Here is a 239368-nt window from a genome sequence, read left to right on the forward strand (position 1 = left end):
TGCTTCCCCTAATTACCTCATCAGGTATACCAGTAATTAGAGTTCAATATTTGTTTGTAGTTTTTTCTTTTGATATAAAACTAACATACAAAAATGCAAATATTTTTGACATGTTCCCCAAGTTTACAAATGCATACATCTGTGTAACCCAAACCCCTATCAAGAAATAAAACATTGGCATCACCCAGAAAGTTCCCTCATGTCCCTGCCTAGTGAATATCCATCTCTACTTCCTCAGAAGTAGAGATTATTTTCCTCATAGGTTAAGTTTGCCTGTCCTAGAGTTTCATATAAATAGGATCACACATTGTGCTCTCTTTGGGTAAGGTCTCTTTCCTTCAGCCTGATGCTTTTGAGGTTCATCCCTGAAGTTTTGTGTATCAGTAGTTTGTTCCTTCTGAATAGTATTCCACTGTACAGACATTCCACGGTGCATTCATCCATTCTTCCATTTCTGGACCTGTACTGTTTCCAGTTGTTGGCTCTTATAAAAAAAAAGTTGCTATGAATATTCTTGTTCAAGTCATGTTGCAGACATACGTTTTCATTTCTTTTGTATAAATGTCTGGATTTGGAATTGCTAACTTACAGAGTATTATAAAATTAAGTCTACACAGACTTTTTTTGTTAGACTTTTTGTTGCAAAATGATCTGAACATTTTACATTTCATCAACAAATATATGGGAGTTCTGGTTGTTCCATATCTTTATCAACATTTGGTGTAGTCAGTCTTTTTAGTTTTAGCTATTCTGGGTGGATGTATAGTGGTATCTCCTTAGGGCTTTAATAAAGCTTTAACTTTGATAATTGCTTATATATGTTTTCTTTTGTCTTAAATAATATAACATATAATATTTCTGACTTGGCTTCAGGCTTTAATTTTCATTTTATAGCAGTAGGTTGGAGACTATGGATACTTACGTTAAATGTTCCTGAGGCTGAGTTAAATATATATTTTTTGAAATTATTATGATCACTGTCAATTATTACTAGGCTAGTATGGGAATTTCTGTTATAACACTTTTTCTGGGGGGAGTATATTTTAGGAAGTGAGTGAAGGATGTGTTTTCAGGAATAGAGTTTGATAAAAATAGAATCTTGGGGATGTAGTCTTTGAATGAATGAAGCCAGCAAGCATATCAACTTTTAGGATTGCTGGCATAGCACGTTTTGTGGCAGCACTTGGAATACCATTGACTTAGCTCTTGGAGATTTCTTTCTATTCTGAAATAGTCATAATAGGACTTTAATCCTACTTGCAGGGCTCCTCGGCTTCCCTAGTCCATCCTGATTTCTCTCCTTTCTTGCTGTTATGTGGGCTGCCTCTTAAATAGAACCTTTTCTACCTCTGTATGCACTGCCTCTGCTCAAATCCCAGTCTTTTGGCTTCAAGTCTCATATCTATGTAAATTTATCGCTGCAGCTTTGCCCTTTCTTCTGAAAGGAGAAATACCTCATCACCTCATCAGAGTGATCTTCTAAAAGCACAAGTCTGTTTATGATTGTTTTATAATCCCCCTCACCTATAAGAGAAAGCTCATAGTAGCCAACGATGTTTTTGGATTCCACTCCGAGCCCAGTTCTGTCCTAACCACTTTTTAAATATTGTCTCATTTAATTTCTGCAGCAATATCTATGAGGTAGGTTGTAGCTTTAGACTCGTGTTTAAATGAGGAAACTGAGCCTCAGAGAGGTTTAATTCACCTACGGTCACATAAGTGGTAAACTGTGAAATCAGTATTCAAACCCAGGAAGTCTGACAGCAGTATCCACACTTTTAGGTTGTATATTGTTCCTTAGTAACATACCTCCATCCTGTTTTCCCAACTTCAATCCCGACACTTTCTATCTCCCCCTTACCTCACTCTGGGCTTTAGTCACAGATTTACTGTAACTTGAAACAAGCCAGGCTCTTTCCTACCTTCTTGGCTTGACAAATGCTGCTGCATCTGTCGGAACACTTGGCCTACTCTCCACCTTTCCCATCATTTGGACTCATCCCTCCAGAAAGAGTCCAAGCCTCACTGCTCCTGGGGAGGCATCTAAGTCAAATGCTGTTCCTTGCTTCTTCGGTTTTTCTACAGCATGTGTTGTTCTGGTGTTTTGGCCTGCAAGTTACGTGAGGCGGGACCTTGTTTTATTCATTTTGTACTCTAGAAGTTAGCCAGCACCTAGAAAATCATAGTTACTCCATCTGTTAGGTAGGGTTCCCTGGGAACCAGACATTGAGAAGTGTTTGGGAACAGTACCCGGGAGGAAGTGAGGTTAGAACTACATGGAGGGACAAGTGGAGCTGAAGTACAGTCACCCCAGGAGCCTCTGCGGATCCATGAGGAGCTCTGGAGGTGGGAGGGACTGTCCTTTGGACTTGTTCCTCATTGAGGCGAGGTGTCAGGCCTTTATGGTCCAGCACCTACCAGTCATTAGATGTGGGATGCTCCAGGGGAGGGCCATAATCTTACGTGGCACTAGAGCAATTCTGGGAGAAGAATTCAGCTTTGAGCCTGCAGCACGCAAAGCCCTTTGGACAGCTCAGGAGTGAGTGCCTCGGTTCTGAAGGGAAACTGGGTAGCACACCACTCACTGCATGTACTACCCTCAGCAGATATGGATTGAAGGAATGAATCCAGGAAGGGAGCCTGTCTGAAGCAATTGCATTAAATATAGTGTTTAGTGTTTGCTGCATATATATGGTGGTCTTTAAAAATATAGAGGAAAGGCCCAGCGTGGTGGCTCACGCCTGTAATCCCAGCACTTTGGCAGGCCAAGGTGGGCGGATCACGAGGTCAGGAGATTGAGACCATCCTGGCTAACACAGTGAAACCCCATCTCTACTAAAAATAAAAAAAAAATTAGCCGGGCGTGGTGGCAGACACCTGTAGTCCCAGCCACTTGGGAGGCTGAGGCAGGAGAATGGTGCGAACCCGGGAGGCGGAGCTTGCAGTGAGCCGAGATCGCGCCACTGCACTCCAGTCTGGGCGGCGACAGAGTGAGACTCCATCTCAAAAAAACAAATATATATATATGAAAAATTTTTAGAGAACTCAGAAATGGATTATTAGTAGAGCATTAACTGACCACATCTGTGTTCAGAAAATAGCTTACCAGAATAGAAAAGTTCCTCATATAACTGAACGTTGCATATAAATACATTTGACATTCTTGGAGGAGGGAGGTGTATGTCTCTAAACTAAAAAAGGCTTTCGTTTTGATTTGTAGTCTGATAAGCATGCTATGTGAAAATGAGTGTATGCTAAGCATGTTTAATAGTCATTGCTAGATCCTGAGACCATGAATGTAATGTTAGTGCATCCCTTTTCTTTTCTAACTGAGGTCACTTAGGATTAAATGGGCCTGTTCCGGCTTTGTCTGCAGACTTCCTTTGCCAAGTAGATCCAGTGCCATAAGGCCCCAGTGTGCTAGTTAGGTTCAGCTTTACGCCATAGAGTTTGTAAGGCAGCCGTGTCCCCCTCCCTATTTCTGTTGTTTTGTTGATTTAATCCTAGGATGTGGTTTGGTTGGTTTATAGCTTTTTAAAGGTATATTGAATTTGCCTCCTGGTTCATCTCTCCCAGAACGAGGCAGAAGTAGCCTTTTGGGTTAAGACTCTGGCCCCGGAAGCCAAGGAACCTTTGACCCCTAGTCAACCTGTGGAATCTGAGCTACCTCTAGAGAGACTCACAATGACTGAGCCGGTTAATGGACTTTGTGGAGTACCTCAAATTGTGGTCATTTAGGGCATTATTATGAAATTGTTTATCGGTCTGTATAAACACACACACCACTTATCACTATAATGTAACAATTGCTTTCCAGGCTGCCAGCTGGAGGTAATATCGGTTCTCCAAAATAGTCACAAAATAGTCTTTTTCATGCGGCTGTCTTCACAAAGAACTGCAGAAACCTCAGCCTTCTTTAAATGATTCCTTTGGGTTCAAGGCAGGGGAAGTTTGGGAGAGCGGTGATGGTATCTTGCAAACTGATGTCTTTCTTCACATTTTACATAGTGACCTGACCATTGAAGATGCCATTGATAGAACATCCACCCACGATAGCACAATGGGTGTTCTTATTTGTCTTTTTCATCTTGGGGGAGGGGAGTTCTTAATATTTCATACCAATGGCCTCATTCTTTTTTTGTTTAGTCAACAAACGCTTAAGTTGAGTGCTTACGATGTGCTGAGTACTGTTTTATGTACCATGGGTATAGCTATTAAAAAAACAGATCAAGTCCCTGCTCATGGTGTTTGTAAGCTAGTGAGAGGAAAGAGATGTTCTATGAACAAATCAGTACAAATTCGATGCTGATATGTGCTACAACAGAGAGTAAAGCAAGAAAAGGGATACAGTGCAATGGTGGGGGTGGGCGCTCTTTGATATAGATAAAGTGATATTTAGGTAGCGGTCTCAAGGAGGTGAGGGAATGAGCCAGGAGGATATTTGAAGAAAGAACATTGCAGGCCAGGGAAGGACTTTGGATTTTACTCTGAGACAGGAAGCACCAAAAGGCTCTGAGCAGATAAATGACATGATCTGACTTTTTTTATTTTTTTGAGACAGAGTCTTGCTCTGTCACCCAGGCTGGAGTGCAGTGGTGCGATCTCAGCTCACTGTAGCTTCTGCCTCCCAGATTCAAGCGAGTCTCCTGCCTTAACCTCCCGAGTAACTGGAATTACAGGTGCATGCCACCGTGCCTGGCTAATTTTTGTATTTTAGTAGAGACAGGGTTTCACCATGTTGGCCAGACTGGTCTTGGACCCCTGACCTCAAGTGATCTGCCCCCCTTGGCCTCCTAAAGTGCTGGGATTAGGAGCCACTGCACTCTGAATTATAATTGAACCACGTCACTCTGCTGTGTGCATAGACTGTAGGGAGTGGGGCAAGTATAGAAGGGAGACCAGTTAGGAGGCCAGTGCAGTTGTCAAGGGGAGGGAGGATGATAGCTTGTAATAGGATGCTAATGGGGGATGTGCTAAGAAGTGGTCAAATTCTGAACCTATTTAGAAGAAAGTTAATGGAATTTGGTGATGGGTTAAATGCGAATGTGAGAGAAAGTGAGGACGACTCCAAGGATTTTGGCTTTAGCAACTGGTTAAATGGAAAAGCCATTTAGTGACACGGGGACAAATGAAGGAGGATCAGATTTGAGTGGAAAAATAAGAGTTCTATTTTGACATATAAGGTGTTGAGTAAGTGGTTGAAAATATGAACTTGGCATTAAGATGTTGGGATTGCAGATATAAATTTGGGAGTGTTCAGCATACGGATAATGTTTCAAGCCAGATTACTAAATGCAATCACCTAGAGAGTGAGTGTAGATAGAGAAGATATGAGTTCTAAGGATGAGGTCTGAAGCTCTCCAATATTGAGAGGCCAGAAGAGACTGAAAGAGTGTCCACTGTGGTCTTCTTGGAAATAAGAAAGTGTTTTAAGAAAAAAAAGGATCAATTAGGTCAAATGTTTCTGATAAGTTTGGTTAGACGAAGCTTTAGAAATGAGCATTGGTTTTGGCAATAGAAATTCATTGGAGACCTCGTCATAAGCAATCTCGGTGGTGTGTGGGATTGAAAGCCAAATTGGAGTGAGTTCAAGAAATAATTGAAGGGAGTAGAAATAACAAACACGTGCAAGTCTTTGTGGTAGTTTTGCTGTAAAAAGGAACCGAGAGATGTAGCTAGAAGGGAATGTGGGGTCAATGGAAGCTTTTAAAGGAAAAGATGTGGTATACAACGGAGTGTTTGTATGGTAGTAGAAATGATCAGGTAGAGCAGAAATAACGGATGAAGTAGGAGGAAGATGATATAACTGTAGAAGCTATGTCATTTGAGTAGAGGAGAGGGAGCAGGATTCTGTGCCTAAGTGGAAGGTTTGGCATTTGCCAGGACGTGGGTAGCTTATTGCAGCAAGAGAGAAGGCAGTCCGTGGGCACAGACACAGATAAGGAGGTTCACCAAGTGGCGGAAGTGGGTGCAAGTCCTCTTTTGATTGCTTCTATTATCTTGATGAACTGAGAAACAAAGTCAGAGGCTAAGAATGAGGATGGGGAGTGTTGGAGATGTGAAAAGAAGTGAAAAGGAATGAAATAGTTGTTTAGAAAAGTGGCAGAATAAATCAACAATGGAAATGGAGCATGATGCATAGCCAACATCTTACTTGAGAACTTGTGAAGAGACCTGTCCCTGAGGTTGTGCCTGTTTCCCCAGCCATGTGCAGTTACTTGGGTCGACATGTAGAGTAGGGGAGACGTTGCGGTTTTGTTAGGCGACGGCAGAGTGAGTGAGTGACTGCCTGTGGACTTTAAATGGAAAATAAATGGGAAGATATATCACACTACTGGAAGTTGTTTGTCTACATTATGCCAGAGAGCACACCCCCTTGAAATCTCTGAAATTTGTCCAAAGTGAATGGGACAGAAATATAATTCTCATGTCATCCAAAAACAATCCCCTGTGCCACTGGATATCATACTCCTGCCATGGGCATGTGCCCCAACCTTCGATCCCATCTGTACACAGATGGTATGAGCCCAGAGAGGGTGTGATTGTGGGATAGTCCTTATTCCCCAGTGGCTGAAGGGATGTCTTACCACCATCCTCATGCTTCCCCTAGCATCCAGTCATTGTCTTTTCCCAGCGCAGTGAAGACTTTGGTTCCTCAAGTAGCAGGAGCTCTTTGGTGGTGCCTGCAACATTCCTTCCTCCCTATACACAGAGTCTGAATGCCAAGACTTCTGTCATCACATTGTCCCATTAATTTGTTTCCTCAGTGTGTGTAGATCCTATCATTTCCAGGAAATTTGAAGAATAAATAAAGTGAATATTTATTTATATTGTTGCAGTAGAGGTCCACTCTTGCATTTGTTTAGTAACAGACTTAGGAATGACCAAAAAACTCTTCTTTTCATTTGAAAGCCTTTTGAAAATGTTTGTCCCAAATGAGATTTTATGTTTAAAGCAGCATGATATCCCTGTTCTATGAACTGAGCGTCAGGGATCCATCACTTGAAAATGATTCTTCTGTCATTCTGAGGTTTAACACATATTTTTCTCCCAAATTAACTGGAGTTTTCCATTAAACAATGATGATCTTACAAAAATTTTCTTTCTCATTTACAATGTCTTGACACACAGCATCCAATAGGCAGTAATGTAAAATTGAAATCACAGAAGCAAGCCTTCCGTTATTGTCTGGGGGTTAAAAATCCAAAATAATGAAAAGCGCCATCCATATTTTTCCAATTGTCCTTCAATGTTTTTCTTACTGTGTGCCCCAGGCAGCTAAACTTTTGTACACATGATTTCTTGTATGGCTTGGAATTATACATTTTCTTACCATGTCAGATGTTTCTTGTGTTTTTGCTATGCAAACGTTCTTTTCTGAAACCCATCCCTCTTCCAAGAGTTAGAAATGGGGCCAAGCTGGCTGCAGAGTGGAGACCAGCACTGCTATATCAATCGCTGCAGCTTGACTCACATAAGCCAGACCCTGCCTTCCATCCCCCACGGCTAATCCTCCACAGAGAGCTCTCTTTAGAATTACTATGACTTCTGTGACTTGACTTGGTTGAGGGCTGAGATAGAGGCCACTGCCAGAGCCTCTGCTGACATCAGAGGAGCAATGGGAAAAGGAAGAGAGGGAGTGAAGGATGATCTTGAAATGGCCATGTCCCAGGCAGTGGGAAAAGAAGACAACCCAGAAGTGTTGCCTTTAGCTCCAGGAGCCTGGACCTCTCTGCCTTGTAGGGCATGGCAGCTCAGCTCTTGGCCAAGTTTCGGAACTAGGATAACAAGATTTACAGAGGCCAGAGGAAAAGGGCTGCCCCAGAGCAAAGATGCTCTTGAATTCTTTCTTCCCACACTTATTATTCACTGCAAATTCACCTCCTGAGCAGTCGATGTTGAAAGGGAATTATGAGAAGACAATAGTCCATTTAACAAAGCAGATGTTTCCAGCTCCTGTTTTCACCTCCTTCACATCCTGTCATCACTCCTGTAAGTGCAGAGTTTTCACAGATTGGAAAGGAATTGTCTGGGAGAAAGGCCTATCCCTGTATGTATCGAGCACTAGTAGGGGGAGGCTTAACATGCGAGCGTGGGTAAGGATGAGGAGTGCCGACAGGAAGGGCATGCAGGGGACAGTGCAGCACCTGTACAAATCTCATCAATGGTTTTCCATTGTACTTAATGCACAGCCTAAACTTTCTACCATAGCTGCATTCCTAGGCTTGCCCAGCTCTTTCCTGCTTGAGGTCCTTACAAATGCTCTTTCTAGCAAGAGCCCTCCCATGATTTCCATAGCACCTGCAGTACTAGCTAACATCCATCACGTGCTTACTAAGCACTAACCACTATGCTAAATACTATATACCACTGCAGTGATTCCATTTAATTCTCACAGCTGCAAAGTAGAACTTATTACCCCCAGTTTACAGATGAAGAAACAAAGGCACAGAAAGGTTAAGGAAATTGTCAAAGTTTCACAGCTAATGAGTGGCTGAATCAGGGTTTGATTCTAGGTCTGTCTGACTTCAGACCTAGACCTTCTGTTTTATTTTACCTTTTTAAAAAACCCATTTAATCCTGTTTTATTCCACTAGATCTAAGTTCCATGACAGCAGGTGCTATGTCTCTTTTATGTAATACCTTCCCCCTGGTAACTAGTAGAATACTGACATATAGTGCATATTTATTAAAATAATGAATAAAAAATGAATTAAAGAGCAGTTAAAGTTCCCAGATGCTTCACTGTGGACATGCTGATGTTTCGTTATAGTTCTTATTCTCAGGGAGCATTATCCTCAGCCCCTGACATTCTTCCACTTTCAAGTTTTTGAGTAGTAATTTGGAAGATAGATTTGGGGAAAGATCCTGAGATCTGTACCTACTTATCCAACTATCAACTCGACATGACCACTTTCATGCCTAATAGGTTTCGCAGTTTTAATGTCTTACCTCTTCCTTTCTCATTCTTCACATTAGTCAATGGCCGTGCCTCCCACCCATTTGCCAAGTTGCAGAACCCTGAGAGCCAATACTCAGTGCCTTCCTTTCCTTTATTCCTCACTTGCAATCCAATTGCATGTCCTGATGTTCATCCTTCGACTGTGCGTATCTCCCACCACTATCCTAGTCCAAGACAACATCTTTTCTTATCTGGACCATTACAATAGCCTCCTTATCTAGAGGATCCCTGGTTTGGAGCATGGTTTCTGGATCTTTATGGATTCTCAGTGAATCCACAAAGATCCTCATGAATTCCTATGAGAGTAAAAACAGATGTTTTGTCAGGAAAGCATCACCAGTCAGGGCCATGCACGGCACAGGAGATAGGGTTGGTTCATTTGAGCATAATATTGGGCAATGTAGGCTGGATAAAGTGGTTGGCAGGATTTGGTGATTAGAGCATCCCTCTACTTGGCAAAGGGAGGTCATGGCTGAGCTCCAGGCTCTGAGATAGTTGTGGGTGTGGCATCTCTTCCCTTCCCACTGTCTCTGTGCATCTCCTCTCTGCTGGGGTCTCTTTGGAGATCTGGAGGCCCCTGAGCTGGCTGCAGAGTCTTTCCTACTTCTCTCCTCTCTTTCTTCCTGTTCTTATCTCAGCCCACTTGCATCTTTCCCAAGGCACACGGGTAGACAAAGCCTCAAGAAGGGCTCCTAACAGAGTTGGGAGGCACCTGGGAATATCCTCATTAGCTTTTCTCAAATACCCAGATACTATGAAGCTATACTGATTGCTCTAAAATCTCCTAGACCACCTTGAGAATTCAGAGGCTTGGGTAGATACGTAGGTCGGTGGGGAAGTCTGAACTGATCTGCTTATCCTCCTTCTTTCCTGGCATGGCTCATGCTTGAGACTGGAGACTTTAGTCTCATGAAGAGTAAAGAGCTTTCTGGAAGGGAGCTCAGTGGTTTATCTATTCCTCAACAAACAATTCTGCCCCTTATGCAAATACCGCACCCCCCTTCCACCCCCCACCCTCCACAACACTGACACTTCTGGAACCTTGGTAAAGTCTGAATCGGAGAGGAGTAAAAATCTGTATTTTCAATACAATATAGACAGTAAAGACCAAAGAGCAAGAGATGGAGGCCAAGGGAAGAAGAGTTCATAAGCAGAAAATAAGATTCAGAGGAAATGAGGATGCTTGTGGGAGAACGAGTGTAAGGCAAACCTTGCATGTTTAGTGATTTTTAAAAATGGTTGTATAGGAAGAGAGGATTATTTCTTTCACATTGATTGGAGTGTAAGTTTCTTGAAGATGAGGGTCATGTTTTGGTCATTTTGTGTCCTTCCCACCACCCCAGGGCCTTGTATAAGCTTATCAAACAGTAGCTGCATTTATACAGAGCCTGAAAATAATTGACACAGGCTCCATGTGAAACATTCTAGGCACATCTCCATCCTAGCTCACCATCTGGGCTTCTGGGAGGATGGGAAATCATTTGTGTCAGAGTGGCTCCAAGATTGTTCAGAACTGGCATACAGAGGATTATCAGAGAGAGAAATTTTGCAGTCTCTTGGGGCTGTCTTTGAAGAAGGTGTTTATAACACATTTTGCTGACTGCTTCCATAAATCCCAAGAGCACTGATAATTTTTCATCAGAAAACAAGAAGTGAAAATGAAGCAATTTGGCTGTGAGAACATCCTTGAATTTCTACTGGTCGCTTCTAATTGTAACTTGGCTATAACTACATTTTTATCCTTTGCGTTAGAGTATGAAGAAAAACACATCCTTAAGCTTTAGAACAGAGCAATGTCTAAAAACATCCTGAAGTTCAGAGGGCAAGGAGAATTCTCTGAAACAATCTTGGCCAGGACTCTCGAGAACACAGGGAGGAAACTTTTCATTCCCTAAGAACCATGGCCTTTGTAGTGCAAATACTGGTTTTGTGGAGGCATTTGGCCTGTCATTCATTAGAAACTAGTGGTCTTTAAGTGTGGGGCCCCAGTGTTCAGATTCAAGGGCTTGAAGTTTGGGATGAGGCCGGCTTTCAAACATTGTATTTTTTTTCTATTCTCTAATAACTTAAAACAAAAACAAAAACTTTGAAATCATGAGACCAATAAGAGCAAGGAATTGAAATAATAACAGCTAACATTTATCGAGTGCTTTCTAGGTGCTAAGAGCTATTTTATGTGCATTAAATCATTTAATCTTAACAACAACCCTATGCTAAGAGACGAGAAAATCTAGACCAGAAAAGTGAAATAAGCCACCCAAGGTCACACAGCATAGCCACATTAGTCTGATGCCAGAGGTGAGCTCCTACCCAAGTGATACCACTTAGAGTTTGTGCTTAACTAAGTAAAAAGGTGAAATAACTAGGACCAGAGGCTCCATATAGTGTGCTGAGCTCTGATACCTAGCCTCTGACAAAGAACCCAGTAAGAAAAAGTAAAAAAGACTGAAACAGAAAAGTCCATCCTGTGTTTTCTGCAAGTCCACGGCCAGGCTGATGGAGCCAGTTTTGAGGCAGCTTAAGATTTTCCCTTTCCATGGCCAGATCTGTTTTAAATTGAATCTTCCAGCTGGTCCCGATTTGCAGATTGGTGCTCAGCTTTCTAAACAAGCCTTTCATTGGCATCTCAGAATTCCATTCCAGCTAATACATGTTTGGTTGTACCACAATTCGGATGGTTGGGGTATATGTTCCCCCAACTCTTTTTTTTTTCTTAAAAGTAGAGCGTAACAGTTCATTCTTATTGTTGCATTTTGTAATATTTTCACATGCAATTTTCTCCTTCAGATCATTGCTCCCTACAAAAGAGGTAATGGGTAGATTATTGTATTATATTTATAATTGAAAACAGCTGACTTCATGGATTTTTTTTTACTTTTTTTTTTTACCTAGTTTTCCAGCTGTGTCTGACTTTGGCTTGTCATGTGAGGCGGGGGGAGATGGTTTAGTGGAGAAGGGGGTGGTGTCAAATCATTGCTTGTGTAGCCAACATCAATAGTAAACTAGCTCCAGAGAGGAAAGGGCAGGATTCTTTTAGCAAATAACTCTATGAGCCAAGGAGGGTTTCTGGAGAGCAGCTTATAAATATAAAAAGGGGAGAGAGAAAAGGTGTAAGTGAGTGAATGTGTGGGTTAAGATACCAAAGCCACCATTTTGTTGAGTGCTTATTATATGCCAGACACCGTGCTAAGTACCTTATATGAGTTATTTCGTTTAATCCTCACAACGACCCCATTTTTCAGACAAGACAACTGAAACCAAGGAGCCACGATGTAAGCATGAGACTTTCTGAGGTCAGAGCCCAGGCTGTAACCTCTCATTCCACTCTTCCTCCCACTGGGCTTTCTTGCAGGTGTGATATGCTAGTTGGAGAGCCATTCAAAGGCCCCTTTAGAGGACACCTCAGCCTTGTTCCACCTCTGTGGTTTCCTGGAATTCCCAGTGGGAAGGCAAATGCCGTTTGTAATGAAGACCCCTCCTGTAGTCTGTTCAGAGCTCTTATTGTCGACTCTGTATTCTTCCTGTCCCCATCACATTTTTTTTTTCAATTTTGACTTTAGGTTCAGGAGGTACATGTTTACATTGGTTTACATGGGTTAATTATGTGTCGCTGGGGTTTGGGGTGTGAATGATCCCTCTCCCAGGTAGTGAGCAAAGCACCTGCCAGGTGGTTTTTCAACCCTCATCCTCCTCCCACCCTCCACCCTCAGTTAGGCCCCAGTGTCTTTTGTTTCCATCTTTATGTCCATGAGTATCCAATGTTTAGCTCCCACTTTTAAGTGAAAACGTGGTATTTGGTTTCCTGTTCATGCATTAATTTGCTTGGGATAATGGCCTCCAGCTGTATCCATGGTGCTGCAAAGAACATGATTTTGTTCTTTTTTTATGGCTAAGTAGTATTCCATGGTGTATATGTACCATGTTTTCTTTACCTGGTCCACCACTGATGCGTTATCTCTATTAGGCTTTCCTTGAACTTCTTGGGGAATTGAAAAGAGCAGGGATGGACTGGGCGCGGTGGCTCACGCCTGTAATTCCAGCACTTTGGGAGGCCAAGGCGGGCGGATCACGCGGTCAGGAGATTGAGACCGTCCTGGCTAACATGGTGAAACCCCGTCTCTACTAAAAATGCAAATAATTAGCCGGGCGTGGTTGCAGGCTCCTGTAGTCCCAGCTACTCGGGAGGCTGAGGCAGGAGAATGGCGTGAGCCCGGGAGGTGGAGCTTGCAGTGAGCCGAGATTGCGCCACTGCACTCCAGCCTGGACGACAGAGCGAGACTCTGTCTCAAAAAAAAAAAAAAAAAAAAAAAAAAAGAGCAGGGGTTCCCTTTTATAGAGTTATTCTACCTGAGAAATATTTGCAGTAATTTAATATGTGGGACATTAATGGCCTCATCTGTGCATTGTTCTTTTTGCTGGAAATTCTTAGTGCAGTGAGTCCCTGGAGGCCACCTCTTGGTCCAGCTGCTTGCCCATAAAGTAAATTTCCTGTGAATTATTCAGGATTGAAGCCATACAGATCTCTAACTTCATTACCCATCTTTTCTCAGATACATTCTCTACATATCAGTGAGTAGATGAAGAAAGATGTCCCAGAATTTTATGTTGACTTACAAGAAAAAAGGCGCATTTTTTTCTTCTTGGTCCTATGTCAGTGATTCCCAGGGCAGGCTGGCTGGCCAAATGCATGGCCCCTGTGACCTGCTGTTTCCATCTGTGCCTCCACTGTCTTGGTTGTTGAGTTTGCCCTTGACAAAGAATGTTAAGGCATCTTATGTAAATTAGATGGGGAACTTAAAACTCGAGACAAAGTATGTGCAATTCTCAAGTTTTTCTCTACTTTTGCTTTGTGCTGTGGCAGTGACATTGAAAATTGATGAGATTATTCTTGCCCCAAATCTACCTATAATTTTGTATAATTATTCCAAATTCTGTGCCACAGAACTGAATTTTTGGGGTAAATGTGTAGGGCTTAATGACTCGCAGTCTGGATTTCCTATAGAAGAAAACCCTGTATGATTTTGATACTCTTTTTGCTCTTTCATCATAGATTTGGTCACAGGCTTGCCATATTTTATTTAGTGAGATACTTTCAGTCCCTTCAAAAAATGTTTATGTCTGCTTTTTTCTTTCTAGAAAGAGAAATAAAACATCTTAATTTTTTTCTTAGTGCACAAACTATTATCTAAAATAAATAAACACTGAGTATGATGACGTTCATCCGTGGGTTTTTCTACTGGTGTGATTTTTCTTCTCTGTCTTCAGCTTCAGGCTCCTCTCCCTAAGGAAAACTATTCACTTTCTCCTGGGTAGTAAGTATGTTTTGTATTTGGGTGGCTCAGTGTTGTTTAGGCTACAGGCTTGAGGTATAAAGGGCAAGACTTTTCCCCTTAGGCAGGGATAACTTTAGTATATAAAATGTTCTCACCAACGTGAAGGGAAGAATTTTATTCATCTGAAATTTTTCATGAAATTTATTTATGAAAAGCCATCAGAGGAATTCCCAGAAGGCTACATGCCTCCTTCTCATAGGACTGAGAAAGGATGGGGTAACATGGGGTTACAGAGTGAGTTCTCCAACCAGGTGGCCAGAGCTTGGGTAAGTCCTGATGGTCGCACCTGGCTGGGAAGCCAGGAAAGGTGCTCACAGACAAGTGGAGAAATGAATAGAATTGTGGTGAGGCACCCTCCAAAATGAGAGACAGTAGGAGAAATTTTAGCAATTTTACCGTGTGCAGAATTTCAGAACTAAGTACTGGAGCCTAAAGATAATTTCTGGGAAGTTTTCTGTTTGATATCCTGTATAAAACCCCTAGATGGCCTAGTTAAAAACCTACAGAAAAGATCTACAATATGGTCCAAAGTTTACGAAGCCAGATTTATGTTTCTTTTGACTGTGACTCACAGCTAAGACTGAGCCACATGGAGCCTTAGGGATTATTTAGGTTAGATTACATATTAACAAAATATCAGCATATCCTTTAGTAAGATATCCACGCAGTAATGTCAACTAATCACAGTAGCATAGCATTTAAAGGGAGTTTTGAGCAGGATTGAAAGAAATATGAATAACTAGGTGTAAGTAGGAATTTTCATAAAGGGACGATTTACAGAGCTGTGGCAGGGTTAAAAGGACCAACAAGGAATGTTGAAGCACTCAGGGACCAGCAACATTGAGAAACTGTTTCCTAGAACTGAAGAGTGGAGGGGAAGGAAGAGTGTTGTTACTAAGGCCCATTAAAAATTGGGGCTATAGAAGGGGAGCTGACTGCAACTGCATCAGGAGCTACAGTCAGGGAGGGATGGTGCCACTGCCAGATTGTGAACCATGAAGCTGAGTAGGGAGCGAGCAGCAGAGAAATACCCTCATCTCTCCTGCTGTTGCCTTCCATTGGCTGAACCGTCCGGGGCATCTGAGCCTGAAGAAATTAGAGAATACTGCCGGGCGCTCACGCCTGTAATCCCAGCACTTTGGGAGGCCAAGGAGGGTGGATCACCTGCAGTCAGGAGTTCGAGACCAGCCTGACCAACATGGTGAAACCCTGTCTCTACTAAAAATACAAAATTAGCCAGCCATGGTGGCGCATACCTGTAATCCCAGCTACTTGAGAGGCTGAGGCAAAAGAATTGCTTAAACCTGGGAGGCGGAGATTGCAGCGAGCTGAGATCTCACCACTGCACTCCAGCCTGGGCAACAAGGGTGAAACTCCATCTCAAAAAACAAAACAAACAAACAAACAAACAAAAAAAAAAACCAAACAAAAAACCCAAGCACAAAAAAACTTAGAGAATGCTATCTGTAAGCATCAGTTCCCTGAGGACCTAGGCTGCCATGGAGGAACAGAGGATGGATGTGGGGTGGTGCACAAATGGAGAAGAACGCACACCCTGAGTCTCACTCTAGTGAATTCTGACCTTTCTTTAAGAAAAACTACCCAATTTTGGAATCTTTCTTGACATGTCCAGGCTGTCTAGAGCTCTAGGACCTTTATAACTCTTAGCCACAGCAGGCTTTACATTCCCTAGAGTTTTTCTTCTGCCAAAACAGAAGAACAGAACTATGGCATATAGTTTTCAATCCATCTTCTGCCTTAGCACAGGTGAATGACAGAAAACAGTGACATTGCATATCCCTAATGCCAGTGCACAATGGGGCACAATTCTCACTGGGCATAGGGAACACATTGCCTTTAGGGAGGTATAAGAGAACCTCAGGGTGGTGGTAGTGTACATTTGAAAAAGCCCCGCCTTTCCAACTTGGACGCGGCAGAATGGTTCCCGCAAAGAAGGGTGGCGAGAAGAAAACGGGCCGTTGCCATCAACGAAGTGGTAACCCGAGAATATACCATCAACATTCACAAGCGCATCCATGGAGTGGGCTTCAAGAAACGTGCACCTTGGGCACTCAAAGAGATTCGGAAATTTGCCATGAAGGAGATGGGAACTCCAGATGTGCGCATTGACACCAGGCTCAACAAAGCTGTCTGGGCCAAAGGAATAAGGAATGTCCTATACCGAATCCATGTGAGGCTGTCCAGAAAACGTAATGAGGATGAAGATTCACCAAATAAGCTATATACTTTGGTTACCTATGTAACTGTTACCACTTTCAAAAATCTACAGACAGTCAATGTGGATGAGAACTAATCCCTGATCGTCAGATACATCAAATAAAGTTATAAAATTGCCAAAAAAAAAAAAGTAAAAGCTCCTACAAATGATTCTCATAAACTTCTGTGCTTCTCTGAGAATGACTGTGCTAAAAGCTTTAACCAGGATCTCTTGATGACAGGATCTTTCTCTTTCTGAAACGAAGGGTAGAGTTTCTCTTTCTGAAAGGGAGGGTAGAGTTTTCATCAAAACATTCAAGCTTCTACACGTGGCAGTAGTGAAAATGCTTGGGAATTCAAATTTGTATCTCATTTTAACTGTGTAATCTGTTAATGTCTCTGAGCCTCAGTATCTTAATCTATAAAGAAGGCATAATTATACCTACCTCCAAGGGTTGCTAAGAATAAGTCAGCTAAAAGTGCTTTGTAGGTGGAAAAATTCTAGATAATTGTTATTTATATTATTGTTATCTTGATGTCTTTTCACATATGGGAAAAGCTGGCTTTTTATTCCCTGCAGTCAGCTTAAAACTGAAAGACATAAAATCATTTATAGAATAACTCTAGTCTGAATCCTTTGCATCGATCCATTACCAATCAGAAGGTGGCGTATTTTGAAGTCCTGAGCTTATGTAGATATGGGTTTTGAGTTAATGTATAACTCCTTTTAAAATTACAGACATTTCTAGCTTCCTTTGAGTTTTACAAACTAACAGTTCAGGCACAGACACTTTTCTCATTTTTTATTTCAAACTTCAAAATATATTTATGATAATAAACTAAAAGTAAAATTGTCAGGTTGCCAAGTAATGAGATTATAGGTGAATCCACACTCCCAGTTTGCCTTAATATTGTTAAATTACTTCTATAACTAACAAGGGAAACATTCATTTAAACCAAACATAGTAAGTTTTTGTAATTTATTTCCCTTTGTAAAAGCTGCATAGATATATATTTATTGTAACAAACTTAAAAAATTAAGAAACATTGTACCTGTGGACTTATTCTTCAAAAACAACAATATTTTGAAGCTACTTTCATTCCTTCTTTCCCCTTCTGATGGATATATTTTAATAGCTGTGAACATTTTCATGTTCCATTTTCCTTCTACCTTACAACATAAATATTTCACATTGTTACTACAAGATTTCCTTGATAATTTTAATGGCTATGTAACAGTTCATCAGATGGGTATATCTTAACATTAGACATTTAGGTGATTTGCTTCCACTAGATATTAATATATAGTAAATTAAATAATAACAAGAACAAGGAAGTTAAAAAAAGGAAATTCTCCTCGTTTTTTTACAACTTCCTCATGGCTTACCTGGATCTCCTCCATGTCTCATTAAAATTTAACTAATTATTTCATAACAGCACGTAGAAATTCTGGCAGTGTGATAGACATATTCATTTTACTCCTGACCACACAGACAAAGCTGTGTACCACGATGACAGAGGCCAGCAAGCCAGAGGCATGTGTTATTTTTGGAACTTCTCTAGAGAAAATGTGAACTCAAAAGTCTGGGCTTAACAACTGTTCCTGTTACACACATACACAAACACACTCACAGATGTTAAATATTGGGATTCTAGATGGCTTGTTTTCATTATGCAAAGACATTTCTCTCTTTCCCATGATGTCTAAAATAATACTATGAATTCCAAGAATCATGGAAAGTTAGGAAGTTTGGAGATTATTTATATGGGATTTTTAATATATGACATGTCTGCTATGCTAAACACATGGCAGACATTATTGACCAATTGTTCTTTCCTGAGACAACTTCAGACTCCTTCCCAGCATAACACTACCACACTCATGACCAATCCTTCACAAATGGTTCAAGAGAGCAAACCTGTTCACCATCGAGAGCTCTTCAGACCTCTTACTTCATGGATAAGGAAACTGAAACACTTTAGATTCCGGGCAGAAAAAATAATGCATCTGCTTGGCTTGTTGAGTGTATGTAGAGGTTTACATATTAAAAGGATCCCCAGGTGATTTGAAAGCACCCTAAGCTTGAGAAGCACTGATCTAGACCACTGAATGGAGGATGCCACAGGTACAGACAGGTCCAGAGTGAGGTTGTCCAGCAGCTGTGGGCAGGACCCCAGGGGAATCAGTACCTTGGAGAGGGCATCCCATATGGTGAGCTGTGGTTTTCACTTCATAGTTTCAGAAACTTAATTTAGTTAATTACACAGAGATGATTAACCCGTAGGAGACCAGGTTTTACTAATGAAACTTAAAAGGCATTGATGTGCAAACCAGAATTCCTATTTTGGTACAAAAAAAAACCTGTTAGAATCATCCTTTGCGTCATACATGGCTGCGGGGGTATTTTTTCTGGCAAGTACCTTCATGCAGCTACCTAAGGTAAAGGCCCAGAGATGCCTTCGTCAACATAGAATGATAGCAATGACAGTAGGTATTTCTGAGGGCTGTTTTTTTTGTGTTAGAGTTATTTCTCCTTCAAGATGCTGGATAAACATGAAGAAATCCTCGCTAATACATTGCCTTTGAAAACCTTTTACTAGGCCTGGCACGGTGGCTCATGCCTGTAATCCCAGCACTTTGGGAGGCTGAGGTGGGCAGATCACGAGGTCAGGAGATCGAGACCATCCTGGCTAACACGGTGAAACCCCGTCTCTACTAAAAATACAAAAAATTAGCCGGGCGTTGTGGTGGGCACCTGTAGTCCTGGCAGGCACCTGTAGTCCCAGCTACTCGGGAGGCTGAGGCAGGAGAATGGCGTGAACCTGGGAGGCAGAGCTTGCAGTGAGCCGAGATCGCACCACTGCACTCCAGCCTGGGTGACAGAGCAAGACTCTGTCTTAAAAAAAAAAAAGAAAAGAAAAGAAAACCTTTTTCTAAAACAATCCTTGGCCAATGCCAGCTATGTTTCAGTGAGTTTTCTTTTCTGTCAGTTTCATTTCAGTCATCTTCCTGAGGATATTTACCAATTTCTCCAGTTTCAGGAGCAATATCCTTGTAAACTATTTCATAGAGGTACCTGCTTCTGTAGCTATTTAAACTCCACTGTTTATTGATTCTTCTTAACTTTATTCTCTAAATTCACCTAAATTCTAGGTGCTCTGTCCTGTGGCTCCCAACAATGACTACTTTAGTCAAATCTTGTTTCTCCAGCTGATGGGAGGCAAACTGCTTAACCTGTACATATTTGTTACTTTTTTGAACAGTGGGGGTGAGGAAGTTGAAAGAACTTACAAAAAGAGTCAATGCCTTCACTGTAAATGTATTTGGAGCGAACAGAATCAAGATGTTCTTAAATCGAAGTCATTATTCTCTGCCAGATGGGAAAAGGCACAGTCTTATGGTTATGAAGAGCTAGGTTGGGTCTGTATCGTGCTGTAAACTCCACTTAAAGCCAGACTTCTTTGTTTGCCAAGAGTAGCTATCACAGACTAAAATGCTAAAACGCAACTGGGGATGCTGTCAATCTGCTTGACATGCATCGACTGCAAACATCTCATACCCCTGGTAGAGGGGGCACATTCTACTTCTCTAACACAAGGGAGTGGGAAGGCATGGTTCAGGAAAGCTGCACATATTACAGTATATATATTTCCATAATCAAAAGACAACCCTTACTATATTACATTATTGGACAATTTGAAAAAACTTTTAATGCTTTGCTGTTCTTTTACTCTGAATTCCTCTAGAACACAGTTACATGCCTACCACTTATTACATGAGGAAATCCATAATATAGGAGCTCTTATTTAGCTTCCAAATGGTCTCAAATGAGATCCAAAATTTAAGAAGGAAATAAGAATCAGTGATTATGTAACATTAACCAAATGTCTTTCCCAAACTGAGGCTGACTTTACATTTCTTAGGGGCCCAATTCCATTAATGGTGCTTTCTTATTCAGCAAGGTAGAGACATGGATTACTTAGCCAGTGTTTTAGAACTGTGAAAACTGTACTGTACACACAACTGAGGGCTGTAAGGGGATCTTGCTTCATACTCAGTCACTGGCTGCAGCAAGGGAGACTTAAGTGAGACCATACAGCAAGGACTTTGCAAAGCTAAAAGTACTAAATACATGCAAGGGGATTTGCAGCTAAATAAAGTGTTTTTATACCTCCAGCTTCCACTAAGCTGTCCAGGGACAAGTGAATTCCTTTTCTCCAGCTGCTTGAAGAAGTGTGTTGTCTAAAGCATTGTTCCTGGCTACTATTATTTATAGTAGAATTGTCTTCTCCTACTATTCTCAACACGTTTGCTTTTTCATTTTTGAGGAAGCAGTTTTAGAACCTGAAGTTGGACCTGTACCTTGACTGTCCTCTTCACATACAATGATGCTCAGCCTCTCCCTGTTACTTCATCTCTTGTTATGAAATTCCGACCCAATTTAAGTTTGCATGCAAGTTTCAGTTTCTTCATAAAGTAAGCACTCTGAATTCTTACTAGCATTTTAACACTCATTATCTGATCTAAGCAATTGAGCCTGATTATTTGCTGTTTTATCTTGCTTTTTAATGGTTCCATGTGCATAAGGCTCTTCAACAAAACTGTACATTAGTTAAAAGTAAGAGTTTCTAATGCCTCTTCAATGCTATATTGTTTCCATTGTGTTTTTATTATAGCTGTAGAAACCATATTTCTTTTTCTTTTTCTTTTCTTTCTTTCTTTCTTTTTTTTTTTTTTTTTTTTTTTTGCTATGGAGTTTCGCTCTTGTTGCCCAGGCTGGAGTGCAATGGTGTGCTCTCAGCTCACCGCAACCTCCGCCTCCCGGGTTCAAGCGATTCTCCTGCCTCAGCCTCCCGAGTAGCTGGGATTATAGGCATGCACCACCACACCTGGCTAATTTTGTATTTTTAGTAGAGATGGGTTTCTCCATGTTGTTCAGGTTGGTCTTGAACTCCCGACCTCAGGTGATCTGCCTGCCTTGCAATGGCACGATCTTGGCTCACTGCAACCTCCAACTGCTGGGTTCAAGTAATTCTGCCTCAGCTTCCCAAGAAGCTGGGTTTACAGGCACATGCCACCATGCCCAGCTAATTTTTGTAATTCTACTAGAGAAGGGTTTTGTCATGTTGGCCAGGCTGGTCTCGAACTCCTGACTTCAGGTGATCCGCCCGCCTCAGCCTCCCAGAAGTGTTGGGATTACAGGCATGAGCCACCGCACCCTAGAAACCATATTTCATACATAAGATAATCAGACATGAATTGAACTCAAGGTCTGTCAATGGGGCAGAATATTTGAAATCTGGGTTACTCTGGGAAATCCAGGAGACAGTGTTATTTTATTTATGGTGCCACTATATACCCTTGTTATAGCCACACATCTATCTGCCCTGCTAGATCTTTAGCAACCTGAGATTAATAAAAGTAATATTTATCTTTGTGGTACCAGTGCCCACTATTGTTGTCAACAATGTTATCCATTGTTAGCTTTCTTTTAGTGCTTCTTCTGTGCCAGACACTGTACTAAGTACTTTACATGAATCATCTAATCCTCACAAACTTTATCTTCATAAGATAATAAGGTTCAGTTATCTCCATTTTAAGAATGAATACTCACTGGTGCATAAATAGTAGGCATATAATGAATTTTAGACTAATGAATGAATTGATGCTGAAATGGTTGATGCCTAAGACATTGCCATGGGAATATTCTTCTTGCTCCAACTAGAAAGATAACTTAGAGACTCAGATCACTTCTTCACTTTTTAAAGGTAGATTAGGGAATCTGGGTGTTCATTTTGATTCTCACTTACCTGTGTGGCATTTTCTATTGAAATAGTTATTGGTTTGTCCACATTCATTAATACCTCAGTGTTAGAAATTGTCAACTTTCCTGTATTAAATTGATACATTTGTGAAGGAATTATTGTTTAGGGATAAATGGGAGAGAATAGAAAGGACTAGGGAGAATAAAGTTCTCCACATAAATGTGGAAACATTTATGTCATTGTTATATGTATTTAAATATACCTTTTACCAATGGGGTTCTTGATCCATTTAGTGAAATATAAATTGAAATTAAATATTTGAATTAGAAATTGAAATTTTGTATAAAAGAGAAGGAAGAAAAAAGTTTAGAAAATTGATTATTTCATTTCCTTTGTAAGCAGAAATTATGTGACAGACTCAATGAGTATTTCAGGGGAACAGAATTTGCAAATAATATAGTTTAATGGGTATAATTGTCAACTGATAATTTACTTTGCTGGATAAAAAATAGATGATACATTTCAAAGTTACAGCAGCCTAGGCCATATAATTCTTGTGAAATATCCTCTGGGATTACTCAATAGGGGAAAAAAAGTAAATTTTGAAGCAGTGCAAAATGCTCTTCCATGTAGAGTACTCAAAACTCTACATGAGCAAGGACCTGTCAAACATTTCATGACCTCATGACAGTTTATTTTTTAATTTTTTGTACTTAAAACTTTTAAGTTCATGGCTACATGTGCAGGTTTGTTACATAGGTAAACTTGTGCCATGGGGGTTTGTTGTACAGATTATTGCATCACCCATGTATTAAGCCTAGTACCCATTAGTTATTTTTTCTGATCCTCTCCCTTCTCCCACCCTCCACCATCCAATAGGCCCCAGTGTGTTGTTGTCCCTCTGTATGTGTGCATGTGTTCTCATCATTTAGCTCTCATTTATAAGTGAGAACGTGTGGTATTGGCTTTTCTGTTCCTGCATTAGTTTGCTAAGGATAATGGCCTCCAGCTCCATCCATGTCCCTAAAGGACATTATTTTGTTCTTTTTTAAGTATTCCATAATATATATGTACCATTTTTTCTTTATCTAGCCTATCATTGATAGGCATTTAGGTTGATGCTATGTCTCTGCTAGTGTGAATAGTGCTGCAATGAACATACATGTGAATGTGTCTTTATAATAAAAGATTTATATTCCTTTGGGTACATACCCAGTAATGGGATTGCTGGGTGGAATGATATTTCTGTCTTTAGGACCTTGAGGTATCACCACACTGTCTTCTACAATGGTTGAACTAATTTACACTCCCACCAACAGTGTAAAAGCGTTCGTTTTTCTCCACAACCTCTCCAGCATCTGTTGTTTTTTGACTTTTTAATAACAGCCATTCTGACTGGTGTGAGATGGTATCTCATTGTGGTTTTTGATTTGCATTTCTCTAATGAATAGTGATGTTGAGCTTTTTTTTTTCATATGTTTGTGACTTCTTATATGTCTTCTGAAAAGTGTATGTTCATGTTCTTTGCCCACTTTTTAATGGGGTTGTTTGATTTTTCTTCTTGTAAATTTGTTTAAGTTCCTTATAGATGCTGGATATTAGACCTTTTTCAGATGCATAGTTTGCAAAAATTTTCTCCCATTCTGTAGGTTGTCTGTTTACTCTGCTTATAGTTTCTTTTGCTGTACAGAAGCTCTTTAATTTACTTAGATCCCATTTGTCAACTTTTGCTTTTGTTGCAATTGCTTTTGGCATTTTCATCATGAAACCTTTGCCCATGCCTATGTCCTGGATGGCATTGCCTAGATTGTCTTTTAGTGTTTTTATAATTTTTGGGTTTTACATTTAAGTCTTTAATTCATCTTGAGTTGATTTTTATATGTGGTGTAAGGAAGAGGTCCAGTTTCAATCTTCTGCATATGGCTAACCAGTTATCCTAGCACCGTTTATTGAATAGGGAATCCTTTCCCCATTGCTTGTTTTTGTCAGGTTTGTCAAAGATCAGATAGTTGTGGGTGTGTGGTTTTAGTTCTGAGTTCTTATTAGTTCATTCTCACATTGCTATAAAGACATACCTGAAATTGGGTAATTTATAAAGAAAAGAGGCTTAATTGACTCACAGTTCTGCATGGCTGGGGAGGCACCAGGAAACTTACAATCATGGCAGAAGGTGAAGGAGAAGCAAGGCACATCTTACATGGCAGCAGGAGAGAGAATGAAGGGGGACGTGCCACACTTTTAAACCATCAGATATCATGAGAACTCACTATCATGAGAACAGCAAGGGGGTATCTTTCCCCGTGATCCTATCACCTCCCACCAGGCCCCTCCTCTGACACATGGGGTTTACAATTTGAGATGAGATTTGGGTGGGGACACAGAGCCAACCATATCAGTTCTCTATTCTGTTCCACTGGTCTATATGCCTGTTTTTGTACCAGTACCATGCTGTTTTGGTTACTATAGCCCTGTTGTGTAGTTTGAAGTTGAGTAGTGTGATGCCTCCAGCTTTGTTCTTTTTGCTTAGCCTTGGCTACTCAGACTTTTTTGGTTCCATATGAATTTTAAAAGTTTTTTTATTTAGTTCTGTGAAGAATCTCAATGGTAGCTTAAAAGGAATAGCATTGAATCTATAAATTGCTTTGGGCAGTATGGCCATTTTAACAATATTGTTTTTTCCTATCCATGTGCATGGAATGTTTTTCCATTTGTTTGTGTCATCTCTGATTTCCTTGAGCAGTATTTTGTAGTTCTCCTTGTGGAGATCTTTCACTTCCCTGTTAGCTGTATTCCTAGGTATTTTGTTCTTTTTGTGGCAATTGTGAATGGGAGTACATTCCCAATTTGGCTCTAGGCTTGACTGTTGTTGGTGTATGGGTGATTTTTGCACAATGATTTTGTATCCTGAGACTTTGCTGAAGTTGTTTATCAGCTTAAGGAGTTTGCGACTGAGACTACGGGGTTTTCTAGATGTAGGATCATGTTGCTTATGACAGTTTATTGGATGGAAATCTCATATGTCATAGTATTATATAACCTGGAGACACATTGCTTATTGTGATTAAATTTTCTCTGGAGAAAAGAAATATAGCGAATTAGAAAATGTTATTCCCTGCTCATTGGAAAGGGACTAGTCCTCAGTCATAGGGACACTTGTGAACTACTGAAGAAAAATGAGGATGGAGAATTACTTGTTTTTTGAGGTATGCTCTATCTGAGGTCAGCTTGGCTTTGCCTGATCACTTTCAGTTTGAGGGTGTGGATTAATTGTCTCAGTCTAGGCTCTATGAGGAGAACCCACATTTTCATGCTTTTTTATCCTTCTCTAGGTTTCAACTTTCTTGCTAAGTTTGGCCTCATCTGGGCCTTCCTTTAGAAGCCCAGTGTGCTATCCATTGCACGACACAGCCTGGGCCTTCCTTTCTAATCCTGGTGATCTGAGCTCTGAAATGAAACTTTTGCAAGCCCACCGCTTGGATTGTATATGGTGAGAACAGCCCTTTCCAAGACTCAGCCAGCACCAAACTGGCTTTCGACAGATCATGAGCTGTACCAGGCCTTGATAGATGTCAAAAAAATCCCAGCCACTTTTGGTTGGCTGGCATCACAGTTGACTGTGACAGGTAAGTCACTGAATGTTGCCTTGCTGAGGAAGAAACATGATATAAGAAAGTAAATGTGTTTGTTAACACTGATCTGGGGAGGATAGGTAAGAATAACAACTGAGGTGAATGTGGAGCTTGGCTGCTAAGGGAATTTTTATACTTATTAAGAAATGTAGGCTGGGCATGGTGGCTCATGCCTGTAATCCCAGCACTTTGGGAGGCCGAGGTGGGAGGATCACTTGAGCTCAGGAATTTGTGACTAGCCTGAGCAACATGGTGAAACCCCGTCTCTACAAAAAACACAAAAATTAGCCAGGCATGCTTGTGCATGCCTGTAGTCCCAGCTACTTGGGAGGCTCAGGCAGTAGGGTCGCTTGAGTCCGGGAGGCAGAGGTTGGAGTGAGTAAATATCATGCCATTGCACTCCAGCCTGGGCAACAAAGTGAGATTCTGTCTCCAAAAAAAAAAAAAGTATAAAAGTATTTCAATATTTTAACAATCAGTATGACTGTATTTGTTTATATCAGCTGGACTTCTATAAGTTCTGCTGTAGTCCATGAGACTATAAGTTGCCTAAGACCAAAGTTGCAGTTTGCTTTACAGTTTAGATTCACACTGAAGGCCGTATTTTGTGTTTGTCTCATCACAATACTTTTTGTTCCATTAAGATGGACACAAATTTTGGGTATCGTAGAGCTGAATGGAAAGAGTTACTGTTGTAGAAGGAGGGGCTACTGGAAAAAATGGGTCAAGGGGGAAAGCATTGGCTATCAATCATTCATCCCAGCAGAGATTTCAACAGAAATTTAATCAGTCAGTCTCATAGCGATTGCAGAACTCTTAGGCACAGTTCAGACTAAATCAGGGTGTAGAGGGAGGCCAGCTGCTTTTGATAAATGACTCGACATGGCTGAGTGTTCTACAAAATGCAACCTTCAGTACTGCGAGCCTGCACAGATGATGTCATGGACACTTCAAATGGATGAAGGCTAATGGATCAAAAGCAGAACCTGATGCCAAAAAAATGGCTTCACTGAGTGAGAACTCAGGGATGAAGTTACTCCGTTATGCAAGGGATTCAGCAGTCTTTTCCTCAAGGTCTTAGTTTGTGGCAAAACTCCATTTTATTTAGCTTTAACCAGAAAACACTAAATGTTCTTAAACTTTTTCTTGACTAATGGATTTGATACACTTAAGTATTTTCTTTATCTAAATTTTCCAAGGCAGATAATTGCTCTAAGGATTGTTAACATTAAAACAGGAGATTAAGGAGACTAGCTGGTAAATCCCAAACACTTGTAACCCTTGACAAAATTCGGTATGCTTGGTGATCTCTACCAACATCTCATCAAGTATGCATGCGTCTAGGTGGAAGATTTGTCTTGGGAAGATGAGTGTCAACGTTTAACCTTTCAAATGTGTGGCAGGATTCTCAGGTGGATTTGCTCCACAGAGTAGGTAGATGAATAATATATACAATGATTACCAGAGTGGACAAAAGCCTGGAAAGACTTGTTGAATGTAGTTTATGATGTTAGAAAAGTGAATTTCCCTAGACATTCGTTCAGCCTCTAGTTCTTAGATGTTCAATTTTATTGTAAAAGAACAGATTACAGGAGATAATTCAAGAGTTGTGGTCATCTACTCATTTTAAGACACAGGTCATACTAACTCTCACCTGGCTTACTTCATCTGTTTAGGATAGGGCTAGCTGAAATAATTGACAATAGTAGATGAGTTAGCCAGGAGACTAAATACAGGTGAAAGGATGACAGCGCTAGATCTTGACACAAATTACCTTAATGGCTGTGCAAATAGTAAGCTGGATACGATTTTTTGAAAACAAACCAAGCTAAACAATCCATTGAAGTGCTCTCTTCCATCTATACCCAGAAACAGCAATTTAGCTTTTGGGAGACTTGGTAAAATAGTAGCTTGGACTAGTGCCCAGAACTCTCCAAGATAATGTAAAAGGAGAGTGTGTGTCTTGGACCAGAGCCATTTCCCTAGAAGATGCAAAGCCAGGCAGGGAGTCTTGGAAGGGTCCTTCCTTATTAAATAGAATTCTCCTCTGTATATGCCTTAGCAACTGCTGGTCTTCAAGGAGAAAGTGGATTCTAAGCTCTTCACCCTGAATAAAGTTTAATTGAGCTGCTCTAGAGCACAAGCATCGTGTGGCATCTTAGATTCCCATGACTGCCACTTTCCTTCTCTCTTGCTTGGTGTCCCACCCTCCTCATTGCCCCTTCATTTTCGGGCTTGGATAAAACACTGCTTTCCAGGGGTAAGATCTGGAGTCTTGAGACTCCTGAGGAGCTGATAGTGCAATCAAGAAGGGAGTAGGTGTTCACTCCTCACAGGGTGAGACTTGACCATTAGGAAATGGGAGATGAGAGAGAGCTGGGCAGTCAGACTTCTTCATTCTTTCTTCCACGGACTACTCTGAGATGCAGTTCCTCTGCACAGCACTTCTTGAGAAGTCCCATGTACCATGCACACATGCCTGTTGAGTGACCTGCTGGGTCTCTTTCTGGGTCATGGGGATGGTGGAGGTGGAAGAGAGGGGGTAGCAAAGTGTACCATACTGCAATGCAACTGTACCTTAACTCATTTTCTTTTCTTCTTTCTCTTGCTGCCCTGGGCTTACATCTCCCCAAAATAGTATTGGCACCTTAAATCCTTGTCCCAGCCTCTACTTTCTAGATTACCTAGGCTGTTAGATACCAGACTAATCATTAAATATTTGACCAGCTCATTAATGGATTGGCCTAATCAATATGTGATACTATCCTTCCTAAGATCTGACTGAAAACTGATTTAAGTCTTTTTCATACTTATGGTTTAGATTTGTGCAATAACAATCAGTATCAGCCCTTCTCAACCAGCATTCCAGATAACTAAGCCCTAACATCCCAAGGCACCTATTGTGTGTAATGAATTAATTTCTCTTCTGTGCACACAGAATGTATCATCCCTGAGAGAATTGAGAAGACAGTTACTCAAATCATTCTTTGTAGGCCTTAATTCTTTTGAGGAATCCTGGTTGTCAAGAGCTGGTCTAAATATTTTCCTGAGATTGTTTTTATTCACATTGTTACCAGACAAGAAATGTATATTTAACTTATTTATAAGTTTTTCAACTCTAGTCTTTGTTTGGCTTAAGTAACAAAGGAAGTGAATTACATGATTATCTCTTACACAATAAATATTTGAATACCAACTAAGAGCTAGGTCTTAGGAAAACTGGAGATGGCTGAGGCTTGTTATCTGTCTTCCTGGAGCTCAGAGTCTAGTGGGAATTAATGTAGACAAATATCACACTATGTGTACTGTAACAGAGGTATATAGAAAGTAACCTAAGGACTGAGGACACAGATAATATTCTCTTTTCAAGTCATGCATAGCATATGTAACTTTGTTGTATCTTAGAAAACATAACTAAATAAACCAAATAAATGTAAAATAATTAAATATTAAAATAAAATAAAATATTAAAATGAAATAAACTTAGTAAACATACCTAAAATAAACCAGCTGTAAGAAAACTGTGATGAAATTTTCTTGATCATTCGTATTACAACAATTTTTCTGGGTTCTCCAAAAAAGAAAAAACCCTTAGTTCTTACATGATATCAAATAGGAAAAGAAGCTGAAACTTGCTAAAACATTCAGTCTTGAGTCCACCAGCTAGGTTACTAATAACAAAGTTTTCTCTCAGTGTATTATTTTTCTGACACTTCTCATAAAAAGAGAGGTAGACTATCAAAAGTTCTATGTAATGTTTTTTGTATTGCTATAAACAAATAGTGCATGGGAATTTATATGACAGCCTGCATTCAAGTGATTCCTGATTTTGTATTTTACAACACTGGAAGGCTAGAAGTTTAGTGCCAGTCTAAAGAGTATCTGCCATTTGTCAAAGAAGCAAGTCTTCAAAAATTTTTGATAAGTGAGGGTCCATTTAAACTCTGCTCTCATATGTATATCTATGAAAATTACTCTGCTAGTTCTAAGGTAGCAGTCTATCACTAACATTTGCAATTTTGGAAAATAATCCAAAGAATTAAAAATTATATGAGTGCTCTAATTGAATCCCTTAAGGGGACTTGGTCTGGGATAATGGCCTTGTTAACTTGCAGGCCTTCAAGGAAAGGTGGGTTTAGTTGTAAAAAAAAGTGCTGTTTTTTTAAAAAACAGTAAAGACTAATTTCGGATAATTTTTCAGATGACAGAGATTAGAAATCTGACATTTACAAATTAAAATTATATTGCAAAGGTAATGAGAATGAATGTTTTAATTTCAAATGTGATGAAAAGTTTTTTAGAATTAAGAGAAGAAAGTAGGGACAGATTTTTGTATTGGGGCACAACTTCATTCTTGGATTTTAAAATGAAAACATTAAGATTTTATCATAAGCTTTGTTGAAAATCTGCCAGAAGCACTATTTTTTTTTAAATGCCCTAGAAGAGGGGATAGAAATCAAAACTCTGTAGTTTGAACTCTTTAGTTTGAAACTCATCCTTCTAAAATTCTCTAGCAAGCCATCTAGGAGACAACTATTTAGAGTTATCTGGATTTTCTGTGTGGAGTCAAAGCTTCTGTTCTTTGGGCTGCGTATTTTGCCTTTCTAGTCAGCCTTGCCCTTGAATCAATAAGAGTTCACAGAAGGAAATGTTCAGGGCTCTCTTGGTCATGAGCCAAGGATAGCTGTGCCGGCGAAGCAAAACAAATCCTCAACAAGAATGTGTAAACAAAAATCATCTGACTAATGCCTGGTACAAAATGATGGCTGGCATTTGTACTTTTGGTTGAATTTTGCGCAAAGGAGCAAAATGATTTTGCTTTTGTTACCCTTTTTTTCCATTGAGCTCTCTGGAGGAGTATCATTAATTTGGAATTCAGGGCTGAGATGGGGTTAGGCTGTCTTTTGCAAGTAATTTTTTCCCTAGTGTAACTTTATCTTCCTTTGTTTGCTTCTATTTGAGATTATTAGGAAACCATTCCTTGTTCAGAAAAAAACAGAGTCCTGCCTAGACCTCCTGATTTCTTTAAGGTTTATTAATTTATTAATTTTTTATTTGTATACATTTATGGGGTGCAAGAATAATTTTGTTTCATGCGTAGATTGCGCAGTGGTAAAGTCAGGGCTTTTAGGGTATCCATCATCCAAATAATGTACATTGTACCCATCAAATAATTTCTCATTATCTCCCTTCCTACTCCCTCACCCTTCTGAGACTCCATAGTCTATCAGTCCACACTCTATTCCATGCATACACATTATTTAGCTTCTACTTACAAGTGAGAACATGTGCTATTTGTCTTTCTCCGTCTGACTTGCTTCACTTCAGGTAATGGCCCCCAGTTGCATTCATATTACTGCAAAAGACATGATTTTTATCTTTTTTATGGATGAATAGTACTCCATTGTGTATATATACCACATTTTCTTTATCCAATCATCTGTTGATGGCACTTAAGTTGATTCCATATCTTTGCTATTGTGAATAGTGCTGCAATAGACATATAACTTCAAGTATCTTTTTGATATAATGATTTCTTTTCCTTTGGGTAGATACCTAGTAGTGGGATTGCTGTATTGCATAGTAGTTCTATTTTTAGTTCTTTGAGAAATCTCCGTACTGTTTTCCATAGAAGTTATACTAATTTACATTCCTACTAACAGTATATTTTGTTTTGTCTACATCGTCACCAACATCTGTTATTTTTTGTCTTTTTAATAATAGCTATTCTGACTGGTGTAAGATATCTCATTGTTGTTTCAGTTTGCATTTTTCTGATGATTAATGATGAGCTTTTTTTTTCAGAAGCCTGTTGGCCATATGTATGTCTTCTTTTGAAAAATATCTATTCATGTCCTTTGCCCAATTTTTAACGGAATTATTTGTGAGTTTTTTTGTTGAGTTGTTTGAGTTTTATAAATTCTGGATATTAGTCTTCTGTTGGATGCATAGTTTGCAAATATTTTCTCTCATTCTGCAGGTTGTTCACTCTGTTGATTATTTCTTTGGCTGTGCAGAAGCTTTTTAGCTTAAGTAAGCCTCAACTTTCTATTTTAATTTTTGTTGCCTATGCTTTTGAGGCTTTAGTCATGAATTCTTTGCCTAGACCAATGTCTGGAAGAATTTTCCCTAGGTTTTCTTCTAGTATTTTTATAGTTTCAGGTCTTACAGTTAAGTCTTTAATCCATCTTGAGTTGATTTTTCGATCTGATTTCTCATCCCTGTGAACTGACAGAAGCCATGGAACACCTCTAGGCCCTCAGTGGAAGTTGAGAACAAACAGCAGGCACAGGAGATGAATGGTACTCAGGGAGCAAACTTTTGACTAATATTGACTCATCTATGTTTAATAGTCATATCAATTGCATTTTAATGAGCATATACTATGTGATAGGTGCTGTCATAATTGCTTCAGAAGAACAACTTAAATTATATTGTGCCTTACTGTATGCTATATACTGTTTGAAAGTACACAGCATAAATGCCTAACATTTATTAACTCCTATAAGCTCCATAACCCTCTGAAATAGATGATATTATTACTCCCATTAAAGAGTGTAGCCTTCATGGGGACAGGGACGTTATTGCACTTACAGCACTCAACATGTACAAACTAAAAGACCCTATTATACAGTTGTGGAAATGAGAGGCCAAGTGTATTACTCTGACCCAGGGCTTCTCAATCTCAGCACTAAGAACATTAGTTTTTAAGAACTAAAGACTAAGGCTGGTGAATAGAGCCATCACGGTGGTAGAGATGAGGTTATGCATGAGCTTAACATTAAGAACTCCCACTTCCACAGCAGATCTACACTGCCACAGCACATGTTCAACTGCCAGAAACAGAGACTATCACTTGAGAAGAGCAACCAGTCTCTTGGTAGCACATGGACTTTTCGTACGCTGAAGGGGCAGTGTTTATTTTGACAGATATCCACACTTAATCCAAGAATGAGTTTGCCTTATCTGCCTTCAGGGCTTCAGCTAGCACATTTTCTTGAGATTTCTTTGATATGTTTGAAGCAGCATAAGGCTGAGCAGGGGCAAGAACCATGGAGAATATCTACTTTTTAACTTGCATATGGATGTCAAGGATTTGTTACTCCCTCAGGAGAACACAAGTATCTGTTTAAATTTCTATCATGGGCTGAGATAATTGGATAAAATGTCATGGGCCACTAGTTATATTTAAGTTAGCAATCACACTCTGCAACACACCACAAACATTGGTGGTAGCGATCGTTACTAACTAAAGTTGGAAAGAAAGGAGGAAGAACAGGTTTCAAAGAAAAAGTTCTTTCAAAATTTGAAGGCTTCTCCATGTCATAGCTGTAGGAAGCAAAAGGGAAATGTGGGAAAAACAGATTGCACTGGGAAGTTGGACTGGAGAAGAGGACAAAGTGGAGTCTGAGCTATGAAGCCAATCTCTTGGGACTCTCCAGCTCATATTCAATTTTCTGTTTCAAGGTTTGAATGGGGGTCCCAATCTTTGGGGATCCTGCTCCAGATGGACATGCAAGGAACATGAAGTAACAAAGGATAGTGTGTTTGGGTAGTGGAGAGGCTGAAGGCCTGAGAGTGTGTTTGGGGAGGATATTTTATGTAAAATGTATGTTTTCTAGGAAGAAGGGGCATAGTTTTTATCTATTGAAGCTTTTTAAAGCAATTTTTCTCTATTAAAAGCCATTGGCCTGAACAGTAAGAATCAGGATTATTCTGGGCAAAAAACATCCTTCATGATTTGTTTTCAGTTTGCCTTTCCAGCATTTACCCTTTCTTCATGCTACTGTTTGCTGATGATAATGACCTAACTCATCATTTTCACACTGTTTTCTCCTCCCCATGCTTCCACAAGGCCATTCTTGTCTGGAATGCCTTTCTCTCCTATCCGCTTCAGAGAATATCTCCTCATCTTTCAGAGAGCCAGATGAGCTGTCGTTTTTTTCCAGATGGCCTTCCTCAGTGCCCAGAGAGAGTTGGCTGGTCCTCCTTTGTAGCCACCTCTGTTGTATGCCTGATAAAGTGGCATTCACTTGATTTGTTATAGGCCTGTTTCCTTCACAGGTAAGTTTCTTAGGCTGGGGGCTGCCTTATTTTCTTTCTATGCTTCAGTGCTTGGCAGATAGCAGGTGACATAATAAACACTTATTGAGAGTGTGAATTTAGAAATGAGTCACTCTGGAGGTGGCTGATCAGATGTCTTCTGTGTAACTTACAAAAAAGAAAAACATTTTTGGAAGTGTAGTAGAAGTTTGAGTTTCTGCAGGGAAGAAGTGTAATAAGTATATGTAAAATAAGTGTTATATAACATGATAGGAAATATTTTCTAGGGAATCTAAGACCAAGATAGAAACCCATCTGTCCCTGCTGACAGAGACACAGTCTGGCTCATGTTTTCTTTTCTATGATTTTGTAATTTATGATTTAAATCCCATAAAGTGAACAGCTGACAAACTAGACAAATGTCAGAATACCGATAATAAGCAAAAAACCCAAACACTTTCTTTATTTTGCCTTCTCTCCATTGTGTCACTCAGTCAACTATTTCCACCCTGAAGTGTTGGTCACATTAAAGGACAAGGACATGAATAGATGCTTGTGAAGGGTTGTATGTTTTGGTAGAGGAAGCATTCTATTTTTCTTTTTTTTCCTTGGGCTAGAGGCAACATTTTTTTTTTTAGATCTCATATTTTTAATTTATGAGGTATTGTTTGTGTTCATTTTCTTCAACATTTCCAAAACCTCACAAATTTAGATGAAGTTAAACTACTATAAAAGTGAAATATCATAGAATATTTTAAAACTAACTACATTAGCTTTTTTTTTTGAGATGGACTCTCACTCTGTCACCAGGCTGGAGTGCAGTGTGCAGTGGCGCGATCTTGGCTCACTGCAATCTCCGCCTCCAGGGTTCAAGCGATTCCCCTGCCTCAGCCTCCCGAGTAGCTGGGACTACAGGCGCGCCCCATCACGCCCGGCTAATTTTTTGTATTTTAGTAGAGACAGGCTTTCACCATGTTGGCCAGGAGGGTCTCGAGCTCCTAACCTTGTGATCTGCCTGCCTCAGCCTCCCAAAGTGTTGGGATTACAGAGTAAGCCACTGCACCCAGCCAGCTTTTTTTTTTTTTTTTTTTTAGTACATCATTAAAGGAAACAACATTAGAAGAATACAACGAAGCATTGATGAAGAAATTGAGTTAGTTATGCTTTAATAAATACATGACTCATTTTTTAAAAGCCTAAATCCTTTTATGTGCAAATAACCACTAATCACTATAAAAGTATTTAAAAATTTAGTTCTCACAAGTAGGATTAATATGGCCTGTTATAACCTTAATATAATACATATGCTTATTTATAATAGATATTTGCTTAAACAGCTTCTTTTGCCATAGATGTTAAAGATATAAGCCTCAGCTCAATTCTGGTCTAATTATTAAGAATTTAAAAAGAATGATTATTCAAGTGATTGAGTTTTCAACTGTACTTTGTTTATTTTAACTCCACTGTTTGCATTACATGAACTATGGACTTGCATCAAGAAAGTAGTGTATATGTCTAGAAACATTTTGAATGCTGGGGGAAGAATTTGACCAGCAGGACGTCTTATTGTCTAAACAGTATGAGGGCCTGTTTGCTTCATGGTGAGAAGATCTGCTTTCCTAACAGATTCTGAAGGTGGAGAACAGAAGGAGATGAAGGACTCTTGTCCTGCAGTGTAAGCAGATAATGGCACTTCAGCTGCTTCGATACACAGGCAGGAGGTTGGACTTAGCAATTTTTTTAGAGACTTCTTAGTTCTTAATATCTGTATCATTAGTTGACAGATGGATTTCTGTCTGGAATCTTATTTCAAGAAAGCTGCCTCCTGCTAGATAATCTCCTTAAACTGTAATTGACAAATGGAATGAATTTCATTTTCCTAAATTTTAGATGAATATACTAAAATGTTATCCATGCCTTCAATCTGTGGAGCCCATTCTTTTAATAAATATTTATTGAGCATTTACTATGTGCCAAAGATTCTGCTAGGAACTGGGATAAAGTGGAGAATAAGAAGGATACTATCCTTATTCTTCAGTGATAGCAACAAACCAGGATTTGAGTGCAAAGACTCTTACAATAATTTTTTTGTGTGTTTATCAAAATTCTGTTCTTGTTCTCTTTACCATTTTAGGTGAAAAAAAGGGGAGATTTTTCTAGGATGTGGTAACTTTTTTTTCTCTATAAAAAGTACAGTCAACCTCTCCAGTTAACTTTTTCAGACCACAGCTTCTCAACTTGGAAATAGTCACAACTGAGGTCAGACAGAAATTCTCTTTGAATTTTGAAGGCCAGTTATTACAGATATGTCCAATAAACCACAGTCCAACTTCTCAGCCCAGACTTTGGGACTTTATGGCTGATGGTAAGAGAACCTATCTTTATATTGTTCTCCTACGGAAACCCTGCGTGAGTCTCCTCACCGCTGGCCTGGCCTGCAGATTTCAGACTCCAGACCACAACATCTACTCTTATTGAATTGCTAGCCTACCAGACTGCTCTGCAGATTTTGGACTTGCCAGCCCCCAGAATTTCATGAGACAATTCCTTAAAACAAATATACTTGTCTCTCTTTTTCTTTCTAAATATATGTATATGATATATATGAACATATATGTATATGTTCTATATGTATGTGTGATATATATACATATAACATTAGATATGATTGGTTTCGTTTCTGCAGAGAACTCTAATACAGGCAATCTGAAAGGGAACAGATATTTAGTATATTGTACTGGAAATACTCAGTGTCCTAATAGATTACATATATTTTGCTGAATTCCACTTAGAATCCACAAGAACATACTGCCAAAACCCTTTGTCTGGTGAGGAAAGCATGCAGGACACTGTCCTCAGTCCAAGGCCTCTGCTTAAAAATGTTGAAAGCATTGTCTGCCTGCCTCCATCTCCTGAGTCCTGTCCCATGGACCAGAAAAAGGTGATGCTCAGACCCTTATGCCATCTTGTGCTATCTTTGTCCCATCAGCAACCGCATGTGGCTGTCTGTGATAAGTAATCGAACAATTGCTTAGGGAAGTACATGTGCTAATGGTGCATGGCAGCTTTACAAACACTGTCTGTTTGAGTTAGACCTGAATTGTCCTCTGATTTAAAGATTCCACTGTGATTATCAGAGCCTTGGGGATGATGCTGGCCAGAAAGAATGTGCATGGCTATTATTGTGCCAATTTTATAATTCATCTTTTAATAATCTGTAACTGAAGAGCTGAATGGAATTTATCAAACCCTGCCTTGTTTCTCACTGGGGAACTTTCTGTGTTTTGTTACTGAGCCAAGGCTGAATGCAGCTGTTGGAGCTGTCACCAGCATTCTGGTTCACCCAAATATTGATAATAATTACTTCTGCTTCACATGGAAAGAATTTATTTAAATATCTGTAATGGAAAGACCGTTATTATTGGTATTACAACTTTACAGTGAGTACATCAAAATGTAGATATGACATTCATAAACTGTGTTTGCAAAAAGCTGTATCTGTCTCCTGCATAGTACACAGGACCCTGGGCTAGTATTGCTGCTCATCTGTTCTTCATAGAAATAGGGAGAAGTTATTACTAGAGAATAATTAAACCCACAGAAACGTCCAAATGTTGGCAGGCTGCAGCCATCCCCAACACCGCACAACAGCCTGTTATGATCAGCGAAATCCAATAGCCGGAGCTTTGAGCCTGAGGGGGTAAATAGCATAATGAATTTTCTTTACCCTGTCATTACTCCTCTCCTGGCTTTCCTAGATTACAGTCACAAGCAGGTCACAGAGCATTTATGCACACTTCGTGCAAAGTGCTTTGGAGTGGAGGCTGGGTCTTGGTCTAACTGGTGGTGATCAATGTATCATTGCGAGGAATGAAAAGCTGCTTCTGACCCTTGCCAGCTACATCACTGGGAAGCCCTGTGCTAGCACAAGCCCATTGCCCCATATTTCCTCTTTGGGTTTTTCCTTTTCTGTTCTCCTTGCCTTCCCCTATTTGCTTGCTCTGGTGGTCTTCTGTCTCCTGAATCAAAATCTCTTTGTTCTTTATCACGTGAGACATGTTTGTTGCTCCAATTAAGATGATTTTATTTCATAGGTAATGTCAGATCACCTCCAAGGGAATGTTTGAGTAGCCGCCTACTGTAGTGAGGACCTCAGCTGAGGCTTACTTGTATTCACAGCAATGGGTTGCCCTGTCTGTTTGCAGGGGCTAAGGAGATCTTGTGAGAAATACCCCTAGGGAGCAAGGACTTTTCTATCAAAGCCTTACTTGTCAGAGGGAAAGAGAAAGACTGAGTCTAGCCCTAGGGCTGTTATGAGACTGGAATCATAGCTTAGCTCCTGGAAGCATGTTTGGGCCTGGAGGAGAGAGAGAGCTGCAAGTAAAAATCATGCCATTATGTTCTGTGACAAATTAGGGCTCAGTGACATACTGTTTAGGGACCCATCCAGCAAAGTGTAACACAGAGGCGGCGAGCCCCCTCCCCCGCAGGAGAACCGTAGTGCCCAGAGCAACTTGGGGCCACAGCACTCTGCCCTGTCTGCCAAGGGGCCACCAGCAGAGGCCTGCTATGCCTCTGGAACTGCAGAGCTCAGCCAAACAGGATGGCAATCCCTGGGGCAGTCCGAGTGCCACTGGAATATTCCTGAATTAATGGATAATATACCTTTGCCCTTGTCTGACACATGTGGTCCATCTTGGATACTTAGTTCTTTCCTCCATGTATTGTGAGTCCTTGGCCAGGAGGGCTGAGCTAATTTCCTTAAGGAGGGCTTCTGGATTTCCCAGGTGAATGCTGCATCCTGATCTTAGCTTAAAGCAGGAATAAGAATAGTTTTTCCTTATAACACAGATGAAGTCTAAAATTGGACCAGCTTTCCAATAGCCTGTTTTCTAATAAAAAAGTTTGTTTTCGGTGGGGCGCAGTGGCTCACGCCTGTAATCTCAGCACTTTGAGAGGCCAAGGCGGGCGGATCACGAGGTCAGGAGATCTAGACCATCCCGGCCAACATGGTGAAACCCTGTCTCTACTAAAATATTTTAAAAATTTAGCTGGGCATGGTGGCAGCTTGCACCTGTAGTCCCAGTTACTCAGGAGGCTGAGGCAGGGGAATCGCTTGAACCTGGGAGGTGGAGGTTGCAAGGAGCCAAGATCGCGCCACTGCACTCCAGCCTGGGCGACAGAGCAAGACTCTGTCTCAAAAAAAAAAAAAAAAAAGTTTATTTTCAAGAAATAGCTTTTGGGATTTAACATTTCTTAAGTAGATTCCCTGGGAAGAAAACCTGAAGGAAAATTTAGGAGACATTAATGTCCTTAAGATAGAAAAACACTGGGTAGAAAAGAAAGTGATGAAAAGAATGTTATGCTTAGCCAAGTCAGCCATTTGAGACAAAACTCCTCTTGTTTAAATTGCAAACTATCTATTTTGGCCAATGAATGTAGTCTTAAAGCATATTCTTAATTTCAGAAGCCTTTGTTACAAGAAAGCCAAATAATCGGGCTTTACAGTTTCAGAGCACTTTTCCTGTTTTAAAATGGCTTTGAGTTCAGAAGATGAATCATGTAATTTTGTAAGAATTCCTTATAATGTAGTATGAAATTATGCTCACATGCTCTGAAGTGTTTCTAAATAGCTCTGGCCACATCTTGGATATTCACTGTCTGAGAATGTATAATTTAAGAAATCATAACAAGATGGCAGAATTTCATTCTAAAGGATTTTCAAGGCATTGATCTCCACTCACTTCAATGTTGTTTAAGTTCTTTTCTAAGACAGCTCTCAGCTCCTGCTACCTTCACCCCCAAAACCACAATTTTCAGAACTCTCAGGATGGGTTCTTCCAACTTGGGATGGTGGTCTGTAGCATTGTAAAGAAGGAGTTGATTCATTGAATTCTTTCCTCTTATTCAATGCCATGAATTTAGGGCCTGCCTTCTGTTCGATATTTGTTCTCAGCTTGCTGTCAGTTCCCTGCTAAGTGATTATTATGACCTTAGCTTAAGGCAGGTGGACTGACCCACCTTTCAAAAAATTTCACAAAATTTGGTGTATTTCTGGAAGGTGGGAATATTTTAGGAGGGATTTTAAATCAGAATCTTAAAGAGGTTTGTAACATTAAAAAGTGGAGAAACCAAGGAATTAAGGAATGTGCTTATTGGGCAGACATCTTGAGGACTCTAGGCTAAAGAGAAATAATGATGAAATAAATGGTGATGTGATGGATAATTTGAGGCCTGGGAATGTTGATCAACACCCTTTAAATTCTACTATCTACAAGGCTGGTTTTGTTTGTGAGTTTTTCCAAGCAGCTAACAATTTTTTTCTTTCTCTTTCATATGAATCAGTGCTTTGGGTTTCTTAATTCATGTTTTGCTTGTAGGTATACTTCTCTTACAGGAGTTGTTTCGGTCCAGAGAAGTTGCATGCAGATGAATATGTGATAAATTGAGTACTGCTTTAACTTCTTGAGGTTGGCAGATTTTTAAAGAATTTGTGTGTGTGTGTGTGTGTGAAACCTTTGTAAAGTGAAGTATGACCAAATAATTCGTTTACTTGGAAAATCCAAATTTTTCATATATCAACTCTACTTAAAATGGGGAGATCTTTCATAGTGCAGTCTGCACTGAACCACAGCTTTTATCTGTGAAGTCAGGGAGGGAGTCAGATTCCCTGTCCTTTCCCACACTGCAGCTGCTTCTGAATATGGTACTTATTTTCTACTTGGACATTGATTACAGTAGAACCATGTGTCTATAGAATTAATTTATAAAAAGAGAAACCTGTTCAAAAAGGAAGTTATTGGAGACTTAGAATTGCTAGATTTTTATTTTTATTTTTGGGGGAGGAAAGAATAAAAAAGCCCACAATTCTCAGCGAACAAGATAGGTCCCTTAGTGTCATTGTAATTTTAATATTTTTAATTTCTTTATGGAGGAAATGAACATTTAGAAACAGAAGTCTCATGATATTCAACATGTTCTTTAATTTTTAAAGTTGATTTTAAAAAATACATATATGTGTTTCTGGATTATATTTGGATATATAAATATTTATGTACTCTGTTCCACTTTTTCTTTTGTCACTATTGTTTATCCTCACAGAGCATTGCAGGCACCAGCCTTCATGTGGGCCAGGCTGCGGCAAGAGTAGGGACAGCACCATGGGCTGGAGAAAGAGTGTAAATGACAACCCAAGTGTGCACAGTCCATCCGGTGCTGTTGGCTGTGTGGGTTTGGGTGGGTTTGCCTTGGATGCAGGGAAGGGGGTGGAGGAGGGTGAGAGCAAGCCCCAGAATCAGTACAGCATGAATGTCATTGGAGCAATAAAATGGGGAAAGGATGGAAAGAGCTAAGTTAAAGAAAATAAAGGACAAAATACATGAGAGACAATCATGAAGTATAAAGGGGAGGAAGGCATAGGCACTAAAGTGGAGGGAGTGGGATGGTAAGTCAGAAATACTACAGTTGGTACCACTCATCTGTGGTTGCTTCCATTTCATCATCAGAGGAGGCTGGGGTAAGGTGTGGTGGCGCAGAGAAACAGGCTTAGGCTGTAAAAGGGATGAGAGAGATACAGGGGAAGAGAGGAAGTGAGGGGAGTAGAAAGTACTGTAAATGAGGGCAAAAGGTAGGATCTGAAGGGAGGGGCTGGCCTCTGTTTGCAGCATTAGGAATAGGAAGTGTTCACGTAAGACTGAGAGTGGAGGGTTGGCCTCAGAAAAAGTAGTTTTCTAGAGTGTTCTGCTTCTGCTTCCTAATTTGCTCTCTGCCACTGAGAACAGGAAGGCCTGAGAAGACCCTCCTTCACTCCCCCAGCAGAGGACGGTCTGGGTGGGAACAGTGAGGCTGAGGCAGGGCTGTCCTGCTGGTGGAGACACAGTCCCCCAGAGAGAGCCTGCGGTGTGGACAGACCATGGCTGTGGAGTTGGGCAGATCTGCCTCTGTGTGCTTCCTTGGTGACCTTGCCCAAGTAATTTAACTGTTCTAAGCTTCAGACTTTTTATCTATAAGGTGGAAATGAAAATATCTACCTTCCAAGGTTGCTGCTATAAATGAGATACGGGGCAACATGGTTAAACTGGATTCTTAATCTCCCCTCTGCCCCTTTTGGTAAATTGCCTAATGGATGTTGGGAATTCTTGCTCTGTTGGAATGCCCAGGGACAGCCACCAAGAAGCACATGGTTACCTGGGGACTGGAGTAGCCTTTGGTCCATCATGGGCCTGGTCCCAGTTTCACCTACTCTAGTGGTGACAGAACTTTTGCTATTGGGGAGGCATAGGCATCTCCAAGACAAGTGGCCTGCAGTGCCAAGGTGCCCAGGATGGCATCAAAGTGAGCAGTGTATGGCTTATGCATCTTTTTGGGTTAACCCCTGTTTAATTTTTCTACAATCCAAATGTATACAAAGATAAACATGGCCAATTGACTTCCAACTTTTAATTTTGACTGTAATAATTATATACTTTCTCTAAAAGATACCTGTAGACCTCTATGCCATCGAGTCAATTATAAATAACAGTGGAATAACTGAAAATTGCTTGCTGTTGGGGGGCCTGGAAACTTTGACTAGTACTCTTAAATTCTATAAGCTGGCCTTGCCTTCAGGTTCTTAAAATTAGCCCAGTTCTGTCTTTCTCTTTCATATGAGTAAATGAATTTTGGTGTCTTGAACTTCTGTTTCATCTGCGCGTGCACTTTTCTTCTCTTCAAGCTTAGGGTTGAGATTTCATTCATTTCCCTCTACTACTACACTCTTCGTTCATGTGCTCATGCTCATCTTCCTCCTTTTCAATTCTTAGTTACTAGATTTGGGCTCTTATCCACTCTGCTTTTCTGAGACTCGGTTTTTGGATCTGTAAAATGGAGCTAATATTACCTTTTTTTCCCCCAAGCTATTGTGAAGATTAAATGAAATGATGTAGTTGTTAAGCTACATAAAAGGCCCTCAACAAATAATAATCATGAACAAAAACATTGTAGAATGAGATTCTAAATATATTTATATTATTAATTTGCAAAAAGTGAGATAAGAGATGAAGCAGAAAAGGCAACTCAACTAAGATTGAGGAGTGTATGTGTATTCATTTGGAATATCTTGTCCCAAATACATTTTCTGAGAATTTTCCTCTTAACTATATTGTTGCTGGGGAAGCAGTCACCATGTGGCCGGTTCCTGGTCTGTAGGTAATTTTTTCAAGGATGGGCACCTGAACTAGACTAGGTCAGTGAGTCTATTCCTTGGAATCTTTGGAATTCATGAGGAAGTTAAGGAAGTGGGTTGAGAAGGAAAGAGAGCCAAGCGCAGTAGAGCAGCTAGAGTAGAGGAAAGAGGCAGCAAGGCTCCGGACAAGGCTTGAACCCCAGTTCCATCTGGTTCTGATGCCTGGCTATATTTCTGTCCTTGGGTTCCTTGAGGTACCCCTGTATCTTTGTAGTGATTATTCTCCCTTTTGCTTATACTAATTTGAGGTGAAGTTCTGTTGCTTGCAACTAAGGGCCCTAACTAATATAATGATCAACTAGATATAAAAATTTCTCAGGACCTCAAGAGCAGGGTAAACTGAATTATCTATAAGGTCTCTTTGATTTCTGTGATTTTATTTAATTTTAAATTTTTTTTTTTTTTGAGATGGAGTCTGACTCTGTCACCCAGGCTGGAGTGCAACGGCATGATCTTGGCTCACTGCAACCCATCATCATGGCCGGCTAATTTTTGTATTTTTGTAGAGTTGAGGTTTCACCATGTTGGCCAGACTGGTCTTGAACTCCTCACCTCAGGTGATCCACCTGCCTCAGCCTCCCAAAGTGCTAGGATTACAGGTGTGAGCCACCGCTTCCAGTCTTATTTTAATTTTTACATTTTTGAGACAGAGTCTTGCTATGTCACCTACTGGAGTGCAGTGGTGCCATCTTGGCTCACTCCAACCTCCACCTCCCAGGTTCAAGCGATTCTCCTGCTTCAGCCTCCCAAGTAGCTGGGATTGCAGGCATGGGCCACCATGCCTGGCTAATTTTTTGTATTTTTAGTAGAGACGGGGTTTCACCATGTTGGCCAGGCTAGTCTTGAGCTCTTGACACTAAGTGATCCACTGGCCTCAGCCTCCCAAAGTGCTGGGATTACAGGTGTGAGCCACCATACCTGGTCTGATTTCTGTGATTTTAAATGTGTGTGTGTGTGTGTGTGTGTGTGTGTGTGTGTGTGTGTGTGAAGAAAGTGATGGTAGGGTCTGGGCAATCACAAGGTTCTTTATCTGTTGCCAGATAAATGCAGAATAGACCACAAATGATAAATGAAACTAAAAAATGTAATTTTATGGACAGTAAACTGTTGAGGGGGTTGCAAGCTGCATACATGCTATGGTTACATAAGAATTAGCAACACAGCTTTTGATTACTTTCCTCGAGTTACTTTTTAGCTCTAGATGTTTAGGAGCACGGTGTAAAGGTGGCAGAGAAAGGTTTCAAATAATCATTCTAGGAAAACAAGGAAATACAATTGGGAATTGGTAAGTCTGATTCTCCAGAGTGAGATGATGCTAGCGTCATATGATTGTCCCTGAACCCTGAATCTAGGATAGCTCTTTTCAGATAATTTCTGAGAGATGAGGGGTGTCCTGCCTTTGAAATGGGAAGGACAGATGCCCTGCAGCTGTCCCTTCAGAAGGAAATGTGCCAGGTGCAAGATGCCATATTGGCCTCTTGACGATGACTTATGAGCTCTGAGCTTCAATTACCATGAGCTTGATGGAGATGTCATTTGTCATTGTTTCAGGGGATGTGCTTTGAAATATTTGAAAAAATAAAACTCAGCCTTATCTTATTAATTGTTTATTTTTAAGGGATCTTTGTGCTTATCACTTTAGATGGGTGACTTTTGTTGCCTTATCTATGCTCTGAAAGAATAGTTGACTATCTGCCTTTTAGCTGGGGTTAGCTTTCACTTAGTCTAAATTAACTCAGTTTTGCTCCCTACTACACATGAAAAAGCCACTAATTTACCAATAAGTACTGTTATGTTCAGCTGATAGGGTGGAGCCATCTGTCTATGGGGGTAATACTCTCTTCTCCCACAAGCTTTCTTGGGTAGTGGCTAAGAGCCCAGACTCTGTCACAGGACTGCCTGGGTTTAAATCCTAGCTGTGCCACTTATTTGTGTCACCTTAGACAAGTTACTTAATATATCCGTAGTTCCTAATTTATAATGTGAGGACAATGACCTCAACTGAATGGGTAAATATATGTCAAGCACTTCGAACAGTGCCTGGCACATGGCAAATGCTATGCAAATGTTTGGTAAGTGACTTATTTCTCCATTAGAATAAATTTAAAAATCAAGTCTTCTTCCTCCAACCAGAGATTGCCTAAAACCACACAAAGACAAAATTTGTTTGGTATCTGATGCTCATGTAAGAATGGATCCTGGCTGGGCAAGGTGGCTCACACCTGTAATTCCAGCACTTTCAGAGGCTGAGGTGGGTGGATCATGAGGTCAGGAGTTCGAGACCAGCCTGACCAACATGGTGAAACACCGTCTCTACTAAAAATACAAAAATTAGCTGGGCATGGTGGTGTGCACCTGTAATCCCAGCTACTCTGGAGGCTGAGGCAGGAGAATCGCTTGAACCTGGGAGGTGGAGGTTGCAGTGAGCCGAGATCCTGCCATTGCACTCCAGCCTGGGCGACAGAGTGAGACTCTGTCTTAAAAAAAAAAAAAAAAGAATGGATCCTGAAGAGATAGACTGCAGAATGTAATAAGGGAAGGAGGCCCCTTGAAAAAGGGCAGGGCTTTGAAACAGGAATCCTATAGGACAGTTTAGCCACAGACCATCCTTGTCTGGCAACCTTCTACTTCCAAGCAAGGAGCAGCAGGGCAGGTTGCGAGATCTGCCTCTTCTTCATAGTTCCTACTGTCATCTCTCTGGAATCCTACAAGCCAGGGTTTCCTAGGGAAACTCCCAGTCAGAACTGTGATGCTTTTTCCACTACAATGGCTCAATTGTAGAGTGGGTTGGAAATAGGCAGACTTCTGATTCTTCACAGCATGTTGATAGAGAATAGGCTTCAGGTAAAAGAAATTACCAATCATTTTTCATTATCCAAGGTATCACTCACCCACTCCAAGGAACACGACTGCGGCAGCTGTGAGGATGCCAAGCATCAGGCCCCAAACCATCTGGCAGATCAGAAGGGGCATTTTCTGGCTTGGGGAAGCTGACATTCAGTAAATTGTTAGTGCTGGCTCCCACAGTGATCAGCCTGGCTTCAGGCAATGGCAAGTTATGGTGGGCAAAATGAAGCCTTGATATACAGGTTGCACAATCTTAAGAGATTTTTGGTTTTTTTTGTTTTTGTTTTTTTGCATGGCATTTTCTTTCCCAAAAGGATGACTTGAGAAGCTTTTGTATACATTGTCTTGTTACATTGGTGGGTGACAATTTTCTATGGGTCTCTCATGTTTCTGCATGTCTTGTGAGCAAAGACACTGCCTACAGATAGCAGATATATTGTCTTTTCAAGAATATGTGTTTAGAGATAAGCCTGAAGTTACTGTCTCTCTCTTGAGCAAAGGGCAGGCATGCTTCGAATCTAATCTAATAAAGATAGTATCTTCCTCTGAAGAAAAAGGCAGATATGCTGATGCTATCCATTGTGAAAATTGTGGGCTTCCTCAGAGCAGGATCCCTCTCCTGTGATGCAACCCACGATGTGTGCAGATATTTATCATTCTCTCTTTAGATGGTCTCAAAATTGGAAGTCGGGGCTTGAGGACTGGCAGAGATTTTTGACCTGCATTCTTTCTAAGCTTATTGAGGTTGTGGAGCATATTCATAGCACCAGCGATTCAAACAACTGAATGTAATTCTCAATGGTGCATTCTAGCTGTATAGATCCAAAATCTTTTTTTTTTCTGCCAGCTTCCTGCTGTATGTCTTTTTATTTCTGTTCAAAAATGGAATATTTTGGTCAAGTTTCAAGATTTAATATGGGCCGGGCGCGGTGGCTCACGCCTGTAATCCCAGCACTTTGGGAGGCTGAGGCACGTGGATCACGAGGTCAGGAGATTGAGACCATCCTGGCTAACACGGTGAAACCCCGTCTCTACTAAAAATACAAAAATTAGCCGGGCGTGGTGGAGTGTGCCTGTAGTCTCAGCTACTCGGGAGGCTGAGGCAGGAGAATGGTGGGTGAACCTGGGAGGTGGAGGTTGCAGTGAGCCAAGATCGCGCCACTGCACTCCAGCCTGGGTGACAGAGTGAGACTCTGTCTCTTAAAAAAAAAAAAAAAAAAGATTTAATATGATAACTTGTACATTATTATGTCTTTCCTATAAAAAAATCTACTTCCCTTCCCTGAGATCCATCCTGGTTTTACTTTTCTCCCCCTCCAAGAAAGAGTTCAGCCTTTCTAAGGTTCCATTCCTGGACAACAGTTCCGCATTTGCTTAGTTCCATAAATAGTAAGTAACTGAATAGGGCCTTTTTAATCCTATCCAAGGTATGTCTGAATCCAAATCTTATGTGCTTTCTGCTACATCGTTCTGCCTTTCCATAATGAAAAGAGCAACCACAAATATTTATTGAAGATTCATTCTGGCCAGGCACTGAAATAAGAACTTCACTTGTATTCTCTTCCCTGATCCTTATAACAATTCCAATGGGGTAGATTCTGTTATTATCATTTTCACACAGATGAAAAAACTAAGGCTTAGAAAGTTATCTACTGTGTGCTAAGACAGCTAGTAACTGATGGGGACGAATGGGAACTCAAGTCTGTCTTCTTTTTTTTTTTTTTTTTGAGACGGGGTCTTGCTCTGTTAGCCAGGCTGGAGTGCAGTGGCGCGATCTCGCTCACTGCAAGCTCCGCCTCCTGGGTTCACGCCCTTCTCCTGCCTCAGCCTCCCGAGTAGCTGGGACTGCAGGCGCCCACCACCACGCCCGGCTAATTTTTTGTATTTTTAGTAGAGACGGGGTTTCACTGTGTTAGCTGGGATGGTCTTGATCTCCTGACCTCGTGATCCACGTGCCTCGGCCTCCCAAAGTGCTAGGATTACAGACGTGAGCCACCGCGCCCGGCCAAATCTGTCTTCTTAACAACCAGGCTGCATTGCCTCCCAGGAAGGTCCTGCCCAATTGGTATCCAAATAACATGTAAATGAAGGATGCTTTATGGAAATGAATTATACTGAAGGAGGCTTTATTGAAATGAATTATACTACCCACAAAATATTCATTTTAGGTTTTAAAGGTGTCCTAAAGCTAATTGCAATGAACTGAAAATTACATAGTCTTGATTCTCTATTGTGAAGAATCTTCAAGAAGAAACAGTTATACCCCTTGTTAAATTTTTCAGACTTGCTATCTTGGCATTTAATAATTTATACCAGTTAAGATCTTTTCCCTCTACTAATGATGACTATTGAGTAATTTATTAATCTTGGTTTGGTCATATTGAAACTACGTTGCTTTTATAGTGGTGCTAGTAGTAGAATAAAATAATTAAATCATAATAAAACTGGGCATCTATTTTCTCATTTATACCAGTGCCAGGTATAAATGACTATCAAATCGCCCATCAACTAAGAATGATTTTTAAAATCTCTTTGTTTGCTTGCTTGCACAAGCTTTATATTGCATGGTATTATTTTATTTTTTCTTTTTTTTTGGAAACGTAAGTATAAATTTACTATCCACCTAGTGGTAGCTAGGTAAAATTGCAGGCATAATGATAAGAAATAATCAGCTTTGTAGTTCTCATCTTCAAACCCAAACCTGTAAGGGGGAGGACAGACTCAAACGTCTCAGGGACCAGGCAGATAATACAAATAAATGAAATAGGCCAGGTGAGAGAGTACAAGTCTTGCCAAAAGGAGCAACCCCTATTTAGCTTCGATTGATTGTCCTTTTCTGAAAAGCAGATGAGAATTGCCATACGTTCTGACTGATCGAGAGAGGCCAGAAATTCTAATTTTGATGTGAAACCTCTTGATTTCTTAGATGGTGGTTCAATTTTCTTGAAAACACTAGGTAGGCTAAATGAAGCTGACAGTCCACCAGTTTTCAATGCTCCTCTGTGCAGAGTGAATGGCATCTCCCCTAACTGTGGTATTAGACTGCCACTCACAAGCCACAATTTGCAATTGCAACAGAGGCACAAACTGACAGAGATCTCCTGCTTTACTATGCACACACAGCTGAACTCTTGAGCCGTGGAGAACAACTAATTCTACAGGAAAAAGTGGAAGGCTAATCTGAGCCACCCAGTGATGGCGGCAGGGGTCTTCAGGACTAGCTGCTGGTCTGTAGGCGCTAAATTGCAGACTGCTCCTGCAGGAAGCCTTCAGGGCCTGGGAGGCCTTTATCTGGCTCAAAAGCTAGGGCTACTTCTCGAAGGACTTCCAAATGCTCCTCAGCAGCTGATAGTGACTGGTCAATCCACTCCAGGCCCCCCGTCAGATGGCAGGCATTCCTTGTCACCAGCACCAGGCGACTGACAGACAGGAGCAGGGTAGTCGTCCCTGTGTCCAGGAGCTTGGGGTCCAACGGAGGGTACATCGACTTCACAACATCATCTACCCTGGGGCTGTTCCACTTGGCCACCACAATCATGTCGCTGACAATGGCTGAAGTCTTCATCTTGGCCCCAGAGCCCATTGTCATGGCAACAAGCTTCTCTGTCAGAGTGTGACAAATCTTCAAGATGGCAATGCAGTGGGACATGAGACCCGAGGCATCTTCGATCCAGTCTTTGTTCTCCAGAATGGCCTCAATGTGGGGGTTGGTGATAACAACGTCATCCAGTTCTAAGAGGGCTCAGACTGGGTCGCCATGGCACTGATGAGGTCCACAATGGGCTTAGAATCATAGCGCTGCCGCAGGTCTCGGGGCTGGTAGTAGCGCTGCCTGCAAACCAGCACCAAGGCTGCAAACGAAGCCAGAAAGATGGTGGCCAGCACACCTATGGCAACTATCACCACGGTCTCCATGCTTCCGGGGAGCTCCTGACTCAGTCCCGTTCACATCGTCCTCATGGGCTAAGGCTGCTGGAAGTGGCAAACTGGGGGAAGAGGATGGCAGGAGCTAGGTTCCTCCACGACACCTCCAGAGACCTGAGGGCCTCAAGCTGCAGCTCCGGGGCACATCCCGCTGCGCTCCCACGACGGCCCCGCGGATGGCAAAGTCAGCGGTATTATTTTCTTTAATTCCTTTGTTAGAGCTCTTAAGTTTCATCCCGTAAATGGTACATTATTTGAGCTTTATCTGTATGTTATAATATTTATGAACCATTATTCCAGACAAAGGAAAGAAAGCCTTACCAAGGCCCATTAGATGCTTCGCAGTATTCCAGAGGCAGCATAGTAGGCAAAAAAGAATTGTGGTGGGTTAAATATGGGTCCAAGCTCAGTGTCTCTATTTACCATTGGAGTGATTCTGGTGAATTTCTTAATCCCTATAAGCCTCAGTTTTTCACCTATGAAATGGGATAATATTATCTAGCCTATAGCGTCTTTGTGAGCATTAGAAAGAATATGTATAAGTTAACTGGCGTGTATTAGGTGCTCAAGAAGCTGAACAATAATCACTGTTGTTTCTCAGATAATTATTATCACTACTATTAATCTCTCATTATTTATCAATGCCCCTATATCTCTGTGGATCTATTTAGATGTATAGACATGAGGTCTTACTAACTAAATGATAATCATAGAAATATTCCTTGTTATTACATTTTTTTCAAGCAAATTTAAATATTTTTCTCACTTTCTACTTTCATGAAAGTTAAATTAACGTTCTCTGGGTGCAAATATATATTCAACCATAAGTAGATATTTCTTACCAAGCATTTAATTCATTAAATTTCAACTTTAAACATTAAAGATTTCAAACTGTAAATATTAATTTCAAACTTTAAACATTAATAAATTGGACCATAAACCTCTCTTAATTTGAAAATTTTGAACCTTGAGGCATTAATATGAATTGTCTTGGCCCTGCCACCAGCTGAGATGCCTAGCTTCCTCTATGGCATATGACTACTGTATTTCTATGGCAACTGCTTTAGCATTTTGCAAGGGTCAAAAGAACCCATTTTGATATGTTAAAGGCAAAAAACAGCAACAGTCATTTAACATCAATTTTAGTCTTATCTCTAATGTTTCCCTTCTATTCAAACACTTCCTTCAATTAACTCCATACTAGATTTCGAAAACAAGTCGTTTCCTTGTTTCATTTTATTCCCTTTTCTTAGAAAGTCACCTCTCTTCTTTTCCCTTATTGAAATTCTATCCATCCTTGGAGGGAGAGCTACAATGTCATTTTCCTGGAGGCCCATCCCACTATTACACAAGACAGGTTACCTACCTTTGTAACATTGAGGTTTTTCTGCTAATTAGACTCTTAGCTCAGATATATTTAGGTTGGTGAGTCATTTGTGCACTTTGTTCTTCCAGAGAAAAACATTGTTGTCTGCATGTCTTTATGTGTGCATAGTGTGTGAGAGAGCCCTTTACAATCATAAATGCTCAATCTAGGTTAATCGAAAGAATAAATAAATAACGAATGATTTGTTTGGAAATAAAACAAACACTGGCTGGGGTAGCAGCGAAGCTGTAAAAGGCTAGGCTGGGGACCTAGTCTGGTTGCCTGTTACATGCATGGCTTGGGAAAATAATTTAACCTCTCTGAACTCAGTTTCTTCATCTGTAAAAACATAAGTGATCCTGCCTCCGTCCTTTCCCTGTATACTTATGGGATAGTTGTGGGAACCAAATAAAGAAATGCATGCAGACTGTAAATGCTAACCTGAGGTATTAAGTTCCTAGACAGCTGGACAACTCAGTTGACATTAGATACTTTTAATAGCCAACTTTACATGCTATTATCTCACCCCATTAAGAATATGTTATCAAGCTGTTTTGATATTACATAGCAAAGATGATTCATTTACTCCCTCATCTGTTTTTCTGCTCATCCATTCGTTCACTAAAATTTATTGAGTACCTACTACATACCAGGTACCATGCTAGGCACTCGGGCTGTGAACATGACAAGACAGATGTAGTCCCCTGCTCTGAAGGACCTTGCATTCTTGTAAGGGAGCACTGAAATAGGTCTACAAACAACTGAGCCCACAGATAAGATCATTTTAGATGAGGATAAGTGCCAGAAAGCAAATAAAACAAGTTAGTGTGCTAGGAAGTAAGTAGGCATGAACATCATTGGAGTGGTCAAGAAAAGCCTTTCTGGAGAGACCAGAATGAAGAGAAGGGACAAACTCTGCAAAGCGGGGACAGCAAGTGCAAATGCTCTGAGGTGGGACCAGGCTGAGGTTGATCAAACAGCAGAAAGACCAGTGGGCTGAAGCAAAATGACCCAAGGAGAATGGAGGCATTCGCTGATGGAAAGGTGGTTTATATGCACAGAAAGATTCAGACAGAGAAAAGCAATATATTTTCTTTGCCGATAAAGATCAAGGAGTTTAAAACTGGTTTAATTCTTGTGAAAACATAGCTCATTGGATAATATGTTAAGGTATTTACAATTATATAACCGTAGCATTAGGGAGTTTTGAGATTTACTATTTTAAAAAATCATTTTAATGTTAAAGCAAAGGGATCTTAACATTGTCCGTGGTTGTTGATATTTTACCAGAATACTATTTTTTCCTTCCCGTAAGTTGTTACTATTATTATTTTGGTGATTTGTTGCACCTTTTGCTGTCATTCATTGTAACCAATATTTAGTGGAAAGTCTGAATTAAAATATTTTAAAAATATATTTAATTGTATTGCATTCACAATATTTTTCTAGTAGGAAAGTAGGAAGTGTTAGGTTCTTTGTAGGTACTAGCTGAAGGGGGAAAAAAATTAGTCCTTCATGGAGTCCTCATGGAGTACACACACACACACACACACACACACACACACACACACACACACACACAATTTTTAACTGTGATAAATGCTGAGAAAGAGGTTATGTGCTATCATGCTCTTTCTTTTTTTTTTTTTTTTGAGATGGCGTCTCACTCTGTCACCCAGGCTGGAGTGCAATGGTGTGACCTTGGCTCACTGCAACCTCCGCCTCCCGGGTTCAAGCCATTCTCTTCCCTCAGCCTCCCGAGTAGCTGGGATAACAGGCGCCTGCCACCATGCCCGGCTAATTTTTTTTATTTTTATTTTTAGTAGAGACGGGGTTTCACCATCTTGGCCAGGCTGGTCTGGAACTCCTGACCTCGTGATCCACCTGCCTCAGCCTCCCAAAGTGCTAGGATTACAGGCGTGAGCCACCGTGCCCGGTCCTATCATGCTAATTCTGAACAGCAGGAATTTACCAAGTAAGAAGGTCAGGGTTAACCTAGTCAAGATTATGAACTATCAGTCCTACTTTAATCACAATTAGAATGGGCTGTAATACGTTTTTATCCCCACTGTAGCTTTACCTTTCCTTAGAGATAAATTGCATGTAAATATATATTAAAGTGCTTCAAGTCAGTTTTGTCTCTTAAGTATATATTTGTTTCTTTGTAATCTGCTTTTACTTTTAATTTGAACATCAAACCAATATCCTCTCCCCACTCTTTTTCATATTCACAGAAGAGGAGTCAGCCCTGTTGTTGACACTAATTAATGACCACTCATATTTGGTTGGCAGAGAGATTTATCCCATGTCCTGTGAGTTCTCTTCTCCTTTTTTTGCACTCTGCACCCTAGACATCTGGGCCACGATTGCCAGAAGCCTCTGAGTGCTCCATCTCACTTTCCTCCCTCCAAGCCTCCCCATGTGTCATCTCTCTGGTCACAGTGGTGTCCCAACCAGTGGTTCCTGCAGTTTCCTGACACTGAAACCTGCTCAGCCAGATGGCATAACTCCCTCCAGGCAGCAACTCTGTGCCAGGCATCGGACTTCCAGGCTCATAAATGTGGAATCTGTCAGGCTGAGAACATAAGTTGCTCCAGCCCATTATTAGCCAGTAGAAAGCTTATAAAAAAGGACTTTATAAACCAAGGCACGAGTACATAATTTCATGAGCAAAGCTGCAGTGTGGCAGTTCTTGGTTTAAAGCTGAAAGCCTTTCTAATGTGTTGCCAGAGGATTAAACGCTATCACCATGTTTCAGGCAGTGATTTTTATTGCATGTTTCATTCAGGATTTGGCACTGGAAAAGAAGGAATTCTGCACACAGCAAATTGAAATTAGAAGGCAGTGAGTTGCTATTTGAAGCAGGGATGCTATTGTTTTGAGGACATTATCTTCTGTTGAGGTGATTCCCATCTTGTGCACAATCTCTCCATTTTTCAATAGATATTTACCATTTTTCATTCTTGATAAATCCTTTCTGTAATGCCTGGTACTTTTCAAAATTATTCTTCAAATAGACAAATAGAATCATTTCTGACGAATAGAATGATGTGTTGCTTAACGATGGGGCTGTGTTCTGAGAAATGCTTCATTTAGGTGATTTTGTCCTTGTGTGATTATTGTAGGGTGTACTTACACAAACCTAGATGGTTTAGCCTCCTGCACACCTAGACTAGAGGGCATGACCTATTGCTCCTAGGCTACAAACCTGTACAGGATGTTACTGTACTGAATACTATAGGCAATTATGACACAATGGTAAGCATTTGTGTATCTAAACAAATCTAAGCACAGAAAAAGCACAGTAAAAATATGGTATTATAATCATATGGGACCACTTGTGGTCCATTGTTGACTGAAACGTTGTTATGTGGTGCATGACTGTAAGGTGGTCTGTTTGCAGTATCAGAAGAGAAATAGCTTGTGTAGCACTCATAGAAAATCAGGGATTAAAATAGGCAGAGCGAAAAACCAGGGACTCACCTCTCTTACTTAAAAAAAAAAAAAGCAGGTCATTGGGCACAAGGTTACGGCTTTGGATTGGTCACCTTGGGTTAGAGTGAGACTTGAGGATCTGAGTCTCAATTAAAAGTTGTTTCACGTTCTGGTTGATCAGGCTCTTTGTGAGTATAGGCCACACGCTACTCTACCTCTGGGATGGCAAACAGGAGCACCCAAACTCCCTTCAATCAGCTCCCTTTCCTTTTCTACCATTTTCTATCTTCGTTTCTTCCCTTTAATAAGGGAAACAAAGCTTTTTCTTTTAATGACTGCCACCAGAGCTCCTCTTTGCAAGGTAACTTTGTTGTGAAAAGGTGCACAACAGTGATAAAGACAGTTATGGGCAGGTGAGATACTAGGACGTGGAGCAGGCTGGTTCCAATGCCCCATTAAGGATGGCAAGGCAGCTCCACACAAAACCAAGAGAGCAAGGGCTCCAGACAGGGTGGGGAGGGAAGCAGGAAGCAGAGGGCCCTGAGGCTGGGATTGTGGAGTGAGGAACCCATGGTACCCTGGAGGTGGAGGTGAGAGGTGACAGCATGCTGGCAGCCCCTGCTCGCTCTCAGTGCCTCCTTGGCCTCGCGCCCACTCTGGCCATGTTTGAGGAGGCCTTCAGCCCGTCTCTGTGCTATGGGAGCCCCTCTCTGGGTTGGTTGAGGTCGGAGCCGGCTCCCTCTGCTTGCTGGGAGGTGTGGAGGGAGAGGCGCGGGCAGGAAGGGTGGCGCTTGGGGGCCAGCGCCAGTTCCGGGTGGGCGTGGGCTCTGTGGCCACTCACTTGGAGTGGCTGGCGGGCGCCACCAGCCCGGGGCAGTGAGGAGCTTAGCACCTGGGCCAGCAGCTGCGGAGAGTGTGCTGGGTCCCCCAGCGGTGCCGCCCGACAGCGCTGCGATCGAATTATCACGGGGCCTCAGCTGCTTCCCCGCAGGGCAGAGCTCGGGACCTGCAGCCTGCCATGCCCGACCCTCCCTCCGCCGCTGTGGGCTCCTGCGTGGCCCGAGCCTCCCAGACAAGTGCTGCCCCCTGCTCCGCGGGGCCTGGTCCCATTGACCACCCAAGGGCTGAGGAGTGCGGGACACATGGCAAGGGACTGGCAGGCAGCTCTGCCTGCAGCTACAGGGCAGGATCCACTAGGTGAAGCCAGCTGGACTCCTGAGTCTAGTGGGGACTTGGAGAACCTTTATGTCTAGCTAAAGGATTGTAAATATACCAATCAGCACTCTGTGTCTATCTCAAGGTTTGTAAATACACCAATCAGCACTGTGTCTACTTCAAGGTTTGTAAACACACCAATCAGCACCCTGTGTCTAGCTCAAGGTTTGTAAATGCACCAATCAGTGCTCTGTGGGGACTTGGAGAACTTTTGTGTCTAGCTCGGGGATTGTAAACACACAAATCAGCACCCTGTCAAAACGGACCAATCGGCTCTCTGTAAAATAGACCAATCAGCTCTCTGTAAAAATGGACGAATCAGCAGGATATGGGTGGGGCCAGATAAGGGAATAAAAGCAGACTGCCCCAGCCATCAGGGGTAACCTACCTGGGTCCCCTTTCACATTGCGGAAGTTTTGTTCTTTCACTCTTTGCAATAAATCTCGCTGCTGGTCACTCTTTGGGTCCACACTGCCTTTATGAGGTGTAACACTCACCACAAAGGTCTGCAGCTTCAGTCCTGAAGCCAGCGAGACCACGAACCCACCGAGAGGGACGAACAACTTCAGACAAGAGAAACAAACAACTCCAGATGCACCACCTTTAAGAGCTGTAACACTCACCCCGAAGGTCTGCAGCTTCACTCCTGAAGTCAGCGAGACCACGAACCCACCAGAAGGAAGAAACTCTGGACACATCTGAACATCTGAAGGCACAGACTCCGGACACACCATCTTTAAGAACTGTAACACTCAACACGAGGGTCCGCGGCTTCATTCTTGAAGTCAGCGAGACCAAGAACCCACCAATATTGTACACAACATTTCTGGGGCAGCTGACTAGATGAGAGCATAGGAATAAGAGGCTGGCTTCTGTAAAATAAGAATAGCAGCACCCATCTCCCTGTGTTGCTGTGAGAATTAAATAGGCTATTTGTAAGGTGCCTAGTACTGTGCCTGGCATTGAGCAGTGTGCTCAGCAGATACTAGGTTGTGGCCCTCACTACGTTGTTTCCCAAAGGGCAGTGGGCAAGTGCGATGAGCCAGTTGTCATTTTATTTATTCAACCAACATACCAGTATTATTGAGTGCCATTGCTCTTGTTTTCCTCAAGGACTGGTGAAGACATTGTCCAGGAATGTTACCACCTGCTAGGTGTGCAACCTTAGGCAAGTTTTTTAGCCTCTGTGAGAATCCATGTGAATGGCTGTAAGGGGGTGACGGTAATCATACCTACATCAAAGAATCTTTCTAAACCTTAAATGAGATAATCCATGTAAAGTACTTAGCATAGGGCCTGGCAACAGGAAATACTCGGTACCTGTTAATGATTAATAAGAACCCGAAGAGTTTAAAACGCTTTTCTTGAATCCACTTATATATTCAACTTCTTCTACCAAAGAGTGGTATACTTCATGAGCTTACCACAAGCTCTTTGTTCTAAATGCAGCTTATTTTCTGAGGATCCAAGAAGCCACCATGTAGCCCTGGAGCTGGAAGAACATCATTGATGTTATAGTTCATCCTCTTCGTTGTACGGAGGAAGAGATGGGGGCTGGCTGGTGGCAGATTTGCTGACTCTCCACGTGGTGCTCCATCCCAGCTGCAATAGGCTTATTTTCTATTTCTTTTCTTTTTTCTTTCTTTCTTTTTTTTTTTTTTTTATTTTGAGACGGAGTCTCGCTCCATTGCCCAAGCTGGAGTGTAGTGGTGTGATCTCAGCTCACTGCAACCTCCGCCTCCTCGGTTCAGGCAATTTTTCTGTCTCAGCCTCCCGAGTAGCAGGGACTACAGGTGCCTGCCACCATGCCTGGATAATTTTTGTATTTTTAGTAGAGATGGTGTTTCCCCTTGTTGGTCAGGCTGGTCTCAAACTCCTGACCTCAGGTGATCCACCCACCTCAGCCTCTCAAAGTGCTGGGATTACAGGCATGAGCCACCATGCCCAGCCTTATTTTCTATTTCTACCCACCTCAATTAAAGTAAAAAAATCAGATGTTGGTCAGGCGGAGTTCAGTTACCACAGGGTTCTGCTATTTTACCATTTCTCTTCCTGCTGTCATTGATGGAAGTGGTCAGGCCATGTAGTTAGGTAAGGCCTGTCAATCTCACCTTATCTAATCATTTCCATCTACTCATGGCAGACTGCCATAAGAAGAAATGGAAATGGTACTGGGAGGCTTTGGCTGTCTTTTAATTCCTATCACCCTTGAAGTGGTTACTTAATATTCTGTCTATTATTCCTTGTAGAGTCTCTTTGGCATTACAAATTGCCTTATTTTCTCATGGAATTAAATTACTTTCAAATGATTTTTCTCATACTATGGTAGCTTGCATTTTTCTAAGCTGACTCTAGTTTATAATTTTCTGGCATTAGATCCAATCCCTTCATCTTGGTGTATCTGAACACAATTTTTGCCTATTCAAAACAGAACTTCCACTAATATCAATAACCTAATGTTCATTCTCCATTCCAAGTCATTTACAAAATTTTTATTGGGACCAGAGAGAATAAGACCTTCTGCCAAATATATTGTCTGAATTGGATACTGAGCCATTTATCAATTTCCTTTGTTTAAAAAATAGGTTAGCTATTTTAAAATTTATTTGACAATTTTTTTTCAAGCTAATTTAAATTTACTTTAGATAACATTTTATTAAATACTGTATCAGATGATTTATTAATTCCCTCCCTCATGTAATTCTGCATTATTTCCTAAACAAATTATTTTTATAATTTTGCCAAGAGCAGCTATGTTATTTTATTTGAAACAACTTGTTTAAATAAATGCTTGGCATTGCTTTGCTATTGCTTGGGATTTTAAAATTACTTTTCCTGAACATAATTGCTTTAAATTAAGAATTGCACTTCTGTTGAAATTTTGAAGGTTATAGTTTTGATTTTTCTTACACTTTTAAAAAATAGGTGAGCTGAGTAACTCCCTTTAATCAAGAATTTATAAGTTACAAACATTCATATTTTCCATAACGAATAAAAAGATAATTCTTTACAAATCGACGTTTCTGTAGAGACAGCAATTTTTTTTCAGTGATATTCTTTTGGACTTTAGGAACAGAGAGTTTTTGTTATTGTTGCGATTTTTAAAACTCTTCTTCAATATACTTCAAATTATCACTCTTCAATGTTATTTTTAAAGACAGAGTTGAAAGCCACTAAGCTTCATGTACAAGCTTTTAAAAAAATGTTGTCATTCGTTTCATACCTGCACTCATTTATGTTGTGTATATTCTCTGTAATTCCTATTTTCTTTTCTATTCATTTAAGCTAGGATTTCCTAGCTGGCTCTTGTCAATGTGAGTCTTAATGTAATCACCAAGGCAGATTTTCTTTGGGTTTATTTTTGTGCTCTCTAGCTCAAAATTGCCCTTCATATAATTTGGGACTTTTCGATGCCAACTGATGGGCTGTCATTAGTTTAATGTGTCCATTCGTACAACCTTGTGAGGCCTATACCATCTACATAGTCAATCTTATTTCTCTCTCCCTGGGGTTAAATCAGTATCTACTGTAATTTCCTTTCCCCGTTTTTAACTACATACTATTTTATTGGACTACAGATTACTTTTTTCCAGAATTTATCCAAATATGATATTAAAAATCTTTCCTATATGCTATGCTATGTTTCAACATCTTTCCATTACCTTTAATTTCAATATTGATCAATTAGCAACATATTTATAAGGAACACTCAATATTTAATTTGAGTGATTAGGCTGCATTTTCAACTTTATCTCAATATACAGTTCAATAAGTTCCTCACGTTTTCCATATGAGGATATAATTACCTGGCATTTCACAGAATGAGAGATTCTGGATTAAGCCTACATTCTTATGCAGCATTAAATAAATATATGTTGTTTTAAAATTGATGTGTAAATGATCTAACATTACACATACATGTTCGTTCCTTTCTTTCCCCTAACAATTATATCTAACATTTTATGTAAATAAGATTAAACTCTGGCCAGGTGCTGTGGCTCCCCCTAGAATCCCAGCACTTTGGGAGGCCAAGGCGAATGGATCACTTGAGGTCAGGAGTTTGAGACAAGCCCGATCAACATGGTGAAACGCCATCTCTACTAAAAATACAAAAATTAGCCCAGGTGTGGTGGCACGCACCTGTAATCCCAGCTACTTGGGAGGCTGAGGCATGGGAATCCCTTGAACCTGGGAGGCAGAGGTTGCAGTGAGCCAAGATTGTGTCAGTGCACTCCAGCCTGGGCCACAGAGTGAGATCCTGTCTGAATAAAAACAAAAGATTAAACTCTCCTTTGTCTCCTTTGAGTCAAACTTTCACTTCCAGCAGAAATGTTCAGTCTTTGATTTTCTGAACTACTCATTTTTTTTCTCCCCTAAAGGGCTTTTTTTCTCTCTTTTTTTTTTTTTGACAATATTGTAAAAAATTAAGGAATACATGAAGTTTATTCAAATATCCACTACCAAGAAGTAATCATTTATGAAATGACATTATGGAAAAAAAAGGACCAACATTAAGTATAAAATGATGGCTTGAAACCAGGAGTTCAAGACCAGCTTGGGCAACATAGCAAGAACCTGTTTTCAACAAAAAGGAAAAATAAAATAAAAGTAAAATAAAATAAAATGAGGCCATTCTCTGTGTTGCCTACCCCAGCTTTACACAACAATACTAGTGTCTTGGATGTTAGGGGATTTCTGTTGGGGTCTGACAGAGACCACTTAGTGTACTTTTTTGGGACTCGACTTCCTTGACATCCAGCTCTAATTTAAAAGTCTTTGATTATCATCACAGCTGAAAATGCCACAAATCTGTTCTTCTTTTAAAAAAATTGTAGTAAAATATCATTTAGTCATTTTTAGGTGTACAATTTAGTGACTTTAAGTATATTTACGTTGTTGAGCAACCACCACCAACATCCATCTGCAGAACTCTTTTTATCTTGCAGAACTGAGACCATTTGCCCGTTAAACAATAACTCCCTATTCCCCACTTTTCCCAACCCCCTGGCAAGCACCGTTCTGCTTTTTGTCTTTGAGAATTTGACTACTTTACAGACATCATGTAAATGAAATCATACAATGTTTGTCCTTTTGTGTCTGGCTTATTTCACTTAGCGTAACGTGTTCCAGGTTCATCCATGTTGTAGCATGTGTCAGAATTTTCTTCCTTTTTAAGGCTGAATAATATTGCATTGTATGTATATACTACACTTTGCTTATCCATTCTTTTGTCAATGGACTTTTGAGTTGTTTGTGCCTTTTTCCTATTTTGAATAACACTGCTATGAACATTGTTTACAGATATCTGTTCAGGTCCCTGCTTTCAATTATTTTGGGTATATACCAGAAAATAATATTGCTGGGTCATGTGGTAATTCTATGTTCAATTTTTTTTAAGAACCCACACATGTTTTTACCTGTAAGATGATAATTCCTCTGATTATACTCATTTTTAGCAGAAATTTTATTCTCTTGTGGCTTCTGACTTCATTTTCAGTTTTTAACAAGTACAAAAACAGTGGTTAAATAAAATGCCAAGAATTATGACACTCCTGGTTTAGTAACGTTTAAAAAAAGGCATAAAATTAACTTTTGGAAATGATAAGCTATAGATTCTCTTTATAGCAAAACCAATTTCTTTATTTTTTCAAAATTATTATTTTAAAAACTGAGTTTTACTCATGATTATCTTTTGAAAATATTCCAATATTTGAAGTTTTCATAGTATTTTTTCCTACCTATAAAGCTTACTTTAAAAGGAAACAGAAGTATGATTTGCTGAGGCAAAATTATAGGGGTATCCTTTAAAAAAATAAACCATTCCTAAAGATCTGAACTTAGAAAACAAGTCCATTAGAAGATGATTATCTGTGTGGTCAAAAACAGATCTTGAATTGATCAAAGGTTTCTTTTAACTAGTTTCTTGATGCATTTTTTTGAAAGGATTTGATTTATTAATAATTTTCTAAGAAGCCATTGTAAAGACATTATGGCAAAATTATCTTGATTTGTAGTTGAGTAATTAGAATTTGTGATATTTGTACAGGGTTCATGAAGTTGGCTTTTTTTGCAGAAGTTGTTTGAGGAAAAATAAAAGCCTGTTAACAAGACTATAAACAAGATTCCAAAGGAAAATGATTGCCTATTGAAGAGAGCCAAAGTGTTTTCAAGCATTTAAGAAATAGTAATTTAGGGACAAGCTGCCATTTGAGTGTCCTGCAGAGGCTAACAATGCTTATGCTGAAGCTGTAATATGCTAGCTTCAAGCCATTCTTATTGATTAATGCTTTAATGGGCTTTTTGCTAGGCAACATTTAGTTAGCACAGTTATTATACCTGTTTGACTGTATAAAATTGCATTTATTGAATATCCAGTTTGGGGAAGATAAAGGAGAAAATTACACTTTTCTTGAGTTGTCTCTGGCACTACGGTTAGGTTGCTGCCTTTTAAATGCTTGAAATTAAAGCTTTCATCTTGAATTATCATAGTATTTCTACTTTTATTTTCTGAGTATGGTCTATAGTTACAGCTGCTGACAAAGAATGGAATCTGGCTAACATAAATTTGAGAGAAGGAAGAAAAAGCTGGTTTTGGATCAGGATTTTGGGTTCTGGGACAGACATTTACCAACATCTGTTTCAAAGGAGAAAATAGAAGCCCACCCTAGAAGTCTAAGGGTCATCAGGAAATAGACAAACATCAGGATATTATATTAAAGCACATCTGTCTCCAGTTTGGCATGAAAAGCCTATATTTAGATATTATTTTAAGAGCTATGTTTAAAAATGCTGATAAAGTAGATTCCATACTCATTTTTTAGTCAACTGTGTTATTTTTCTTTTTCACAGATGTGCACACTTGGTACTATAGTTTGAATATATTTTCTATCAAGACCAAAATTTAAAAAGTAAAAGTATGGAATTTCTGTCTTCTCCATCCTGGCTTAAAACTTTGGAGCATACCTCGAATAGCTTATGCATCGTTGGTGGAAAGTCCTTGCATCATTATTTTACCTTGTGTGTATACGTGCATGTGTGTATTTCACTGTTGTTGCTTGGGGCCTCCTCAGTTGGTGTGGTATATTGGGTCTTCAATCACCTGGTCATACCAGGCCTATTGTAGCCCTGGAGATTTGGTGCCTATTTGAATCAAGTCTGGTAGCAACCTTCTGTAGACCTAATTCTTTCAGCTGTGATTTGTTATAGAAAAAAATAACTGTTTGAATCTGAGTTCTAGGCCAGCTCTTATCAGCTACTGAGGGTTCTGTTTGTGGAGGTGCCCCCTGTGCATGCTGAAGCCAGATTTTGGCACAGTTACAGAGACACACAGAGCCGCATTCGTTTCACAATTCTAGACATAAATAGCCTATTATGGGTTGGATTTAGAGTTATTTATTGTAGTATTTTAGTCAGTTTGGGCTGCTATAAAAAATACAATAGACTGGGTGACTTAGAAAACAGAGATTTATTTCTCACAGTTCTGGAGGTTGAGAAGTCCAAGATCAAGGTGCTGGCAGATCCAGTCTGGTGAGGGCTTTCTTTTTGGTTTGCAGAGAGCTGTCTTGTATTCTTATGCCGTGTGGGGATGGGGAGGGAGAGATATCTCTTTTGCGTCTTTTCTTATGTGGACACTAATCTCATTCATGAGGGCACCACCCTCTTGACCTATTAATAATCGCATCCCAAAGCCCCACCTCCCAATACCATCACACTAGGGATTTAGGCTTCCACATTCAGTCTATAGCCTATAGTTATTCATTTTTACAATAAAAGATGTACTTATATTTTTCTTCATATCTTCTCTTCCTGGTCACTGGTTTGGTTTTTCATTCTGGAGAAGAATAAGAGGTAATTTTCCCACAATTATAATTTATTCCTGGAATCAATTATAATTTATTCAGCAGCAGGAGGGTTACTTTATAAGTTTGAAAGAAACAAGAAGATATGCTTGGCTTTGCTAAAAAAAAGGTATTATTACTATTATTGAGTTATTAAGAGAGGGAGAGTCTTAGTTTGGTGCTAATATATCCTTAACAACAACCTAAAATCTCCTATTTAAAAAAAGAGAGAGTAGGACCCAAGCTCAGAGTCTTTAGTAGGCAACTGTTTCCAGTGAGAATTTAATGACATTACTGTGTTTTTACTTCTTTAGAATTTCCTTCTATTTATGGCAAATAGAACAGCTTTTAAGATTTCTTTCAAACTCTTGTTGGACCAGAAGTTGAAGTAAACTCTGGATTGTTTTATTTAATCCTTATAATAACTCAGTGTGTTTGAAGCTATTTTATTTTATTTTATTCTTTTGAGACAGAGTCTTGCTCTGTCACACAGGCTGTAGTGCAGTGACACAATCGTGGCTCACTGCAACCTTGACCTCCTGGACTCAAGCCATCCTCCCACCTCAGCCTCCCAAGTAGCTGGGACCACAGGCGTGTGCCATCATACCTGTCTAATTTTTAACCATTTTTTTGTAGAGACGGGGTCTGCCTATGTTTCTCAGACTGGTCTCAAACTCCTAGGCTCAAAGTGCTGGGATTACAGGCATGAGCTACTGCGTGAGGCCTGAAGCTATTTTAAACCACATTTTACATGTGAAAAAAACGGAGACTCAGGGAGATTAAGTAACTTGTCTAAAGTCACTTATATTGTGGAAATCTAGAATTCGGATTCAGCTCTGTCTGAATCCAGAGCCCAAACTTTGACCCACTGTGCACATGGTCTGTGCACCAGAGGGAGAAAGCAAGTTTCAGGCCATCTCTACTCATGTCCAGCAGTTCTTGCTAGCATCCTACGGGTAGCACAGAAATTTATATGTGCCCAATTCCTTCTGTCCACAGACTAGCTGTAGTAATGTCACGTACTGAAATTCAAGATAACATTCTCAGAGGGCTTTTCTTTTTAGGAGTGGGAACAGTTTAAAATAAAACTACTTTCCTCCACCAATGGTATGTTTATATATATATATATATATATAAACATATATATAGAAGTAAAATGGGAGAAAAAGTAGTAAAAATATTTAACCCAATTTATTGTCACTCACGGGCAGCTGAATATCCTGGAAGAGACATCAGACTGCATGCGAGAGGGGAGTTCTAGTACCTAACCGAGCAAAGTAGGTCCAGAAACCACCAGAGATTTCTGCTGCTTCACTGACCTAAGCTATGGTTAAATTAAAACAATGATTTTTGGCCTGGCGAGGTGGTTCATGCCTGTAATTCTAGCAGTTTGGGAGACTGAGGTGGGTGGATCACCTGAGGTCAGGAGTTCGAGACCAGCCTGGCCAACATGGTGAAACCCCGTCTCTACTAAAAATGCAAACATTAGCCAGGCATGGTGGCAGGTGCCTGTAATGCCAGCTACTCAGGAGGCTGAGGCAAGAGAATCGCTTGAACCCAGGAGGCAGAGATTGCAGTGAGCTGAGATCAAACCACTTCACTCCAGCCTGGGCGAAAGAGCAAAACTCCTTCTCAAATAAAATAAAATAAAAAAAAAACAATGATTTTTAAGCAGCTTTTTAAGATGAATTATATACTTTTAAATCTTTTGTATAAAAATGGATAAAAGTGGAGCCGTTCTGATTTCTAAATTAGGGAGGAGGGATAGTACTTGGATCTGTCCATATAAATTTAATTCCAAACTCCCCCACAACTTCCTACCACTGTGATCTTTGGCGAGTTACTTAATCTCTCTAAGCCTCCGTTCTTTTACCTGTAAATTGGGGTATAACAATAATATTCACCTTATAGAGTGGCTGTGAATCAATGTAAAATCCTGAGAACAACACCTGGAACATAGAACAATTGTTTATGTTATGGTTTTATTTTTGTTGGAAGCTGGTTGAAGAAAAGATACAAATCACTGCTTAAGAGCAATTTAGCTGGTTGATCTCTAAAATCTCAGAATTCTATTCTGTGTTTCTATACTAGAAATTTATAGAGCATAACTCAGAATACCAAGCTTAAGAATCCATCAAATTACCATATTTAGGAGTGTTTTGTGCTTGCTTGTTAATTTTATGCCTTAAATTCTAGGAAACGTTGATAGCTATATGCCTATCATCTGTGCTATTTTTCTCAATGTGATTAGTCTCTGGAAGGTTGAAATCAAAATGTTTTGGAAGTAACACCAAAGAAAATAAGTCTAGGCTTTGTTGGTTATCCCTATTTGTTGTGAAAATGTCCTTCAGCGACTAGAGGATAACACTTGCACAGAGCACCTGCTTTCCTTGATGTCACACATTGTGTTATTTATTATATCTTGGGAACAATAGTGTTTGCTCCAGAGGCATATTGCTGAAGTGTTTAATTATCCAAAGGCCCTTGATTTCATCAGTACCTCTGGGTCCTTGACCCCTGACCTTTTTGGCTCCAGAAAGGCTGCAGGTACAGATCTATTTGCCGGTCAACAAGCTGGTATCAAGTCTCCTCTTTGCCCCATTCCTACCCCCTTTTCAGTAAACAATACATTCTAATATAAAATAGATGGGATGATAGCTTATCAGGGAAACTGCCAAGACCCCAGGGTCTCTGTCTCCTTGGAAAATTACTAAGCCACATTTAATACCGTGGAAATCAACTTCCTGAAGCCCAGAATTAGCCTGCCCTTTTGGTATTAAGCAGCACTGCTGATACAATCTATACTAAAGGCAGAAGAGAAATGGGGATCTCTACCCTACTGTCTTAAAATAAATACAGGCAAATCTGTTAGAGGAATTCATTGCATTTTAAAACTCAGAAGGATGTGAAAATAAGCATAAATAGATAGCTGCAAATGGAGAAAGGATAAATGCCTTTGGGGCAAATTCTTCATTATATAGGAATTAGAGTAGATGCTAAGAAGAATCAAAATGTTATACATGCTCTACCTTTAAAAGTTAATTATGATTTTAAAATAATTCAGTAGAGTGGCTACGATTATAAGCTTTCAAGGCAGACTGCCTGAGTTGGAATCTCAGCCATGCTATTAATTAGGTGTGTGATCTGGAATAGTTACTTCCCTTGCTGTGATTTTGCTCCTGCATCTGTGAGATGGAGTTCCGGTTATCTACTGCTGTCTAACAAACTACCCCCACCATTGAATTGCCTAAAGCAACAACCATTTTATGAAAACTAGTGATTTTGTGGGTCAGAAATCTGTGCAGGACTCTGCTGGCGGTTCTGCTCCATGTGGCACTGATTGGGTCACCTAGTGGCATTCAGTGGGCAGCTGCTTAGTTCTGGAGGTCCATGATTTCCCTCATGGTCTGGCATCTCGACGGGGCAGCTGGAAAGCTGCGCTCAGAGCCTCTGGAGGTGGTGTCTTCAGCAGGGTAGTTGGGTTTCTTACAATGGAGGCCCGGGGCTCCAAAAGTGAGGGCACAGGAGGCAGGAAAAGGAAGCTCTTAAGGCTTGGCCCCGGAAATGGGCACTGCGTCATTTCCGCATAAACTCATGGTCAAAACAGTCACAGAGCCTGCTCAGATTCAGGGAGGGGTCTTTGACTTCACCCCTTCATGGGAGGGGTGTCAAAGAATTTGCGGCCCTCTTTAATCAACCACAGATGGGGAGTATAGTAGTGCTGATCTGATAAAGTAATTGTGAGGATTAAATAAGACAGTATCTATAAAGTGTTCAACAGCATTCATCAGATTAAATGTTCCGTGTGTTAGATGTTATATGTTTATATATACTATTTCTCTATATAAATGTATACATGTATAATTATATTTATAAAACTATATATTTATAGGCAATCTGACATGTATGCATACTATAGCTATGTAGGTAGGTGATCTATGTATAATTACATTTATATGATTACATTACAACAAAGCAGAGGCTGATGTGGATATGAACAATCCTCAAGTAATTTCTACATCAGCTTTCTTAGTATTTGCATAGTGAATCGCTTTCCTTTCTGGGGGAAATAAGAGAATCGCTGCAGAAAAAGAGATTTATTTATTGAATTGTTTTATTTTAACTAAAACTAAACATCACTGGACACTGAAGTGACAGAACTGCTCCTGTGTGTGGACTCTCAGGAGGGGGTGGTGGCTGAGGCACTTAGCCCACTGGCCTTGAGGAAGGAAGGTCAGTCAGGCAGTATGTTTGATGGGGAACAGAGGACACTGGAGAACTATTTTACTCCTAAGAATTATTTTACTGCTTTGTGCTTTTAAGTCTCACCTTTAAGGAGCCACATTGTAATCAATAATTGGAGAGTTAGCTTCCATGCTGAGAGACTGAGAGAAAGAAGGTAGTGGTCCTCTAAGAAGAAAAATTTCCAAATACAAAACAAGGTCACACGTGAAAAGGCTAACATGACAAATGTGCCAGCGTGTTGTAGGAAGGCCAAGGATCTAGAAAAGAAATGGAAAATCCTATACATAAAGACATCAGAGGCAGCCTATGCTCATGAAAAGAAAAAGGGTTAGACCAGGGAATGGGGTCATTCAAAGAACATTAAGGGGTTTCAGAAAGAATAGTTGTGCCCCAGAGGGCCACTAGGCAGAATGGGTTACATTACAAAGCTGTTAGGGTAGCATTTCAGGATGCGAGATGCACCATTTGCCAACAGAAGGGTGTGAGCAGGAAGAAACTCAAATCAGGTTTAGGCAACTCTTATAGCAGGATACCATTCTTTTTTTCTTAAAGTTGAAACTTGAAAGCATCAACTGAAAACTAACGGAAAAGTTAGGAAAATTCTCCATTTTTCACTCCTAACTCATCTGGGTGAGTTTGTCTTTTTATACCACGGTAACATGAAAGCCATTTAAAATGATCATCCTAGAAGACAAACCACAGAAAGGTTCTTGGTTACAGCTTGTGTACTTGCATTGCTTATGAACAGTCCAGGCTCTGTCCCCTGCTGTGTAGAGGGGTCTGGTCTCAGCGCAGTCCTCTGGTCCTCTCTGGCCTCCCTGAGGTCAGCTTTGGGACTTGCACTCCTGGGTTTACTCATGTTATTTGTGAGATATAGAACTTTATTTTTGCAAACTGTGTTAATGAGCTGATTGCCTTAATTCATTTTATTCTTCAATTGTATTATCAGGTTTTTTTTCCCAATAGATTTTTATGAAGTCTTTGTAAATTAAAAAAATTGGCCCTTTTTGTATGTGTTACAAATATGTTCCCAATATGTTGTCAATTGACTTTATTTATAATATGTATATTTTCCAAATGGATGTTTAGATAAATTTGACCACACAAACATTTAAATTTCTTTTATGGTATCTAGGTTTCATGCGTATTGCCTAGAAGGGATTTCCTATGCCAAGATTGTAAATAAATTCATCTGTTTTCTTCTATTCCTATAAGTTTATTTTAAAAAATCATTGATTAATCTGCTTTTATAATCTCATTAAAGAATCTTTGACTAGTCTGGATTTACTTGGTATAAAGACTGAAGAAGGGGCCAGGTGCCGTGGTGTGTGCCTGTAGTCCCAGCCACTCAGGCTGCTGAGGTGGGAGGATTGCTTGAACCCAGGAGTTTGAGTTCAGCTTGGGCAACATACTGACATTCCATCTCTTAAAAAAAAAAGGCTGAAGAAGGGAGATATCTTTTTCTAAATAGATAGCTAGTTTTCCCACTGTAATTTACAGATAATTCATTTTTCTCCGTTTGATTATAATGTAAGTTCCCATGTGAATTAGAGTCTATTTCTGTATTCTCTATCCTTTGATCTTCTCATCTCCTCTTCAGCACCAACCTGTTTTTAATTATTATAGTTCCATGGAAATATTTTAATATCTAGTAGGATTCATCCCCCTTATAGCTTTCCTATATATAAACAAGATTAGGTAAGAGAATATAATGGAAAAAAGATTCCAATTACCATATTAACTAAAAAAAAGAGTTTGGCATTAAAGAAACGTGCAGACACATAAATTTTAAAAAATTATACTTAGAACATAAGAAAAAACTTAAAAAGTTATACTGACAACATAAGAACAACATTCCTTGATATTGGATAGGAAGACTCTGTAGTGTGAAGCTGTCTGTTCTCCCTTAATAAATCCAGAGATTTAATACAATGCCAATTAAAATACCCAAAAGATTTTGAGGAAAACTTAAGAAAATGACACTAAGGCTCTCTTGGAGAAACAAATACACCAGAATGGCCAGAAAACTCCCCTTCCTTTTTGTACCTTATTAAGTCTCTTTAATATTGTCATTTAGTCTTTTATTTATTTATTTATTTATTTATTTATTTATTTATTTTTTTTATTTAGACAGAGTCTTGCTTTGTCGCCAGGCTGGAGTGCTGTGGCGCAATTTCGGCTCACTGAAACCTCTGCCTCCCGGCTTCAAGTGATTCTCCTGCCTCAGCCGCCCAAGTAGCTGGGACTACAGGCGCCCGCCACCACACCAGCTAATTTTTGTATGTTTGGTAGAGACGGGGTTTCACTATGTTGGCCAGGATGGTCTCGATCTTTTGACCTCATGCTCTGCGCCCCTCAGCCTCCCAACATTTAGGCTTTTTAATACTTCTATAAGTCATTCATACTTGTAAAGTGACTGCAAACATTACAGAGGTGTAAAAACATTAACAGCCGACAGTGATTGAGGGTTCTAGATGCCAGGCCCTTTACTGAATGCAGCGTATACGAAATGTTCATGATCTCATTTCCTCCTCATAACAGCCTTACCAGGTTATCCTCCTTATTTTACAGATGGGTAAAATGAGGCACAGGGGGACTCAATAACTTTTTAAAGATTACTTAAGTGGTACCTGCAGAGCCTGGGTTTTTAACCAGTACACCATTTTGTCTTCCATTACATAAATAAGAAAAAAAGAAAAAGTCCCTCCTTCATCCAGCCTCATTTCCCAGACTCTGTGTATCCGGTTCACTTAGGTACATATAATCATGTAAAATATTTTCATAAAATAGTGTAATTTAATATATACAATGTTCTGTGCTTTATCACTAAACACTATATAAAGCGTTTCTCCATGTCAGCATATATAGAACCACAACATTCTTTTTAGCAGTCACTCAGGATGCAGATGTACCATAATTTAACTATCCTTTATTGATGTGCATTTAGGATGTGACCTCAATTGTTATATTTCCTTTTTCCTCAATCAGTTATCATTAACTCTTATTATTTTGTTGTGATGCTCACTTCAATCTTCTCTTGTAGGCCACTGACAGATGTTTTGTAAGAACGCTGCAGTGAATCTGCTCCACCCAGGAGCCTCTCTCTTTAACAATTTGACAGTGCAGCTCACTTTTTGAGCTGTATTTGTTCAATACAGTATTTGAGAGCTGTTCTTTCTTTTAATTCTCAAACATTATTTTGCATCTGTCTGTGCGTTTTATTTGCTCTCGAAATAGTTCCTCAAAGACGTCGTACATACTATCTGCAGTTTCTTGTTCAGTGCTACCTGCTGGTTTTTATCTTTCCAGGGTATCATAAAGAATTAATCACCATCATGAACATTTATTGACTGTTCCCTATGAACCAGGCCCCATGTTAATAGCTTCATTCTCATCTCATTTCCTCCTCAAAGCAATCCAGGATACAGAAGATAATGCAGTATAAAGGTCTTTTTTTCCTCTATCTTACACATAAAGAGAGATTGAGGCACAAGGAAGTTAAGAAAGTTGCCAGAAAAAAGGACAAGAAGAAAGAAAGTTGCCTAAGACATGGAGCTGGGACTAGAACTCCATGTGGCTAACTTTTAAACCCAGCCTTTTAACCTCTGTCCTTTATTGCCTCTTTTTAAAGCCATCATCATTTTCTCTGCTTTTTGGACACTAAAATGTCCTTGGGAAGAAATTCCATTCTTTCTTGATTTTCCTTTTCTTTTCTCATTGCCTTCACATTGCCTCAAACGCTTCTCATTTATTCATTTATTTGTTTTTTGGCTTCAGTTTCCATCCTTTTCCCCTTTCTATGTGCATTTCATGCTACCACAGCTGGGAGCATTTATTTTTATTTTTATTTTTTTATAAAGACTTTGGCTTTCTTCCTTCCTTTGAGTTTTCTTTGTATCATTTTTAAAATATATCCTGCCATTCTCTTATCCCTTCCAAAGTCAGGAGGGCTTCCTTCAACTTGATCATTCCTCTTACATCCTTATTTCTTCTTGTTTGAAGAAAATTTCATCATCTGACACATACTTCTGCAAAATATCCCTCATTTTGCTAAATTATTTTCAGTTATTTCCTTATCATTAATAAAGTAGCTGTATTTCTCTCATAGCTCAAAGTTTCTTGGTCCATTTCTCTTTGGGGGTGCTGTGTGCTAAATAAGTAACCTTTAAGGTATTTGTTCTTATTGAGTGATTCTAACTGTTTAGATTTTTGGGTCACTTTGATTTCCTTTCAATACTGTCACTTTTTCTTTTGCTTTCTTTTTTTTTTTTTTTTTGAGACAGAGTCTTGCTCTGTCGCCCAGGCTGGAGAGCAGTGGTGCGATCTCTGCTCATTGCAACCTCTGCCTCCCAGGTTCACGCCATTCTCCTGCCTCAGCCTCCTGAGTAGCTGGGACTACAGGCGCCCGCCACCACACCTGGTTAATTTTTTGTATTTTTAGTAGAGACGGGGTTTCACTATGTTAGCCAGGATGGTCTCGATCTCCTGACCTCGTGATCCACCCGCCTTGGCCTCCCAAAGTGCTGGGATTACAGGCGTGAACCACCACACCCGGCCAATACTGTCACTTTTTCAAAAAACTCATTTGAAATTCCTTCTTGCTACTGCTGCACTTAGTATCATGTGTAGGAAGTGAGAGTTGGAAATTCTTTCTCCTTTCCCCTTCCCAATTCATCCTGATCACCATGCATAATCTTACACAAATCTTATTAATCTTTTAAACTTCCAGATTGTATCTTTAAAAAGAGGAAAAAAAGAAAGGAAGGAATCCATCCTCCAGTTTCATTCCCTTTCTATATTGACTAGAATGATGATGTTCTTTTACTTGGTGTTTCTTTTATAATACATTTTCTTATTCATATTTAGCCTGTTTTCTTGTTCTAAAATGTTTTCTATTTTCTTCATCTCTTTAACCTCTCAGTATACTAACATCTATGTTATTGGGAGGCTGTGTGATACACTAGAAAAGATCAAAGATTTGGAGCAAGATAGAACTGGTTTTGAACCTGGTTCTGCCATTTACTATCCTGTGTGACCATGAATAAACTACTGAATGTCTTCCAGACTATTTTCTCATCTTAGTGGTAAGAAAATTTACCCTGTAGTTGGATATTAGAGGTAATGAATAAAAATGTGTAGTACAATGCCTGTACATAGCAGATGCTCTACAAATGGGAGCTGCTATTATTATTACTGTCATTAGTGTTTATTATTAGTGGCTTTCTAGATTTATGTTATGTAACTTGGATTTAATTAGTTGTACTCCTCTCTGTTTTTTTAGGTAGTTCTTTGCATTTTCTCTGTCCTTTTCTCCCCTTTCTTCAAATCTTTGCATCTTACCTTTTACCTCTCAGGATTTCTTTTACAGAACAGAAATTTATCGTCTCATAGTTCTGGAACCTAGAAGTCTGAAATCAAGGTGTTGGCAGGGCCGTGCTCTCTCTGAAGGCTCAAGAGGAGGATCCTTCCTTGCCTCTTACTAGTTTCTGGTGGTTGCTCGCAATTTTTGATGTTCCCTGGTTGGTAGACACATACTTCAGTCACTGTCTCTATCCACACACAGCAGTCTCTCTTTATGTGTGTATCTGTGTCTCTTCTTTTAAGGACACTAGGGATTGGATCTAGACCCTACAATGATCCAGTATGACATAATCTTAACTTGATTACATCTGCAAAGACCCTGTTTCCAAAAGATCACATCCATAGGTCCAACATTTTTGGGGGGCAGGGGGCACAATTCAACCCACAACACAAGGGGGAGAAAATGGGATAGATTAATACAGATATGGTGGGAGAGTGGTAGAAAGACCATACCATCAGGTTCCTCATCTATACAGTGGCCATGTGACTGCCTACCTCTCTGCCACATTAACCTTTCTGCTGATCATATGGTTACAAGGACCAGAGCTGAGGTTTGAGTAAGGGAGTCGAATTAGACAGGTCTCTGGGCTCAATGACAAACACTTGCTTTATTGGAGGTAGGTAACTGCAGCTTGTGAATTCGCCTACTGAGCAGCTATGGGCAGAAGACACAAGAGGCCAGGGTGGATTCACCAGTGAGTGGTCAAATAAGCCCTCATGAATATTGAGAGTCTTATATGTCTTATGTTTGAGCGTATCATGAATATTCATGTTACATGGTCCGTTCCTTCTTTTTAATCATTTTATCTTCCATTCCTTCTTTTTTATTCATTTTATCTTTTTTTAACTAGAAAACGTAAGTGGAACACATGAAATATGCTCCATTTGTTTTCTATGTCTCAATATGTTGTGTGTGTGTGTATATATATAATATATATATAAAAGCATATATCTGTTTACTATGTCTTATGAGTTTCATGTATCCCACTTATTTTCTTATCTTTTATAGCAGTATTGAATATTCCCAAACAATACAGTAAACACACATTACAAGCATTTAAATAACAGAAAACCTCCATTGAGTCCTTCCTATATACCATCAGCACATTATAGGCATTGACGAAGTTGATCCTAACTACAGCTCTATAAGGAGGCAGTTATTAGTGGAGTACATTTTAAACTGATTCATAAGAAACCAAGAAGATTTTGGTACCTGGAGGTGGGATGCCACTGTATCAAAAACTTAAAACCTGGATTTGGTCTGAGACGAGGTGGAGGGTTGAAGATGCGTGGGCCTCTAGAAGAGTGCTAGCAGAAGCCTAAAGGGCCTAGAGGAAGCTGTCAGTGAGGGCCAAAATGAAATCAAGAAAATGGTTAATGGATGCTGGAGGAAAGTGGACTCATGTAGTGGTGGAAATCTTGGTAGCAATGTTGCCTGAAGTAATGTGACAAATAAAAAATGCACTTAATGAATGCTCTAGCTAAGGAAATTTTCAGGAAGAATGTTGGAAGTGCTGCCTGGTTTCTTCTCACTCTCTATAATAAAAAGTGAGAGGAGATAGAAGAGCTAAAGAATAAACTACTAAATATAAAAAGCCAGGACTTATTGGAATTAAAAATAAGGCATTTCTCATTCCCAGCTTCTCCAGGTGGCCAGACAACTCTCAAGAAAGGGCTTCAAGCCAAAGATCAAATCCAGGATAGGTTTATTAGATCCTTCGTTCAGACCTCAGGAAGATCTGGGGCACTGTGTGGTAGGGCAGTTCCCAGTAGTACTTTTCAGATAGATGAAAGTTACTCTAAGGATGTTTTTTTAAAAATGGCTACATATTTTACATATTTATGCATTACATGTTTTATTTTGTTACATGCATGGAAAGTAATGATCAAGTCAATGTATTAGGGGTATTCATCTTGAGTGTTTATTATTTCTGTGTTTGGAACAATTCAAGTCCTCTCTTCTAGATACTTTGAAATATACAATATTTTATTGTTAACTATAGTTACCCTACTATGCTGTTGAACTTTAGAACTTAAACCTTCTATCTAACTGTATGTTTGTACCCTTTAACCAACCTCTCTCTTTCTCTCTCTTTTTTTTTTTTGAGACGGAGTCTTGCTCTGTCGCTCAGGCTGAAGTGCAGTGGTGTCATCTAGGCTCACTGCAACCTCTGCCTCCCAAGTTCAAGCAATTCTCCTGCTGCAGCCTCCCGAATAGCTTGGACTACAGGCGTGCACCACCATGCTCAGCTAATTTTTGTATTTTTAGTAGAGACAGGGTTTCGCATGTTTCCCCAACTGCTCTGGAACTCCTGGCCTCAGGTGATCTACCTGCCTCAGCCTCCCAAAGTGCTGAGATTACCGGCCTGAGCCACCGCACCCGGCCCGATCTCTGTACTCCCCACTCCCACCCACACACCCTTCCCAGCCTCTGGTACTCTGTAGAGTATCTTCTACTCTATATTTCCATGAGAAAACCTTTTTAAGCTCCCAGATATGAGTGAGAACATGTGATATTTGTCTTTCTGTAACTAGCTTATTTCACTTAAAATAATGGCCTCCAATTCCATTTGTGTTGCTGTAAATGACAGGATTTCATTCTTTTTTTATGGCCGAAGAGAATTCCATTGCGTATATAGGTATATATATACAACTTTTTTTTTTTTCTTTTTTTTTGAGACAGAGTCTCGCTCTGTCACCCAGGCTGGAGTACAGTGGCATGATCTCGGCTCACTGCAACCTCCGCCTCCTGGGTTCAAGCGATTCTCGTGCCTCACTCTCCCAAGTAGCTGGGACAACAGGCGCACACCACCATGCCTGATTAATTTTTGTATTTTTAGTAGAGGGGGGTTTCATGATGTTGGTCAGTCTGGTCTGGAATTCCTGGCCTCAAGTGATTTGCCCTCCTCCACCTCCCAAACTGCTGGGATTACAGGTGGGAGCCACCATGCCCGGCCCTATATACCACTTTTTAAAAAATCCACTTGTCCATTGATGGACACTTAGGTTGAATCCATATCTTTGCATACTGTGAATGGTGCAGCAATAAACATGTGAATGTAGGTATGTTTTTATATGCTGATTTCTTTTCCTTTGGATAACTATTGAATATTGGGGTTGCTAGATCATATGGTAGTTCTATTTTTAGTTTTTTTGAAAAACCTCAATACTGTTTTCCATAGTGGCTGTACTAATTTACGTTTCCACCAACAGTGTACAAGAGTTCCCTTTTCTCTGCATCCTCACCAGCATTTGTTATTTCTTGTCTTTTTAATCATAGCCATTCCAATGGGTAAGATGATGTCTCATTGTGGTTTTGATTTGCATTTCCCTGATGATTAGTGATGTTGAGCATTTTTTTATATACCTGTTTGCCATTTGTATGTTTTCTTTTGAGAAATGCCTACTATTCATGTCATTTGCCTACTTTTAACTAAAAATATTTGTTTCACTGTTGAGTTGTTTGAATATCTTGTATATTCTGGATACTTGTTCCTTGCTAGTTTAATAGTTTGTAAATATTTTGTCCTATTCAACAGATTGTCTTTTCTTTCTGTTGATTGTTTCCCTTGCTTTGCAGAAGGTTTTTAGTTTAATATGGTTCCATTTGTCTATTTTTGTTTTTAATTGCCCATGCTTCTGAAGTCTTAGCCATTAAATCTTTGCCTAGACCAAAGTCCTGAAGTGTTTTCCCTAGGTATTCTTCTGGTATTTTTATAGTTTGGGGCCTTTTGTTTATGTTTAAGTCTTTGATCCATCTTGAGTTGATTTTTGTATATAGCGATAGACCCAGTTACACTAAATAGGGGTCCAGTTTCATTTGTCTACATATGGATGTCCAATTTTCCCAGCAACATTTACTGAAGAGACTTTCCTTTCCCTAATGTATGTTCTTGGCAGCTGTAAAAAATCAGTTGGCTATAAATATGTGGATTTATTTCTGGTTTCTCTATTGTGTTTCATTGGTTTATTTGTGTAATTTGAAGTTAGATAGTGTCATGTCTCTAGCTTTGTTCTTTTTGCTCAGGATTGCTTTGCCTATTTGGGCTCTTTTTTTATTCCGTATGAATTTTTGGATTGTTTTTTCTATTACTGTGAAAAATGACATCAGGATTTTGATAGAGATTGCATCAAATCTGTAGATTTCTTTGGGAAGTATGATCATTTTAACAATATTAATTATTCCAAAACATGTGCATGGGATGGCTTTCCATTTATTTCTATCCTCTTCAATTTCTTTCATCTGTGTTTCGTAGTTTTCCTTGTAGAGATTTTTTCACCTTCATGGTTAAATTTATTCCTATGCATTTTTTGTAGCTATTATACATGACATTGCCTTCTTGATTTCTTTCTCAGCTAATTAATTATCGGTGTGTAGAAATGCTAATGATTTTTGTGTGTTGATTTTATATCTTGCAACTTTACTGAATTTATTTATCTATCAGATCTATGAGTGGTTTTGGTCAAGTCTTTAGGTTTTTCTAGATCTAAGATCATATTATCTGCAAAAAGGGACAATTGGACTTCTTATTTTCCAATTTAGGTGCTTTTAATTTGTGTCTCTTGCCTGATTGCTCTGGCTTGGATTGCCAATATCATGCTGAATAAGACTGGTGAACGTGGGCATTCTTGTTCCAATTCTTAGAGGAAAGGATTTCAGATTTTTTCTATTTAGTATAATGTTCAAGAAGATGTTAGCTGTGGGTTTGTCATATATGGCCTTTATTATTTTGAGGTTATGTTACTTCTATGACTAGTTTGTTAAGAGGTTTTTTTTTTTATCATGAAGGGATGTTGAATCTTATCAAATACTTTATCTGTCTCTATTGAGATGATCATGTGGTGTTGTTTTTCATTCTTTTGATGTGACATACCATGTTTATTTATTTGCATATGTTGAACCATACTTGCATCCCTGGGATAAATCCCATTTGATCATGGTGTATTATCTTTTTGATGTGTTGTTAGATTTGGTTTGCTAGTATTTTGCTGATAATTTTTGGGTCTATGTTCATGAAAGATATGGGCTTGTTTTTTTTTTTATTGCATCCTTTTCTGGTTTTGGTACCAGGGTAATGCTGGCCTTGTAGAATAAGTTAGGGAGAATGCTCTCCTCTCCAATTTTTGGAATAGCTTGAAGAGAACTGTGAGTTCTTCTTTGAAAGTTTGGTAGAATTCAGCAATGAAGCCATCTGGTCTGGGACTTTGTTGGGAACTTTTTATTACTGATTCAATTTCATTACTTGTTGTTGATCTGTTCAGGATTTCTATTTCTTCCTGATTCAATCTTGGTAGGTTGTCTGTGTCCAGGAATTTATCCATTTCCTCTAGGTTTCCAGTTTGTTAATATATAGTTATTCATAATCATCTCTGACAATTTTTCCTATTTTTGTGGTATCAATTGAAATGTTTCTTTTTTATTTCTGATTTTGTTTACTTGAGTCTTCTCTCTTTTTTTCTTGGCTAGTCCAGCAAACAGTTTATCAATTTTATCTTTTCAAAGAACCAACTTTTCATTTTGTTGATCCTTTGTATTTTTTTAGTCTCTATTTTGCTTAGTTCACTCAGATTCTTATTATTTCTTTTCTTACAACAATTTTGGATGTGGTTTGTTACTGCTTTTCTAGTTCTTTAGGTCCATCATTAGATTGCTTATTTGAATTCTTTCTATTTTTTTTTGATGTAGACATTTATTGCTATAAACTTCCTCTTAGCATTGCTTTTGCTCTATCCCATAGCTTTTGGTAGCTTGTGTTTTGATTCTCATTTATTTCAATAAATTATTTGATATTCTCCTTAATTTCTTCCTTGATCCGTTGGTCATTCAAGAGCATGTTTGTGCAGTTTCCAAGGTTTCTGTTATTAATTTCTAGTTTTATTCCATTGTGGTATGAGAAGATGCTTGATATAATTTCTATTTATTTTTTTTTGATATTTGTTTTGTGTGTTAATGTATGGTCTAGCCTAGAAAATGTTCCATGTGCCGAAGAGAAGAATGTATATTCTATAGCTGTTGGACGAAATGTTCTGTAAACGTCTGTTAGGTCCATTTGGTCTAATGTGCAGTATAAATCCAATGTTTCTTTGTTGATTTTCCATCTAGATGATCTGTCTAATGTTGCGAGTGGGGTGTTGAAATCCCAAACTATTGTCATTTTGGAGTCAGTCTTTCCCTTTAGATCTAATCATATGTGCTTTATATGTCTACATGCTCCAGTGTTGGGTGCGTATATGTTTAGAATTGCTATATCCTCTTTCTGACTTGATCCCCTCATCATTATACAATGATATAGTAATTCTTTATCTCTTTTTACCGTTTTTGACTTAAAGTCTGTTTTATCTGATATAAGTACAGCTACTCCTGCTTACTTTTGGTTTCTGTTTGCATGACATACCTTTTTCTATCCCTTTATTTAGAGTCTGTATGTCTTTACAGGTGAGATTAGGTTCTTATAGGCAGCATATACTTGAGTTTTTAAAAATTCATTTGGATAGTCTGTATCTTTTAAGTGGAAAGTTTAATCAGTTTATATTCAAGGTTATTATTGATATGTGAGGGCGTATTCCTATCACCATAGTAATTGATTTCTGGTCATTTTGTATATCCTCTGTTCCTTTCTTTTTTCTCTTATTGCTTATTATTTTAGTTTGGTGGTTTTCTGTAGTGGTAACATTTGAGTCTTTTCCTTATCTATTTGCTCTACCAGTGGGTTTGATATTTTTGTGTGTTTTCACGATGGTAGATATTGTTCTTTCACTTCTGGGTGTAGAACTTCCTTAAGCATTTCTGGTAGGACCAATCTAGCGCTGATGAATTCCCTGAGCTTTTGCTTATCTGGGAAAAACTTTATGTCTTCTTCATTTATGAAAGACAACTTTGCTGAGTATAGTACCTTTGGATGGCAGTTGTTTTTCTTTCAGCACTTTGGATATATCATCCTATTCTCTCCTGGTCTGTAGGTTTCTGCTGAGAAATTTGCTGTTAGTCTGATGGAGTTTCCTTTATAAGTGACTAGATGCTTTTCTTCTGCTGTTTTCAGAATTCTCTGTTTGTCTTTGACTTTTGACAGTTTGACCACAATGTGCTACGGAGAAGACTTTTCTGAATTGTATCTATTTGGTGATCTCTGAGTCTCCTGTATCTGTCTGTCTAAATCTCTTGCTAGACTTGGGAAGTTTTCATCTATTATTTTGTGAAATAAGTTTTCTAAACTTTTGGTCTTCTTTTTGCCTTCTAGGGTACAGAAATTGGAATATTTGGTTGCTTTATGGTCTCCCATATGTCATGTAGTCTTTGCTCATTCTTTTTAAATTCGTTTTCTTTTTTTTTTGTCTGACTGGGTTATTTCAAAAGACTTATTTTCACATCTTAAACTTCTTTTTTTTTTCTTGATCTAGTCTAGTCTATTGTAGAAGCTTTTGAATGTATTTTGTAATTCATCCAATGAATTCTTCAGTTTTAAAATTTATGGTTGGTTCTTTTTTATGAGATCTATCTCTTTGGTGAATTTTTCATTCATACCCTGAATTGTTTTTCTGACTTTTTTGTATTATTTTTCAATATTCTCTTGCATCTCACTGAGCTTCTTTAATATCAATATTTTGATTTTTTCTGGGATTTTGTAAATTTCTTTTTTATTGGAATCTGTTGCTGGAGAGTTATTGTGTTCCTTTAGAGATGTCGTATTTCCTTGCTTTTTTATGTTCCTTGTGTCCTTACACTGATATTTGTGCATCAGTGTAGCAGTCCCTCTTTCAATTTTTTGAATTTGCTTTCATAATGGGGTGCTTTTTCCCTGAAGATGTATGTATGGTGTTGATTGGGTAGGGCACTTTGGCTTTGATTCTTGGCGTGTGTAGTAGTGTAGTCTGTGTATGATTTCTTCAGCTATTAACAGAGTTAGTGGTGCCTGTGATTTACTTGGTGGCCTAGGGTTCAGTTGTTAGTGGAGGTTGTGGTGAATTTTTAATGGAGACTGGGATACCAGGTGGGCCCGTCTTCCAGTCCTTGTGGTACAGTGGTGGGCTGAGTATGCTTATTCTTTGGCCCCAGAGTGGTATACATTGGCACTGGTGTTATTGTGTCCAGGCAGACCAATTCTTGGGCCTCCAGGTGGCTTTCGAGAGTGCCAGGAGTGGCAGCCATGGACACTATGGGTGGGCAAATTCTTGGGCTCCTGGGCTGCAGACGTGGCATAGGTGATGTCAGTAGTAGTGGCAGGATACCCTCTGTGTCTCACATTTGTGTTGGCAGTATATGCAACAGGCTGTGCTTGCCAGTGCCCAGGCCTGCAAATGGCATATATGGGTGGGTATCAGCTGTGGTGGTAGCAGCAGGTTGGGTGAGCCCAACCTCAGGCCCCCAGGAGGAATGCTCAGGTGCCTATGATGGTGGAGTGGGATGGTGGATTGGGCTCTATGCCTCAGATAGTGTGCTTGCATACTAAGGGTATGGAGTCCAGCTGGGAGGACCTGCCTTTAGCCCTCGCCACTGGTGTGTATTCAGGCACTGGATGTGGTAGGCAGGGGCAGGGCAGTCTGCAGGTCACTGGTGAAATGCTTAGGTAGGGGCAGCAGTGACTATGCTGTAGGCCTGCTACTAGGAGGGTGGGGTTGCTTTCACTGGGAGCAGCCACAGGCAGGTAGCCAGGGGTGTATGCTTTGCTATTGCTTCGGCCCCTTTGCAGCAGCCCACAGCAACACCAGCTGCAAGCAGTGTGAAAGTGCATGGCCACCCCTTTGCTAGGGGTTGGGTTGAAGTTGCCTGTGGCAGCTCAGCCTTCATCCTGGCAGTGGCAGCAGTTGGCAGTGGTAGCAGCATGGTGTGGGGTGGCTTTTGTAATGGATGCCCCTCTGCTGGTGGGGTCGGGTCACTGCCAGTGACTTGTGTTTTGGCACTTATGGTGGCAGCAGCCAGCTGTGGCAGTAGCTATGGGTAGGTTACCCTTCAGGGGAAGTAGCTGCTGGTGGGGAATGTCACTGGGGCTCTGGGGATATGCAGATGCAGGGGCTATTTTTCCCCAGGGCAAGATACAGACTGGTAGGAAATGGGATCTCAAAATAGTGTTGTGCTCTAGCTGCTTTGGACTTAGGAGGTGTATAGGACTCAGTGTGAGCTTCCTTTCTGGAACAATGCTGTTGTGCAGTCTCCAGACAGCTCCCTATGTTGGTCTTAGGTCCTGTGAGGGTCAAGGGGCTCTCCTGTGGCTATAATTGCAGGAGTCCACAGTGGGAATGTGGACCACTTATCTGTTTCCCACATTGAGGAGTCTCTCCAGGCTCCCAGCCAATCTTGGCTGAGCAGGCTGCTCCTCTCCTTCCTGTCTTAGGTATGTCCTTTCACTCCTCTGTTGAATTTCAGTGTTCTCTCTTAGATGTCTATTCAAAATGTGATTATCTACTTACTATGTTGGCTCTTCCTTGTGAAAGAGGTGGTGAGTACCCAATGTATCCAGTCAGCCATCTTGAAGCTGAGCCTGCTAAGGATCTTAAAGGGTGCCTCCTGGATGCACCTCTTAAGCACAAAGGCTTTTAGAAAGTATCTTAGAAATGTTTGGAGCCTCAAAGGGAATCTCAGGAGCCTCAAAGGGAACCTGAGTGAGAAGTTATCTCAAAGAGATTTGCAATTGTGGCTTTTGTCTAATGGAATGAACTCCAATAAGATTTATATGAAACTCACAAAGTTTTCCAGAGAGTTACAGTGAAATTATCACTAGCTGGTCCTAAAAAGACAGAAAGTGCAAAACGAAAAGAAGCTTGTTGCTTTAAAGGGAAGAAATCTGAGGGTCTTGGGAGACTGAATGTATTTTGCATGTGGGAGGAATAAAAATAACTTGTGGGCAAAGGGCAGACTCCTGTGGTTTTTAAAAAATGACCCCACGATTTTTTGATACTTTCCCTATGGCCTTATGTCCTCTCCTCTTGAATCTCTGCACTGTGGAATGCATATGAATTGCCCCTGCCAAGCCCTGCTCAAATGGCAGATTTGTAGACAAAATAAATGATTGTTGTCTTAAGCGACTGATATGGTTTGGCTGTGTCCCTACCCAAATCTCATCTTGAACTGTAGCTTCCATAATCCCCACCAGTCATGGGAGGGACCCAGTGGGAGGTAATTGAATTATGGGGGCAGGTTTTTCCCATGCTGTTCTCATGACACTGAATAAGTCTCAGGAGATCTGATGGTTTTATAAAGGGCAGTTCCCCTACACACGCTGTCTTGCGTGCCACCATGTAAGACATGACTTTGCTCCTCCTTTGCCTTCCACCATGATTGTGAAGCCTCCCCACCCATGTGGAACTGTGAGCCCATTAAACCTCTTTTTATTTATAAATTACTCAGTCTCGAATATGTCTTTATTAGCAGCATGAGAACAGACTAATACAGCAACTAAATTTGGGGGTGCTTGGTTATGTAGAAATAGACAACTGAAATGCCCCATTTTATAAATGAGAAAATTGAGACACAGAGAAATTAAATAACTTGTCCAAGGCCACATAGCTAGCAAGTGACAAACTCATGTGCTTCATTGTCTAAGCTTTTACTCTCTATGCTACAGGACTTCTCTTGTGCCAATGCCATCTTCTCCAAATGATCTTCCAATTATTCTTTGCTTTCCTCTGAAGACTGCCTGAGGAGAAAAGTGCACTTCTGCATGTATACATTGACATCCTGGTTTACCTACTATTTGTGAGCCTGAGCTCTGGATCCAGTCTCAGCTTTGGCAAAATTCAGCTTTTGAGCAAGCAAAGCTGAAATCCAGACCTTGGAGCTGGGTGGATCAACTCCATCATCAGCACATGCAAGGCTGCACAGTAAGGCTGGCAGCCAGCACCTTCTCTGGCTCATAGGTTGGTGGAGTCTTCAAACAAAAAATCCTTACTGCTATAATATGTATTCATGTATCTCCTTTCTGTTTCTTGAGGTTTATAATTTGTGTTAGTTTTTTTCTTACATTTTTAGTGTCTTTTTATTCTACCTATTTCATTTTCTAACCTCTTCACTCTCACTCCTGAATCCTAAATTAATCACCTTTATTTTTCTCATTTTCTTCCGGAAGCCTCTTCTCTGGTTTCTCCTTTTAAAGCCTCTGGAGTTCTCTCTACATTCATTTGGCAGATGTTACTGGCTAAGTTATTCATTCATGTTAACTGGCCCAGCTGTGTAGGCCTCTTCTTGTTTTGATGTGAATTGGACCGTTTGAATAAATATGTTTTAATTTTGTCATTAAAGAGATTGTATACAATTTGTTTGAAAAGGATGAAATATGGGTGCCTTGTTCTTTTAAAGTACCTAAATGATTTTTTTGTGCACATAGCTTAGTCTTTTGGATTTATGTGTCAATCAATTGACCTCCTTATCTATATTCATCCATCCATCCATCCATCCATCCATCCATCCATCTTCCACTTATTCTTCTATCATGTCTTTTTGGCTATCTAATCTTACCTTCCCTATCTTTAATTGAAAACAACATTGTGGGAATTTAACCCCCCCGCCTTGCTACAATTCTCTTTCTCATGTGTACTTTCTATGTACATATTTCAAATGTGCTGTTGCTTTCCCTGTAACAGTTAGAACATCATTATGTCCCTCTAATTTTAACACAAATTGCTTGTTTTCATTGTTGTCATTTTTGAGAATAAAACATTTAGTCTTGGCCTGTTAAACAGAATTGCCAAAAAATATTTGTATATCTAGTCTTTTTCTCTGAAATAGGCTTAAAAAAATCTACTTCTGTTGATGAATTGAAGCTCTTCTATTTTCTGGAATTTAAATGATTACAAATGATACCCTGTGAGTTCATCCTGATTTCATTAATAACCAGAGTTCTTACCTCGGTATCTGTCTGGGGAGCTGCTCTCATCAATGCCGAGTGAATCCACACCACAAATCTTCCCCTGAAAGCCTTCCTGCTGTCCTCCCTTCACTGACGTGGCTTAGCTTTTCTTATCTTCTGCTGAAGCCTTAATGGAAGACAAAATCGACAGGCTAGCATGTTCTGCTTGGCTTCTTTTCCTGCCCCCTCCTTCTTTGTTCCTTCTCTTCTTTATCCTGCCTCAGTTGTCAGCTTTATTCAGTCTCTCCTGTTTAGACTTCCCATCTGCTGCTGGCAGTGGGTACTGTCTCGGTTTCTGCGGAAATCAGGAGAAAAAGCAATATTTAGTCCATCTCAACTTTCACAGTTATTTTCTTTCTACTATTAGCTTTGAAGTTCCTACTTTCCTACCCTGAGTGTTGACATCTTTTGTTTGGAGCGTATTTGTACTACAGCTTTCTCTCTCCCCCTCTAAGTTAGCTCATATTAACCACAGCATCCAGTCTCATTAGCTTATCTATTGTAAATTATTTTCAACTCCCTACTCTAAACAAAACGGGAGGCCAGTTCATACTTCCTGACTTATATATGTTACAACCTGTATAATAAACTTACTCTATGCAGATACCCATTTCTAACTCTTTCCAGTGAAGTGGCCTATTTAGGACCATTTAAAACTATATTCGAGTCCTATTCGCTTTGCCTTGAGATGGTTGCAGTCACCTTATTTTTTAGTACATGCAACTGGCTTTCCTTGTTTTCTCTTTCAGAATCTCGGAAGTATATTTTTTTAAAAAGAAAAGTATTTTGAAATTATAACACAAAGCTAACTCCATGTCAAAAATATTTGAATAAAAATTCTATTAGAATAAACATATTTGGATTCTGTAAGACTATAATATATAATAGTTGGATCAAGGAGGGTGAATACATTTTGTGGATGTTATCGTGTGGAAGATTATGTTTTACTTTTTTATTCATGGTAAAATTTTAAGGGGAAATAACAACAAATATTTTTCTTTCCCATTTATTTCTAGTAAAAGTTATGTAGCTTTTTTTGTTCCTGATGGAATTCTATAATGACTAAGTCACTGAAACACTTGCATCTCTCTTAGGAGGGACGTGTGGAATTTTTTCACAAAAGAAAGAGCATGTTGTTATAAATGCTTCATGTAACCAGTTTAATACATCACTGAGTAAGAGACACACAGAAAACAATTCCTCTTATTTGGTCCTGGGAGACTGGGCATATGCCTCAGTGTAAAGGTGGGAGGCTTGTGAGTGCTTATTTCCTGGAAGTTGAGAAGCGTCTTTAGTCTACTGTGTTGACAGCAAAGCCAGGATCAACAGATTGTTTTATTAATTTGTTGTAGGTTGAGTTGCTTTTGCCTCTGGGCATTCCTGTGTTCAACTGGGGCTTTTGCCAAAAAAGCCAGAACGCCCTTAATCTCCTCTTTCCTCATGAAACTCACAGCTTTGGTTCGTCACAGATCTTGCAGATCTTGGCGGTGCTCTCCTACTCCCCAGTTTTGTCTCAGCACCATATGGCTTTTGACAAAGTCAGGCCACAGCTTCAACCTAAACAGCTTAACATTATCGAAAGCCCAGCCCACTGAGGAAATAACAGTTCTCGTTTATTTCTGTAAGTCATCTGGCTGGGAGTGGGAAGAGGGTAGGGAAGTCAGTGTGGTGAGGGATGGGGAACATGTGAAAGATGCAAGGAAAATAGGTGGATGTGGGAGTGGGGAGGGGGCAGTTCTAACAGATAAGATGTAGTGGATTCTGAGCAATATTTTCCAAGTCCAAGAAAAATACATTGCTCATATTCATTTTTTCCCCCTAAGGATAATGAACTTTCACCTGGATTTAAAAAGGAGGAGCCAAAGTCTGGTTTCAATTAACATGTTTTACAATATACGGGGGTGTTTTCCATATTGCTTCCGTAGCTTGCAATGGATGCTTAGGACATAACGATGTCTTACATACTCGGCTGTGGGAATGTGATGTCAGAATCCTCAGGGCTGGGGTGTGGGTGGTGTTGTTTGCCTACACTGAGGTTCTGTGTTCCAGACCTCACCCAACTGCATGCTATTTTTGGCTTGCAACCTCCTACCAGGCAAGCCTGATGAATGTCTAACTTCAAGGGAAAAAGAGAAGAGCAAAATGTAAGGAGCTGAATATTTCCCCCCGCCCACATCAAATTTCACTCCACCCTGTAAGACCTGGAGAACCAGAAGCAAGTTTCAAACCTTTCCACTAAGATCCACAGCAAACTGTGACTCCTGAATGAAGATGATTCTAATGGTGGCAAGAAACCAAGAAGGCCAGATGCTTCATTTTCTGGTCTTCTAAGAAAAGACAAATGATGTATCCATCCAGTGTATAATTTCATGAACTAGCAGAACACTTGGCCTTGTGTAAACACTCGGTTCCAAAACCCAGAAGCAAAGAAACCCAGTAGAGAAAACCAGCTTTATTTTTTAAATCCTCTGATGAATTTGAGGTTGGGAAAGGAAAACACACCATAAGAATGACTACTATTGTTCTGGATCATGATTTATCTTCAGTCAGCTTGTGAAAATTAACTAGGCTACTTTCCTGAAGAGCTGAGGAGTGGATCTGAGTTATATAAGCTGCTCATCTAACAGCATAGAAACTGATACACAAAGGAGTTAGCTTTCTTGAGTTCACCTTTAAAAGCTCAGACCTCAAGAAATCTGCACGTCATTCAGCTCAGGCCATGCCTTCTCCCTGCTGGGAAACCTGCTGTGGTTCACTTCCCTCTTGGACTTGGTTGGCCAGACGGTATCTAGCCCTAACCCAGTTTTCTAATCGTACTTCCCACTTTTAACTTTTTCTTTGCTCTCCAAGTTCTTTATATCTAGGCCCCATTGGTTTACTTGCTCTTCTCCCAAGATACCAGGGATTCTTTGGATGCTGAATATTGCTCATATTTTCCTTCTGGAGTTGGAATGTCCTACCCGCCTATCTCAAATATGTGGACACTGACCTTCCCTTTAGGAACCAGATCAAATGTCATGATATCCACAGAGCTTACTCTAGTTAGCCTATTTAGTCTAATGTATAGCACAATGGGTAAGGGAACAGCCTTGGGTTAGCTAGGCCCAGGTTAAGGTTGTTTTTCCTTTCCTGATTATATGACCCTGGCAAGGTACTTGAGCTCTGAGTTTTTCAGCCCCTCCTCTGTAAAAAGAATGATGAATGTAGAACCAATAAATAGGATTAATAAAATTGGGATCAACTCAACAAATATTATTTCATGAATTTAAATTTCAGGGATAAAAAGAAATTTCAAATCATCAAAGAAGATATTTATACATCTATATCTATTAATATCTATCTAAGTATATATTTTGGCCTATTCCAGAGAAAAAATGCTAGACCCAGTAAAATAGTTTGTATCAAGTTCATTCTTCCATTTGTTTGTATATTGATTTAACAACCATTTGTTGGATAGCAAATGTATGCCACGTATATGTTAACATGTATAGTTTATTCTTTCTTAAGGTTTAGTTTGGCAAAGAGTGCCAAATTATGAAAGACCTGGGCCCATGGCTCACATCTGTAATCTCAGCACTTTGAGAGTCTGAGGTGGGATAATTGCTTGAGGCCAGGAGTTCGAGATCAGCCTGGTCAACATAGCTAGACTCCTGTCTCTACAAAAAATAAAATTAGCTGAGTGCAGTGGCATGAGCCTGTAGTCCCAGTTATTCAGGAGGTTAAGGCACAAGGATAACTTAGGTCCAGGAGTTTGAGGTTGCAGTGAGCTGTGATTGTACCATGCACCCCACAGCCTGGGAAACAAGAGTAAAGCCCTGTCTCAAAAGAAAAAATTATGTAAGAGAAGTGTAGGATGTTTAGGAATAACAAAAGGGTGAGCTGAACTATCTTGGGTTCAGGTTTTGGAATTAGCCTCCCCTTGGGCCTTTCTGCTTCTGGTTTTATCCCTTTTATTTATTTATTAATAATAATAATAATAATAATTATTATTATTATTATTTTGAGACAGGGTCTCACTCTGTCAACCAGGATGGAGTGCAGTGGTGCGACCATGGCTCACTGCAGCTTTGACTTCCCAGGCTCAAGCAATCCTCTCATCTCATCCTCCTGAGTAGCTGGGACTACAGGTATGCCTCACCATGCCTGGCTAATTCTTTTAGTTTGTTGTAAAGATGGGGTCTCGCCGTGTTGACCAGGCTAATCTCAAACTCCTGGGCTCAAGTGTTCCTTTCACCTTGACCTCCCAAAGTGCTGGGATTACAGGCGTGAGCCATCACACCCGAACATCTCTTTTATTATTATTATTATTTTAGAATTACATCAAAACCAGAGTGATTATTCTCAATCTACTTATGACAGTTCTCTCCTTCAAATTCTTCCATGATTCCCTGATACTTGTGCAAAGCTGTCTTTGAATGAGACATGACACAGATGTCTCTTCTGGTCTTCTCAGTCAAGTCATCTTTTCTGTTTTTCTCCTCTGGCAAACCCCTCTGGAGAGAATAAATGTCTGCTCTTGGGGGTCTGGAGGTGTAGCTCTAAGCATACCACTGTAAGTTCTAGATTTCATTGAAATCCCTTACAAAGTTATCCAAATGTTGCAACCGTGCCACAGTATCTGAGTTTATTATACAAACGTTGCAATCCACACCACAGTATCTGAGTTTATTTTAATAGAAAAATAAGAGTGTATATTGTCATGCCTGTTGTTAAGTAAACTGTGCTTCTAAGGCTGGAAGAACCTTTTGACATATTTTCTTCCAAGGCTCCAGGTTGAGAGAAGGGAAGGCTTTACAGGATAAAGTTTAAACTCATAAGCATGAGATATGAAAGGTTTCATGCCTTGATCTCTGCTGATACTTCCCAGCATCTTCTGTCTCTTCTTCCCTTCCTCTCATTACCAACCTAAGTACAGCCTGCCTGACTTAGTTGTATGCTGCCCTGCCTTGCTCCTCTTCAAGGTTTCTCGTTGATTATTATGCTGCCTTGAATGTCCTTCGTCTCCTTGACAAATTCCAACTAACCCTACAAGACTCAGACTCCCAGAGGAGAGACTATTTTAGCTTTGCCCAGCATCCTTGGGTAGAGTTAAAAACTTCCTTCTTCATGATCCTATTGCTCACTGCTTTATGTCTATGGTATCACACTTTTATCTTTGATGTAGCCACCTTCTCTATTGAATAGGAAGCCTTTGGAAGCCAGGGACTCTTCATGTCCCGAGTTTCTAGTCTGTGACTGAATACAAAGGAGTAATTCTAACAGCTGGCATTTTGAGCCCTTAGGTTCCAGACACTGTTTTATGTAAGTTATTAGTAAGTAAATTAAATAAATATATCGTCTAATTGTCACAGAAATCTTCTAATATATTATGCCCATTTTATACATGAGAAAACTGAGGCACAGAGAGGTTAAGTAACTTGTGTAAGGTCACATAATAAGAGCTGAAGCCAGGATTTGAACCCATGAAATCTGACTCCAGCGACCATCCCCTTAAAAATATACTCTACTGTATGCAATAATTATTTGATGAATGAATGAGAACAAGTTATACAACTTGTGATTCACTCTAGAAATATCAAGTGGACTATTTTCACCCAGAAATAGAGTCTGAAATTGAATTATGAAGGAAGGTATATTCACATGTGGCCACTTCTCATCTGTTATCTCTATACATGACCCAGAAAATCAGCTCCATCCAATGGTAAGCCAGTGATGACTGCTGACAAGGAAAGGCCTTGGCAGGAAAATGGGGGTGAGCTGCTCTGGCCCTGCAGGGCTCCAGGGACAGCAGCCTGAGCTAATTTACACGGGCTTGGAGGACCTCTGAGATGCTGAGGAAGGTACTTTCTCCCAAGAGCCTGAAGTAGCCTCTAAAGAGATCAGCTAAACTCTGTGGTTCTCCCATGAACCTGGGCTGGCCTTAGCTCATAGGACTTCTGAAGACACACCTGTACTTTTGGTTCTAATTCACCTTGACCCACGTAAGCCCACTGTCATGAGATGAATGATCAGAGACTGGCTGGCCCTGCCTGGGGTCCTCTTCCTTGACTCCTAGGACTGGGCAGCCCCTGGGGGAGAGTGTGACAGGGTGGTGTCTACCCGGTCCCACATCCACACCCTTTGAAAAATGGTGGAACATTTCATTAGTAATCACAAGGGCTCATTTTGGCTGAGTAGGGTAATTGTGGTTACTGATGTTAACAGAGCAAAGCAATGATGCAGACTACCAAGGGGTATTTATAGTGGACTCTGGAACATATAAGATTTTTATTTAAAAAAAGATACCCTGGATCACTGTCTATGAGAGGGTAAATTGATTTAAATTTTCCGGAAAACATTTTGATTATATGTATCAAATACCTTAAAAACTTTGATACCCGGCCGGGCGTGGTGGCTCACGTCTGTAATCCCAGCACTTTGGGAGGCCGAGACGGTGAAACCCCGTCTCTACTAAAAATACAAAAAATTAGCCGGGCGTGATGGTGGGTGCCTATAGTCCCAGCTACTTGGAAGGCTGAGGCAAGAGAATGGCGTGAACCTGGGAGGCAGAGCTTGCAGTGAGCGGAGATCACGCCACCACACTCCAGCCTGGGCGACAGAGCGAGACTCTGTCTCAAAAAAAAAAAAAAAAAAAACCAAAAAAAAAACAACTTTGATAATACCCTAGGCTGGGCGCCATGGCTCACGCCTGTAATCCCAACACTTTGGGAGGCTGAGGTGGGCAGATCACTTGAGGTCAGGAGTTTGAGACCAGCCTGGCCAACATGGTGAAGCCCTGTCTCTACTAAAAATATAAAAATTAACCGGACATGGTGGTGCATTCCTGTAATCCCAGCTACTAGGGAGGCTGAGGCAGGAGAATCACTTGAACCCGGGAGGCGGAGGTTGCAGTGAGCCAAGATTGCGCCATTGCACTCCAGCCTGGGCAACAGAGCAAGACTCTGTCTTAAAAAAAACAAAAAAGTTAATATTCTTTGATCCAGCAATTTGACTTTTAGGAATATATCTTATATAAATAACAAGCATGTGAAGATTTATATTCAGTGATGGCCTCCAAAGTGTTATTTATAAGAGCAACTAAAGATTTAACAACGGAGAATTTGGTTAAAGAAATTATGGTTTAATCTTACATGATAGACCATACCATTACTAAAACAATATCAAAGTTGAATATTATTGACTTGAAAAAGTGTTTATAATATATTAGATTTATAAAAACAGTAGATGTATATAATGCATTTTTCTTAAAAATTCTGGAAGGATGGGGTGGGATTATAAGTGATTTAAATCTTTTTTTAGTTTATCTGTATTTTCCAATTTCCTAACATAGCCAGTTATCATTTTTTGTTATAATATTTTAAATTTCAAAGCTAAAAAGATATAATATGGACATTAATAGGCTCTGTTCTGTGTACTCGGTGATCAGCCACCCTGGCACAGCTCACTCTGGCTGTTGCTTGGGCACATTAAGGTGTCTGTCATTAGCAGGGAGATGAATGTGGCAGCCCTGGGCTGGAAACTCTTCATGGGATCATGAACAGCCACTTGTTTTGCTCTCTAGAGTATGAAATGAGGCATCGGAAGCCCATAGAAATTACTCAAAGCTTGGCTTGCAAAGCGTTGCAACCGTGCTGCATACATTTGTATCAAGCAGTTTTCTTTTTTGAATATTAATTTTATTTCATCTTGAAATAAAACTATTCTTCTAAAACTGTCCAGGGCTGGTCTGTATCAGTTTAAAGAGTTGAACAACGTGCATTTCGATTCTTCGGTGTCATCAGTTACAAAAGCAATTCTAAAATCTGCATTGTGAAGCCAGTAGAGGAAAGCAAGCACCAGCATGTGGCAAGTCAGGAAAAGAGGCAAGAGCTCAGGAACTCAGGCAAGATGAGTAGGATGGTAGCATCCAGAGACTCCTCAAACTGCCAAAGGCCAACAGTGCAACGTCTTTATAAAGCAAAACTTTCCCAGTCTGGAATAAAAGGTGTTTTTTTTTTTGCCAATCAGCAAAGATTTCCCAAGCACCCATCATGTGCCAAAGACTGCACTGGATCTTACAAAGTAATGAGATTATGATTGTGACCTCACTCGGGGAGGTTGGGGGAGGGTTACTACTGTGCTTCAGGGCTTCTGAAAATTGGGATTGCATAAAGGTGGCATTAGGCTTTGGCCTTAGTAAAGGCGGGGTTTTTCTGCCTTTGTGTCATATGATTTTGGAAAAGTTACTGAACCTCTCTAAACCTCAGAATGAAGACAGTAGCAACATTTACTTAACCTGTGGTGTATCTAGGGGGAACGAATGAGACACCATGCAAATTGTATTTTAAATGGCGTTTAGTATGTGCTAAAAGTATGGGCTATAATTATAATTATTTTGTTATAAATTTTCATTGTGTGAGCCATGATTTGTCTGATGAGAGCTCTGTATCAACAACACAGCGAGTCACATGTAAGAGGCTCCCTAGCTGATGGCTATTAGCCAAAGGCACCAGTTTCTACTGTGGTGTGCTCCGTCTTCTGCCCACCAAGTTTCCGAATTAGCCAATAAGTGCTTACCTCATGAAGCGCAAATACAAGATCATATTTTCATTTTGGATACAGAACTGAGAAGGATCTTGGTTGTGAAATACCAGAAATGTTATTTTGATTTATCATGTAATGTTTGAACAGGGAGGAAATGGGCACAACCCCTGGGAATGGGAGACAAAGTGCTATCCGTGGCATCTGAGGACCGTATAATTTTGAAAATATACTTCCTTTTTATTATTCTTTGTAAGTCTACCACAGCATGAGGCATGCAAGCAATTTGCTTGCTGGTGAATTAGAATGTTCCCTGAGGAACATTTGGATTCCAGCTCATATAAAACTTTTAAAAGATATGCATTCATTATTTAAACAGGATGGTAAACGTAGGTGCTCTGTTTTTGCAACAGGTGTAATGTAGGACATCATGACATTGAGTGCCTCCAAAATCAGGCATGAGATGGATACCTAACCTGAGCCAGGTCCTTTGGGTTTCCTTCAGGAAACAGGATTAAATGATTTTGGCTGCATTACTTTGTTTCCACCTGAGAAGCATTTTTGAATTCAGACAAATAGAAAAGTAGTCCTTTAGCAAGCTGGCCACAGGTGCAAAGGTACTCTCATCTGTAATTTAAACAGGAATCCAGGGCTTGGTGAGAGTCCAGGTGGCTTGCTGGCAGAGGGGTAAGATGGAAAAAAATACCCACACAGTCGGTATTTCAGCCTCAGACCGAAGACTGACTGCCAAATGTGAGAAGACAACTGAGGTCCTACTCCCCTCCTAATCCCAGCTGGAAAATATCTCTGCCCTGAGCCCTTCTGTACCCCATAGGAACATATCATGCCTCACACATATACTTTACATAGCAATGTCCAGAAAAAAGAACATTTAAAATATTGTCCCCAAGACATGCTGTAATTCTTGAAGTTAAATGTTAAGTGGTGCAATTAAGTTAAAGAACTCAAGTTTCTGTCGAAGAACCGAGTTAGGGAAGCTTGGTTGAAAGTATCTTACCACCATTAAAAGTGCTAGGTTTGTATGAGCATTTTTGTAGAATTTCCTGTACAAACCTTATTGGCTGTCACTTAAAAGAGATAGTGTGAATGATCCTTTCTGAGCCTGACCAGCTTCCTTGTCATTTAAGCATTGGCTATGGGATGAATGCAGGGGCCGGTTGCCACAGCAACGACATCTTCAGTCAAGGTGATGAGAGAAATCATTTCTCTCTGAATGCTAATAGGTTGTCACTTTAGTCTTAAACTGGCTGTTTCCCACTGTTTTCCTGATTGCCATGAAGCCAGAGAGATTATTTACAGATTAAGGGCTGCTATTTGATCTGATCATCTCTGTCCTAATTTATGCTGGATCTTTCAGGAGAAAGAAAAAAAGATTTGAAGCAAAATGTTAAGGATTATGTTTTCAGAAATTTGAGGCTTGTGACTTTTTCTCCAGAGAAGTAAGACTTTTCCGTAGTACTGAGAAGGTCACTTTTCAAGCAGAGACCATCCAGTGTTGAAAGTAGTCCAGCCACTGCCTGTAAATTACCTGCCCTGTAAAGGCTGGCCCTTTGCCAGTGCTGAGCTTGGGGCTAGATGTAAGGGTGGTTCTCTCACTAAAAGGCAGTGTGAGTTTGTGAAGATGATCATCCGAAGAGGAAATCTGCACATGAGACTTTTTAAATCCTGGAAGTTACTTGAAACAAAGGATTTTAGTTTTTCTCATCCTTTACTCCAAAACACAAGATTCAAGACCTTATTCACTCACGGAAGTAAAGGATTGTTGAGTAAATTATGCTTGTGTGATAGGATAAGGAGATAATTGCTGTGTGGGCCGTCACCCTTTCATTCCTGAAGAGAGTAGAAATTATTATTGGGAAGGCATGGGACAAATTATACACAATGTCCAATTCTCTGGATTAATTGAGGTTGAGCCCTAGGTCTGCCACATACTAGTGTGATTTTGACTAAATTACATAACCTCTTTAAGCATCAGTGTTTTTTATGAAAAAAATATGGAAAATAACTCTTTTATGTTAAAAGGGGTTGAGGAAGTTAAATGAGAAAATGCATGGGAAGTAGTACTAAGCACAGTGTCTGGCATATAATGGGTGGACACCTATAATCCCAGCTACCCGGGAGGCTGAGGCAGGAGAATCATTTGAACCTGGGAGGCGGAGGTTGCAGTGAGCCAAGATCATGCCATTGCACTCTAGCCTGGGCAAGAAGAGCGAAACTCCATTTCAAAAAAAAAAAAAAAAAGTCACCTTAAAAACAAAAAAAAAACTTATCCATTAATATTATTATTTTCTTGACATGAAAAAATCCTGATGGCCTGAAGCCTTGGATAAAAGTACTGTCTAAGGTACAGAATTATAAAAGGGGTTTGTTTACAGTCTCTATTCCAAATACCAGGGTCCATCAGAATAAACCAGGGCATTATGAGCCTGTTTGTTCTGACCTGTGAGTGGCTTAAAAAGTATGATCTAGATGATGCAAATATATTTTTAAAGGAAAAATTTATCTTTGAATACTAAGCAGCCACTAAAAATAATACTGGAAAAAATTTTATGACATGGGAAAATGTCCATGATATACTGTAAAATAAAAAAGTAAGTTACAAGTCAGTAAGTACAATATCATTCCATTTTAGGATGGTATAGAAGAAAAACATATGTATATATACACACACATACATACACAAATATACACAAACATGAGTATATACTCACTGAAAGAATATGCTTGAAAATATTGAGTAGATATCTCTGGGTCTTCAGATCATGAGTGTTTTATTTTTTTTATTTTCATCTTTTATTTACTGTATTTTCCACAATGAACATGTACTATGTTTGGAGTTTGTTTGTTTTTTTTTCAGATAGTGTCTCACTCTGTCACCCAGGCTGGAGTACAATGGCACAATCTCCACTCAATGCAACCTCTGCCTCCTGGGGTCAAACGATTCTCCTGCCTCAGCCTCCAGAGTAGTTGGGATTACAGGCGCCTGCCACCACATCCGGCTAATTTTTGTATTTTTAGTAGAGATGGAGTTTCTCCATGTTGGCCAGGCTGGTCTTGAACTCCTGGCCTCCACTGCTCAGCCCGCCTCTGCCTCCCAAAGTGTTGGGGTTACAAGCATGAGCCACTGCGCCCGGCCTATGTTTGGAGTTTTAAAAAATAGTCACCTTAAGGCCGGGCGCGATTGCTCACGCCTGTAATCCCAGCACTTTGGGAGGCCGAGGCAGGTGGCTGAGGTCAGGAGTTCGAGACAAGCCTGGCCAACATGGAGAAACCCCGTCCTCTACTAAAAATACAAAATTAGCTGGGCGTGGTGGCGGACACCTATAATCCCAGCTACTCAGGAGGCTGAGGCAGGAGAATCATTTGAACCCGGGAGGCGGAGGTTGCGGTGAGCCAAGATCATGCCATTGCACTCTAGCCTGGGCAAGAAGAGCAAAACTCCATCTCAAAAAAAAAAAAAAAAAAAAAAAGTCACCTTAAAAACAAAATTGCAATTGACCCTGAAATGTGAATTATCTGGTAGCTTCTTGTCTTTCTTATTATTAAATCATGCCTGTGGCTGGAGAAAAGAAACAGAAACCTCTGTGGGGCTTGTGCACTAGTCTGATGCCTCATTAGAATAACCTCTTGTTTTATGAGAACACTGGAATCAGCTTCTGCACTTGGGCTTAAGGGGTAGGAAGACTGAGTCACAGATGTGACCTTGTCATCCTGAGGTCCCTCTCAAACGTGTCCCTTTTGGGACAGGGCCCCTGATGAGCCCATGTGTGCTGCTGTCCAGTCATGGCTCCTACTGACTCTCATCACGGCTCTGAGTGACCAGTTCTGAGCCCAGAAAACTCTCTCTCCTTGGATCTGAAGCCAGTAAGAATAGAGCTGCTAAGGCATCTGGAAAGGGGTATATTTTCCTCCCATCCTTAGGGCATAGGCGATTTTCAGTAGAGACCAGATGAGCTCCTTTAAGGGGAAGTTATGCCATTAGATTCAGAGGCACACTTGGATATAACTAGAGGTTACCTTTCCAAAGTGGCACTTTGGGCTTCCTGTGCTGAAATCCAATTACTATTTTCTATGGTCACCTATATCTCTTCACCATGGAGTGCTGTGAAACTGCAGCCTGGGACTTGGAGGAAAAGTCTGTGTTGCCTTTGTGAAGGTGAGCAACCTGGAGTTAAGAACTCAGAAGTCTGCCAGTGACACTGAGCTATTGTTATCATGTTAGAGAAAATAACCTGAGTTACTGCCCCTAGCTTACAAATGTTTTCCCGTGATTATCAATTACTATAGTTTTTTATAATTTATCATATTGAGAAAACACAACCTCAGAAATAAAATTTAATGAGTAGACCCAGTGAAATATTGCTGTTGAACCATTTTAAAATTTAAGAAAAAAAATCCATTCAAGTAGCAAATTTTGTTGCAGTAGTAGACATTTCACAGGACCATGCAAGAAGCAGTTTATTCTCTAAGATCAGAAAATGCATTATCCTATAATCTTTGGCATATCTCATGTGTTATATGCAGTAACAAATTAAGTGAAAAGTAGCTCTTGCCCAAGAGAGCTGCAACTGATGCTTTGGTGAACTGCCAGTTTCTTGCAGCTATGGGAGGACCTTAAGATGATGAAATGTGTATTGTCTATTACTGGGTTGGGAACATTGTCAGGATCCTACTGGAAACCCATATACTGGGAAGTGGAAGAGTGAAAACTGTGCTTTAAGAAATTACTTGAGTAAGTGTATGTTCCTGGGAATCTTGGAGGCAAGATGACATCAGGGACTCAGTAAAGAATTGCTGGTGGGATGGACAGAGGGATGGAGTGAGAGGGGGCAGGAGAGTTAATGGGTTGTGCTCAACATGCTCTTACAGAAAATTGACCATGGAGGTGGATCATTGAGAAGTTTATGATTGGGTGACACATATTCATCACAAAAAAGAAGACTGGAGGAAGAGCTGGTCTGGTTGGAAAGTAAGGAGAGGACAGTTTTGCATTAGGTTGCTAATTTGTGATCACAGTGAGACAACCAGCCAAAGATCTCTAGCAGGCAAATTTAAAAGATAGGGCTAGAACCATCAGAGATACTGGCTGCAAAGAAAGAACTAGGCATCATCCACATAGAAAAGTTCAACAATGGACAGATTTGAAAATATTATGCAAAAGAGTTTAAAAAATCAAGAGAAGAGCACTGAAGGAAAAACTTTTGGAGCAAGAGGGAGAAGGAGAGCTGGCAAAACACGTCTAACTTTTGCTACTGACATGATTCTTCCAATAGTTTCATGGGTTTAAAATCTTAAGACAGTTTTTACTCTTTATTCTTCTTAGATTTCCATATTTAATTGATCAAGTCCCATTGATTATATCTCTAGGTGACCCTTATATTAATCTTTCGTTTCCATTAACAGGACAACTACCCCAGTTCTCACTTATGAAGAAAATTAAACTGAAACATAGGCCTAGAGTTTATGTGTTCTTGAACATTGCACCAGGTGGGATGTATTTCTGTGTTTTTTGGTTTATTCATCTTCAACACCATCTCTAGAATTGACTTCTAAAATAGCTTTTATGGTGTCGCTGTCTCAACATCTTTCAGTAATTATTCTTCACCTACAAGGTAAAATCCAAGGTATTGGCATCTCCTTTAAGGCCATTCCCTACACAATTTGATCGTGGTTTACCTTTCAATGGTATTCTTTACCATTCTCCCACTAGAATATGACAACTACACCACACTACTTACCAAATATACTATGCTTTTGTGCCTTTGCTTGTGCTGCGCTGTCTGCCTGCAATGCCATCTCCCTAATCATTTGCTACATCTGACATGCTCTTCACTCTTCAAGACTCAGGGCAGTGTCACTTCCTTTAGGCAGCTTTTCTTGATCTCCATTCCTGTCCTTTGATGGAGATAATTTCCCCCTTTTCTATGTTCTCATTTCATTCATTCTACTGGGTATAATTAATTAAATATATAATAGTCTTCTTTCCAAGACTGAAAAACTTGAGGGAAAGAACCATGTTTTTGATGTCCTCGTTGCCTGGCAAACTGCCTGATTCATAATTGGAGTTCAGGAAATGTTTTGTATATTAAAAGAAAGCAAAGAATGAACTGTTAGAAATATAGGAGGAAAAAACCAGGTTAGTGTCAGTGCAGATAAGAGAATAAAGTTTTATGAAGTGGAGGTGAGCTACAGGATCAAGTGAATTCCAAGGAGGGAAGTTTCTTGAGTGAAGATAGTCTCCACTTTCTTGCCACCCACTCACCTCTTAACCTCCTGTAGCCTGATTGTGTTTTTATATGTTAACTATAACTGGAAGGTCACCATTGATGTCCTAACCATAAAATCCAACGATTCTTCTTCCTCTTTATGCTGTCCTGGCATGCTCCATGCTGGCCTTAGACATGCAGCCATGGCTAAGGTTGAGCAAAAGTGCAGTGGTCATAAATGTCCCTGGAACTGAGGAAGTTGAGTAGGTTGGTCAGTATGTTATAAAGGTCATTTTCCTGGATACTGATGATGGTAGCAGAAGTTTGAGTTGGGGAGATACATTACTACCAGTGGTAACGTCATAGAGGAAGGTAAGAATAGAGCATTGGAAGTAAGCATATGGGAGCAATGAGAATTGATGACCAGTGGTGGTAAAGGTGAGAAGGGGAGGCTGTCCAATGGTGGGAGAAGCACAGTCATTGGAGAAGGAGCTGTGGGAAGCATGATGTGCTCACCCAAGGAAGTGGTTTGACTGAAGGGGGTCAGGTTTCAGTCATGGGGAGGAGCAAAGGGAAACATGGAATGAGATCAATATAGGAATTTCACAGGGTAACATGAAAGGGCTAGTGGAGGAAAGGGGCAGGGAGGAAATGGAGTTGGAGTAGAGCATGGATGGGGACAAGGTTGTGGGGCAACAAATCTAGGGGCAGGGTTTTCTCCTAAAGTGGGAGGGAGAGTTCAGTGGTCCCTGGAGGCAGATTTTTATGGGCCTGTTTTTTAAAAATGGTGATTGTTTAACTTCCTTTGACTATCATTTCATAAAAGCTTAGACATTTGAGCATAATCTCAGAATACAGAACAGTTCTTTGAATTGTATATACTTATTATACAATTATATATTTTAAATTATGTATAGTTATCAGAAAGTAACTATATTGTTCTTATTATTTTCAGTTTGCTATATAATACTGAAATGTTTGTCTATTTACTACCATTTACCAGCAGTGTGACCTTGGATAATTATGTAACCATTCTGTGACTTGGTTTCCTCTTCTATAAAATGGGCATAATAATAGTATCGATAACACAAGGTTGTTGTGAGGACTAAGTGAATTAATATTATGAAGAATACTTAGACAGTGCTTGGCACATAGTAAACTATTATTCATGAACCAGCATTTGGGGCCAGATGGGTAGGATAATTGAGATAAGGGGAATATGGCACTGGGCAATAGACTGAAATCACATGTTAGTCATAGGAAAAGGGAATTTTCCAAGGCAGAATTTTGCTGCTGGAGGGTATTTTAGGATTAACTATCTCTAGGTTTTCAGTGGAATGTCACAAACTTGGCTCTTTATGAGATTGGCTGGGCTCAGTGTGCTCTTCGATCATATTAATTAAATGAAAGATCGAGGCATCCTTATTTCCCTACTACAGGTGGCTCTCCATTCTCTGTAGCCTTTGCTGTTTCTTCCTCCAGGAGATCTCCTGTATCATGCCTTGGATGATAACTTCCATGAGAACATGGACCTCCACCTGTATAAGATTTGTGAGCCCCACAGCACCTAACACAGGGCCTTACATACTCACTGGCCATTATTTTTTAAATGAATGAATAAAATACCACCTAGGCCAATAGGGCTCTCAGTCCTTCTTATGTTCTCATTTATTGACTAGGTTTTCCAGTACTTAATAAGAGGACTTAAAAGCAGTGGCTTATTTAATTTTGCATTTAGAAAAAGAAAGTTTATCTTTACCCATTGAATCTGACATCAATGGGAAATGGTAGATTTCCAGATCGTTAAAGACTACCATCCTTTAAGTGCTAAGACTTTTCTTATTTTAGCTACTATATAATATAATGTACATATACTATATAATACATATACATGTAATATAGATACATATACATATAAAATACATTATGTATAATTTAAAGATTATATATATTTATCTTTATTAAATGTATGTCCTTGGCTACTTAGAATACATAAAAAAGAATTCATTTTGATATATTGATAATTCAAGATAATTATTATCAATATCAGTGACTTGACTTCCCTTAAAGGCTATTGAGGTGTGTAAAATTGCCTCTATGCTAAATGAGTTCTTCTGTCTAATTTTCATAAGAAGGGGAGAAAATGAAGGTTGTTGAGTTCAGAAGATGCCATCAGGATGACCATTGTTAGTGCTTCCTATAATACATGTGGTTTCTCTGGAAGCCTTTTGCCCTCTCAGTGTGCTGTATCTAACTGCACAGGAGACTGAGAAATGTAGCCTTTATTCTGGGTATCCATGTGTTCCCACAAACGTTTGGGTTTTTTATTAGTCATTTATTTATTTGACAAACTTTTACTTAGGACCTACTGTATGTCAAACACTCTTTTAGGTATTTGGGATGTATTTATGAACAAAGCAGGCAAAGATTCTTGGTCTCTTACATTCTTAGCAGGAAGAGACAAACAATAAACAATACATTCATAAATTTTATAGTATGTTAGAAAGGGATAAGTGCTATAGAAAAAGGTAGAACAAAAAAGAGGGTTGGGAATGCAAGGACAGGGGTCAGGACACAGGAGGAAACAGGTGGTCAGGGTAGAATTCATTGATAAGGTTTGAAAACCTTAAAGGAGCTGAGGGAGGGAGTTAACCATGCGGGCATCTGATGAGAAATCCCTAAGGGACAAGTACAGATAGAGGAAAGAGCAGCAAGTGCTGAGCCCTGGGGTGTCCCTCCAGTAAGAGGTGTGGGAGAAATGAAAGAACCTGCCAAGGACACTAAGAAGGTGGCCAATGGGGAAAATCAAGAGAAGAGGATGACAAAAACGTGTGTAATTTTTTTTTATTACAACTGAGAAACTATCTATCCATACACTTTTAGAAGTGAATGAATAAATTCAATAGAGCCCAAGGGCCTCTCCTATGGCTAAATTAGTAGATGTAATAACAACAGTAATAATAAAAATAACTATAAAATTAACAGCAAACATTTATTGAGCACTGTTTACTATGTGCTTTGTATTTGTACCTTCATTAACAGGGGAGGAAACTGAAGCATAGAGAGGGGATGGAACATGCCCATAGTGCAGGTGCTTTTGGCTGGCCATCTAATTTGGTGCTCAGAGGAGACTGGCTTTGTAGCCTTGAATCCCTCAATTATACCCTGAATAAATGAGATGACAGGGCGTGACTCTCAATTAGATGAGGTACTTCTATGCAGTGTTTTTCCTTTTTTTGCCTATTAACTCAAGTAATAGACTCACATGCTGAGTGACTAGCTTTTATCTTCAAGTGACTCTAGGAGTTTTTTTTTTAACATGCCAGTTAATTACTGTGAAAATTTCACCTAAGTTAGTCCCCAATTAGGATATATTCAACTCATTCCTATGATGATCTCTTTTTAGATTTATCTTAGTGCCTTTGAAACAGCTGATAAATGTTCTTCCATTTGCTGGCAGTTACTAATATTCACCCTAAAATTTTTCTTTTCTATACACTCCCTCCCAGCTATCCCTTGGCATTGCCTATGACAATGCCACTTGGTGTAGTTACCATTTCTATTACTACCTCTAACCCCAAAGATGACAGTTCTTGAGAAGTGGAATCTGGGAGTTCTTGAAGTGCCTAACACATTTCTCACACTTTTTTTTTTTTTTTTTTTTTTTTTTTTGAGACAGGGTCTCACTCTATCACTGAGGCTGGAGAGCGGTGTTGTACACCACTTACTGCAGATTTGACGCCCTGGGCTCAAGTGATCCTCCTGCCTCAGCCCCCCACGTAGCTGGGACCACAAGCACGTGCCACCACGCAGCTAATTTTTGTATTTTTTAGTAGAGATGGGGTTTAGCCACGTTGCCCAGGCTGGTCTTGAACTCCTGGGCTCAAGCGATCTGCCTGCCTCAGCTGGGATTACTGGTGGGAGCCACCGAGGCTGGATCCATTTCTCATACTTGTATTCTTTCTTGGCCATTTTAATTTAGAAGGTAGTAGGGCCAACCTAACACTTGGGGCTTTAGAGGTTTGCTGCAGACAAAATATGCACAATTGAAGAGATTTTTGGAGTGAAAGAGATGGTTTCATTAAAAATATTATAATGATAGAGTAGAGGTTGTCTTTTTCATTGTTCTGCAGAAAAAGGCTGCTCATGTGTCCTAATATATGTAACATTCTGATTAAAGGCCTTGAGGAAAAATTTGGCATGTGCTGTATTAACAAAGGCAAACTCCACTTACATCTGCCAACAGCTGAAAGGCAGATTCTTGTGGTAAGATCTCTGAACTATAAACAATGCCATAATAACACTTGTAATTTGCGATGTCATCAGCTAAAATAAGAGACAATTATTACAAATCATATTGCTAATATTTTGAGAAACTGAGATCTAATGTTGCTAAATCAAATTCCTGTGAATTCCACAGGGCGCTCAGCGCATTATAAGATTACCCTGTGCTCTAAGCATGTCCTCATTAAGGCTGCTGGCTACTGTGTTTTTATTGCTCCCCTGGGAGGTTTGTTGAGTTAATGCTGCCAGTAGGAAGTCGTGTTTTCCTAGCCTCCCTGGTATACAGGCCTCCCAAATAGGTCTGCAGCCAATGATGTGCTAGATTAGGTTATGATGATTTGTCTTGCCATCTCTGTGAAAAGTGAAGGCAATCAGAAATCAGTGTGAAGTACGGTCTAGCCATGTAAATATCTAAATAATCTCATCACAAAAAGGAATGCTATAGTAGGTCCAGGATGAAAGTATTGAAAGATAAGTAAATCAGTAGCATTAACGTTTTAGATTGGTGCTCATAGAGTTTGTGCTTTTGTCATCACTATCACTATTGTTTAATTACGGTTAGAAAGGGCTACTGAGCACTTACTGTGAGCTACGCACTGGGCAAAATGCTTCATGTGCATTATTTGATGATCCTTACCAAACCTTATTAATCTAGGTGCTATTTTCAGCCCCATTTTACAGAGAAGATAACTGAGGTTCCTGGTTTACAGACTATGTTTATAGCCATGTGGTAAAGAAGAGGCTGAGCTGGCGTTTGAACCTAGATCTTCTTGTCTCATGAGCCTTCATTATTAACCATTATGCTATGCTGCCAACTTTATAGAGAACTTATAAATATGGCAAGGAAAACACCAACTTAGAATAGTTACAAAATCTTTGCTTATTGGCTTTTGTCTAGCAGGTTGTAAGGGTTAAAAAGTAAAGAATAGAGTTTTAAAGTATTAGAAGATGATAACCTTCTAGTAATAATTTTATTTATCCAGTGTAAGACATATTTTTTCTAATTTCATTAAAAATTACAAGACAGGTATCATTATTCACCAATAAGCAAACAGAGAACCAGAGATTTAAGCTGCTTAAGGTCATCCAAGTAGTAAAGAGTAGAGCCAAGATTTGAGGCCCCATCTACCTAATTCCAAACCTTGAATGCTTTCAGCTTCCTCTGACAACCTCCACTGTGTGTGTGTGTGTGTGTGTGTGTGTGTGTGTGTGTTGAAGGGTGGTGGGATGTGGGTGCATTATTTGTGTCTCTGAGAATAGTGAGTTATGTGTGAGTTTTCTAGAAATACCCTACTAGTCTTATAATAAAAAGTTTACTATAAAAATTCTTGGATTTGGAATAAGCCTTAAAGGTTACCTTCTAAGACCAGCAACTCATTTGATGCTTGAGTGTGTCCCACAGTCACCCTATCAAGTGAGTCTCCAGTTTTTTGTTTTTTGCATATCCCAAATGTTGAAAAATTTATTGCCAAATCAGTCCTTCCGTATTCTGACATCTTTTACTATAGGGTGTCTAGCTTGGGCTCCCTCTTTCTCCCCTCTCTTGGTCCTGGTTTCAAATCTTTGAAATGTACAGAACAAGTCTGATCAATCTTCCGCAAGGAAACCATGTAAATATTTAAAGATGGCTATTTTGGTCCACCTTGAATCTTTTCTAGTCCTCGGGGACCTCCCATATTCTTCAGCCATTCTTCTTGTGAAATAGATTTGGTTCTTTCTTGATGCCATTTAATCTGTGTTTTGGCTGTAGGAAAACACAGATGTTTCAAGGGATCTGTTCACCTTCTTAGAACATGATGCTTAGGATTAATCACTTTTCTCTCAGTGTGGTCTTACCAGAATAGACCAGCAGAGCATGTCCATAACTTTGTTCTTTCTGGATACCACATTACCATCTTTCGTGACCTCTCTCTAAGCTTTTTCTCTTATGATGCTGTGAAGTTATACTGCCTCTAGCTGACGGATGTGCAATTGCTTTTGAACCTACCTAACAGACTTTTATCCTTATTCAGTTTTATCATGTTATATTTGCCTTTAACCCTAATTCTGTCATTCAATGTATTTATCAACTCTTCTAAGTAGTCAGTATTCAGTGCAGGAGACAGAGACCTCTCTAGGGATTTTCACCATGAAGAAATTTCACACATACTATTCTTAACAAATCATTGGAAGTACTGGAAGAATAGATTTTAAGTTGAGCCTTCAGAAATAACTCTCAGAACATTACAGAATTTTCCCAACAGAGGAGTTACTACCTCCAAGGCCACTTCTGAAGTTGTGCATTCAAGAACACAAAGTCTTACGTGTGATCTAGGAATGAAAATGCTACCACCATTGTTGCTGTCACACCTTTTGACACCTAGAAAGATATCGAAGAGACACTGAAACACTGCTGCAGGAGAGCCTCGCATCTCCACAGCCTCTCCATGAAAAGTGGAACACAGAAATATCAAAAAGGGCAGAAAAGTGGGATCTGCTTCACTTCCACCTCCCACATTCTTCATGAGAGGTGCTAATTAGGCAATTTGTATCCAGAATCTTAGTTACAAGAGTTGTTTGCTTTTTCTGTTTTTAAAAGTTCTCCATAATCTTCAGCCAGAAGGAAGGCAAAATGGAGATTGAGCAGCCCAACCCCCAGTATCTATCACATTTCCCAATTGTATGTAATCTACAAATTTACTATACTTTGCTTCAGGTGAATGAGTATACTGTGTATGTGATATGTATGTGTATGAGAGATAGAAAGAATATAAACAGAGACACTCAAGTCATTGATAAAAATCGTTTTTGGCATGCTACTAGAATTTTCTGAATTTTTGTATGAGTGATATCCGTGGGTGTCCATGGGAATACAAAGGTTGAATTTGTTCAGCTATATCTTCTGATATTATGCCTTGCATAATTCAAGAGCTTTCAAGAGGAGCTTCACAATCTTGAGTGGAGATTCTTGGGTTGTTGGCTTCTCCTGCTCTAGACTGGAGGGCCTTTCCGAGGGAGGAGTTGAAGTCTCCTCTGGATGTTGAATAACTTTATGTGTGCTGTCACTACTGTGTGTCACAGGGCCACAACTTCAGGGGGCATGAGTTACAGTGCATTTGATATTGTGTTCTAGAGAGCTACATTCACCCAGAATACCATGTAAATTGTATTCTTTGAAGCTGGGCAAACTGGTGTCTGAGTAGGCCATTGGATAATGATAGCTTGTGGTTGAGCTTGGTCAATTTCATGCTATCTAAGGAAATTAGACCTGCATACAATAGTTACATTGGTCTATAACATTTCTTCCACCTACCGGTTTAGTGACCCTGTTAAAAAAGAGAGATGAAGTTAATCGAATAAGGTTCTTGCTGGATTCTCATCACTTCTGCTTTCTGTTATAGTTACTCCAAAACATCCCTATAACATATGTTTATTGCCCCCAAATTAATGTCAAGTTCTCCAAGATCAGTTGTAGAACTCCACTTTCCCTCTTTGAAAACTAGGTCTCCATTGATTTATCATCAGTTTCTTGCCCATTTCCTTCTCTTCACATGTGGTAAGTACTGTTGAAATCCCTCTCATACTGCCTCAGCTCTCACCATTCTTAGCAAGCCTATAGAGTTCTATCACAAGCACCTATAAATCTCTACCAGAGTTGTTTTTTTAAGGCTCAAATGATGAGGAAGGTTGGAATGGCGGAGAGTCAATGACCCAGAAGGAACTTTTGGCTACTGACTGATAGAGTTGGAGGTGATGTCCCAGCTTCCTTGTGCCATGGATAGGACCACTCCTAGACATTTTTACACTGTCTCACAGAGTTCTCTCGGCAGGATGGAGCCCCAGCTGTCTGCAGAGGTCACCTGGTCAGTAACTCTCCCTATATTGTCTTCTTTCTCTTTTCTCTCTCTTTTCCTCACTTTCTTACCCATGCTTGCTGACATCACCTCCTAAATAAAATGCTTGTATGCAAATCCTTTGCATCTACTTCTGGGGAACCCATCCTCATGCATTTTGTACTTCAGAAACCCCATCTGGGCTGTGATGATTATTCCCAATCATCCAGAAACCCTGGGGAAACTTCACTGGAATTAGAGGCTTCCTTACAATGTCCCTGCTATGGCCTTCTTCTCTATCCAATCTGTGTTATCCTTTTCCATCTGAAGGTCATCTTTCTTAAAGAAAAGAAAAGTAAGATAGATGTTCACCAGCTTGTCTTGTTAACACTCAGCTGTAACTATTCTACAATTGGCTGCTCAAAAACAAGTTTATTGCTTCATTGCCCATGCTCGAGTATAACTAAAGTTTCCATGGATCATCTTCAGTGTTTTCCTTAAGTTTCAGTTCAGTTAATGCCAAAGTTAACCTACTTTTTTTTGTCATTGTTCATAGAAGTCCATGTCATCCTCTTATAATTGCTTTTGGTAACATCTCTCTTAACATATTATCTTTGTTTTTTAACATGCTTTTGAGATGAGTTCATCGGAGAGTTCCCTATGGTTTAAAAGAGAAGGAAAGGTCTAGAGAGTAGATAGTAGTTATTGAGAATTATTAATCATCATTACACTTTGAAGCCAGCTTATTGCTTCAGGAGTAAAAAATAAGTGTTGCTCCAAAAGGTTAACTTCTCCCCTCTCCTCCTCCTTCCATCAGTACCCCCCAATGCTTTGAGTTATATGGACTAATCCCATTTGGCCAGAGAGAGGTATGGGTTCAAGAATTCCCTCAATTCTGTGAGAAGAATGTGGAAGAACGTTATTATAAAGATTTGTACGTAGAGGCAAATTTCAACACCCTTTAGATAACACATTCATTTCTCTCCATCAACTAAAGTTATCTAGCTGAGTCGGATTATCCTCTGCTGCATTCTGTAGGTACTAATTTTCACATTATTTTGATGCTTTTTGTCTCCTATCAGAGCCCTTATGGCTCTGTACTGCAACTGTATTTGGTTTGCTTGTCTCATCCCTTGAGTTGCGAGATCTTGGAAACTTCAGCACAGTTGTGTGCCCACTGCCCAGTGTAGGGTCAGGGACATGGTGGGTTCTCAGTGCACATTTGTTGGACAAAGCAGAGCATGCCTGGCATGTGCTACTCAGGAAAGATAGCCTTTGTGCAGCATAGGTAACTGACTTTGGGAAGCAGAATTTTCCATGCAAAATCTTGAGCTTGCTACTGGTTACTGAGAAACCGACTCAGTGACTGGCATCTTGCCATACTTTGTAATCCTCTGGAAATTACATTTTGAGAACACAACCTCCCCTTTGTGACAGGCAATTAAATAACACATGACTGACTGAATATAAATTATACAGGTATTTTGATTAAAAAAATGTTTCGAGCACTTTCAATTTCAAAATATTTTTGATATTCATGACACATTAGTGTTAGTTTATAAAGGTGTCTGTTCTTCCTGTCAAGTTCTATTTGTGAATCAGGACATGAGTAATAGTGCTCAAATGCTGGTCATGTAGAATCTTATCTCTACCTTCTTGCTAAGGCAGGGCTGTGAGTGGCAGGGTGGAAACCATGGTATTATCATCAAAAAAAGTCTTCATTTGAAGTCAATGAAAAAATAGCGGCCCAAGAATTTGGGTCAAAACTCTTCTACTTGGAGAAAATACATACTTCTCTTTGAGAGTTCTTTAATGGAATATAAGCTAATGGTGAAAGTGAAATTGAGGGTTTTATTAGCATAACCAGGGTCTTCTGTTGTCCCATTCATATCCCTTGCCCATCTGCTTCAACACCATTGCACAATGAATCTGTTGCATTTTGTGAGATTTTACTCTTCTTTAGTGGTATTTTGGGAAATTGGAATTGGCTCTTTCATATAGTAAAGCTCAGAAACCTTCATCCTCCCTGAATGATACCTGTTTATCACACTGCTTTTGGAAGGAGATGAAAGAGTTGTGGACTTAGCAAAATGTAGAGTCATTAAGGATTTTCCAGACATATTTAAGCATGCTAATATTCTAAGAATGATATTTTAGCAGAAACATCTAATGTTTTGCCACTAGGTTATTTACAATACTAGATGAAGTTCAAGGAGTCTTTGGCTTTGCTTTTCATTTCCCTACAAATTATTTTCCAGCCTCTGTGGATTTTCTGAATTTTGTCTCCTAGAATTGACCACAAGAGAAGACTCCCTTTCAAACTCTTCATTCTCTGGTTCAGAGGTTTGATGTAATGGTTGTCTCATCGTACATGGTCAGCCACAGGATATACTTCATCCATTTCAGAGCTGTACTGTGAGTTCCAGAATAATCAATCTTTGAATCTTTGAACCAGGGTCTTCTGTTGTCCCATATATGTGAACATTCTAAGAGTACAATTATATCCAGACACATTTTTAAAACTTTGATTTTTGTTTAGATTACACCAATAGACAAAAGGCTAGAAAATATGATCAAGAAAATGTGCTAATCTTTTGGAAGTCAATGGAGTTCAGTGGCAGCAGAACTATTTATTAAAAGTCCAGTTCTAGATCCTTGAGGATAAATCATCCTCCTATAAAGACACATGCACACACATATGTTTATTACGGCACTATTCACAGTAGCAAAGACTTGGAATCAACCCAAAATGTCCATCAATGATAGACTGAATTAAGAAAATGTGGCACATATATGCCATGGAATACTATGCAGCCATAAAAAAAGGATGCGTTCATGTCCTTTGCAGGGACGTGGATGAACCTGGAAACCATCGTTCTCAGCAAACTATCACAAGGATAGAAAACCAAACACCACATGTTCTCACTCACAGGTGGAAACTGAACAATGAGAACACTTGGACACAGGGCAGGGAACATCACACACCAGGGCCTATCAGGGTCTGGGGGGTCTGGGGGAGGGATAGCATTAGGAGATATACCTAATGTAATTGATGAGTTAATGGATGGAGCAAACCAACATGGCACATCTATACCTATGTAACAAACCTGCACGTTGGGCACATGTACCCTAGAACTTAAAGTATAATAATAAAAAATAATAATTAAAAAAGTCCAGAGTCAAGTGTTGACACTTTGTAATTCAACAAATTACATTGATTTATTACATTTATTACACTAATCCTAGTTGCAGAGGTAGACAGATAAGTAAACAGAATAAATCACATTAGTGTTCTGAAGACTGTGATAGATATAAGGTTCGTGAATACATGAAACAGGGACAGCCAGCCCAATTGTTGGTTTTAACAATAAACCCTTTTATTGAGTGTTTATTATGTGCCAAGCACGAAAGTACTTTATATACATTATATTTAATTTAGCTACAGCTTTATGCACTCATTTATTTCATAGACAATAAACTTAGTATGGTCACCGATGTTGCCACCAAATTTGAGCACCACTTTTGCTGGCCAACTCTTATTTGCCATTTATCATGAAGCACGATCATGGCAATAGCTCTCTGACATACGAGTTGGTTAGAATTAGAACCATACTTTGTAAAATTCATTTCCTCTGACCAGACAAAAAAGGAGGACTGATTACAATAGGACTGCTAAGCTAATTACTTAGTGGCAAGCTGTAATTCCAAAACCACAAAAGAAGAAGGCAAAAGACATTCTAATAAAAATTTGCTTCAGCAAGGCCTTAGGTCATATGGTATGAACATTTGCAGGATTTGTTTTGTTTTGTTTTGCAGCCTGAGTTCCATGCTATAATCAGAAATATGTGGCACATTTTGAACAAAGGAAATATATACCCAACAAAGTGTTAAAATGGAGCTGCCAACCAGACAAACCCTAGAAATATGTAGCCACTTACAGGCAGAACACAACTACATGTGTTCCCAATGTGGAAGGCATTCCGGAAGTGTATGCATCCACATTTCTACATGAGGTTAGTTTCACTGTCAATGTATCAAAAATGGGAGATGATAATGTGCAAATTATAACCCTTCAATACAGGAATGCATTGTCTTAATTTTTGTTGTAGACATTAAAAGTGAACAAAAACGGCTGGGCACGGTGGCTCATGCTTGTAATCCCAGCACTTTGGGAGGCTGAGGTGGGTGGATCACGAGGTCAGGAGATCGAGACCATCCTGGCTAACACAGTAAAACCCCATCTCTACTAAAAATACAAAAATTTAGCCGGGTATGGTGGTGGGCACCTGTAGTCCCAGCTACTTGGGAGGCTGAGGCAGGAGAATGGCGTGAACCCGGGAGGCAGAGCTTGCAGTGAGCCAAGATTGTGCCACTGCACTCCAGCCTGGGTGACAGAACGAGACTCTGTCTCAAAAAAAAAAAAAAAAAAAAGAAAGAAAGAAAAAGAACAAAAACTAAACTTCCGATAAAATCTTTGCATTTCAAAGGTATAGTTTTGACAACCATCCAGGGATTCTAAAGATGTTTTATTTTTTTCCAAATCTCCAGTGGCCACCCACCTTTTCTAAGATTCTATTCCTCCTAACAGCTTGGAATTGCTTTGGGGCCAATATATTTTATTCATTACTGATATCCTTCAAAACGCACCTTTACTTCACAAGTAGAAACTTATTGACAACCTAATAATTGGGTTGATAACTTGTTAGGTGGAAACCCAATTCCTGAGAAAGAGAAAGCAACACTGATTCTTCCTTTTCTCAAGCAAACACCACAACACAAAACTGAGCAAATCTACCAGTGGGCAAGAGCCTAGGATTGATAAAAATGGAGGTTCCCATCTTTATTTTTCTTCTCTCCCTCCTGTTTCTCCAGGGCAGCCTGCCTCCTCCCCTCACCCCCCAGCTTTAGTTGCTGGTGCCCAGATCATATCGTGGAATTGTACAGGTGTAAGTTAAAAATAAACTTAGAGCAAATGATTCTCTTTTGATTCCCTACCCAATCCACACTCTTCCCTGTCCCCTCTATGTCATTCCTGGCAGGTGGACATGAAGCTCCAGGTAAGAGGCAAGCATCCGTGTTCAAATTACCATTCCCAGTTTGAATGACTTTGTTTGCAGGATCTTACTTCTGCTTAACTAAATTTGTACCCCACCCTCTATGCACTTAAAATCCCTTTAAAATTTGTTGATCCTTAGTTACCTCCCTGGAGCTCCTTCTATTTATACACAATAACTGGTTTCCAAATATTGAAAATCAACTCTTGTAGCCCCTCTAGTTTTTGTTTACTTACTTGCTTCATTCCCCACGGGCTGAACACTCCAGTTCCCTGGACTTTTCTCATATGATATGTACTCGAGCTCTTTATGCCCAGATTTTTGGGGGGTGATTTACTATCTTAGCAGGCTATCAAATCTCTGGCTTTGCTCCCCAGCATAGGACTATGCACCTCCTCACACTGTCCGCCTGCAGCCATGCCTGATCTATGTCTCAGGTTGACTTTATATTTCAGTAGCCCTCTTAGGTTGCAACTTTTCTTCCTAAAAACTCATGCTGAGCTCCTCTGAGGACCCAGGTGTATGACTTGATGTCTCTGCCACTCTCCTCTTTTTGTGCATCAGTCTAGGCTGTCAGATTTAATTTTGGTTTTTATTTTTCATCTGGAAGCAATTGGTCAGTGTGCCTTTTATATCTTTATTCATTCCCATACAATTGCTGAACAAGACTGAGTTAAGCACAGAATTCAGTAAGAAGTATTGGCTAAGAGAGCAGTCTCAGGAGTTTGGCAGATTTGGGTTAACCTCTCAAAGTTCCCATTTCCTCATCTTTAAAATGCTGGCACTAGTTCTGCCCTCATGAAGTGGTTGTGTGGATTAAATTAGATAAATTGTCTAGCACACTATCTGGTCTACAATAAGGACTCATAAAATGTTAGCTGCGCTTAGTATTTCAGTATCATGAATGACCTTTTTATAAATGCTGATGTCCTGATAAACATCTTCTCTGGCCCCTGTTGTATTGAGAAGAGGTAAAGAGCAAGGTGTCCTGGGTCTCCAGGGATGCTAGAGAAATAAGTAGAGGTTGAGTGCAGGGAGTCTGAAGCTCCAGCATGGCTGCTCACTGAGTGACCCAGGCAAGGCATTTAATCTCCCAGGGTCTCAGAGTCCTCATTTGTAAAATGGGGATGATAGCCTTGACCCCTATAGGGCTGAAAAATTGGGTTACCTTTCCTCAGCCATCATAAGGGTCATGGCCAATACACCTATAACGAAAGGTAGGTTAACAAGAGAAAACCCATAACAAATTGATTTAATCAAAGTTTTGTGTGATATGGAGCTTCAGAAATGAAAACCCAAAGACCCAGGGAAAATTGTCCATTCCTATGCTTAGGTTCAGTAAAGTATGGACAGCTGTGTAGAAATGTGATAGGAAAAAAGAATATGATCTATTGATAATAGACTGAGAGGGAAATCCAGCAAGGCCTGTCTGTTTAGAGCCTTTCCGGCCTCTCTCTGCGGCATTCCTTTCCTCTGGGTGTGGGTCAGGACACCTGTCACATGAGAGTCTTCAAGGCAGAAGGGAGAAGATCACAGAGTGACCTCTCTAGGTTTTACTGGCTTGCTTTGGGAAGAGGAATTCTAGTGTCTAAGATCTACCTTGGGGGAGAGAAATTTTGGTTTCTATGAATTGCTTTGGGGACAGAAAAAGGGGCAGGAGACAGGAAGATGGGAGAAGGTCAGAGAGACCTTGCTTCTGAGGCCCCTCCAATGTCTTTCAGTTCCAAGTACTCAGCATGCCAAGGCTCCATACATTTAGGGTGTAATATTCTGAGCCCTGACACTTCATGGGGCACTGGGAAGATTTAATGAGGTAATATATGTAGAACAGCACCTGACACAATAGAAATAATAGTGTTTATTATGGTTGTTGTTGTAAAGGCCTCCATATGTTATGTTCACATTTCAGGATTCCTACTAACTGCTTGTTTTCTAGACAAATCTATTCTGGTGTGTTAAGGTATTATGCAAACTAGATCTTCAAACAGTCCACATTTTGGGAAAGATCTAGGGAGAGAAAATCAACCGAAGATAACTTTGAGTATCAATATGATACTCAAATATGTTATTGATGTCTGGGTGGTGATATGTCAATGACAGTGGCTATCAACTGTATTTTATCTATTAAATCTGAATCTAAATGAGAATGTAGGAGAAGGTGAGACTGTATATAGCTTTCGTTTTTAGAAAAAGTATACTTTCCTATATTTCCCAAATTTTCTGTAATGAGCACATATTCATGTTAAAATGAGTAAAAAAATTGTTTTAAAAATAAAAGAAATAATATAAATCTAGCTCTTTCCATCCTCCCTACCCCTTGCAACCCCACTAATGTATTGGAGTCCCTGCCATGTGCCTTGCTTGTTTCTTCTCTGCTTTAATGGGAAAATGTGTATTCAAAGTTACGTACAAATTCTATTAAGTTAAAAAGATTGGAATGTGACTCCCTTTTATGCCATTTAGAATTGTAGAATGCTTCATTGAGAACCCTGGTTATCAGTATGTAATCCTGATAAGAAATTTTGAAGTACTTAAACGGTTAGTTTCTAAATCAATATCACACTTTCATCTTCATTCGCAGGCATCGCCTATGCAGGCAATCAAAGGATGTTGATGGATAAGTGTTTCAGGCAGAATAATGGCCCTCAAAGATGTTGACACCAGAATCTTCAGAACCTTTGCATATGTTACCTAACATGACAAAAGGGACTTTGCTGATGTGATTAAGGTTAAGAACTTTGAGAAGGGAAGATTATCCTGGATTATACAGGTAGGCGCAATCTAATGACGTAAGTCCTTAAAAGCAATGAATATTTCTCAGCTACAGAGAATCAGAGAGGTGGCAGTGTGGACTCTACTGTCACTGACTTTGAAGACAGAGGAATGGAGTCATAAGCCAAGGAATGAAGGCAGCTTCTAGAAGTTGGAAAAGACAAGGAAATGGATTCTTCTCTAGATCTGACAGAAAGGAATGCAACCCTGATGACACTGGTTTTAGTCTAGTGAGACCTGTGTCCAATTTCTGACCTACAAAACTGTAAGATAATAAATGTGCCTTGCTAAGCTATGAGGTTTGTAGTAATTTATTGTACCAGCAATAGAAAACTAACACAATAAGTAAAAACTGCTAACACCTTAGAGTATGCTTATATTTCTCAATGAGATGAGGCTTAAGCAAGCAGTGTTAACAGTAACATCTAAAGCCCAGTTGTTCATTGTTAAGGATGTTAGAAAAGGAGAGACCCAGATCTGAAGTTTACTGACTGTTACAAGAGGAAAGCAGAAAAACAACCCTTATTGGTAGGATCCTGGGACAAGATAACCAAGAGGAACTGGTACAAACATGAACAAAGAGACCTGGGAAAGCTCAATCTTTGTCCTGAACTTTTACCAAGGGAAAATGACTTGACAGTGGTGAAGTAGAGATTTAATTTAAAGTCCTGAATAGAAGTGTTATTCCAGTTTGCTTTTCGATTCTCACATGTCCTTACGATGGGAACTATAGCTGTGTTATATCATAGGTTTATGTATATATACATGTGAAATAAAGCATTTTTAAAAGTAATACTAGCACAGTTGTTAACTTTATTATTAGAAAGATATAAATTTGATGTATTTTGCAGGCTAATGGTGCTAGTGATTTTTTTTCACGAAAAAAAATTTCATAATTGGATTGCATAGAAACTGTGAATTCATGGCATTGGGACCAGAAAAGAGGAAAGAAAAGTGTGAATAAAAAAGGAGTGGAGATAGAGTGGACAGTGGAGCCACAAAATATTCTATGAAATGTCCTTTAGCTGGAAAAAGATTATATTATATAAACTGCTGAAAACACAAGTGTCCAGGCTTTTGCTGTTGATGACATCTCTTCCAGGTGGAGAGCAAGTAGCTAGCTAAAGAATCAAGAATCACCCCCAAACCCAATGGAAGATGAACTTAACTGTGGTTTGAGAGCATGACTTAGAAATCTTTAGAAAGAGTTTTTAATCATTATAAAAATAATACACTTCCATAGCAATAAAAATTCATATAAGGCTGAAGGTATAAAAAGCCTTCCTGCTGCCCACTACCTACTCCCCATTGACCCTTCCAAGTTCAAGGAGAACTTCTTTTGTTTGTGTGTCTTTATCTTTTGGCAGCTAGCTGACCAATGTCACAAGCAGACATTTACCTTTATTATCTGCCTATTTTGGATTGAGGAATTTAGTTCACTAAGAGAAATCCTACCCCACCCTCAATTTTGTTTTTACTTGTCTTTTTATTTTCAGATATTCTATTGGTAACTTTAATAATTTCAGATGATATAGTTAAACATACATATCTTGATTTATTATATGTAGCCAACACTTTAAAGGAGATTACATGAGAAAATTAGTGTTCTTATAGTGTTGTCTGCCCTCAAACAGTCTCTACCTACTTTTTCCATTTTTTTATTTTGTTTTGCACAAGTACATTCTCACCTTTTAAAGATTATCTGCTTTTTAAAGAAAGATCAATGGGAAGGAATCTTGAATATTATGTCTGAAAGTCTGTATTTTACTTTTATAGTCAATTAGAATTTTTCTGCATACAGAACTCTAGATTCAAAATAATTCTCCTGAACTTTGGAAGCCTTCGTTCTTCTTTTTCTAAAATCCGTGGTTGCTGATAAGAAATAGCATGTCAACCTGATTCTCTCTTTTTTGTAAGTAAGTTGGGTTTTATTTGTCAAAATTTGGGAGATCTTCTCTTCAATCTTCATGTTTTAAAGTTTTTTATGTCCTTTTTCTTTCATTCTGTTCAGTACTATATAACCTTTTAGCCTGAAGACTGGTCTTTTGGAAAATCTTTCTTTTATTGTTTCTCAGATAATTCCCCCCTCCATTTTTATTGTCCTTCTCTTCAGGAACTCCTATTAGAACACAGTTGACTGCCCTGATGGGTTTCCTTCTTTCTTCCTTTAAAATTCTTTTTCTTGATTTCCATCGTTCTTTCATTTCAACTTTGTTCCTTCCCCATTCCCCTGAATTATTTCTGAATCCCTTAGAGTTAATTTTTCTGTTGGCTCCTCTTTTATTTTTCTCTTGTACTCTTAATTTTCCTCACATTTCTGATAATCCTTTCTTGTTTAGTCATATTTTTAAGTGAAGGATTAGGTTGGTTAGTATAGGGAGCTGATGTGCATGTCTTTCATCTTCATATAGATCTTTTTCACTAATAGATCGCCTCCTGAATGTGAAGACCAATTATAAGCTTTGTGTTTTGGATGCAATACGTATTCAATGACAGCCTTCACGTTAGACTGCACGATTAAGGAAGATCAGGCAGGTTGGGGCTCCCAGGGCCCAGGTGAGCAGGGTCCTACTCTGGAATACCATCCCCATAATAGATGCCTGAGCTCCATCCATGTTGACAGCCCAATTTACTTAGAGCTCTGTATTCTGACTTCAAATGGCAACAACTCTGCATGAGCAGGGCTGGGGCTTAGCCAACACCAGTTATCCCTTATTTACTCAGGTCTTTAGACAATTACCCCTGTCTTGGGTCTCCTTCCCTAGGTACTCTTCATAGCTGACTTAGAACTGGGAGCCCTTCAGAAATCCTCTCTGAAGATGGCACTCACATCCACTTCAGCCTTTTCTTCACCCTTGCTGATTTGTGCCTATCTCTGGATTATCCATCATTTGGTTTCCAATTGTCTTTTGTTTTCCAAAAATTTATCTAGATCTTTTCTTACTTCATGCCCATACTTCCTTTTATGGGCTGAATTGTGTCCCCTTAAATTCATATGTTGAAGCCCTAGCCCCCAGTACCTCAGAATGTGGCTGTGTTTAAAGAGAAGATCTTTAAAGAGGTAATTAAGGCTAAATGAGGTCATTAGGGTGTACCCTAAGCTCATATAACCAGTGTCCTATAAGAGGGTGAGATTAGGACATAGACGTGTTTAAAGCAAAGACTGTTTAAAGCAAAGACACAGGGGAGAAGATAGTTATCTATAAACCAAGGAGAGAGGCCTCAGAAGGAAACAACCCTACTGATACCTTGATCTTGAACTTCTAGGCTTTAGAATTATAAGCAAATAAATTTCTGTTATTTAAGCCACCCAGCCTGTGGTATAGTACTTCGTCATAGCAAACTAACATGCTTGCCATACTTGGGACTTTTTATATATGAATTTCTTATACTTTACAATAATTCAGTGTGATTTTGGGAGAGGAAGTTAGTACACATGTTCTGTCTTTGATCTTGAACTGGAAGCCCAGAGTAACTTTTGAGTTACTATCTCTGTCTTAGTCCATTCAGGCTGCTATAACAGAATACCATAGCCTGGGTGGCTTATAAACAACAGAAATTTCTCACAGTTCTTGAGGCTAGCAAGTCCAAAATCAAGGCACCAGTAAATTTGGTGTCAGTTCCTGGTGAAGGCCTGCTTCCCAGTTCACAGATGGCTATATTTTCACTGTCTTCTCACATGGCAGAAGGGCAAGAGAGCTCTCTGGAGTCTTTTTCATGAGGGTACTAATTCCATTCATGAGGGCTCTGCCCTCCTGACCTAATCACTTCCCACAGGCCCCACCTCCAAATACCATCACATTGGAAATTAGGTTTCAACACATGAATTTTAGGGAGCACCAATATGCAGTGCATAGCAATTCCTGTGAATGACTGAGTATAGGAAGGTAGATTAGAAGGCCTGGGCTTTGTTTCATTCTCATGGAAAAACACAACCGTGGGTCTCATTTCTTGAATCTTTCCTATGTGCCAGGCCCTGTGCTGTGCTAAAGTCTTTACAAATATCACCTCATTTAATCATCCAAACACCATAGAGGGAGGGTACTTGATGTGGTTTGGCTGTGCCCCCACCCAAATCTCACCTTGAATCGTAATAATCCCCATGTGTCAAGGGCACGACCAGGTGGAGATAATTGAATCATTGGGGCCATTTCCCCCATTCTGTTCTCATGGTAGTAAATAAGTCTCATGAGATCCGATGGTTTTATATATGGAAGTTACCCTGCACAAGCTCTTTTGCCTGCCACCATGTAAGACGTGACCTTGCTCCTCATTAGCCTTCCACCATAATTGTGAGGCCACCCCAGCCATGTGGAACTGTGAGCCAGTTAAACCTCTTTCCTTTATAAATTGCCCAGTCTTGGGTATGTCTTTATTGGCAGCATGAGAACAGACTAATACAGTACTCTTATTACCTCTACTTTGCATGTGAGATAACTGAGCCACAGAAAGGATGAGTAATGCTGACCAATCGGCTGGGTATTTGGATGATTCAGGAAATTCACCCCACATGCATTTTATCAGATTTTAGTAAAACTTTAAATTTTGAAATCTTTGTATTTCTTAACAGTCATTTAGAGGAAGAATTATTTAACTGATATTTGAGGCAGTCTGTCATTGACATCATCCCTACTGCTAAATTAATTGCTAACCTTCCACTGGCTTTAACATTTGGCTTCCTCACTGGGAGCACGAATTGGACAGATTTTCACAGTGCTGCTTTTGATTGACAGCACTGGCTTAATGGTGGGTATAAGTGGAAGGAACTAAGAAATTCTACCTTATCTTTTATTAACTTTAACAATGTCCCATGTGTGAGTATAGCACAATCCCTACTCGGCAGGGAGATGGAACGTACACAGATAACTCTGGAAAGAGAGAGATCCAGTTTGGTTTCTTTTCAGTCTGTTTTATGGTCCTAAAACTACTACAAAAAATAATTAAAGCTTTACTCTACTTTCACAGTTCCTGGACCTTCAGCTTCATTGACTTTTGTCTCTGTTTGTTTCTAATTTTTCGATCCATTGGACATATTCTATCTTCAGTAATAGTTTCACCTTTGAAATTTTAAGAGTCAATTGAAACTCTTCCACTGAATCTTTTCCCCCCCTTTCGACTCATGAAATCCTCTGGCCTTGTGAGGTATCACAGCTGTGACATATCACAACTCTATCTCAGTTGAGCAATTTTCCTGTGGCTTCTCTTCATTCCCATTGCAGTCTGATTCACTTGTGTCATTCTCATAATTTTCTCATATGCTCCCGTAGTTCTTTTCCACCCAAATTATTGTTCCATTCTATGCATCCACAACTTATGCAATCTTTATGATTTTCTTTTTGCATTTGTATACCCATGAATTTTGTTCCTTTAACAGCTATTTATTATCTACTCTGCACCAATCATCAGATGTAGTGGTGAAAAGATGGACAAAATTTCTACTCTCAGCTTACATTTTGGTGATGGGAGATGGACAATCAACCCAGGTCAATGACAGATGCTGGAGCAGAACACATAGACATACAGGTGGGGGCCACTGCTTATCTAGGGTTTCCAGTTTCACTGAGGCCCTCAGCGATACTCATCTATTTATATTGTCTTTGATCTGCATTTTCTCCTGTTCCTTTCAGCAAATACTCTTTACTACTCATGCCATTATCTTGTCCCATCATGTTTAATAATAGCAGATAATCTTTGCTTATACTTCTCTGGTAAAAAGAGGTTATCAGTCATGGACTCCATTAATTTCACAACTCCTCTCCCTCCAGAGGCAATCATTTATATCACCACTTTTCACTCCCTCTTTCTCCCTTCCTGGTCAAGGTGAACCTCTCCACCTAGCTAATTAATCTCATTTATTCTGGTCACAGGACTTTTCATTATCTTTTTTTTCTAATATATCCATTATTTTCAATCCTCCCCATTAGCTTCTTCCTGCTAGCCTAGAAACATAATTTCTCGTGTTCATCCTTTAGTAATAATGGCTATCATTTATAGAACATTGCTCCATGCCACATACCTAGCTCTCATCTAATTTCACCCTCACAACAACCCAGCAAGGCAAGTATTACTATCTCTATTTAACTGAATTGGAAACAGACACAGAAGGAATAGCTACCTTTCCCAAGTTCACATGGCTTTTTAAGTGGTAGAACTGAGGTTCAAATTGAAGTTTGTTTGACCCTAAGCCTGAATTCTTACTACACCTGAATCCTCTGCATTTTGAAAGAACAGCTCTTTCTAGTTGCTGTCTGAGATCTCTCCTTTTCTTTCAGAGGCAAGTTTCTTAAAATTGTGTCTCCATTCCCAACCCTCTTTAATCAGGTTTTGCCCCACGATTCTGTGGTGCTTAGGTCACCATTGGCCTCCCAATTCCTAAATCCAAGGGACACTTTAAGTCTCAATCTTATGTGAACTCTATGTACCACATGGATTTGCTGTCCCTCAGAATTCTTGCCTTCCCTTTGGCTTCCATAATATTGTTCTATGCTGGTTCTCTTATGTGATAACCATGGCCTCTAAGTCTCCTGTCTCTCATCATTCTTTAAGTATTAACAGTCTCTGAGGTTCTTTTCTCAGTGTTCTCTCCCTTCCTCTTTCTTCATTTTTCTCTTTTTGATTTGATATTCAGAAGTCTTCCTGAATAATCTTCATTCCCATTTTTCACTCTTAAACTATATCTTTAGCTCTGACACCAATTAAAATAAAGACTGAAAAATATTCACTAAAATGAGCACTCTAGAGGTCTTTGTTGACCTCAGCTACTTCTCTATTGGTGCAGTGGTGGGACAGAGCCATGAAGGGCAGGCTGAGGAGTGGGAAGGAAGTGAGGAAAAGGAAACAGTAAGGGTAAACAACTATTGACAAACATGGCTATGAAAGGAGGCTAAAGCGTGTGATCCTTAGGCAGAAGGGCCACCTCCTTCATCAGAAGGAAGGACGATTATGCAGATGCAGGTATATTTGCTGAGAAGGAGGGAGATCCTGCCTATGAGGCAAGGTAGGAGAGTAGGTAAGTGGGGGATATTGCTGCCTTTGGAAAACACATTCTGCCACATGGTGTTGGGGAACAAAAAGCACACCAACCCTAGGTGATTGGTGTATGAGAGAATAAAGCACCTCCATTTGAGATAATTAGGTGGGAGTAGGTATCCTCAGGAAGAGCCAGCTTTTAGTTAATGCAGGGAAATGGAGGAAACCCTTTAATGCAAGGGGAAGTTGAGGTTGAAGGGAGCAATCTGATAGTAGAGTGGTGACTTGAGAGCTTAAGTGAGTGATATGGTTTGGCTCTGTGTCCCCACCTAAATCTCATCTTGAATTATAGTCCCAATAATCCCCATGTGTTGAGGGAGAGACCTGGTAGGAGGTGATTGGATCATACGGGTGGTGTCCCCCATGCTGTTCTCATGATAGTGAGTGAGTTCTCACAAGATCTTATGGTTTTATAAGTATCTGACAGTTCCTTTTTCACACACTTTCTCTATCACCTGCCACCACATAAGATGTGCCTGCTTCCCCTTCTGCCTTGATTATAAGTTTCCTGAGGCCTCCCCAGCCATGAGGAACTGTGAGTTGATTAAACCTCTTTGCTTTATAAATTACCCAGTCTTGGGTATGTCTTTATAGCAGTGTGTGAACAAACTAACACAGTAAATTGGTGCCAGGAGTTGGGCACTGCTATAAAGATACACAAAAATGTGGAAGTGATTTTGCAACTGGTTAACAGGCAGAGGTTGGAACAGTTTGGAAGGCTCATAAGAAGACAGGAAGATGTGGGAAAGTTTGCAACTTCCTAGAGACTTGTTGAATGGCTTTAACCAAAATGCTTATAATGATGTGGACAATGAAGCCCAGGCTGAGGGGGTCTCAGATGGAGATGAGGAACTTCTTGAAAATTAGAGCAAAGGTCCCTCTTACTATGCTTTAGCAAAGAGACTGGCAGCATTTGGCACCTGTCCTAGAGATATGTGGAACTTTGAAATTGAGAGAGATGATCTGAAATTGGAACTTATGTTTAAAAGGGAAGCAGAGGCTGGGCACGGTGGCTCATACCTGTAATCCCAGCACTTTGGGAGGCCAAGGCAGGCAGATCACGAAGTCAGGAGATCGAGACCATCCTGACCAACATGGTGAAACCCTGTCTCTACTAAAATACAAAAAAAAAAGTAGCCGGGCATGGTGGTATGTGGCTGTAGTCCCAGCTACTTGGGAGGTTGAGGCAGGGGAATCGCTTGAACCTGGGAGGCAGATGTTGCAGTGAGCAGAGATCACACCACTGCACTCCAGCCTGGATACAGAGTGAGACTCTGTCTCAAAAAAAAAAAAAAAAAAAGAAAGAAAGAAAAAACAAAAATGGAAGCAGAGCGTAAATGTTTAGAAAATTCGCAGCCTGACGATGAGATAGAAAAAAAACCATTTTCTGGAAAGATATTCAAGCTGGCTGCAGAAATTTGCACAAGTAACGAGGAGCCAAATGTTAATTACCAAGACAATGGGGAAAATTTCTCCAGGTCATGTCAGAGATCTTGGTAGCAGCCCCTCCCATCACAGACCCTAAGGCCTAGGCAGAAAAAAATCGTTTCCTGGGCTGAGCCCTGGGCCCTGGGCCCAGGGCCCAGCTGCTGTGTGCAGCCTCAGGACTTGGTGCCCTATGTCCCAGCCGTTCCAGCTCCAGCCATGGCTAATAGAGGCCAAGCTACAGCTCAGACCACCACTTCAGAGGGTACAGCTCAGACCACTACTTTAGAGAGTGCAAGCCCCAAGCCTTGGCAGCTTCTACATGATGTTGGGCCTGTGGGTGCACAGAAGTCAAGAATTGTGGTTTGGGAACCTCCACCTAGATTTCAGAGGAGGTATGGAAAGGCCTGAATGTCCAGGTAGAAGTCTGCTGCAGGGGTGGAGTCCTCATAGAGAACCTCTGCTAAGGCAGTGTGAAAAGGAAATGTGGGGTTGGAGCCCCCACACAGAGTTCCCACTGGGGTACTGCCTAGTGGAACTGTGAGAAGAGGGTCACTGTCCTCCAGACCCCAGAATGGTAGATCCACTGATAGCTTGCACTGTACACCTAGAATAGCCACAGGCACCCAGCCTGTGAAGGAGCTGCTTAAGGCCATAGGAACCCATCCCTTGCATCAGTGTGCCCTGGATGTGAGACATGGAGTCAAAGGAGATCATTTTAGAGGTTTAATGACTGCCCTGCTGGATTTTGGACTTGCATGGGGCCTGTAGACCCTTTGTTTTTGCCAATTTCTCCCATTTGGAATAGGTGTATTTACCCAATGCCTATACCCCCATTGTATCTTGGAAAGAACTAACTCGTTTTTTATTTTACAGGCTCATAGGCGGAAGAGACTTGCCTTGTCTCAGATGACACTTTAGACTATGGATTTCTGAGCTAATGCTGAAATGAATTAAGACTTTGGGGGACTGTTAGGAAGGCATGATTGGTTTTGAAATGTGAGAAGACATGAGATTTGGGAGGGGTCATTGGTGGAATGATATGGTTTGGCTCTGTCCCCACCCAAATCTCATCTTGAATTGTAATCCCTGTAATCCCCATGCGTCAAGGGAGAGACCTGGTGGAAGGTGATTGGATCATAACGGCGGTGTCCCTCATGCTGTTCTCATGATAGTGAGTGAGTTCTCATGAGATCTTTATGGTTTTATAAGTGTCTGACAGTTCCTTCTTCACACACATTCTCTCTCTCTCACCTGCTGCCATGTAAGACATGCCTGCTTCCTTTTCCACCATGATTATAAGATTCCTGAGGCCCCCCAGCCATGTGGAACTGTGAGTCAAACCTCTTCTCTTTATAAATTACCTAGTCTCAGGTATATCTTTATAGGAGTGTGAAAACAGACTAATACAGGGAGGAAAAGGTTAAGTTATTGAGCTGGTACAAGGAAGAAAAGAGTATTAGGGTGACAGTAATGCTTACAGAATAGATTAAAGGAGCAGGAGGTGGACACTTTGGGATTTGAGAACAGGGATGAAAGGTATGTCTGCATCTAGTCCTGATAGTCTCCTGTTGGAAGGTGGGCACTGAACCCAAAGAGTAGGTATCCTGGCTCCGTGAACTCAGGGTAACTTCAACCTGGCCTCAGAGGTTTAAGGGCACATGGCTTGGAGAATAAAGGAGCCTGCAAGACTAGGTGTCTTGGAACATCAGTCTGGTCTTTCTGTGCTCTGGTGAGTGAAGCCTCCCCCAGTGGAGGGAAGCTTTTGAGGCGAGGACCATGCATTACTTACTTTTTTATCTAGCATCTAGAGTGTTAAGTGTATCCAGTCACTTAAAAATAGTTGAATAATTTAAAGAATTAATGACAACACATCTATTCAAGCCCCAGTTTGCTAAAGCCAAAACTTCCACTGATAGCATGCTACCTTTCAATTCTTTGTTCCTGGGACCTATAACCAGAGAGCTAAAGGGACATTTCCTCTTAGGTGATGTGTAAACAGCACAAAGTGTTGAAAAAAACCTGACAGTTTCTCAGGGAGTTTTATCAAAATAAACATTCAAATCAGATATTTCAGGCCAAATTACATGACTCAATGTAATTACTAGAAATCTACTCCATTCCATGCTGCCTAAGGCATATGGCTTGTCTTCAAAATGTAAAAAGCCACAAACCTTTAGGATGAATGCTGTACTGCAGAATTTGTGACAATGTGCTTGATTAGCAGCTGCTACCAATTAGGCAGATATCTGTGAAAACGATAACTCTCTTAGGGCCAACTCATGCACAAAAGACATACTTAACAATGTAAGGCCATAGGAGCAGATTGGCATGGTCTAAAAATATACTTGTGAGATTTTGTTTAGGAGAAAAAAAAATGTTGCCTTGGTATCTGTTGCAACTCCCATCCCATTGCCTACAGTACACATAGAATCTTTTAATAAATATATTTAACTCTTTATATACCTGTCAAAATTCAATTGCTGCAACATAATATTTTCTCATGAATTCAAATTTTGGGCATATCCTGCTATAAGGAAACACAAATTTCTCAATTCTGAGAATATAAAGCCCCCAAATAAAGGAGTGATTATTCACATTACCAAAAGGATATGCTTTTACAAAAGACACACAAAGATAGTTTTCCTTAAATAGTGAGTTCTTGCTGGATATTTAAAATACAACTTGAATCTCAACAAATGTTTAAAAATTGAAATTATGTCAACTATCTTCTCAGACCAACAATGGAATAAAGCTATAACTTAACACCAAGAAGAACTTTGAAAACTGTACAAATACATGGAAATTAAACAATATGCTCCTGAAAAACCACTGGGTCAATGAAGAAATTAAGACAGAAAATTTAAAATTTTGGAAACAAACAAACAAAAAAGGAAACACAGCATACTACAACCTGTTTGATATAGCAACACCAGTGCTAAGAGGGAAATTTATAGCATTAAGTGCCTACATCAAAAAAGTAGAAAGATGACAAATTAAATTCCAATGATATAATTCAAGGAACTAGAAAAGCAAGAACATAGCAAACCTCAAACTAGACGAAGAAAAAAATGACAAAGATCAGAGCAGACCTAAGTGAAACAGAGAGAAAAAAAACCCAAAACAAAAACAAGGAATCAACAAAACAAAAAGTTGGTTTTTTGAAAAGATAAAATAAAATGGATAAACTGCTAACTAGACTAAGCAAGAAGAGAGATAAGCCAAATTAACAAAATTAGAAATGAAAAAGGAGATATTACAACTGATATTACAGAAATACAAAATATCATCAGAGACCATTAAAACAACTATACACCCACAAACTAGAAAACCTAGAGGAAATGGATAAATTCCTGTAAATATACAACCTCCCAAATTGAACCAGGAAGAAATAGAAAACTTGAACAGACCAATAATGAGTAACAAGATTGAATCAGTAATTAAAAATTTTCCAACAAAGGAAAGCCTAGGACCAGATGGATTCACAGCTGAATTCTACTAAGCATATAAGGAAATAGTAACACTAATTCTCCTGAAACTGTCCCAAAACATTGAAGAGAGAAAATTCTCCCAAACTCATTCTATGAGGACTGTATCACCCTGATACCAAGCCAGACAAAGATGCACAAAAAAAGAAAACCACAGACCAATATCCCTGAAGAATATGGGCCAAATAGACTCAATAAAATACTACCAAACCAAACCCAAGAGTACATCAAAAAGATAATACACCTTGATCAAGTGGGTTTTTACCAGGGATTGCAAGGATGGTTCAACATATACAAATCAATAAACATGATACATCACATCAACAGAATTAAGGATAAAACCATATAATCATCTCAGTAGACACAGAAAAAGCATGTGGTATAATTCAGCACCCCTTCATGATAAAAACTCAACAAATGAGGCATAGAAGGAGCATACCTCAAATTAATAAAGGCCATATACAACAAACCCACAGCCAACATCATACTAATGAGGAAAAGTTGGAAGCATTTCCTTTAACTGGAACAAGACAAGAATGCCTACTTTCACCACTTCTATTCAATATAATATTGGAAGTCCTAGCCAGAGCAGTCAGGCAAGAGAAAGAAATAAAAGGCATTCAAATTGGAGAAGAAATCAAATTATCCCTGTTTGCCGATGACATAATCCTATATCTGGAAAAAAAAACCTAGAGACTCCACCAAAAAATCATCATACAAAAATCAGTAACATTCCTATGTACCAATAAAAATCTAGCTGAGCATGAAATAAAGAAGGCAATCCTATTTATAATAGCTACAAAAATGGCTAGGAATAAATATAACCACGGAGGAGAAATATCTGTACAAGAAAAACTACAAATCACTGATGAAAGAAATTGTAGATGACACAAACAAATAGAAAGACATTCTATACTCATAGATCAGAAGAATTAATATTGTTAAAATAACCACATTGCAAAAAGCATCTATATATTCAGTGCATTGCTTATCAAAATATCAATGTCATTTTTCACAGAATTAGAAAAAATATCCTCAAATTCATATAAAACCAGAAAAGAGCCCAAATAGCCAAAGCAATCCTAAGCCAAAAGAACAATGCTGGCATCACATTATCTGACTTCAAATTATATTACAAGGGTATAGTAACCAAAATAGTGTGGTACTGGTAAAAAAAAATAGACACATAGATCAATGGAACAGAATAAGGAATCCAGAAATAAAGCCACATATTTACAACCAACTGGAAGCTGACAAGAACATACAATGGGGAAAGGACACCCTCTTCACTAAATGGTGCTGGGAAAATTGGATTGCCATATGCAGAAGAATGAAACTGGACCCCTATATCTCACCGTATACAAAAAATAAGATGAATTAAAGACTTAAAAATAAGACTGCAAACTGTAAAAATACTAGAAGAATACCTAAGGAATAATCTTCTAAACACTGGTCTAAACAATGTATTTATGACTAAGACCTCAAAAGCAAAGGCAACAGAAACAAAAATAGACAAACAGGACTTAATTAAAAAGCTTCTGCCAGCAAAAGAAATAATCAAGAGAATGAACAGACGACCTGCAGAATGGGAGAAAATATTTGCAAACTATTCATCTCACAGGGGACTAATATCCAGAATAGACAAGGAATTCAAACCACTCAACAAAAAAACCTCAATAATCTCATTAAAAAGTGGGCAAAGGAATGAATAGACATTTCTCAACAGAAGACATACAAATGGCCAAGAGGTATATGAAAAAAATTCTCAACATCACTAATCATCAGAGAAATGCAAATTGAAACCACAAGGGATATCATCTTACCTGAGACAGAATAGCTATTATTAAAAAGACAGAAAATAACAGGCATTGGTGTGAATGAGGAGAATAGGGAATGCTTATACACTGTTGCTGGAATGTAAATAAGTAAAACCTCTGTGGAAAACAGTATGGAGATTTCTCAAAGAACTAAAAATAGAGCTACCATTAAACCGAGCAGTTCCACTACTGAGTATCTACAGCCAAAGGAAAAATCAATTTATCAAAAAGATACCTGTACTTGAATGTTTATTGCAGCACTAGCAAAGATACAGACTCAACCTAAGTGCCATCAATGGTTGAATGGATACAGAAAATATGATATATTTTCACAATGGAATAACTATTCAGACACAAAAAAGAATGAAATTATGTCTTTTGCAGCAACATGGATGGAACTGAAGGTCATTATCTTAAGTGAAACAAGCCAGACACAGACAGTCAAATATTGCATGATCTTACTCATAAACGGGCACTTAAAAATGTATGTGAATGGATGTAGAGAGTGGAATGATAGATACTGGAGACTTGGAAGGGTGAGGGGATGGAGGAGGGTGGATGATGAGAAATTACCTAACGGGTATCATGTACTTTACTAGGGTGATGGATACCTTAAAGCCCTGATTTGACTACTAGTCAATGTAACAAAATTGCACTTGTATTTCAGAAATTTATACAAACAAAAAAATAGGCTGGCTCACACCTGTAATCCCAGCACTTTGGGAGGCAGAGGTGGGCAGATCGCTTGAGCCCAGGAATTCAAGACCAGCCTGGGCAACAAAGTGAGACCCCATCTCTACAAAAAATACAAAAATTAGCCTAGCGTAGTGGCCTGCACCTGTAATCCCAGCTATTCAGGAGGCTGAGGTGGGATAATGACTTGAGCCTGCGAGGCAGAGGTTGCAGTGAGCCGAGATTGCTCCATTGCACTGCAGCCTGGGTGACAGAGTCAGACCCTGCCTCAAAATAATAAAAATAATAACTTGATTTATAGAATTTAAATAAGTATAACCATAAAATTCTTCAGGAGACACATTAGTATGAAGTGAAATATACATGCATATTTCAGTAACAGCCATATTATTTTGTTGACAAGCCTACACTAGTTAAATTTATTGAATTCACTTAGATTTTTTTCGTGCTTTTTCAGGACCCAAAATAGTTTTGGTTTGTTTAAAATCTTCCAGCTTTGAGATTGATAACTCTTAGAAATCCCTCTATTCAACTGCAGTAGCATCTGATCTTCTAAATGTAGTTCCATGCTGGAGGATGCAATTTAGCCCAGATAAATCCAGTTTGCCAACCTTAACAACTAGATTTGCTCATCTTATTCAATAACTGCTCAGTTATTTTTGACAACACACTCAGCTTTTCTGAATTCAAATTTTTTCTTTTAAAGAAGGAGTAATAACTATTTGCCAGTTACTTGCCTCACAGGGGTGTCAAGCACCTGTGAGATCACAAGTTCTCATGGGCCATTACAGCTAGTAATCAGCAGCTTTGTTCTTTAGGTTTTTGGAGTGAGAAACTGAGACCCAGACAATTTGGGGGAAGAGTTTCATGGCCTTTGGAGGTGTTGACACAGAAGACAGTCTTTAAGATGCCTAAGAAATGGAGGAATGGTCATAACATTGTCAAAGAACATGTCATAATAATCTTTTAAAAGCTCCTGTAAAGTAGCATAACCATATTGGTGTTTCATTTGTGATATTGAGCAACAGTACTTCTTGCTCCAGGATAATATTATATGACCTTTTGGACTGAAAGGGTAAGGTGACATTTGGTTTTTGATAAATATTATGATTTCTGAGTCTGCCTCAATATTCTCCAATGTTTTAGTTCCCTTCCATTGCAGAATTCAAATGCACCTTTAAAAAGTGGCTGAATCTGATTTACTATAAGTCTACAATATGTCCTTGTGTGTAGCTGAATTGCCCTCTGTGAGATGGAAGACCAGTAGCTTAACAACAGTTCCTTTTAATATTTTATTACTTCCCTTAACAAGGCCTTGTAGCCAAGAACCTACATTTTACTTTTAGTTTAAAGGTCTCAGAAAACTTTGGAAAAGTCAGGAATCAAAATATAGAAGATAAAACCCATCAAACAGCAACAAATCATAATGCTATTCTAAGACCTACTTCCAACAAAAGGCTCTTTGTTCTTTACCTAGGTCGACGTTTATTTCTTTCTGAACTTTCCTGGAGGATCATCGGCCATACTCCAGCAGAAGGGTGGATTTGAAAAAATAACGTAAGTTTGACGCTGTGCTCCTTACCTTGGTGAGAAGGGCGGGAGGGTCAAGAGAATGTCTTCCTAGTCAGCCGGTGATTGGTCCCACCTGGCTTATTTGCTTCCTGGTCTTTCCTACTGTCAGAATCCAGGCAGCTGCTGGTGACTGTGATGAGGAGGTGGGCAAGCAAATGGGTTAAGTCTTCCTTCGGCCAAGTAAATGCATACACAGGCCCCCAAAGAATGTTCCCTCAGTTTTTTGCCTGAGGTTCTAGTGACATAATCCAACCAGTACAGATAGACCCTCTCTTGCTGACTTCCCTGTATGTGTTGTCCACAGGTTTTGTCTATGAGACTTTGCTCACAGACTCTCTAGATGTCTCAGGTGCTCCACTTGGCATCAGTCAGCATCCCCCTTTATCCTTTCCCACATTTCTTGTTTGCCTCCTCAGCTTAGGCCCTTGGCCTTGTGGTCAATTCTCTTCTTCTGAATTTTCTTGATCCTCATCTGTGGAGCTTCTGGCAGGGGTGGTCATTCTCTCCTGAGGCATGACAATGCTAAAAGAAAGCTCAAGGACTAAGGTTGTGATGGAACAGGAAAGAGTAGACTCTTTCAGGGAAAAACAGATTGCTTGCAAATAAAGGATAGTTCTTTTTTAGCTTATATTCTTACCTTATTATGCCAAAAGAGGGTCTGGCTCTGCTCAGACTCGAGATTCATAACAAAACTTCCCATTCAATTACTTTATGATTGGGTTGCCCAGTATTTAGGAAAAGAAGGAGAGGCGAGAAAACTTTAATTAACCCCCATAACAATATTTTTTATTTATTTTGTTGAGATGGGATCTCACTCTGGAGAGGGAGATTACTCCAGAGGCTGAAGTGCAGTGGTGCAATCTTGGTTCATTGCAACCTCTACCTCCTGGGCTCAAGTGATCTTGCCTCCTCAGGTTTGCACCACCACACTCGGTTAATTTTTTGTATTTTTGGTAGAGATGGGTTTCACCATGTTGCCCGGGCTGGTCTTGAACTCCTGAGCTCAAGTGATCTGCCCACCTCAGCCTCCCAAAGTGCTGGGATTAGAGGCATGAGCCACCACGTCTGGCCTAACCTCATAACGATAACTTATTTTGTACAGCACTTTACAAATTACTAAGTTCCACCCTAAATACAATAGATCTGAAATTGCTTTCATGTGTTTCACTGCATATTGCACTCTGAAAAAACTTGTGACATAGGCAGGAGAGCTTATGAATCTTCTCTGTACAAGCTCAGGTGGTTGTTTCCCCAACGTTGCATAGTTAGAAAATGGCAAAGCTGGAGTTGGAACTCATACCTTTTAACTCTGTCCAGTGTTCTTTCCAATTTTTGAGTAATTATAACCTAGATATTTATTAGTCATAAGCTTCCCTTGTTCGGGGAGGCTGGTATGGAAGTCTTAGGGACCAGAAATCAGATGCACTTTTTTTTCTCCCTTCAACTCTCCCTGCTTCTTCAAATTTCTTTTTCCAGATATCAAGTTGGTATGCTTATTAGTTTCCATCATTTTTTTCCTTCTTTCCACTTTGTGTTTAGGCCTTCACTTTCTCTTACCAGGCCTATCATCATGCATCCAAACTGGTGCCCAATAGTGCCTTAAGCATGATTTTTCCCCAAAGTAACTTCAATTATAAAAGTCCCTGACTTTAAATTCTTCGATGGCTCTCTTTCACCTAGAGCAGTATCTCCAGGCCCCTGAAGTAACATTCTTATGAGAATAATGAGGTGATGCTCAAGTTGTCTAGGTGTTTCCTTGAATTTTGTGTTTCAAATATCAATTTTTAAAAATCTACAAAAATAATATGTGTATTCTGGATCATTTAATTGACTGTCTTATCACTATCATTCAATTTCACTGTGTTATAGATCTTTATGATCCTGTTGGTGCCAAATTATACATCTTTAAATGTCATAAGTTAATGAAAAATGTACACAAGTGGACATAATTTGTAATGATGAGTTTGACCCACGTGAAGGTCAAATGCTGTGACAGCAAACTTTTTAAAGAACGGTTTTCAAACTACCTATTAGTAGCCTAATAGAGACAAGTCTGAGGAGAATTTAGTTACTACATGTCACATCACAGCCCGGGCATGCCTAATTAAATTACAAACACGAGCAACAACCACAAAACCAGAGCCTTTGCATTTTGTAATACAGTCAGGTGCTGCATAATGATGTTTCAGTCAACAATGGACTGCACATATGACAGTGGCTTCATAAAATTATAATGGAGTTGAAAAATTCCTGTCACTTAGTGACGTCGTATACCTTCCATGGGACAAGATGTGCAGGTAGGAGACAGTGATATTGATGATCCAGACCCTATGTAGACCTAGGCTAATGTGTGTGCTTATGTCTTAGTTTTTCACAAAAAAATTAAATAGTAAAAATAACAAATTAAAAAACAACAATGCTTATAGAGTAATGATCTATAGAAAGAAAATCTTTTCATACAGCTGTACAGCGTATTTGTGTTTTAAGCTGTGTTATTACAAGTTGAAAAGTTAAAAAAATAAAAAGTTCCTTATTGAAGAAGGAAAAAAGTCTTTAAATAAATTTAGTGTAGCCTAAGTGTACAGTGTTTATAAAGACTACAGTAGTACAATAACATCCTAGGACTTCACATTCACTCACCATTCACTGACTCACCCAGAGCAACTTTCAGTCCTGCAAGCTCCATTTGCGGTGAGTGCCCTATACAGGTGTACCATTGTTTATCTTTTATACTGTATTTTTACAGTACCTTTTTCTATGTTTAGATATGTTTAGACACAAAAAGACTTACCACTGTGTTATAATTGCCTGTAGTATTCAGTACAGTAACATGTTGTACAGGTTTGTAGCTTAGGAGCAACAGGCTATCCTGTAGAGCCTAGGTGTGTAGGAAGCTACACCATCTAGGTTTGTGTAAGTACTCTCTATGATGTTTGCACAATGACTAAATAGCCTAACAAAACAGTTCTGAGAGCATATCCCTGTCGTAAAGTGATGCATGGCTTTATTTTTCTCTTGGTGAGTGGTGTTTTCATTTCACCAAAACATTTAACACAATAAACAAATATTAATTTGAACTTTATTGGTTTTATACATTTCTTATAAAATTCTTAGACTCATATAACATTGTTTAGATCCACACAAAATCTATAAGCCAGAAGAGTTTAGCCTCGTTTTGAATTTCGCATGTAAGTTCTCCTATTTTTCAAAAGTTTATTGTCCCTCCTTACTGGGTCTTTCTTTTGTGGAAAAATTATACTTCCCACCCTGCTGACTTTAGCTTTTTGGCTGTGCCGCTTGATTTGCCAAATAAAAGTGAGTGGGAGTGATATGTGTTATTTTCAAGTGGAAGCTTTCATAGCCAATGAGTGTTCTGCCCTCTCCCTTTTTCCTTCCTGTCATAAGCCTGGTAATATCCCAGAAAGGGATTTCTCCATCAGCCTAGATCCCAGAATGAAGATTAGGTAGAATCAAAGAGCCAAGAGCCTCAGCCAACGATGAAGGGTACGTAATATGACTGGGAAATGCCTAAATATGCAAATGTAAAATATGTGGGTATATGTAAATGTACCATAGGTGTATATATGTACATATGTGTGTGCGTATATGTGCACATATGTCCCTGTATACATTTGTATGTATCTATAGGTACCTATATTTCATGATTTAACACTAGGGGTCAGGGATAGTTGTTTTCCTTTAGCAGGGGCTTTGTAAATCACTTAAGAAACACTGGCCTACAGAAAACATCTATATTGTTTAGCTTCATACGTGTTTTTGAGATCTGCTGTAGCCTATCTCTCCAATGTCATCTTCTTTACCCTATTTTTCTATCATTCTCCCTGATCTTAATTGTATTCTGTTCATGGAAGCATTTCTACCTTTGTTCATTCTTTTTCTTATCAGAGGAACTTGGGAAAATAAAAATAGTCTGATGAATTTTGTGATGATAACTAAGGTGAGGCGAGCCTGCTTAAGTTCCAGAGGATGGCAGAGCTGGTTTCCGCTGCCGTCTGCACGAATGAGGGTTGCTAACAAGTGGTAACCATGGAGTGTGTGAGTTTCTCCACCTTCCCTAGCCCGAACTGGCCTCACACAGAGCTGCCAGCAAGTAATGAAGTCCCCAGACAAGTGCACCAGCTTCTGAACAATGAAGAGTTTGACCGTATTAAATTAACAAGCCCCTTATAAAATGTCTTTGGGTGAACTCTGTCTTTGAGTTCCCATAAACTGCACAAACAGGAGGTTCTGAGTTGTTGCATCGGAAGCCTGCCGCTCTGTTTCCAAATCATCCTTTTCTTAGATAGCTCAGGGACTGTGGTTAGGCAAATTAATCCTAGGAGAAGTTAAGCAATTGTGATCTTAGAGAAGAGATTCTGTGCCCTCAAGGCCCTGGCAACCACACACATCAAAATCTCGCATTTAATTTATATCAAGCATGGAATTAATAAGAGTCGGTGGTAATAAAGTGTCAGGGCAAGAAATGTAAAATATATATCATAAAATATTTATGTAATAAAAAATAATCCCCTTCACTAATATAACCCACATCTTTTCTCTTGATAGCACCTAGTAATGAAAGCATTTAAATCCCTGTAAGGGATTACTATACTCTATATGATACATGTAAAGATCCAAACATAGTCCACTTATCAAAAGCACAATATCCTGAAGTAAATGATAGAGAGGGCAAAATGTGCAGCTGGATACTTCTCAATTTCTAATGACAAATTCAGCATATATTCAATAAATTGTCTTTTCCAGAACATTTCTGAAATTTTTAAATGAATGCAGTGGGCAGAAAATTGAAATGTAATTGAGTGACATCTTCTAATCATATATGCAGGGTGGAAATGGGAAATATAAATGGGAAATATAAACAGGAAAGTCAGCTCCATGATTTCTTTTTTATCACTCATGTTAAATGGCTCTCTGTATTGTTTTAGCCACCAAACAAAGCCATCAAGGTTTTCTATGAAGGTAAGCTGGTTTTATCTTGGAAGGATGAGTTATAAATGATAGTATTGTATATGCAATTGTGAGTTTCCTATCTTTCTGCTGGCATATTATTTCATTTCAATTAAAAAAAATCTCCTCTAGAGAAGCTGTAATAAAATCAACACTGAATAAAAGGAATGTGATTAGAGAATGCAGGGTTTTAAACCATTTAATTTCGAGAGTTTGGAGACCCTCACTTCGTGTGTGTGTGTTTTGCAGTCTCCCATCATGACCTGGACTAAAGGGGGCTGCTAACAGTATTTGGCATTCCCGAGTGAGCACCTTTGGTGACACCTTCAAATGCTCAGTATATCTGTATGAAAAACACTCTTGCTTTATTTGCATGATTTTTTCCGTTGTAAGTTGTCTTAATAGAGTTTTCTGTGATAGGAATATGGAAATAGACATGTTATGATTCAAAAGCTGTCATCTTTTGTGGTCTAAGTTTTTGTTGACTGCATTTTCTTTCAGGAAATTACACTTAAGCCATCTTTCATAATTCCCTTGGAGTCTGTGCTGCTTGACCACATTATAACAAGATGCTTTTGATCCTTTGATAATTAAATGCTCTACTGAATGGTGAGAGAGACGGATCTGCCTTGTATTAAATTCTCCTCTAAGGAGAAAGGAGGTTAATGACACCTCCAGATAGTAATAGGTAGTATTACTATAAGATAATGAGCAAATTGCCACAGGCTGGGCCTGGTATCTTTATACCATGAATATAAAATAGCATTTTATCTTTTTACCATGAATGAGTAAAGCACATCATGGTTCAAATTTTGCTTTCAGAAGGAATGCAGGCATCTGTAATTCTGTGAGCCAACTGTATTAAGTGGTTAATTTGTAGCTATTAGCTCCATTTGCCATATAGATTTCACTGTAAAAATAGTATTCTATGAAAGCCTAAATTCAAGCCTATAGACATCTACCTGATTGCTGGGACCAGAACTGGCACACCTTCTCAAAAGCTGCAGCCTCTTAGAGGTCCTTGGGAGGAGGACAGTGTGATGGTCAGTTTCATGTATAAACTTGGCAGGTTGTAGTCTCCAGTTATTTAGTCAAACACTAATCTAGGTGCTGCTGTGAATTTGTAAATGTGGTTAACATCTAAACTCAGTTGACTTTAAGTAAAGAAGATTACCCTCAATAATAGCGGTGGGGCCGCATCCAGTCAGTTGAAAGCTTTAAGAGCAAAAACTGGTTTCCCAGAGAAGAAATTCTGCCTCAAGACTGTAACTTCAAGTCCTGCCTGAGTTTTCGGCCTGCCCTACAAATTTGGACTTGTCAGCTCCCACAATCATGTGAGCCAATTCTTTAAAAAAAAAAATGTGTGTGTGTGTGTGTGTGTGTGTATATATACACACATATATATTTAAAATAAAACATTTATATATCTATATATTTAAAATAAAACACACACGTTTTAAGTATATCTGTGTGTGTGTGTGTGTGTGTGTCTGTGTGTGTGTCCTATTGGTTGTATTTCTCTGGAGAACCCTGACTGATACATATGGTAAAAGAAAGATAAAGGCAGGTGACTTGCAAATCCCAGAAGAGCTTATTGGGCCCTTGATGCAAGCAGCTACCATGGACATGGACTTAGCTAAACCCAGCAGCCAGGAGTAAATTTTGATGAGAATTTTTACAGGAAAGTACCCTCCTCACTGCAGCATGTTTAACAAGCCCCTTCCAATTCAAACCATCTCTTTGCACATTTTGTCCATCCCATTATAAACAGCGAGCAATATGTTAAAAATGGAAGCAACATGCTCTCAAATACAATCTTTGTTATCAGTTTGAAGATGCTAGTGTCTAGTGTTCTAATCCATGACAGACATGAACCAGTGGCCATACAATATGGAAAAAGATCATTAAATGTTAAGTGCTTCCAAATTCTTGACATCAGAGGTGCTTCTTAAAATCACAGTGTTCTCTTCAATAGCTAACTTTTTTATCTCTTATCTCTGCACAGCTGAATGTCTTGAGAAACTTGCCTACAACTCATGGCCTTCATTTCCATGGTTGCTGCCCACTTTGTTACCCAGTGCGATATGGTCTTAGTCCTACAGACACTGTTTTTGTTAACCTAACCAATAACCTTCCTGTTGTTAAATCTGAAGTGTACTTAGTCTTTCTTTTACTTAATGTAGTAGTTTGATCAATTCACAAATATTGGCCCCACGCTTATGCTACAAATCTCTTCCTTTGTCTTCTGCAACCAGTTCTCTCTGTTTGCATCCTGTTCATCTGCTGGCATTCCTTCAGGCTCCTTACGCCGACATAGTCTGTCCTGTATTGAACAGTGTCCTCCAAGAGGAATGTTGAAGTCCTCAGCCCTGGTAGCTGTGATGTGATCTCACATGGGAATTGGGTCTTAGTAGATGTAATCGAATTAAGATGAGGTTATTAGGGTGGATCCTAATCTGACCGGTGGTCTTACAAGAAAAGGAAAGCACCATGTAAAGATTCACACAGAGACAAGATAGCCATGTGACAACGGAGAGAGAAGTTGGAGTGATGCATCTTCAAATCCAGGAACGCTAAGGATTGATGGCAAATACCAGAAGCTAGAAGAGGAAGAGGCAAGGAAGGATTCTCCTCTACAGATTTTAGAGAGAACATGGCCCTGACAACTGCTCGATTTCAGACTTCTAGCCTCCAGAACTACGAGATAATAAATTTTTGTTTTATTAAGCCACCTAGTTTGTGGTACTTTGTCACAGCAGCCCTAGGAAATTAAGAACAGGTCCCACAGGACGGCCTGAAAATCAAAGTGCTTTTAGTATGTTCTCTATTGGAAGTTGCTTCCTCCAGCTAATAACATCTAGACTCATGTGTGAGCGTTTCTTGTAGTGGAAACAGGAAAGGTATGCTTATGATGAGCTGACACATGCACAGACTATGACTGACTCATGTCAAACTTGGAAGTGCAGCCATTCAGGCCTGTGGTAGTGGGGGTTTACACTACCTATCTGTCGGGACTGTTCTATTCATGGATTTGCCCCGAATGGCACACATCAGTCTGCCTCTTGTTTGCTTATGGTATCTGGGGATTTGACAATGACAAAAGGCCAATATAGTCTCAGGAAAGATTCTCACTGCTATATTCTACTGTTGAGGCTTTCTAGCTCAGTCGCTTTCTGCAGCTGAATTTCAGTCGGTAATACATTCAGTAAGAAACATGTCCTTGGGCAACTCTATTCTCAATGGAATTGTCTGATGAAGTGGGCTCTGTTAACTACTCAGGAGGCTTCATATGCTTTGATTACTGCTCATGAGATTTCTATTTCTTCAAGGAGCTTAATGAGGTTTTTTCTGGGGGGCAAAAATCATAAATTTCCATTTTTTAGTAGCTCTGCTGGTAGGAGTACAAATCATACATCCCTTTCATGGCCCATGAAACAATGTTTCTCATTTTTTTCTCTTGTGAGGTAGCAATGCAGATGTCATCTGGTCCATCTAAGAAATATTGAGAAAAGCATAATTAAATATAAATATTAATTACCTTTTTAAAGCCATATACTTTAAAACATGTAATTTCTTAAGTTTGCAAAGTATGTGATGTTGAATGTGCCTGAAGTAGGAATCAATTTCAATGGCCAAATGAAGGATTTTATAGCTTTAAAATATCTGCATTCATTTACTTTTAAAATTATAGAGGAAGGACAAAGTCTTTTTAGTAAATTCTTACTTATTAAAATGATTTTTTCTCTACATAAATCTTCCTTGATTTATGTATTATTTTTGCTTCTTTCATTTAAAACTACTTTCATAACTTAAATGATTTGAACTGAATTCACGGTTGACAGCCAAGTGTTTTGATAACTTTCCCCCTTAGTTTGATGGCAAATACATCATTGTGTGCTCGGCTGCTTGTCAGAGCACCAACAGTGGCATCCATTTCTCTGTGGAGGCCAGGAATATAAAAAAATATGCAATCGGAAGCATTCTAAATGTAATGGCAAATTTAGCTGATAGAACGTGCAGAATACTAATGAGCAGTCTGCTGGGCCTGCTGTGCACTCGCGCATCACAGACTGAGAATAATGACCTTGCTCAAGACTTAAGCAGAGAGTCATTGCAGTTAGCAACAAACAGATGTCTCTGATTACACTCCAGCCACCTAACCTCTCCTGGGACCTTGACATTAGCTGTACACATGAAAACTACTACCTCAGTTCAGGTCACGTATTTGCTCACTGCTGGGGGTGGGTCACAGACTAGGGGAAAGGTGGGGGAACAACCTTTAAATTCCACAACAGTCAAGCCTTAAAATGTCTTACCATGTTTACAGACAGATTCTTGAAGTTAATTTGAAAAGTTAAGTAAAACATCTATTCACTACTTTCCCTTGCTGTTTACAACCTTTAAAAATTAAAAAAAAAAATAAAGCATCTCTTAAGAAACATCTGCCTTCTATAAAAATCAAAAAGGACTTCTTTAAACAAAAAGAAGGGAAAGTATGAATAGAATTGGTAAATAACTTCCTCAAGATCTTTTTCCCCCTGTGGGTATGACGCAGAAACAGAAAAGCTTTATTATTGATGGTAATCAAACTTTGCTAAGCACTTTCCTGATTCTCATTCAACAAAGCTCAGAAGTTGCTATCATTTATGTACTATTTTAGAGATGAGGAAAGTGATGTGGTAAAGCTCAGTTTGTTTAAATAGCTAGTGAGGAGCAGAACTAGGATTTGCACAGAAGACAACACAACTTCAGCACCTGAGTCTTAACTGCTTTATTTCATTGCTTTTCTAGTTTTTCAAATGGCTTTCACTATTAAAATAAAGTTACAATTTCCTGTTGGAAATCCAATTAAATGTACAAAAAATTCTCATGATTCAGCATGACAGATCCACTATCTTATGGCCGGTGAGACTATAAACAAAGGATCAAAAGTTGATTTAAATTAAAAAAAAATTTTAAGTCAGACAGTTATTTTGGAAGGTTGTACTTTAAACAGATTTTCTTGGATATATCATCCCGCTGCTGGATAGGATGTAGAAGAACGTGAAAGACTCTACTGCCACCGAGATAAGAAGAAATCACTGGAAAAACAAACAAACAAACCACTTTCTAGAACCATAAACCTTCTACATGAAACATAGGACAATATTTTTATGGCCCTTCAAAGGCAAAGATTTTGACAGGACAAAAAGCACCAACCATAAAAGAAAAAAAAATGATAAAACAACTTAATCAAAAAGTAAAGGTTCTGAATTTCAAAAGAAATCATTAATAAAATGAAAAGATAAGCCACAGATTGGGAGAAAATGTTCATAATATATGTATTTGACAAAGGACTTCTATCTAGGATATGTAGGAAACTCCTACAGCTCAATAATAAAAAGACAAACAACCCCAGCCCAATGTCAAAAGACTTAGACACTTAACAAAAGAAGATATATGTTAGACAATAAGCACAGAAAAAGGTGCTTAGCATCACTGTTAGTGTATATAAAGATATGAAAAAATTAAAACCACAATAAGATACCATTTTACCTACTCTAATGGGTAAAATGAAAAAGACTGAAATACCATATATTCAAGAGTGCAAAGGAACTGGCACTGTCATACATTGCTGGCAGAAATGTAAACTGATAAACCATTTTGTAAAACTGGTCTTTCCTTACAAAGTTAAATTTACACCTACTTTATGACATATCAGTTTCACTCCTAGTTTTTTTATCCAAGGAAAATTACATATGTCCAAAAAATGCTTGTGCAAGAATGTTTGTAGCAGCTTTATTCATAATTCAAACCAGAAACAACCCATTAACTCAGAATGGATAAACAAACTGTGGTATAGGCATACCATTGAATACTTTAGAAAACTGTACATCAATAAAAAGGAATCAGCTATTACTACGTGGAAGGACATTAATAAATCTTTCAAAACGTTATGTTGATTCTGTTGGTAGAAATCCAATCCGTGGCTGTGTGGAGTGGGTGAGGACTGGCTTCAAGGGAGCAAGAAGAAATTTTCTGGGGTTATGGAAATGATCTATATCTTGAATATTGTGGTGATTACAGAGGTGCTACTTATACACTTTTAAAAATATATTAGACTATACAATTCTGGAAGTCCTAGACAGAGCAATCAGGCAAGAGAAAGAAATAAAAGGCATCCAAATAGGAAACAAAGAAGTCAAGCTACCTCTCTTCACTGACAACATGATTCTACACCTAGAAAACCCTAACGACTCCACCAAAAGGCTCCTGGAACTGATAAAGAACTTCAGTAAAGTTTCAGGATACAAAATTCAATATACAGAAATCAATAGCAAACAAACTCCAATAGCATTTAAGCTGAGAGCAAAATCAAGAATGCAAAACCATTTACAATAGCCTCCCTGCCGCCCTCCCCTGCCACACACACACACACACACACACACACACACACACACACACACCTCCTAGGAATACATCTAACCAAGGGGGTGAAAATATCTCTACACGGAGAACTACAAAACACTGTTGAAAGAAATCACAGACGATACAAACAAATGGAAAAACATCCCATGCTTATGGATTGGAAGAATCAATATCATTAAAATGCCCAAAAGCAATCTACAGATTCAACACTATTCCTATCAAACTACCAACATCATTTTTCACAGAATTAGAAAACACCATTCTAAAATGAATATGGAACCAAAAAAGAACCTGAATGGCCAAAGCAATCCTAAGCCAAAAAAACATAACAAAGCCAGAGGCATCACATTACCTGACTTCAAGATATTCTATAAGCCTACTAAAATAGCATGGTACTGGCACGAACACAGACGAATGGAACAGAACAGAGACCCAGAAAATAAAGCCACACACCTACAGCCATATGATCTTCAACAAAGTCAACAAAAATAAGCAATGGGGAAAGGACCATCAATAAATGGTGCTGGGGTAGCTGTCTATCCGTATGCAGAAGAATGAAACTGAATCTCTATCTCTCACCATATACAAACATTAAAACTCAAGATGAATTAAAGACTTAAATGTAAGACCTCAAACCATAGGAATTCTAGAAGGAAACTTAGGAAACACCATTCTGGACATTAGTCTTGGGAAAGAATTTATGACTAAGTTCTCAAAAGCAATTGCAACAAAAACAAAAGCAAAAGAAACTATCAACAGAGTAAACAGACAACCTACAGAATAGGAGAAAATATTTGCAAACTATGGATTCAACAAAGGTCTAGTATCCAAAAACTATAAGAAGCTTAAATAATTGAACAAGCAAAAAACAAATAATCCCATTAAAAAGTGGGGAAAAAAACATGAACAGAGACTTCTCAAAAGAAGACATACAAGCAGCCAATAAACATGTGAAAAAATTTTCCTCATCACGAATCATCAGAGACATGCAAATCAAAACCACAATGAGATACCATCTCACACCACTCAGAATGGCTATTATTAAAAAGTCAAAAAACAACAGATGCTGGCAAGGCTACAGAGAAAAAGGAATGCTTATTGCTGTTGATGGGAATGTAAAGTAGTTCAGCCACTGTAGAAAGCAGTTTGGAGATTTCTCAACGAACTTAAAACAGAACTACCATTCAACCTGGTAATCCCATTACTGGGTATATATTCAAAAGAAAATAAATCATTCTACCAAAAAGATGCATGCATTCATATGTTCATTGCAGCACTATTTACAATAGCAAAGATGTGGAATCAACCTAGGTGCCCATCAATGGTGGACTGAATAAAGAAAATGTGGTACACATAAACCATGGAATACTACACAGCCATAATAAAAGAACAAAATCATGTTGTTTGCAGCAATGTGGATGCAGCTAGAGGCCATTATCTTAAGCAAATTAATGCAGGAACAGAAAACAAAATACCACATATTCTCACTTAAGTGGAAGCTAAACATTGGGTACTCATGGACATAAGGATGGCAACAATGGACCCTGGGAACTACAAGAGGGGAGGAAGAGAGAAGGGAAACGGTTGAAAAATTAATTATTGGATACTGTGTTCACCAGCTAGGTGACAGGATCGTTTGTATCCCAAACCTCAGCATCACACAGTATATCCATGTGACAAACCTGCACATGTATTCCCTGAATCTAAAATTAAAGTTGAAATTATATAAATAAATAGATTATCATGTAATTGACAATAATAAAATAATACATTTGTTTGATATTTTGCCATAAAAATAAACTGTACACTTCTATGCATTTTATTATATTATAACTCAATAAAGTTGATTAAAATATATTACTTTGAGGGAGGGGCCAAGATGGCTGATTAGAAGCAGCTCCAATCTGCAGCTCCCACCAAGAAGAATGAAATCAGCAGGTGAGTCCTGCAACTTCAGCTGAGGTATCCAGGTTCTTTCATTGTGACCCATGGAGAGCAAACAAAAGCAGGGTGGAGCAACAATCCGCCTGACAGATGCATGGGGTATGGGAAACTCTCACCCCCCCAGCCAAGGGAGGCAGTGAGTGATCGTGCTACCTTGCCAGAGAAACCATGCTTTTGCCACAGATCTGTGCAACCCACAGATCAGGAGATCCCCTTGTGAGCCCATGCCACCAGGGCCTTGGGTCCCAAGCACAGGGCTGTGCAGATGCTTGGTGGCTGCTTAGGTTGTGGCCAGTGGCAGCAGGCTGAGCTGCAGACTGCCTAAGATGACTGAATTTCCAGGGAGAAGGGCAGCCAGAATCACTGCAGCTCCATTCGGCTGTTTTCCCATGCTGGTGCTGGGGAGACTTGGTGGTTTGGACCAGGAGGAATCCCCCACAGCGCAGCACAGCGGCTGTGGCAGATTGTGGTCAGGCTGCTTCTTTAGGTGGGACCTAGATCCCTCCCCCCTCATTGGGCAGGGCCTCCCTGTGGGAATTTCAGGAATTCCAGCTAGGGGTTTACTGACAGAACTCTAATCTCCCTGGGATGGAGCCCCTGGGGTTAGGGGTGGCCATGGTCTCTGGTTCAACAGACTTAATCTTTACCCCTACTGGCTCTGAGGAGGCCATGAGTCTGGATGAGTGGGAGTCCTCCCAGCGCAGCGCACCCACTTTGCCAAAGGATAACCAGACTGCTTCTTCAAGTGGGTCCCTGGCCCTATGCCTCCTGACTGGGTGAGACCGCCCAACAGGAGCCACCAGACACCTAATACAGGAGGGTTCTGGCCAACATCAGATTGGTACCCCTCTGGGATGGAGCTCCCAGAGGAAGGAGTGGGCAGCTATCTTTGCTGTTCTGCAGGCTCCACTGGTGATACCTCTAGGTGTGGGAGGGACCCAGGTGAATAGGGTCTGGAGTGGACCCCCAGCAAACTGCAGCATTCCTGTGGAAGAGGGGCTGGACTGTTAAAAGAAAAACAGAAAGCAACAACATCAACAAAAGAGACCCCACAAAAACCCCATACAAAAGTAAGCAGGCTCAAACATTGAAGGTATGTAAACCCACAAAAAAGAAAAAAATCAACATGAAAACGCTGAAAATTCCAAAAGCCAGAGTGCCTCTTCTCCTCCAGATGATTGCAGCACCTGTCCAGCAAGGAAACAGAACTAGGCTGAGACTGAGACAGATGAATTGGCAGAAGTAGGCTTCAGAAGGTGGGTAATAACAAACTTCACTGAGCTAAAGGAGAATGTTCTAACCCAATGCAAAGAAGCTAAGAATCATGAAAACATTACAGGAACCATTAACCAGAATAACCAGTTTAGAGAGGAACATAAACAACCTGATGGAGCTGAAAACCCAACACAAGAACATCACAATGCAATCACAGGTGTCAATAGCTGAATAGACCAAGCAGAGAAGAGAATCTGAGACTATCTTGCTGAAAAAAGACAGGCAGACAAGATTGGAGAAAAAAGAATGAAAAGGAACAAACAAAACTTCCAAGAACTCTGAGATTATGTAAAAAGACCAAACCTATGACTGATTGGGGTACCTGAAAGAAACGGAAAATAGAACCAAGTTGGAACACATACTTCAGGATATCATCCAGGAGAATTTCTTCAACCTACCAAGACAGGCCAACATTCAAATTCAGGAAATCCAGAGAACCCCAATAAGATACTCCATGAGAAGACCAACCTGAAAACACATTATCATGAGATTCTCCAAGGTTGAAATGAAGGAAAAAATGTTAAAGGCACCTAGAGAGAAAGGCCAGGTCACCTACAAAGGGAAGCCCATCAGACTAACAGTGGACATCTCAGCAGAAACCCTACCAGCCAGAAGAGATTGGAGGCCAATATTCAACATTCTTAAAATAATTTTCAACCCAGAATTTTATATCTGCCAAACTAAGCTTCGTAAGTGAAGGAGAAATAAACTCCTTTTCAGACAAGCAAATGCTAAGGAAATTTGTCACCAACAGCCCTGCCTTGACAGAGCTCCTAAAGAAAGCACTGAAAATGGAAAGGAAAAACCATTACCAGCCACTACAAAAACACACTGACATACACAGACCAATGACACTCTGAAGCAACTACATTAACAAGTCTGCAAAATAACCAACCAGCATCACGATGACAGGATCAAATTCACACATAACCTTAAATGTAAGTGGGCTAAATGCCCCAATTAAAAGAATAGGATGGCAAGCTGGATAAAAAGTCAAGACTCATCGGTGTGCTATGTTCAGGAGACCCATCTCACATGGAAAGACAAACATAGGCTCAAAATAAAGAAATGGAGGAAAATTACCAAGCAAATGGAAAGCAGAAAAAAGCAGGCGTTGCAATCCTAGTTTCTGATAAAATGGACTTTAAACCAACAAAGGTCAAAAAAGACAAGGAAGGACATTACATGGTGGTAAAGGGTTCAATTCAACAAGAAGAGCTAAGTAGTCTAAATATACGTGCACCCAATACAGGAGCACCCAGATTCATAAAACAAGTTCCTAGAGACCTACAAACAGACTTAGATTCCCACACAATAATAGTGAGAGACTTTAACACTTCAGTGTCAATATTAGGCAGATCATTGAGAGAGAAAAGTAACAAAGAAATTCAGGACATGAACTCAGCTCTGATCAAGTGGACTAGATAGGTATCTATAGAACTCTCCACCCAAAAACAACAGAATATACATTCTTCTTGGTGCCACATGGCACTTACTCTAAAATTGATCTCATAACCAGAAGTAAAACACTCCTCAGCAAGTGCAAAAGAACTGAAACCATAGCAAACAGTCTCTCAGACCACAGCGCAATTAAATCAGAATTCAAGACTAAGAAATTCACTCAAAACCACAACTACATGGAAATTGAACAACCTGTTCCTGAATGACTCCTGGGTAAATAATGAAATTAAGGCAGAAATCAACAAGTTCTTTGAAACTAATGAGAACAAAGAGATAACATACCAGAATATCTGGGATGCAGCAAAAGCAGTGTTAAGAAGGAAACTTATAAGCGCTAAATGCCCACATCAAAAAGCTAGAAAGATCTCAAATTGACATCCCAACATCACAACTAAAAGAACTAGAGAATCAAGAACACACAAACCTCAAAGCTAGCAGAAGACAAGAAATAACCAAGCTCAGAGCAGAATTGAAGGAGATAGAGACATGAAAAACCCTTCAAAAAATCAATGAAACCAGGAGCTGCTTTTTTGAAAATATTAATAAAATAGCCTGCTAACTAGATTAATAAAGAAGAGAGAAGAATCACATAGACACAACAAAAAAAATGATTAAGGGGATATCACCACTGACCCCACAGAAATACAAACAATCATCAGAGAATACTATAAAAACCTCTATGCAAATAAACTAGAAAATCTAGTAGAAGAAATGGATAAATTCCTGGACACATACACCCTCTCAAGACTGAACCAAAAGAAAATGGAATACCTGAAATAGACCAAAGACAAGTTCTGAAAAAAGACCAGGCCCAAATAGATTTACAGCTGAATTCTTCTAGAGGTACAAAGAGGAGCTGATGCCATTCCTTCTGAAACTATTCCAAACAATTGAAAAGGAGGGACTCCCCCCTAACTCATTTTATGAGGCCAGCGTCATCCTGATACCAAAACCTGACAGACATACAACAAAAAAAGAAAACTTCAGGTCAATATCCCTGATGAACATCGATACAAAAATCCTCAATAAAATACTGGCAAACCAAATCCAGCAGCACATCAAAAAGCTTATCCACCACGATCAAGTTGGCTTCATTCCTGGGATGCAAGGCTGGTTCAACATACGCAAATCAATAAATGTAATTCGTCACATAAACAGAACTAAAGACAAAAACCATGTGATTATCTCAACAGGCACAGAAAAAGTCTTGATAAATTCAACATCCTTTCATGTTAAAAGCTCTCAATAAACTAGGTACTGAAGGAACATGCCTCAAAATAATAAGAGCCATTTATGCAAACCCACAGTCACTATCATACTGAATGGGCAAAAGCTGGAAGCATTCCCCTTGAAAACTGGCACAAGACAAGCATGCCGTCTCTGAGTACTCCTATTCAACATAGTATTGGAAGTTCTGGCCAGGGCAATCAGGCAAGAGAAAGAAATAAAGTGTATTCAAATAGGAAGAGAGGAAATCAAATTGTCTCTGCAGATGACGTGATCCTATTTCTAGAAAACCACATTGTCTCAGCCCAAGAGCTTCTTAAGCTGATAAGTAACAGCAAAGTATCAGGATACAAAATCAATGTGCGAAAATCACAAGCATTCCTATACACTAACAATAGACAAGCAGAGAGCCAAATCGTGAATGAACTCTCATTCACAATTGCTACAAAGAGAATAAAATAACTAGGAATGCAGTTAACAAGGGAAGTGAAGGACCTCTTCAAGGAGAGCTACAAATCACTGCTCAAGGAAACCAGAGAGGACACAAATGGGAAAACATTCCGTGCTCATGGATAGGAAGAATCAATATCATGAAAATGGCCATACTGCCCAAAGTAATTTATAGATTTAATGCTATTCCCATCAAACTACCATTGATGTTCTTCACAGAATTCGAAAAACTAGTTTAAAATTCATATGGAACCAAAAAATAGCTCATATAGACAAGACAATCCTAAGCAAAGAGAAGAAAGTTGGAGGCATCACGTTACCCAACTTCAAACTGTACTACAAGGCTACTCTAACCAAAACAGCATGGTACTTGTACAAAAACAGACAGATAGAACAATGGAACAGCATAGAGAACTCAGAAATAAGACTGCACACATACAACCATCTGATCTTCGACAAACCTGACAAAAACAAGCAATGGAGAATGGATTCCCTATTAATAAATGGTGCTGGGAAAATTGGCTGGCTATAAGCAGAAAATTGAAACTGGACCCCTTCCTTATAGCTTATACAAAAATTAACTCAAGATGGATTAAAGCCTTAAATGTAAAACCCAAAACTATAAAACCCCTAGAATAAAATCTAGGCAATACCATTCAGGACATAGGCATGGGCAAAGATTTCATGATGAAAATGTCAAAAGCAATTGCAACAAAAAGCAAAAATTGACAAATGAGATCTAATTAAACTAAAGAGCTGCACAGCAAAAGAAACTATCTTCAGTGTGAATAGATAACCTACAGAATGGGAGAAAATTCTTGCAATCTATCCATCTGACAAAGGTCTAATATCAAGAATCTACAAGGAACTTAAATTTACAAGAAAAAAACAACCCCATTAAAAAGTGGACAAAGGACATGAACAAACACTTCTCAAAAGAAGACATTTGGCTGGGCACGGTGGCTCATGCCAACACTAATCCCAACACTGTGGGAGGCCGAGGCGGGCGGATCATGAGGTCAGGAGATTGAGACCATCCTGGCTAACATGGTGAAACCCCGTCTCTACTAAAAGCACAAAAAAATTAGCTGGGCGTGGTGGTGGGCGCCTGTAGTCCCAGCTATTCGGGACGCTGAGGCAGGAGAATGGCGTGAACCCGGGAGGCAGAGCTTGCTGTGAGCGGAGATCACACCACTGCACTCCAGCCTGGGTGACAGAGTGAGACTCCATCTGAAAAAAAAAAAAGAAGACATTTATGCAGCCAAATAATGTATGAAAAAAGCTTAACATCACTGATCATTAGAGAAATGGAAATCAAAACCACAATGAAATACCACTTCATGCCAGTCAGAAGGGTGATTATTAAAAAGTCAAGAGGTTGGGCACAGTGGCTCACACCTGTAATCCCAGCACTTTGGGAGGAACTGTTGGGAAAGCATAACTCACTTCAGCATTAGCCCAAAAGCCCACAGCCCAAAGTCTCATCTGAGAGAAGGCAAGTCCCTTCCACCTATGAGCCTGTAAAATCAAAAGCAAGCTACTGATTTCCTAGATACCATGGGGGTACAGGTATTTGGTAAATACAGTCATTCCAAATGGGAGAAATTGGTCAAAACAAAGTGGTTACAGGGCCCATGCAAGTCCGAAAACCAGCAGGGCAGTCAAAATTTAAAGCTCCAAAATGATCTCCTTTGACTCCAGGTGTCACATCCAGGTCACACTGATGCAAGAGGTGGCATCCCATGGTCTTGGGCAGCTCTGCCCCTGTGGCTTTGCAGGATACAGCTTCCCTCCAAGCTGCTTTCATGGGCTGGGATTGAGTGTCTGCAGCTTTTCCAGGTGAATGGTGAACGGTGCAAGCTGTTGGAGGCTCTAGCATTCTGGAGTCTGGAGGACAGTGGCCCTTTTCTTATAGTTCCACTAGGCCATGGCCCAGTAGGGACTCTGTGTGGGGGTTCTGACTTCACATTTCCCTTCTGCACTGCCCTAGCAGAGGTTCTCCATGAGCACCCTGCCCCTGCAGCAAACTTCTCCCTGGGTATCCAGGCATTTCCATACATCTTCTGAAATCTAGGCAGAGGTTCCCAAACCTTGATTCTTGACTTCTGTGCACTCACAGGCTCAACACCCCGTGGAAATTGCCAGGGCTTGGGGCTTACACCCTTTGAAGTCCTGCCCCGAACTCTACATTGGCTCCTTTCAGCCATGGCTGGAGCAGCTGGGATGCAGGGCACTGAGTCCCTAGGCTGCATGCAGTATGGGGACGGGACCCTGGGCCCAGCCCATGAGACCATTTTCTCCTAGACCTCAGGGCCTGTGATGGGAAGGGCTGCCGTGAAGACCTCTGACATGCCCCGAAGACATTTTCCCCATTGTCTTGGGGATTAACATTCAGCTCCTTGTTACTTATACAAATTTCGGCAGCCGACTTGAATTTCTCCTGAGAAAATGAGTTTTTCTTTTCTATCACGTTGTCAGGCTGCAAATTTTCCAAACTTTTATGCTCTGCTTCCCTTATAGAACTGAATGCCTTTAGCAGCACCCAAGTTACCTCTTGAATGCTTTGTTGCTTAGAAATTTCTTTCATTAGATACCCTAAATCATCTCAAGATCAAAGTTCCACAAATCTCTAGGGTGGGGCAAAATGCCACCAGTCTCTTTGCTAAAACATAGCAAGTGTTACCTTTGCTCCAGTTCCCAACAAGTTCCTCATCTCCATCTGAGGCCGCCTCAGCCTGGACCTTATTGTCCATATTGTTATCAGGCTTTTGGTCAAAGCCATTCAACAAGTCTCTAGGGAGTTCCAAACTGTCTCACATTCTTCTGTCTTCTTCTGAGCCCTCCAAACATTTCCAACCTCTGCTTGTTACCCAGTTCAAAAGTCACTTCCATATTTTTGGGTATCTTTTCAGCAATGCCCCCACTCTACTGGTACCAATTTTCTGTATTAGTTTGTTTTCACACTGCTGATAAAAACATACCAAAGACCAGGAAGAAAAGAGGTTTAATTAGATTTACAGTTCCGCATGGCTGGGGAGGCCACCTATGGTGGGAGGGGAAAGGCACTTCTTACATGGGGGCAGCAAGAGAAGATGAGGAAGATGCAAAAGTGGAAACCCCTGATAAAACCATCAGATCTCATGAGACTTATTCACTATCATAAGAACAGTATGGGGGAAACCACCCCCGTGATTCAAATTATCTCTTACAGGGTCCCTCGCACATCACACAGGAATTATGGAAGTACAATTCAAGATATGATTTGGGTGGGGACACACAGCCAAACCATATCAGTGAGGAAGAATGAGAGGCTGACTACACAAGTAATTCTTATATCTGCCAAGGGCTTCTTTTCTTGGTTTCTTTTTAAGTTAGTCATCATTTGTGTATAAAAGTACTACTAATTTGGATATGATGATTCTGTATCCTGCAACTTTGCTGAATTCATTTAGTTCTAACAGTTTTTTTGTGGAATCTTAGGTGTTTTTCACATATAGGATCATGTCATCTACAGATGAAGATCACTTTATGTCTTCCTTTCTGATTTGGATGCCTTTTATTTATTTTTCTTGTCTGACTGTTTCTGCTAGTATTTTCAGTACTATGTTGAATAAAAATAACAAGAGTACACATGCCTGCCTTGTACCAGATCACAGTGGAAAAGCTTTCAGTTTTCCCCCATTGATTATGTTAGCTGTGAGTTTTCCATAAATGGCCTTTATTATATTAAAGATCAATCCTTCTATACCTAAACTCTTCAGAGTTTTTATAAAGAAAGGATGTTGGGCTTTGTGGAATGATTTTTCCACATCAATTGAGATGACTGTGTGGTTTTTATCTTTCATTCTGTTGATGTGATGCATCATATTAATTAATTTACATATGTTAGACTAGCTTTGCATGGCAGGGATAAATCACACTTGTTATAATGTATAATATTTCTGTGTGTTGTTGGATTTGGCTTGCTAATATTTTATTGAAAATTTTTGCATCAATATTTATCAGATAAATTGGCCTGTAGTTTTCTTTTCTTGTGATGTCTTTATCCTATGTATTAAGGTGATACTGGCCTTATAAAATAGATTTGAAAGTATTTCCTCTAGCTCTATTTTTTATGGAAGACTTTAAGAAGTATTGGTATTAACTACTTTGAATGTTTGGTAGAATTTAGCTATGATGCCATCTGGTCCTGGGCTTTTTTGTTGCTGTTGTTGGGAGATATTTGATTATTTCTTCAATCTCTTTTTTTGATGTTGTTATTAGTTTGTTAAGGCTTTCTATTTCTTCCTGACTCAATTTTGGTAGGTTGTATTTGTACTTTCCTAAAGAGGTGTCAATTTTCTTTAGAATATCCAATTTGTTGGCATATAATTGTTCATGGCAATCTTTTATGATCCTTTTTATTTCTGAAGTATCTGTTGTAGTTTCTTCATTTTCATTTTTCAAATTGTATTTACTTGATTCTTCCTTTTTTTCTTAGTTTAGCTAAGATTTTATCATCTTTGTTTTAAAAAAAACTCTTAGTTTTATTGAACTATGGTTTTTCTGTTCTCTATTTGATTTATTTCTGTTCTGATTTTAATTATTTCCTTCTACCTGCTAATTTTGGGTTTAGTTTGTTCTTTTACTAGTATCTTGAGGTATAATGTTGGACTATTTATTTGGTATTTTCTTTTATTATATACATTTATTGCTATAAATTTTTCTCTTAGACCTGCTTCTGCTACATCACCTAGGTTTGGGTATGTTGTGTTTTCAATGTCATTTGTCTCAAAACATTTTAAATTTTTCCTTTTGACTTCTTTGAGCCATTGGTTGCTAGGAGCGTGTTACTTAATTTCCACACATTTGTGAATTTTCCAAAATTTCTCCTGTTACTGCTTTCTACTTCCATACCATTGTGGTCTGAAATAGATACTAGATAACATTTTAATCTTCTTAAACTTGTTCATACTAGTTTTGTGGCTTAACATATGGTCTATCCTGAATAATGCTCCATGTATACTGGAGAAAATGTGTGTTCTCCTGTTGTTGGACAGAAAGTTCCATATAAATCTGTTGGAGACATTTGGTCAAAAGTGCAATCTATCCATTGTTTGAAGTGGGCTATTGAAGTCTCCTACCATTACTGTATTGTTGTCTATTTCTCCTTTTATTTCCATTATTATTTGCTTTATATATTTAGGTGCTCCAATGTTGGGTGCATATATATTTACAACTATTATGTCCTCTGCATGAATTGGCTCCTGTAATATTAAATAATGGCACTTTTTGTTTCTTATGACAGTTTTTGACTTGAAGTCTTATTTTATCAGATAGAAATATAGCCACCCCTATTCTCTTGGGGTTACCATTTCTATGGAATATCTTATTTCATCCATTACTTTCAGCCTTTGTGTATCCTTAATGCTTACTTGGGTCTCTTAGCAAATAGTTAGAACTCGTTTTTTTTTTAATCCATTCAGACACTTTTTGTTTTTTGATTAGAGAATTTTTTAAAAATACAGAGACATTGTCTCACCCTGTTACCCAGGCTGGGGTGCAGTAGTTTGATCATAACTCACTGTAACCTCAAACTCCTTGGCTCAAGCGAACTGTCTGCCTCAGCTTCCTGAGCATCTGGGACTACAAGAACATCCAGCTAATTTCTTAATTTTTAGTAGAGACAGGGTTTTGCTATGTTGCCCAGGTTTAGAGAATTTAATCCATGTACATTCAAAGTGCCTATTGATAGGTAAGAACTTATTACTGCTATATTGTTATTTGTTTTCTGGTTGTTTTATAGCTCTTTTGTTCCTTTCTTCCTCTCTTTTTAACTGCCTTTGGGTTTCAGTAGTTTTCTGTAGTGCTAAACTTTGATTCTTTTTTTAATTGTTTGTATATATGCTGCAGTGTTTTGTTTTGTGTTTACCATGATGCTTACATAAAACATCTTGCATTATAGCTATCATCTACTGTTTTAAGCTAATAATTCTGTTGAATACAAAAACTTTAGACTTTTACCCTACCATCCCACAATTTATATCTTTGATGTCATATTTTACATCTTTTTACACTGTGTATTTCTTAACAACTTATTGTAGCTTTAGTTATTTTTTACCATTTTAACTTTTAGCCTTCATACAAGAAATATGTATGATTACAGTATTGGAGCATTCTGGATTTGCCTATGTATTTACCTCAACCAGTGAGTTTTATATTTTCATATGTATTCATTATAGTAATTATCACCCTTTTGTTTATGCTTGAAGAACTCCCATAAGCATTTCTTTTTAATAAACCAGGCCTAGTGGTAATGAATTCTCTTAGCTTTTGCCTGTTCGGGTAAGACTATTTCTCCATTTGCGAAGGACAAATTTGGTGAGCATAGTATTCTTGGCTGACATTTAAAAAAAACTTTTATTTTAGGTTCAGGAGTACAGGTCAAGATTTGTTACATAGGTGAACTTGTGTCACAGAGGTTTGGTGTGCAGATTATTTCATCACCTGATACCCAACAGTTATTAATATATTTTCTGCTCCTCTCCCTCCACCCACCCTCCATCCTCAAGTAGATTCATGTCAGTTATTTCCTTCTTTGTGTTCATGAGTTCTCATTTACCCCCCATTTATAAGTAAGAACATGTGGTATTTCATTTTCTGTTCCTGTGTTAGTTTGCTAAGGATAATGCCCTCCAGCTCCAACCCCCATGTTCCTGCAAAAGGCATGACCTTATTCTTTTTTATGGCTGCGTAGTATTCCATGGTATATATATACCACATTTTCTTTATCCAGTCTGTCACTGATGGGCATTTAGATTGCTTCCATGAGCTGACAGGTTTTTTTTTTTTTTTTGGTTTGTTTTTGGTTTTGTTTTTTTTCACCAGTTAAATATATCATCCATATTAGTGTGTTCTCATGCTGCTAATAAAGACATAGCCAAGACTGGGTAATTTATAAAGGAAAGAGGTTTAATTGACTCACAGTTCCACATGGCTGGAGAGGCCTCACAATCATGGCAGAGGTGAATGAGGAGCAAAGTCATGTCTTACATGGCAATAGGCAAGAGAGAGCTTGTGCAGGGAAACTACCATTTATAAAACCATCAGATCTTGTGAGACTTATTCACTACCATGAGAACATCATGGGAAAGACCCACCCCCATGATTCAACTATGTCCCACCAGGTCCCTCCCAAAACACATAGGACTTACAGGAGCTACAATTCAAGATGGATTTGGGGGAGGTCATAGACAAATGATATCATTCCACCCCTGGCCCCTTCCGAATCTCATGTCCTCACATTTCAAAACCAATCTTGCCTTCTCAACAGTCTCATGTCCTCACATTTCAAAACCAATCTTGCCTTCTCAACAGTCCCTCAAATCTTAACTCATTTCAGCATTAACTCAAAAGTCCATAGTCCCACATCTCATCTAAGACAAGGCAAGTCCCTTCTGCCTAGGAGCCTGTAAAATCAAAAGCAAGGTAATAACTTCCTAGATACAATGGGGCCACAGACATTGGGAAAATACACCCATTCCAAATGGGAGAAATTGACCAAAACAAAGGAGCTACAGGCCCTATGCAAGTCCCAAATCCAGCAGGGTAGTCAAATCTTAAATCTCCAAAATGATCTCCTTTGACTCCATGTCTCACATTCAGGTCACACTGATGCAAGAGGTGGCGTCCCATGGTTGTGGGTAGTGCTGTCCCTTTGACTTTGCAGGATACAGCCTCCCTCCTGGCTGTCTTCACAGGCTGCCATTGAGTGTCTGTGGCTTTTCCAGGTGCAAGCTGTCGGTGGATCCACCATTCTGGAATTTGAAGGATGGTGGCCCTCTTCTCACAGCTCCACTAGTTAGTGCCCCAGAGGGGACTCTGTTTGGGCGCTTGTACCCCACAGTTCCCTTCTGCACTGCCCTAGCAGAGGTTCTCCATAAGGGCTGTGTCCCTGCAGCACACCACTGCCTGGACATCCAGGCATTTCCATACATCCTCTGAAATCTAAGCAGAGGTTCCCAAACCTCACTTCTTGACTTCTGTGTACCTGCAGACCCAACACCTCTTGTAAGCTGCTAAGGCTTAGGGCTTGCACCCTCTGAAGCAATGATCTGAGCTCTACCTTGGCCCCTTTTAGCTGTGGCTGGGACACAGCATCAAGTCCTGAGACTTCACAGGGCAGCAAGGCCCTGGGCCCAGCATACAAAACCATTTTTTCTTCCTGGGCCTCCAGGCCTGTGATGTGAGGGGCTGCTGTGGAGACCTCTGACATGCCCTGGAGACATTTTCCCCATTGTCTTGGTGATTAACATTTAGCTTCTTGTTACCTATGCAAATTTCTGCAGCTGGCTTGAATTTCTCCTCAGAAAATGGGTTTTTCTTTTCTATTGCATTATCCCGCTGCAAATTTTCCAAACTTTTATGCTCTACTTCCCTTTTAAACATAAATTCCAATTCCAAACAATATCTTTGTGAATTCATAAAGCTGAATGCTTTTAACGGTTGTGGTGACCCAAGTCACTTCTTGAATTCTTTGTTGCTTAGAAATTTCTTCCACCAGATGCCCTAGATCAACTTTCTCAAGTTCAAACTTCCACAGATCTCTAGGACAGAAGCAAAATGCCACCAATATCTTTGCTAAACAAAGAAAGAGTCACCTTTGCTCCAGTTCCCAACAAGTTTCTCATCTCCATCTGACACCATCTCATTGTGAACTTTATCATCCATATGACTATCAGCATTTTGGTCAAAGCCATTCAACAAGTCTCTAGGAAGTTCCAAATTTTCCCACATCTTCCTGTCTTCTTCTGAGCCCTCCAAACTGTTCCAATATCTGCTGTTATCTATTTCCAAAGTTGCTTCCACATTTTCAAGTATCTTTACAGTTGCGCCTCACTACTTGGTACCAATTTACTGTATTAGTCTGTTCTCATGTTGCTAATAAAGACATACCCAAGACTGGGTAATTATAAAGGAAAGAGGTTTAATTGACTCACAGTTCCACATGGCTGAAGAGGCCTCACAATCATGGCAGAAGGTGAATGAGGAGCAAAGTCACATCTTACATGGTGACAGGCAAGAGAGAGCTTGTGCAGGGAAACTCCCATTTATAAAACCATCAGATCTCATGAGACTTATTCACTATCATGAGAACATCATGGGAAAGACCGAGCCCCATGATTCAATTACCTCCCCCCAGCTCACTCCCACAACATGTGGGAATTATAGGAGCTATAATTCAAGATGAGATTTGGGTGGGGTCACAGCCAAACCATATCATCATCCCATTCTCTCCTGGCCTACAAAATTTCTACTGAGAAGTCCAATGATAGTCTAATGGGGATTTCCTTATATATGACTTGATGCTTTTTTCTTGCTCTTGAAAAATTATTTTTGTCTTTGTTGACATTTTGACTATAATGTGCTTCAGAAAGGATCTTTTTGGGTTTAATCTATTTGGGAATTTTTCAGCTTCATAGAGTTGGATGTTCATATTTCTCCCAAGACCTGGGAAGTTTTCAGCAATTATTTTATTAAATACATTTTCTACCCTTTGTCTCTTCTCCCTCTAAAAACTCCATAGTACAGAATTTGTTCGCTAATGGTATCCCATAAGTTCTGTAAACTGTCTTTATATTGTCATTCTTTCTGTCTTTCATTCTTTAAAAAAAATTTTTTTTGAGGCAGGGTCTTGCTCTGTTGTTCAGGCTAGAGTGCAGTGGCATGATCATGGCTCACTGCAGCCTTGACCTCCCCAGGCTCATGTGATCGTCCCACCTCAGCTTCCTGAGCAGCTGAGACTACAGGCATGTGCCACCATGCCCTGCTAACTTTTGTATTTATTTGTAGAGATGGGGTCTTGCATGTTGCCCAGGCTGGTCTTGAACTTCTGGGCTTAAGCAACTTGCCCACCTTGGCCTCCCAAAGTGCCAGGATTACAGGCATGAGCCACTCTGCCCAGCCCTCTTTTTCATTCTCTTTTTCCTTCTGATTGAGTCATTTCAATAGAACAGTCTTCAGGTTCAGATTATTTCTTCTTTCCGTTCTAGTCTGCTGTTGAAGTTCTCAATTACATATTTTTATTTCATTGATTGAATTCCTTAAACTCAAGAGTTACATATTTTTTAATATCTCTCTTTTTGTTGAGTTTCTTATTCAGATTATAAATTGTGTTCCTGATTTCCTTGAATTGTCTATTTGTATTTCTTATATCTCACTGAGTTTTGTTAAGATTACTATTTTGAATTCCTTTTTAGGCAATTCATTAATTTCCACTGGGTTTGGGGTTAGTTACTGGAGAATTACTGTGTTCCTTTGGTGGTGTCATGTTTCCTTCATTTTTCATGTTCCTTATGTCCTTGTATTGTTGTCTATACATCTTGTGGCACAGTCTCCTCTCCCAAACTTTACAGAGTGGCTTTCATAGGGGATGACTTTCACTTGCAGATGGGCCTGAGGGTGCTGATTGAGCAGGACATGGTGGCTCTGGTTCCATGTGGTATTGTCTCTATACAGCTTCTTCAGTTTATAATCTACATCAGTGATGACTGCAGTTGCTTCAGTATTATAGGCTGAGTCTGTGGCAGTGACAGTGGCTATGTATATTATTAGGACAAGGGCTTTATGAATCCTCCTATTCTCATCTTTCTCACAGAGGGGAGACTTGGGATTGCTCTTGGTTTTGGGTATGACCTTGCTCACAGGAAGCCACAGTGGCAATGGAATTCAGGGTGCTGGTGATTGGAGCAGTTGTGGAGTTGGGTTCCTGGGCCCTGGGTCTTATGAAACTACTCCACCACCTGGGACTTGAGGTACAGGTTTACACTCCAAGGCACAAGTGAATGCAGTTACCCGACTAAGCTGGGGTGTATAGCTCAGGCCTCAGGGGCTGGAATGTAGCTGTTGTTCTGACTCTGGGGGTCGGGGCAAGGCACAGATCTGGTTGGGCTCTAAGAATGAAGGAGTGCTCTCAAAGCCCATCCTGCTCCTGTGGAGCAGGGCACAGCTGCAATTTGGGACCTGGAACCAACAAGGCATGAGGTACCACACAATGATAACTCCGGCCTGTGAGACACAGCAGTAGCCCAGGCTCTATGAGGCTAGGTACAGCACAGCAAGGACCTAGAGATGCCAAGATACCACTGTGGTTTAGGCCTCGGGGAACAGGGAAAATTACATCAATGACTACACTCCCACAAAGTCAGAGTGCCTCAGCAGCTTGGGTTGGTGGCGGCTAGTCCAGTTTCAGGTAGACAGGACCTTGTGGCTGCTTGGCTTGGAGTGTGGGGTGGCACAGTTGAGTCAAGGTTCTGGATTCCATAGGACCCAAAGTGAAACATCTGCTCAGCCCCAGAATGTGGTGCTACATGTGTCAGTGGAGCCTCTGGATCCCTTAAGTTAGGATGCCATGTCAGCTGTGGTGCAAGGAGGTGCAACTGCTCTGATGTACTTGAGCTTAGAGTCCCCAAGGAGCATTGTGCCACCTCAGTGTGGCATGGGGGTGTGTCTACTCTGGTAGTTCAAGGCTCCGGGTCTCTGGGGGTTGGGGGACCATTTCTGCTTAGCTCTATGGGGAGGGTGCAGTAGTGACTGAGATGGGAGGGATGGAGTGGCTCTGTGGTAGCTTGTTTAGAGGGTAGGACATAGCAGCATCTCTGTTGGTGGATGGTGTGCTATAAGGTGAGCATGATTTAGTGGCAGCTAAGCCTCAGGGACAGAGGGATGCAATGGCTACTCATCTCTGGAGCAGGACACGCTCTAGCAGGGGCTGTGGTTCCAAGAGAGCACAGAGCAGTAACAGCATGGGCCATGTTGGGGGTGGGGGATACTGAGCTCAGTGTTGGCTTCTTCTCTGGGGGTAGCTCAGTGTGTGGACTCTGGGAAGCTTCCTCAGCTGGGCTCTGAGCCTGTGGACTGCAGTCATTTCCAGTAGGGAAGATCGTATGTGTCCACAGTGGTGATAGGAGCTGCTGGGGTTGTCTTGTTTACCTTTTCCCCAGAGGGGAAACCAGTCCCTTCCGGTTTTGAGCTAATCTCGAGTTAGGGGATGGGGTGGTGAAGGCAAGGTGTTTTCTTACCATCTCTATGCGGCAATCTTGTGTTTCTTTGCTCAACAGGATTTCTGCTGCTTTTTTTGATGTTCTCCGGTGCTTTCCTTTAGTTATTTTGGTTGAAATGTGGTTGTTTATTTATTGTTTTGGGTTTTTTGTTGGTGAAGAGTGCTAGGAGCTTCTAGTTGGCCATCTTGCTGATGTCACTTCTTAGAGAAGGACTTCTTGATGAATATGAATAAAAATTAATATGAATATTAATAAAATACTCTCTAGAAATTTACATTCTCATTAGCATATATTTCCTGCTTCTTTTGATAACATTGAATATTATCATTTAAAGATGTTTACTTTTTGGATAGATACAATGCTTATTGGGTTCATTTTAATTCATATAAGTCACTAATAAGATTAAACTTGTTAGTGTATTTATTGGCAATAAGTATATTTTCATATATAAATCACTGATTGAGTTACTTGCTAGTATTGCTCTTGGATTTTTATGTGATTGAGCCCAGCAGTATGGTGGAATAATTCTTAGGAAAAGAAATAATCTCTTTGAGAGGCCAAGGAAGGCAGATCACCTGAGGTCAGGAGTTCAAGACCAGCCTGGTCAACATGGTGAAACTCCGTCTCTACTAAAAAAAAAATACAAAAATTTGCCGGGCACAGTGGCTCACACTTGTAATCCCAGCTACTTGGGAGGCTGAGGCAGGAGAATCGCTTCAACCTGGGAGGCGGAGATTGTGGTGAGCCGAGATCGCGCCACTGCACTCTATCCAGCCTGGTTGACAGAAAAAAAAAAAAAAAGAAATAATCTAAAACTAGAAGGGGATAGGTTTCTTTAACTGCACTAGTTTCCTCAGATTTGGGTATTTGCATATAGTTTACTCAAATTTGAGTAGCTGCATAGAGTTTTTTTGCACCTTAGGGCTCTCACACAGGTAGCTGATGGAGCTTTGCGGATGGTTTCCTAATGCCTGAGATGGATCAGTAATCATTTAATGAATGAAGGAATGCTCAGGAAGAAAAAGGTCGGGCTGCATCTCCAAAGTTTATTGTCTATGACAATAGCTAATATTTGTTGACTGTTTACAGCGCTTATTGAGTTATTTATAAAAATTGTCTTATTTAATTTTTCCCAAATGCAAAGAGGTAGGTGTGTCATTATCCTCAGTTGATAGATGGGGAACTGAGGCTAAGGAAAGCTAAATAACTTTCATAAGGTCTTAAAGGTGGTGAGTGGTGGAGCCAGTTCATTCTACCTTCAGCTCAAACTCTTAATCACATAGTGAGGCAGCAGTAGGCTAAACCAGAAGTGAGTGCATGCCATCTCCCACGTGGAGGCACTGCTGACATTTTGCCATCCTGTCTCCTTGGTCAGAAGCTTGATGATCCGGGTGGAAGGGCAGACAATGTACAGAGTCTGCTAGGTGGAGGCTGTCAGTTTTTGAAAATGGTGCTTTGAAGGGGACTGGGATAATGCAGATTGTGAAGGGAAATGCTTCACTTGTTAGGGTTCTGCCAGGATAATTAATGGTCTCAGTGCTTTAAAGCATTCTTTCTTGTCTTTCAGAGACTCTTGGGACTCTTCCAATCTTGACGACTGTAGTGCACACAGAATCGTGTATTTTAAGGGTTTAGTGCAGCCAGGTTGGGGCAACCTCATAAAGCATGTTGGAATGAGGGAAAGGATAATTCCCCTGGAGTCATGTACAAGAACTTCCACAGAAGCAATAGTCTCTTTGATTATTTTTTTTCCATAGCTGGTGAAAAGAATTCTGTGTTAGAGTTAAGCATGTGGTTGAACTGCTATTGAAAATATGCTAAGCCACAGTAAATAACTTGGGTTAGATATGTAGAAACAGTCTGTCTGGTTTCTAAGCTCTTTGTAACAGCTAGTTTATCATTATACTGCATGGGGCATATATGTGTTTATGGCAGATCTGAAATATCTTTGTGTGGCAAATGAAGGGTAGCGTATTAAAAAGGAAAGGAGTGTGAACCAGGGATGTAATAAAGAGATCATTCTTGCTTGAAGCAACATACTGAAAGCAGCAAAGAATAAATCTTTCTTTGTAAATACATTTGGAATACTTTAAGCATGTTACTTGTGTCTTTTGAATTCCTCTATACAGCATCTACTTTTTCATCATCTAAAAATGTGTTAGCTCTGCTCAAGTTCTGGATGTGGCTTAGATTTACTGCTAGTGTTTTGAATTGTTTAGTCTCCTAATTCACCTCATCATGTAAAAGCAACTCTCTAAGTTTGTTAAGGGATAATTGACTTGCCACTCTAATGAGCTTGGGAGAAGACTAGTTTTCAATACAAACCTTTCATTTAATTTAAGTATATTTTCCCAAGTCTGTCTATTTTTATGAATGTACTTAATATATCTGTGTCCCTTCTTAGATTTGCTCTAACAAGCTTAAACTCTGCTCATTTAACTGTTCTGTACCCACTATCATCCATTCTGTCCAGAGAAACTCTTAATACATTCTTCTGGCAACTAGTTAATTGGCTCCTACTGACTCACTACTTTCACAGCCTCCCCTTTCCAGTTTAGCTTTTCCCTGCCCTGCTCTGTGTTTGCACTCTGTAAGTATGACACAAGAGGCCCCTATGAGTGTGACACAAGAGGCCTGTCTGTTGGGCAGAGGCCCGTTGAGACAGATTTCTAGGATGTTGTTTTTAAATAGCTAGCAATTATTGAGTGCTGACTATATTCCAGGCACTGGACTAAAATTTACGTGCATTATCTCATTTAATTCTCATAATACCTATGAGGTTGGTGTTGTTAATATAGTTTATTAGATAAGAACACTGAAGATCAGAGAGGAGAAGTGACCTTGCCTAAGGTCACTCTTTGGAAGTGTCATTGGTCAGCGTAATGTTTACCACGAGCCAGAATCTGAAGCTCTTTACTTTGACTCCAAAACCCTGCTCTCTGGGATGGAATCGGGTGGGGAATCCAATGGGGCATGTTGCCCTGTGGCAAACAGGCAATGAAAATCACAGGTGTTGTACTCAGGAGAGAAGTAAAGAGGTTTCCTCAGTCCTAGGCCAATATTCTATGCTGCAAAGATCCTGAGGTAGGATATAGTGATGTGAGTGGGTGTTGCCACTCCTGGATCTGAGAATTCAGAGCAGAGATCAACATTCCGTAATATGCCAAGTCCAGAATAAGTATTTTGGGTACCCAAAGTTTGGGATTCAGAAAGCACCTGACACTAACATGTCATTGGCTTTTGAATTTTGGAGTCCCTTTGAAATGATTGGTTATTTCTTTGGACAAACAGCAAGGACATAAAATTACATTCTGGCATTTCTACATTCACTGGCTAAAGTGATCTTTTTTGGTTGTAGCTTTTCATATGGGGTAATGAGGTAAAATTAATCTCATGATCTTTAAGACAATGGCATCAGCACTTTGACAAGGTTTAATGTGTCTTCAACCTCCATTTCACAAAGGTATGCTTTTGTCCATGCCCGGGATGTGGTCATGGTTTTCTCTCCCTGAGACAGTTGAAGCCAAAGGTAGAATCTCCAGGAGAGGTGAAAAGTGGGCTGACATTTTTGCTCATTTTCTTCTGTGCACATCTTCCTGAGTTTTCCTTTCACTATTTGAGGTGTCTCTTATTAATCTTTGCCACATTTATTATTATATTTTTATTTCCCCAAGTCACACATATGCTTCATGACAGTAGACTAAACATCTGTTATTCCAAAGCTGAGTGGTTGTTTCTTTTCCTTGAAGGAAAATTTGTATGAAATATTTTAACTTTAGTTAAACATATCTACTTGCTTTCCTATTTCCCAGTCTTTGTATTCACCTGCCTTTTTCTTTAAGTTTGCCTAATTTTCTTCCTCAGTAGCATTTCCCACCATTTGTGCCATTTTACAATTAACACAGATAAAATGAGGATGATATTTAATCAAAACTGTATTGAGTTGATTTTCTCTGGAGCTTCAGGCACAGAGAGACAGGAAAGCAGAGAAATATGTTGAAAACACAGATTTTAGAGACATGATTCCTGAATCCCACCCTAATGCCAGCATTGCCTCATCCTGCGTGTGGAAGATGGCCATTTCACCATTCTGTGCCTTAGTTTCCCAAATTGCAAAATAAAACCTTTCTTATTTCTTAGGGTTGCTGTGAGGATAATGTGACAGCGTATTTGAAAGAGCTCCGAGCACTTAGCAGGAAAGACATTGTAATCTGTTGCCTATTATAATGGGTTATAAAGGGGACTAGCATAAGGAATAATTTGAGACCACAGTGCCGTAAAAATAATTGCGTATACTTATCCAACCTGTCTCCTACTCTTCCTTATACATGCCTATTCTATTAGCTCTGTCCCGGAGCGGGTAGAGAGGGTGGAAACACTCCTAGATTGGTTGGCATGGAAACTAGCCCCAGAGCATGCTGGGAGCATGCAGGCAGTCCTTGGACCCAGCTGTGTGGCAGGTGTAGCAATACCCCTCCCCCACAAAAATCACTGTGGGACTAAGGAATGTCTAATTTGACTAGAACTAGAATAATAGAAATACAATTGAGTTGTAAATATGCTGTTATCCCTTCTCTTAAAAAAAAACAGCACAGCACTAGAGTAACTTATGGCAAGAGAGACTTTAAATTAGCCTTTCTTGGCACATCACACTCTGCCTTATGAAATTATTCAGTTAAAGAAAGACTGACTGGTGCCTATGTATCGACTGTGATAGATGCTTTTAGGAATGTCTGTGCATCCTATACCCATACCTTTTATCTGGAAACTTTCTCTCCCCACATAATAATGAATCTCAAACAGCCATGTTAGAGCCACCCGGACTAGATTAGAACTGAACCCAGATTCAAGATAGACCATCAGATTCTCTCTCCCTAGAATTCGAAATTGGAAATGATGGATTTTTTTCAGCCTAGACGATTTGCTTAAACTATACTATACCCAGGAAGTATGCCAAAGATTAGTCTGGTGAGTTTTACTGTTGTGTGTGCACAAGTTTATAGCCTGCACTAACTTTTGAACTTGTCAGTAGCAAGAATTTAGTTTTATCCATCTGAACCTGCCAGATTGTTATCTTTGACCTTTCAAACAAGAATTGTGAGAGCTGTGAACCATCTTGGGGGTTTAATCATTCCTTCTGGAAAACTGGTGGCTCCAGTTTATACATAAAAGTTGTAAGAGTTGTGAAGAAATGAGGTTTAAGTGAGAGTGGTATTTAGTGTTATATTAGTTAGAATCCTGGCAGAAAACAGTTGGCATGCTGATCGCATAATTTTAGAATGTAATAAAGAGGTTATTTTCAAAGAGCCTAGTGTAGGGAAACCACAAGGGATAGTGTAATACCCTGTAGCTCATGGGTTTCTGTTACCACTTCTATGCTTGAATGGGGAGGGTTCTGGGAACCAGAACACAAGAAAGCAAGAGCACAGAAGAGAGAGAAAAAGCACAAGAGCTCTGTGGGGACAGGACCTCCCAACAGGAGCATGAAGCCAGTCCATGTAACTCCACAGGCCAGGAACTGAGGGGATAAATACCTCCCCTGACCTCACTTCTTCACATCCTCCTCCCCAATTAATCTTCTATTGTTCCTCACTGGTTGAACCCAACTGGAAGCTAGAAGACAAGAGAACCTATTGATGCAATCCATGCAACTCAGCCTCCTGGTCAATAAAGCAGAGTGGTGAAGGGTATGGGGTGGATCAGAAGGATGAAGTGGAGATCTGTGGTGTGGTGACCCCCCTTTTCATCCACTCTAAATCAGGCTCTCATCTTTTCCTACATTGGCCAGCACCTCTTGCCGGGTCTGATCATGTGACTCCCCAACTGCCTCTGTCTTCATCTGGGACTAATTTCCACCCCTGACACTTGCACTCATTGAACTACCTGCAGTTTGTCTTCATGACTCTTTATATTTGTAGGTACCATATGATCTGCCAGGAATGCCTTTTGCAGCCTTTGACCACCTGTCAAACTTCTAATCAGCTTTCACAAACCAAAGTTTGTTTTTCTTTGAAGTTTTCTGGTTTCATCCCAGCAGAGTAGGGCACTTTCTTTACTGTCATCCCAGATCATTTTCCCCCTTCCTATTTTCACACATGTTGCAGAACAATGTTAACACTGGTTTATGTCTCTCCCTCTTCTGCATGTCCTTGGTGTTTTCTGTGTCTGTTGCACTTCATTTGGTGTCTGTAGCACTTAGTAGAGTGCCTGGCAAAGAGTTGATGTTCAGTCAGTGCTCAATAAATAAACAGTATTTTTCTGTTTTCAATCATGCCTGTCTCCTGGCTTCTTCCACATTTCCACATCTTCCAGATTAATCTTTCAAAATTCAATCTCGCTGTGATCCTCTCATTCCTAGATCTCTCTAGTGGCTTCCTTCTGAGTGCAGAATGATGTGTAAGCTCTCCAATCTGTCCACAAAACCCTTCACCATGGGGCCTCTGCCTGTGTTTCAGCCTCATCTTCTACCACTCCTCCCCACTGGCTCTCTTCCTGCATCTCTCATCCCCATTCCAAGTCCTGTGGAACTCCTGAGCATTTCCTAGCAAGCTATACTTTCTCATATTTTGTCACATTTGCATCTGTTCATCCTGCTGTCTGGAATGGCTTCTCCATTTTCTAATACTCTCCAGCAACTCTTGCCTCTCCTCCACCCTCTCCCCCTAGCTCTTCTTCATTGGCTAAGTCCTATTTTTTAAAGACTTAGTTTACATGGCATTTCCTCTGTGAAATTTTCTTAAAAGCTCTTTCTTGCAACACAACAAAGTTAGCTACTTTTTTTTAACCTATATGAAATTTATTTCACATTGTGTTGAAATGATTTGCTTATTGATGTGTTGCTATTGTCTTTTTTATTTCCAGAATCGAACACAGAGCCTGACACATACTATATGACTAATAATTGTGTCTTGAATGAATATATGAACAAATGAATCAAACCTGAGTCCTATGGTTCCCTAAACTATACAGAGAACAACTGTCTCCCTCTTTCTCTGGTTATTTCTATTCAACATGTGAAGTCCTGCTTGTCTGGGGCACACAGGTAGATCAAGCCCACGTGGTACATGGCCAATAGGATGTAAATAGAAGTGTAGGAAACTTCAGGGCAGTGTCCTTAAAGGGAAAGCTAGTGGCCTTCTCCATTCTTTTCTCCTTTCTGCTGGCTTTGCTGTGGATATGTGGGATGCAGCTCGAATAGCCATTTTGGAGCATGAGTCAGAAACTGCATGCTGAGAGTGGTCAAACAACAAGCTCGGGGAGCTTAGATCTCTGATGATCGTGAAGCTGCCATATCAGCTATAGATGACCTATGCAGACTTTTAAGTGAGAGAGAAGTAAAATTCTATGTTGTTTAAGCTATGGTTACTTTGAGATTCCTGTCATCTGCAACTAAATCCAATCCTAATTAATATATCTACTAAATCATTTTTATTGGCTAACCCAAAGTCCAAAGTCATGAAAATGGGCACATCATGTCTTTTTCTCTACTTACTATTCTTGCTTTAGTTTTCTTTGTAACTTTTCAAATCAGCTTTTAGGGAGACTTATGAACGGGCCTTTTTAGATAAGCAAGGACATTACTTTTACTTTGTAAACAGACTTATACTGTATTCAGTTTCAGAATTCCATCTTACTGTGACAACTCACTTTCCATTGACAGTGTCTGTACCTCAGCATCACCGAAATGCTCAACAGAGTTAGGTCTGTGCTACCAAACAGTGTTTCATTTTGCTCCCAGTGGAGGATGCTGCCTTTGTTACCATGGGTGGGACCACTTTACATTTGCATATTTATCTCAGTGATATTTACCATTTGTTCAAGTCAGTACCCACAGCGCCCCCTCCAGTGCCGCTTGACCTGGCTCTTAAGACATATGCATCCAATGCCTTGTAGTTTCTTGTTCTTGCTTTTCAGCATTATTTTAATTTCATTGTCTTGGTTCCCTCCTCAACAGTCAGTGGATGAGCAACAGTTCAGGAAAAGGGAATCATTATCCACCCTCTCTGACAGAGCTCAGCTTACTCTGTGAATTGGGATTTTTGTATTAAAAAAGGGGAAGAGATTTTTGATTAGATGGATTTTTCTGGGAATTTTCCATGAGGAGTTGGCAGCCTGTGGTTACGTTCTGCACCTATTAAAAGATGGAGTTGTAAAACTGATGTGTATGTAATCTCTTTTCAGGTTTCCACGGCAACAGTGGCAGCAATTCAGTGAGTAGCTTTTCCATTCTCCCTTCAAGACTTTCAGCCTGTAGAATTGTTTCAGAAAAAGAAAAGCTACTCTTCCTTTAAAAAATAACATATGCATTTAGATTCATTCTGATGAGACAGTTATGATTCTAGGAATATTCCCAGGATAGGAGTCCAATAAGTAAGCGGTTTTACTATTAACAAGCTGTGTGACTTTGGGCAAGTGAGTTATTCTCTATAAACCTCAATTTCCTCATCTATAAACTACGAACAAAAACAGCATCTACACAACAGGGTTTTGGGAAGACTAAATAAAAAAGATGTAGATGAACTGGTTAGCACAATTCATGGGTTATGGTTGTTATTATCCTGAATCAACATTTAGCCAGTTGTAATATCATGTTAGGTTGTACACCTTCGATATGAACGTAATAGATATGATACTTTAAATATCAGCAGCTGTACACATGCCTTATCAAGTGTGATATTGGCAATTTGTGTTTTCTCTTTCTTTCTAACTGGGAGTTTCTATCTTATATTTAAAGGGAATAATTTGTAAACAACATGTATTGGGCTTTTATGTTTTTTCATCCAGTAAGAAAAGCTTTGTCTTTAATTGGAGTGTTCGCTCTATTTACATTTAATGTAATTATTGATACGATTGGGCATAAGTCCACTTATTTGCTGTTTGTTCCCTTTGTTCTTTCTTTTGTCCTTCTTTCCTGTCTTATATTAGCTTAATAAACTACTAGTTAGTAGATGATTCTTGGAAGATGGTGGAATAGGAATCACTAGGAATCCTCATCTACACAGTTGCATTAGAATCTGTATCTATTTAGAAACTCTGCATTCTGTGGAAGGCTTGCAACTTTTAGGTGAATGCTTGGAAGATAATGTACACAGTTACATAGCCATCATCACAATGAGGACATAGAACATTTCTATTACCCTGAAATGTTCTCTCTTGCACATTTGCAGTCAATTCCCTCCTGCCACTCCCAGGTCGTGGTAAGTACTGGCCTGTTTCTGTCACTACAGTCTTTGCCTATTTAATAATATCATATAGAGTAGGCCATTCATATCCACAGATTCTTCATCTGCAGAGTTGACCAACTGTCCATTGAAAATATTAGAGAAAAAACAATAAAATTGACAATAAAAATAATATAAATGAAAATAATACAGTATAATAGCTATTTACATAGCACTTACATTCTATTAGGTATTATAAGTAATCTAGAGATGATTTAAAGTATATGGGAGGATGTCCATAGGTTATATGAAAATACTAGGCCATTTTATATAAGGGAGTCAAGCATCTATTGATTTTGGTATTTTGGGGGGTCCTGGAAACAATCCTCTATGGATACTGAGGGACAACTATACATGGAATTGAACAGAAAAGAGTCTTTTCTGTTTGGCTTCTTTCATTTGCTTAGCATTATGCCTCTGAGATGCATCTATATTCTGGCATGTGTCAGTAGTTAGTTTTATTATATTGCTGAGTAATATGCTGGTATATGTGTGTGCATATACACATACATGTGTATAAACATAGCTCAATTTATCCATTCACCAGTTGATGGATATTTGGTTCCAGTTTGAGGCTATTAGGAATAAAGCTATTGTGAACAATCATGTACAAGTCTTAATGTGGAATATATGTTTTAATTTGGGGGGATAAATACCTAGGAGTGAGATTGTTAGGTTTTATGGCAAGTTTGTTTAAATTGTATAGAAAACCACAAATTGTTTTCCAAAGTTCTTATACTTTTATATTTCCAGTGTAAGTTCTAGTCGCTCTACATCTTCATACACATTTGATGTTGTCAGTCTTTCTATTTCCACTATTGGTATTGGCTTTATTGCTTTTGTATGTTTGTTTCAGTTTTTAAGTAATTGCTTTTATGCTTACAATATGCATCATTAACTTATCACTGTCTACTTTAAAGTAATATACAACTTCACATGTAAAATCTATAAAACATGATGCTTTCCCCCTTCCCATTCTTTGCTTCATTATTGTCATACTTGTTACTTCTGTTACAAATTCCACAATATATTGTTACTATTTTTGCTTTAAACAGTCAATTATGTTTTAAGGAGGTTAAAAATGAAGAAAATGGCTTTTAAATTTGCCCACTCACATTTTTAGCAATTATAGTGGTTTTCAATCTTTTGTGTAAATCCTGATTTCCATCTCCTATAATTTTTCTTCTCTTTGAAGAACTATCTTTAATATTTTTTATAGCATGAATCTGTTGGTGATAATTCTTTCAGCTATTGTTTGTCTGAAAAAGTCTTTATTTCACCTTTCAGCTCGAAGGTATTTTTACTGAATAAATAATTCTAATTTGGCAGCTCTCTTTCTTTTCCCTCCTCCCCTTCCTAAATGCCATTACTTTAAAGACCTGTCTCTATTCTATTCTGGCTTGCAATGTTTCTGAAGAGAAGTCAGCTGTCATTCTTGTCTCTGTTCCTTGGAATATATGCCTTTTTTTCTCTGGGTTTTTTAAAGATTTTAGTTTTATAACTGATTTTCAGAGATTTTATTATAATGTCACTTGAAATAGTACCCTTTACATTTATTTCACTTGGGTCCTGTTGATCTTCTTGGAACTATGGATTTACAGTTCTTATCAAATATAAAACATTTTGGCAATACTTTGTTCGAACATTTTTCTTTTCTGACCCCTCTTCTCCTTCTGGGAATACAGTTACAAGCAGTTATATCATGTAATATTGTCCTACAGGTCACAGAGGCTTTGTTTTTTTCAGTCATTTTCCCTCTCTGTGCTTCATTTTGGATGCTTTCTATTGCTATGCCTTCAGGTTCACTGATCTTTTCCTTTGTAATTAATCTGTTCTTAATCCCAACAGGTTTTTCTCTATCATCTACTTGAACATATGGAACATATTTAAAATAACTGTTTGAATGTCCTTATTTAATGGTTCCATCATGTATGTCATTTCTGGAGCTGGTTTTATTGGCTGATTTTTCTTTTGGTCATGCGTCATCTTTTCCAACTTGTTTACATGCCTGACAGTTTTGGATTGGATCCTGTGCCTTGTGAGTTTTAGATTTTTGGTTGCTAAATTTTGTTACTTTTCTTTAAATAGTGTTGGATTTTCTTCTGCTGTATATTTAAATTACATGAAATCAGCTGGATGCTTTCAAGCCGTGCTTTTGAAATTTTTAGCATAGGTTTAGAGTACCTTAATTTAGCGGATGTTAGCCCCACTATTGAGGCTTCTGAAAGTTTTGTCTGATATCCATCCATCAGGAAGTCTTTCCACTCTGGTTTGTGGAAACAGCAACAATTTCCAGCCTTGTATGAGCTCTGGAAATTGTTCTGCCCACTTCTATGCAGTGGTTTGTTTCCTAACCTCAGATAGTTTCCTATCAGTACTCATCAAAAGTCTTAAGTGGATCTTTCTGCAGATTTCTGAATTTTTTTTCTCTATGTAGATTACTCCTCTCTAATATTCCAACCCACAAATTCTAGCCATGTTGGTCTCCTGAAACTGCAATTTCTGCCTCCTAAACTTGGTGAAATTTTAGGCTCTATCTGGGTTCTCTCTCCCTGCACTGCATCCTGGAAACTGCTTCCAGGTTATAAGCTGATGCAATTGAAGGGCTCATCTTGATTTGCTCTTTTCTGGGATTGTATCCCTGTGATATCCGTTGTTTAATTTCTGAAAATTATTATTTCATATATTTTGCTCAGTTTTCTAATAGTTCCTGGCAGGAAGGTAAATCTGGTCCCCATTATTTCCTCATGACTGGAGAGTAAATGTCATTATCAGTTTTCTTTCTTTCTTTTAAATTTGAGCCATTCTATTAGGTGTGTATTAGTATTTTATTGTGGTTGTAATATGCATTTCTCTGAAAACTAATTATGTTGAGCATCTTCTTATATGCTCATGTGTCATTATTATATCTCTTTTGATAAAGTATGTCTTCAAAGCTTTCACTCAGTTTTAAAATTCTGAAATTGTAAAATTTCTTTATATATTCTGACTAGCAGGCTTTTATCAGGCGTTTGTCTTGCAAGTTTTTTCTCCCAGTCTTTGGTATGACTTTTCACTTTTTTAGCAGTGATTGTCAAAGGGCAAAATATTTAAAATTTGGTGAAGTTTAATATATCAATTTTTTCTTTTATAAGATTCATGCTTTTGTAGCTTATCTAAGAACTCTTTGCTTAACACACTAGGTCAAAAAGTTTTGCTCCTATGTTTTCTTCAAGAGATTTTATAGATTAGTTTCTACACTTACATCTATGATTCATTTCAAGTTAATTTTTGTGTATAATCTGAAGTAAGCATCAAGGTTTATTTTTCCCATAGAGATGTTAGTTGTGCCAGTCAATTGTTATAAAGGTTATCTTTACATTGTTGAGTTATTTTGACAATTTGTCAAGTCAGAGTATCTCATTTTCCCATTCACTCTCATGCCTGCCTACCTTTCTCTTTTTCTCCTTAGCCCTCACTTCTCTCCATTCATCTGTCCCTCCAACCATCCATCCATTTATCTATTCATTCATCTATTCACCACTCACCCATCCATTCACCCACCTGCCTATCTTCCCTCTTGGTCTAGAAAAAGTTGAAATCTTCACATCAGAATGCTCAGCTTTTAAAGACAGAAAACCCTTAACCCTGATATTTCCATAAGCGGTAGAGGGAATAGATCATGTGACTTCTAACATCTATCGTGTGTTTAAAAAAACAGCCAGATAATTTTACTGGGTGGTTGCTTAAGCCCCTAAACAATAGTTTCCTTTTATCGAGAAACTTTAAAAATATTAAAATGTCATACTATAGCCTAAAAGGCAAAAAGATGGAAGTCAAGACTATTTTTATTCAATGCAAAATAATGCCAAATGAATTTAGACTTATGGAGTGATCTGGAGAGGGAAAGTCCATATGAAATCCATATAGTTTTATAATTACCTTTTGGAAAAGCATTTCCTCTGAGACAGTTTGAAATTTTGTATAAAAACCTTTTTGACAGTTTGAAGGATCATTATTTTAAGAAAATTGTTATACTTCACTAGCATTCATTTTTCTCTGAAGCTTTACTGCCTTTAATTGCACATTAAACTGTATCAACTTTAAGTATCAAAAGGGGAAGGGGGAAAACACCCATCTGGAGTTTGTTTCTGTTGGAGGCAAGATTTCTAATTGCACTTGGTTGTACTCTTGCTAACTCTATTGTTCATTCAAAGGTTTTCTGTTTGTTAAATAAACATAATATTAGAATATTGTGTCTAGCCTTTTATTTGAAGGAGTTTATAGTTTGAAAGAAAAACCACTTTCTTGCCCATTATCTTATTGGACCTCATAACATTCATCCATTCATTAGAAAAATATTTATTGAGTGTCAATATTCTACTGGGCACTGAAAATACAATGGTGAAAAAGATGATTTTAAATTTTATTTATTTGATGATGTTTGCTAAATGTGTATCTCTAGCCTGTATATCTTCTCTTGAACTTCTGAGTTCTGAACATATTCACCATTTACTGTTGGATTTCTAATATGTATTTCAAAATTAGTTTATAGGTCTAAAACCAAACTCTTCATCCTTGCCTTCACCCTTATTCTCTCCTAATCTTTCCATCTGTTCATTTGTTCAGGCTACAGCCTGGGAGACGTTGCTAATTCTCTCTCCTCCCCACTCCACATTCAATCTGTCAGGAGATCTTGGAATCAAAGTTTGTGTACACGCTGCCACTGTTATCACACCACCCAAATCACCTTCATTTCTTGGCTGGATCACTGCTCTAACCTCACACTGCTTCCAGCAAAGCTCATCTTCAATCTTGTCAGCTCATAGCAGCCACAGTAGAACCAGCCAGCCTTTTCATCTCAGTCAGAATAAAACCAAAAGTCTATACTATGAACTATTCATTCTGTCCTCTTCATTTCCTCCACCTGTGCACCAGCCACACTGCCCTTGGAACAACCAAACTGGGCCTTTTCCCTTGGGGGCTCCCACTTTCTGGGATACCCCAGCTCCAGGTCTTGCTTCTTCACTTTCTTCAAGTCCCGTTAAAATGTTGCATACTCAGTGGCCTTCCCTGGCCATCCTGTATAAATTTCACCACCTACCCTGTATGATCCCATTTAATTCCCATATCTATTTCTTCAAAACACCTATTGCCACTGGACATGTTACAAAGTGATTTGCTTATTTGCTTATTTCAAGGCATATTTGCTTATTTCCAGGCCTGACTTCTCTATCTAAAAACAAGGACTGCATCTCCTTACTTTACTTACTGACATATCCCCAGGGCATGGGACAATATCTAGTACCGAGAAGTCACTAAACAATATTTGTTAAATGAATTCATAAAGAAATAAAATTTCTTACCCTCATAATTTTTATACCCTAACTGGGGGAGACAGGCAACAAACAAAAAAGCAGAGTTTAGGGAAGAAATTAGAACTCGGTGATGTGACAGAGGCAGCTAGGTGTTGAAAGGAGACCCTTTGGATAGGATACTTCTATGAGAGGAGACACTTAAAGCAGGATCTGAATAACAGGAAAAAGCCAGCCTTGCAGCATTTTCATTTTATGGATCAGAAAACTGAAGCTACAAGAAACCATGTGCTTTTTGCATCTGTTGAATAGTAGAAGTGAATTTATAAACCTAAACTCTGACCACTCTTTGTTCTTCTTTCATGTTAAACTTCAAAGCCTTTCACAACTAAAATGACTAAAATACAATACTTATTTTTTAAAAAAAAAAGCCAGAAAAACAATCCAGCCTATCTCTCTGCTAACTTTAAGGCAAGAATCACCACCCAGTCTAGGCTGATTGGCAGCTGGCCACAAGGAGACAGTTGGAAAATATATTTAGTTTTTCCTGTTTCATTTTATGTTTAACTTTTGCGTTTTAAGACTAGTGAGCATGGAGCTCAGTCCTAGAAAAAAAGAAAGTCTGCAATTGTTCTCATTCAGACAGCTACTTCTTAAAAGTCATTTCTCTTAATTCCATGAAATACTCCCAGAGGAGTGACCTCCTTCGGTTGCACAGTGCTGAGCTTGTCTTCGTGTTTCTGGAATGCTGCTCCAGGATTTCTTTTTCAAATGGTCAAGTCATGCTGGTTGTTTTTAAGTCCTCAGAGCACTCTCAGCCTTTTTTTTTTTTTCCCTTTCAAACACAGAGAGCAATGCAAGACTGAATCCTTCCTGGTTTCATTCCTAATTCCTGCTGCAAATGGTAATCCTGCCTTGGGACACTGAGGCTCCCCTTTGCTTTGCAAATAGTCTGTGAACCTTTAGGAAAGCATGATTGATAACACAGTCTGAAAAAAAAGGAAAAGGAAAAAAATACCTACTGAGATGACTAGGCTTGAAGCCTAGTTTGGAATGCACCCAACAGCACAAAACCTTGAAAAGCAGAAGCAAAAATTCAAACATTTGCCGACCCCAGTGCTTAGTAATTTACCACCTTACTACCTCATGTTTTCTTTCTCTAGTTTTCATTTTTATATGCATGACTTAAGTAATTCCTAGGCTTATTTCCAATGATACAATGCAGAAAACAAGTTGGGAGAGAATCAGGCAAGGAACACACAATTCCTAGTGTAAATGAGTTTCAGAATGAACACAGAGAAAAGGACATTCTTCTTTTCTCTTTCTTTCTTTTATTCTGTTTTTGTTGTTGTTATTCAAAAATAAGAAAAGTTGATGATTGGTTGGTGCAATGTTTTAGTCAGGGGTTCTCCAGAGAGACAGAAATAATAGAATATATAAAGAGAGAGAGATGTATGAAAAGGGATTTATTAGTGGAATTAGCTACTCAATTATGGAGGCTGAGAAGTCCCACAATAGGCTGTTCATAAGCTGGAGAACAAGGGAAGATGGTAGCATGGATTGGTCTAAGTCCAAAGGCCTGAGAACCTGGAATTCTGACACCTAAGGGCAGGAAAAGGAGGATGTTCCAGCTCCAGAGGAGAGAGACTCATTAAGAGAGTCTTATGAAGACTAGGTTTAAGGTGTTATTAAGAAAAGAGATTAATAAGGGCTCTCCCTGTGAGAAACAGAGATGGATGTATTTTAGAATTAGAGGAACAGGAAATGGTTAGTTAGGAAGCCCAGCTGAGAATGTTCTAAGCCACAATAGATAAAAGGAGAGTGTTGAGTAATCACTTGACATCTCAGGGCCTAAGATGCTGGTGGGAAGGGAAAGAACAGGGGAGCTGAACATACAGAGATTCAGAGTGTGAAAGTGTGTGTGTGTGTGTGTGTGTGTGTGTGTGTGGTGTGGTGTGTGTGGGGTGTGTGTGGTGTGTGGTGTGTGTGTGGTGTCTGGTGTGTGTGTATGTGTGGTGTCTGGTGTGTCTGTATGCTTGTGTGGTGTCTATGTGCGCGCGTGTGTGTTTATGGGGGAGGGCCACTATATGAAATTGCAGGGCAAGTGTATGAGACTCGAATTGGCTTTGCTGATGGGGGTGGGGACTGCAGGTGGGCCTTTTGGCATTCCTGAAATAATGGCACTATTTCTGCTTGATGGAAATAATTTAGTGAAAGCACATGATTGCTACATGCAATTAGGAGTTGGAATAAAACATGATTGCTGTTTTCTTGTTTGCATGTGTGGGATTATATTATAATTAAATGGAATAGTAACAAGAGGTGTGTGTAAATTATATTCCTGGCTTGCATGAAGGATAGAAACCAGCAGAAATAGGCCAGGAGCAGTGGAGGCTATTGGGCGATTTGTTCCAGGAAATTCTGACAACTCACTGGGAAGCTGAAACTGCTGGGGACTTGGCTGTTCAGGTAAGAAAACAACCACGATCTTGGCTTTGACTCCTCAGGGGATGACGCTCTTCCAGTTGATGGAGAAGCATGAGCTCCTATGATTAGATTGAGAGAATTTTTGGAAGAGGATTATCTTGTCGATATCAGATTATGCTTTGCCTAACACGGTTTCCAGTGAGAGCTCTGTTCCTTTGGCATATAGATTTGATCAAGGTGACAGTGTTCACTCACATCCCTATCAGCTAATGATATTCTCACATTAGTCTTTTTTTTTTTTCTTGCTGTCTTTCTTTACTGTAAAGCCAAGGAATAACTAGTTAATTGCGCCTTGTTAGATGTTAACTGTTATTAGCCTAAGTAACTTGGGTCTCAGGGTGTGAGCATGAGAATCCAACATCCACAATAGGTAGATTTATGGTTAACATTTGGTGCATCATGATGTTATTAAACCAGAGAATTGACCCAGTAAGAATATGATTTGGGGAACAGACATGTCGAATTTGAAGTACCAACAGAACATCCAAATTCCAGTGTCCAGGAGATGTGGTATGTCCATATGTAGAGCTAAAGAAATAAAAATGGATGGGGGATCAAGATTTCGGAATCATCAGCATATTTGAGTGATGAATCCAAGCCATAGCAGTGAAAGAAAAAACCAGGATGAATGGAGAAACTGAGAAGCTGGTTAAAGATAAATCATTGGGTAACGCCAATTTTAAGGGTGAGTGGAGCCAGAGGATCTCAAAAAAAGAAAGTGTTGTGAACTAAATACTTGTGCCCCACCTCCCCTAAAATTCTTGTTGAAACTGAATCCCTGGTGTTATAGTATGTGGGGCGGGGACCTTTGGGATGTAATTAGGTCATGAGGGTGGAGCCCCATGGATGGGATTAGTGCCCTTAGAAGAACAGGCCAGAGAGCTATCTCACTTTCTTTCTGTCACGTGAGGACACAAGACATTGATAGTCTGCAACCTAGAAGAGAGCCCTCATGAGAAACAACCATGCTGGCACTCTGATCTCAGACTTCCAGTCTCCAGAACTATGGAAAATAGACTCTGCGGTACTTCATCATATCAGCCAGAACTAAGACAGAAGAAGAAATCAGGGACAGTTGGAAAAGTAGGAGAAGCTGGTGTCAGGAAAGTTAGGAGAGAAGTTTTACGATATAGGGAGAGAGTGATAGTATCGATGCTGCAAAGAAGTCCCAACACAATAAGACATAGAAAAAAGACGGAAATTCAAATGGATGGAATTTCAAAGTGGTAAATAGAATAAAAGTGCCAGACCCAACAGGTATACATCTAATTTTTAAAGATGACTCAAGCTGTTATGATTCTACCCAAGATGAAGTTGAGCCAGTCTGTGATTTTACTCCTCACCAGTATCTTCTGTGGTGGTGTCCATTTTGCTAGCTCCTGATTTTTGGCTCTGATTATAGCTCCTGCTCTTTTTCTATTTGGACACCTGGACATGGATGTCCGCTTCCCTGGGAGTACCAGTTACACCCTTTCCAAGTTGTCTGGTAAGAACCTCCTTGGACCATCTGGTTTCAGCCTCCTTGGGCAGGGGAGAAAATGGGTCCATTACCTACAAGGTAGTTGGACAACATGTTTAGTGGGGTTGGAGGAGGCAGTCAGGACTGAATAATGGTGTGGCAAGAGCAGACATCTAGAGAGTACAGTCTCATAACCCTTGTGCCCCGAAAGGCAGAGGGGCAGATGTGGGAGATAAAGGGACAAATGGGCCTTGTGTGCCACTACTGGGCAATGTTGGCCTGATCAAGGAGGCTCTCTAACTTCCTAGTCCTCCTGCCATGGTGGGTTTTGAAGGAAGGAGTGGATTTTGAGGAGCAGAGTCAAAGCCAACTGATCGAATATGGCTATAAAATAATAAGAATCTTAAGACTCACCTTGGGATTTATACATCTGCCTGAACATTTTCCCACCTCCAGGAGTCTCCTTCCATTGTAAAGAGGTTCCTTGTTCCAGGGAGGCACTTATTATTCTGAATGCCTTTGGGCTCTTCATACCCTTCAAGGGTTCCTTCATCCCATCTTATATTAGTTTGTTATTGGTGCATAACAAATTACCACAAACTTAACTTAAAAGTAACACCTAATATTAGCTCATAGTTCTGCAGATCAGAAGTCCTTGTGGGCTTGGCTGGGTTCTCTGCTCAGCTCAAATCAAGATGTCAGCTGTGCTAGGCTCTAATCTGGAGGCCCTGGGGGAAGGATCTGCTCCCAAGCTCAGTCAGGTGGTTGGCAGATTCAGTCCACTGGCTGTGAACTGAGGGCCACAATATTCTAGGGGCTGCTCAGATTTCTAATCATGTGGCCCCCTCCATTTTCAAACCAGCAATAAGTGTCAAGGCATTCTTCTTTTTGTTGTATATAATTGACACATAGTAATCGTACATGTTTGCAGGATACATTGTGATGTTTCAATACATGTATACACTGAATAATGATAAACTCAGGGTAATTAGCATTATCATTTCTTTTTGGTAATAACTTTCAAGATCCTCTTTTCTAGCTCTCTTGAAATATACAGTATGTTGTTATCAGCTATAGTCACTCCACTAGGTAGAACATCATTCTTATGCTTGGAATCTCTCTTACTTCTTCTCCCAGCTAGAGAATATTCTCTACTTTTTTTTTTTTTTTTTTTTTTTTTTTTGAGACAGGGTCTCACTGTCACCCAGTCTGGAGCGCAGTGGTGTGATCTCGGCTCACCACAACCTCCACCTGCCAGGCTCAAGCTATTCTCCTGCCTCAGCCTCCCAAGTAGCTGGGATTACAGGCACTCACCACCACACCAGGCTAATTTTTGTATTTTTAGTAGATATGGGGTTTCACCATTTTGGCCAGGCTGGTCTGAAACTCCTGACCTCAAATGATCCACCCGCCTCGGCCTCCCAAAGTGCTGGGATTATAGGCGTGAGCCACCAGGCCCGGCCCATTCTCTACTTTTAAAGGAATCATGTAATTAAACCTGACTTACCTAAATGATCTCTCTCTATTGTAAAAAGGAATGATTAGTACTTATATATGCAAAGTCCCTTTTGCCATGTGCTATAGACTAAATGTTTATGTCACCCGCCTCCCCCAAATTTACAGGTTGAAATTCTAAGCCTCAATGGGATGGTATTTGGAGGTGGGGCCTTACGGAGGTGATTGGGTCATATGAGCAGAGCCCTCATAAATGGGATCAGCGGCCTTACAAAAAGGCTCCAGAGAGTTTCCTTGCCCCCTCCCACCATGTGAGGAGACGGTGAGAAGGGAGCTGACTATGAACCAGGAAGTGGGCCCTCATCAGACACCAAATCAGCCAACACTTTGATCTTAGACGGTCCACCTCCAGAGCTGCGAGAAATCAGTTTCTGTTGTTTATAAGCCACCTTGTCTATGCTGTTTTGTTACAGCAGCCTGAACAGACTAAGAAACCATGTGACTTGATATAATCACAGGAGTGATGTCCCATCATATTCACAGGGGAGGGGATTACACAAGATGAGTGCTTTTGGGGTCATTCTGAGACTTCTGCTACCACACTTTCACAGCCTTCATTCTTTTCAATGCCACCAGTAGCACCAAATTTTTCAAAGTAGATCTCCTCTTTTGGACACAACCAAAAGTCGTTTAGTGAATAAGATGGGTGAACAATTTTTTATTTTAAAAATGGCTTTGAATATAAAGGCATATGAGTGTTTTCCTTGCATGACCCATAAGCAAGATCTGAAAGTAATTTCAACATGAAAGTTTTCCTATTTCACATTTCATTATGCTACTGCAATATTTTCTCAGTGTATTGGGGCAAAAAAATATTCGAATGGAGGCATTAGTATATTAAGCCCAAAATTCCCTTCCCAGTTTTAGACTGGTCTCCTGAGTTCAACATTTATTCATTTTAACCATGGAATTTGTGTCTTAATTTTCCTTTCCCTTCCATCTGCAAGTAACACTGGGCCAGAGGAGTAATATTCTTGTCTAGCTCAGCAATTCCACGGAGGAGCAAAGCCTCCTGGGCGCCATTTGGAGAGATAGTGAGAGGCAGGCATTTGCGTTTCTGTGGGGTTTGGACAGGCTGTGCAGCTACCACAGGTGGGTGGTCCAAATGATCTGCAGACAGTTGAACTCCTCGGGGTTTTGGGTCCTGGGATATGCCTAATATTTCAAAAGCAGCTCCATTCTGGATGGTTTTCTGGAGACAAAACCTCAGAATCAAAAATGATCTCATTAAAACAAGGAGAGGTAGCTGAAGCCAAGGTCCCAGAGGGAGTTGTTTTTCCTTGGACTCCATTTATTTTACTTCCTTCAGCCAAAAAATAAGATAAATAAATAAATTTAGAAGCCTACATGTTTTCCTTAGAACTTAAGAAACTGCCTTCCTGCAGCTCTCCCCTCTCTGCTTTGGAGCTTTGTACACATGCGTCATATAGGGAGAGGGAGGGACGGCAATGGGGAGAAAGAAGGATGGCCTCCACTCACCAAACCTGCAGGATCCAGTTATAGAGACCAAAGCAGGAAAACCCTGGGTGAAGGCTCAGTGTTACATAAATGTGTCAAATTCCATGACAAAAAGGGAGAAGCACCATACATCTGACAACCATCTTAAAGAACAAGGTGATACAACCCACATATTAGCAGCAAAATTTCTTAAATTTGCAAGGTTAGGAAGACATGCATTAAGTAGATGAAAGGAAGACGTAATACCTGGTTAACAGGATGAATGCTCCTTCAAGAGACTAGCTTAGTACAATAATGGGAATATTCTTATATCTATATCTAGCTGGATATATAGATATATAGATGTATAGATATCTATCTATATAGATATATCTATATATCTAGATATCTATATATAGATATATCTAGATATCTATATATCTATATATATAGATATAGATATATCTATATATAGATATATCTAGATATATAGATATCTATGTAGATATCTATATATCTAGATATAACTATATAGATATATAGATATCTACATAGATATATATCTAGATATATCATAAATCTATCTATATCTATATATAGATATATATATCTGTATATACATATATATCTAGATATATATAGATATATATCTGTGTATACATATATCTATATATAGATGTATGTATCTGTATATAGATATGTCTATAGATATATCTATAATATCTGTATATAGATATATCTATAGATATATCTGTATATAGATATATATATACACACATATATAGATATATATCTCTATATGCACATATATATATCTCTATACGCACATATATAGATATATATCTCTATACGCACATATATATATATCTCTATACGCACATATATAGATATATATCTCTATACGCACATATATAGATATATATCTCTATACGCACATATATAGATATATATCTCTATACGCACATATATAGATATATATCTCTATACGCACATATATAGATATATATCTCTATACGCACATATATAGATATATATCTCTATACGCACATATATAGATATATATCTCTATACGCACATATATAGATATATATCTCTATACGCACATATATAGATATATATCTCTATACGCACATATATAGATATATATCTCTATACGCACATATATAGATATATATCTCTATACGCACATATATAGATATATATCTCTATACGCACATATATAGATATATATCTCTATACGCACATATATAGATATATATCTCTATACGCACATATATAGATATATATCTCTATACGCACATATATAGATATATATCTCTATACGCACATATATAGATATATATCTCTATATGCACATATATAGATATATACACATATATATCTATATATATACACATATATATCTATATATATACACATATATATCTATATATATATACACATATATATCTATATATATATATATGTATTGGATTTTTCTTTGTATGTGATTAAGATTTCCTCTCTACTATCCCACATCTTATGTAAACTGGCATTTTTGATTTCATTTTATCAATGTGCTGGCCCTAAGATACTTTGCCTAAACTGTCACTGAAACAAATTAATTAAATTAAATATTTAAATAAATTAATTAAATATTAAATATAACAAACTCTTCCTTTTGCCATTTTTCCTTTTCCTTTCTTTTTCTGACCCAGGATAAATATTTTCATATTTAAGTAGGACACAGTCCTCTCAGTAACAACTTCAAGCAACTCAGTGGATAGAGAATTTAATCTTGAGTGTCTCTGAAAATGAGAGCTAAAACTTAGTTTACCATCTATTTAAAAAGTACTTTCAAAATCCTTTGTGACCCGGAGATTTAGCTGTCAAGAAGTAAAGAGAGCAAACAACTTAGAAACAGTATAATGTAATGATTGAGAGTATAACTTCCAGGTCAGACAGACCTGCTAACAAATCCTGGCCCTGCCTCTTATATCTGTGTGTCATTGGGTAGATTACTTCGCCATTTTGAGCTGACTTCCTCCCCTATAACTGGGGTATAATGATAAAGAATACTAAATAAGGGAATGTGTAAAACTAGAACTCAGGAAACACTCAAATATTAGCTGCTAATATTATTTTCCCAACTCTAAAAACTTCAGGCACAACTATTTCAAAGTTGGGTTTTTCAAACTTGGTGATTTACCAAAAAAAAAAAAAAAAAGAAAGAAAAAAATTCTCCCAAAATAAAAACCAACTTACCTTAAGAACTGGCTCATCAGACTGGTGGAAGAAGCATCTTCTCGCTGAACTGCGTTAACTTGAACCCTGAACTTGAACCTTTGCCTCAAGGGTCTAAAAAGAATTTCATCCTCTGTTGCTCATCCAAATATTTTCCTCACTGACTTCCTTTTCTTTCCGTAAACCACCCACCAGTTTGTCAATATAGCATTGACAGCCATCTCTGTTTGTCTTGGCTGATTGATTTTCCTGAGTACCATTAGAAGCATTAGCCTTCACCTGTCTTAGCTGGTTAATTTGGTTTGTAATGGCCTGGAATGCTCTTATGTTTACCCTGGTGGAAGAGGTTAAGTTAGAGCCCAGGTCTTGTCCTGTTAGTGATAATGTCTTGCCTTGATATACAACCCTAGCAAATAAGAAATGACAAAATGGCACTAAACATCTTTCTCTCTGGGCTTAAAATTCATTACCTCAATTCAGAAAGCTGAAAGAAGAGAGACAATATTTTCTGTATGTTTTTACAGGTATAAAACCTGTAGGTAATTATGTGGAATGCCAGGAAAGCAGAATATGGATTTTTTGTAGCATGTTTGTTTTTATGTAAAAGAGTATTCGTGGATATCCTGGAGCGGAGGTTGGCAAATTCTGACCCATTAGCCAAAATCAATCTCCCGCTTGGTTTGTAAAAAAAAAAAAGTGTTACTGAACACAATCAGGCTAGTCTGTTTACACACTGTCTGTGCCTTCTTTTGTGCTACTGATATAGGAGTTAATAAGAAATTATTTAGTGGGGGTAAAAGAGTTCTCGGTAGAATTTCTTTCATAAAAAGCAGCCCCCAGACCGTTTCTTTTCTAACAGAAAGCAGCCTAAAAAAATCAAGCCGCAAACATAAATAAACAAGCTGGAAGCTTGCATAGGTAAATGCTGGCAGCCGAACCTGGAAGTCAGGTATATCGAACATGGCGATTCCCTCCTCCCTCTGCTTGTCGCCACTTGTGCAGGTGTCATGGCTCCGGTCAGGTGGAGGCCACCTTTGCATAATAAAATATTAGGGTGAGACAGCCAGTCTCTTCGTGGGCTATGTAAATGGAACGCCTGGTCAAACCAATCCCCTGGGCCCTATGTAAATCAATCACCACCTCCTCAAGCCCCTCTATAAAATCAACCACACCCCACCCTAAACCCAGAAACCCGCTTGAGCGCTTCCTCTGCATGAGGAAGCTCTCTCTCTTTTCTTTCGTTTTTCTATTAAAACTTTTCCCCTCTTAAACCCACTCTATACGCGTGTGTCCATATCCTTAATCTTCTTGGTGCCAGACGACAAACCTTGGGTATTTCCGCAGACAACGATGCCACTTCACTACAATAGCTGAATAGAGTAGTTGCAACAGAGACCTTGTGGCCTCCAAAGCCTAAAATATTTATTCTCTAGCCTCTTATGGTAGAAGTTTGCCGGCCCCTGTGCCTTTAAAGTGAGATGAAGCTTCCTCAAAGTCACTATTGGTTTTCCTGGAGTGCTTGTCCATCTGGTATGGATACAGTAGCTATATGACAATTTCCTGGGTTAGTCCTATCAAATATTATTTCCCTATTGACCTCATAAGTATACACGAGGAAATTTATACCAATTTGAGAGTAGGTTTTGTTCTTTGGGTTAAAAAGCAGGGCCACCATGGACATAAATGGTAGATTTCCCATGGAGGATGAGAAAATAAAAATTGTTTGCCAACGGTCACAGGCTACAGTGATCACTGTGTTGAATCAATGTGATCGTTATTAGTCCTGAGGCTTTCTGAGTATCTTGAAAATGTCTGCTTCCTGCAGTTTAGCTCTTCATGTTAGAACATAGGTGGGAATTTTTATTTTCTTCAGCCACAGAGAAAGTAAGGAAAATTTAAATGAGTGAATGTTCCCCAGCCTCCCTTCTCACCTATGCCTAAGGCTATGAAAGCATGTTTACAAGAAGTATGCTTCAAGAAAACAGGATTCTTGACATGAACAGGGCCTAAAAATGTTATTATCTTATACAAGATAGGTCGATAACAGGGCACTTTGAGAGAGTACTCTACATCTGTTCAGGAGCATTTTTTAGTGACTGTGGGATTTATGGTGACAGGTAAAAGAAAGTCTATTAAAGTAAACCAGTTAGCCTAAGAAGAGAACAGAGATAATTGAAAGAGGAGCATTGTTGTGGAAGGAAAGATAAACTCTCTAGAAAATTTTTATTGTTCCGTTGCTTTCAATACATAAAAAACACACAAAAGATTCAAATATAGCATTAAAAAATGCACAGAAACAAATCTTGAGCATGCAAAAGTCACCAGCAAGTGTATGAACGTGATGTGTTGCCTGAAAAATATTCTTTGATTGCACAGCTAAACACGTGATTATTTCAGGCTGCCCCAAACTTAAGATGCCTGACTTAATAACAAATTAATTTTCTTATATAAGTGCCCCACCTACACCATAGAATTCCCTTTGCTGCCATCAGGAGAACCAATTGGAGCTATTTTGAGATCTTACAGCCTACAAGAGCAGAAAGCTCTAAAAGTTTGAAAAAACAAGAGCAGTTTAGTTAAGGAAGTTGGTTTGGGTGTGTAATTTTAAATTATGTCTATTATCCCCACCCCAGGAAAACATGGAATGCTAGGCCCAATCTTAGGGAAGTGGTGCAGCCCAGTTCTAAGGCAAGGATATGAGAAGTTGTATTTAATGGAGGAAATGGAACCAAAACCCAGGTATGTCACTCAGTTGCAGTATGAAAGCAAAATAGCTAGGTAAAGAGGTAGGAAGAATCTGGACACAGCACCATTGTAGGGCTGAAAAAATGGAGACTAGTAATGAGTAGAGGTGTGAAGTGGCAGGTGGAATTTGGTAGAGATGTGTTTGAGGAGAGACAAAGGTTGGGAAATTTGCTACTAGCCCTTCTGTTAAAGTATCTGTAGCCGTAGTTGAGAGAGCTCCAGAGCTATTAGTATTGTATCAGGCAGGGTCCAGGCAGGAGTCAAAATCCACAAACACTTATTTTAACAGGAAAAAAAAAAATAATTAACTGGACATTGAAGAACTAAAAAGGCAAAAATAGAACATAATTTATCAAAAAGCTGGCAAGTGATGAAACTAGATACTGCTTCTGCATCTTTGGGAACAAAAGGAGATAGGCTAGAAGGACTGAAAATTTCAGACCTCTCAGGAGGGGATTCTTAGTCTGCTTGAGCTGCCGAAACAAAATATCACAGACTGGGGGCTTAAACAGCAGAAACTTATTTCCTCAAAGTTCTGGATGCTGGAAGTCCAAGGTCAGAGTGCCAGACAGTTTGGTTTCCGGTAACAGCCCTCTTCCAGTCATGCACATGGCCAGTTTCTCACTGCGTGCTCACGTGGTGACCTTTCCTTGGTGCGTGTGCACAGAGAGTGACCTCTCTCTTCCTCTTCTTATAATACTGTTAGGGAAGCATGACCTAGCAGAGCCAGAGTGACACCATTTTAAAATCAACTCCATCTTAAAACTAGCAAGACACATTCATTGCCAGTTCCAACTCATGGCCCTAAGATGTTTGCAGCTAAGCAAGCAGCTTGATAAGGCCTGCTAGGACAAAATCCTACAGCAACAGAAAGTCCAGATGTCCCAGTTACCCATAACAATATATGCTTTCAAGATAATTATAGTTGTGTTTTGATGACTTACACACTAAAATGTCAAGGATAGATTTCTTTAAAGCAATAATATAATAAATTTTGTCATGCTGTCAGCACCCCCGCATGTAGGCAGAGCTTAGTCTTTACATAGATCAGACCCCAACATAAGAAAAACTTGAAGACAATGCATTCTCCACTTGCTTTCTGAGGATGCCCTACTCTGTAATATAAGTAAATTGTATGTTTTGCTCTCAATAAGCTCTCTCTCCTCACTGTACTCTGCAACTCACTTTGAATTCCTTCCTGCATGAGATCCAAGAACCCTCTCTTGGGGTCTAGATCAAGACCCTTTTTTTTCTGATAACAAAGCCACCGATCTTATTGAATTAAGGAACTACCCTTATGATTTCATTTAACCTTAATTACCTCCTAAAAGCTCTATCTCTAAATATAGTCACATTAGGTTAGGGCTTCAGCATATGAATTTTGGGAGAACACAATTGTGTCCACCGCAGGGGTGCTGGCTGGCCTGGTGCTGATGTAACTGAATCAAGGAAAGATGAGGCTGGTCTGTGGGTGCTGAACAAGCTGCAAACTGAGATCAACTGTCTCTCCTGGAAAGAAGTGCTGCTGCCAGGGTGAAGAAGCAAAGCTTGGTGATGTGGATAAGGCAGCATCCTTCCTTCTCAGGTCTTCTAGTCTCCCTCCAGAACTCCCAGCAAAGCAGAAATGTGGTGGGCAGCATCCCACCTCCAACATCACAAAGCGGAGTATGAAAGGGAGAAAGTGAAAGAGGTAAGGGCTAACTTACTAGTTCCATCATGCTGTGGCAAAGGCTGCTGGTTGCTTAAATTAACATCTGTTCTTCTCTTCATTCTTAATAATAGAATCCTAAAACTCAGCCAAAGAATATTTCTCAACCTTCCTTGCAGCTAGATATGGTCATGTGACCACATTTTGGCCAATAAATGCAAATGAAATTATTATGTGGGATTTCCAGGAAGTTTTTAGAGAGTTTCTTTGACCCTTCTTCCATCATGCTGCCCAGAACATGGATGTGATGTGATGGCTGGTGCTCTATCAACCACATTGGGCTGTGAGAACAAGAAACACTGAAGGATGGCAAGGAGCTATGGACCTTGACAATTTTGTCAAGTAACCATGCTAGTCTTAAATTGCTAACTTTCAGGTTTCTTTTATGTGTGTGGGGAAGATTAAGTTCTACTTTGTTTAAGCCTTTTAGGGTTTTTCTAGTATATGCACTCCAAACATTCTAACAGACAGGATACTGAGCTAGCTTGCATAGGTGGGTCCACCTTGCTTAAATGGTGGTTATCCCATTTCAAAGTATTTTCCCTCCTGCCACTTTCAATTTTAGTTGACTTTGTGTTTAAAGAAATTACTGAAAAATCCTTTTATTTGCATATTTAATTGGACTAAAATTTTTTCTTTTTTCTTTGTAAATTATTTTCCCTTCCTTCCTTCCTTTCTTCCTTCCTTCCTTCCTTCCTTCCTTCCTTCCTTTCTTTCTCTCTCTCTCTCTCTCTCTTTCTTTCTTTCTTTTTTTCTTTCTTTCTTTCTTTCTTTCTTTTTCTTTCTTTCTTTCACAGGGTCTCCCTCTATCATCCAGGCTGGAGTGCAGTGGCACAATCTCAGCTCACTTCAGCCTCAACCTCCTGGGCCCGAATGATCCTCCCACCTCAGCCTCCCAAGCACCTGAAACTGCAGGGGCACACCACTGCACCCAGTTAATTTTTTTTGTGTGTGTTTTTTGCAGAGATGAGGCTTCTCCATATTTCCCAGACTAGTCTCAAACTCCTAGGCTCAAGTGATCTGCCCTCCTGGTTCTCCCAAATTGCTAGGATTATAGACATGAGCCACTGTGCCTGGCCTAAAAATCTTTCTCTTAAAAGTGCAAATCCTTCTATGAGGATTAAGGGAACATGAATTATTCACAGTTTAATTTGTTTCATCAGATAGTTTTTTTTAATCCCTAGCCAAGATCAGTTGCACTGAAGAATGGGTGCCTTATGAAAATTGTTACTAATCCTTACAACAATCCTACAAGAAAAGATAGTTATCCCCATTTTACACATAAAGAAACTGAGGCTCAGAAAAGCTAAGTAAAGAACTTAGGACTCACTGTTAATAGGTGGTGGTGCTGGGGATTTGGAACACTCTTTTTTCACTGTACTACTGTGGCACCTACTGGACTCATACTATTGACATTATAATTATAACTTAATTGTGGATGTAATTAAATTATATTTTAATTTATGTAAACATTTATGTATATTTCTATGTAATCTATATTACATAGACTCAGCAAGCTCATCTGAGAAACTAACAACTATTACGAATACTATTTATATGGAGGAATACATTTTAAACCACCAATTGGAGACTGCCTATATTATTAGTGACAAAATGTGACCAAAATATTTTCAATAGAATTAAAAGTCTGGTTAGTTGCTTAATAAGCAAAGCAGAATGCACAACTAGAATGATGACATCTAGATGAAGTACGGATCTTTTTATTGAAAGTGTAACCACTTTTAAATGTATCACCATAGCTCAGATATAACTGAATTTCCTCCAGCTCAGGGCTATTCTCCCACATGGTCAGTGCGTGCAGGACTCCTGCTGAGGCTCATAGTCACTGCTGTTCCGTGGGAACTGATCAGAGGCCTCCACCTGGCTGGGGCTTTGGAGCTCTCCACTCCAAGATCTGGTTTAGGGACCCTTGCCTCTGGCCTTGGTGACTCCTCGGCAGACCTGTAGGCACTCAACCATAAGCCACTTTCTACATCCCCTACTGGGACATGAGGATAGTTCTGCACCTCATCTGTGCTGTGTGCTGGTTTGGCAGAACCCAGAGGGGCCTGCGGCTGTCTCAGGCGCTGTCTCCCTAAATACAAAGGTGGCCACGTCCACTCCACTGTAGCTCTTCCGACCTGGTGTGAGAAACATTGTGAGTCAGTCCCTTTCAGCATTCCAGATGCAAATGGGGGCAAAGCTATTTAGCTGAGGGACTTTCCAGCCTGACTGGGGGTTTTTATCTGCCCTTCTCCAGCAGGGCTTTCAACCCTGGGAGGGGCGCGGAAGCAGCCAGACAGGGCTGAAAACTTTCACAGGAGCAACTAAATGTTCCTGATTTATCTCCCCTCACACTCCAGCCTCCTCCCTGCCCTGGAAGGCATTCTATCTCCCTTCTGTGGGGAAGGAGCTGCCGTGAATCCTGGGCCTGCATGTTTCCTGTATGTTGGCTGTGTGTACACTCCATGTTCTGCCCTGGGCTCTGGCCCAGTCTTCCACTAAGCTCTTTTAGAAATCAAAATAAAGCCACCTCTCTTTCATGCTTTTAGCTGTCACAAAACAAAAATGCTTTGGTTTTAGGTTATTATGCCTGCCATGACTTAATAAAAAATCATTCAGCAAGTCAGTGGAAGTCTTTGGTTGTGCCCTCCCCATGAAGCTGTGTATGCCCTTGATCCCCAGGTGGAGAACTACAGGGTAACTGGGTTAACAATCAGAAAGAAAGACTTTTGTTTAAAACCTCCGTGTATTATTCCATTACATAAGTAACAGAAGACAGCTTTTAAACTAGTGTATTTGTCTGCTTGGGCTACCTTAACAAAATACCACAGATTGGGCGGCTTAAACAATAGCAATTTATTTTCTGACAGTTCTGGAGGCTGGAAATCCAAGATCGGGGTGCCAGCAAGTTTGGTTTCTGATGAGGCCTCCCCTCCTGCTTGTAGACGGCACCTCTCCCTGGTGAATGCATAAGGAGCCACAGAGAGAGTGAGAGAGCTTTGATCCCTCTTTCTCTTCTTATAAGGACACCAATCCTATCAGATTAGTTCCCTCCCCTACTTTGACCTTATTTAACTTAATTACCTCCTAAACGCCTTATTTCCAATACAGTCACATTGGGGGATAGTGCTTTTAACATATGAATTTGGGGGAGTGGAGTGGACACAATACAGTCCCTAGCAGTGAAGTTAAGCAGAATAGGAAAGAATTTATTAGCAGAAACTGCTTCCAGTTCTCCTTAAACTTTTCTGGTCTCTCTTCTCAACACTTTTCTCATTCTTCCTGTCCCCTAATAATCACTGGGAGGCCCCAGGGATTGGTCACTGGCTTCTCTTTTCTCACTATGCTCCCTGGAGTATTTCTCCTGGACTCAGGATGTCAATTCCATCTATACACAAATGATTCCCAAATGTATGTCTTCAGTTCAGTGCTCTGTCCGCAATTCCGCACTCAGATAGACAGCTATTTACTTAATGTTATCCTTTTGGCTATCTGAAAACACTCTCAAAGTTGGCATTTCCAAAACCAAAGTCCTAATTTCCCCAAGTCCTCCTCTCTCCCCCCGTGTCTCTGTCTCTTCAGTTATCTAAAACCAAAGCCTTGTTGCCATCCATGCCTCTCTCATTTACTCACACCCCATACTCACACTTTTAGCAAACCCCATGGTCTCTACTGCAGAAATGCATCCAGAATCTGTTTGCTCAGTGTTACCACACAGGAGCAAGTCACCTTCATCTCCACCTGACTATTGCAGCAGCCTCCCAGTGGGTCTCCTCCTTGTCCATCTAGAGTTGATCCATATGATAGTCACAATGAGCACCCTAAAATGTGATTCCATTCACATAAGAACTCTGATCAAACCTCTTCAGTTGCTTCCTGTTGAAGCGACGTCATTGTCTGGGGTAATATCTGAGGTTCGTCGTCTCATGGCCATGGAAAACTAGGACGCAGACACACCAGAGTGAGGTTAAGAGTGGAAGTTTAATAAGTGAAAGAAAGAAGAGCTCTCTGTGCAGAAAGGGGTCCTGGAGAAAAAATGGGTTGCCAGTTCCATGGTGAAATGCATGGGATTTTATAGGCTAGCTTGAGGAGGTGTCTGATTTACATAGGGCACAAAAGATTGGTTGGACCAGGTGTGCCATTTGCATAGGGTGCGAAGAAGCTTGCGGTCCCACCTTAATCTTTTATTATGCAGATGGGTTCTCTACCTGGCCAGCCATGTTGCCTGCTTCTTTTACTATACACGTGGTGACAAAGAAAAGGGTAGATGGAGCCTCCATGTTGAACATACCTGGCTTCCAGGTAGCCCTTTTCTATTGGCACAGCTGCCAGCATTCTCCCGTGCAAGCTTCCAGCTTGCTTATCTATGTCTGCAGCTCGATTTTTCAGGCTGCTCTTTGTTAGAAAATAAATGATATTTGGGGTTGCTGTCTATTAAAAGGGAAGTTCTGCCGAGGACTCTCTTACCCTCACTATCTGCCTAAATAATTTCTTTTTAGCTCCTGTATCACTGTCTTGCTCAGAGTAAAATCCAAAGTACTTATCATTACTCTCAAGCTTCCTGTGGCAGGTCCTTGGCCACTGCTCTGATCTCTTTCCTGGCTGCTCTCTGCCTCACTTCTCTACCTCAGACATAATACTTCCTTTTTCTCAATCATGCCAAGCTCACTTCTCACTCAGGGCCTCTGCACTTTCTATGCCTTCTATCTGGAATGCTTTATCTTCAGATATTCGCATGGCTCACTCACTTACTACCCTCAGGTCTCCCCTGATACCACACTCCCTATTCTCCAAACCCTATTTTATTATCTTCCTTCTGTTAGACTATATATTTACTCTTTTATTTGTTTGTTGCCTGTCTCCCCACCTCCCCCACAACTCTTACTAGAATTTCAGTTTTATGAGAATGGGGGCTTTGTTTTATGGTAATTTCACAGTAATCCCATATTCTTAGCATAGGAACTTAACAAACAGTTTTTGCGATTAAATGAAAGAAGAAGCAAACAAATTAAGATATATTAGTTAGATATGGCTTTATGATAGATCACCCAAAACTCTGACTTAAAGCAATGAATATATGATTGCTTATGCATATATGAGTCAGATGGATGGGTCTACTGATCTGGGCCAGGCTTAACTGGTCTTGGCTGGATTTGCTCACAAATTTTTGATCAACTGGTAGGTCAAATTGGGGCTAGTAGGTCTAGGAAAGCCTCAATGCCTCATTCACATGATTGGCTCTTGGCTAGGACTGAAAGATTGACTTACATCTCTAATCATCCAACCAGCCAGCCTGAGCCTGAGCTTACTATCATTAGATATGGGATATGGGGGTGGGAGGGGGGTGGGAGGGGGTGTGGGTGAGTTTGGGGGTGGGAGAGAGAGAGAGAGAGAGGTGAGGAGGGAGGTATTGAAGAAGTATGGAAGGCTGCGGAAGGCTTCCTAAGGCCTAGGCTTAGAGCTTGTATGTCATTTCCACCGTATTTACTGTTAAATGTAAGTCAGGAGACCATCTCAGATTCAAGGGGTGGGTAAATATATTCCACCACTTGATGGGAGGAGCTACAGATCATACTGGGAAGAGTGTAGATACAGAGAGGGGTGAGAATTGCTGCTGTCTACACACATGATTCTGCCACATGAAATATCTTATGGAATCTAAGACGGAGTTCAACAATTAGGGCTAGGAGGATGTAAAATTCAGCTGTGGAATTTATGAACTTTCTAGATTTCTGATATTAAAGTAACTCTGCTTCCAGTTCCCAGACCCTGGATCTTGCAGTTCAAATTCTAGATTCCCGAGAGAAATAATTAGTCTAGCTTGGGTCAGGAGTTCCTCTTGGCCCTTCCTTGTTCCAATTCACACTGGCTAGAAGGAAGGATTCAATTTAGGTCCTGTGGATCAAGTAGCAATTATTAAAGACGTGGGAATTATTAAGGAAATTAGAAGATAATTCCCAAAAGAATCTATCATAACATCTAAATATGTTTTTAAAATAATAAAAATTTAAATTTATTGCACTTAAAATATTCAGATCCCATGAAATAAGTGGAAGAGATTTCTCTGAAGAGAGCCTTGCAAGGGGGCTGTGGTGAATTTAACATGACTCTGCCAGAGACACTAAAATGTTTAAATAAATTGAATTGCCGGTTAACTAAAGAGGGCTCAAGGCTAATATGGCATCAAGCTTATAGTATTATCCTTATTTCTCTTGCCTTCATTTGGATCTATGTGACATCTTTCTCGTGTTTGTTCAGTAGTCTTTGTTGAATTTTCCTTCAGCATTCAACTTAACTCTGGCGTTCTCTACACTTACGAGACAAAGCAATGAAGAAAACAACACTGGATGGTTTTAGGTGTCTTCGTTTTATATTGCTGCTATAATAAACTACCAGAGATTTTGTGTCTTAAAACAGTATGCATTTATTTTCTTAAGGTTATGGAGGTCAGAAGTCCAAAGTGACTTTCTCATGGGCTAAAATCACGATGTTGGCATGATTGCATTTCTTCTCAAAGCTCCAGGGGGAATATGCATTTCCCTGCTTTTTTTCCAACTTCTAGAAACCATCTGCACTCCTTGGCTCATGGCCTCTTCCTCACATCACTTCAACCTCTGCTTCTGTCATTATCACATTTCCTTCTCTGAGTCTGACTGGTTTACCTCACCCTTTCACTTATAAAGACACTTGTGATTTCATCAGGCACACCCTGATAATCCAGGATAATCTCCCATGGTCAGGTCTTTAACTTAATCACATCTGCAAAGTCTTTTTCGTTAAGGAAAGTAACATATTCAGAAGACCTGGGATTAAGACCTGGGACGTCTTTGGGGGAGGCATTATTCTGCCCAACATGCTAGGTAAATATAAACACCAAAGCAGTCCATCCCTGGCCACAAAGCTTCTACATTTTCCTCAGTATAGGAGGTTCTTACTAATAAATGTTTATAGAGCACTGGAGTATTCAACAAGTAGGGTTGTGCCCATAATTATTTGACTGATCCATCTCCTCAGCCTCCCAGATATAGGAATAAACTAAAATTAGCTAATTTTATATCATTATATTGTTGCAGAAATAGGGAGGTTTCCAGGGATGCATTCATCATCCAGCAATTGTTAAGCCACTCTGAATCACTGTGTGGTTCGTAAATTATTCTACAGCACTGGTAGACAGAATTGCCACTGTTGTCAAGTCTTAAGATGCTCTTTCATTTTTGGCGGGATGGCTTTGCCCTAGCTTTCTTCATTCATCACTAGAAATCATAATTCTTCATAAAGCCTTTAACCCTGCATCTGAATCTTCCCAAGAGAAAATCTCTACACAAGCTCCTCACCAGCACCTCTGGGCCTCTGGTTCTGGGTCATTATGGCACTCTGTAGGCCCTCAGCAATCTTGCAGACAATCTGTCTGGTTTGAGAATATTCATTGCAACTTAATTCACGTTGAACTGGCTTCCAGGGACTAATGTAGTGCTTAGAGGAATATTGCTAGACTAGTTGACTTTTTACAGAATACTTGCCTTATATACAGTCATGCCTTGCAAAGTATCTGAAGAAGTCATTCAGTCCTCCCCTGAGGACATTGTCCTGCCTTATAAAATCTACCCTGTCCTTTAAAGGCCACCTAAAATCTCATTCTGGGAAGTATTTCTGTAAAATTTCCATTCTCCTCATTGGAAGCATTTGATGAAGTTCAAGTACCAAAGGACGGTGCTTTTCAATCACATTTCAGGGTTGTAGAGCCAAAGGGCAGATGTTGACAGGTGGGCCCTAGGGAAAATGTGGCCGTCACTGCCAGGACAGCAAGTCCAAAGGAAGCTAGCTCATTCATCAAGGGGACTCAGGCAACGCTGGGAAGGTAAGATGGCCAAAAACCAGGGGATTCAGGATACAGAAAAGTAGGAGTGAGGAGAAGCTGGAGGGAATGGACAGTAGGAGATGATGAATGAACTCTGGAGACAAAGTACAAATATCTGTAGCATATTGTAATTTTCACTCCTAATCAGTCTGTGAGGTTAAGCTAGATTCATTTAAAATGGCTCAAATGTGCACTGCAGCATTGCTTAGGGTAGCAAAACCAAACAAAAAAATGTAAAGGGACTGATTAGATTATAATATATGTGATAGACTATTTGCTCTTAGTAAACTAATAAGGGAGATCTGTATGCTCTGTGATGGAAAGACTGCCATGGTATACCATTAAGTGAAAAAAAAAAGCAAGAGCAGAATATATACAGGCAGATAAATTCATGTATTTTTCCTGAAACGATGCACAAGAAAATGCTGACAGTGGTTACTTCAGGGAGTGATACTGGGGGAGATGAAGGAGGCTTTTTTTTTCCTGATTTTATACCTCTCCGTACTGTTTGAACTTTCTAATCATGAACCTTTATTTCTCTTGTTTTTGTTTTTAAATGTCAGCAGTGGTAATCTGGGTGCTGGGATTGTGGATCTTTTTTGTTTTCTTTGTACTTATTTGTGATTTTTAACCCAATAAATATTATTTTAAAAAAGAGAATAAATAAAGGAGCACAATAAGATAGACATCTCTAAACAAAATTATTCTCTTTCTTTTCTCTACTTTTAAAGCGTAATTATCTCCCTCTGGCACTTGTTTTTTATTTTGCATTATTTTCACACAGCTAGTGAATGCACTTATAGGACTGGAACCCAGGACTTCCTGACTCTAGAACCTGGACTATATTTTATATCAAGTCCAAATTAAACTCAATGGAATATTTAAATTTGGGCCTAACCTGCCTTGCATATGGTTAGGTGGTCTTCTCATCCACCCAGGGAAACCCATTTATGGATAAAAATATTTGCAGTCATGAAATGCAATTGAGTTGTCTTTTCTTCACAACTAGATTCTAATCTGTTTGTGAGCAGAAACCGTATCTTCCTTTTCATTAAAAATAGATTACTTCTTATCTGGAAGCTCATAGAGTAAATACTTAAATTCATAATGGAAGAAAAAGGAAGAATTTGCGTCTATATAAACAGCAAGTGCCCTATGGTGCCAATTATGTGATTCCACATAATGTTCATTTGTGAGGGGCTGCCTGTAGCACTGTTGAAAGGAACAGGATCAATCAGCAATGTCTGCTCTGGGACTGCCCTGGTTTACACCTGTTGTCATCATGCAATTTATCTCTCCTTTTTATTCTGTCCTGGTTTAGACAATAAATTAAACCATTCTAGCTCTGTGGGTGCAGGAAAGGGAAGTGGTAGTATATGTGCAATGTATGGGTCATTGTGTGTTAATTGTTTACATCTATAAATATTGTAAGCATTCAGGAGACTGGGTCAACTTCCAGGGAGAAGAGTCTTCACTGTGCAGATGAGTCATCTGGACTCCAGCAATGCAGCAGAAATGAGAGCAAAGGGACGGTGCATGAGCTGGAGAAGAGTAGAACTGGTCGGCACCTAGGTGACAAGCTCTCATCATAGGCACAATGGATTCTGGGCACAAAGGAGTAAGGGACCTTCCCTGAAGATGGAGTTGGGATTTGCTCTAGACCTGACCAGAATCTGAGCCTACAGATTCCAAGATTTGGTGATTTCAGCTGGGAAGGTCTGGGAAAAAAAGTTGCAGAAATGGAGCATCATTCTCTAGGGGTTGGGTAGCTGGAGAGATTTAGAACATAGAAGCTTCAAGAATATTAGCAGATATCACATGATTCAATAGCCTAAATAGATAGCAAGAGTTTACTTATTGTTTGCATTCAAATATTGCACAAATTGGCCAAGCAAGTAATCATTCCGTGTTTTACGATCTCTTCCAGAAATTACCCGTGAGGTCAGTGGCTGTTTTCAATGCTGGTTACCACTGAATGTACATATTTTCCATTGAGTTTCCCTAAGAGCTGGTGTACAGAATAGCACAGTGATGAAGAGCTTTGGGTCTGAGGGAGAGACAGACCTAGACTTGAGTCTTAAATCTGCCACTGAATAGCTGTGTGACTGGACAAATAACCCAACCTCAAAGCCTTGGGATCCTCATCTGTGGTAGTAAAGATGGTTGAGAAGTTTCAAGACGATAACAGAGAGCCTGGCACATAGCAAGGGCTGAATAGATGCAAGTTATGCCACTAATAGTAAAGACAATCATTTCCTATCTATATTCACATTGACCAGTGTAGTGTCTTATCTCTGCTGGACGTGCCCAGAATACCATCACCCTCTCTTGCATGTGATGTGGAGGGCCACTTAGACATGGCAGTTTCCATTGTGGTCTGAGGCTTGGGTCAATTGAGTAGAACTCAGCACCGCCAAACAGCTGGGAAGTGTCCTGGACGTGCATGCAGAACTGGAAACTGGCCTGAGGGAGAATAGTTGTGGCGATAAAGAGGTTGCTATTTTGGCTTTCTCACAGCAACAATTCACTGATGGCCCAGAGAGAGCATTTATGTCCACTCCCATTGCAGATACATTCCAGCTGTTTTCTGCTGAACTGCCCTTATTCCCCACCCTTGGATAGCACAAATATTTCTCCAAGGTATATCTTTTCTCCTTGAAAAGGAGAAGAAAAGAAGAAGGAAAGGAAAGGTGCTTTTATTCTAGTTACCTCCCAAAAAGCACATGAGAAATAATTCACCAGTCATTCACATTTCCATTTTCTCTCTTTTTCTCTCCCTATACCTCAAAGCTCTGGAAGACATGTGGCAAATGTACCCTGATAGCCATAGACTTGTCCCATAGCCATTTTTCCTTGTGACACTTCACAAAAATGCTGCACAATAGTTCCTGTGTGAATATGAGACAATGTCAAGAAAACCAAGAAAAAGGCAGCTGGCTCCACGGGTGGGTCTGCAATGGATCCCACTGGACAGAGCTTTTGCTCTATCAACTATAGAGATTGATGATACCATAGGTGAGTGGTATTGGGCTTGCAGATGGAGATAAGGGGCAGCTTCTTTGGCTGCTGTAGTCTTTAGGACCCAGTCTTCCCCAATATCCAGTAGGCTGAAGATTTCTTATCCAAAATTTTTTTCTTCAGCATTGAGAAGTCAGAGAATGGCCAAGATACATGTGATGTCAATAAATCTTTATTTCCTATCCCCTGCTCTGCTCTCTATGGCAATGGGCCTGACCCCTGAAGGCTGTAAGTCCTAGACTCTCACATCACCTGGCTTCTGCTTTTGAGCAACGAGAAGTGCTTATGAGAGGTGGCATGTGGGGCTGCAGGAGGAAGGGAGCACACAGGATAGCTTTCTGCTTTGTGTGACTTCTCCAGCAGTGGCTGCATCTCCCCTGTGGCTCGGCTTCTGGTGGATGGGCATGCCGCCCTGCCAGCTACTGTCGGGTGACCCTGGCTCTGGGCTCTGGCAACACCACTACTTTCTTTTTTCTCTCTCTGCTGTTGTTAATCTCTGGGTTGCCTCCTTATCTCCTGTTCCGCTTCCAACTCTTCCATCACCTATGTAACTAATTCCCTGCATTGATTCCTGTCTCCGCCTCCCCACTTTTTAAAAAATAGACTGGTTTCTTTGTTATTCCCTGACTGTTAATGAGTAGACAGATGGGAGAAAAATCAAGCACATTTAAATACTTTTCAAATAATAAAAGCAGTGAACATTTGTTGCTAGATTACCTTGGAAATAAGTCAGCTCATTTAATGTAAACATTTGGAGGCCATTTATAATTAGACCTTTTCTGTTTGAACAATTCACAATAGTTTTAAAAATTGAAAGGCAAGAAAAATGTAGTAGATGTATGATGTGGGAATAAAAGGCCTTCCAGCATTCCTCTTGACGCTGTTTGACAGAATTCCTGCCAGCTCAGCTCCTTCCTCCTCTTGCTAACCATGGAGAACAGGAGCAGGAACATGGGTTCACATAGCCAAAGGGTTCTGGAACTGCTAGAGTTCTTTTGTTCCTATACCCCAAGGCCTGCATGAGTGAAACAGGTTCATCTGCGCCAGGAAAATGATATGTTGTAGTAACCAGTTCCCTCTTCTTATTTCTTGATTCCATCAAGCCCTCAGTATGTTGGAGTCTGAGGTTTTGGTAAAAATGCAGAAAACATACTTTCTAATATTATCTGTAATTTTTCAGAGAAGAACCCTCATAAATGTTCAATACAACCTTTATATACAGGGTGCATAAAGTGCAGTCATTATACACATAGCATTTGTGATTTGCTGCTCTGAAAAGCATGCTTTAAAAACTAGAATTTCAAAGCAGCCTCCTGGAGGACATTTAATTCAACCTGAGACTTGGGTGCCTCAAGCTTGAGCAGAGCTCAGGCCCTGTATTGACTTTGCACACCTTCAGCCACAAGGGAGGAATTCACAGCAAACCAGTTTCTCACTATAGTTCCAATAAAATCAGAAGCAACCAGTCCAGGTCTAAAACAAGGCCTTCATTTATAGGAGAAGCGCACTATATAGAGTGATATTCAACTGCGGAAGAAGCCATCCTGATTCATTTGATAGAAACAGCCTTTTGGAATTTTCTGAGCACTCTTACATGTCCTCAGACCGTCTAAATGAACAAAACTGACCTATGGTTGTGTTACTTACCCATATTTATTAACAAAATGATCTTATACCTTCATGTTATCCCCAGAATAAGAGGTAAAAAGGTATATTTCAAAGAATCATTTCTGGATTTAAAAAAATTGTTTCTCATGCCATATCATAAGAGACACAAATTACTATGCAATTTAAGCAAGAGTGTTTCCAGTCATGCTGCTTAGAATTCTGCAGCTAGTGGGATGCTTATGTGACAGGATGATTTGTTGAGACTTTTTTTTTCTATTTTTTCCATTTTCTCTAGTTTCAAGCAGAAAGGCAGTTTTCTGCTTTCTCTCAACTCAGGGGATGTCCCCATCTCCTGCCTACAGCCTCACCTCATTGAGATGATTATGTTTTGGGGGGTGGGGTGCAAGGTAAGTGTGCACCCCATCTAACTGGCATATCTACTCATGCACATCCCTTTTAGAGTAAGGTCAGGGAGACAGTGGTAATTCCAAAAGAAGCCCAGTAACTTGCTCAGGGTCACATAGTAAGTAGCACAGTTGGGATTTGAAACTCTAAAATCAGTAATAAATAAATGTAAAGTAATAGTAAGTGTTAGCTGTGATTGTTATTAATATCATTATCTATATTACTAACCCTGTGACTGTGGGTTCCCTCCCTACAGCTCCATTTCCTCATGTATTCTATGAAATTATTAATGCTTCTTAGGATGTGTAGAGCTGATATGTGCAGACCAGAAAATCATGCATCTGAAATCATCATCATCACTTTGAGTACACTATCAATCCTATTCCATTTACTTATTCTTATTTCTCATCATTAAATAATACAAGCTACCATAATGTGTTCCTAAGCCACCATCGAAATCTATCAGTTTCTTCTTGTTCCATCTCCTGTTTTACCTTCCCCCTGCCCCCTTGATTCTTCTGCTCCTTGCCCCCCACCACCACTCCAACACACACATAATGCCTGGTAGGATGGTAGAAGGTAGAAAAAGTCCCCTATACACTGCTTCTGCCATCCACAATCGTGAATTCTTATTGTCACTATTGTTTGTTTGCTTATGTATAACAGCTTAATTTAGATGTATAATTCACATACTGTATATATTCATCCTTTTAAAGTGTACAATTCAAGATTCTTAATATACTAGAGTTGTACAGCCATCACCACTATTTACTTTTAGAATACTTTTATCAATCCCCAAAGAAACTCTATATAATTCTATATTTCATAAAATATTATCGGAAATATATGAGAAAATGTTGATTGAAAATATACATAGCTATCAGGTAATCTATAGAAAAAATACTTTTAAAATATTTATTTATTTATTTATTTATTTATTTATTTATTTGTTATTTCAGTAAGTTTTTGGGGAACAGACAGTGTTTGGTTACCTGAGTAAGTTCTTTAGCAGTGATTTCTGAGATTTTGGTGCATCCATTACCCAAGCAGTGTACACTGTACCCAATGTGTAGACTTTTTTTTGAGATGGAGTCTTGCACTGTCACCCAGAATGGAGTGCAGTGGCATGATCTCTGCTCACTGCAACCTCTGCCTCCAGGGTTCAAGTGATTCTCCTGCCTCAGCCTCCCAAGTAGCTGGGATTACAGACGCCCACCACCAGGCCTGGCTAATTTTTTGTATTTTTAGTAGAGATGTGGTTTCACTATGTTGGCCAGGCTGCTCTTGAACTCCTGACCTCGTGATCCGCCACCTCAGCCTCCCAGCATGTTGGGATTACAGGCATGAGCCACCGCGCCTGGCCCCAATGTGTAGACTTTTATCCCTCACCGCTTCCCAACCTTTACCCTGAGACGCCAAAGTCCATTGTATCATTCTTATGCCTTTGTATACTCATAGCTAAGCTCCCACTTATGAGTGAGAACATATAATGTTTGGTTTCCCATTCCTGAGTTACTTCACTTGAATAATGGTCTCCAATTCCATCCAGGCTGCTGTGAATGCCATTATTTCGTTCCTTTTTATGGCTGAGTAGTATTCCTTGGTATATACATATACCACAATTTCTTTATCCACTCATTGATTGATAGGCATTTGGGCTGCGTCTGTATTTTTGCAATTGCAAATTGTGCTGCCATAAACATACATATGCAAGTATCTTTTTCCTATAATGACTTCTTTTCTTCTAGGTAGATACCCAGTAGTGGGATTGCTGGATCAAATGGTAGATCTTTTAGTTCTTTAAGGACTCTCCACACCATTTTTCACAGTGCTTATGTTAGTTTACATTCCAACCAGCAGTGTCAAAGTTTTCCCTTTTTACCACATCCCCACTAATATCTATTATTTTTTGATTTTTTGATTCGGTCATTCTTGCAGGAGTAAGGTGATATTACATTGTGGTTTTGATTTGCATTTCCCTGATCATTAGTGATGTTGAGCATTTTTTCATATGTAGAACAAATACTTTTTAAAAACTAAGTAGTGTAGTTTGTGTCTTTTTAGTAAAACAACACAAAATGGAAAGCTCAGGTACATATCCTATGTTCCAGCAATTCTTTGTTCGATTATATGTGCACTAGCAATGCAAGACTGTGAACCAGGAGATATGTATAAGAGAGTTCACAGCAGCATTATTCATGATAACCTCAGACTGAAAACAACCAAATTGTCCATAAACAGTAAAGTATATAAACAAACTGTGGTATATTCAGAATTGATGCAACCTAACAATAAATCTTAAAGGAAAAAACTATAGCCATATGCAATAGTATGTACATATTTCAGAAAATGATACTGAATCAAAGAATAGAAAACATATACTTTTTTTTTTTTTTTTTTTTTTTTTTTTTTAGACAGAGTCTCGCTCTGTTGCCCAGGCTGGAGTGCAGTGGCATGGTCTCAGCTCACCACAATCTCTGCCTCCTGGCTTCAAGTGATTCTCCTGCTTCAGCCTCCCGAGTAGCTAGGATTACAGGCATGCACCACGACACATGCAGCTAATTTTTTTTTTTTTTTTGTATTTTTAGTACAGACGGGGTTTTGCCATGTTGGTCAGGCTGGTCTCAAACTCCTGACCTCAAGTGATCTGCCCACCTGAGCCTCAAAGTGCTGGGATTACAGGTGTGAGCCACCATGTCCAGCCATTTTATTATTCTTTTGATATGAAGTCCCAAACAGGTAAAAAGAAACTAGAGTGTATTTACTTATATATATGTATATAGAAGAGTAAAAGTATAAAGAAAAACACAGGAATGATTAGTATCAACTTCTGGCGATTATCCTTGGGGAGGAATGGGGTGGTTGTGTTGGGGTTGCTTCTGGGCTGCTGACAGGGTTCTATTTCTTTATCTGAGTAGTGGTTATATAGGTATGTGCATTATGCGCTTGCGTTAAGCTATATTTTTATATTTTATGTCCTTTTCAGTACATGTATTTTTAAAAGTTTTTAAAAGCAAATTAAAAATAATAATAAAGATGGCATGGAGATTTTAATAGCTGGTTAATATACACAACTGATAAATGGACTGGACCCGTAACCTGACAATAACTACCTGGATGTTAGGTAAATTGAGTAGAAGGTATTGAGAAGTCTCATAGGGTGAGCCTCACAAAGCCAAAGCTACAAAGAAGGGTAAATTGTATTTCAAGCCAGCAGTTTTCAAACTATGCTTCTTGAAGTCTGAGAGAGGCTGGGGAGATGCCCAAGAGTTGGCTTAGCCAAAAAGTGAATGGGTAGGGCTTCTACATTTTCATTCTTTCAAAAGCTACTTCATTTGTATCTGTTTGGTAGTCTTTGGTATACAATTTTCATTGAGGAAAGCATTCTAGTCTTGAAATACGCTGTGATCGTGTCTATCAAAATTTATAATGTACATACTCTTTTGAGAAATATATTACACAGGAATATTGTAAAATGTACAAAGATGTTCTCCATATTCTTTGTAATAGTAAAAACAAAAGAGAGAAGCAACCAAAGTGTTAATTAATTGTCAATATCGTTGTATGTCTATCTATTAAGGACTGGTAAGCCATTACAATGGAATGCAAAACATCTAGATTAGTGGTTCTTAGCCCTCTAATAGCCAGTGACTCCTCTTTATACCACATATTGTGCAATGCTTCATTTACTCTTGTAAAGTAAAAATCATATATAATATAACCTTCTTTTATAATTTTAAAAAACAAATGTAATGTTGTAACTAAAATATGAAATAGAAAATAAAAGTAATGTCTATGGTGGTTCATTTTATGTATCAATGTGACTGGGCCACAGCATGCTGAGATACTGGTCAAACATTATTCTGGGTGTGTCTTTGAGGGTGTTTCTGGATGAGATTAACATTTGAATTGGTAGACTGAGTAAAGCAGGTTCCTGGTCCATAATGTGGGGGAGATTCATCCAATCAGTTGAAGTCCTGGATAGAAGTAAAAGAATGATGCTCCTCCAAGTAGGAAGGAATCCACTTTGCCTGACTTTCTTCAAACTAGGACATGGGGTTTTTTTCCTGCCTTTGGACTTGATGTGAAAGATGGGTACTTCCTGGGTCTTGAGACTGCCGGTCTCCAGAGTGGGAACTAAACCATCAGCTCTGCTTTTTGAACCTTCAGACTAGAACTACACTATTGGCTCTCCGGGATCTCCAGCTTGCCAACTCACCCTGAAGATCTTGGGACTTGTCAGCCTCCATAATCATGTGATACAATTTTTCATAATAAATATCTTTATATATGTATGTATGTGTGTGCATATATACAGTTGACGCCTGAATAATGTAGGGGTTAGGGGCACTGACCCTCTGACTGTCAAAAATATGTGTATAACTTTTGATTCTCCAAAAACTTACTTACTAATAGCCTACTGTTGACTGAAAATCTTACTGATAACATAAACAGTTGATTAACACATATTTTGTATGTTATACTGTATTCTTGCAATAAAGTAAGCTAGAGAAGAGAAAAATGTTATTTAGAAAATCATAAGGAAGAGAACATATGTTTTCTATTCATTAATTGGGAGGAGATCATCATAAAGGTCTTCATCCTTCATTTTTTTCACATGGAATAGGATGAAGAGGAAGAGGAAGAAAAAGGGTTGGTCTTGATGTCTCGGGGTGGCAGAGGTAGAAGAAAATCCATGTATAAATGGACCTATATACTTCACAGTCATGCTGTTCGAGGGTCAACTTAATATATATACATGTACATGTACGTGTATGTATAAGTAACATACATACATACACATACATACATATATACACACACATATATATATAATTGGTTCTATATCTCTGAAGAATGCTGACTAATACAATATCTGTTTCATTATGTAAATACTCAGGCACAATGAAATTAGTAGGTAAAACAATACTTTCTGATGTTTTGGGTCAACGTCTACAAACGCAGACCAGCACAGTTGCATTGGAATAATTCCAAACAAAAGAAAATGCAAATTTTCCTCACATTACAGTAATTGCATTTCTCAAAAATGTAGGAAGATGTGTATATTTAAATTATGCAAAAACACTTTGTGTTTACTTTTATAGCAGCATAAGGTCTTTGCCTCAAATAATTATAAATGTAGTTTTTCACCTAAATAATTGTCTGGTGAGAGATTCAAAAGTCATGCAGAAGGCTGGAGAACTTCTCATTGTGTGGAACTGGTATGAATATTACCCACTAAAAAGCTGGTAGCATCTTCCAATCATTTCAAACCCAAGCTAAGGAGTAGTACAGCCTCCACTGAAAACCATTGATTCATACAGGAGCTTTCCAAAATACTAATACTAACACTAATACTTTGTGTGTGTGTGCAGTCATTTTTGTGGAAAACCCACAACAACAAATAAACCATTATGAACTGTATTAGTTTCCTAGTGCTGCCATAATAAATTACCACAAACTCAAGGGCTTAAAACAGCACAAATTTATTCTCTTACAGTTCTAGAGTCGAGAAGTTAAAAGCAAGGTGTTGGCAGAGGTAGTTCCCCCTGCAGGATCTGCCAGGGAATCAGTCCTATGCCCCTCTTCTAGGTTCTGGTGGCTGCAGGCAATGCTTAGTGCTCCTTGACTTACAGATGCATCACTCCAATCTCTGCCCCATCTTTCCACGGCCTGTTCTGTGACTTCTTTTTCCTCTTTTACAAGGGCACCTGACATTGGATTTAGGGTCCGCCTTAATACAGGATGATCTCGTCTCAAGATCCTCACCTTAACTATATCTGCAAAGACCCTCATTCCAAATAAGGCTACATTCAGAGGTTTGGGGTAGACATGAATTTTGTGGGGATGCTATTTAACCCATTATATATACATGTCCATAGATATATAAAGATATTAAAAAGTGAGGAAGAATATGCAGTCAACTGTCATATGGTTACTACTAGGAAAAATTTTTTGACTATGGAAAAGGAAACGAAGGGACTTTCACTTTTTATACTCTGCACTTCTGAATTTAATTTAAAAATTTAAATATATTAGAAAACTAATACTGTTAGCTTATTAATAGTTTTATATTAATTTATTAATTTTAAATTTAAGAAATCTCTCTCCTTTGCCATAAGTGAAGGATAAATGAGTTGTAAGCAGCTGTACTACCGCAAGAGTCTTTTTCTCAGCTAATGCCTACTAGGAGAACTACATAATAAGAATTAATCTGGGGGCTGGGCGTGGGGGCTCATGCCTGTAATCCCAGCACTTTGGCTGAGGCGGGCAGCTCACCTGAGGTCAGGAGTTTGAGACCAGCCTGACCAACATGGCAAAACCCCGTCTCTACTAAAAATACAAAAAAATTAGCTGGGCGTGGTAGTGTGAACCTGTAATCCCAGCTGCTTGGGAGGTTGAGGCAAGAGAACCCAGCAGACGGAGGTTGCAGTGAGCCGAAATCGTGCCATTGCACTCCAGCCTGGGCAACAAGAGCGAAACTCTGTCTCAAAAAAAAAAAAAAAAAAAAAAAAGAATTAATCTGAGGTGCAGAGCGTTTTTTTTTTTTTATTGTGTGTTTGTTTGATTGGGAAAATATCTTTGACATGCTGAGGACAACATGTTGTTTCAACCAAGGGGAAGAAAACAAAACTCTGACTTTTAAAGAGGCATCCATGATTGAGTCAAGGGCCAGCTGGCATTGTCAATCAAAGAGCATCCCATCTTCCTGCCGCATGATTAGAGCTGCAGTTGCTGGGGCATCCCAGCAGAGAACACTTCTGAAAATGAGTTTTTTCTTAGGAAGTTGTAGGTAAGAGCGAATTCTTTGTGCTAACTAGTACAAGTAAAGGATAGGCTGGTTCAAAACTGTGGCAATTGTGTGACATCATTTGGAAGAGAGGAAATTTTAATTAGAAAAGGGACAAATATGCACTGCTGAGGCCATTACTCTTTGAGTTTTGGAATGAATCGATTTTTCTTCCAGGGCTCATTTCCTGCTTATCTGTATGTTGCAGCACATGCCTTGTCCTATCAAAAGTGACTTCAAAACAAACACATACAAGGGCAATTTCAGAATCAAAGTTACAGGTATAAGGTGATGTTAAAAGGCCAATATCTATTCTGGGGAATCTTGATTTGCTTTCAATTCTCCATGCTTTGGTACATGAATAAAGTCAGGTTATTTAAAAGTTATTTCCAAAGAGTCTTTTAAAAATATTCAAGCTACAGAGAGTTCAAAGTGCATATACCATTTAATTCTGCTAAAATAAACCATACCCATATGAACTAGAAAAGATCTAGACTTTTATTTTGAGGTTGATTATTTACTGATAAGTCAAATAGTGATCTCTTTAATCAAAGGACATTTGCTTCAAATTGCTTCCATCCATTGTCCTTACCATGAAAGACTGATTGTGCTTTGAACTAGGATCTTACTTTTTTTTTTATTATGGGGGAGATAAAGACAAATCCCAATAAAAGAACCTACACATCAAAGAATTAGCTCTCCGAAAATATTTTCCATTTATACATGTTGGCTGCATGCCTACATCTGTTCATAAATTGATATGGAGTCTTTTTAATGTACCTTTGCCATTATTAAATGTTATCTATCTTCAAAGAAAATACCAATAGATTGGAAAATAAACTTGAGATGAGGAATTGCATGGAAAAGCCAATGATTTATGGCTATTTGCTTTCTTATACCTTTGAATTAGGTCCATCATAACCTTCTGTTTAATCTGAGACTGAGTTTTCAACAATTTATTAACAAATAAAAATATAATGAGTAGCTAAAATCAAGATATGACAAGGCACCAGAAGTCCAGGTTGACTCCCATGTTTAATATAAATACCTTGATTATCCTTTTTTTTGTTATGTCAAATTATACTTCAGATCTTCATCTTAGAAAATTTGTCCACAAGATAATATAGGAATGCAAAAGAGTAGAATATTGATTTATTTTCCTTCCTAACAACCCAGAAGAATTTTGAGAATTGAGACCGAGGTCAGAAATGGATGGGAGAAAGCTCTTGGGGAGAGGGTGGCAGAAAACCTAGTTGAAGATTTTGTGTGGCAGAGAAAGGCCAGGGGACCTGAAACATGATGATATCTAAAATGAAAATCCAAGGGCTTCATTTATCTCCCTAGGAATTTTTTTCATTATCACCAAATCTTTAATATGTCTGATAATTACCATAGCAGAGTGATGGTGCTGCTTTAGGGAATAAAGTGGAGATCTTTCTTGAAATTTGGGGCATTGTCTGATATGGTTTGGCTCTTTGTCCCTACTCAAATCTCATCCTGCAGCTCCTGTAATTGCCACATGTTGTAGGAGGTACCCGGTAGGAGATAATTGAATCATGGGAGTGGGTCTTTCCCATTCTGTTCTTGTGATAGTGAATAAGTCTCACGAGATCTGATGATTTTAAAAACAGGAGTTTCCCTGCACAAGCTCTCTTCTCTTGTCTGCTGCCATGTAAGACGTGACTTTCACCTTCCACCATCATTGTGAGGCCTCCCCAGCCACATAGAACTGTAAGTCCATTAAATCTCTTTCTTTTGTAAATTGCCCAGTCTTGGGTATGTCTTTATCAGCATCATAAAAACTGACTAATGCATTGTCTTAGTCCATTCTGGCTGCTACAACAAAATACCGTAAACTAGGTAGCTTATAAATAAAAGAAACTTATTTCTCATAGTTATGGAGTCTAGGAAATCCAAGACCAAGGTGCCAGAAAATTGGATGTCTGGTGAGGGGCCACTTTCGTCTTCACAGAATGGTGCCTTCTTGCTATGTTCACACGTGGTGGAAGTGGCAAGGTGGCTCTCTGGGGCCTTTTTTATAAGGGCACTAATCCCATTCATAAGGGATCTGCCTTTGTTAACTAATCACCTCCCAAAGGCCCCTTCTCCTAATACTATCATATTGGGAGTTGGTTTTCAACATATGAATTTGGCAGGGAACACTAACATTCAGACCACATCAGGCTAGAAGCCCAGAGGGTACTGAGACAGCCAGTAGAGGTGTTGTTAAGATCACTAGAAGAGATCTAGTATTTTAATAGAAGTAGGAATTCAAAACAAAAGAAGACATTTGAATGCAAACACTCTAGCCTGGCAATCCTCAAAAACACTGGGGAAGACACATGTGGCAGTGATAAAATTACACTCATATCATCATTCAGCAGAAACTGCTGTGGGTTACAGTTGACTGACAGCGTCCACCTGACTCACCTGGGAGCCACAATGGTGCTCACATCCAAGCCATGCTTCCCTGAGCTGCTCTCGGCCAATGATTGAGCACAGTGTGGTTACTTAAACTGGGCTGTGCCTATCTGACATTGGATTCTTCTAACAGCAACCTCTTGGGGTTGCTCTTGGGGTCTCCTCATCAGCCTGGCCATGACTTTCTTGGAACTGCACTGAAGTCTGAGGCTCTTCTTACCCCTTACTTTCTATCATCTGTCTTTACCCACGTGTCAGAGCTGCAGTGCAATCTGGAAGCTCTTCCTACCTGTCTGTTTCTTGGAGAACCTGAACTGACACAAGAGGTACCAAGAGTAGGATCTGAGAAAACTGATAATAAGATGGAGTTTGGGACTGGCTCACTCACTGACTAGCTGGCATAAAGCCCTCTGGAATGTGGAAGGCGTAGTACAGTCTATAGCACAAAGTGAGAGCCCAGTGAAGAATTCCTCTATGGTGACTATATTAGTCCATTTTCACACTGCTATAAAGAACTACCTGAGACTGGGTAATTTATGAAGAAAAGAGGTTTAATTGACTCACAGTTCTGCATGGCTGGAGAGACCTCAGGAGACTTACAATCATGGAGGAAGGTGAAGGGGAAGCAAGGCATGTTCTTACATGGTGGCAGAAGAGAGTGAGTGAAGAACACCACACACTTTTAAACCATCAGATCTTACGAAAACTCACTATCATGAGAACAGCGTGGGGGAAACCTCCCAATGATCCAATCACCTCCCACCAGTTCCCTCACCTAATTTGTGAGATTTGGATGGGGACACAGAGCCAAACCATATCAGTGACTTCGGACAATGCCCAGTCGATAGAAATGGTCTTGACAGTGCAATGATTCTGGCATGTGAAAGATATTGGAGAGTTACATCTCCATGCAGTAGAGTTCCCTTGATATTAATAAGCTGTATCAACACTCTATGATGAAATGAGAACCAGAAGGCAGTTAACAAACCATTAAAGGCTGAGTATGAGAGCCACAGGGCCTTTCTAACAGCTTAAGAAGAGCTCTTTCTCTTCTGAAATGGAAGAATAAAAACAGCTGAGCAACAAACTAAAGATATAATAGAGTCACAGAGCTCCAGAGTTGTTTAAATCCTCAACTGAAGTAGTATCCTAGTTGGGAAAACCTGGAACCCTGGAATATGGGATGGTAATATTTGGGTGGATAACCTTGTGGAAGTTGGCCCTGCAGAGTCCCCTAAAGCCTCTGGACTTGCACAGGTTGCCCACCCTTCACTAATAGGCAACCATCACTCCTCCTAACACAAGCTGCGGCAGAGACCTATCTCTTGCAACAGATACACCGCTCAGGAGTTGCTCCCACTTCTTCTCTTGACTGCCAGAATGATAACTAGGGTTAAATCTCCACATGACCTGGCTAAGAACGTGCCATACCTGATAAGGGAATGTATTAGTTGGAGTTTTCCAGAAAGAAAGAACCAATAGAAGACAGATAGATGGGTGGACAGATAGGTAGGTAGATGGGTAGATAGACAGATGGATAGATAGAGAGAGAGACAGAGAGAGAGTGGGGATTTCTTAGGGGAATGAGTCCACATGATTATAGCAGCTGAGAAGTCCCACTATAGCCCATCTGCAAGTTGGAGATCCAAGGATGCTAGTAGCATGGCTCAGTCTAAGTCCAAAAGCCTTAGAACCAGGGAAGCCAATGGTGTAACTCTGTTCAAAGTTGAAAACCTGAAAACCCAAGAGAACACTGGTACAGTTCCTAGAGTCCAAAGGTCAGATAACCTGGAGTTCTGATGTCAAAGGACTGAAGAAGGGTTTCCCACCTCCAAGAGAACTAACACTTTCACCTTTCCCCTGCCTGGACCTGCAGCTGATCAGATGGCTCTCACCCACATTGAGGGTGGATTTCCCTGGCTTAATCTGCCAACTCTCATACCAATCTTCTCTGGAAACACCCTCTCAGACACACCCAGAAATAATGCTTTATGAGCTATCTAGGTATCCTTTAATCCAGTCAAGTTTACACCTAAAATTTAACATTACAGGGAGAGTAGAAATTATACCCTGAAAGAGTAATAACAATTAGCTAGCATGTGCCATTCAAAATAAGATTACCCCTGGAGTTGGATTTTGAAGATATTTGATCAAGAGAGTTGGTACAAAAAGAATGTTTAAGCAAGAGTTTATTGACTTTAGGGCTCTATCTCAGGATATACAATTTAATGCCCTAGTTAAGGCCCTAGGGGATCATGCAAACTCACTGTTAAGAGTGGCTCCTAGAAGGCTAGAGAATGTGATGATTGACCCCTAGTTTAGTGGAAAGGCCTGAGTTACTTTGGCAAGCAACAGAGATGAGATGAGAAAAACAAAATATAGAGGCTGGTAGAAGTGGGCATACTGAAATAGATGTATCCCATGAAGCCAGAACACCCACCAGAAGATATGTTTAACCTGCTGCACCTTCAGATTTGTCTACTTACACTGAGACCACACTTCCCCTGGACTGTTCCCAGCCAATGGCTAAGTATAGTGTGGGTACTAGATCTGGGTCTGCCCAATGATGAATTCTTCTAACAGGAAACCTTTGCTCAGAGATTTCTCATTGGCCTAGCCAAGACTTTCTCAGAACTGCACTGAAGTTTAGTGTCTTCCTACCTAATCCTTCCTTTTTGCTCTCATTGCATAGATCTTAGGCCTAGATTTCGCTTTGAAGTATCTCTCTACCTATTTCTGCTCCCTTTTCACTTCATTCTTCACAAGCATTTTCCTCAATGAGTATCTTGCATGTTTAATCCTGTCTTGGTCTGCTTCTCAGAGGATGTGAGTTGCCAAAGCACATAACTCAGTTGCATATGATGAGGGAATCAAATTACAATTTTGATATTTAAGGACACTAGAAGGCTGGTGGATTTAAGGATTATCAGATCACATTAATTATGGTATCTTTCACAGCCACAATATCTTTTGCATTTTTAAAGTCATAAAGTTTTAGGGCTAGATTAGGATGATGGAAAGGTCAAAATGCTAATCCTGCTTCTGTTGGTAGCAACCTTAAAACACACTGAATGAATAAAAAGATTTTAGGAATACTGCCATTGATTATGTCCTTTTCCTGTATTCCCAACTCCTCTCACACACAGTACCTTACACATTATATATGTTGGTATTATTTGTAATCAACATGTAGTTGGTTCTTGCTTTTTATCAAATCTGTCACTGCCTTTTTGATGGGGTGTTTAGATTATTTCCATTTAATGTATTTATTAATATATTTAGATTTACATTTGCTATTTGTTTTTCATATATTACTCATTTTTTGGTTCTTCCATCCCTCCTTGACTTTTGTGTTAAATAATTTTTTAATTTACCATTTTAATTTCCTTGCTTTTTAAAGTTTATATTTTTAATTTATTTTCTTAGTGGTTAGTCTTGTGATTAAAATATGCATCTTACCTTACCGCATGTACTTTAGATTAATACTAATTTAATTCCAAGAAAATACAGAAACTTTGCTTCCATATCACCCTATTCCCTACTCACTCCTTTGTGATATCATTGTCATATCTTACATATATGTAATACATTCAAAATGCAATGTTAAAATTATTTCTTTATGCTATCCTGTGTATTCTAAGCAAATTAAAAGATGATATGAGAACATATATATTTATGGAATCTCTTATATTAACCCACATTTCGCCACTTCTGGTGTTCTTTTTTTTCTGTGGATTTGAGTCACCATCTGGAATCATTTTCTTTCAGTCTAAATAATTTTCTTTGATGTTTTTTGTATTTCCTTATAAGACATTGGTTGTTGGCAGTCAATTCCCTCAATCTTTGTCTTAGAATGTCTCAATTTCACACTCATTTCTAAAGCATAGATTTGCTGAATATAGAATTATTGGTCAAGAGGGTTTTTTTTTCCCTCTCTTTCTGCATTTTGTTATTGCACTACACTCTGGCCCCCATCGTTTCAGAAAAGAAGTCAGTTGCTATTATTGTGGTTTTCTTGTACATGAATCACCTTTTTCTCACTGTTTTCATGATTTTATCTTTGTCTTTGGCCTTTAATAGTCTGTCTAGGATATAACTAGGTATGGGTATCTTATCTTGCTTAGGCTTTATTGAGCTTCTTGGATGTGTAAACTAATGTTTTTCATCCAGTTTGGGAAGTTTTAAGCCTTTGTTTTCTTAAATGTTTTTGTGTTTGTTTCTATCCCCTCCTTCTTGGACTCTCCTTACACATATGTTGGTATGCTAGGTGTTGTCCATATTTATTAGGCTTTGTTCATTTTTCTTCAGTAATTCTTTTATCTCTTTTCTTCAGATTTGATCATTTATATTGATTTATCTTAAAATTCATTGATTCTTTCTTTTGCCATATCAAATTTCATGTTGAATACTTGTAGTGAGTTTTTCAACCTGGTTACTGTGCTTCCAACACTAAAATTTCCACACAAAAAAATTCCTGTCTTATGATTGAGAATCTCCATTTGTTTGTTCATTGTTGTCATATGTTAAACATGGTTTTCTCTATTTCTGTAAGCATTTATATTAGCTGCTTTGAAGTCTTTTCTGCTAAATCCAATACCCGGGAACACTTGGAGTTTTTATTGACTGCTATATTTCCTGATTATTGGTCACATTTTCCTGTTTCTTCTTGTGTCTCATTGTTTTTGTTGAAATCTGGACATTTTATATAATATGTTGAAGCAGCTCTGGATTCTGATTTTTATTCTCCCTGCAGCCTGTTTTTGAGAGTTTTTGTTTGTTTCTTTGTTGAGTAACTTACCTAGGCTACATCTATGGAATCTGTTTGCTTTGTGATTTGTGACTGCTGATATCTCTGCTTAATGTTTTCTTTGTTTCATTTCATTTCATATTTTAGTTTTTTTTTAAACTTGCTTCCTTGGAGCTGTCCCTGTGTCTATGTTGCTTTGATTAGACATTGGTTGGATAGAAGTTGTCCTCATCCACTTCAAGCCGATAAATTTGTGTGTGAGCAAAGGAAGGATCAGCTAAAGTTTATGCCATTTTCAAGTATGCCTAGGCTTTTACTCTGCTGGACCCTTTTGCGTCTTCTATATACATGTGTTCAGCTTCAGGGTTGGCCAGGCATGTGTAGTTAGTTCGAGTTTTCTCCATTATCTTCTGCACATGAACACAATTAAGCAAAGAATATGCCTTCTCCGACCATGACTACAACTCCAGGCTTGTACGACAGTGGGCCTTCCCTAGTCCGCCACTGTATGGGATTTTCATTTGTACTGACATCACTGATGAGTGTGGGCTTTTCTCACTACACCAAATGGAGTGAGCCCCTCACCAGTCAGAAAAATTATTGTCCTTCATGACCTGCCCTGCCCTGAAAAATCTCCTTGTTGGCTGAGTGTGGGAAGATATGGGAGTAGCCCAAGTTCAGAACACCAGAGATTTCCAGTGTTCATAACCAAAGTTAAGTAGATTTTCAGATATAAATGCTTCTCAGATTGCTCCACACCTTTGTTCGTTTCCAGATTGCTAAAATAATTATTTTTGCCAATTTTGTCCAGCTTTATAGTTTCTTTCTAGGGAGAGGATTTACCAGTCTCTTCACTTGGCAATAGCTGGGAGCCTCATCTCTACAAGAGCTTTTTAATTGCTATTTATGATCCTAGTCTTTCTCTTCTCGGAACTCCATACTGACATCTAAATAATCACTAATATTATACAAATCTGATTGTCTCTCTCTTATAACTTAAATCCTTCAATGGCTTTCCATTTTCCACAGAATAAACTCCTTATAAGACCCAGAATAATCTGGATCCTGCTTGCTTCTCTTTTTCGTCACTACCCTCTAAAACCCTTTGCTCTGACCAGACTGAACATCACTCATGCCATACTTTCTTTTATCCCTGGAACTCAGCATGTATTCCTTCTCCTTGCAATGCTCACAGCCTAACTCAAACTCCTTCTTTCCTCCTAGGTCTTATTTTCCTGGCTGACTCCTATTGACCCTTCATATTTCAGTTTAGATATCATTTTCTGCCAGGATCACCTTTACCATACCCCACTTCATTCTATAGTTTGTGTTCCTATAATCTGCTATATTTTCCTGATTCTAGACTTGATTACACTGTTGTTGCCATTGCTGTCTAATTGTCTCCTCCACTAGAATACCAACTCCATGGGTGCAGAAACTGCAGCTTTATGTTTATTGTATTATTATTATTATTATTATTATTATTATTATTATTATTATTATTGTTATTTGAGATGGAGTCTTGCTCTGTAACCTAGGCTGGAGTGCAATGGCGCAATCTCTGCTCACTGCAACTTCTGCCTCCCGGGCTCAAGCTATTCTCCTGCCTCAGCCTCCCAAGTAGCTGGGATTACAGGCACACACCACCACATCCAGCTAATTTTTGTATTTTCAGTACAGACAGGGTTTCACTATGTTGGCCAGGCTGGTCTCAAACTCCTGACCTCAGGTGATTCTCCCGCCTCAGCCTCCTAAAGTGGTGGTGCTGGGATTATAGGCATGAGGAACTGTGCCCCGCCCCATCGTTGTATTCTTAGCACTGAGACCAATGTCTGTTAGACTCTGCAAACACTTTTTAATTGATAACAAATGATTGAAAGCCTGATTAGATCACAGGCCAGAAAACCTTTTCTGTAAAGGTCCCCAGTAGTAAATATTTTAGGCTTTGCGGACCACAAAAATCCCATTATAAGTATTTCACTTCTGCTATTAAAGTATAAATGCAGCCATAGAAAATATGTAAATGAATAAGCATGGCTTTGTTCCAGTAAGACTTTATTTATAAAAGCCAACATCTGGCCTGCAGGCTGTAGTCTGCAAATACCTGGATTAAATGAATGAAGGAAACAATGATAGGTGATTTTAAAATGTTTGAATTAATTGAAATAAACTCTGGCTTGTAGTTCTTCTGTAAATAATGAAAACCTATTTTCTTTACCTTTGGTCTAATCAAGAAAAAAGTCATTAGCATTTTCTACATAACAATCCACTATCAGAAATAACAATTATGTCATTTTATATTTTAGTATTCACAAAACACTGTCACTTGGGTCACAGAGGATGTTGAGTTCTTTGTCTCTCTACATTTAGTCTTCTGTCTTTTCTTACTTTTTATTATATCACATAATCCATGTCACAAAATTAGCCAAAGAAATTGATATGGCTTGGCTCTGGGTCCCTACCCAAATCTCATGTTGAATTGCAATTCCCAATGTTGGGGGAAGGACCTGGTGGGAGGTGATTGGATCATGGGCGTGGATTTCCCCCATGCTGTTCTCATGATAGTGAGTGAGTTCTCATGCAATCTGATGGTTTAAAAGTGTGTGGCACTTTCCCCTTCACACTCGCTCTCTCCTGCCACTGTGTGAAGAGGTGCTTGTTTCCCCTTTTCCTTCCACCATGATTGTAAGTTTCCTGAGGCCTCTTCAGCCATGCCTCCTGTACAGCCTATTGAACTGTAAGTCAATTAAACCTATTTTCTTTATAAACTACCCAGCATTAGGTAGTTCTTTATAGCAATATTAGAATAGACTAATAGAGAAAACTGGTACCAGAGAAGAGGGGAATTCTTATAAAGATACTTGAAAATATGGAAGCAACTTTGAAACTGGCAGAGATTGTAACAGTTTGGTGAGCTCAGAAGAAAATGGAAAGATGAGAACTTTATACAGACTTGTTGAATGATTGTAACCAAAATGGTGATAGTGTTATGGACAGTGAAGTCCAGGCTGAGGAGGTCTTAGATGGAGATGAGGAACTTATTGGGAACTGCAGTAAAGGTCACTCTTGCTATGCTTGCAGAGAGACTGGCAGCATTGTGCCTCTGCTCTAGAGATCTGTGGAACTTTGAACTTGAGACAGATGATTTTGGGTATCTGGAAAAAGAAATTTCTAAGAGCAAAGCATTAAAGATATGACCTGGCTGCTTCTAACAAAATACACTCATATGCATTTGCAAGAAGATGTTCTGAAATTGGAACTTATATTTAAAAGGCAAGCAAAGCATGAAAGTTTAGAAAATTTGCAACCTGGCCATGGGGTAGGAAAGAAAAACCTATTTTCTGGGAAGAAATTTAAGCCAGCTGTAGAAGGTTGCTTCAGTAAAGAGGAGCCTAATGTTAATACTCAAGACAATGGGGGAAATGCCTCCAGGGCATTTCAAAGACCTTCACAGCAGCCCCTCCTATCACAAGCCTAGGGGCCTAGGAGGGAAAAATGGTTTCATGGGCCAGGCCCAGGGACCTGCTACTGTGCAGCTTTGGGACATGGCAGTCTGCATTGTGGCCACTCAAGCTCCAGCCATTGTTAAGATGGGCCAAAGTACAGCTCAGGCCATTGCTTCAGAGGGTTCAAGCCCCAAGCCTTAGTGGTTTCCATGTTGTGTTGGGCCTGTGGGTATGCAGAAGGCTAGAGTTGAGGTTTGGGAGCATCTGCCTAGATTTCAGAGGATGTGTGGAAACACCTGGATGTCCAGGCAAAGTTTGCTGCAGGGGTGGGGTCCTCATGGAGAACCTCTACTAGGGCAGTGCAGAGGGGGAAATGTGGGGTTGGAGCCCCCGCAAAAAATACCCACTGGAGCACTACTTAATAAAAGCTGTGAGAAGAGGGCCACCATCCTCCAGACTCCAGAAGGGTAGATCTATTGACAGCTTGCATTGTGTGCCTGGAAAAGCCATAAACATTCAATGCCAGGCCATGAAAACAGTTGCAGGTTTTGTGCCTTGCAGAGCCACAGGGGCAGACCAGCCCAAGGCCTTGGAAGCCCACCCCTTCCATCAGTGTGCCCTGGATGTGAGACATAGAGTCAAAGGAGATTATTTTGGAGCTTCAAGATTAAATGACTGCCCTGCTGGGTTTTGGACTTGCATGGGGCTGCAGGCCCCTTTGTTTTGGCCAATTTCTTCCATTGGAATGGGAGCATTTGCTCAATGCCTGTACCCACATTGTATCTTGGAAGGACTACCTTGTTTTTTATTTTTCAGGCTCATAGGCATAAGGGACTTGCCTTTTCTTGGATATGACTTTAGACTTCGAGTTTTGGGTTAATGCTAGAATGAGTTAAGACTCTGGAGGACTATTGGGAAGGCATGATTGGTTTTGAAATGTGAAAAGGACATGAGGTTTGGGTGGAGCCAGGGGTGGAATGATATGGTTTGGCTGTGTCCCCACCCAAATCTCATTTTGAACTGTAATCCCCACCTGTTGAGGGAGGGACCTGGTGGAAGGTGATTGGATCATGGGGGATGTTTACCCCATGCTTTTCTCATGATAGTGAGTTTTCATGAGATCTGATGGCTTAAAAGTCTGTGGCATGTCCCTCTTTGCTGTCTTTCCTGCTGCCATGTGAAGACATGCTTGCTTCCCCTTCTCCCTTCTGCCATGGCTATAAGTTTCCTGAGGGCTTCTAGCCATGCTTCCTGTACAGCTATAAAACTGTGAATCAATTAAACCTCTTTTCTGCATAAATTGCTCAGTCTCAGGTAGTTCTTTATAGCAGTGTGAGAATGGACTAATATGGAAATCAAGATAGTTATTGTATATGGCTAAAGGACAGTGTATCCAGTACACTGAGTTTAGTAGTCAAGAATTATGAAGAAATATGCCAATTTAAAAATAAAAACTTAGTATATTGAGTCTTTGTCTATCTGCCATATCATATTTTATATTTGGTACTGTTTCTTTTTCTTGATTTTGACTGCTTCATAATACCATATTTTACATTCATGTATTTACTTTTCAAACAATGCAGTTAATAAAATAAATAAGAATTGGTGCATTATTAGATGATACCTGCATTTTAACAATCATTGTATTCTGTTATATGAATTGACATGTATAATTATAAAGAAATCCTACTTTAGTTAAGAAATATTTTTATAATTACTAGCAATTATGTAGTATTGTGGAGACTACTCATTATATTTTTTATAAAACTGGATTAGCATTTCCACTTTTGATCAGGTGTTGGTCTTGTGCCCTAAATGTACATGCAAAAGGAAGCAGAATATTGAAATTAATAAGAAACATCTGAATACACTTAAATTCATATTATTTATGGACTTTAAAAATTAGCCTTCTCTGATTTCACATCCAAGAAGTGTTTAGTCACTTAAGAAATAAGATGTCTTATTCAGCGTTATTATTAAACATATTTTTTATGAAACAAAAAGTTTTCTTAACTATTTTGTAGAATTTTTCAAATTATTTAGTTGCAATTTTTTCTTTTTTTTTTTTTTTGAGACAGAGTCTCTCTCTGTCACCCAGGCTGGAGTGCAGTGGCGCGATCTCCACTCACTGCAAGCTCCGCCTCCCAGGTTCATGCCATTCTCCTGCCTCAGCCACCTGAGTAGCTGGGACTACAGGCGCCTGCCACCATGCCTGGCTACTTTTTTTATTTTGTATTTTTAGTAGAGACGGGGTTTCACCATGTTAGCCAGGATGGTCTCGATTTCCTGACCTCGTGATCCGCCCACCTCAGCCTCCCAAAGTGCTGGGATTACAGGCATGAGCCACCGTGCCCAGCCTAGATGCAATCCTTTACCTGTAAAGAAACATATATTGACAGTTAATGTAACTGGAATTTTATTATTGGTGTCAAGAAAAATCTGATGCCATATGTGAACTCACCTTTTACTTTTGGGGAAATGTCATGAAAAACTGAAGGGGAGCAAGGGTTGATTACCTGGATAATCTTGCCTCTAGCAATCTTGGGCAAAAGGCCAATGATCTTGCATTTACATCAGGTACTTCACGATCAACTGATTCATGATGGGTAGCTGAATTGATGATTTGTTTTATCTTAGTGGTTCATTTAATTCTACTCATTAGAGTTTAGTGGAAGGCTTTTCTAAAAACACAGCAATTAGTCCTGGAAAATAGTGTAAATAAAAAATATTTATCTCAACATGAGATTTAATAAATATTGCATTTTGGAATGAAGAGCTTCTAATTAAAAGGGAGGCCACATGTCTTCATCTGCACACAAAAGTATCTGAGAACCAACTGGAACTCTATCTGTATAAATTCACCAGCATATACAACAGTACAAACAGGCTGCTTCTTCCAAATGAATTTGTATGCACACAAATTGAGATAATGTTCCCTATCTTACAATGGCATTTCTGAAATCTCTATTTTAATAGTTATCACTCACAAAAAGAGTTTTATGGTCAATTACATTGTGATATCCTCAGATAAACAGAATAAGGTAGTTGGCTTTCTTTCTAACTATTTTTCAGATCCATCTACTTTCTTTCCAACTGCTTCTTAGTGGAACTTCCCAGATTCATGAATATGCCAAAATGTACAGTGGACTGTCAAGAGAGGTGCATAGTGTATATTTTATAACTTATTTGGCCATGGAACACCATTTTCCTCTAAATACCCATTATCACGATGAGTGATTATTCCTTTAAAAAATAAGATGGGAAGACTCTTTCATAACATAACTTTCTAATAACTGCTTATGATCACTTATATCCTATTGTCTTATTGTTTTTGTGGCATCTTAAAAATAATTTTGGACTTAGAGTAAAGTTGCAATAATCATACAAAACAATCTTGTTTACTCTTTGCCCAGATTTCTCAATTGTTAACATTTTGTCACATTATTTTTTCCTTCTCCTCTCTCTTTTCCTCACCTGCCCCTCTCTATCCTGTCCCTCATGAACCATTTGAATGTAGTATCTTGCTACTCCAGTGACCAGCATGGTGCCCAAAACATGATAGGAACTTATTAAACAATTGATGATTAGTGAATAACATCTTTCAAAATTATATCTAAACAAAGTTAAATTATAAGAGGCTACCCTGGAACAATATTTAAGTGTGAAGTTTTTATCTATTATGAAAGGCCAGCAAATTGATTTTAAAAGTGAGAAATATTGGCTGGGCGCTGTGGCTCATACCAGTAATCCCAGCACTTTGGGAGGCTGAGGCGGGCGGATCACGAGGTCAGGAGATTGAGACCATCCTGGCTAACATGGTGAAACCCTGTCTCTATTAAAATACAAAAAAATTAGCCAGGTGTGGTGGCGGGTGCCTGTAGTCCCAGCTACTTGGGAGGCTGAGGCAGGAGAATGGTGTGAACCCGGGAGGCAGAGCTTGCAGTGAGCCAAGATCGCGCCACTGCACTCCAGCCTGTGTGACAGAGTGAGACTCTATCTCAAAAAAAAAAAAAAAAAAAAAAAAAAGGAGAAATATCATCTTACTATTTCTTAACAATTTTAGTTTTTGAAAATTTCCAAACCAAGAATCAGAACAAACCCATGATTGTATATATATATATTTTTCTGACTTATGGATGTGCTTATGTAGTGATCCAAAGCCAGATACCTTGTCTGGAAGGAAGAAGGTATGTTCAGCCCTGTGGTTTCAAGCTAGCTGGTACACTTACTTATTGATTGAATTAAAAGCTGCATGACTCTCTGTAAGAGTTATTGAATTCTGTCAGTTTGTTCTTTTCTGTGATCCTTTTTTCTGCGCGAACTGTGCTTTCTCACTTTCTCCTTCAGTTTATGTTTTTCCATCCAGAATAAATTTTATACTAGTATTAGTACATTTAAAGCTGAGAATGACTTGTTTATTTGTCCCAGAAAAAAAACCGACAATGTTTAATGGTCACGTCCAACCAGTTATGGTTTAAAATAAATCTATCTCTAATCAGCCTGGAGAATAAGAACAATGTTGATTGTGCAAAGTAGAGGTTATAGACTCCCATAAAATGTGACTTATTTGATTTCAAGAAGGGTATATGTTTTCATTTATATGAAATACCCAGAATAGTCAAATTCATAGATACAAATAGAATGGTAGTTGCTGGGACTGGAGAAAGGGGAAAATAGGGTTTTATTGTTTAATGGACATAGAGTTTCTGTTTGAGAAGATGAAAAATAATCTGGAGATGGATGGTGGTGATGGTTGCAAAACAGTGTGAATGTATCTAATGCTACTGAACTGTGCACTTAAAAATGGTTACAATGGTAAATTTTATGTTATGTGTATTTTACCACAATTTTAAAAAAACGAATACTAAATGCTATCAAAATTGCCTATTTACTTACAGAACTAGAAGTTTCCTTATGGTTTTTGAATCCATACAATTATGGTTATATTTTGCCCACATAAAATCAAATTTTATATTTAATATTTTAACTTTTTAATGATATATTCACTTGATACCTTTTCCACTTACAAAAACAGATTTGATTGGAGGGGTGGGAGGTGAGCTATATTTGAAACTTTGAGAGTCTGATGTGTGACCTGCAGTTGGGGGACCCATTGTACTCGTGGCTGGCTCATACCTGGGAAAGACAAAGCAGCCTGGGGAACAGCTAGGCAAGGCAGGCATTTCCCATGGAGTGGATTTGGATCCCACAGGAGAGAGCTGGCCTGGAGTCACATAAAGTGAGGGACTCCAACAGCAAAAATCTCCAGTCTCCATGAGGCCAAAGAGTTTTTACCCACAACACTTCTGACACCAAATGTGTAGGTTTTGCCACACCAACAATCAGTTCTCAAACTCTCTGGACACTAACTGGGTGTCCTATAATGCAGTTCAATTCTGATGTTAACTATCCACAGTTAGGCTGAAACTCCACATGTTTAAGAGCTTAGTCCCAAAAGGCTGCCAGACACAGATGCAAGCTCTAGTTCCAAGCTGTACTTCTGACAAGCGCCAGCTACAAATTAGGGGTTCCCATGGCCCCCTCCTCAGTTTCAATAATTTGCTAGAATGGCTCACAGAACTCAAAAAAGCACTTTACTTACATTCATTGATTTATTATAAAGGATACAGCTCAGGAACAACAAATGGAAGAGATAGATGCATAGGGAAAAGAATGGGGCATGGCAGATAGAGCTTCTATGCCCTCTCTAGGCAAGCCACTCTCCCAGCACCTCAATGTGTTTAACAATCTGGAAGCTCTCTGAATCCAGTTGTTTAGGTATTCTATGGAGGTTTCATTACATAGGCATGATTGATTAAATCCTTAACCATTGGTGATTAACTCAATCTCCAGCTCCTCTCTCCTCCCTGGATTTGCGGAGTGGGGCTGAAGGTTCCAAGCTTCTAATCAAGGTTTGATATTCCTGGTCACCAGTCCCCATCCTGAAGCTATCTAGGGATCCCCAACCACCAGTCATCTCATTAGCACAGAAAAGACATTCTAGAGTTTTGAAGGGTTTTAGGACCTATGTATCAGGAACTGGGGACAAAGACCAAATATTTATTTTTTATTATATGACAGTGAGGAATAGAATGTTATTTGTACTCTTTTTGTTGTTGTTGTTGTTTGTTTGTTTGAGAGGGAGTTTCGCTCTTGTTGGCCAGTCTGGAGTTCAATGGCATGATCTCAGCTCACTGCAACCTCCACCTCCCAGGTTCACGCGATTCCCCTGCCTCAGCCTCCTGAGTAGCCAGGATTACAGGCATGCGCCACCATGCCCGGCTAATTTCTTGTTTTTTTTTTAGTAGAAACAGGTTTCATCATGTTGGTCAGGCTGGTCTCAAACTCCTGACCTCAGGTGATCTGCCCATCTTGGCCTCCCAAAGTGCTGGGATTACAGGTGTGAGCCACCACGCCAGGCCTTGTACTCATTTTGAGATCATGAACTATTTATGTTCCTTTCCTCCTCTCCACCTATATCCAAATATTTATGGACAGGTCCAATATCAGTACTTTTCTTTAAGAAGTACTAATTTCATGTTAGAGAACAGTGTAGGGAACAAGCAAGGGGCATGATGAACTGCCTGAAGCTTTGCTTTGGGTTTGCTTTAAATGCCACGTCATAAATTCTGCAGTTTCCTTTCCTTGAGAGTATGACCCTCTCAGTTTTTGCTATTTGAGAGCGAGGATCTGTGGCCACAGATTTTCTACACTGTGCTATCCTCCCTCTTTTTCTTACTTCATCTCAACAATTTCTGGCGACAGATTTTCTATGCCATTGCCACTCTCCCTCTTTTTCTTTCCCTATCTCATAATCTCTAGCCTTTATAGAATAATAATTATATATTAGACGTATGGAAATAGAATATCAGTGCAGCTACTTTTTCAGCTGCAATCACCTTCTCTGCTATTCTCATTCTAAGCAAAGGAACATAATATGTCTGTATTAGTTTGTTCTCATGCTGCTAATAAAGACATACCCAAGACTGGGTAATTTATAAAGAAAAGAGGTTTAATTGACTCATAGTTCCACAAGGCTGGGGACCTCACCATCATGGTAGAAGGCAAATGAGGAGCAAAGTCACATCTTACATGGTGGCAGGCAAGAGAGCTTGTGTAGGGGAACTCCCCTTTATAAAATCATCAGATCTCATGCGACTTATTCACTATCACAAGAACAGTATGCAAAGTGTCCATTCCCATGATTCAATTATCTCCCCCAGGTCCCTCCCACAACACGTGAGAATTATGGGAACTACAATTCAAGATGAGATTTGGGTGGGGACACAGCCAAACCATGTCAATGTCTTTCAGGACTGTGATACTAAGGAAATCTCTTTTTGGCTCAAGCCATGAGCCATCTTTCAGTCTCCTTTCTAGTCTTAGACCAACTCTTGCAGTATTTCATGGATAGTGTTTCACAGTTTGGCCATATAGTTTGTGGCATTGACAAATTGTCAATCACATTTTGTCTCTGTCGTTTTCATTTTTAGACAACAGACAGCAAAAACTTAAGATGTTACTTGATGAAATTTCTGGATCCTTATTCTAAACCCAATCCTGAAGACACCATAGAAGTGAGAGGGAAAATGGTACATCTAAGAAGATACTGGAAAAACTAAAAAGTCTCTGAGGAGACCGAAGTTGGCTGGTTCCCAGGTTCCAGCTGAAATGATAGCCTAGGAGAGGAAAGGGCAGGGGGTCACAGATGGAGGAAGCGTGAATGCAGAAGGAGGGCCCTGAGAGGCGGAGGTTGCAGTGAGCTGAGATCATGCCACTGTACTCCAGCCTGGTGACAGAGCGAGACTCTGTCTCAAAAATAAATAAATAAATAAATAAATAAACAAACAAACAAATAAATAAATAAATAAAATTAATTAATTTAAAAAAAGGAGGGCTCTGAATGGATCTTGCCTTCTCTGTCACATCTTGAGACAAAAAGAGAAACCTAGGTCAGTGTGAGTAACACGATGGCAGTGTTTGAGCCCAGGGGAAGTGGGGAGGAATAAAATAAGTGCAGACAATTGAGTTGGCCCTGGACTCTGCCACCTCCCTTGCCTCTCCCACTGTTCCACACTCCAAGAACAAGTACTTACAACTGAGGAAGACAGTTGTAAAAAAGAAAAGTGTTGGAGTACTGGGATGGACAGGCCTCAGAGAGGAGGCTGGGGTAGCAAATTGGAGGCCAGATTGTGTAGTCTTGAATATTTCTTAAGATTATTGTGCATTCCCTTTATGCATTCTCTTTAAGGCTGGGAACAAAAATAGACTTTCTCTACTTTCAATCCTGATCAACATAGTGTTGGAATCAGCCCGTGAAATATGGCAATAAATAAGAGGTTAAGGGTTGGAAGTGGAGAAAGTAAAATGAAATGAAAACCGTAAGATCATTTACATTTGAAAAAGCTTCATCAACTAAAAAACTGTTAGAACTAATAAGAGAGTGTAGCGGGTTTTCTTAGCCCATGATATTTCTTTACACCAGCAATAACTAACTAGAAAATGCAGCAGAAATGCATTATCCACAAGAGCATTTTAAGAAATCTGAGGTACATATTTATAGAAAATAAACACTTTATTATTTTTCTTCTGCCATTCTTTTTCTCTTTTATACTGGTTACATAATGTGGTTATAATGGTTAACATTAAAATGTTTCATAATTTCCTTGATATCAAAGCAAAGTTGTTACTGTACTAGAAGAAGAATGAACAGCACCCAGAAATGGAAATAATCTTTAACAAATCCACAAAACTTTTATAGAGAAAATTTAAAAACATTATCGTAGGACATAAAAGAAAGCCTAAATAGAGAGCCATACTGTATTCATTGATGGACAACTTAATATTGTAACGATGTAAATTATCCCAAGATCGTTCTATAAATCCAATGTCATTTTAATAATAAATCCAAGAGTACTTTTGAGGCTTTTATCAAATCCATTAAAAATGTATATGTAAAAAGAAAATCCCACTGATAAAATCTTGCAGGGACTTGTCTTATATTAAGGACCAGATCTTTACTGTATTCAAACTTAACCTATCTGAATAGGCAATCTTAGATTCCCATTTTACTCCTTGAAGATTTTCAACCATTTATGGTACCAATTACCACACGGGCCAGTCTTCTTAGTTGACAACAACAGAATCCCCTCTATTTTGAGCAGAAGGAGGTTTATTAAAGGGTATGAATAGCTCATGGAATCATTGGAAGGGCTGACAAAACAGACTACACTGAGCATCCACGATGTCTGTCTTGACACCCTTAACAGCATCCACGCACACTCTCTTCCCCATTCTCAAATTTTGAAGAAACAGCATGTTCTTACCTAATATAATGCAACTAACCTCACACAAACTTATTCAATTTTCCTGCAAAAGGATATACCAAAATCTCAACATTTTAAAGCAATATGCCACTTTATGACCATTAAATTATCAAAAAGTAGAAAGGTACTATCAAATATTAATGAGAAGGTGGGGAGACAAAAACTCTCATGTACTGTTGGTGAAAGAGTAAACTGGCTTGGTTGTCCTAAAAAGCAAGAATAGGTACTAAAGTACTCAGGAAAATTAAGAATGTATATATGACAATGGAATTTCACTCCTGGATTCATATCCTAAGGAAACTCTTTCATAGTCTTTTTATAGACTCATAAAAAGACTATATAAGGATATTCATCATAATGTGTCTAGTTACAGTGAGGAGTTGGAGGTTACACTGGGAAATCATGAAGAGAAAATGGCAGATGCGCACCACAGAAGCAACACATTTGATGCACATAGAACAATGTGGGTAAATCTGAAAGGCATAATGTTGTCCCACAAGTAAGAAACAAAACACTGTCTATACCACAGTGCCATTATGTAAGTTAATACACACATACAAAATGTACTTATAAGTATCTAGTCATACAAAAGGGCACATATCAAGCACATTGAAGAAGGTAACCATGTGGTAGAGAGAATGGAAGTGGGAATAAGAAATAAAGTAGAGAAAATAATAAAAATGATGAACCTTGCATATATATGTCAGGATGGTGAACTCCACACAAATAAATGGGGTTAGTTCAACTCCACACCTGGTGGTTTGGGTTAGTTGGGTTTTTGTTGTTTTTATTGTTTTTTTTTTTTTTTTTACAGCGGAGATATTCTGTGATTATGGCATCCCATTTTCCCCAGTTAATTATAATAATTAAAAATTTAAAAATTGCTCCAAAGGTACAGATGTATTTTAATTTTGAAAATAGTCCTGACTCATCTGTGTCTCTAAGGAGACTTCACTAAATCTTCAGTCTTATTCATCTCCAAGCTGCTTATTTTCTTGATTCCATCTAATCTTGGCAAAGGAAAGGGAAGGTTAGAACAATCTTTCAAAACTTTGAAAATAGTTCTAATTGCTCTACATTTAGACAAAGTTACTGGTTACTTAATTGTCACTTAGAGCTCTTTTTGGATAGCAGGCAGCCATTCTAGGCTATAAAGGTGGTTTCATGGAAATGTTCCTTCCTTGACAGAAGGAAGACGTTGGAGAATTCACATGCTATTTTAGCTGGCTCTGTGATTGCAATCACACAAATCATTACATTCCAGCGAGATCCCATCAACAGAAGGTTTTTCCATTTCAGTCTGTCAAGGTAAAACATTATCTTTTCATTTTCTGTATACTCCAGGATATCAAGAAATTATGGAATGTAAGCTATACTTACAATAGCATTTTCTAAGTCTACCTTGATGGTCAGAGGTAAGAAAAAGAGAGAGGAAGAGAGCTTTTTTGCTCTCAGTTACATTAAAATATTCATTCAGGTAAAAAATATATATATTGGATTGGCTTCCTTTTATTCAAGTTTTATAATTTCCTGCAATCTCACTTCATGAGTTAATGTTGCAGAGCAAGATAATGATTGTCTTCTAGAAACCTATGTAGTGCCATAGAACCAGAATGGGTGGGTGCAAAGAACAGAAATGAAATTAGAAGGTTAATGGACTGCAGATTTTTCATGCATTTTTCCAGATGTTCATTCTGGCCTTCTGTTCCTTTCTTCAGGACTTGTATTTATGCACATGTAACACCATGAGGAATCAGATAATACAAACAGGGAATATCTCTTGGGCTATTCAGTTTTGGCTTTATATTTCAACTATGTTGATGACTGCTGGTTACATTTTTACTCAATTTAGGTGGTCTGATTTAAATGTAGGAGATCACATAAGGGATGGTGGGAATGGGTACCTCAAGTGAAAGCTTTTACATTCAGTAATGCAGATTTAATTGCTCAGGATGCTCTAGCCTGGGAAACTCAGCTTATCCAGATTTCCTGAGAACTGATCATTGCTAAGAATTTTCTGAGGTCTGGTATGTGTGGCCTCCATTCATACTGAGGGAAGACTGTCTCTTAGGAGCAGAGGATTGCTTAGCAATTGAAAACAGAATTTTGTCTTTTTAGAAATTAATAATGTAAGATATAAGCCCTTTGGCTATTAAAAATATTTCTCCATACAGGCCAGCCCCTTCAGCCCCAGGCTGCAGGTCCACCAAAGGTTTCAGACCAGCCCAGATTCAGGTTGTCCCACATAACTCCACACTTTGAACTTTCCCTAGTACCAGGTAAACACCCCTGGCCTTGGGCATGAGGCCAGAACCTATAGACATAAGCTCCAGGCCTGCCCAATATCAGGCTAGTCCCTAGCCCCTGCAGCCTTATACTCCAGCAGACTCAGGTTCCAGGCCCATCACAGTAGATGTCAGTGCCAGACTCACCCCCAAAGACTGAGGCACCAGGTCAACTCCTCAGGCTGCTAGACTGTACCAGTGGACCCAGATCAGGTACCAAGCCCACCCACCTGCTGACCCAGGCACTGGGCCAGCCTGCTTAAGGACTTTAGTAGCAAGCTCACCCACAGACCATGCCAGGCATCCTGCAGAGGATATCTGGACGAGCTGACTGGTGAAGTGCATTCTCAGACATAGCCAGTCTGAAAAGACTGCAAAAAGTGCCTTCTTCTTCAAATGCACAGACAACAGCACAAAGCAATAAGAAACACGAAGAAAACAAGGATATAACACCACCAAAGAAACACAATAACCTCAAAATGAAAATATTAAAACTGCCTGACAAATAATTCAAAATAATTGTTTCAAGAAAGCTCAGGGAATTTCATAAAAATACAGATAGGTAGTACAACAAAATCAGGAAAGCAATAAATGACCAAAATGATAAATTTAATAAGGAGATTTAAATCATTTTAAAAGTCAGATTTGGGAGCCGAAAAATATAAAGAATGAAATGAAAAACGCAATAGAGGGCATCAGCAGCAGAACTGATAAAGCAAAAGAAAGTATGAACTTGAAACAGGTTATTTGAAAAATAAAGACAAGGAAAAAGAATCAAAAGGATTGAAGAAAACATACAGAAATTATGGGACAGCATCAAAAGAGAAAATGTTTGGGTTACAGGAGCTCATAAAGGAGAAGACAGAATAAAGAGGTAGAAGCTTATTAAAGAAATAATAGCAGAAAACTTTCCAAATCTGGAGAAAAATATAAATATCCAGATACAGGAAGGTCAAAGGTCTGCCATCAGATTCAATTCAAACCAAAACCACACAAAAACTGAGAACTGACCAATGCAACAGAAATTCCTGAGGTCTAGTATGTGTGGTCTCCATTCACAACTGAGGGAAATCTGTCTCTTAAAAGACAGTCTATTGGAAACAGAATTTTGTCTTTTTAGAAATTAATATTGCAAGATATAAGCCCATTATAATCGAATAGTCAAATGTCAAAGACAAAGAGAGGAGCCTGAAAGCAGCAAAGGAAAATAATCAAATAACATATGAAGGAATTCCAAAAAGACTAGCAGTGGATTTCTCAGCAAAAATTGACAGGTCAGAAGAGAGGAATTATATGTTCAAAGTGCTAAAGAATGACACCTTCAACCAAGAGAACTATACCTGACAAAGCTGTCCCTTAAAAATGAAGAAGAAATCAAGATGTTCCCAGACTAACAAAGGGAGTTCATTAAACCAGGCCTTTCTTTATAAGAAATGTTAAAAGAAGTTCTTTAAGCTGAAAGAAAAGGACACCAATTAGTAACACAAAAGCATGTGAAAGTGTAAAACTCACTGATAAAAATAAGTATGTTATTGGGCCAGGTGCAGTGGCTCATGCCTTTAATTCCAGCACTTTGGGAGGCCAAGGCGTGCAGTTCATGAGGTCAGGAGATCGAGACCATCCTGGCTAACATGGTGAAACCCCATCTCTACTAAAGAAAAATACAAAAAATTAGCCAGGTGTGGTGGCACGCGCCTGTAGTCCCAGTTACTCGGGAGGCTGAGGGAGGAGACTCACTTGAACCTGGGAGGTGAAGGTTGCAGTGAGCTGAGATGGTGCAACTGCACTCCAGCCTGGGCAAGAGAGGGAGACTCTGTCTCAAAAGAAAAAAAAGTATATTATCAAATTCAGAATATTTTAATACTGTAAGATTCATTTGCTTCTTTAGTATAAAGGTTGAAAACCAAAACTATTAAAAATAATTTTAAAGTAATTCAATAGTTTTTTTAAAAAGCTAAAATACTTTGGTAAATGATACACAATATAAAAAGATATAAATTGTGAAATCAAAAATACAAGATGGAGATGGGTTGGAGTAAAAGTATAGAGTAAAAGTATAACCTTTTTTGAGGTTAGGAAAAAAATATAACATGATTTTTCTTTTGAAATCATTCCACAATGATGAATAGATGCAAGTGGGGCATTCAAGAGCTTAGTCTATTTATGAACAGAAAAAGGAAGAAAACTTCCTCTAGAGTTGCTAACTATAAATTTCAGCTCTTCTCATTCTTTTTCTTAATTGATAAGGGTATTTAGGGGATCTATTTCCCACAAGTATGTATCATATCTTTGTGCTGGAACATTTCACTCTCTTCTAGTTATTTTAAAATATGCATACATTGTTGTTAACTGTAGTCACCTTACTTTGCTATTACTTATCATTGTGGTTTGGTAGTTTTTCTGTAGTGGTAATAATTGAGTCCTTTCTCTTTCATATTTGTGTGTTTGCTTTACCAGTGGGTCTATACTTTTGTGTGTTTTCATGATAGATTTATCCTTTTGCTTCCAAGTGTAGGACTTCCTTAGGCATTTCTTATAGGGCCATTCTAGTGGTGATTGATTCCCTCAGCTTTTGCTTGTCTGGAAAAGACTATTTCTCCTTCATTTATGAAGGGTAATATTTCTGGGTATAGCATCCTTGGTTGGCAGTTTATTTCTTTCAGCACTTTGAATATATCATCCCACTCTCTCCTGGCCTGTGAAGTTTCTGCTGAGAAATCCACTATTAGTCTGATGGAGGTTCCCCTTTATAAGTGGCTAGATGCATTTCTCATGCTGTTTTTACAATTCTGTTTTTGTCTTTTACTTTTAACAGTTTGTCTATAATGTGCTGTGGAGAAGACATTCGTTTTTAATTGTATCTATTTGGGGATCTCTGAGTTTCCTGTATCTGAATGTACAAATTTCTAACTAGACTTGGGGACTTTTCTGCTAGTTTTATTAAATATGGTTTTTTTTTTTTTTTGGAATGAGTCTCGTTCTGTCACCCAGGCTGGAGTGCAGTGGCGTGATCTCCGCTCACTGCAAGCTCCACCTCCCAGGTTCACGCCATTCTCCTGCTTCAGCCTCCCAAGTAGCTGGGACTACAGGCACCCGCCACCACGCCTGGCTAATTTTTTTTGTATTTTTAATAGAGATGGCGTTTCACCGTGTTAGCCAGGATGGTCTCGATCTCCTGACCTCGTGATCTGCCCGCCTTGGCCTCCCAAAGTGTTGGGATTACAAGCCTGGACTATTAAATATGTTTTCTAACCCTTTGTTTTTCTGTTACCTTCTGGGACACTAGAAATTTGACTATTTGGTTGTTTAATGGTGACCTATAAGTCACATAGGCTTTGTTTATTCTTTTTTTAAATTTTTGTCTGACTGGGTATTTCAAAAGACCTATCTTCAAGTTCTGAAATTCTTTCTTCTGCTTCATTTAGTATATTGCTGAAGCTCTCTTAATGTATTTTTATTTCATTCAATGAATTACTCAGTTTCAGGATTTCAGTTTTGTTTTTTTAAATCATATCTATCTTTTTGGCAGATTTCTCATTCATAACCTGATTTGTTTTTCTGATTTCTTTGTATTATTTAGCTGTGTTCTCTTGTATAAGTAATGGATGTGCTTTGGTCAAGGATAGGCCAAGGTAAACATCCTGCATGAGTCAGTGAGTTTGTTGCACAATCACATAACTCCACTTGTTATATAATCACAACCACGTACCCATAACATGGGAAGGCTCATCGCTTGCTCAGAGCCATTATTGTCTGTAAAAGGTATAATTGCCCTGCTGACACTGTACAGGCATGCTTGCGCCCAGAGAAAGAGAGAAATCCAGGGCTGTTCATCTTGCAGACGGACAGTGGAAAGCCAGGACACAGCTTGTCTTGCTTGTGCCCAGAGAAAGAGTTAAGCTGCTGACCCTGAAGGGAGAGCCGGCCATGCAGTAGTACATGGGAGAGGCTGGAGCAGGCAGCTGAGACAGAGACAGACAGTGTAAGAGTGCTGCTGAATAAAGCCGTATTTCACCTACCTGCAGCCCCCCGAGTGTTCTTTCAGCTGTCTGCCATTCATCCACCCACTTCCTTTGGACCTCAGCATAGGCTGGAACCTGACCCTGGACCTGACATCTTATATCTCAGTAAGCTGCTTTGATATTATTATTTTGAATTCTTTTTCTAGAATTTCACAAATTTCCTTTTCATTGGGATCTCTTGCTAGAGAATTATTGTGTTGCTTTTAGAGTTGTCCTATTTCCTTGCTTTTTCATGTTTCTTGTGTTTTTATATTGATATTTGTACGGGTAGTGTAACAGTCATTTCTTCCAATAGTTTAAATTTGTTTTTGTAGGGGATAACTTTTTCCTTATAATGTATCTATGGATTTGGCTGAGTAGGGAACTTAGGCTTTAATTCTGGGTGCTTACAGTAGTGTGTTTCATGCAATTTCTTTGGCTGTCAGCAGCATCAGTGGGATCTGTGGTTTCCTCAGTAGCTTAGGGTGTAATTGTTAGTGGAGGCTGTGGTGAAGTTATGTTAGGGACAGGGATGTCAGGTGGGCCAGTCCCTGGGGCTCCAGTGGTGGCAGCAATAGGGCTGACTATATCTGTCTTTGGGCTCCAGGGTTGTGTATGTCAGCACCAGTGTTAGTGGTCCAAGTGGGCTGATTCTTGGGCCTCCAAGCAACTTGCTTGAGTACCAGCAGTGTCAGGGGTAGGACACGCAGGTGGGCAGGTTCCAAGGCCCCTGGATGGCAGGTGTGGTGTGGGCAATGGCAATAGCAATGGTGGGATAACCTTTTGGCTCCCAAGAGGTTTGGACTGGTATTGGTGTCTGTGACCGGCTGGCTGGGACAGTACACAGGCCCACAAGTGGTGCATGTGGGTAGGTGTCAGCTGGTGATAGCTGCAAGCTGGGTGGGCTTCTCCTCAGGCTCCCAGAGGAGTGCTCAGGTGCAAATAGTCATAGGTGGGGTAGGCTGATCTCCAGGCCCCTGGATGGTGTGATTGAGCACTGGTGGTAGTGAAGCCAGGCTGAGTGGGCCTATCTTCAGGTGCCCTAGTGGTGCATATAGAAGCTGGCTATTATGGCTAGGGGAAGGATAATCCCCAGGCTCCAAGCAGAGAGCTTGGGTGGGGGCAGCAGCAACTGTGTTGCAGCTCTGTTGCCAGGGAGTATAGAATTGCTTTCAGTGGCAGAAGCCATAGGTTGGTGGCTTCTGCTCCAGGTGACAGCTGTCAGCCAGGGAACCTGTCCTCATGGCACTTGTAAATGCATGGCCACCTGCTGCTGGGAGAAGTGGTGTTGCTGCCAGTGGCTTATGCTTTGGCCATGGTGATGGCAGCTAGCAGGGGCAGTTGCTGTGGGTGGGGCAGTTTGTCCTTAGAGGGCTTATAAATGCACAGCAGCCCCACTGTTGGAGGTGGTGTGATCACTTCATTGGGATGCACTTTGTCACATGGCAACAGCAGCCGGCAGTGGTGGTGGACCCTTTTGTCAGGATGCGTGAAAATGCATAGCAGCCCCACTGCTGGGGGCAGTGCTGTTGCTGCCAGTGGCTTTCACTTTGGCCCTGGTGGCAGCAGCCAGCAGTGGCAGAAGCTGCAGGCAGAGGATGTCATGGGGCTCAATGCAAAGATGCTCGTTATTGTGGAGATGCAGGAGCTGTTGGGCCCCAGGGCAGAATAAAGTCTGGTGGGGGCTGGCCTTCAAAATGGCACTGTGCTGTAGCTGTTTAGGATTCAGGAGGTGTGTGGGACCCAGTGTAACCTTCCTTTTTGGAGCAATGCCATTGTGCAATCTCCGGGCATCTCCCTAGTTTAGTCTCATGCCAGAGGGTGGAGGTGCTCACGCATGGCTAAGATTGCAGGAGTCTGTAGTGGGCATATAGACCCCTGGGGAACTCTCACTTTTCCCTGCATTGGATAACCTCTCTAGGCTCCCAGCTGATCCTGGCCAAGCAGGCTGCCTCACTTCCTTGCCTTAGGTGTGTCCTCTCACTTCTCTGTTGAATTCCAGTGTTCTCTCTTAGACAATTTATTTGAAGTGTGACTATCTACTCACTATGCTGGTTCTTCTTTGTGGAGGAGGTGAATGCCAGATGCCTCTTGTTAGCCGTCTTGAAGCCCCTCCTAATGTAGTTTTTGTATGTAACCAAAGTTAAGTTGTTAACAGCTTAAAATAGCCTGTTATAAGATGTTTTATATTAAGTCTCATGGTAACCACAAAGCAAAAACCTGCAATAGATACACAAAAAGGAATAAAATCATACCAGTTGAGAAAATTAGGTAATCACAATGGAAAACAGAAAAAGAGAAACAAAGAATCTACAAAACAATCAGAAAATGATTAACAAAATGGCAATAATAAGTTCTTACCTATCAACAATTACCTTGAATATAAAATGGACTAAATTCTCCAATCAAAGGACAAAGAGTGGCTGAATAGATTAAAAAAAAAATCAGAACAAATATATACTGCCTACAAGAGACTTACTTCACACTTAAGGACATATATGTTGAAGAGATATGTGCACTTCCATGCTCACTACAACATTATTCACAATAACCAAGATGTGAAATCCTAAATGTTCATCAATAAATGAATGGATTAAAAAATATGGTATATATACATAATAGAATACTATTCAGCCTTAAAAGAAGAAAATACTGTCATTTGTAATAACCCAAAGGACATTATGCTAAATGAAATAAGCCAGGCACAGAAAGACAAATACCACATGGTCTCACATTTATGTGGAATCTAACAAATTTGAACTTAAAAGTAGACAGTAGAGTGTTAGTTATCAGGTGCTGGGTGATGGGTTGGGAGATGTTGGTCAAAGGATACAAAATTTTAGTTAGATAGGAGGAATAATTTCAAGAGAGCTATTGTACCATATGGTGGCTATAGTTAATAATAATATATTGTATTTTGAAAATTAATAAGAGTAGGTTTTGTGTTCTTATCACAAAAATGATAAGTATGTCAGGTAATGCATGTTAATTAACTCAGTTGAACCAAAATGTAGCATATCTCAAAACATCATGTTGTACATAACATGCAATTTTTATTTATCAATTTAAAAAGCTAAAATAAAATATTCGTCCTTGGAAAAGATAATCCAAAATGATTTCCTTTCCTGTTTCAGTTTTTCAGGCATGAATACTGTAAGCAAGAAGAGAAAAGTTACAATAAATTGACATTTATAGTTGAAGTTGACCTCTAACCTGTGAAGCTTTCTTGAACATTCCCTCACTGAAAACTCCTTTTCATTACTTTTCCTGTATTGTATCTCTACATGCTCATGAGCAGTTTAAATCATTGGCAGATCTGGATAGTATCTGCTAAAAACATGTTGGCACCTAGATTCCACTGTTACTAACTAAACATGAAGCTAAAAATAAATGAGAGATGCTAGAGATTTGAGTAATTCCACAGTCTCATCATAAATGGCAGCAAGCAGATTCTGTTGACCATGGTCTGCTTGTTGCAGAAAGATAAAACCCAATATCAAAATTGTTCGGGTGATAATCTTCTGCACTTTATCTTCCAGATGGAAAATAACCTACACTCTTCAAATCCTTAAATATTTTTGTGCTCACATTTTCCAAATACTTAAGGCTGTTATTCCGAGATAGTGAGAACCAGCCCAATCTGTCATCTTATCTCCCTTT

At 39.5% G+C, this 239368-nt stretch overlaps 2 long non-coding RNA genes and 2 pseudogenes across 2 annotated transcripts, besides 3 other annotated features; 3 read left to right on the forward strand and 1 right to left on the reverse strand.

Moving 5' to 3' along the window:
- Positions 16210-16651, forward strand: RPL31P4 (ribosomal protein L31 pseudogene 4; annotated as a pseudogene).
- On the reverse strand, positions 49062-50096 carry TMEM98P1 (TMEM98 pseudogene 1; annotated as a pseudogene).
- LINC01500 (long intergenic non-protein coding RNA 1500) lies at positions 49868-238908 on the forward strand. The gene is made up of 6 exons (NR_110547.1): positions 49868-50135; positions 115723-115911; positions 131843-131922; positions 169893-169921; positions 230611-230730; positions 238843-238908. It is a non-coding gene; the product is annotated as a long intergenic non-protein coding RNA 1500 (long non-coding RNA).
- Positions 68142-68682: an enhancer, noted in NCBI's record as "NANOG hESC enhancer chr14:59313280-59313820 (GRCh37/hg19 assembly coordinates)". NCBI's record gives its function as "activates a minimal SCP1, AML or CMV promoter by ChIP-STARR-seq in naive H9 embryonic stem cells {active_cell/tissue: H9 hESC(naive)}" and the evidence as "EXISTENCE:reporter gene assay evidence [ECO:0000049][PMID:30033119]".
- On the forward strand, positions 135451-139636 carry LOC124903325 (uncharacterized). The gene is made up of 2 exons (XR_007064195.1): positions 135451-138239; positions 138911-139636. It is a non-coding gene; the product is annotated as an uncharacterized LOC124903325 (long non-coding RNA).
- Positions 175685-175804: an enhancer, noted in NCBI's record as "active region_8455". NCBI's record gives its function as "activates an Ori minimal core promoter by ATAC-STARR-seq in GM12878 lymphoblastoid cells {active_cell/tissue: GM12878}" and the evidence as "EXISTENCE:reporter gene assay evidence [ECO:0000049][PMID:35858748]".
- Positions 177743-178244: an enhancer, noted in NCBI's record as "NANOG hESC enhancer chr14:59422881-59423382 (GRCh37/hg19 assembly coordinates)". NCBI's record gives its function as "activates a minimal SCP1, AML or CMV promoter by ChIP-STARR-seq in naive H9 embryonic stem cells {active_cell/tissue: H9 hESC(naive)}" and the evidence as "EXISTENCE:reporter gene assay evidence [ECO:0000049][PMID:30033119]".
- Positions 238909-239368: the final 460 nt, after the last annotated feature.

Source organism: Homo sapiens, chromosome 14 (assembly GCF_000001405.40).
Source record: "Homo sapiens chromosome 14, GRCh38.p14 Primary Assembly".
Taxonomy (NCBI): Eukaryota; Metazoa; Chordata; class Mammalia; order Primates; family Hominidae; genus Homo; species Homo sapiens.